This window comes from Aquarana catesbeiana, linkage group LG11 (assembly GCF_042186555.1).
Source record: "Aquarana catesbeiana isolate 2022-GZ linkage group LG11, ASM4218655v1, whole genome shotgun sequence".
Taxonomy (NCBI): Eukaryota; Metazoa; Chordata; class Amphibia; order Anura; family Ranidae; genus Aquarana; species Aquarana catesbeiana.
In genome coordinates this window covers 230600737-230889094 of record NC_133334.1, presented here as the reverse complement: position 1 = coordinate 230889094, position 288358 = coordinate 230600737, and the positions used below count along the sequence as shown (strand labels likewise).

At 43.7% G+C, this 288358-nt stretch overlaps 2 protein-coding genes across 3 annotated transcripts; both read left to right on the top strand.

Moving 5' to 3' along the window:
- The first annotated feature begins 141978 nt into the window (after nucleotides 1–141978).
- On the top strand, nucleotides 141979–231497 carry LOC141112549 (inactive hydroxysteroid dehydrogenase-like protein 1). Of its 2 annotated transcripts, XM_073605469.1 has the most exons (6): nucleotides 142063–142085; nucleotides 155772–155997; nucleotides 193674–193932; nucleotides 201116–201561; nucleotides 229301–229528; nucleotides 230812–231497. In XM_073605469.1, the coding sequence occupies exons 2-6, from the start codon at nucleotides 155995–155997 to the stop codon at nucleotides 230914–230916; spliced, it is 1041 nt and encodes a 346-aa protein (XP_073461570.1). In that variant the 5' UTR covers nucleotides 142063–142085; nucleotides 155772–155994; the 3' UTR covers nucleotides 230917–231497. The 2 variants fall into 2 exon arrangements, with proteins under 2 accessions (XP_073461571.1, XP_073461570.1); XM_073605470.1 differs by lacking the exon at nucleotides 155772–155997 and having other exon boundaries at nucleotides 141979–142085.
- A 22576-nt stretch (nucleotides 231498–254073) lies between these two features.
- On the top strand, nucleotides 254074–271352 carry LOC141111741 (uncharacterized). Its single transcript, XM_073603881.1, has 6 exons — nucleotides 254074–255027; nucleotides 262239–262307; nucleotides 262744–262800; nucleotides 262925–263008; nucleotides 264148–264449; nucleotides 271140–271352. The coding sequence occupies exons 1-6, from the start codon at nucleotides 254970–254972 to the stop codon at nucleotides 271350–271352; spliced, it is 783 nt and encodes a 260-aa protein (XP_073459982.1). The 5' UTR covers nucleotides 254074–254969.
- The last annotated feature ends 17006 nt before the right edge of the window (nucleotides 271353–288358 follow it).

The following is a 288358-nucleotide window of genomic DNA, read 5'->3' as shown; positions in this document are numbered from 1 at the left end:
ATACCAGAGTGATAGGAAGAGAAGAGTATGGAGAAGGAAAGGAACTGCTCATAGTTACATAGTTACATAGTGATCCAAAGCATACCACCTCATAAGTGAAGCATGGTGGTGGTAGTGTCATGGCGTGGGCATGTATGGCTGCCAATGGAACTGGTTTTCTTGTATTTATTGATGATGTGACTGCTGACAAAAGCAGCAGGATGAATTCTGAAGTGTTTCGGGCAATATTATCTGCTCATATTCAGCAAAATGCTTCAGAACTCATTGGACGGTGCTTCACAGTGCAGATGGACAATGACCCGAAGCATACTGCTAAAGCAACCAAAGAGTTTTTTAAGGGAAAGAAGTGGAATGTTATGCAATGGCCAAGTCAATCACCTGACCTGAATCCGATTGAGCATGCATTTCACTTGCTGAAGACAAAACTGGAGGGAAAATGCCCCAAGAACAAGCAGGAACTGAAGACAGTTGCAGTAGAGACCTGGCAGAGCATCACCAGGGATGAAACCCAATGTCTGGTGATGTCTATGCATTCCAGACTTCAGGCTGTAATTGACTGCAAAGGATTTGCAACCAAGTATTAAAAAGTGAAAGTTTGATGGATGATTGTTAATCTGTCCCATTATTTTTGGTCCCTTAAAAAGTGGGATGCATATATACAAACTGTTGTAATTCCTACACCGTTCGCCTAATTTGGATGTAAATACCCTCAAATTATAGCTGAAAGTCTGCAGTTAAAGCACATCTTGTTCATTTCATTTGAAATCTATTGTGGTGGTGTATAGAGCCAAAACGATTAGAATTGTGTCAATGTCCCAATATTTATGGACATGACTGTATATTAAAACAATGTAAACTCCACTCAGATGTAGAAAGTGCATAACCGGCACTAGGGAAACAAGCTCAGCTTTGCTTGCCGTTCACTGCTAGTGTGAACCGGCATACGCAATGGCATCAGTGACCTCGCCCCGCCCTACATACGTTTCATCATGTGACATCTTCAAGGAGCTGATATACCTATTTGTGCCTTGAATTTGGTTTAGTCCAGGTGAACATAGGAACTTTTAGAGATAAGACTATGACAATATTCTCCCTATATGAACTTAAGTTTATGATTTAAAAATGTTCCTTTGTTATAATATGTTCTATAGCTTGTAATGTAGTAGCTACAATCCTGTATAGTAGTTTTAGAGATGTAACTGCATTTAAAAGAAAAACCTGCACTATTTATACTGTGATGTATGATTTGATCACCAGACTGTAATGTTCATATTGATTGAATTCTAGATTAGTCTATTTTGTTCTGTATGTTCTGCTGTTTTATACATGTAGTGCTCGTCTCCGAAAGGGCCTGGTGATTTTGCTCCAGGCTCCTTTTACAGTTTAGGGCGGCAGCAGTTAGACACTCAGCAATAGTCACCCTGCAGGCATAATAAACAGTCTAGGGGTTGCATTTGTTTAAATGTATTGCTGAGTAACTGGGATAGCTATTTGCTGAGAGATACAGTGAGTATTTTGCAGACCTCGCTTTTTGTCACAAAGTTTTGAAAATTGAAAAAAGAAAAAAAAAAAAATTTTCTTTTCTTTCTTCATTTTCAAAAACAAATGAGAGCTGCAAAATATTCACCATGCCTCTCAACAGATAGCTTGGGGTGTCTACTTTCCAAAATGGGGTCATTTGGGGGGGGGTTTGTGCCATCTTGGCATTTTATGGCCTTCGAAACTGTGATAGGTAGTGAGGAGTGAAATAAAAAATTTACGCCCTTAGAAATCCTGAATCCTGATTGGTTTTTGGGGCCCCGTATGCAGCTAGGCTCCCAAAAAGTCCCACACATGTGGTATCCCCATACTCAGGAGAAGCAGCAGAATGTATTTTGGGGAGTAATTTCACATATTCCCATGGCATGTTTGAGCAATATATCATTTAGTGACAACTTTGTGCAAAAAAAAGAAAAAAAAGTTTGTAATTTTCCCGCAACTTGTGGCAAAATATTAAATATTCCATGGACTCAACATGCCTCTCAGCAAATAGCTTGGGGTGTCTACTTTCCAAAATATGGTCATGGGGGGGGGGGGGGGGTTTGAACTGTCCTGGCATTTTTTGGCCTTCAAAACTGTGATAGGTAGAGAGGAGTGAAATCAAAAATTTACGCCCTTAGAAATCTTGAAGGCGGTGCTTGGTTTTCGGAGCTCCGTACGCGGCTAGGCTCTCAAAAAGTCTCACACATGTGGTATCCCCATACTCAGGAGAAGCAGCTAAATGTATTTTGGGGTGCAATTCCACATATGCCCATGGCCTGTGTGAGCAATATATCATTTAGTGACAACTTTTTGTAATTTTTTTTTTTTTGTCATTATTCAATCACTTGGGACAAAAAAAAATAATATTCAATGGGCTCAACATGCTGGGCTCAAAATGCCTCTCAGCAATTTCCTTAGAGTGTCTACTTTCCAAAATGGGGTCATTTGGGGGGGGGGGGGGGTTGTACTGCCCTGCCATTTTAGCACCTTAAGAAATGAGATAGGCAGTCATAAACTAAAAGCTGTGTAAATTCCAGAAAATGTACCCTAGTTTGTAGACGCTATAACTTTTGCGCAAACCAATAAATTTACGCTTATTGACATTTTTTTTTACCAAAGACATGTGGCTGAATACATTTTGGACTAAATGTATGACTAAAATTGAGTTTGTTGGATATTTTTTATAACAAAAAGTAGAAAATATTGTTTTTTTTCAAGATTTTTTCGTTTATAGCGCAAAAAATAAAAACCACAGAGGTGATCAAATAAAATCAAAAGAAAGCTCTATTTGTGGGAACAAAAGGACGCAGATTTCGTTTGGGTACAGCATTGCATGACCACGCAATTAGCAGTTAAAGCGAGGCAGTGCCAAATTGTAAAAAGTGCTCTGGTCAGGAAGGGGGTAAATCCTTCCGGAGCTGAAGTGGTTAAATGTATTGCTGAGTAACTGGGATAGGGTGTAGGGAGCTGTGCGTTACTCCAGAAACCGTGAGCAATAACCAAAGGACACTCTTCACTCTGTAGCTACTCTTTGAAACAGTCCCTTTAGTGAATAGCCCCAGATATTGGCAGCACTGAGACACCATATACAATGTCCCAAGCCAGACAAGCTTTAGCCTTAATGCACAAAGGATTGCAGCAGTCACAGTCACCAGGATCCTGCAAACAGTTCTGTACTGTCCCTGGATACTTGGATGCCCCCTTCCAATATCACACGGATCTCCTTTAGTGAAGCTTTCAGGCCAGATCCTCAGTAAAATCTCTTGTGACATCCTGTAAGGACGCTATTCCACTGCATAGCTTGGTGTCATCTGCAAAGACTAAAATTGTACTTTTAATCCCAGACCCAATATATTTTATAAAGATATTAAAAAGTAAGGGTCCCAACACTGAACCTTGGGGTACACCACTGATAACCTTAGACCAGAGTAAGAATCAATAACAGCTACTCTCTGAATTCAGTCTTTTAACCAGTTTTCTTTCCATTTACAAACTGATCTTTCCAAGCCTGTAGACTGTACCTTACACATTAGCCGTGTGTGGGGAACTGTGTCAAACGCTTTTGCAAAATCCAAGTATACTATATTCACAGCCAACCCTCTGTCCAAGGTTTTACTTACCTCTTCATAGAAAAGAAAACAGGTTTGTTTGACAACTTCTGTCTTTCATGAATTCATGCTGTCTGTTGCTTAAAATATTTTTGTTAAGCCAAAAATAGCAAGCAGGCCGGCAGCATCTATGGCTGCAAGCAGGGACAGCCAGCCTTCCAATTCAAAAAGTGATAAAGGGATATTGGGTGTGGGTGAGTCGCAGCGCATTTTAGGGGCCCTGCCCCTTTTGTCCAACAGCCAGAATGGAGGGAGAGACCGGCATTTAAGCTGAGCCAGCTGGAGTGGGAGGGGGCAAGAGACAGAGTGACAGAATGAAATGTGCAATGCTACTGTATGATGGACCAGATGTACTACAATAGTCAGCATACTGTATAAAGAAAAGGGGAAAACAGGTAAAACATAAACTCAATGGAAAGCAAATATTTTACAATAAAAGGCACATAAAGCACTAATAATAATATGTCCATGTCATATTTTATTGGAAAATGGTGTTGGCAAAAAATATACTGATGGAAAAAAAAATTATAAATGATAAAACCATAATAATAATAATAATAATAATAATAATGAAAGTTCAGCAAGTTTGATATCAATAAATGAATATACAGTATCTAACAAAAGTGAGTACACCCTTCACATTTTTGTAAATATTTTATTATATCTTTTCATGTGACAACACTGAAGAAATTACACTTTGCTACAATGTAAAGTAGTGAGTGTACAGCTTGTATAACAGTGTCAATTTGCTGTCCCCTCAAAATAACTCAACACACAGCCATTAATGTCTAAATCACTGGCAACAAAAGTGAGTACACCCCTAAATGAAAATGTCCAAATTGGGCCCAAAGTGTCAATATTTTGTGTGGCCACCATTATTTTCCAGCACTGCCTTAACCCTCTTGGGCATGGAGTTCACCAGAGCTTCACAGGTTTCCACTGGAGTCCTCTTCCACTCCTCCATGACGACATCATGGAGCTGGTGGATGTTAGAGACCTTGCGCTCCTTCACCTTCTACTTGAGGATGCCCCACAGATCCTCAACAGGGTTTAGGTGTGGAGACATGCTTGGCCAGTCCATCACTTTTACCCTCAGCTTCTTTAGCAAGGCAGTGGTCGTCTGGAAGGTGCGTTTGGGGGTCGTTATCATGTTGGAATACTGCCCTGCGGCCCAGTCTCTGAAGGGAGGGGATCATGCTCTGCTTCAATATGTCACAGTACATGTTGGCATTCATGGTTCCCTCAATGAACTGTAGCTCCCCAGTGCCAGCAGCACTTATGCAGCCCAAGACCATGACACTCCCACCACCATGCTTGACTGTAGGCAAGACACACTTGTCTTTGTACTCCTCACCTGGTTGCTGCCACACACGCTTGACACCATCTGAACCATATAAGTTTATCTTGGTCTCATCAGACCACAAGACATGGTTCCAGTAATCAATGTCCTTAGTCTGCTTGTCTTCAGCAAACTGTTTTCAGGCTTTCTTGTGCATCATCTTTAGAAGAGACTTCCTTCTGAGACAACAGCCATGCAGACCAATTTGTTGCAGTGTGCGGCGTATGGTCTGAGCATTAACAAGCTGACCCCCCACCCCTTCAACCTCTGCAGCAATGTTGGCAGCACTCATACGTCTACTTCCCAAAGACAACCTCTGGATATGATGCTGAGCACGTGCACTCAACTTCTTTGGTCGACCATAGTTGAGGCCTGTTCTGAGTGGAACCTGTCCTGTTAAACCGCTGTATGATCTTGGCCACCGTGCTGCAGCTTGGTTTCAGGGTCTTGGTAATATTCTTATGGTCTTGGCCATCTTTATGTAGAGCAACAATTCTTTTTTTCAGATCCTCAAAGAGTTCTTTGCCATGAGGTGCCACGTTGAACTTCCAGCGACCAGTATGAGAGAGTGAGAGAGCGATAACACCAAATTTAACACACCTGCTCCCCATTCTCACCTGAGACCTTGTAACACTAATGAGTCACATGACACCGGGGAGGGAAAATGGCTAATTGGGCCTAATTTGGACATTTTCACTTAGGGGTGTACTCACTTTTGTTGCCAGCGGTTTAGACATTAATGGCTGTGTGCTGAGTTATTTTGAGGGGACAGCAAAGTTACACTGTTATACAAGCTGTACACTCACTACTTTACATTGTAGCAAAGTGTAATTTCTTCAGTGTTGTCACATGAAAAGATATAATAAAATATTTACAAAAATGTGAGGGGTGTACTCACTTTTGTGAGATACTGTATATACTATATCATTTATATAATTAAAAAAACTAAAAAGTGATTGTGAATGTATATAAAAAAAAAAGTTAACGTTAAGGGTGTTAACGTCCCTGTAAAGCGGCGGATACTATTACATGATTTGAAATGTTTGAACGCAGATGTTGCATTTATTCAAGAAATCCACTTCAAGGATGACAAACTTCCTATACTCAAATAGGTTCTTCCAGGGGGGCGTGGCCACGGCATGAGAGAGTGAGGACGCACATCGGAGGATCTCCGTGAGCCGCTTACTTCACAGCATCCACAGCAGCCATTAAGTAGTCTCATCAGCACCATACAATGCCTCGCAAACGCAAGCCATCCCCGCAGCCTCAGAAAACCCCTCAGGGCTGCTCTGGGTCTCTGGATGTGTACTTTGCTGACACGCGCCGCGGACATGCAGGTATTTCCAAGATGGCGCCGGGGACGGGATCCAACGTTCCACAAGCAGTCTCCCGATCCCCTCTGCTCTCACTCCCTCACATGACTCACCCTCAGGCTCAGACTGCCGTGATGGCCCTTCAGCAGTAGGGGACATGCTCAGAAACATATTTTTATTGTCCCATATACTGTGTCTACCCACAAAAGCAGACCTGGAGCTGTTTGCACATGGTGGAGAAAGCCCTGAGGCAAGATATTGAGGCCTTGCAGGCCGACACTGCCCACCTTGGAGGTAGAGTGGAGGCATTAGAGGCACAATATGAGAAAATTGCTGGTGTTCTTCTGATCCTATTAGTACCACAGGCAGGCAGCTGCAGTATTAACAGTTAGTGTACTGTGTCCTCTGCACAGTGTGCACCTAAAGCTACCTGAAGACAATTGCTGTTGTTCTGATCTTATTAATACCACAGGCAGGCAGCTGCAGTATTTACAGTTAGTGTACTGTGTCCTCTGCACAGTGTGCACCTAAAGATACCTGAAGACAATTGCTGGTGTTCTTCTGATCCTATTAGTACCACAGGCAGGCAGCTGCAGTATTTACAGATATGCCCTGTACACATGGTCAGACATTGATCTGACATTCCAACAACAAAATCCATGGATTTTTTCCAACGGATGTTGGCTCAAACTTGTCTTTCATACACACGGTCACACAAAGTTGTCGGAAAATCCGATCGTTCTGAACGCGGTGACGTAAAACACGTACGTCGGGACTATAAACGGGGCAGTAGCCAATAGCTTCCATCTCTTAATTTATTCTGAGCATGTGTGGCACTTTGTGCGTCAGATTTGTGTACACACGATCGGAATTTCCGACAACGGATTTTGTTGTCGGAAAATTTTATAGCAAGCTCTCAAATTTTGTGTGTCAGAAATTCCTATGGAAAATGTGTGATGGAGCCTACACACGGTCGGAATTTCTGACAACAAGGTCCTATCACACATTTTCCATCGGAAAATCCTATCGTGTGTACAGGGCATTGGTGTACTGTGTCCTCTGAACAGTGTGCACCTAAAGCTACCTGAAGACAATTGGTGTTGTTCTGATCCTATTAATACCACAGGCAGGCAGCTGCAGTATTTACAGTTAGTGTACTGTGTCCTCTGCACAGTGTGCACCTAAAGCTACCTGAAGACAATTGCTGTTGTTCTAATCCTATTAATACTACAGGCAGACGATTGCTGGTGTTCTTCTGATCCTATTGGTACCACAGGCAGGCAGCTGCAGTATTTACAGTTAGTGTACAGTTTCCTCTGCACAAAAGCTACCTGAAGACAATTGCTGGTGTTCTTCTGATCCTATTAATACCACATGCAGGCAGCTGCAGTATTTACAGTTAGTGTACTGTGTCCTCTGCACAGTGTGCACCTAAAGCTACCTGAAGACAATTGCTGGTGTTCTGATCCTATTAATACCACATGCAAGCAGCTGCAGTATTTACAGTTAGTGTACTGTGTCCTCTGCACAGTGTGCACCTAAAGCTACCTAAAGACAATTGCTGGTGTTCTCATACTAATAATACTACAGGCAGGCAGTTGATTCTGCTAGCTGCTATATAATCAGTATATATATACATCCCAGCTTTGTGCAGCTACATTATTAAGCATTATTAAAATCACTGCTCCTGAAAAAACGGCCATTTTTGAAACTTTTTTTGCAATGATACATGTACCCTGGGGCAGGACCCAGGTCCCCAAACACTATTTATGACAATAACTTGCATATTAACCCTTAAAATTAGCACTTTTGATTTCTCCCATAGACAATTCACTATAGCCGACAAGTCACTATAGCCGCTATTACTTCATGACCTTTTTTTCCCTTTAGAAATGTAATTTTGCTGTCAGACTATTCTAAACACGGGAAAAAAGCGCCATTTTACATGCATACTATAGACACCCACACAGGTACGAAATTTAAAGGAATATTTCACTTTTATTGTTTCACTTTAAGCTTTATTAAAATCATTGCTCCCAAAAAAAAACTTTTTTTTGCATTGATACATGTCCCCTGGGGCAGGACCCAGGTCCCCAAACACTTTTTATGACAATAACTTGCATATAAGCTTTTAAAATTAGCTCGGAGGTATCTGGAGCTGAGCTGGCAGGATTCAAACAGGTTGGAGGCAGGTAGAGGGACTTTTGATTTCTCCCATAGACATTTAAAGGGTGTTCCGCGGCTTTCGAATTTGCCGTGAACACCCCAAATTGTTCGATATTCAGCGAACGGGCGAACAGCCAATGTTCGAGTCGAACTCGTGTTCGACCCAAACATAAAGCCTATTCCTACTCCTGACCCTTGATGTCATCTCCTCTCCATTGTTCCCTGTGATCCTGTGCATAACCTGGCTCCAGGCCCACAATCCCCACATCAATTGGATAACTGGAGAAGTGAAGTTCCTGTCCCCTTACTGTCAGAAGCATTGTTTACCCGGACCCTCCAATCCTACTCTGCTGTGTATTTACACTGACCAGAACCTACTCCAGTCTGTGCCTAAACCATACCATGAATTCATTGCTGTCTTCAGCAAACAGGGAGCAGACTCCCTTCCATCTCACCGCCCCTATGATTGTCCGATCGAACTTCTTCCTGGGGCTGAGATCCCTTTCGGGCGTATCTTCCCCTTATCAGAAAAAGAGCAGGAGGCATTCAAATTATACATCGATGAAAACTTGGGCAAGGGTTTCATCCGCCCCTCAACCTCACCAGCGGGTGCCGGAATATTCTTTATCACCAAGAAAGATCAGATCCTTCGCCCATGTGTGGACTACTGCCCCTGATACCTGAGCTTTTTCAGAAATTAAAATCTGCCGTTATCTTTACCAAATTGGATTTAAGGGGGGCCTACAACCTGGTCAGCATTCTGGCAGGGGATGAATGGAAGACGGCCTTCCGGACCTGATTCGGTCATTATGAATGTTTAGTTATGCCCTTTGGGCTCTGCAACACCCTAGCCCCTTCCAGCATTTCATCAATGATGTGTTTAGAGACTTTTTAGACATCTTTGTAATTCTTTATTTGGATGATAGCCTAATCTTCTCTGGATCACTTGATCGCCATCAGGAACATGTCTGCATGGTCTTATGCTGTCTTCGCCAACAGGGACTGTATGCAAAGGCAGAAAAATGTGAATTTGAGCAGCAGAACATCCAGTTTCTGGGGTTGGTGATCTCTCCAACAGGCATCAAGATGGATCCCCAAAAGGTGCCCGCCATACTAGATTGGCCTGTACCCTTGGATAAGAAGGGAATTCAACGCTTTGTGGGTTTTGAAAACTTTTACAGAAAATTCATTAAGGGATTCTCTGCAATAATAACACCAATCACGCAGCTGTCCAAGCAAAATTTACGTTTTCATTGTAACCCGGAGGCCCAAGATGCCTTCGAGACACTCAAAAGACTTTTCACCTCAGCCCCAATCCTCAGCCACCCTGATCCACCATGACCTTACATCCTTGAAGTGGACGCATCTGAAGTAGCAGTAGGGGCAGTCATTTCCCAGCGTCAAGGTAGTAAGGATCTGATGCACCCGGTGGGGTTTTTCTCTCGGAAACTCTCTCCTGCAGAGAGAAATTATGATGTTGGTGATCGGGAATTGCTCGCCATCAAAGTAGCCTTGGAAGAATGGAGATACCTGTCGGAGGGTGCCGTCCATCCAGTATTAATATATACTGATCATAAAAAACTAGAATATTTAAGATCCGCTAGGTGGCTGAAACCTCGGCAAGCTCGTTGGGCTCTGTTTTTCTCACGCTTCTGCTTCCACATTACTTATCGGCCTGGATCAAAGAACATTAAGCCAGATGCACGATAATGTACGATAACCCCAAGGATCTATCTGTTCCCAACACCATCTTACCCGCAGGCAACTTTCTGCTCCTACAGACAGACCTCCTCTCTCAGATTAAGGAAGCATCCACTGACTTTTCAAAACTCCCTGAAATCGCATTAACATCCAGAGATGGTCTATTATGGAGGGGGAGCCAAATCTTTGTTCCAGTAGACATCCGAGTCGGAGTATTAAGATTGCTTCATGATCATCCGCTGGCAGGGCACTTTGGGGTCCACAAGACTCTTGAATTGGTGTGGCGCACGTTCTGGTGGCCCGGTCTTGAGGAATTCTGCAGGAAATATGTCAGTTCATGCCCTGTCTGCACCCAAAATAAGATGACAAGAAATCGGGCCTGGGGGCTACTAAAACCCTTACCTGTACCTGATCAACCATGGAAAACGATCACCATGGACTTCATAGTAGAGCTTCCATGTTCTGAGGGATATACAGCAATTTTAGTGGTCGTAGACCGACTATCTAAAATGGCCCACTTTTTGACTCTAAAAGGCATCCCATCCGCTATGGAAACTGCCTGTGTTTTCATCAAAGAAATTGTTAGATTACATGGAGTTCCTGCAAACATAGTATCAGATGGGGGGGTGCAGTTCACTTCACGTTTTTGGAGAGCCTTATGTGAGATTTTGAGGATCGAACTAGCCCTGTCCTCAGCCTATCACCCCCAAACTAACAGGCAAACAGAAAGGACTAATCAGACTCTTGAACAGTATATCAGATGTTTCACGTCTCTGTACAAGATGACTGGGTGTCCCTTCTGCCACTAGAAGAGTTAGCCCACAATAATGCTAGTCATTCGGCCACAGGGCAGTCCCCCTTTTTTGCTAATTATGGCTTTCACTTATCATTCTTACCTGACTTTCTTCCAGAATCTCCAGTTCTGGCGGTACAGAATACGGTGGATTTCCTCAGCCGCAATAACCGGGTATTGCAAGAGGCAGTATCCAAGGCCCAGGCAGACAGCAAAAGAGCCTTCAACTGGAAGAGAAGAGGAGAATTGGAGCCTTCAACTGGAAGAGAAGAGGAGAATTGGACCTACAGCTAGGCGATCAGATATGGCTTTCTACAAAGAATGTCAGGTTGGCTTGCCCTTGAAGAAAACTTGCACCCAAGTTCGTGGGACCTTTTCCAGTGAGAAAAAAGATTAATGAGGTATCGTATGAATTATCCTTACTTGACTCTTTAAAGATTCACCCAGTGTTTCATGTCTCATTGTTAAAACCTGCAGTACCTGACCCCTTTCCTGATAGAGGAGCCAGACCACCAGAACCTGTTTTAGTTGACAGAAGTGAGGAGTACGAGGTGGAGGCCATTCTTGATTGCAGGAAACGGCGAGGGCAAATACAATTCCTGATTAAATGGAGGGGGTACGGTCCGCAGGACAACTCCTGGGAACTCCTTATATATTGTATCTGTAACCCCCTTTGGCTATTTTTATTGTTTTTGTTCAGGGCTTGGCATACCTTATATGGTGAGTTTACGTCGGGACATTCGTTCCAATATTTTAATATATTATATTGGAGGTGTAAAATTTGATAGACCCACACACTGTGCGATTTGGTGTGACCGCGCACATAATTAGCAATATATGGTTTTAATTTTAGAGGGTCTATTTACCCATTTTTTATGTTTTTATCAATTTGGGGATGGACCTATTGATTTATTTAATAATAAAGTTATATTTTTAATTTTTTTTTTTTAATTTATTTTATCTCATTCCCCTTTATATATACAATATCTTTTAGTGTATTTACTTTTAATCAATTAGATTAATATTTATGGCATAGTCATTTATTATTTAATTACCATACATGGTGATGGGTGGACTGGACGGTGACCATTTAGCCCCATGTTTGTAATATTTTATAATATTTTGTAATACTTCAACAAATATTATATGAAAAAAATGCGCCGCGCCTAGGGGTGTAACTGAATAACTGTAAATCTAAGTACAAATCATAGATAATAAAGCGTGCAAATCAAATAGAGCCTAAAGCTCTGATCACTTACTAAGATCACCTGCTGTGTGAGTCCTAAAGCTCTGATCACTTACTAAGATCACCTGCTGTGTGAATCCTATGACCAAACACACTAAAAAATAACTAGTGCAATAAAACACAAAGTGCAATGTGCATAGAAAAACGTAATAAGATAAATATACAATCCACAGTGATTAAAATATAATCATTCCTAATAAGGTGTATATGCTAAAAAATGTTACACATATGTAGATCCACTGTGATTAAAATGAAAAAGAAAAAAAATTAAATAAAACAATATATATATTCGTAAAACACAAACAGAGTAAATCAATCACATGCAAGGGCGAATTGAAACTATAATCGCCCTAATAAAAGTGTTCAAATCACATCCGTGAAAGAATCTTCCAATCCAGTAACATAAAGTGACCAAGTTCAAATAAAAGTCAGTGTAATGGTGATGGTTCAAAGAAAAAGTTCCGGTTTTGAATCAAACGTGCCCAAAGAAAAACATGCTGTGAAGTGCCTTGGTGACCCCCAATGTGATTGCGCTCACCTTGGAGCGTGTGACACAGGTTTTAATTGTGTCAATACACGCTTTTGGAGCCACCCCTGGGCTCAGTATTAGGTACAGCTGATTCCCACACTAGATTCTTTATGGCTCCACTCACATCAGACCATATAAAAGAAAAAGGCTAATATAGTATAATACCGTAGGATACTTTTATTAAAATCACATCCAATCCCCACATGGGGTACTCACATTTATAAGGTGCTCATGTGCACCAAACATAACATAGGAAAAAACGGCTGTGCGGCGTGCTGCGGGGTGTGAGAGCTCCACAACCCAGCTCTGTGCTGATCGCTCCGTCCATTTCCTATGTTATGTTTGGTGCACATGAGCACCTTATAAATGTGAGTACCCCATGTGGGGATTGGATGTGATTTTAATAAAAGTATCCTACGGTATTATACTATATTAGCCTTTTTCTTTTATATGGTCTGATGTGAGTGGAGCCATAAAGAATCTAGTGTGGGAATCAGCTGTACCTAATACTGAGCCCAGGGGTGGCTCCAAAAGCGTGTATTGACACAATTAAAACCTGTGTCACACGCTCCAAGGTGAGCGCAATCACATTGGGGGTCACCAAGGCACTTCACAGCATGTTTTTCTTTGGGCACGTTTGATTCAAAACCGGAACTTTTTCTTTGAACCATCACCATTACACTGACTTTTATTTGAACTTGGTCACTTTATGTTACTGGATTGGAAGATTCTTTCACGGATGTGATTTGAACACTTTTATTAGGGCGATTATAGTTTCAATTCGCCCTTGCATGTGATTGATTTACTCTGTTTGTGTTTTACGAATATATATATTGTTTTATTTAATTTTTTTTCTTTTTTATTTTAATCACAGTGGATCTACATATGTGTAACATTTTTTAGCATATACACCTTATTAGGAATGATTATATTTTAATCACTGTGGATTGTATATTTATCTTATTACGTTTTTCTATGCACATTGCACTTTGTGTTTTATTGCACTAGTTATTTTTTAGTGTGTTTGGTCATAGGATTCACACAGCAGGTGATCTTAGTAAGTGATCAGAGCTTTAGGACTCACACAGCAGGTGATCTTAGTAAGTGATCAGAGCTTTAGGCTCTATTTGATTTGCACGCTTTATTATCTATGATTTGTACTTAGATTTACAGTTATTCAGTTACACCCCTAGGCGCGGCGCATTTTTTTCATATATCATTTATCGCACGGTCATGAATACGTGATCTGCGCCTGCAGCCGGGTAGCTGTTTGGTTGAATTTCCATTAAGGCACTGGATAATTGTGGCTCGCAGGATTTTTTTCCATACTTCAACAAATATTGTTTTTAATGATTGATCATGACCATTGATTGCATGTGTTTGACCCAGTTCACCCATTTGCTGTAGGGGTTTGAATTTTGTAATTTTCATATATTGTATTATAATGAGGTATGGTATGATATGTGGGATACCAGAGCTCCATCCTGGAATGTATTAATAATAGCACAATGTTGGCTGGATACTGTCTTGTCAGGCGTTTCATCTCTACTTTTGCATCAGTCTAGTTGTCAGTAGTTTACGTTCGTAGGCTGGCTTAGGCATCCAATACTCGATGTAGACTGTAGCCCAGCACTAGAGTGTCCGCGATCCATGGCAAAATGGCCGCAGTCACCTATATTTAAAACCATAGAGCATCCGTCCAATCATATCCCCCTGATGAAGACACGTGATCCCTGTGTCGAACACGCGTAGGGGAGGGGCCAGAATGGAGGGAGCAGCACGGAATCTGCACAGGAGAACCATACCATACCATACGCCTAACGATTTTTTATCATCAATTTAGAGGCTGTTTATAGAGCGTGCACTTACGCACCAGGATTATGTGAGTACCCCATTGTGGGGAGTCTTATTCTTTTAATAAATTTACCCAACAATATTACACCATATAGTTTCTCTCTTGTTTATACCCGTGGAGCTGCATTGAATCAAGCTGGAGAGTAACGTCTGATATCAGCATTGAGCCCGGGGGTGGCTCCAAAGCGTGATTTGACTCAGGGTAGCAGCTGAGTCACATGCTCTGAGGTGAGCATATTAGCCTAAGGGGGCCACTGGAGTGCACTGAAGCATGGTTTGCAGCACCAAGGATTTATGAGCATGTCGGATAACACCACATATGGACACTATCTACACGCACAGATTTGATATTGTTTTATGCGATTTTTTCACTTATCACTTTGTGATTATATAATTGGACATTTGTGATGGTTATCATGGAGCATTAAGCACTTTTTGCATTTGTTTATGCGCTTTATATTTGCATTATTTAATATTTAATATTTTGTATATGCACATTGCACTTTATACGCTAGATTTATATGAATTCACTTTTACTTGTTTAATTTATTTTATTTTCACGTTATATACAAGATTTGCAATTGTATTATTTATTGACAATTTATTGGCAATTCCTCACAGTATAAGTGCCTATTTACACATCTCATATTCTAGAATTATTGTGTTCACCCTAGCGCAGCGCATATTTTCCATCAACTTCTGGGAACCCGATAGCAACATTCATGCTAAGAGGTTAATCCGTGCCTTTCTTGCCCATCCTGAGAAGAGAGACTGTTAGGCATCCGGAGGCTGCCCTTTGGGAGGGGGCAATGTCAGGGACCTGCCAGGACAGAACGGGGGTACGTGCGTGCGCGCATGCGCACACGCATTCCTGTTCAGGCTGAACAACGGCGCCTGTTTATCCAGGTGTGCCAGTGTGCGCCTCAGGTGCGCCAGTGCGTGCCGAGGGTGCACATGCGTGTGCAATGGGTGCGCGTGCACGTTTGCGCTGCTTGGCGCCAAGAGGCCTTCGAAGGAACAGCAGCTGCACTTGTGCAGTGCTGTTTGATCTGCAGCTCAGTGCCTAGTAACCTGTGTTCTGCCAGCTGATCATCTGTATCGACCTGGCTTGACTGACCTACCCGTTATCTTCTATCCCGACCCAGGCTTGTCTGACCCTGCTGATACCTCCTGCTTGTTATTCATTGTCAGACCTCTGCCTGTTGCCTGTTTATCCGACCCTGCTTCAGCCTGCTGTATTACCTGCCTGATTACCTGCTCTGACCCGGCTTGTGTGACTCCGCTACTGCCTGCTGTCTAGCTCTTTGTATGCCTGTACTCACCCGGCTTGTCTCACCTAGCTCCAGCCTGCTGTAGATCCTGCATCCACCAGCTCATCAGGTCGCTGACCTGTTCCTGCCTCTGCTGTCCTCTGGAGTTCCAGATATCCCTGGAGGGTCATCATCTTGCTGCTGTGCTAGCCGCTACAACTTCCACAGGCACTCCTACCCGACTGTGCTCACGAGAACCACTGTCCCCATCCCAGTGTCTCCTGAACCAGGGCTGTAAGAGAGGTTTCAGCCTACAAGTCAGGCTCTACTACGAGGTACGTAACAACAACTGTCGGACGTGTGGCGTCTGCTACACTTCAGTGAAAAGGACTACACATTCTACTCCCCGTCCCATAAGCTAAACTCACGCATAGATTACTTTCTGATATTGCACAGTCAATTGCATGCAGTCTTGGATTCCTCCATTGGGTCCATTACCTGGTCGGATCACGCTCCTGTGATCTTGTCTTATGCACTCACATATGCTTTCTCCTTCAAAACTAGGACACGGAGACTGAATGAAAGTCTACGCAAGGATAAGGAGGTCTGGACAGAGGTTATCAAAGAAATTGGCTTCTACTTCCAAACTAATGCCACTCCAGACAGTGACCCCGGCATTGTCTGGGAAGCTCACAAAGCAGTTATCCGCGGAGTGCTTATCAAACACGGCTCCCGAATAAAAAAAACAACGATCTATACAACTGACTTCTCTTTTGAGGGCCTTGCACGCTCTAGAATTGTGTCACAAACATGCCCCATCGCCATCCTTAGAAGGAGAACATATGACTGGTACACAAACAAATTAATGACTTATTGCACTTCAAAGCGAAGGCGGCTTTACAAATATGCCAGAAAATGTCCTACGAATCTGGGGACAAATGTGGTCGTTTTTGGCCAAATCCCTCAGAGAACAGAGATTAGCTGTCAGAAACCATGAAATCAGATCAAGACAGAAGTACAGTTAAATCCCACTTGTTTAATAATAAAAGTAAAAAGAACAAACATAGTCAAAACATAGCCAAAAAGTTCAGTAACCGTAACAGATAGTCAGCCAAGCCAGAAGTCAGGGATCAATGTAGTGGAACAGCAAGCAGGATCTGGAGCCAGAAGGGATGACAGCAAAGCAAGTCTTTAAACAGGAATGCAGGAGATAGGCTCTGTGATGTTGACCAAGGCACAGGCAGAGATCCTTTGGGCTGGACGGCTTAAGTAGACAGGACTGATGAGCAGGATATCATCAACAGCTGAGTAACTGTGGAGAGATAGGAGCTGGCAATTAGCCGACAGGTGAGCGGCCAGCTCTGAGAAGGAAGGGCTGAGCCCAGCCCTGACATTAGCGACTTACATTCCTCAGTTTGTTTCCCATCCTGGACAAAAGGTCACACTTCCCAAACAAATCGCACAGAAATTTAGGACATTCTATGCCTCCTTCTATAACTTACAGACCGTAACTCCCCCAGAGGAGGCATTGAGGAGTACGTAACTTCCTCTAAGATGCCCCAATTGCCCACTACTGTGGTAGAGGCACTTGACAACCCCATCATGTTAGAGGAACTCCAAAAAGCAGTGGGTGCAACCAAGATTGGTAAATCTCCAGGACATGATGGTCTCACTATACAGTATTATAAAACATTGTTACCTTCCATTGGTCAGTTTATGGTCAACACATTTAATGTGCTAGGTTCAAGAGTGTTTTTCCCCAGGGAAACATTACAGGCTCATATATTGTTATTCATAAGGAAGGTAAGGATCCCACATCCTGTGACAGTTACAGGGTAATATCTTTATTGAATGTTGACCTCAAACTCTTTACCAAAATATTAGCATCCAGAATCCAGCAACACCTACCAGACTTGATACATCTGGATCAAGTAGGATTCGTACCATCCCGTGAGACCCGAGACAACACAGTTAAAGTTCTAATTTGTTACACGTAGCTAACACAACCCACTCTCTGTGTGTATTCATAGGAACTGATGCCGAAAAGGTGTTCGACCGGGTAAAGTGGCAGTTTATGTTCTCTGTCTTACAACATGTAGCATTTGGCCATAACATGCTAAACTGGATCTTCAGGATATATTCTAACCCTACTGCACAAGTCAAAACCAATGGCTTCCTGTCTGAGCATTTTTCAATCACTATTGGGACAAGGCAGGGATGTCCCTTTTCACCCCTACTTTTCGCCCTGTCGCTAGAACCTTTCCTATGCAAGATACGTTCACACCCTGACATAACAGGCATCGACATAGGCCGGACCCAACAGAAAGTATCTGCATATGCCAATGACATGCTGTTTTCTCTTACCAATGCCCTTGTTTCGCTCCCGAACCTCCTCCGTGAATTCAAGCTATATGGTGTGACGGGAGTGTCATGAACAGGTGTGACCAGAACTGTGTGATCTGCGACAGAGAACATCCAAACGTAAATAAGTGAAAATATAATATTTTATTAAAGTAAGTGAGTAATATAGAACAACCAACTCCAATATGACACAGTGCAATAACCAACCACAGACAGAGACCCACAAATAACAACAGACAGATAAGTACAATAAATGGGAAATACCAGGATCATAAACAATAGCCAGGCCAGGGTCATACACAGCAGATCAGCAGATGGACAGGGGATGTTTCCAGAGACATAAACGTAAGCCAGGCCAAGGTCATACACAGGGAGATCAGCAGATGGGGGTTAGAACACAGGACAGGGAGAGGATGGATCAGACTGCAGGCAGGGATGCAAGGTAACAGGTGGGACAGGATAGGGATCTGGACAGGGAGACAGGATAAGGTTCAGGGCACAGGATCAGATCGCTAGCAGGTCAGGAGGCAATGAAGAAATCAAGGCAAACATGTGAGTGCTTGCCGGGTATTTATAGGCCTGTGATTGGCCTCAAGTGACACCTGATTGTAGGAGGTACTGTCTGCTCCACACTGCCAGGATCCATCCGCTGGTGGACGCCAGTACTGCGGCCCAAAGATGACATAACATTAACAGGGAAAAGCTCTCCTGACAGTTCCAAACTGCCAGGAGACACCTGCTGGTGGACCTCAGTACTGTGTGCCAAATAACAGATATTACCAGCGGATGGATCATTTCCTGACAGGGAGGGCCGTGGAACCAAGAATCCCTTGGAGAGGTTGGGAAACCCTTGTTTCAGCTCCCCATGCACCTCCTATGTCTAAGTCACCCTGTGTCCATTAGGGGCATAGGGTAAATGAGAAAAATGATGGACAGCTGTTTAATGGACAATGAGAAGATGGTTACTCTAATATAACAGTAATATTTATCCACAATATCTCCCAGGATATATATAAAGAGCTGATCACAGGCCTCTAGAACTGGGTAGGAGCCAGACAGTCTACTCCTACTATAGTCTGTTGCCTACTAGGCTGAGGGTGGGGGGGAGATTACGGTTTGTATTGTTAATTGTAATTAGCTTCTGCTATTGTGAGAAGGTTTGCTGTGTTCATATTTATGATAATGCTGATTGTTCTTTTGAGCTAAAAGACGGCAAGTCTGCCCTGAAAGGTCATGTCTCTGAGACACCTAGGCTGTCTAAATGATTAGTTAATTAGCTCATGTTAATTAGGTTTCTAGTTACAGTTTGTTTTGTCATTCTGGTGTATATATTTGTGTGAGATCTCAAAATAAACAGTCCTGTTAAAGCTTTGTAACTGAGCTATTCTCATCTGGATCTTGGTTACAATATTCGGCTGAAAAATCTGATATCTGAAGGTCCAGATTGGAGGAAGCAGTGTGCTGACGGAAGCACTCAAGCTGAGTGCGACGGGGATCTGTTACATATGGTACATTATCTAATCTGAAAATCAATTTCAATAAGTCCGAAGCATTGGGAGTTGGTGTGTCACAATCCCTTCTTTCACATTTGAAATCGAGTTTTAAACTGAAATGGACCGACTTGGCACTGAAATATTTAGGCACATTCATCCATCTCAAAATTCTTGCAAATTTTCGATCCTAATTTTCCTCCACTTTTAAAGAGAATCCATGCTCTACTAGACAAATGGCATACTGGCCTTCACTCATGGTTTGGTCCATGCAACATAATTAAAATAAGCATTAGGCCTAAATTCTTATACCTGTTTCAGGCCCTGCCAATACTTATACCACTTTGTTACTTTAAACAGGCACAATCATTGCTCATCGACTTAATCTGGGCTCACAAACACCTAGACTCCACAGGTGACTATTGTCATTTCCCAAGCAACACGGGGGACTAGCCCTACCCAACATAGGCAGATACTATCAAGCAACAAGTAGGCTTGTTGACTGGTGTCGACACCAGGACACCAAATTTTGGACACAATTGGAGCAAGCTCAAAGTGCATTACCCCTTCTTAGGGCACCCTGGTGCTATAAATCGTTGCCAGACTCTGAAACATCACGATCTCATTGGCCCCATGACATAAATTTGTTCGCAACTTTTTATTCAAGCTTCTCTCTCTTCTTTAAACCCTCCATTATTTCCGATATTGGGGAACCCTCATTTTACGCCAGGCTATCAAGATATAATTTTCCGACACGTGTCAGACGCTGGCCGATTACAAGCCCCTCATTTCCTGATGTGTGAAGGGTGGCCTTTAGACTTCTGGAGGGCTCTCCAACTTTATCACTTCCTGCACTCTTTACCATCCCGCATAACTTTCGCCAACCACTCACTACCCTTGAGGATTACTGTACTGGAGATGGCATATTACCACATGTGCTTTCCCTCACCTATAAATTACTGATCATGCCCCCAAACAATTTACAACTACGTTGCCTAGCCCATCGGGAGCAAGACCTCAACCGTACTTTCTCTGTAACCCAACAAAAAAATATTCTCAGTTTCAGCTATAAGTTCACCATATGTACGAAGACACAAGAAACTAACCTTAAAACTTGGACAAGATAGTATCGTACCCCATCACAACTACATAGATTCTTTCCTATGACTACTGATCGCTGCTGGAGATGCCAGGAGGGACGGGGGATGCTTCTCCATATTTTTTGGTCTTGTTCCAAACTCAAACAATTCTAGAAGGAAGTTCGAAAAATTATCCAAAAATTCCCAGATCGTCCGATCCTGGATGATCCAGCCTTTTTTCTTTTCCACGCCTTTATTCCAATATTCCAGCAAAAACTTACAAGAAATCTGTTATCCGCCATCTCCTTGACACTGACGTGTATTCCTCTCCATTGGATAAGTCTACAGTCACCGACAGTTGGTCTTTGGTCAAAAAAGTTGAGGAAATAAACAAAATGGAAGACCTCATTCTCTCGTCCAAACACCAACATGAGCAATATTCCAGAGGGACAGGCACTTCTTGGCCATTTTTCAGAGAATATGAATAATAACACAAAAACTTTTCTTTCACGCATGGTTAGTGTTTGGCTGAAGCCATTTATTATCAGTCAACTGTGTTTACTCTTTTTAAATCATAATTACAACAGAAACTACCCAAATGACCCTGATCAAAAGTTTACATACCCCAGTTCTTAATACCGTGTATTGCCCCCTATAACATCAATGACAGCTTGAAGTCTTTTGTGGTATTTGTGGATGAGGCTCTTTATCTTCTCAGATGGTAAAGCTGGCCTATTCCTCTTGGCAAAAAGCCTCCAGTTCCTGTTTTTTGGGCTGTCTTTCATGAGCTGCACGTTTGAGATCTCCCCAGAGTGGCTCAATGATATTGAGGTCAGGAGACTGAGATGGCCACTCCAGAACCTTCAATTTATTCTGCTGTAGCAAATCACAGGTTGACTTGGCCATGTGTTTTGGATAATTGTCATGTTGGAATGTCCAAGTATGTCCCATGCTCAGCTTCTTGGCTGATGAATGCAAATGTTCCTCCAGTATTTTTTGATAACATACTGCATTCATCTTGACATCAATTTTGACCAAATTTCCTGTGCCTTTGCAGCTCACACATCCCCAAAACATCAGTGATCCACCTCCATGTTTCACAGTAGGAATGGTGTACCTTTCATCATAGGCCTTGTTGACTCCAAATGAAGGGTTTTTTTGGTTGTGGCCAAAAAGCTCAATTTTGGTCTCATCATTCCAAATGATTTTGTGCCAGAAGGTTTGAGTCTTGTCTCTATGCTGTTTGATGTATTATAAGCGGGATACTTTGTGGCATTTGCATAGTAATGGCTTTCTTCTGGCAACTCAACCATGCAGCCCATCTTTTCCTGTATTTCACCTGAAGTTAGTTGTGGGTTTTTCTTTGCATTCCAGACAATTTTCCTGGCAGTTGTGGCTGAAATTGTAGTTAGTCTACCTGACCGTGATTTGGTTTCAACAGAACCCCTCATTTTCCACTACTTGTTCAATAATTGAACATCGCTGATTGGAATTCTTAAATCCTTGGATCGCTTTTTATATCCCTTTCCTGTTTTATACAGTTCAACTACCTTTTCCCGCAGATCCTTTGACAATTCTTTTGCTTCCCCATGACTCAGAATCCAGAAACATCAGTGCAGCACTGGATGAAATACGCAAGGGTCTGTCAGGAGTCCAGAAACTCATTGACCTTTTATACACATACACCAATTACAAGCAAAAAGATCACAGGTGAGGATGGTTACCTTTAATAGCCATTCAAACCCCTTTGTGTCAACTTGTGTGCATGTTATCAGGCCAAAATCACCAGGGTATGTAAACTTTTGATCATGGTCATTTGGGTAGTTTCTGTTGTGATTATGATTTAAAAAGAGTAAACACAGTTGATTAATAATAAATGGCTTCAGCCAAGCACTACCATGAGTGAAAGAAAAGTTTTTGTGTTATCATTCATATTCTCTGAAAAATGGCCAAGAAATCATAAATTCTGCCAGGGTATGTAAACTTATGAGCACAACTGTATATTAAAATAATTCTATATAAAAAAAGAAATAAGGACCAAAAACAGATTTCGGAAATCTTTGCGTGATCCATTCTAAAGTAAAGAAAGTATAAGGAATTATCAAGATAAATGCATGTCGGTGGCCATGAATGTATATTCGTAAAAGATATCAAGTAATCAAAACAATTGTAAAATAGTAGAAACATTAACTATTATGAGATTATGAGATATTTTAAAATGGTGTGGACCTCAAGCTAATTCTTGACCCCCCCCCCCCCCCCCGGGGTCAAAGTATTGAGGGTAAAAATTCAGAAGGCTTCCTTCTGGCAGAATTTTTTATATCTTTCTGTTGCTGAGTCAAAATCAGGGGTACGTTCTAAGTTCCACACACAGGGCCCTTCAATGGAGCAACCATGTTTAAGATTAAAGTGTCATGCACACTGTGGTCAATGTTTCCTTCTTTGATCAGCTTCCCATGCTCTCCAAAGTGGGCTCTAACAGTGCGTATTGTGAGACTCAAATAGAGGAGACCACAGGGGCACATGAGGCAATAGATTACATAATCAGTGGCACAGGTGAAGACCGAGCTGATATGGTATGTTTTTCCCATATTATCCTTAAAATTCTTTTTCCAATGGTCAGCAAACTTGCACATTTTGCACTTAATTTTCCTACACTGGAACATTCCAGTGAGGTTACAGAAAGTGGCCAGTGGGTGAGAAGTGGGTTTCATGGGAACAGATAGCTTACAAAGAGCAATCATATTGTTGATGTTGGGTGCCTTCCTGTAAATCTGTCTCTTTCTGGAAAGACTTAGGTCTTAGTTTGGGGTCCCTAAATAGGATTTCCCAATGATGTGAAATTATCCTTTCCATCTACTTGTGCTTGGAATAGAATTGTTTTACAAATTTGATTTGGAACTGACTGTGGCCTCCGCCCTGGGACCTACGGGGTTGATGGATAAGATTAAAGTCAAAGCACTTTTCCAAAAACCTATCCTTCGAAATAATCCCCCTTTACCATCCTGGTTACAGTTCTTTCTGAGTCTGAAGAACTGTTCCTTGGAGATGTTGTTAAATAACTTGGAATGATGGCAACTACGGAAATGCAAATATGAATTCCCAGATGTAGGCATGAAATGTGTCTTGAAATAGATATGACTATCCATTTGGCCCAATTTAAGGTCCAGGAACACCAAATCGGTGGGGTTCCACACATGCGTTAATGAAAAACCCAGGTTGATGGTATTGCAATGCTGTATGAAAAGATTGATAGTAGATGGAGGGCCATCGATAATACTGTCTATGTATATGCAGTAAAAAAATTATATGAGAGGCAAAGGGGTTATTACTCCAGATACAAGACTCCTCCCACTATCCCATGATGAGGATGGCATAACAGGGCGCTCATAGCCATATCCCGTATCTGGAGATAATTAACCCCATGGAAGGTGAGGTGATTATGCTCAAGGCAGAAACATGTGCCCTCCAAAATAAATTGGGCCTGAGCAGAATGTAACTGGGACTCCTTGGCTAGGAAATGGCATTAAGTTGTAATGCCCACCTCATGTTGAATAGAGGTAAAAAGTGAGTTAACATCTAAGGACAACCAGCAATAAGATTGTGTTCCATTGGTAATTTTATAAAGTGTCTAAAAGCTGTAGGGAGTCTTTGATGTATGAGGAAAGTGACTGTACCATGGGCTGTAAACAAAAGTCAATATACTGACATAACCCACTAGTAATACTCTCCATGGAGGTCAAAATAGTTCTTCCAGGAATTTTTGTGCACCTTGAGTTGGTGATAGAAGTAGGGGGTTTTGGAAAAAATCCCTATATAGAAACAAAAAATCCCCTTTAATTGATAATGTTATTAGTAATAGCAGAGTCTATTTACTTTTTGAGTTCTGACTGGTACATTTCTAATGGATCTTTGTTAAGCTTAAAGTAGGTGGCATTGTTGGAAAGAAGCCTGGTCGACTCTGCGAGGTAGTCAGATCTATTTTGTAGAATGTTGCCGCCTCCTTTATCTGCTTAACAGCAAACTTGTAACTTTGTGCAAGGGCTTCTAGGGCCTTCTTGTCATGTCCTTGATCAGAGACTGAAATGACAAGGTTGACCTTGTATCTTCCGCGTTGATAGGTGCACTTGCAGCAGGCGATGTGGTCCCAGGCAGGCTGGCAGGACATCAGGTCAGGACCAATAACTGTGCATGGAAATCCAGCCCAAGTTAAAGGGACACTTCACATGGGCTGCATGTTCCAGATGCAAGGCTCGTCAGAGTTCCCAGCAGACTAGAGACAGGTACTCACTGTGGTGAGCAGGGCTGGTACAGATGACAGCCAGGTAGGCACTCAAACCAGATGTGGTAACAGAGCCAGGAACAGAAGCGTGGTCACAGGAATAGCCTAGGCCAGCAGCAGGTGGGCAGCGAGGTACAGAATCATAATGCAGAGACGTGGTCAGGAACGGAGCCTTGATCAGGAACTGGCGACAAGACAGAAGTAGGATCCAAGTTCAGGTCAGAGGCAAGCTGGGTCAGCAACAAGGGAACAAGCACAGTAGTAGCAGGATGCAAGGACTAGCTGAAAGATCAGTCAGCACTTAAAGTGTTCGTTAACCTAAAAAAAAAAATATTGATCCTGTTCCCTTAAAGCATGTTATACAGCACAGTTCTTCTGCTGTGTACTTTGGCCCTCTGTTACACCTAAAAAACCTGCCTGATCCTGCCTGGCTATGCCCTCCCCTCTGTAAACTGACCACGGTTTATCATGGCTGCTGAGCCCTGACACCATGGTCAGTTTATGTGCCTCTATCATCCACAGCTCTCCTGTCCTCCTCCCCCCTCTCCCCCCCTCCCTCCCTGCCTGTCTGCTCCTGTGTCAGTGCCCGCTCCCCTCCCTTCTTGCTGCTGAAGTTTCATTTAAACTTTATACCATCCTGTCTGTTTAATAATCCTATGTGCCCCTGTGTCTGTTTTTTTATAAAAATAAGTAGTTCTTTACCATTTTTCAGAGTTCCGATCGCCGCTCACGTGATCTATTGACTCTCTCCTCCTCCTACCCTCCTGACTGACGTCAGGGGAATCCTCAGGCCTGCCCACTGAAGCTGTCAGATGGGGAGAAGAGAGAGGCTGCAGGTCATGTGAGTGGTGCTCGGGGCTCTAAAAATTAGTAAAGAATGGCTTATTTATATAAAACACAGACACAGGGGCACATACAGTGCCTTGAAAAAGTATTTATACCCCTTGAAATTTTCCACATTTTGTCAAGTTACAACCAAAACCGTAAATGTATTTTATTGGGATTTTATGTGATAAACCAACACAAAGTGGCACATAATTGTGAAGTGGAAGGAAAATGATAAATCATTTTCAACATTTTTTATAAATAAATATCTGAAAAGTGTGGCGTGCATTTGTATTCAGCAGGCTTTACTCTGATACCCCTAACTAAAATCTAGTGGAACCAATTGTCTTCAGAAGTCGCCTAATATGTAGATAGAGTCCACCTGTGTGTAATTTAACCTTAGTATAAATACAGCTGTTCTGTGAAGCCCTCAGAGAACCTTAGCGAACAAACAGCATCATGAAGGCCAAGGAACACACCAGACAGGTCAGGGATAAAGTTGTGGAGAAGTTTTAAGCAGGGTTAGGTATAAAAAAAAATCACAAGCTTTGAACATCTATTGGAGCACTGTTCAATCCATCATCTGAAAATGGAAAGAGTATGGCACAACTGCAAACCTACCAAGACATGGCTGTCCACCTAAACTGACAGGCCAGGCAAGGAGAATATTAATCAGAAAAGCAGCCAAGAGGCTGATGGTAATCCTGGAGGAGCTGCAGAGATCCACGGCTCAGATGGGAGAGTCTGTCTACAGGACAACTATTAGTCGTGCACTCCACAAATCTGGCCTTTATGGAAGAGTGACAAGAAGAAAGCCATTGTTGAAAGACAGCCATAAGAAGTCCCGTTTACAGTTTGTGAGAAGCCATGTGGGGGACCCAACAAACAGGTGGAATAAGGTGCTCTTGTCAAATGAGACCAAAATTGAACTGGCCTAAAAGCAAAACACTGTGTGTGGCAGAAAACTAACACTGTACCCTGAAGGTGAACACACTATCCCCACTGTGAAACATGGTGGTGACAGCATCATGTTGTGGGGATGCTTTTCTTCAGCAGGGACAGGGAAGCTGGTCAGAGTTGATGGGAAGATGGATGGAGCCAATTACAGGGCAATCTTAGAAGAAAACCTGTTAGAGTCTGCAAAAGACTTGAGACTGGGGTGGAGGTTCACCTTCCAGCAGGAGAAGGACCCTAAACATACAGCCAGAGCTACAATGGAATGGTTTAGATCAAAGCATATTCATGTGTTAGCCCAGTCAAAGTCCAGACCGAAATCCAATTGAGAATCTGTGGCAAGACTTGAAAATTGCTTTTTACAGACGCTCTCCATCCAATCTGACAGAGCTTGAGCTATTTTGCAAAAAAGAATGGGCAAACATGTCACTCTCTAGATGTGCAAAGCTGGTAGAGACATACTCAAAAAGACTTGCAACTGTAATTGCAGCGAAAGGTGATTCTACAAAGTATTGACTCAGGGGGGCTGAATACAAATGCACCCCACACTTTTTGGATATTTATTTGTAAAAAAAATTTGAAAACCATTTATCATTTTCCTTCCACTTCACAATTATGTGCCACTTTGTGTTGGTCTATCACATAAAATCCCAATAAAATACATATACGTTTTTGGTTATAATAAGACAAAATGTGAAAAATTTCAAGGGGTGTGAATACTTTTTCAAGGCACTGTAGGATTATTAAACAGACAGGATGGTATAAAGTTGATTAAGAGGCTTAACAACCACTTTAAGCACGAGCAAAAGCATTCTTAAATAGCCTGCCTGGCATCAGCATGCATTGAATGTGTGCCTGTGTGCTTCCTGCGCATAATTGTGCCTGGTCACCATTCTGCTGAAAATGCTGCCTGCCTGCACATTTCTGTGAGCCAAACATCTGATAGGCATTCCCCGACACTTCCTCTCCAATATAGTATAGAGTTATGAAGTTTGCAATTAGATAAGCGAGTAGTGGAGCATAGTTTTAAGGTACCAGAAAAAGTGAGCTAATAAAAGGTATTGATGTGAACCTTTAGCATATACCAGATGAAAAGTGGATGGTGGCTGAATTCCAGGGTGCTTGATCAGGATGTCAATGAGATCAAAAGGGAGGGGGGGATCACCTGTGGATGGCTCAGACCAAAGTTCTTCTAATATCTCTAAAGCAATATAATCCTCATGGTCACAAATTGCTGATGTTATCTCAGGGACAGATATGGGATTAGATGCTTTTTGGGCTGCAAGCTCTTTGATGTAATAATAGCGTTTAAGTGTCTCGTCAGCTAGAATACAAATTTATGGAAATCCCTGAATAATGTGAAGGAATTGGGGCAATTGGTGGGTGCAAAATGTAAGCCTTTTTTAAATGTGATGTTTCTTGGGTTTGAGTATATGGGAGGACAGATTAAATATTTTCACTGTATCTGGGGTGGGACTACAAAATATTTGGTTCTTTTTGCGTTTCCTACCTCTACTCCCTCTTCTCTTTCTTTTCTGTTTTTTCATTTTCCATTCAGCAAGCTGGGGTTAGCCCTTAAAAAAAGACATTTTTGGGGTCCAATGGGGGAACCACGTGGTCAGAACTGTCTAAATTGGTAGCCAAACTAGACATAGATCTATTAGTATTAGAAACGTTGTCTATAGCAGAAGCGCTAGAAAGGATGTCCGCAATAGTTGGAGACTTTAACAATAGTGTCAGAGAGGAGGTCCGGGCCATAGCCGAATGACGGCCACAGCGCGGACCTCAATTTCCAGGAGGCCGTCATGGGACGACATCGGTCCCGAAGGGGAAGGAGGCACATATGCCTCATCTGTGCCTGCAAGTGCCATCTGTCATTGCCACCTGCCAGTGCCCACAGTGCCTAGCAGTGCCACCTATCAATGCCCACAAGTGCCACCTATCAGTGCCCACCAGTGGTGCCAATCAGTGCCACCTAGCAGTGCCGTCAGTTTAAGCAATCAGTGCCCATCACTGCCACCCATCAGTGCCCATCACTGCCACCCATCAGTGCCCATCAGTGCCGCCTCATCAGCGTACATCAACGAAGGAGAAAAATTACCTGTTTGCAAAATTTTATAACAAAATATAAAAAAAATATAATTTAAAAAAAAACAAAATTCTGTCTTTTTCAGTTTTTTTAACAAAAACTAAAAACCGCAGAGGTGATCAAATACCATCAAAAGAAAGCTCTATTTGTGGGAAAAAAAATGATAAAAATTTGATTTGGGTACAGTGTAGTATGACCGCGCAATTGTCATTCAAAGTGCGACAGCGCTAAAAGTTGAAATTGGTCTGGACAGGAGGGTGGTTTAAGTGCCCAGTAAGCAAGTGGTTAAGATACTTGCACAACGCCTCCCACCCACTCCACAATATGCTGGTCAGTTTGAGGAGTATCTTCAGTGCTAGATTGTTCCAATCACGATGCACCACAGAGCGAGAGGAAATAATTTTTGCCTGTGGCCATCAAATTATATAATTCTTCTCTTTGAGTGCTGGATGTGGGGATTTAATCTGGTTTATAAATTTTATGTGGTTTTTGTAATATGTTGGTATTAACCACTTACTGACCGGCCACTGTATATATACGTCATTACTTTGAAGATGGGTATCTCAGTAACGGCAGCAGCTGCTGCCACAACCAAGGTATCCATCTTTAGGGCCGGTGGTTCTGTGTATGATAAAGGTGGTCTCTTCGGCAGGTTCGCCGCGAGATCACCGTTATCGGCGGCGGGAGAGGTGCCCACCCCCCTCCCGCCGCTCTCCCGCGCCCTCCGCCGCTTACCGGAGCTGTCCGGTAGCGGCGGAGGCGATTGGGTCCTCTCACTTCCTAGGTATGGAGACGAGTGAGGCTAAGATGGCCCCCACCCGTCTCCATACCATAGGAGGGCGGAAGTGACGTCATTAAAGGCACATTTTTTTTTTGTCATTTTTTCATACGACTTTTTTTTTTTTTTTTTTTTGCATTAAAGTCCAAATATGAGATCTGAGGACTTTTTGACCCCAGATCTCATATTTAAGAGGACCTGTCATGCTTTTTTCTATTACAAGGGATGTTTACATTCCTTGCAATAGGAATAAAAGTGATCCAAATTTTTTTTTAAAAAACAGTGAAAAAATAAAATAAAGTAAAATAAATATAAGAAAAAAAAATTTTTTTAAAGCGCCCTGTCCCGACAAGCTTGCGCGCAGAAGCGAATGCATACGTGAGTAGCGCCCGCATATGAAAATGGTGGTCAAACCACACATGTGAGGTGTCGCCGCGACCGGAAGAGCAAGAGCAATAATTCTAGCTCTAGACCTCCTCTGTAACGCAAAACATGCAACCTGTAGAATTTTTTAAACGTCGCCTATGGAGATTTTTAAAGGTAAAAGTTTGACGTCATTCCACGAGCGGGCGCAATTTTGAAGCATGATATGTTGGGTATCAATTTACTCGGTGTAACATTAGATTTCAACATATAAAAAAATTTGGCTAACTTTACTGTTGTCTAATTTTTTTATTAAAAAAAGTGAATTTTTTCCAAAAAAAGTGCGCTTATAAGACCGCTGCGCAAATACGGTGCAAAAAAAAAAGTATTGCATTGACCACCATTTTATTCTCTAGGGTGTTAGAAAAAAAACAATATATAATGTTTGTGGGTTCTAAGTAATTTTCTAGCAAAAAAAACTGTTTTAAACATGTAAACACCTAAAATCCAAAACAAGGCTGGTCCTTAAAGTTAGCAAAGTGTAATGATTTTGGGGTAATGTTAGAGAAAGTGGTGTAATTTGCATGTTGGTTGTTTGTTTTCTGTTATTTTTTTCAATTGGTGTAATTTATTCCATGTAGTATCTTAATAGATGTTATGGTTGATTACAGTACATTTTTACTTTAGTTTTATGTGGTATTAATTGCTCTTATTGGTAATTTTATTGTTGCTCTGCCTTGGTATTATGATATTGTGTTGTCTTGTTGAATGTAATTGTATCTTAGTAATTTCCCTTTGCATAGTTACATAGTTAGTAAGGTTGAATAAAGACACCAGTCCATCCAGTTCAACCTGAGTGAGTGTGATTGCGTATCTATAATTATCCCTATTTATTTAAAGTACATATAGCACTGTCAATTTACACAGCACTCCACACATACATCGCACACTCACATCGGTCCCTACCCTCAAGGAGCCCACAATCCAAGGTCCCCAACTCACATTTATATACTAGGGACAATTTTGGATAGAAGCCAATTAACCTACCAGCATGTCTTTGGAGTGTGGGAGGAAACCGGAGTGCCCGGAGGAAACCCACGCAGGCAAAGGGAGAACATGCAAACTCCAGGCAGGTAGTGCCGTGGTTGGGATTGGGTAGGCGAGAGTACTACCCACTACACCACTGTGCGATAAATAAAGTGTTCTGAAATTGATAGCAGGGGGGTCATTAGAGTGCTGGTAATGACTGTGCATATTATTGTCATGGGGAGTGTCTCTAAAACACAAGAGGTCACTTGAATATCCAGATTGGGCAGGATTATTTATAAGACCAGTTGTATTATGTTACTTTGGATTGAACTTGATGAATGATATGAGTCCACAAAATACTGAAAGTCTAATAAGGGAAGATGAATGAAAGGATCTGATAAGCTCTTGCAGCTCCTGTGACAGATCTGGGATGGATCTCCCCACAATGTATAAGAAAACATACAAACAGGTCGCTCTTTGTGTCCAGCCTCAGATGGTACCATTAATAGGAAAGCAGGCACCTAGCAGCAAATAACTGCCTTACCATATCAGCTCATTCTTCACCTGTGCCACTGATTATGTGATCCATAACTCCCAACTGTCCCTGATTTCGAGGGACTGTCCCTGATTTGGAGCAATGTCCCTCTGTTCCTCATTCCTCCTTATTTGTCCCTCATTTTGGTCTGATCTATATAGTTGTACATAAAATGCACTTTTTATATTTCAAAACGTGTTTCCCAGTGCTAAAACTTTCATCCAAATTCTAAATTGCTGTATTTGTAAATTTTAGGAGCCGATATAAAGGAATAGTAGTGGTAAAAAAAGCACTTGTGAATTTAATTAACCTTTTTTGTTGGCTAATTCTCCTTAGAAGAGGTGTGGCAGGGAGTGTATCCTATGCCTACATACGTTTGCTAGTAGGTGTCCCTCATTCCCATCTCAAAATGTTGAGAGGTATGGTGATCTATTGCCTCACATGCCCCCGTTGCCTGCTCTATGTGAGTCACATGATATGCACTGTTAGAGCCCAGGAGCATAAGAGGATGATCAATGAGGGAAACATTGACCACAGTGTGTCTGACACTTTCCGCTGAAAAATGGTTGCTGCACGCAAGGGCTCCTAGTGTGAGTCTCAAAACAGAAAGGTTTCAAAAACTGCCACAGAGAAACCTTTGGGATTTATACATACAGTAGGGACGGACAGTATTCAGACTCCCTTAAATTTTTTACTCTTTGTTATATTGTAGCCATTTGCTAAAATCATTTAAGTTCACTTTTCTTCCTCATTAAATGTACACACAGCACCCCATATTGACAGAAAAACACAGAATTGTTGACATTTTTGCAGATTTATTAAAAAAGAAAAACTGAAATATCACATGGTCCTAAGTATTCAGACCCTTTGCTCAGTATTTAGTAGAAGCACCCTTTTGATCTAACACAGCCATGAGTCTTTTTGGGAAAGGTGCAACAAGTTTTTCACACCTTTTGGGGATCCTCTGCCATTCCTCCTTGGAGATCCTCTCCAGTTCTGTCAGGTTGGATGGTAAACGTTAGTGGACAGCCATTTTTAGGTCTCTCCAGAGATGCTCAATTGGGTTTAAGTCAGGGCTCTGGCTGGGCCATTCAAGAATAGTCACGGAGTTGTTGTGAAGCCACTCCTTTGTTATTTTAGCTGTGTGCTTAGAGTCATTGTCTTGTTGGAAGGTAAACCTGAGGTCTGAGGTCCTGAGCACTCTGGAGAAGGTTTTCCTCCAGGATATCCCTGTACTTGGCCGCATTCATCTTTCCCTCGATTGCAACCAGTTGTCCGGTCCCTGCAGCTGAAAAACACCCCCACAGCATGATGCCGCCACCACCATGCTTCACTGTTGGGACTGTATTGGACAGGTGATGAGCAGTGCCTGGTTTTCTCCACACATACCGCTTAGAATTAAGGCCAAAATGTTCTATCTTGGTCTCATCAGACCAAAGAATCTTATTTCTCACCATCTTGGAGTCCTTCAGGTGTTTTTTAGCAAACTCCATGCGGGATTTCATGTGTCTTGCACTGAGGAGAGGCTTCCGTCGGGCCACTCTGCCATAAAGCCCCAACTGGTGGAGGGCTGCAGTGATGGTGGACTTTCTTCAACTTTCTCCCATCTCCCGACAGCATCTCTGGATCTCAGCCACAGTAATCTTTGGGTTCTTCTTTACCTCTCTCACCAAGGCTCTTCTCCCCCGATAGCTCAGTTTGGCCAGATGGCCAGCTTTAGGAAGGGTTCTGGTCGTCCCAAACGTCTTCCATTTAAGGATTATGGAGGCCACTGTACTCTTAGGAACCTTAAGCACAGCAGAAATTTTTTTGTAAACTTGGCCAAATCTGTGCCTTGCCACAACTCTGTCTCTGAGCTCTTCAGGCAGTTCCTTTGACCTCATGATTCTCATTTGCTCTGACATGCACTGTGAGCTGTAAGGTCTTATATAGACAGGTGTGTGGCTTTCCTATCAAATCTAATCAGTATAATCAAACACAGCTGGACTCAAATGAAGGTGTAGAACCATCTCAAGGATGATCAGAAGAAATGGACAGCACCTGAGTTAAATATATGAGTGTCACAGCAAAGGGTCTGAATACTTAGGACTATGTGATATTTCAGTTTTTCTTTTTTTAAAAATCTGCAAAAATGTCAACAATTCTGTGTTTTTCTGTCAATATGGGGTGCTGTGTGTACATTAATGAGGAAAAAAAGTGAACCTAAATGATTTTAGCAAATGGCTGCAATATAACAAAGAGTGAAAAATTTAGGGGGGTCTGAATACTTTCCGTCCCTACTGTATATATAGATAGATAGTATATATACTATACTGTATAGATAGATAGATAGATAGATAGATCTATATATATATATATATATATATATATATATAGATCTATCTATCTATATATATGTACAGTATCTCACAAAAGTGAGTACACCCCTCACATTTTTGTAAATATTTTATTATATCTTTTCATGTCAACATTAAAGAAATGACACTTTCCTACAAGGTAAAGTAGTGAGTGAGCTTGTATAAAAGTGCAAATTTGCTGTCCCCTCAAAATAACTCAACACACAGCCATTAATGTCTAAACCGCTGGAAGCAAAAGTGAGTACACCCCTAAGTGAAAATGTCCAAATTGGGCCCAAAGTGTCAATACTTTGTGTGGCCACCATTATTTTCCAGCACTGCCTTAACCCTCTTGGGCATGGAGTTCCCCTTGCGCTCCTCCACCTTCCATTTGAGGATGCCCCACAGATGCTCAATAGGGTTTAGGTCTGGAGACATGCTTTGCCAGTCCATCACCTTTACCCTCAGCTTCTTTAGCAAGGCTTTGGTCGTCTTGGAGGTGTGTTTGGGGTCATTTTGTTAGAAAACTGCCCTTGGAGGTGTGTTTGGGGTCATTTTGTTAGAAAACTGCCCTGCGGCCTAGTCTCCAAAAGGAGGGGATCATGCTTTGCTTCAGTATATCACAGTACATGTTGGCATTCATGGTTCCCTCAATGAACTGTAGCTTCCCAGTGTCGGCAGCACTCATGCAGACCCAGACCATGACACTCCCACCACCATGCTTGACTGTAAGCAAGACACATTTGTCTTTGTACTCCTCACCTGGTTGCCGTCACACACGTTTGACACAATCTGAACCAAATATGTTTAGCTTGGTCTCATCAGACCACAGGACATGGTTCCAGTAATCCATGTCCTTAGTCTGCTTGTCTTCAGCAAACTGTTTGCGGGCTTTCTTGTGCATCATCTTTAGAAGAGGCTTCCTTCTGGGATGACAGCCATGAAGACCAATTTGATGCAGTGTGCAGCGTATGGTCTGAGCACTGACAGGCTGACCCCCCACCCCTTCAACCTCTGCAGCAATGCTGGCAGCACTCATATGTCTATTTCCGAAAGACAACCTCTGGATATGATTTTGAGCATGTGTACTCAACTTCTTTGGTCGACCATGGGGCCTGTTTTGAGTGGAACCTGTCTTGTTAAGCCGCTGTATGGTCTTGGCCACCGTGCTGCAGTTTCAGGGTCTTGGCAATCATCTTGTAGCTTAGGCCATCTTTATGTAGAGCAACAATTCTTTTTTTCAGATCCTCAGAGAGTTCTTTGCCATGAGGTGCCATGTTGAACTTCCAGTGACCAGTATGAGAAAGTGAGAGCGATAACACCAAATTTAACACACCTGCTCCCCATTCTCCTCTGAGACCTTGGAACACTAACGAGACACATGACACCTAGGGAGGAAAAATGGCTAATTGGGCCCAATTTGGACATTTTCATTTAGGGGTGTACTCAATTAATGGCTGTGTGTTGAGTTATTTTGAGGGGACAGCACATTTACACTGTTATACAAGCTGTACACTCACTATTTAACATTGTAGCAAAGTGTCATTTCTTCAGTGTCGTCACATTAAAAAGGTATAATAAAATATTTACAAAAATGTGAGGGGTGTACTCACTTTTATGAGATACTGTATATATAACAGGATGTGTTGTCTATCTCAGTGCATGTACTTGTATATTCCTGCTTCCTGTTTTCTCAATCCATGATAAAGACATGATGTAAAGACATGTTCTGATATTCCTCCATAGAGTAAAGTATTCTCTGTATCCAAGAATCTTCTAGCGCTTAATTGTAATACTCTTAAATGTAATAATGCACAATAAGCAAGTGGTTAAAAAATTAATCACAATATTATAAACATTGTTTCAAGTCACAATACAACAGCCCATAAAGTTCATAAATGCCATTAAAAGTGGTGGACAGAGTATTATTAGTATATCTAGGCTAAACATGCAGACTAGGAGCCTACCTAGAAATAATCATTAGTTACTGTACATTCCAATGTAATACTGTGTATCAAAACTAAGAAACACACTGTGTGACACAAAAACAATTACTTGCTTGTTGTTATAGATTTCAAAGCTAGCAGCGGGTTCAGGGCTTGCATGGCTTTAAAAGCAGGTTTTGGATGAATTTGGAAATAACGTAAATAGAATAAACTAATGGGGTTGTTTGTAGTGTAGAGCAGATACAGCTATCCACTCTTTCCTGGGCGCTGTAAGGTTACTCTACACCCATGTCCTATTTTTAACCACTTGACCTCCAGAAAATTTACCCCCCTTTCATGACCAGGCCCTTTTTTGCGATACGATACTGTGTTACTCTAACTGACAATTGTGCGGTCATGCAACAATGTACCCAAATAAAATGTATGTCATTTTTCCCATAAATAGAGCTCTATTTTGGTGGTATTTGATCACCCTGTGTTTTTTATTTTTTGCGCTATAAACAAAATAAGGCCGACAATTTTGAAAGAAAAAAACAATATTTTTTGCTTTCTGCTATAAAACATATCCAATAAAAAAAATGAAAACAATCAAATTACTTCATAAATTTAGGCCAATATGTATTCTGCTACATATTTTTGGTTAAAAAAATCCCAATAAGGGCAGGAGGCGGAGCCTAGCAGAGCAGACATGCATTGTTAGAGCTCCACACCGCTGAGGAGAGAAGAGAAGGACAAAGCGGAGCCTGCAGGCTCAAAAGGTATCCATTTGAACATTTTTGCCCCAGGGAACAAACTGTGAAAGTTTGGGCAGGAAATATGGTACTGGGAGGAAACCGTGGCAGAAATAAAAATCACCTCACAAAGAGCTCACAGGCACTCACTGCAGCTGAAGCAGCTCCAGTCACCTCACAAGATACAGCATCAGGGCGCTCTCACAGACAGAAAATGTCACAGCAAGACTCTCCATTTGAGTCAGATACAGAACAAATCCTCTCACAAACTTCTCCACAAGCCTCCTCAGTATCCCCAGTAATATTATTACAATTTGAAAAGATGCTTTATAAGGCTTTAAAACAAACCTCAGACCAAATAACAAAAAGCCTAACCAAAGAAATAAGAGAGCTGGGAAACCGCACCGCAGCCTTAGAAATAAAAATGGATGAAATTGAAATTACAACCCAAGAAAATATAACAGAATTGGAACAATTAAAAAAAGAGAATTTAATACTTCAAACTAAGCTCGAAGATTACGAAAATAGAGCCAGACGTTCAAACTTGCGCATAAGGGGAATACCTGAAACTGTGACAGACCTGCAATCTACTATTACTGCTCTATTACAAGAACTAAAGCCAGATATCCCTATTGAACGTTTAGAACTGGACAGAGTACACAGAGCCCTCACAGCCAAAAAGAAAGATGGACCCCCACGTGATATAATCACAAAATTTCATTATTACAGAACGAAAGAACAAATACTAATTGCTGCAAGAGAAAAAAAGGAACTTAATTTTCAAGGACACAATTATCAAATTTTTGCTGACCTATCCCAACTTACTATTACTAAAAGACGATCCATGAAACCCCAACTAATGGAACTGCAACGCCACAACATTATGTATCAATGGGGCTTCCCCTTTTCAGTCAGATTTAACTACCAAGGTACAATTTACAGAAGCAGATCAGCAGATGAACTACAACAAACCCTTTTAAAATTAAATCTGACAGAACCCACAAGCAGCAACACTCCCACACGCAGAAGAATGGCATCATCTTCACCTTCAGGCAGCACCCAGAAAATTTCAGAACAAAATGCGAATCATCATTCTCACAAAAGAGGCCGTTATGCCACATCATCCATGGACCAAGAAGATTCAATGGACTGACATCCTAATTCCTGATATCTCTTCATTTATTATACTAAGAGATGGTTCTCTATAAAAAACCTATATTTATAACTGAATGTAACTGCATTCTGATAGTCACACACTGTGTGGGATCATGTTACATTCCAGTTATATTTCTTATTACTTCTGATTCATATAGCCTTAGAATATATAATGAAATAAGGAAATTCTTGTTCAGTTATATATTATCAGGTAATAACAATAGATTATTTTTAGGACAAATATGTTCAATAATCCAGAAGTAATGGAAGCTTTTTCTTTCTTTTCTTAAAACAAATATATTATTACCTAACTAGTTCCTAGAATTATGTTTTTGTTTATTCTAATCTGAAGCAATACAACCTCAATTTTATGAGTTAACATATCTAAACAGTTACATATGAATAAAATATGTAATTGTTTACTCTAAAAGGGTTCAAATCCCAAAATAATTCAAACTATCTTCATCAATACCAAAGTTATTAACAGTACCTTTCTAACTGAATTATTTAGCCTAGGGCAAGACTAACCATATACAACCACCCTGGAATAAATAATTTCAACAAAAACTATATTCTGCACTCCAATTAATGAAACATCATTTTGATGTCTTTTGACATAGCACTTCTCTCCTGTAAGCGGAAGATCCGTGTACCCCCATTACCCCTCCTCATTCTCCCAACCATATTATGTGGGAGTGTGACGAAGGCACTTATTCCCCTGAGAGAGATATTTATTCTCTTTCACGGGTAAATTGTGATTACTTGCAAAAAATAATTTATACAATGTATCATCTAATCTCATATGTTTTTTGTTTACTCTTTACTCCAGAATTCACTGGTTTCTTTTCTATCTATTCATCTCTTCAGTCCACACAGGTTGATCTGCGCAGTCAGCTCTGCATAACAAAAAGTAAGTCAAAACTATTTGATCTATTGCCATGGCACCACTGAATATACTTTCTCTGAATGTTCAGGGAATAAATGTCCCTCAAAAAAGGACCAAAGCCTTCCGTACTTTCCATAACAAGAAGGCTCACATAGTATGCCTCCAAGAAACACACTTCACCAAAGATTCTACTCCAAAATATATTTCTCCTTTTTATCAACAAATTTACACGGCTTCTGCCTGTACCAAGCAAAGGGGAACTCTAATTGCATTTCACCGATCCACACCATTCACCTTATCATCGGAAATTAAAGACCCAGAAGGTAGATACCTGATACTCATGGGTTATATAATGGATACAGCGATCACGGTGATTTCCTACTACGCTCCTAACAAACAACCTACACCATTCCTCTCACATATATTACAAGTGATTAATACACACAAAATAGGAACAGTGATAATGTGTGGGGATTCGAACCAGGTCCTCCTCCCATTTCTAGATAAATCACCTTTTACACCATCCAAAATAACCTCTAGATTACCTTTTTCTCAACTTCTTTCCAAATACAATCTGGTAGATTCATGGAGAGAAAGTAACCCAATGAAAAAGAAATTCACTTATTTCTCGCACCCTCATCAAACCTTCACCAGAATAGATCATATTTTTCTAACAATAGGAATGATACCAGAAATTATTGCATCAGATATAATTCCGATTCCGTGGTCTGACCATAATGCAGTATACACTACTATAGCCTCAGCCATACCAAAAGCGCATGACCCAACGTGGTACTTACCGGACATAATGCTCAAACACCCACTACATCAGATGGCCATTGAACAAGCTTTAAAGGAATACATATCAATTAATAATACAACAGACATCTCCCCAATAACACTGTGGGAAGCTCATAAGCCTGTCTTGCGTGGTACAATACAAAGACAAATGGCACTATTTAAACGGGAACGCAAAAATCTAGCAAAAAAACTAGAACTCAATTTTAATGCAGCCTACATATCATTTCAAGATAATCCATCTCAGAGTACAAAATCTCATCTGGAAAAATCTAGATTGGAATACGATCTATTTCTCACTGAGTCAGTTGATAAATCCCTCAAACGCTCCAAACACAATTTCTACATGAATACAAACAAACCAGGTACATATTTGGCTCGGGCATTAAATTCAGCTAACAAATCTTTCAAACCAATACGTTTGAAATTATCAAAAAATGTTTACACTTGTAATCCAGTTAAAATAGTCCATAAATTTCACTCACATCTCGCAACTTTATACAAGACAAACAATGAATTTAATCCTACAGAAGCTGAATCCTTCTTCTCAAAAATAACCTTACCTGAGTTATCTCAGAATCAAAAAAGCAGTTTGGATGAGCCTATAACTATAGATGAAGTTGCTAACGCCATAAAAGACCTAAAACTTAACAAAAGACCAGGCCCAGATGGCTACTCAGCTTTATACTATAAAACATTCTCAGAAATACTCTCTCCCATTCTCACTGAAACTTTTAACAAACTTCTAGATGGACATTCTTTTCGGCAAGAAACACTAATGGCAATTGTTTGTATGATCCCAAAACCCCTTTCTGATGATACTTCCTGTGTGAATTATCGGCCTATCTCTCTGTTAAACCTCGATATTAAATTATTAGCAAAAATAATAGCAAAACGCCTCAATAGCATTATAGGAAAATTAATACATAGAGATCAAGTAGGCTTCATGCCAAATAGACAGGCAGGCGATAATATACGCAGGGCAGTGTTATTGGCACATATTGCTAAAAAACGGAAAATCCCTTTATGTTTTCTATCTCTCGATATTAAGAGGGCATTTGACACAGTATCCTGGCAATATATGCAATATTCATTACAAAAATGGGGTTTTGGACCCCACTTTTTAACATGGATCAAAGCATTATATAATAAACCCAAAGCCTATATAAAATATGCTGGATACAAATCTGAAGCCTTTAATATCGAAAGAGGTACCCGACAGGGTTGCCCAATATCTCCCTTATTATTTGCCCTTATACTCGAACCCATGGCCCAATACATCAGAACAAACCAAACTATAACTGGCATTGAAGTAGGAGGTATTACACACAAATTATGTATATTTGCAGACGATATATTACTTTTTCTATCATCACCACAGGTCTCTGGTCCTAACTTAATACCAGCTCTTGATGGATTTGCAGCCCTATCCGGCCTTATGATTAATCCTAAGAAATGCCTAGTGCTTAATATTTCACTCACAAACATGGAATTGATCCCGGCTAGGGCTGCACTCCCATTCACATGGGCAGAAAAATCAATCCCATATCTTGGAATTCATTTAACAGCATCTCATTCTGACTTATTCTCAACCAATTATCCTCCTGTATTAAGACAGATCGCAAATCTAATAAAACAATGGTTGCAACTTCCTTTATCCTGGATAGGGAAGATTAATGCAATCAAAATGACTATTCTACCCAAATTGCTTTATCTATTCAGAGTCCTCCCTATTCCAATTCCTTCCTATTTTTTGAGAATAGTACAAAAAAGAGCAACTTCGTTTATATGGGGATCTTCTAAACCACGTATACCTATACACACACTACATCTTCCCAAAAATAAAGGAGGCCTGGGATACCCTAATTTTACTAACCACTACAGAGCAGCACATTTGGCCAGTCTGTCCAAATACCATGCAAAACAGGAAATCCCATTATGGGTATTTATAGAGGCTTCAGAAAATGACCCTCTATTAATATCAAATTTATTATGGCTTGATCCTAAAGACCGCTTTAAAATTCATAATCCCATAACTAAACACTTCTTATCTCTCTGGGATAAACTAAAAACCAAATATCAGTTACAATCTCCACACAGTCCTCTCCTTTCTTTTATCATAAATCCGGCCTTTTATCCGGCATGGATCTACCCAAATTCTTTTAAAGCTTGGACAACACCAGGCATTCAGACACTAAATGACTTCATAGCATCTAAATCATTCCTTTCATTCCCATCGCTTAGAGAAAAATATGATCTACCAAACTCTGAGATATTTAGATATCTCCAAATCAAAAATTTCTATACACCATTCCTAAAGGGGGATACACCATTATCCCAATTATCCATTTTTGAATCAATCTGTACAAAAGATCCATTTGCTAAAGGTACAATTTCATCACTTTATAATCAATTATATGGAGTAGCAAATCTTAATAGACCCTCTTACGTTCAGAGGTGGGAGGAGGACCTGGGACGAACTTTAGAAGACACGGACTGGTCTAACATATGGCTCACATCTAAGTCATCTTCACCCAACATCTTAGCACTGGAGACAAATTATAAAGTCCTAACTCGCTGGTACCTTGTACCCACTAGAGTGGCAAAATATTCACCTAATACCTCAACTCTTTGTTTTCGAGGATGCCCAGAAATAGGCACATATTTACACATATGGTGGACGTGCCCAGTAATCCAAACCTTCTGGAAGGAAGTCTTCGTGATTGCATCTAAAATATTTAAAAAAATAATACAACCAGATCCATATTTAACTTTACTTAATCTAAAACCGGAATGGTTAACACTCTCTCAATTCAAACTTATGATCCAACTAATAACGGCTGCAAAACAAACAGTGGCCAAGGCATGGAAATCTCCTACATTGGTACTAGCAGAAACAATTCACAGAATGAATAATACAATGTCCCATGCTAAGATGGTAGCCATCGATCAAAATCAAATTCCAAAATTTGAAAAACTTTGGCATCCTTGGATAAAACAACAGTTCCTGTCAAATTTCAATGACTCTGTCCTGTTGCCATGGTAACAGATTAAATGACTTACAGAGACACCCATTCTAAGGCTTCAAAGAGAACTAAAAAGAATAATAAACTGACGAGCGGGACAACCTTGTGGACCATACCTCTACCTTTCAACCCTTTTTCTTCTTTCTCTTTCCTTTTCTCCACCTTACGATTAAAGCTCATTATCAAAATTTATTTGACCTATATACACTCTACTTGTAAACAATATGTATAGTAGGTATAAATCATTTAAATACCTACAAAAGTAACTAAGGAAATGATATATATCTTTAATTTAGGTTTACGTGAACCCAATGTTTAATATTTGAAATTTCATGATATTTACCTATATAAACCCTACTGTAAAACAATGAGCTTACTTTATAGATCCTTGTAAACTTACTTTATGTATCTTTATGTATCTTTATAACATTGTATACTCAATAAACTTCTTTTGACAAGGAAAAAAATCCCAATAAGCGTATATTGATTGATTTGCGCAAAAGTTATAGCATCTACAAACTATGGTATATACTGTATACTGGAATTTTTTATTTATTTATTTTATACTAGTAATGTCAGCAATCAGCGACTTATAGCGGGACTGCGATATTGTGGCAAAGAATGGGACACTAACTGACACTTTTGACACTTTGTGGGAACCTGTTACACTAATACAGTGATCAGTGCAAAAAAATGCACTGTCACTGTACTAAGGAAAAAGAAATCCCCCTATATTTGGGACTTTAACAGGCCACCACCTCTTAAGATAAAAAAATAACAAATTTTATTGATGTATTTAAAAAGGAAGACGTAACAGCGTCTATAACATACAAGATAAAAAATCATTCCACGGTTTCTTTTTCCATGGTTCATTCTGATAGGGATGAGACCACCACACTCTACATTTGCTATGATGGAAGCCCCTCGTTTTGTCTAATTGTCACTGTACTAATGACACTGGCTGGGAAGGAGTTAAACATCTAGAGTGGTCACGGGGTTAACTGTGTGCCTAGCCAGTGTTTTTGTGTGCTGTGCGAGGTGCTTTTACTAAGGAAAGTGAGGAACACAAAATCCACCCCCCCCCCTTTCAGAACTGATCTCTGCTTGTTTACATAGGCAGAGCCCTGTTCTGTGTCTCTGCACAAGGATAAATGCCCCTAGGCATAAGTGCAGAATCATGTATATATAGACGTGATTCTGCCCAGGAGGGCTGCCCTATAGCAGTATATCTGCTATAGGGCAGTCCTTAAGTGGAAAAATGCAGGCCACAGTTTGAAGCCCCATGGAGCATTTTCTGCAAGAAATTGCAGGTAAAAGCATAGAAACATTAGATATTTTATGTGTATCTATTGTGAAAATGTAAAATCAAATATTAACTTCCACATTAAATTTCAATTCTTTCTAGTCTACTCTTATTAATCTGAACAATCTTGACGTTTGTAAACTTACTTTGTGAGTATACTTTTTTGAAGGCTGTAACAGTGGCATCGCCTCTGGAGGGGTGACCATCAGTGAATCGGTGACAGCGGGCTCTTTTCCCCGCTCAGTCCAGCAGAGAACAGCAGCGACGCTATGACAAGGAAAAGGTGAGCTGCAGGCTATCAGTGCATTTACCCCGCTCGCCCCCCCCCCCCTTTTTCCTGTGAGTTTGGGAGAAGAAAGAGTGGCTCTTATCTGGTTCGCTGCCCAGTTTGCTGCCCGGTCTGTTTCCCTCCTCATTGGCCACAGTGGAGGGCCTATCAGAAGAGACTAGGGGAGCATAATGGAACATATAGACCTGGAAGATTGGTGGCAAGGAGCAGACTACAGCCCCCAGAAGGCACTATGCTGGGGGGGTGAGATTGAGAGCCTGGAGCATGGAAAACCACAGAGGGAGTGAGTGCTACAGGAAAAAGAGAGGACTGTGCTGGAGGAAGCCAAAGAGAGAGTCACACTGTACCTGTGCCACCAGAGAAAGAGCCATTCTGTACCCGCACCAGAGAGAGAGCCATGCAGTACCCGCACCACCAGACAGGGAGCCACACTGTACCTGCACCACCAAAAAGAGAGCCACGCTGTACCTGCACCACCAGAGAGGGAGCCACACTGCCCAGCACCACCAGAGAGGGAGCCACGCTGCCCAGCACCACCAGAGAGGGAGCCACACTGCTCATCAACACCAGAGAGAGAGCCACACTGCCCAGTACCACCAGAGAGAGGGCCAAGCTGCTGTCCAGCACCACTAGAGAGAGAGCCTCGCTGTACCCGCACCACCAGAGAGAGCCACGCTGTACTTGCACCACCAGAGAGAGAGCCATGTTGTACTCTCACCACCAGAGAGGGAGCCACGCTGCCCAGCACCACCAGAGAGAGAGCCACACTGCTCAGCACCACCGGACAGAGGGCCAAGCTGCTGCTCGGCACCACCAGAAAGAGCCATGCTGCCACCCAGTACCACTCGAGAGAGAGCCATACTGCTGTCCAGCACCACTAGAGAGAGAGCCTCGCTGTACCCGCACCACCAGAGAGAGCCACGCTGTACCTGCACCACCAGAGAGAGAGCCATGTTGTACTCTCACCACCAGAGAGGGAGCCACACTGCACAGCACCACCAGAGAGAGAGCCACACTGCCCAGCACCAGTATGTGAATAACAGTGAACAGATACTGGTTGTATTACTGCTTTCACTTTTATTGCTATTACAATGCAGATGTTATACATTGAAAGTGTATGCTGTGACCATAGGTCTCCTCTAAGCCCTGGTTCACACGAGTGCAGCTTTGAAACCGCGCGATTTGAAAGCCACTTAATCAGTGCAATTTTGATATGCCATTTCATTGCGGCTTGCAACTTCATTTAACCACTTGACTTCAGCCCCCTTAATGACCAGGCCATTTTTTGTGATACGGCACTGTGTCGCTTTAACTGACAATTGCGTGGGCATGCGATGCTGTACCCAAACAAGATTGATGTCCTTTTTTTTCACACAAATAAAGCTTTCTTTTGGTGGTATTTGATCACCTCTGTAAAGTCTATTTTTGGCGCTATAAACAAAAAAAAAATGACAATTTTGAAAAAAAAAGAAAAATCTTTTTTTTACTTTCTGCTAAAATACACATCAAAAAAAAAAAATTAAAAAAATTAAATTTCTTCATCAATTTAGGCCAATATGTATTCTGCTACATATTTTTGGTATAAAAATACCAATAAGCGTATATTGATTGGCTTGCGCAAAAGTTATAGCGTCTACAAAATAGGGGATAGATTTAGGGACTTTACTTTTTTTAATTGTTTTTACTGGTAATGGCGGCGATCTGCGATTTTTAGTGGGACTGTGACAAATCTGACGCTTAAGCCGCGTACACACAAGCGGAATGTCCGACAGAAAAAGTCAGACGGAAGCTTTTCATTGTCTATTCCGATTGTGTGTATGCCTCATCTGACTTTTTTTTTTCGAAAATTCTGACAGACCTAGAAATGGAACATGTTCTAAATATTTCCGATGGAACCAATTCCTATCGGGAAAACCGCTAATCTGCATGCTGTTCCGACGGACCAAAAACGACGCATGCTCTGAAGCAAGTACGAGACGGAAGCTATTGGCTACTGGCTATTGAACTTTCTTTTTCTAGTCCCGTTGTACGTGCTGTACGTCACCTCGTTCTGGACTTCGGACTTTGGCTTGACCGTGTGTAGGCAAGACCACTTGAATGGAATTCCGTCGGAGTTCCGTCGGAGAAACCTTCCGAGTTTATTCCGACAGCAAAACCGGTCGTGTGTACGCGGCATAAGTGACACTTTTTGGGGACCAGTGACACCAATACACTCGCAGGGAAGGGGTTAACACTAGGGGGCAATCAAGGGGTTAACTGTGTTCGCTGGGTGTGTTCTAACTGTGTGGGGGCTGGGCTTACTGGGACAACACACAGATCGCTGTTCCTGATCACTAGGAACAGCAGATCTCCATATTGTCCCCTGTTAGAACGGGGATCCGCCTTGTTTACATAGACAGATCCCCGTTCTGCCTCTCTGTACCGCGATTGCAGGTGGCCAGCGGAAATCAAGGCCGTGGGACAAGAATCGCTCGCTCGCTCCCCCCAGTGTGTAGCGGGCGCGCATGTGCAGCCCACACTATCACATGCACAAACCGATGTACAGGTACGTCGATTTGCACAGCCGAGCCGCCTTGAATATATGCGGAAGGCTGCGGGCAAATGGTTAACAGAAGTCAATACATCTCACAATGAAATCACAAAAATAGTAGTGCAGGAAGCTTTTTCAAAGGTTTTCCTGCGATTTGAGTTGACAAATCACACTGTTGTGAACCGGGGCTTAAGTGTATTTCCACTTTTGCAGTCAAATTTGAGAAAACTCTGCTATATTTTTGTTATGTGTTCCCATTAACGGAGCATGCCTATAAAAAAAAAAAAAAGTGCTTTTAAATATTTCCTACCTTTTGGATATTTCTTAGGAAAGGGTGTCATGTCTGACTGCAAGGCTTCTTGAACAATGTCACAGTGAGTTTGACCTCATTAACCAGTTGACCTCTGGGAGATCAGAAGGATTTACCCCCTTAATGACCAGGCCATTTTTTGCGATACAGCACTGCGTTGCTTTAACTGACAATTGAGCGGTCGTCCAACGCTGTACCCAAACAAAATTGACATCCTTTTTTTCCCACAAATAGAGCTTTCTTTTGGTGGTATTTGTTCACCTCTGCGGTTTTTATTTTTTACGCTATAAACAAAAGAAGAGCTACGATTTTGAAACAAAAAACAATACTTTTTACTATAATAAATATCCCCAAAAAATATTAAAAAAAAAAAAAATTTCTTCCCCAGTTTAGGCCAATATGTATTCTTCTACATATTTTTGGTAAAAAAAAAAAAAACGCAATAAGCATATATTGATTGGTTTGCACAAAAGTTATAGTGTCTACAAAATAGGGGATTACTGTATAAATATCACTGGCAGGGAAGGGGTTAACACCAGGTGCTTAATCACCCCTGGTGTTAACCTCTTCCCTGCCAGTGAGGAAAGAGAACAGTTAAAAACACCCTGGGAGGTGTTAGAAAAGGGAACAGTTAGAAACACCTTGGGAGATGTTTCTAACTGTATGGGGGCTGGGTTGACCGGAGGAGGAGAGAGATTGCTGTTCCTGATCGCTAGGAACAGGGGATCCACTGTGTTTACAGCTGCCTCTGTGTGGAGTGATCGCGGGTGGCCGGCAGACATCGCACCCGCCGGCCACGCGCATTGGGCTCCGGGGCCACACGTGTGCCTGATATATCTATTACACAAAGGGACGTACAATGATGGCGATTTGCGTAATAGAGCCCACCTGCCGGCTAGTCCTCAAGTGGTTAACTGACAATTGCCCGGTCATGCGACGCTGTACCCAAATGCAATTTGTGTCCTTTTTTTCCTACAAATAGAGATTTCTTCTGGTGGTATTTGATCACCGCTGCAGTTCTTATATTTTGCACTATTAAAAAAGACTGACAATCTAAAAAAAACAAACTATATTTTTTACTTTCTACTATAAAACATATCCAATAAAAAATTGAAAAAAATCACATTTGTTCATAAATTTAGGTCTATATGTATTCTGCTACATATTTTTGGTAAACAAAAATCCCAATAAGCGTATATTGATTGGTTTGTGCAAATGTTATAGCATCTATAAACTTTGGGATGTTTTTATTTATTTTTAATTAGTTAATTTTTTTTATACTAGTAATGGCGGCGATCAGGGAATTATAGAGGGACTGCAATATTGTGGCGGGCACTTTTATGGGGGCCAGTGACACCAATACAGTGATCAGTGCTAAAAATATGTACTGTCACTGTACTAATGACACTGTTTGGGAAGGGGTTAAACATCAGGGGCGATCAAAAGGTTAACTGTGTGCCTAGCTAGTGTTTGTGTACTGTGAGAGGTGCTTTTACTAGGGGAGGGCATGGATCCATGTCGCTGCTTTGCAAGAACACAGGGTCCATGCCTTCCCTACTGAAAGAATGGCGATTTGCCTTGTTTACATAGGCAGATTGCAGTTCTGCCTCTGTGCTGGACAATCAGTGGGTGCCGGCGAACATCGAGTCCATGGTACCCGCAGATCAGCTCCCGATGTGTATAATCACAGCGGGAGTGGGTTGCCAGTGGCGCGCATTCCCAAACCCGGAGGTGTCTAGGTACGTGATCTGGCGCAGCAGTGCCACCTTGCCACCGCATAAGTTATATGAGCGACAAGTGGTTAACCTACAATACAAGAAGCCAAACCTCCACACCTTTAATTCTTTGTTAGAACAGACAGCGTTTAAAACTGGTTACAATTGATAATGAAGATCTGCCCACACAGTACTGACAGGGTTAATTATGGCAAACCTAACTGCCCAGCCCCATCATAAATAAAAAAAGATCTAGCTGACTGTGGGGAAAAAACAAGCTTTCCCTCCACACTTTTCATGTTAAGATACAATTACATTGTAAATCATGTGTAAATATCAGATACAATTATGCACTGTAAGCATTGTTGGGTGTGTCTGACATTTAAATACAAGTACAGTGGAGACGGAAAGTATTCAGACCAGCTTACATTTTTCACTTTGTTATATTCCAGCCATTTGCTAAAATCATTTAAGTTCATTTTTTTCCCCATTAATGTACATACAGCACCCCATATTGACAGAAAAACACAGAATTGGTGACATTTTTGCAGATTTATTAAAAAAGAAAAACTGAAATATTACATGGTCCTAAGTATTCAGACCCTTTGCTGTGACACTCATATATTTAACTCAGGTGCTGTCCATTTCTTCTGATCATCCTTGAGATGGTTCTACACCTTCATTTGAGTCCAGGTGTGTTTGATTATACTGATTGGACTTCATTAGGAAAGCCACACACCTGTCTATATAAGACCTTACAGCTCACAGTGCATGTCAGAGCAAATGAGAATCATGAGGTCAAATGAACTGCCTGAAGAGCTCAGAGACAGAATTGTGGCAAGGCACAGATCTGGCCAAGGTTACAAAAAAATTTCTGCTGCGCTTAAGGTTCCTAAGAGCACAGTGGCCTCCATAATCCTTAAATGGAAGACGTTTGGGGATGACCAGAACCCTTCCTAGAGCTGGCCGTCTGGCCAAACTGAGCTATCGAGGGAGAAGAGCCTTGGTGAGAGAGGTAAAGAAGAACCCAAGGATTACTGTGGCTGAGCTCCAGAGATGCTGTCGGGAGATGGGAGAAAGTTGTAGAAAGTCCACCATCACTGCAGCCCTTCACCAGTCGGGGCTTTATGGCAGAGTAGCCTGATGGAAGCCTCTCCTCAGTGCAAGACACATGAAAGCCTGCATGGAGTTTGCTAAAAAACACCTGAAGGACTCCAAGATGGTGAGAAATAAGATTCTCTGGTCTGATGAGACCAAGATAGAACTTTTTGGCCTTAATTCTAAGCAGTATGTGTGGAGAAAACCAGGCACTGCTCATCACCTGTCCAATAAAGTCCCAACAGTGAAGCATGGTGGTGGCAGCATCATGCTGTGGGGGTGTTTTTCAGCTGCAGGGACAGGATGACTGGTTGCAATCAAGGGAAAGATGAATGCGGCCAAGTACAGGGATATCCTGGACGAAAACCTTCTCCAGAGTGCTCAGGAACTCAGACTGGGCCGAAAGTTTACCTTCCATCAAGACAATGACCCTAAGCACACAGCTAAATTAACGAAGGAGTGGCTTCACAACAATAATAAATTTTAATGCAAAAAACCCACAATAAATAACCCAATTTTTTGATAAAATATACAAGATGATGTTATGCTGAGTAAAGAGATACCTAACATGTCACGCTTTAAAATTGCGCACGCTCGTGGAATGGCGACAAACTACAATACTTAAAAATTTCCATAGGCGACACTTTAAAAATGTTGACAGATTACCTGTTTAGAATTACAGAGGAGGTTTAGCACTAGAATTATTGCCCTCCCTCTAACGTTCACGATGATACTTCACATGTACAAAACACCATTTAAAACTTACTAATGCACTCGCTTCTGCATGCGAGCATGGAGGGATGGGGGCGCTTTAGATTTTTTTTCTTATTTATTTTATTTTTTATTTTTACACTGTCGATCTAATTTGTTTTGTTAACAATTTTATTCCTATTACAAGAAATGTAAACATCCCTTTTAATAGAAATAAGGGATGACAAGTCCTCTTTATAGAGAGATCTGGGGTCTATAAGACGCCAAATCTCTCCTTGACCATTAAAAGCAAAAGATTTTAAAAAAAATGTTTTTTGATCTTTTGCTTTAAAAAAAAAACTTCACCCTAGACTGGAAGTGACGTCATGACGTCGCTCTGGTCCTCAAGATCATAGAGGTATCAGAGACAATCTGGTCTCTGGTCCCCTCTATGGCCAGCCATGTGAACTGTCAGATCGTTTCTCAGGCGTGCTGGTAAAAATGGTAAGCCCGAGAAACACCAGCGAGCAGCGAGGGGGTGGGGGTCGACCCCTTCTGCTGCTTCTGAAAGCGTTCCCGTGGCTAATTAGCTACTGGGACCACTTTCATGAGAAAGCCAATCGCCGGCTGAAAAAAATACTGAGTTATGGCTGATATCTTCAGCCATAACCCCAATAAGCCACTTGCAAGCCGCAACGTACAGTATATATACGTATCATTGTCATGCTGAAATGCCCACCCTCATTTCATCTTCATCATCCTGGTAAATGGCAGCAGATTTTTATCAAGAATGTCTTGGTAAATTTTTCTATTTGTCCTTCCTTCAATGATATGAAGTTTGCCAGTACCGTATGCCAAAAAAACAGCCCCACACCATGATATTCTCACCTCCAAACTTCACTGTTGGTATGGGGTATTTGGGGTGATGTGCGGTGCCATTTGACCTACAAAAATGGTGTGTATTATGGCATTCAAAGAGTTCAATTTTGGTCTCATCTGACCAGGCTATTTTCTCCCAGTATTTCACAGGCTTGTCTAAATGTTGTGCAGCAAGCTTTATACAAGCTTCAGCATGCTTTTTCTTCAGCAATGGAGTCTTGCGTGGTGAGCGTGCATACGGACCATGGTGTTAGAGTGCATTACTTATTGTTTTCTTTGAAACAATTGTACCTGCTAATTCCAGGTCTTTCTGAATCTCTCCACAAGTTGTCCTTGGGTCTTGGATAACTTTACTGATAATTTCTCTTAGCAGGAAAGTGACAATCTGCAACTTGTGGCAAGTGAAGTGACAATCTGCAACTTGTGGCAAGTGGACAATCCACAACTTGTGGCAGGTGACGTGGCAAGTGGACAATCTGCAATGTGTGTCAAGTGGGCAATTTGCAATGTGTGGCAGGTGACGTGGCAAGTGACAATCCACAACTTGTGGCAAGTGGACAATCCACAATGTGTGGCAGGTGACGTGGCAAGTGGATAATTTGCAACGTGTGGCAGGTGACGTGGCAGGTGGACAATCCGCAATGTGTGGCAGGTGACGTGGCAAGTGGGCAATTTACAACGTGTGGCAGGTGACGTGGCAAGTGACAATTCGCAACTTGTGGCAGGTGACAATCCACAACTTGTGGCAGGTGACATGGCAAGTGGACAATTTGCAACGTGTGGCAGGTGATGTGGCAAGTGACAATCCGCAACTTGTGGCAAGTGGACAATCTGCAATGTGTGGCAGGTGACGTGGCAAGTGAACAATCCGCAATGTGTGGCAGGTGATGTGGCAAGTGGGCAATTTGCAATATGTAGTAGGTGATGTGGCAAGTGACAATTCTCAACTTGTGGCAGGTGACAATCCACCACTTGTGGCAGGTGACGTGGCAAGTGGATAATTTTCAACATGTGGCAGGTGACGTGGCAAGTAACAATCCACAACTTGTGGCAGGTGACGTGGCAAGTGGACAATCCGCAATGTGTGGCAGGTGGTGTGGCAAGTGGACAATCCACAATGTGTGGCAGGTGACATGACAAGTGGACAATCCGCAACTTGTAGCAAGTGACAATCCGCAACTTGTGGCAGGTGACGTTGGCAAGTGACACGCTCAGGGCTCCCACTGATTCTGCATTACGGTGAGTTGAACTATTTCATTTTATATAACAATGTAATAATAGAAATAATGTGTTTCAATCATCCTGACACCATACCAACCATGGTGCCGTGATGATTGAAGCGCCAACATTCATTGTTCATTTTTTTTGTTGGGGGGGCCCATACAACATTTTGCTATGGGGCCCTGTGATTTCTAGTTACGCCCCTGAACCAGCTGATATTAATTTGCACTGAAAAGGGGCAGGATTACTTTTTAATTACTGATATATTTCAGCTGGTGTCTTGGCTTTCCATGTCTTTGTTCATGTGTTCAATACTTTTTCCTGTGTCTTTCCATTTTATTTCACATAACTTAATTTCTGAACTCATTTGTTTTGGTTTATTTGAATGTATGGATTGATGGGTTGTTACTGGCATGTGGTGAAAATTTCATGTCAATAGCACCTTTAATAAAACAAGTGAATACAGCGCTGGCAATAGAACAACACTATAAAGTAAATATGATAATTGGTAAGGAAGAAACCCTAAAGTACAATAATCTGTTCATAAATAGAAAAACCTATTCCACAAGTGTTAAACATGAATAAGTGACATAAAATTGAATAATTTGGCAAGAAAAAACATGATGCTATTATGAACAGAGTGACAGTAAGTGTATACACATATGTGACACGAGCTGAAATGCTGTGCAAATTCCCAAGAACAGTCCCACTGGTCAGCAATGGTAGGATATCACCCTTCAGCCTATGATAACAGTCAGTCACCTGATATGCTGCGGTTCAAAAGGAGGATGGTCCTGGAGTGTGGTCAATAGGATAAGTGCTTGGACATCATGTTCCACCCAAAAGCAAAAGAAAATACTATGGTGAAGTACTGTGGGGAAAGATTCAAATGCGCATAGCAGCACTACTCATGAAATCGGGTTTGCAAACAGGCATTCAGAGAAACTTCTGCAATCGCCGCTCGTAGCGTGCATTCCACGGAAGGCAGGAAGCAGTGTCACTGGTTAGCAATGTGAGCCAGATATTGCGTCGACGCGTTTCGCCCCTCCTCCAGGGCGTCATCGGGGACATAACATCCAGCCCACGGATGGTCAAATAAATAATGTGAGAGACAAACTCCTCCCCGAAGGGAGGAGAGAGTGACAGACAATCAAGGCTAATGGGTGTGGATCACCCACTTTATCCTGATTCATCATGTCGTGTTGCAACCACAATAAACTTTATTGTTAAAAAACGACACAAACACAACATTCCTGTTGTATATGAATGGGACATTAAAAACATATGAGTTGGAATATGAATATCCATAATAACAAAATTCAAATTGAAATTAAAACTAGGTCTCAATTGATCAATTAATTTACCTAATGTAAAAAAGAAAAAAAAAAAAATTATATATAGATATATATATATATAGATATATATATCTATATATATATATCTATATATATAGATTTATATATCTATATATATCAAAAATGAGAAATAAAACATAAAAAATATTAAATAAAAAATAAAATATGAAAAATAAAATGAAAATAAAGATAAAAATAAAAATAATAAAATAAAAATAAAAAAAAATAATATAATTAAAAAAAAATTATTAAAAAACTTTGGCCTTTACTATTGGAAGATAGTGATTTGAAGAAGATCCTACCCACCCAGCCCCAGTTTATTTACACCAAACCACCCACGCTCAGGCTTCAATTCAACGTTGTGAATCCACCTAAAAAGCTGTGCACCTTTTTGGATCGAACTGGGTTTTACAGTTGTGGGAAATGTATGATATGTAGGACTTCCAAATTTTGTAAGAAGAAAATCACTCATTTCAAGTCCCTTTCTGAAGGAAGATCCTTTGAAATTAAAAAGTTTATCACATGTAGTACAACACATGTTACATATTTGTTGTCCTGTCCATGCAACCTACGGTATGTGGGGAGGACCACTAGACAGTTAGGGGTGAGACTTAGAGAACATTTCAACAGAATAAAAAAAGGATGGTCTCTCCAATCACTTTAGGTTGTTTCACAATAGGGACCCCAGCCTATTGACGTTCTGTGGAATTGATAGGTTTGAAGATCATTGGCGAGGCTCAAATCTTAAGAGAGCCATTTCCAAGAATGAAACCCAATGCATCCATAGGCTCCGTACTTTGAATCCTTATGGCCTCAACATTGAGTTAGATCTTAATTGTTTTTTATCTAACTGGTAACTATTCTTTTTCTAAGTGAAGTTCTCATGGTCACTTTATAAGTTTCTATGATAAATGGTGTTCTTTTGTTGTTTTTTGCTGCTTTGATCTTGGAGTCTATTGCAAACATAATCAGCAAGTAGGAAGGAGTGGTTAAGTTATCCTAGATTGGCCACCTTCTTATTTTTAAAAATATATATATTTTTTATCATTTATTTTTATTATTTTATTTTTATTTTTTTTTTAATTTAATTTAATTTTTTTATTATTTTTATCTTTATTTTCATTTTATTTTTCATATTTTATTTTTTATTTTATTTTCTATTTAATATTTTTTATTTTTCATTTTTGAGATATATATATATATATATATATATATATATATATATATATATATATATATATTTCTTTTTTTACATTAGGTAAATTCATTGATCAATTGAGACCTAGTTTTAATTTAAATTTAGTTATTATGGATATTCATATTTATATTCCAACTCATATGTTTTTAATGTCCCGTTCATATACGACAGGAATGTTGTGTTCGTGTCATTTTTAACAATAAAGTTTATTGTGGTTGCAACGGGACATGATGAATCAGGATAAAGTGGGTGATCCACACCCATTAGCCTTGATTGGCTGTCACTCTTTCCTCCCTTCGGGGAGGAGTTTGTCTCTCACATTATATATTTGACCATCCGTGGGCTGGATGTTATGTCTTTGATGACGCCCTGGAGGAGGGGCGAAACGCGTCGACGCAATATCCAGCTCACGTTGCTAACCAGTGACGCTGCTTCCTGCCTTCCGTGGAATGCACGCTACGAGCGGCGATTGCGGAAGTTTCTCTGAATGCCTGTTTGCAAGCCCAATTTCGTGAGTAGCGCTGCTATGCGCATTTGAATCTTTCCCCACAGTACTTCATCATAGTATTTTCTTTTGCTTTTGGGTGAAACATGATGTCCAAGCACTTATCCTATTGACCACGCTCCAGGACCATCCTCTTTGCCTTTTTGAACCGCAGCATATCAGGTGACTGACTGTTATCATAGGCTGAAGGGTGATATCCTACCATTGCTGACCAGTGGGACTGTTCTTGGGAATTTGTACAGTATTTCAGCTTGTGTCACATATGTGTATACACTTACTGTCACTCTGTTCATAATAGCATCATGTTTTTTCTTGCCAAATTGTTCAATTTTATGTCACTCATTCATGTTTAACACTTATGGAATAGTTTTTTTTATTTATGAACACATTATTATACTTTAGGGTTTCTTCCTTACCAATTATCATATTGCTAGCGCTGTATTCACTTGTTTTATTTATGCTAAGTATCAGTACTTATTTACAGCAGCGGCAACACATATGTTTTGCTTTATTTGTTTTGTTTAGTTGCTAGCGCTGCATTTCATCGTTTATTGAATAGCACCTTTAGAAATATATTTACCTAGAAAAATGGTGATGTGTTCAATATTTATTTTACCCGTTGTATAGCCAGTGTTACAGCCTAACATATCAGACTTCACCTGACAACACTAAAAAAATATTTTTGTTTTTTCTTTTCAATAGTAACTACCTTGTTAGAAATGTTTTTTCGGCTCTCATTGTAAAATACCATAACCTAGATGACATTTCCTTGATGCAAAAAACATAAAGTGCATGCCTCACTATACCAAGCTTATCAGTCTAACTTTTCTGACTAATAGTCATCACAGTCTTCAGATATTTCTAAATTTTCTTAAGGTGGCTTCAGCATGCACTGGGACGCCAATTATTTCATTATATGCAGTTTTCCTCTTCAGCTCCAAGTTGGAGCCATGAGAGGTCCTCACTGCCTCCACATTACAACACATGCATTTCTCCAGAGGACCAGCTTGCAATTAACCCTACTGTTTCCACATGCTAACAAAACCCATAGTCATAGTATAAATACAAATATTAGACTGCAAGGTTACCTTTTCAAAGTGTATGTAAATTTATTTTTTAGTATTGGATAGAGAAAGGGGTTCAAGGGTTAGACCCTTTATCAAGTTTTACTTGATGCCTGCATCCCTGCTTGGAAGATTACAACTTATGTATGTGCCAATAATCATTACCACAAAGACAGAAAGTGAGTGGAAATCCAAAAATGTTAAATTGTCACCAGTGCAAAAGGTGAGTAAGAATCTTTCATTTGAGACACCTGATCCTGTAACAACTCCCTAAGATGAGGATTTCATTCACTTTCATATAATGTTGCATCTCCAAGACAGGAAGTGAAGCAAAATCTCTCCTATGGGACACAGCAGGAAAAAAATAACCTTAAATGAGGTTTAATGTCTTCCCTATGCAATAAAGAATAAAAAGAGGTTGGACTTTACACACACTTCACAAGAATATTTTTAGAGTTCAGACAAAAGTAAGTGTAGCGCCAACGCCCAGAGGAGTCGTTGGATATAATGTCCCTGTGTAATGGGACCTGGCTCACTCAGCACTTACCAACACACCTTGGGCATTTTAACAACTTACCATATACAAGGGATGAATGGAGGGAAGACCAAAATGGACACCACATCCTATATACAGAACAAGCAAATTGGAAACTGGAATTGTGGGACTTTTCAGGTACCAAAAGGACTCTCTCCAGCCCTTTATGAACAAAGTGCCTCCTGCTACAGCCAAATAGTTCAGATTTTAACTTATTAGATCAGAGCACCTGCTACAATTTTTATACATCCAAGTTCCTGTGTTTTCATGCATAGTTGAGTTGCCTAGCCTTGTTTCCAGTTCGGAGGTATGGCTTTTTTGGTTGCAATTCTTCCATGAAGACCACTTCTTAGCAGACTTCTCCGCACAGTAGGTGGGTGTATCTGGGTCCCACTGGTTCCTGCCATTTCTGTGATGATAGCACTGCTGGACATCTCCCGATGTTGAAGGGAACTAAACATGATGTGTCTATCATCTGCTGTATTAAGTTTCTTTAATCGACCACTACATTAACGGACCTCAACTTTGCTCTTTTCTTTGTGTATCTTCAAAAGTGCTTGAACAACACATCTTGAAACCCCAGTCTGCTTTTAGATTTTTGCCTGGGAGAGACCTTGCTGTTGCAGTATAACTACCTTGTATCTTGTTGCTCAGTCTTGCAATGGTGTATGACCTGTGACAAGAAACTGTCTTCCACAACTCCACTTTAGTAGCAGAGTTTGGCTGTTCCTCATCCATGTTTATGTCTCCTACACAGCTGTTTCTGTTTCAGGTAATGACTGTTTCACCCTACATATAAAATTGATAATCATTCGCACCTACTTAGTATAATTTGTTAATCATGCACTAGGGCTGATTTACTAAAACCGGAGAGTGCAAAATCTGGTGCAGCTCTGCACAGAAGCCAATCAGCTTCCAGGTTTTATAGTCAAAGATCAATTGAACAAGCTGATGTTTGAAGCTGACTGGCTATCATGCACAGCTGCACCAGATTCTGTGTGTTCTTGTTTTAGTAAATCAACCCCAGTGTCTCTAATCTTTGACTTTTTGCAAGTGTACAAAGTGTGAAAGTGTAATGCCCTGTACACACGGTCGGATGCAATAAAATTTTCCGACAACAAAATCCGTTGTCGGAAATTCCGATGGTGTGTACACAAATCCGATGCACAAAGTGCCATATATATAGTATCTCACAAAAGTGAGTACACCCCTCACATTTTTGTAAATATTTTATTATATCTTTTTATGCAAAAACACTGAAGAAATGCCACTTTGCTACAATGTAGTGAGTGTACAGTTTGTATAACAGTGTAAATTTGCTGTCCCCTCAAAATAACAACACACAGCCATTAATGTCTAAACCAAAAACAAAAGTGAGTACACCCCTAAGTGAAAATGTCCAAATTGGGCCCAATTAGCCAGTGTCATATGACTCGTTAGTGTTACAAGGTCTCAGGTGTGAATGGGGAGCAGGTGTGTTAAATTTGGTGTTATCGCTCTCACTCTCTCATACTGGTCACTGGAAGTGCAACATGGCAACTCATGGCAAAGAACTCTCTGAGGATCTGAAAAAAAGAATTGTTGCTCTACATAACAATGACCTAGGCTATAAGAAGATTGCCAAGACCCTGAAACTGAGCTGCAGCATGGTGGCCAAGACCATACAGCGGTTTAACGGGACAGGTTCCACTCAGAACAGGCCTCGTCATGGTTGACCAAAGTCATTGAGTCCATGTGCTCAGCGTCATATCCAGAGGTTGTCTTTGGGAAATAGACGTATGAGTGCTGCCAGCATTGCTGCGGAGGTTAAAGGAGTGGGGGGTCAGCCTGTCAGTGCTCAGACCATACGCCACACACTGCATCAAATTGGTCTGCATGGCTGTTGTCCCAGAAGGAAGCCTCTTCTAAAGATGATGCACGAGAAAGCCTGCAAACAGTTTTCTGAAGACAAGCAGAGTAAGGACATGGATTACTGGAGTACAAAGACAAGTGTGTCTTGCCTACAGTCAAGCATGGTGGTGGGAGTATCATGGTCTGGGGCTGCATGAGTGCTGTCGACACTGGGGATCTACAGTTCATTGAGGGAACCATGAATGCCAGCATGTACTGTGACATACTGAAGCAGAGCATGATCCCCTCCTTTCGGAGACTAGGTAGCAGGGCAGTATTCCAACATGATAACAACCCTAAACACACCTCCAAGATGATCACTGCCTTGCTAAAGAAGCTGAGGGTAAAGGTGATGGACAGGCCAAGCTTGTCTCCTTGTCTCCAAGCAGACCCTTTTGAGCATCTGTGGGGCATCCTCAAAGGGAGGGTGGAGGAGCGCAAGGTCTCTACCATCCACCAGCTCTGTGATGTCATCATGGAGGAGTTGAAGAGGACTCCAGTGGCAACCTGTAAAGCTCTGGTGAACTCCATGCCCAAGAGGGTTAAGGCAGTGCTGGAAAATAATGGTGGCCACACAAAATATTGACACTTTGGGCCCAATTTATACATTTTCACTTAGGGGTGTACTCACTTTTGTTGCCAGCTGTTTAGACATTAATGGCTGCGTGTTGAGTTATGTTGAGGGGATAGCAAATTTACACTGTTATACAAGCTGTACACTCACCACTTTACATTGTAGCAAAGTGTAACTTCTTCAGTGTTATCACATGAAAAGTTATAATAAAATATTTACAAAAATGTGAGGGGATGTACTCACTTTTGTGAGAGACTGTATATATAAATATATACACACACTATATTGTCAAAAGTATTGGGACACCTGCCTTTACTCGCTCTAATGGTATCCCAGTCTCCAGTCTTAGTCCGTAGGGTTCAATATTGGGTTGGCCCAACCTTTGCAGCTGTAACAGCTTCAACTCTTCTGGGAAGGCTGTCCACAACGTTTAGGAGTGTGTCTATGGGAATGTTTGACCATTCTTCCAGAAACACATTTGTGAGGTCAGGCACTGATGTGGAGGAGAAGGCCTGGCTCGCATTCTCCGCTCTAATTCATGTCAAAGGTGTTCTATCGGGTTGAGGTCAGGACTCTGTGCAGGCCAGTCAAGTTCCTCCACCCCAAACTCGCTCCTCCATGTCTTTATGGACCTTGCTTTGTGCACTGGTGCGCAGTCATGTTGGAACAGGAATCGGCCATCTCCAAACTGTTTCCACAAAGTTGGGTATCTTGATATGACACCTTAAGAGCTCCCTTCACTGGTATAAATACAGTGGGGACAGAAAGTATTCAGACCCCCTTAAATTTTTCACTCTTTGTTATATTGCAGCCATTTGATAAAATCATTTAGGTTCATTTTTTTCCTCATTAATGTACACACAACACCCCATATTGACAGAAAAACATAGAATTGTTGACATTTTTGCAGATTTATTAATAAAGAACTGAAATATCACATGGTCCTAAGTATTCAGACCCTTTGCTCGGTATTTAGTAGAAGCACCCTTTTGATCTAATACAGCCATGAATCTTTTTGGGAAAGATGCAACAAGTTTTTCACACCTGGATTTGGGTATCCTCTGCCATTCCTCCTTGCAGGTCCTCTCCAGTTCTCTCAGGTTGGATGGTAAACTTTGGTGGACAGCCATTTTTAGGTCTCTCCAGAGATGCTCAATTGGGTTTAAGTCAGGGCTCTGGCTGGGCCATTCAAGAACAGTCATGGAGTTGTTGTGAAGCCACTCCTTCGTTATTTTAGCTGTGTGCTTAGGGTCATTGTCTTGTTGGAAGGTAAACCTTCGGCCCAGTCTGAGGTCCTGAGCACTCTGGAGAAGGTTTTCGTCCAGGATATCCCTGTACTTGGCCGCATTCATCTTTTTCTCGATTGCAACCAGTCGTCCTGTCCCTGCAGCTGAAAAACACCCCCACAGCATGATGCTGCCACCACCATGCTTCACTGTAGGGACTTTATTGGACAGGTGATGAGCAGTGCCTGGTTTTCTCCACACATACCGCTTAGAATTAAGGCCAAAAAGTTCTATCTTGGTTCATCAGACCAGAGAATCTTATTTCTCACCATCTTGGAGTCCTCCAGGTGTTTTTTTACAAACTCTATGCAGGCTTTCATGTGTCTTGCACTGAGGAGAGGCTTCCGTCGGACCACTCTGCCATAAAGCCCCAACTGGTGGAGGGCTGCAGTGATGGTTGACTTTTTACAACTTTCTCCCATCTCCCGACTGCATCTCTGGAGCTCAGCCACAGTGATCTTTGGGTTCTTCTTTACCTCTCTCACCAAGGCTCTTCTCCCCCGATAGCTCAGTTTGGCAGGACGGACATCTCTAGGAAGGGTTCTGGTCGTCCCAAACATCTTCCATTTAAGGATTATGGAGGCCACTATGCTCTTAGGAACCTTAAGCACAGCAGAAATTTTTTTGTAACCTTGGTCAAATCTGTGCCTTGCCACAATTCTGTCTCTGAACTCTTCAGGCAGTTCCTTTGACCTCATGATTCTCATTTGCTCTGACATGCACTGTGAGCTGTAAGGTCTTATATAGACAGGTGTGTGGCTTTCCTCATTAAGTCCAATCAGTATAATCAAAAACAGCTGGACTCAAATGAAGGTGTAGAACCATCTCAAGGATGATCAGAAGAAATGGGCAGCACCTGAGTTAAATATATGAGTGTCACAACAAAGGGTCTGAATACTTAGGACCATGTGATATATTACAGTTTTTCTTTTTTAATAAATCTGCAAAAATGTCAACAATTCTGTGTTTTTCTGTCAATATGGGGTGCTGTGTGTACATCAATGAGGAACAAAAATGAACCTAAATGATTTTAGCAAATGGTTGCAATATAACAAAGAGTGAAACATTTAAGGGGGTCTGAATACTTTCCGTCCCCACTGTACATATATTATATATATCTGTACACAGCATATTACCTGTTTGTTCAAGATGAGGGAATTAAGGTACCTGTGCTGGTCAGGTATTAACTGCTATCTTCAAAAAGAGATCAGCAATGATAAAGCCTTGTTTTTAAGGGATCTACTTCCCTGCCCTTAGGACTAATAACCAATAAGTAACTCATAATTATTTATAAATGTTAGATCATGGTATAAATGCTATATAAACCTAAAATCTGTATGTGATGAAATCATATCAGAATACAGTAAAAAAGTAAACTAATTATAGCAATGCAATTAAAATAATAATACTAATAATGTACTGAATTATAACATATAGAATGCATTTATATGGTTTTAAAACATAAAAATATGCATAATTATTATTGCACAATTATTGTCAAGCAAAACATTTTTTTTAAACATTTTTTAAGGCCAGAATGTCACAAGTGAAGCACAGTCATCAAAAATAATATAACATTATCACTAAATCTAGGACAAACATACAGGCTAGGAGCCTACATTGTATATAACCTGAAATAACCATTAGTTACATTCCAATGTAATATTGTGCATCAAAACTAAGACACACACTATATGACATGAGAACAATTACTTGTTTGTTGTTTTAGATTATAAAGTGGTAGGAAGTTAGCAGCGGGTTCAGGACTTGCATCACTACAGCCATGTCCTCTTTATAAAATGCAGGCCAGGACGTGGAGCCTGCTGTGTCCCATAAAGAACTTTCTGAAAAAAAGAATGTAGGTAAAAGCTCAAAAACATTAAATATTTAAATGATTACTTGTAGTATTTTTTCTTTCCATAAAATATTTTTTATTCACTTTTAATGTGCCACTGAACTTGCTATACAATTTGACTACACCAGGAGAGTCAGTTCCCCTGCACAACTCCCTCCCTCCTTAAACATAATAGCCCTCCCTTTTTCTGTGTAATTACTGTCTGTGCTGATTAAGCTCCTCCATCCCTCTCCTACACCCCTATATATCCTTTTATGTAATTGTAGCGCTTACCCCACAGGTCCTACTGGTGATGATGGGTTCTCTGTTCTGCCACAACTCTCTTAACTGCTCGATCCCCTCTGACACACTTGGTTGTAGACTAAAAGTTGGTTACACCTGTGTGACTTAAGAGTTAGTAAACTACCACTTTATAGTAATGCACAGGAATTAGGCCACATGCAACATGGTGAAAAATGAATTAGGTACATTATGGCAATGCAATTAAATTAGGCATAAATCAAGAACTTAAGATTACACAGACATAGGTGCACTATAATGGATGACTGGTCAATGACCCACTAACTGGCACCCAAAAGACTATAGCAAAGTTAAACTGAAGTATAACAGGTGCAACTAGAGTCTCAAGAATGGCATTAACAGAAGAAAAAGACTGTTTATATGTGCACACCATACTATGCATATAACCCCAGCAGCAGGTGGAAGTATGCATTCCTAGTGTATGGGGTACCCCTTGAGGGCAGCTTAAAGTACCTGGTGATCAGCTTTTGGTGGGGCCCTTCTTTATGTGGTGCATGTAAACTGTCCCTTTAAAAGTGTGGGTAAGATATGGCAGATTGGCCGCTAAACCAGAGCAGTCTCTATTTCCTATAGCAATTTCTATATTCTGGGCTTTTAGGACATATAGTTCATCTAACCACTCCTGGAAGATGCAGGTCTGGTTCCAGGCACTTGGTGGTTATCTCTCTCAAAATTATTAGTCCTCATGATCTCTTCTTCACAGACTCCCTCAGGCAGTAGGCACATATGGCAATTGGTCCCTGCAGCTTTGGGTTCAGCTGTGGCCAAATAACTCAGTGTCTAAGTCCCGTGGTCCCTGCTATGGGCACAGTTACCCAGAGCTGGGTCTGTACTGCTCCAGGTTTTACATGCAGACGAAAGGTCAAAAAAGATTCAGCCTCTCAGCCTCCTGGGATGTACGGAAGTATAGGTGTCTAGTATCTTTGATTTATTTTTGGATATCTTATTGTTAGAGAAAACCTTATGGATGAAAATAAGTGATGTCATCTCACTGTGTCATCATTTATTGATCCCTGGGTATACAATCTTTATTTATGTAAGATTGTAGTGTTGGCCCCGTTTTACTGTCCCCCGTTAGGATCTTCATCCCCGGAAGATATTTGGGGAATTAATTGTTAGTTTTTTTCTTTTTTCTTTCTCTTTCTTCTTCCCCTTCCCTACTCCCTTTAATGCAAGGCAATGATTATTATATTATTTTGATATTGCGTGTTTTCTTTTTGAGTTTCTTATATTTATTCTGTCATGTAGAATATATTGAAGTTATCATTGCTTAATTGCTTATTGTATGTGCTTGTTATTATTTACCAGCCATATCTGCATACAGTATGTGTTTAAGCAAGTGGATCCTGAAGAAGCTAGTTGAATGTGAAACGTGTTGATCCACCATGTCATACATGGCTTCTGAACAGTAGTACAGTAGAATTAGCGACCTATTGTTGTGGATTTCATTCAAATGTGAAAATAAGGCTGTATTTTTTTTATGTTGTTGTTTTCTGTGCTGCGGCACATTGAAAGTCCCTACTTTTCAGCCCCCATTTTTTGGAGGTTGGAATATCATAAAGTTTAATCTATGAATGCAGACACCCCCGGCAGCAGGTCCTCACTCGCTTACTCCAACCTTAGACTGACCCAATCTTGATCAATTTGCTCAGGAGATCTCCTGAATCTCTCTTCCCCTTGGTGTTGGGAATTGTGGAAATTGAAAACCACAGCCCATCTGCCTCCATAGAGTTGTATGAAGCAGCACTCCCTTAAGGACCACAGTTCCCATGATCCATGGCACCTGCACAGCTATCCTCCTTCCACTTCTGATTGCCTCTGACCCCCCCCCCGGACTCTGATCTGATTGGCTCCATGTCACTGTTGCAGAAGGGGGGGCTGAATGAGCAAGTGGGGGATTATTATTAAAGAACCCGCTCTCACACAGATCCGAGCGAGGGAGGGGAGCAGTGGATAGAGCCCACACACACAGCTGTGCGGCAGACCGGGGGGGGGGGGGGGGGGTGGATGGACTTCCAGCCAGTGGCTCCTTGCTACATAGCTGCCACCAGGGGATGAACGATGTGGGAATATTATAGAGTATGACTTCAGTGATCTGAGTATTTTGGGGCTGCTGAATCACCTCCACGATAGTGCTGTTTAGAAGCAGACTCAGAGTTCTTGGATGTCTACACAAGGGAAGATTTTATAGGAAACAAAATGCAAAAAAATACCTTAAATGCACATGTAATCTTCTGGGGAGGCTTTTACTGAAATGAATAGTCTGGCACCGGGGTCTCTTTAATTGAGCCTCACAGAAGTCCCATTGTACGAAGCATATGTCAGGCTAGGTACGGAGCAGTGGAGGGTGCAGGACGAACGAATGTTTCCATATAAGCCTATTTTGTTCGATCTGTTGTAAGTAGGACTTTTAATAAACTTGTGTGTGCCTTTTAAACGAATGTTGCACAATGAGTCAATCTTCCTCTTCCATGTGATTTGCTGAATGGTTGGACTCTGGAGTTCCTTTGAAGGATAATCACTGTGAGGGATATCTCTCTGGAATCCAATCAAGTTGGCTGGATAGTTAAAGTAGTTATACCTGTAGTGAGGAGTGAATGCTCACTGAAGTGCGTATAGACCTTGGGAGGTCTTAGTATCTGGTAAGCGAATATATTTACTGTACTTATCCTGTGGGGAGCACCGGGTGTCTGCACTGATTGAAATTGGATTGACACTTCTTTTAAGTTCACTATATGGACTCTTATGCTGCGTACACACGATCGCACATTCCGACATCAAAATCCATGTTTTTTTTCCGACGGATGTTGGCTGAAACTTGTCTTACATACACACGGTCACACAAATCTTGTCGGAAATTCCGATCGCCAAGAACGCGGTGACGTACAACACGTACGACGAGCCGAGAAAAATGAAGTTCAATAGTCAGTGCGGCTCTTCTGCTTGATTCCGAGCATGCGTGGAACTTTGTGCATCGGAATTGTGTACACACGATCGGAATTTACGACAACAGATTTTGTTGTGGAAAATTTGAAATCCAGATCTCAAATTTTGTTTGTCGGAAATTCCGATGGAAAATGTCCGATGGACAACAGTTTCCCATCGAACATTTCATGTCAGAAAATTCGACCGTGTGTACGCAGCATTAGTTGGAATTTTGGACATACTTTTTTCACTACATTTTAATAGATGGACTTTAGTGCACGCTATATATAACTATCATGGAGTATAGGCGCAACACTTTGATTTTTATTAACTATAAGTAATAAACTCTACAATAGCGAAGTCCTAGTTCAAAGTTCATCACATCCGTAATAGGTACATCGGGAGTTTATTCAGCTGGCCTCAAATAGACTTAGTGCAATTCCTCAGCAGATAGAAGGAGTATCTTTAGTAACGCAAAGAAGCACCAGAGGGCGCAATCTAAGTACATTATATCTTTATTAAAGAAAAAAAAAGATAATTGGCCACTCACATCCACTCACATGCTGTAGTATAAAAATTGCCTGTAATAGGCACTAAGTCTGTCATCAGATGGTAATCCTGTGCAGTGCAGTCAGAGTCCAGTCCAAGAAATGGAGGCATCCATCGGCTCAAAGGCACTCTCCACCAGGGCAGACAACCTAACAGCATGGGAATAGACCTTGTAACGTCAAATGCTGGGAGGCAATAAGTGGGAGTGGCATTAAGGCAGTAACTTCTCAAGCCTGCCTACCTGTAACAACACTATGCTTTTTATACTCTCAGCAGCAGGGGAGCCGGGAAGAAAATGGTGCAGCTGGAACTACAAGAAACAGCGAAACCAGCCAACAATTAAAGGGGTTGTAAACCCTTGTGTTTTTTCACCTTAATTTATCCTATGCATTAAGGTGAAAAAACTTCTGACACTGACCAGCCCCTGTTTTTACTCACCTGAGCCCATTTGTTCCCACGGTGGAGATGCACTTTACCTCTCAGCCCATTGTCTCAGCTCTGGATTGGATAGATTGATAGCACCGCAGACATTGGCTCCCGCTGCTGTCAATCAAATCCAATGACGTGTGCTCTGGGGGGGAGCGGGGCCAAGTCCGGCATTCTGTGTCAATGGACGCAAAAGTCGGACTCGGAAGAGCGCCTGCATGGGGACCCCCAAGGAAAGCGCTTCTCCTAGGTGGTTTCCCGATGCGGGGAGGAGCTGATAGCACTGCTGGGGATCCCAGAAGAGGTGGATTGGGGCCACTCTGTGCAAGACGAACTGCACAGTGGAGGTAAGTATGACATGTTTGTTATTTAAAAAAAAGAGGGTTTACAACCCTTTTAAAATATTAAGAGTAATATAAAATGAGGACTTTTATGTAGTTGTAAAGGCTGAAGATTTTTTACCTTCATGCATTCTATGCATGAAGGTAATAAACCTTCTGTGTTCTGCTCCCCCCATGGCTCTCTAATACTCACCTGAGTGCCCTCTCAATCCAGCGATGTGCACGAGAGCCTCGGCTGTCCTGGGACTCCCTCTCTTCATTGGCTGAGACAGCAGCAGGAGCAATTGGCTCAGACTCCTGTTAATCACAGGCAGTGAGCCAATGAGGACAGAGAGAGGGGCGGGGCTGAGCAGCGGCTCTGACTTTAAAGTAGAACTATAGGCAAAGCTTTTTCCTAGTGCATCCATGGCAGCATACTAGTGATAGGCCCCACCTTTGGCTCCGCCCCCAGGACAGTGAATATTATAAAAGAAAAGGTTAAGGACTCCCCCATCATTCTCCTTTTTTTCCTCATACCTCAGTGACATCATTCCTTACCGCTGCTTCCTGTAGTTTTCAGTCTGGGTTCAGCCTCTCCCAGATGCAGTCCTCAGTTCTGGGCTGCTAAAAGCGCTGATAGGGTGAGGGGTCCCTTCTGTGGGTCTTTTGGGACTGCAGCAACTTTCCTAACTATGAGCATTTTGCTAGTTATTTGGGAGCCGACAGGCCGGTGGATATTCAAGCAGCCTTTTTTCTCCTTTATTTTTCTCGTCCCTTCTCCCACTTTCCCTCCCTTCTTTTTTCTGGATCTTTCTCCCTTCCTATACTCCCGCACTTGGTTAGAAGATTGGGCTTTCCTGGGGTCAGGTAAGAAACTTGGGTCTCCCTCTCCTCTCTCTCTCTCTCTCTCTCTCAGCTGGCTCGTTTGTCTATAGGAGGCGGTGCCTGTCTGACACCGCTTCTTGCGTGCAACGTCTGATTGGGCCGCACCGCACATGCGCCGGCGTTCCACGAATCGCGGCTATTGCTGCATGGAGCGGGCAGCCAGGAGCAAACTGGGAAGTCACTCGTGCACACGTGTGCCACGCACACGCGATCCGAGAGGAACCTACGGTGGCCATCTTGCTGTTCATCTCTGCGGGCAGTGGGTAGTTCTATCTCCATAGGACCACCTCTCTCTTGGATTTAAACTCTGCTGGTGGAGCTCAGTATGCAGCTCTCTATCCAGCAGAGGGTTTCCTGCGCTAAGCTCCTGTCAGTACCAACCTGCCTCTGTGTGGTACATTGCTATACTCCTTTTTTCTTTGAAATCAACCACTTCAGCCCCGAAGGATTTGGCTGCTCAATGACCAGAGCACTTTTTACAATTTGGCACTCTGCTGCTTTAACTGGTAATTGCGCGGTCATGCAATGCTGTACCCAAACAAAATTTGCGTCCCTTTTGTCCCACAAATAGAGCTTTCTTTTGATGGTATTTGATTGCCTCTGCAATTTTTATTTTTTGCGATATAAACGGAAAAATACAGAAAATTTTGAAAAAAAATTATATTTTCTAATTTTTGTTATAAAAATCTAATAAATTCAATTTTAGTCATACATTTAGTCCAAAATGTATTCAGCCACATGTGTTTGGTAAAAAAATGTCATTAATTGTATATTTATTGGTTTGCGTAAAAGTTATAGAGTCTACAAACTGTTCAAACATGGCATGGTTATATGTGAAATTACACCCCAAAATACATTCTGCTGCCGCTGTGGGGATACCACACGTGTGGGACTTTTAGGCAGTGTAACTGCGTACAGGACCCTGAAAACCAATCACCGCCTTCAGGCTTTCTAAGGGCGTACATTTTTGATTTCACTCCTCACTGCCTATCACAGTTTCGGAGGCCATGAAATGCCCAGATAGCACCAACCCCCCCCCCCCCCAAATGACCCCATTTTGGAAAGTGGACACCCCAAGCTATTTGCTGAGAGGCATGTTTAGTATTTTTGTCACAATGTTTTGAAAATTGAAAAAAGAAAAAAAAATACATTGGTATCCCCATACTCAGGAGAAGCAAAGAGAAAGAGAATGTATTTTGGGGTGTAATTCCACATATAACCATGCCATGTTTGAACAATATATCATTTTGTTTAAAAAAAAATTGCAATTTTCCCGAAACATCAAAATATCAAATATTCCATTGACACAACATGCCTCTGAGCAAAAAGCTTGAAGTGTCTTCTTTCCAAAATGGAGTCATGGGGGGGGGGGGGTTGTGCTATCTTGACATTTTATGGCCTCCGAAACTGTTATAGGTAGTGAGTGATTGGTTTTCGGGGTCTTGTACACAGCTAGACTCCCAAAAAGTCTCACACATGTGGTATCCCCGTACTCAGGAGAAGCAGCAGAATGTATTTTGGCGTGTAATTCCACATATGCCAATGGCATGTTTGAGCAATATATAATTTAGTGACAAAAAAAAAAAAAGTTTGTAATTTTCCCGCATCTCGTGGCAAAATATAAAATATTCCATGGACTCAACATGCCTATCAGCAAATAGCTTGGGGTGTCTACTTTCCAAAGTCATTTGGGGGGGGGGGTTTAAACTGTCCTGGCATTTTATGCACAGCATTAGAAGCTTATGTCACACATCAACCACTATTCTAACTACTTGAAGACAAAGTCCTTTCTGACACTTTTCGTTTACATGAAAAAATATTTGTTTTTTGCTAGAAAATTACTTTGAACCCCCAAACATTATATATATATTTTTTAAAGCAAAGGCCCTACAGATTAAAATGGTGGGTGTTGCAACTTTTTTTTCACACAGTATTTGTGCAGAGATTTTTCAAACACAATTTTCTTGGAAAAAAACACTTTTTTAATTTTAATGCACTAAAACACACTATATTGCCCAAATGTTTGATGAAATAAAAAACATGATCTTATGCCGAGTACATGGATACCAAACTTAACATGCTTTAAAATTGCGCACAAATGTGCAGCCGCGACAAACTACATACATTTTTAAAAGCCTTTAAAATCCTTTACAGGTTACCACTTTAGATTTACAGAGGAGGTCTACTGCTAAAATTTTTGCCCTCGATCTGACCTTCGTGGTGATACCTCACATGCATGGTGCAATTGCTGTTTACATATGACACCAGACCAACGCTTGCGTTCGCCTTTGCGCGTGAGCACGGAGGGGGGGACAGGGGTGCTTTTTTTTTTAATTATTTATTTTGCTTTTTTGTTTTATTTTTTAACTGTTCCTTTCATTTTATTTTTTTAAATCATTTTTATTGTTATCTCAGGGAATGTAAATATCCCCTATAATAGCAATAGGTAGTGACAGGTACTCTTTTTCCAAACAATTGGAGTCTATTTGACCCTAGATCTCTTCTCTGCCCTCAAAGCATCTGACCACACCAAGATCGGTGTGATAAAATGCTTTCCCAATTTCCCAATGGCGCTGTTTATATCCGGTCGAATCCTAAGTCATGAAATGCTCTTGGCTTCCAGTTTCTTAGGCCATAGAGATGATTGGAGCCATTCTAGATTCTGATCAGCTCTATGGTCAGCTGGCGGAACCACTGGCTACATTCTCGGGTTCCCTGTTGGGAAGAGGGTGGGCGAGGAGGGGACAGGAGAGCCAGAGAAAAACATGGAAGACGGTGGGGGGGGCATTCCCTCCCACTGCTTGTAAAAGCAGACTAGAGGCTAATTAGCCACTAGGATTGCTTTTACATGAAAGCTGACTGCTGGATGAAAAGAATGATACCAAGATGATATCTAAACCTGCAGGCATCATTCTGATATAACCACTCAAAGTCCAGCAACATACCAGTACGTTGCTGGTCCCTGTTGGGCATATATTGTAATGTTCTTTTTTTCATGCAGCCTGTGGGCTGAACGAAAAAAATAGATTGATCAGGAGGTATGCCCACCATTAGAATACCGCCCTTCATCCACCCACTTCTAATGATGGGCATACATGCATCATTTTTTTTTTAACTGTGGTGGTGAAATCACCTCCTACAGCGCTGGAGTCGCTGATTTTCATATCATGAGAGCAAACGTTGTAAATGGCGTACCTGTAAAGCAAACAATGGTAACGATAAAACATTAACCCAATAAAACAACTTGATTTTTTAACGCAATTTGTGCCGAAAAAATATATGCCGAAGCATAGGGGCAATCCGCCCCTAATGTTAGGAGCAAATCGCTCTTCCACCTCTACCCCCATGCTTCAGCATATATGCTTTTTTTTTTAACTGTGGTGGTGAAATCACCTCCTACAGCGCTGGAGTCGTGGCTTCACGTATCGTGGGAGCAAATGGTGTTGCTGTCAGAATAAATAAACCCATGCTGCAGCTGAATGGCATACCTGCTAAGCAAATAATGGTTAACAATAAAACAAAGTAACATTACAATAAAACAGTAAGACATACCATACCTGCAAAGAAAATACAATAAAACATAGTAAAATAACACGTTACAGTTCTAAAATACAGTAACAATAGAGAGAAAGAACAATAGATATAGAACAATAGAGAGCGGACAATAGAGAGCGTACATAAAAGAGAGAAGTAAAAAATAAAACCACAACTATTTTTGGCTGTTTTTTTTTTTTTTGTGTTTTTGTGTGGTTTTTTTTTTTTGCACTTTTATATAAACTGTAAACTGTAAACATTCCAGATTAGGGTCTCTCAAAATGTGATGGCCATTTCATCTTTCGAGACCCTGTGTAAGTGTGCCTAGGACTGTTCAATGCTGTACCCTACACTAATACACCACTAGTGTGTGGTAGCATTCAAAATAGTCACCAATGCAAAGACCAGGTTGGTCAGGACAGGAGGGACAGTAAAATCAGGTGTCACGCCTATATCCGCACTTTCTACAGACACGACATCTTCTTTAGGGATTTCTTTGGGTAGGGGTACCAGGAAGGACATGCGGAAAATGCCTCTCATGCAGCCGGCTCACTGCATTTGGATTGGGAAGTTGGGCCTCAGCACCATATGGAAACAGAAGGGCTGTGATGATCTCTTCCTGAAATTTAAGGAAGGATCCAGTTAGTCCTGAAGCTTTGTATAGCACATAAGTATTCAGCAGAGCCAAATGGAATAAGTATACAGACACTTTTTTATACCAGCGTCTGGCCTAACGGGCAATTAGGTACTGTGCCAACAACTGGTCGTTGAGGTTGGTATGGGATTATTTCTGATTGGGTTTAAAATGTCCGTTCAGTGCCAAAATTTATTATTACATGTTATTTTATACATAGATAAGAAAGGGGTGGTGTGAGATGTTATTAAAAACTAACAAATAGAAATATGTTATTAAAAACTAACAAATAAAAATATATTATTAAAAGCTAGCGAATAGAACAATTGCAAAAGTAAAACCTTGAGAGGGGAGGGGGGAGTAGGGACAGAGAGAGAGAAAGCTTAGAGAGCTTTGGCGCAGAGACGGCGTCCAGTTCAGCTCTCTCCTAGTTTTCTCACAAACATGGGTTCATCAGGGCTGGTGGACCATTTGTTGGTACAGCGGGTAGTCACACAGAGGCATAGCCTGATGAGGAAGTAAATAACAAATTTGAGAAATAGGAACATGACAATATAAGCTCAAACAATAGGTACTGGAACTTAACCACGGCCCCACAAAACCCCTCCCCCTACACACACCCTCCAATTCACATCAAATAGTGGGTGTGTACAGTCAAATTTCACGAAAACCGTAGGAGGGTCTTAAAGGGGCATTGAATATCAGGACTGCATTGCATACAGTGCAGAGCTGTCACTTGTAAACACAGAAACCAGACTTCTGTGTTTACAAGTGATTGTGGTGAGCAGGCACCAAAGGGTCTGAGCCAGAGGTGGTGGCACTGAGTTCCACCAAGTTCCCCCTGAAAAAAAGCCCTGTAAGCACCTAGTTTCTGTAACCATGTTTCTATGCCATATAAAAAGTCACCAAAGCCTCCTAAACCCCTAAAGGGGTTCCATCCATCTTTAGCAATATCTCTGGCCTATTCTGTAGTTCTCTTATCTTAGGAAGATGCCCTTTAATAATGTCCTCATTATCAGAAATATACATAACAAATATACAACAGTCAGTGTGAAATACCTTACACATCCCACCTTGAGCTGCAGTGAGATAATTTAGCGTTAATCTGTGCTCTAATACTACTTTTTTAAGCTTAACCATATTTTTTACTTAATAAACCTATATCAGTGGTAGTAAGGTTAATAATCTCATCTACAATTATAGCGTAATTATTTATTCTTGTCATTGCTTCAATTCCCCATCCTGTCCAGGAAGGAAACCATGACCATGCCATGTCACCTTCAGTGAACAGCTCTCTTTTGAACACTAAAGGGTATTCTGGACTTTGATCTGGTTGCACTGTATCTTTGCGAACAGCCAAAGCAGGTGCTAACTTCCCAATATAACATGTACCTGTAACATTAGTAGGAAGCCAGGCGTAAGCTTTATTTCCACATATATAATATAACCCTCTACGTATGGATGGTATACTTGCTCCAAAAAACTGGAAGCAATAACATGGAATCTCAGGTAACTGATATTTTCATATATTGGGAACTGTGAGCAATTTGTACTAAAAAGGGTTCTATTTAGTTCTGGATCTGGGATATATTAATATTGACCATAGTTTCCTCCATAAACTGTAATCTTTGCTCCAGTGCAATCTGAATTGCCCAACCATGTAGATTTAGTCTTAAACAGGCATGTAATGTTTAAACAAATCTGTTGAGTGTCTATCTGTTTTGAAACCATCAAAGTTACTGATCTGTGCTCATTAGCGGTGGAGACTATGTATGAGCCATTTATTCTGGTCCTGTTTAGATCAGTGAATTTGAGAGGCATTGCTATCATGGGTATTGTTCCTGTTTGGGGATGTAAGTGAGAACACACCCAGCAGTTACTAGCGTTGCTATGGGTTGCATACAATTTTAACATTTGGATGAAAGGGTTATTTTTCCATGTTTCAGTTCTCACAGACAACAAAAAGAAACATCATTATAATTTTTTCAAAGGATATCATCACTTCAGGATTTTCTTGCAGTGACTGGCGTGAATCCAGGTGGGCTTTCCTTCCAATTTGACAGCGGAACCAATTGTCAAAAGCACCAAATGTGGTCCGTCAAATTTTGGTTCTAGCGGCTTTCTGACGTGTCGATTGACCACTACCCAGTCACCTGGTTGGATTCTGCGAATACCTGAAACAGAGTCTGGGTCGGGGATAGATTTATAAACACCTTCATGTATTTTATTCAATGTTCTTTGCAGAATCTGAACATATTCTAACAGACTAGAGTGAGAAGCCTATAAAATCTCATAGGGGGACAGCCCATGTGGTTGTTTAGGGGTAGCTTTAATTTTTACCCATTTGTTTTTCAAAGTTCCATCAAGTCTCTCAACTTTACTACTACTTTGTGGATGATAAGATGTATGGAAAGCTTGCTGTATGTGAAGGGCTTCCATGACCTCTTTCATTACTTCCCCAGTAAAATGGGTTCCTCTGTCACTCTCAATAGTTCCATATCTACAAACTATTTCATTCAAAATTTTCTTTGCTGTTGTTTTTGCATTTGCTTTAATTACCAGCCAGCACTCAGGCCAACCTGAAAACATGTCAACACACACTAGAGCGTACTCGTAGGTGCCTATTCTGGGCATCTGAATGTAGTCTGTTTGAATTCTTTGGAAAGGGAACTCTGGCTTAGATAATGCTTTTGGGGAACATTGACAGGCCTCCCTGCATTGTACAGAGCACAAGTGAGACATGAAGCACAAAGCCTGCCTGCAAATGCACTAAATCTAGGTGCTATCCAATAGCAGTCAGAAAATGCCACCATCGCACCCTTAGCAAGATGACTGACACCATGTGCCAGTTGTGCTAAAACTGGGTACAAACTTCTGGGTAGACACCACCTGTTGTCAGCGCTCCACAGGCCCTGCTGATTTTGGGTAGCATTACATTTGATCCACTTATCCTTCTCTTCATCAGGGGCCTGGTTCTGCAACTGAATTAAAGTTTCTACATCCCACTGCTCTTGATGAGGGGAATCTGTGCCCGCTACCTGGGCGACCGCTACAGTGGGTATGACTCCAAATGCCATAAGGGCAGCATCCTTTGCCGCTTGGTCCGCTAAAGCATTTCCTCTTGCTGTCATGTCATTTTCCTTTGCATGTCCTTTTACCTTCAAGATGGCAACGTCTGCTGGTTTCTGAAAAGCCTCAAATAGCCGCTCTATGAGTTTTGCATGTCTCACTGGCTTCCCTGCACTAGTCAGGAAGTTCCATGCTTTCCAAATAGGCCCAAAATCGTGGGCTATTCCAAACGCATATCTGCTGTCAGTGTAAACATTTCCCCTTTGATTCTCTAGGTGATGACATGCTTTGACTACAGCACACAACTCCCCTTCCTGTGCTGACATCTGGGGTGTCAATGCTTCCTGATGTAAAATGGTGTCTGTAGTGGTTACAGCAAACCCTGTGTGTGTGGCTGACCATCATCAGTGTAAAATCTGGAACCATCTACGAATAAGTGTGTCACAATCTGATAAAGGCTCATCTTTTGCTGGTGTGACAGAGGCCCTTTCTACCTCCATCAGAGCCATACAATCATGAGAAAAACTCTCAGGTTCTACATCAGTACCATTTGTTGCATCTTATCAATTATAGGAAAAAGAGTAGCTGTATTTAAAGTAACACATTGTTTGTTAAATTTGATGGAGCAAAAAGAGCAGACTGGTACTTGTCAAATCTACTGGCAGACACATGTCTGGTATTTACTTGATTCATGATTTCCTGTACTGCATGTGACACATACAGGATCAGAGCAGAATCTAGTACAAGCTCAGTTATTTGTAGGGCAGCAAAATGCAGGCTGCTATGGCTCGCATACAGCTGGGGGAGCCTTTGATGACAGGGTCTAATGAGGCTGATACATACATCACAGGCCTTTGTTTGTCTCCATGTAGCTGGGTGAGTACACCTGCAGCAAATCCAATGACTTCATGACAGAACAATGAGAAAGTCTTAGTATAGTTAGGAAGTCCAATGGCGGGAGCTTCAGACAAAATTTTTATAAGCTCCTTCATCTGCAATTCATTGTCCCATGTGAGTTTGAAAGGGTTTCTAGTGGTAGCCTCATATAGAGGAGCCATAAGTTCTGATGAATTTGGTATTCAGTCCGTACAATATCCCACTAACCCCAGGAAGGCACGTAGTTGCCGTACATTTCTTGGCTTTGCAAAGTTTTGTAGAGTTTTAACTCGATCTGGGGATAGGTGATGGATTCCATGTGAAATGCAGTGACCTAGGAAGATCACTTTCTCTTGGCAGTATTGTAGTTTATCTTTGCTAACTTTGTTGTTACTGTTATAGAGAAACATAAGAAGGCTTACTGTTTCTCTGCTACAAATGTCCTTTGTATCAGAACAAATAAGCAAATCGTCTATGTACTGAAGCAAAATGTTGTTTTTGGTGTGAGGAGGACCATTGGTCCAATACTTGCTTTAACGCAGTATTATATTCAGAGGGGCTACTCACACACCCTTGGCAATCTTGTCTATGCTAACTTTTGGGCATCATGGGTAAATGAAAAAAATGTGCCAGCAATCTGGGTGCAGGGGCACCAAAAAGAAAGCATTTGCAAGATCAATCAAAGCAGGTGCTGGAGGCAGGTATTCCACTTAGGTGGTTGGGCACGATTGGGGTATCTGCCTCAATTATATTGTTAATTGCTCTCAAATCATGCACCATGCGTTATGTCACCTGCCCACCCTTCTTGTCTGGCTTCTTTGCAATTGGGAACAGCGGTGTATTGGCTTGGGACTTAATTGGTACAACAACCCGTGCTGCTTTCAGTTGAGTGATTTGATCCTTTATCCCCTCAGTCTGAGCAATACTCAGTGGGTACTGTTTAATCTGTGGGAGATGGGCTCCTGGTTTAATTTTTATCATGACTGTGGTGCAATCCAGCAGACCTACATCATATTTGCTGGTGGCCCATAATTCAGCAGGAATCACTTTCAATTCTGGTGGAAATGGCGGATTGGAGTCTTGGATTAAAAATACTCCACAGGCAGAATTTAAAACTTCTCCTGACAGATTACTGACCACTTGGACTCCTGTAGGAGTGTAGTCTATGTTTGCTAAAATTTGGTTCAAAATGTCAGCTCCCAAAAGATTGGTAGGAACTGTGTCTGAAACTAACACTTTAGTGACAATTTCTGTTTGCTGTCCTAGCCTGAGTTTAAGTGGCTTGGACTCAACCAAATAAGTAGAGGTCCCGGTTAGGCCAACACCAGTGATAACATTTGTAGATAATAATCCTGGAGATAAGTCCTCTATATTAAAAACGCTTCGGCTTGCACCAGTATTGCTTAAACAGGTTAATTCTGTTTCTCCTCCAGGATAATGGAGTTCTTGTAAAAAATACTTTTACTCTGGCCTCGGGACCATTGTCTCCCCTACTTAACATGATTGATACTGGCATGCCATTTTCCTATGCCTGATCCACTGCTTTTGGCAGAGAACTGGGATCAGCATGAGGTGCCTCTAAGCTCCTTTCCAGTCTACGGTCAGGAAGATGGCAGAATTTGGCTATGTGTCCTTCCCCATTACAATTGTAGCATATAATTGGTCCCCGATTGCCATGATTTTTGAAATTGCATTTGGCTCTTCCTCTTCCTCTCTGCTTCCCCATGTACATAACCTTGTGTTTGTTGTCTTTTTGGTTAATCCTGTTTTCTATGGATAACAGGATAGGCAGGAGGTCTCAAATAGACATATTGCCTGCCTCAGGCCTTGCTGTGAACAACTTTTCTTTCATCTGGGGTATTAAACCATCAACAAACCTTTGTTCCACCAGTTGTGTAGATGGACTTGCAGTTTCTCCCACTTTCTCTTCCTCTATTTTAAGGCCTGCTTCCTCAGCCATATCGGTTAACCGCCTCCAATATTTTGGAGAGACAAGATTGCATTCCAAGAAGCTAGAGCATATCGCTGGCAAAATGCAAATCCTGGCTCCAGGTCAAAACCTACGAACCTACAAGGAGCTAAGGGTAAATGAGGTTTGAATATATCTTTGAACTCTTCTCTGTCTTCCTCTTCACAGGCAACTACCTCGAATAGGAAGAAATCGCAAAAGCATAAATGGAAGTCACTCAATAAAGACTCACAACTTCCTAAAAAACGCATGGTGGAGGCTGCTTCTGTTTACTCCTTAGGTACTCAGGTAACCCACTCACGTGGTGGCCCATCTGGGCAAGTTGTGTCTGATCCTTCGTCATTCAGCAGCCTTAGACCTATACCTGATAACACAGGAGGGGTCAATCAGGTAAATACCTCCTCATAGCTACATTCCCAATCACCATCTGACAATCGACTGAATGTGATTGATCTCTCTGACTATATTCTATCCAGTGATGAGCTGTCTTTATTATCTAGAGGACTAAGTTTTTGTCCGGTGTCAGACATAGATAAATTTGAAATAGAGAAAGACCTGCGGCTGTTCGCTAGAAAGCTGCTACTTAAAAGCACGTACGATAAAAATGTACCCATCCCCAAGGAAAAAACACAGGATGAACTGGTTTTAAGTATCCTTATGGAATTATCCGAGGACCAGGAAGGACTAGATCTCATCGATAGAATTGACTTAGAGAGTTTTTTTACAGCAAATGTATCAACCAAGAAACCATCTATTCAATCGTCACTAAAGAAAAAGTCAGACAAATTTCCCCCAATAGGATCTAACATCAACCTAAGTGCCTTCTTAACTATGACCACTAGGGAAATTAACAAAATTAAATGCTACCCAAATAGCTTGTCGAAGGAGAAAAAAATGCCTTGCTTAGACTTACCAAACAAACACAATTGACAATTAAATTGGCGGATAAGGGTGGAAAGATTGTTCTGATGAACAATTGGCAATATAAAAACATGTCTCTGGAGATCCTAAATAATCAAACTTGGTACCCCAAAATTTCGAGATCTTTGATAGTTAAGTTTGAGAAAGAATTTTATAGTCTTATAGACAATGCCTATACTGAGAAAATAATCAACAAACAAATTTGGGAATTTGTCCGGACCCCATATCCAGTCATACCAACATTTTATAGCCTACCAAAGGTACACAAGAATAAAATACCCCCTTCTAGACGTTCAATTGTGTCGGGATGTGGTTCCATTACGGAAAATTTAAGTAAGTTCATTGACGAACAAATTCTCCCTTCCGTCAATAAGTTGCCATCTTTTGTCAAAAACACCATACACCTCCTACAACTATTGGATGGTATGGCGATTCCACCCGATGCCCTGCTGGTGGCAGTTGATGTTGAAGCTCTCTACAGTTCCATCCCCCACTGGCAGGGCATCGAGGTGATTAGTCGTGCCATCTCTCAGTCTCATACAGAAAATCATTTTCTCCTAGCGGCCCTTGACTTTGTATTAACACATAATGTGTTTGCTTTTGATAGTTCCCACTACCTCTAGGTACAGGGCGTGGCAATGGGGACATGCTGCGCCCCATCCTACGCCAACCTGTACCTGGGGGAGTGGGAACAGTCTTTTCCCCCCGATGACACCCTCTTGCATATGACCCAACATATCATCAGTTGGCATCGATACATCAATGATATTTTAATCATATGGGGGAATCACCCAAGCTACTTATATACTGTACTAATGTCATGAATCAAAATTCTTACAATCTCAACTTCACCATGACGTATAGTACTTCTGCAGTTAATTTTCTTGATCTCACCATTTTTAAAGAGAAAGATGGTACCCTCGCCACTTCCCTGTATCGCAAGGATACAGCCTGTAATACCATCCTACATGCTGACAGCGCTCATCCTTTGCCTTTCATTAGATCCATCCTGTTTAGCCAGTATTTGTGATTACGACGTAACTGTACGGAGGACTCTGTCTTCCGGAGGGAGGCCAATGTCCTGAGAGACAGACTGCTTCTCAGGGGCTATGCATCCACCTGTTTGAAAAAAGACTTCAAAAGAGCCATCTCAAAGCCTAGACAAAATTTACTATCCAACAAGCCTAAGAGTTCTATTAGTAGGGAGGACAAAACTAATACTCTGAGAATCATTACTCGGTATACCAGACAAAATCAGCAGATAAATAAGATCATCTCAAAGTATTGGCATCTCCTAAATATTGATCCGTCCATTAGTCCTTTTGTACCCTCAAGACCCTCTATCTCCTATCGTAGGTCCACATCTTTGAAAGATATTCTCACCCAGAGTGAATTCACCGGTGAATTTCGCTTGGACCCTTGTAAACGACCTGGCCCTTTTCGTTGCGGTGGATGCAACTTGTGCCAATACTGGTGTCAATATTATCTTACCCAATGGTAGGCACTTTAAACCATCTCATTACGCCAACTGCAAGACCATAGGCGTTGTCTATATGCTTTTATGTCAATGTGCTTCATTTTATGTAGGCAAGATGAAACAGCCATTCTATAAGAGAGCGTCTAGACATATTACCACCATGAAAAAGTCTTGCCCAGACCTACCGTTAGGACGACATGTTAGGGAGGTCCACGGAAGTAAATTTCCTACAATTAGTTTTCTTATTTTGGATACAGTGCATCCTAACCCCCGTGGGCGGGATTGGAACAGGACCTTATTACAACGTGAATCAGGTTGGATACGAAATTTGAATATCACACCTCCAGGTCTTAACGACATAATAAGCTACCAGCCCTTTCTTGACGGATTCTCCTCAGGGGGGTGGGAGGAGTAATTTTCCATCATTGGAATTCTTGCTCGGTACCTCTTTTGTTTAAGATCTCCCCAGCTTTGCGTGTGTGTGTGTGTATATATATATATATATATATATATATATATATATATATACAGTTGTATCCAGATGTCTCTGATGGGATTCTGTATATTAATTTCTACTTTATGTTTTAGATTATGGTCCCCCTTCAGTGTCCTCTTTACCCCTCTCTTTTTTCCAACCCATGACCATCCATATGTTTTCCTTGTTGCCTCCTTGCTATTTCACATGATACATGAGTATTGTTATTACTTTTATTGCATTTCTCCTTCCCTACTCCCCGTTTTCTTCCACCCGGGGCTGGGGGGGCGCACTCTGACGTACACTCGTCGGATGCGTCCGTCCTTGCTCCACTGTTCAGTGGTGTTTTTGCGTCACTGCTCATCCAGGGCAGGTCTCCGCCCCACTCCCTGGGGCGGGTCCCTGCGCTCCCTGAGCAGGGGATTCTTTTCCGCACATGCTCAGTTACTGCTTTCTACCTCAAGACCTTATCACAACATCGCAAAGCCATTGCGGGTGCGCGCGTGATTACGGTCTTTAGACGCGACCATTCACCCCTCGGTCACCGTGACATCAGCGCTGTGCTTTCACGTGCGCGAACGTCTCTCTGCATACCATATAAAGCCACTTCCGCATCAGCCTACCACAGCTGTTGTGGCTTCGGATCTACAGGGGATACGAACGGCCTGTTCGTCCACCTTTACTGACAGGTAGTTAACATGTGTATTGTGGGATATGCTCCTACCTTCTTCCCCCTTTTATTTGACCTTAATTTTTATCAGCCCCAGTGTGTGAGACTAATTTGTCTTCATGCCTCTACCTGCTATTTATACAGGCATACTCCTTGGATTGGAGGACTCAATCTGGCCCCCCTCTTCCTAATAGCAGTTTTGGGCACTACATCCCTTGAGTCACCCATACCCCCTCCTACCCTCATTCTTGGTAGGTGTTTACACGTGTTCCTGTCTTCCTTGACTACATATGTAAATATGTTTTCATGCATATTTATGCAGATACTCCTCTAACCACACACTTTTTATAAATTTATATATCTAGACTGTAGGGTCCCCCCTGAGTGTGCGATTTAGTGGGATCCTCGCTGGTGACACCAGGGAGTGGGGCTCGGAGAAACCTTCATCATACCTGCTCAGCTGTTTAGCTATACAATTTTTCTCTGTGGTCATGTGAAATGGCAAGTTGGATCTCTGTCATGTAAGATGCTTTATGTATATGCTTTTCCACTGTTGTGACAATTTTTTAAATATAACCCAATATGTATTTACTAACTATATACTAATATTTATAAACACATGTCTTCTTAGATATATGACTCTTTATGCTTGAATAAAACCCCTGAAGAAGGGCATTCAGCCAGAAACTTTGAGTCAAGTTAAGAGAGTGTCAACATATATCTACATTCACCAACTTTTTATGGATTTGTATATTTACATTACCTTTTTAATTCTTTTCTATACTGTTGTTTGTTAATATGTAATAAAGTTGTATATTTTTTATACTTTCATGTTTACAGTCACTTTTTAAAGTCCCATCCTTCAGGGGGTGTTTGCGTTATCTAGCCGCCTCCAATAAGCTCCTGCAGCTTCCTCTTTCCCTTGCTTAGCATTCATAAATTCAGCATGTCTGGTTTGTCCATATATTTGGGTCAATTTTTCCTTCAATTTCTCATAAACCTCCCGTCCACTAACCATCTTATTTAGATTTTTGATGTCTACACCACATTCTTTAAGTATATAGCCAGACATGTTGCTTCCCACTGCTTTAATAAGAAGCTGATGAATGTCAGTAGCAGAAGCCTCATATGCTTCCTGTGCAGCACTAAGTTTGTTTGCAAACCCAATTGGATTCTTTCTAGGATCTCCCAATCCCTCTAATATGGCTCTCATTTCTTGGGGACTAAAAGGTACATGCCATTTAATTTGAGACTTACTGTCAACAGCATTACCTTCAAAAACTAATTGGGTACTGACAGGATAAACTGCAACAGATTGCTCTGTGCCAGGGGCAGAAGGGGTGTCGTCTCCCTTCCTTCTCTCTTCATCTTGCTGCCACAATTTGGAAATGATGGTTTGCTCTGGAAGTTCAGACTCTATCACTCTTTCTCTAGCCAAAGCCTTAAGTTCAGAGAGATCTAGTTTTGCATATGTGGCTTTTGATTTATGCCAATCATCTGTTTCTAGGCCAAAACCCTCTTTGTAAGTTGATACCTCTGCTCTCTACTATATTGCCCAGCTCATCTTTTGTGTGTTCCATGTAATCTAAATTTTGTACTTTTGTGCGTGGACCCCTTAAAGCCAAACTGGCAGCCACATAAGGTGGGGGTCCTCCTCTACAGAGTCTTCTGGCCAAACGTAGTAAATTTGGGCAGTACTTTTATTAAACATCTCTGTCAAGCCAGTTTGATTTGCTACTTTAGCTTCTGTCTCCCATGTGCAAGCTATTCTCCACGTTCCTTTACTGCACAGTAGTGGGCCATAATCGTGCAGAAAAGTTTGCCATACTTGTAAATCAATCAGATTTTAAAGGTTTAGCTGTTCCCTTTGTCCATTCTACCCATTTATCTAGGGGCTCAGTATATGCGGAACCGGACCTTTGGTTCATATATTCTCTAGTGCTCATCTTGCGCTGGGCATTTCCCTTAATTATATATATATATATATATATATATATATATATATATATATATATATAGAGAGAGAGAGAGAGAGAGAGAGAGAGTGGGTCAGCACAATGGATAGGGGTACTTTTAAAATATATAAAGAGCTGCTGCCTCTACAGGTATAATTCCACCTGGCTGCAAAATACTAAAATGTGAACAAAAGACAAATGTAGGTATGGCGATGCTCTAATGTAGTACAGTTTTGATGGTAGGCCACCCTTCTGTGCCTTATGTGATGACCTGAATTAGATGTGGAGGCTAAATATTTTAAATGATATGTACTAGCTTGCAAGAGTCTAGGATATTATGTATGTGAACCTAAATCACAATGTGGTGCTAGAAGTGGCTTGTGTAATTTTATTAGCTTTTAGGCTAATTCAAAACATAATATGTGAACAAATAAATAAACTTAAACTTGATAGAAAATGCAAGGTGAAATGTATGAGACCCGACATGTAATATAGCCTTTAAAGCCCAATATGTGTTTAATTTCCGTTGTGCTACACCCTCTGGTGGCTGTTTTGCCAAGTTAGTTTTAGTTTTAGCCAGAAGTAGTGTAGATTACCCCTCTTGGATGTTACTCCTAGGTGGGAATAATTAATTACGCAAATAAAAGGCCGCAATTTTATATCACATACCTTTGCGCCAAAGCTGAAAGTGAAAAAAGTGTTTGCTAGTTGCAAATATATAAATACTAATTAACAAAGTGCCTTGTGCTAAATTTTAGTCGTAGGTGAAAAAATTATTTTTAATAAAAAAATCGCAATCCTATATCACATACCATTACATTGTAAATACCCAAGTGCAAAAAGTGCTTGTTATTCTGAATTAATAAAGTGGCTTGTGCTTAAAAAAATAATTAACAAAGTGACTTGTGCTTCAAAAACCCAGTACTTGCTGGAAAAGATAATTTATACGTTTTTTATGATGAGAAGTCTTTTTAAATATAGCTCAAAAGGGTTAAGTCCTTATTGGAAGATAATGCTGTTTTTTTAAAACAACTTCTTGTCCATGTGCTGGCTTTGTGATGGTGCTTCTTATCGTGCTCTTATTATGCTTGCACTCTCCAGATAAAATCACCCCTGCAGGGGTATAGGCAGTCACAGTTTCTGCCAAATGTTGCTTTACCGGCTTTAAATGCGTTCACATTCTAGTTGACAGGTGTGGAAAGCTTCAATTGAGGGCGGTGTCCCTTCTTTGCTGTGCTCTCACAAGCTAGTGGGGGCATTGGCTTGTGAGAGCACAGCAAAGAAGGGACACCGCCCTCAATTGGAGCTTTCCACACCTGTCAACTGGAATGTGAACACATTTAAAGCCGGTAAAGCAACATTTAAAGCGTGGACTGGGGACATCCCCTTCTTCAGGGCTTTTAATCAAGCATAAAGAGTCATATATCTAAGAAGACATGTGTTATAAATATTAGTATATAGTTAGTAAATACATATTGGGTTATATTTAAAAAATTGTCACAACAGTGGAAAAGCATATACATAAAGCATCTTACATGAATCAAAGCGCGGTTCCTTCTGGAGACTCTGCCAAACTCCTGATATGACTCGCCAAAAACTGTTATAGATTTTTTTCTGATTGGGACTCTAAAACAAAAGTTAATACTGCAGCTGCAGGAACAGATTCACAGGACACATTACTGTGCTTAAAATGTCTGTTCAGTGCCAAAATGTATTATTACTGTTATTTTATACATAGATAAGAAAGGGGTGGTGTGAGATGTTATTAAAGACTAACAAATAGAAATATGTTATTAAAAATGAACAAATAGAAATATATTATTAAAAGCTAGCGAATAGAACAATTGCAAAAGTAAAACCTTGAGATAGGAGGGGGGAGTAGGGACAGAGAGAGAGAGAGAGAGAGAGAGCTTCTAGCAGAAGACGTGTCTGTGTGTTAGGTGAAGGTTACAGAACACATTTCAACAGTGAGAACAAAATGGAGTCTCTTGTGCTTAAATGAACAATACAGTGAATGTCCATGTCAAGGTCCACCCCTCCCATATTAAGGTTATATTCGTGGACACAGAGGGGTTTCTCCACAACACCAGTTGCCGTAGGAATTTGGACCATCGTGTCTGCGTGAAGGGATGACAGAACAAAAAAAATCTTATTATCCCTCCACTTCACAGCGAGCAAATTATTACATCTCAAGCAGGCTCTCTCCCCCAGGCTAAGACGGGAATCTACAAGCCGCTGGGGTAAGACGCAGCGATTAGATCGCACAGTGCCACGTGCGCCAATTCCATGATCAAACAAGTGGCTAAAAAGTGGCAATTGTCCACTTTCCGAATAAGAGTGACACCAAGTGCCACACAATCTTACCAGCGCTCCCTATGTAGTCTGGGCAGTTCTCCGACTCTATGTAACTAACTTTTTCCTCGTAAACCATAAAACTATATGTATAGCCTGTGGCCCTGTCACAGAGCTTATACATCTTGACCCCATATCTGACACACTTGCTAAGAGGATGCTGTTTGAATGAAAAGCGGCCAGAAAACTTAATCATTCGTCAGCGCAGACAACTTGATCAGGAGTAAACAAGGCTGTAAACTGCTGATTGAAGTGGTTTATGAGGGGCCGAATTTTGTAGAGCCGATCGTATTCAGGGTCACCCTGAGGACAACAGAGTTCATTGTCATTGAAATGCATGAACCGCAAGATCTGCTCGTATCGTGTCCTGGTCATGGAGGCAGAGAACATATGGTGAATTGGGTTAGTGGACCAATATGACCGCAACTAATTTTTTTTAGTTATGCCCATGAGGAGGGATAGGCCCAGGAAGTTCTTAAATTCGGAGACTGTAATAGGTCTCCAACCTCTGGCACGGGTCAACTGGGGATTAGCGGCGATGAACTAACCAACATACAAATTGCTTTGGTCCACAATAGATCTATAGAGCTCTTCCGTGAAAACAGCGAATAAAAATCAAGTGACGTAAAATCAACTGTTTTCACCTGAATTCCAGGTTGGCCAGTGAATGGGGGAAGTACGGGTGCTGCAGAAGTGGTGGGCTCCCAATTTGGATTGGCAAATGCAGCAGGAAGGGCACTATGGGCTCGACTGGTCTGTCTTTGTCTTCTACATTAGTTGTGCTAGCCACCTCACCAGCTTGAACTGCAGTTATGGGACCACATCACTACGTGATACTGCAGTGCTGGATGTATGACCAGGATGTACTAGGCCGCTGGTGCTTGCCAGTTCACCAAAAGGATGAGCGGCACTAGTCATGGCTCTCTGCTCCATACGAGAGCCCTGCGGTTCTTGCACCTCAACAACGGCAGAAGAACGGGGTCGGGTACGCCTGACCTTGGCAGGGACCACTACTCTGTTGTCAAAGCTATCTGTCAGGGTGCCGCTGCTGTCTATGGGTTTGTATTCTGAGCCTGAATCTGACAGATGAGTGACTTCTTCTTCACTCTCATCTGTCCTGCTCAGAAAAATGTAGGCCTCTTCACTAGTGTACCTTCGATTGGACATTTTGGCCTCTAAATTTACTGTTACAACTAGTGAAACTCACAGGAAAAAAGAGCACTGACTGTCAGCGACTGCTTCCAACGCTACCAAAAAAACTGTTAGAGTTCGCAGGGATCAGACCTGACTCTGAATGCTGCAGTTATGTGTTTTGTAAGTGACAGTTTAACGATTGATACTGCACTTGGCTGGGCTGGGCGCAGGTGCTAGCAGGTATCTGGGCTGATCCTGATAACACTGCGTTTTTGGCAACCCTAGACTACTGGGGGCACTAGTATAGATCTAATCAGATCAGATATTGATCCGTTCAGAAACTACAATACTAAAGGAGGTATATAGTGTGTGGGTGTTAGCGCTACTGGCACTAATCTGACGCTGCCTGAGGCGACGCAGACCCTAATTGACACTAAAATCTAACTGATATCACCCACCGGGTGATCAGGGGGTTAAACCTTTTATTAGGAAATATATGGTGGGTGCCCTGACGCTATAAAAAAATAACTAACTGACCAGCGTCACCGTGACACTAATACGGTGATCACTGGTGACAGGGTATGATCAAGGGGGGCACACGGGTGCTGCCCCCCCCCAGCAGTCACAAAAATAAAAATTTCTTTTTTTTAAATGGCCCTTTAAGAAAAAAAATAGAAAAAAAGGTCCTTTAAGTGCACTGTGTTCGGGCGTCAGACACAGTGCACTATGGGAAGCGCCATATCAATGCAATCACGAGATTGCAGACGAGGTGCTTCATTTGCAGGCTTTAAACCTGCTTTGTGGCGCATTCCATCGCGCTGGACAACTTCCGGCACGCCGCCCGTAGCATGTATATGGCCGGGTACATGATAGACATCCCACGGAGCTGCCGACATCACTTCCAGTTATGCCTGACACAGGGAAAACCGGAAATGAGGCTGTAACTACGATAGAAAGCACCGCCCATATCCTAGGTCGGTGCTTTCAATCGTAGTTACGACGTCACTTGTGTCAGGGATAACCGCAAATGACGTCAGCAGCTCCATGGGACGCACGGCCCGAGTGGAGCAGCAGTAGGTAGGTACAGTAAAACCTTGGTTTGAGAGTAACTTGGTTTGCGAGCGTTTTGCAAGACAAGCAAAATGTTTTAATAAATTTTGCCTTGATATAAAAGCAATATCTTGATATAAGAGTAGCGTCATGTCACAACTGAGTATAAAAAAGAAGAGAGGAGCCTCTAAGTGTAACAATATGGTTACATTTAATGAAGGTACAACATTTAGCAACTTATTGCTACACTTATGCCCCGTACACACGGTCGGATTTTCCGATGGAAAATGTCCGATCGGAGCGGGTTGTCGGAAATTCCGACCGTGTGTGGGCTCCATCGGAAATTTTCCATCGGATTTTCCGACACACAAAGTTGGAGAGCAGGAGATAAAATTTTCCGACAACAAAATCCGATCGCGTCAATTCCGACCGTGTGTGGCCTGTTCCGACGCACAAAGTGCCACGCATGCTCAGAAGAAATTCCGGCACGGGACAGCTCGTTCTGGTAAACTTAGCGTTCGCAATGGATAAAGCACTTTCGTCACGCTGCAATGTCAAAAATGGTTTAATACAGCGCACTCTCTTCTTCTTTATAATGTGAGAAGAATGAAGTAGTTTTGCTGCTCATATTCACACACACTTCTCACAAACTTTTTTTTTTGTTTTTTTATTGGGATTCCCTGAATATATTGTTAGTTGTCACATCTGACATAATGTTTTTTTTTTGTTTTGTTTTTTTTTGGGGGGGGATTTTAAGCCTTTTTTGTTTTAGATTTAATGTTTGTATTTTTTCCAAGGCTGATCTTTGTTCAATGTTATTTTTATTTTTACTCCAGAATATTTTTGTGTGTGTTTTGTGTGTCAAGTTACCCCAACACCATTGATATCTTTTATTATTTAATCTCAAGGAGATTGTTTGTTGTTGGTGTCCCTTGTTAATTTCACATTGTATTTTTGAAATGTACCTGAATCCTCACAAACAAACTGTCCTTTTTGAAGTAAAACACATAGGAGAGTATAATTCAAAACCAAATTCCTTTATTAAGGGCTCAGAACCAAACAAAGAGGGAGGCAACACTGGATCAACAGGAGAAATTAGCGAAGTCTGGGACCCCCACAAGAGACATCAATTCTTGAACATCAAAATTGGTGGCCTGAGGAGTCCATATGTAAGGGAGGGCAGTCTGGTCCAGAATTCGCAGAGATCCGGAAAGCAGCAGATGACATATGTGTCCCCAGGCTGTGATACCACAAGAGGCTACATCTTTTGGCCGACCAGACTGGATCCAGGGTCCTCACTTTCTGGTCTTCCTTCCACGCTTCCTTCCCGGCTGTGGCTGTGCTGTTGGAGATGTGGCAGGAGGAGGAGTAGGATCTGGAGGAGGAGGAGGACTGGGAGGACCTGGAGGAGAAGGAGGAGAAGGAGGAGGACCTACAGGGGGAGGAGGACCATCGCAAAGGTGTGTCTGAGCTGTAATTTGGCCCCTCATACCTTTGTTAAGAGCCTCCAATATGAGCGACTCACACATGAGTTGTTGTCCCTCCTCCATCCTCTGCATTTTATAGGCAATGGTGGCAGCAATGTCCTCCTCCATGGTGTGTGGTGCTCCCAGGACCTCTGTAGCCCTCCAAAAGAGTCCTCTGCCAGCCTCCTCTAGGGCACTCCTCCTGCCACTTTCTTTTTCCAGGGGGAGTGGAGGGACCTGCAGATCAGCCAGCCGGCTCGGCCGGCCACCTCCTGGCTGAGACTTCCCTGTGTATGAAAAAGGGACATGGTTTTAGTTTTTGCTTCATCAATCACAATCAGAAATTACTACTCCCAACTAACATCTAGTTAACATCATTGATTGGACAAGCAGAAATATTTAGAGGAATGCTATACCTGGCTCAATCTGGGCTCCTCCACATGTTGCCTGGAAGGCCCAGGTTGGGCGTCAGAAGCCTCAGCCGGGGGGGAAGGAAGCGTGGAAGGAAGACTGGAGAGGGATGGCCTGGGTTCAGTCTGGCCTGCCAGAAAATGCAGCCTGTCATAGTACCACATCCTGGGGACATAGATGTCATCTGCTGCTCCGGATCTCTGTGAATCCAGGACTTTCTTGCGCTCCCTTACATAAGTACTCCTCAGACCACCAATTAAGATCTTCAAATAGGTGATGTCTGCCGTGGGGATCACCTGCTTCACAATTTCACACAATTGCTCCAGTGCTGCCTTCCTCTTTGCTTTGGTTCTTGTAATGCGGGTGGTTAATCTCCCACAGACATGGCAGCTCGCTTAACATATCAATGAATAGTGACATGAAGTCATTGTCTTTCACTAGCATATCCATGTTCACTGCAAGACACAACACAAGACAAAGCCTAGTGTCAGACAAAACTCTCCTAATATAGCCCTCAATCTAGAAGCAGTATAGGCTAAAGTTTGTCTCTTACCTTCGTTCTTATGATCGGCGCGTCCAATGCTCCTTCCTCCGCTCACAGATCGTACGTAATACGCACGTGTGTTACGCTTTATATACACTGCGCATGCGTGTAACTCCGCCCGCCCCTGAAGTTCTTTCTATTCTATTCCCCGCCCCTTTTCGTTCGGCGCAGTGGGGGAAGAGCACATGGCGGAGCCACAGCAGGTGCGTGATAATTACAGGAACAAGGAGGAGGAGGAGGAAAGCCCGGATCCGGACACGTCCCGATAGAGAAGGAGACGATTTAAGGCCACAAATATGTCCTTTGGGGAGATGTTGGAGATGGTCGACATCCTGAAGAAGGCCGACTATGACGGAAAGTATGGGCCTTACCCCAACCCCAATATCAGAAAGGCCAAGATCATGGCGAAAGTGGTCAAAAGTCTTCACAGGAATTTTGGGGTACGACGATCGAAAGATCAGCTCAGGAAGCGGTGGTCGGACCTGAAATTAAGAGAGCCCGAGCAGTACCGAAAGATCCGGAAAGTGCTGCAAAAAAGTAAGTAGTTGTGCTGTGTTCCTATTCTTTTTGTCTTTATTACGTTCCTGCTGCTCCATATGCTTTTCTTAATTGTACAGTTTAAAAGGGCAACTTTAATGTTCATGGGCCCATTATTCGTTTGTTTAAAACATTTTTCTTTTGGCCTCTAAAACACCATTGTTTAGGCCATATGCATTTTCCCACATTTTTTAGGGCCTACTTGGATGCCAAAAATTTGTTTGTGTAGATGGGTTTGTTACTAGAATGAAATGCAAACTAGATTCTGTGTAAGGAGAGGACACTGAGCAGCTTTTTCACATCTGGACACTGGAGCACTAGTGTGGGACACAAGAACACCATTTTTATTAGGGGGGCCACACAGGTGCTCCAGTGTATACTATAGGGGGGGGGGCTACATCTGTGAAGCTTGTACTAAACAGGTAAAGTATTGCAGCTTGACAAAGGCCAATAAAAAAAAGACATCTTGGAACTCGGCTAAAATAGACAATTGTACCCCACTTCCAAGCAATGTTTCCTATTTATAGTTCTGCCATCAAATATCTGTGTGCTAATTATACCATTTTTGTTTTACATAGGGGATAAAAGACTCGGAGGACACCCCTCATCCGAGGAGACCACAGACCCCCCACCTATGGAAGAAGGTGAAATACCCCCAACCCAAGAAGAGCAGGAGGAAGAAGAAGATGTGGTGGAAATTGGCACCACAACAGGTGAGTGTCTGCGACCACAGGCTCAGGTAAGAGATGGATGCTGGCAGATTTTTGATACCTGTTTTTGTTTGGTTTCTCTCTTTTTAGGTTACTGTGATGTTAGGGATCGAGATCCTTTCACATCTGAAAGTGCCCAGATCCTGATCGGGGAGATCATGGGCTGTAATGTAGAATTGCAAAACATCCAGAAAAAAATAAATGATGTGATTCAAAAAAATAATAACATCATTGATGTTTTGGGGCGAATTTAAAACCACACAAAATCACTTTTTTTATTGTGGTCCAATGTTTTAAATATTTTTGCAATGTTTTGAAAAGCCGAATTTGGAGGATGCACACAGTGTGCCAACATGTGCTATCTGCCATCACGGGAGATCAATGGACGCATTTTGGGGGTGCAACCCCTTCCTCAATAATAAAGTAGCTGAGAGGAAGGGCTTGCTCCCCCAAAACACGTCCCTTGATCCCCCGTGATGGCAGATAGCACATGTTTACATTCGTAAATTGGTGTGCATCTTCCAAATTTGGCTTTTCCTGGGGTGATTTCCCCCCATCTGAACGCAATATCAAACACAGTTCCTAAATACTCATGTCTGATATTGCCTTCAGGTTTTACCTAATCTGAACTTTGTAAGTTCAAGTTTTTTGTCTTTCTTGTTGGTTTTACACAGGCCTGTTTTATCGTAAATGGACATTTCTATTTTTGATAATGCCACCCCAAAAATTGTTATACAACAAACATGTTGGTTTGTTTTAAAAACCTTTGGTAAATGCACATGTGATTGTGCAGGTATAAAAAAGTTTGTTAATCAAGAATGTGTGGATTATTGTCTCAACACTACAACACTTTTGGGGTGATGTAATTGCTGTTTTCTGCGAAAATGGGGGTTATTTCCTAAGGGCAAATCCTCTTTGCACTACAAGTGCAGGTTCAGTGCAGTTGCAAGTGCACTTGTAGTGAAATGTGTTTTTGCATTTAGTAAATAACAGCCAACAGTGCTTTGTATAAGGTTACACAATCACACCAGTTTCTGCACTCAACACATTTCTGTCAGGGTCAGCTAAAACAAACACAAGCAGTAAATGTCCACAAAGAATGTCTTTTTTTTTTTAATTATAAAAAGGCTTCACATATTTGCTGGCATATTGATGGCCCCCCTACCCGCAAAGAACTCCAGGTAGCGTAACCGGACATCACGGGCACTCAGGGGGGGCAAGCCAGGACGGCCGCTTTCAAGCGCTGAAAGTGTGGTTTCATGTATCATTCCGGCCTCAGGCCCAACTGAGCCAGCATAGTTGGCCGAATGTTTCCTTAAAAAGTTATGGAGAATACAGCACGCCAGTATAATATGGGTCAGTTTATACTCCGCCATATGGATGGGTGTCATAAATAGGCGGAACCGGCTGGCCAGGATTCCAAATGTGTTCTCCACCACTCTTCGGGCTCTGGCCAGCCGGTAATTAAAAATCCTCTGTTCCGGGGTGAGGGTCCTCATCGGGAATGGCCGCATCAGGTGGTCCCCCAGCGCAAACGCTTCATCAGCAACGAACACGAATGGGAGTCCTTCCACATTGTCCTCTGGAGCTGGCAAGTCCAAGCTGCCATTCTGGAGACGCCTGTAAAACTCAGTCTAGGTGATGACTCCACCATCGGACATCCGGCCATTCTTCTCCACGTCCACATACAGGAAGTCATAATTAGCCGACACCACCGCCAACATCACTATACTATTGAACCCCTTATAGTTGAAATAGTACAACCCCGAGTTGGGTGGTGGGACGATGTGGACGTGTTTCCCATCAATTTCCCCTCCGCAGTAAAGGAAAGTCCCACCGCTGGGCAAAGTGGGAGGCCACAGTCTGCCATTCCTGTGGCGTGGAAGGAAACTGTTGAGGAAAAAAAATAATATTTACTATTTTTGCTCAGAAACATGGCAAGCAGATTAGGCACAAACATTTTGGGGCAACCTCCAGATAGCATTTATTAAGGGGAATTTAACAACGCCAAAGTATAAGGTACACCTATCATATCCCCCCCCCCATGGGCCATTTCTAACATTATGGGGTGTGTGGAAATCTTGGACAGGTAACCCTCTTCACTTCATTGAGAGATGAATGCCTAAATACAGGGTATCACTTGGAACAGCTCCTCCTTAGTTACACTATTGGCAGCCCACTGGACAGGTAAGAAGTGTCATAATACAAAGATATAAATACACATTGTACACATTTGAGGACATTTGGACATTCTGCTATTACCTGTCAAGATAATAATAGGATACAAAAACGTGAAACAGTACCATTTGAAAGTATACAGGCAGGCCCTTGCACTACATGCTTTGGGGAATTCATCCATAAATCAGAGCACAAAAGAGATGGGTATAGTGTGTATGGGTTTGGCAAAGTCAGCAGATAGATGATTGAGGATAGATAGAGAATTGGGATCAGCTGACTTAGCAGTTGGGGGGAGGGAGGGTTACTAAAAATTATTTGGGGACACCACAAAAAAAAAGCCTCTGCCACTCTGCCAGAATTTAAAGCAAAAATAACATTTCAAAACATTTTAGGGGGTGTTTGGGGTAAAGCACTACTATGGAGCTGAAAAAATACATTGTTAAGTGACTACATGAGGTGAATATAGGACCAGGAGAGACCATGCTGGGGAGGTTATTGAAGGGCAATCTGTATGAAGGACCTAAAATAATAATTACATAAAAATCCTGCATGCATGAGGACAAAGGGGACATTCACAGCATAATACAATCATGGTAATTAGGGAATGAGGAAAGAAATACAATATATTATCAAACATTAAATACAATAAAATGTGATATTAAAGGATAAAAATCTTACCTTCATATACTCCTTCTGCAGGACCTGTATGATGGCAGAACAGGTCTCTGGGATGATGATACCCAGAGCCTGGGGGGAGATGCCTGTCGAGAACTTCAAGTCCTGCAGACTTCTCCCTGTCGCCAAGTACCGCAGGGTAGCGACGAGCCTCTGCTCCGGAGTGATGGCTTGCCTCATGCAGGTATCCTGCCTGCTAATATAAGGGGTCAGCGAAGCCAACAGACGGTGAAACACGGGGTCCGTCATCCTGAGAAAGTTCCTGAAATCATCAGGATTATTCTCACAGATCTCACGGAGCAAAGGCATATGAGAGAACTGGTCACGCTGAAGCAACCAATTCTTGGTCCATGAACTCCTCCCCACCCTGTTCATGGACTGGACTTGTGTCAAGGTCAGGACCCCAACACCAAGCCCCCGCACAGCACGAACTCTACGAGGAGTACGCATACGCAACATGGCTAGAAAACGGTCGGCTGCTCAGAACGAAGTAACAGAACGCACTGAAGAACAGCAAGGCCTGTGAAGAGCGACCTGAAAAACAGTAACGAACGAACAAGAATACAATGACTAATAAAAGTCACGCGGAACTTGCTTACATGCACTGAAGAGCAGATACAAACCCACAAGCACAAAGTGAACGGCAGAAAACGATCTGAAAGCCACGAGTCTGAAAAAGCGCGAATCGTCTCTCACCAAACTTTTACTAACACGAGATTAGCAAAAGGAGCCCAAAGGGTGCCGCGCTTGGTTCTGAACTGGCCTTTTCTAGTCTCGTCGTACGTGGTGTACGTGACCGCGTGGTTGGCGATCGGAAATTCCGACAACTTTGTGCGACCGTGTGTACCCAAAACAAGTTTGAGCCAACATCCGTCGGAAAAAATCCTAGGATTTTGTTGTCGGAATGTCCGAACAAGGTCCGACCGTGTGTACGGGGCATTAGAGGTGCCTCTCTTCTCTTTTATACCCTGTAAAAAAATGCTTCGATATACAAGTGCTTTGGATTACAAGCATGTTTCTGGAACGAATTATGCTCGCAAACCAAGGTTTTACTGTATAATCTCTGAGTGCTAGCCATGCCTTCCTCTTCCTTCATAGAAACATCTCCTTCTCCATTTCCTTTGTGCAGTAAGATGATGTGTAAAGACGTATTTCATCTCATCTCCCTATCCCACTCCTCCGTCTGGGTTTTTTTCCTCTTCTTTCGTCTCTCTCTTAGCTACCCTTTGGGAGCACTAGGCTCTCCTGCATTCTCAGTTCAGGCACTCTGCTCCCCTCCCCTATCTTCCCCATACTCTTCCTTGCCAGAAGACATCTCATGTAATATTTGCTGAGAAATCATTTCCTGCAGACCTGATGCCATTTCATGATTTGAGCTTACACATTATTAATGAACACGGCTGCTTTTCACGGTATATTACTAATGGATGGATAGCATCACCACACTGGGTCAGTGCACCAAGCAGTCACAACACTTAACATATGACAGGAGAATGTTAGGCTAATTAACCTCCCTGGCAGTATGATTATTTCTGATTTTAGGTGCTGAAAGCGGTACAATTATTTTGCACAGAAATTTGGCGTTTTATATTGTAGACCTGTAATTCTTAGGAATAGTTCACTTAAATCTGTCCAAACAAGAGTCTAGTAGACATCCCGGGTATGATAAAGTTTGAAAAACGAAATAAAAAATTATAATATAATAAATAACTATAAATAATTATAACAAATAATAATATAATAATAATAAAAAATATATAATAATGTAATCAAATCAAAAACACTGAAATTTGCTCAGTTGCAGAATTTTAGCTTTCGTTACTTTTAGTGTTTGATGACGGATCTCCCCACAAATCACTATTGCTCAATTCTGCAAGTGATTCTAATTTATTATCGTTGTTTTCTAGCTGCTCTAAAACCACTTTTGATGTAAAGAGACAGTTTTGGTTGCTATGGACAATCTCCAGTTTCCTGGCAGAAAGAACAGTTTTATATATATAAAACTGCATGCAGGACACTGGGCAGACCACTAGGGACAAAGGGGATGTGTAATTATTTGATACAGTACTGTAATCTGTAAGATTACAGTATGCTGTATCTATACTGTGTGTTTCACTTTTGAATTTACCGCCGAACTCCGTCCCCGTGCGTCGCAACGCTCGCAGGGAACGGAGCTCGGCACTGTGAATCGAGCGAGACACAGCGGCTCGCCGATCACAGCGGGGAGACATCGCAGGATCCAGGGGACAAGGTAAGTATGCTCTTCCTGGATCCTGCGATGCAAGCCCGAATCTGGCTGGGGGATACCGCTTTTGGTATAAAAAATCCAACCCGAGCCAGACTCGGGAATACCGCCAGGGAGGTTAAAAGCAAACCGCAAATGGAATGGAATAACTTCACTACAGCATGTAGTACGGGGGACTTAACCAGTTACCAACCGGTCCATAGCCAAATGATGGCTGCAGGGTGGTTGGATAACTCTGGGAGCATGTACTATGACGTAATCCCAGAAAAACTCTCCCATGCGCCCCCTGGGGCGCGCACACGGGAACATCCGTGACCGCCGGGTCCAGAGGATCACAGATCACGGTAATCGCGGCCGTTTACCATGTGATCGCTCCGTCAAATGACGGAGCGATAATATGTAAACAAACCGGCGTCATGTCATGACGCCGGTTCCTCCCTCCCCTCTCTGTACCGATCGGTACAGAGGGGGAGGGATCGGATGGCAGCAGCGCTGTGGGCTGGATGTGTAGTGCCCACAGCGCTGCTCAGTGACATGTGCAGTCACAGCCATGGATCCATCCATCCATGCTCAGCCATCCCTCCATGCTCAGAATTACCCTGCACTACTCTGCAATTCCCTGTGAAATACTCTGCAATTCCCTGTGCAATACTCTGCAATACCCTGCAATACTCTGCAATACTCTGCAATACCTTGCAATACCCTGCAATACCCCACAATACCCTGCAATACCCCACAATACTCTGCAATACTCTGCAATACCCAGCAATACTCTGCAATACCCAGCAATACTCTGCAATACCCTGCAATACCCTGCAATACTCTGCAATACCCAGCAATACTCTGCAATACCCTGCAATACCCTGCAATACTTTGCAATACCTTGCAATACTCTGCAATACCCCGCAATACTCTGCAATACTCTGCAATACTCTGCAATACCCCGCATTACTCTGCAATACTCTGCAATACCCTGCAATACCCCGCAATACTCTGCAATACTCTGCAATACCCCGCAATACCCTGCAATAGTCTGTAATACCCTGCAATACTCTGCAATAAACTGCAATAACCCGCAATACTCCGCAATACCTCGCAATACCCCGCAATACTCTGCAATACCCCGCAATACTCCGCAATACCTCACAATACCCCGCAATACTCTGCAATACCCCGCAATACCCCGCAATAATCTGCCATACCCTGCCATACTCTGCAAAACCCAGCCATACTCTGCCATACCCAGCCATACTCTGCCATACCCAGCCATACTCTGCAATACTCGGTGATACCCAGCCATACTTTGCCATACCCAGCCATGCTCAGCCATGCTCAGCCATACTCTGCCATGCTCAGCCGTACTCGGCCTCTGTATGTGGCCAGACTGTGGAAGTCTCACACATGTGGTATCGCCGTACTCAGGAGGAGTAGGAGAATCTATTTTGGGGTGACATTTTTGGTATGTACATGCTACGTGCTAGAAATATTGTATAAATGGACAACTTTGTGTTAAAAAAAAATGCATTTTAACCACTTCCCGCCCGCTGGCCATCATATGACATCCTTGACTTTGTGCGGGGATATCTGAATGATACCTGCAGCTACAGGCATCATTCAGATATCAGCTTTTTCAGCCGGCAATTCCCTACACCATAAGAACAATCATAGCGGCTGTTCCACTGCTTGATCGTTCTTACGGAAGGCGAGAGGGGACGTCCCCCCCTCCCGCCGCCCTCAGGTGCTTCTACCAACTCACCTATACGATCGAAGCCAGGATTGTTTTTGTTTTTTTGTTTTTTTGATTTCAGGCTTCCCAGCCTAGAGGTGAGATGTGGGGTCTTATTGACCCCATATCTCACTGTAAAGAGGACCTGTCGTGCCACATTCCTATTACAAGTATCTTTACATTCCTTGTAATAGGAATAAAAGTGAACAAAAAATGTATTTTTTGGACAAAAGTGTCAAACTAATATAAATAAAGTAAAATGAACAATAAAAAAAAAAAAATTCCCCCCCCCCGTGTCCTCGCATGCAGAAGCGAACGCATACGTAAGTCTCGCCCACATATGAAAATGGTGTTCAAACCACACATGTGAGGTATTGCTGCGATCCGTAGAGCGAGAGCAATAATTTTGGCCCTAGACCTCCTCTGTAACTCAAAACATGTAACCAGTAAAAAATTTTACAGCCTTGCCTATGGGGATTTTTAAGTAGCGATTAAGGCGCCATTCTACTAGCGTGTGCAATTTTGGGGTGACATGTTAGGTATCTATTTACTCGGCATAACTTCATCTTCATCTTCACAACTTCACATTATGCAAAAACATTGGGCTAACTTTACTGTTTTGGTTTTTTTAAAGCACAAAACTGTTTATTTTCCAAAAAAAAGCGTTCGAAAAGTTGCTGCGCAAATACCGTACAAGATAAAAAGTTGCAATGACCGCCATTGTATTCTCTAGGGTCTTTGCTAAAAAAACATATATAATGTTTTGGGGTTCTATGTAATTTTCTAGCAAATAAATGATGATTTTTACATGTAGGAGAGAAATGTCAGAATTGGCCTGGGCACTCCAGAACGCCTGAAGGTGCTCCGTGCATGTTGGGCCTCTGTATGTGGCCACGCTGTGTAAAAGTCTCACACATGTGGTATCGCCGTACTCGGGAGTAATAGCAGAATGTGTTTTGGGGTGTAATTTGTGGTATGCATATGCTGTGTGTGCGAAATAGCCTGCTAATATGACAATTTTGTGAAAAAAAAAAAAAAAAATCTTGATTTTGCAAAGAATTGTGGGAAAAAATGACAACTTCAAAAAACTCATCATGCATCTTTCTAAATACCTTGGAATGTCTTCTTTCCAAAAAGGGGTCATTTGGGGGGTATTTGTAGTTTTCTGGCATGTTAGGGTCTCAAGAACTTAGATAGGCCGTCAGTACTTCAGGTGTGATCATTTTTCAGATATTGGCACCATAGCTTTTGGACTCTATAACTTTCACAAAGACCAAATAATATCCACCGATTTGGGTTATTTTTACCAAAGATATGTAGCGGTATACATTTTATGAAGAAAAATTACTAATTTTGGAAAATTTTATAACAGAAACGAAGAAAAATGCATTTTTTTACAGAATTTTCGGTCTTTTTTCTTTTATAGCGCAAAAAATAAAGAACCCAGTGGTGATTAAATACCACCAAAAGAAAGCTCTATTTGTGTGAAAAAAAGAACAATATCAGTGTCATATAGGTACAATGTTGCATGACTGAGAAATTGTCATTCAAAATGTGAGAGCACCGAAAGCTGAAAATTGGTCTGGTTATTAAGGGGGTTTAAGTGCCCAGTGGTCAAGTGGTTAAAGGTAATTATTCTTTGGAATCATATGCAGACAACTTCCTCCAAAAAGAGATAGGGCAGCTGGGCAAAGCCACTTGTGTTCCCTATGTTCATTAGATAGTTCACCAGTAGGCAAGAGTAATGTGATGGTCTTAAACATCCAGTGGTGGTATCTATCTATCTATATGTTTGTCTGTATGCCTGTCTGTCTGTCTCTATCTATCTATCTATCTATCTATCTATCTATCTATCTATCTATCTATCTATCTATCTATCTATGTCTGTCTGTCTGTCTGTCTGTCTGTATCTATCTGTCTATCTATCTATATCTATCTGTCTGTCTGTCTCTGTCTATCTATCTGTATCTATCTATATATCTGTCTGTCTGTATCTATCTCTGTCTGTCTGTCTGTATCTATCTTTCCTGGTTGTCCTCCCATCAGCACACTATGGGTTAACTGTTCCTCATTAACCCTCAGGACCACCTTCTTCCAGCGTTATAAATCCCTGTCCTCCCCTCCCCCTCGTATTCTTTTTTCATTGGTCGCCAGGCCACCAGACTGAATTCCAGCTTTCACCCCCCTAAGGAACCTTTCCCCCCAGGTTGAGCCTCTCCTGGGGTTGGAGGGTCCAGAATAGATAGAGGTAAAGCCTCTTATGACACTGGACACCTTGTGCCAGGCTGTAGGCATTTGTTGTCTAAAGGACACACTTAACTGTGGAGAGCTGAAGAGGATTTTACCTGCATCTTCCCCTCTGGAGCCTAGGTCACCGCCGAATGACCTCACGGGGGGTGGAGCTTAGCAGGAGCGGCTGTGCATTGCTGGGGTAACCAGCACACCATAAAGCCGGACACCACAGCGGTGGCAGGCGCCGATCGCTGAGTGTTGCAGAGGATTTCGGTAGGTGATTTCATGGTCCTCCTCTCCAAACTTTTTTTTAAATGACTTATGTGCTTCTTACACTCTCTGCTTGCTCTTCCTTTCCAGCCAGGTTTGGCTGAATTGTTTGCTTTTACTACCATCGGCCTCTCTGTCATCCTGCACTTCTCAGCTTATTTGCTGTGGGTAATATGGCCGACAATTTAAAGGGGTAGGACACAAAAAATATATATATTTTTTTTTTTTTTAAGGGGAGGGGAAGATGATAGTTACTAGGATGTGTTTATTGTTTAACTTATTGTTCTCTCGTTCGTCTGTAGCCGTGAGCTCACCACAGCAGGCACGAAGATCTACGGAAAGGTAGGAGGGGTCTACGGGAAACAAAATACTGCAAAAGAGTGCCGCACACGCAAGTAACATGTTGCTTAATCTTTTTTAGGAGCAAGAGCCCTAAAAAAAGACATTCCCGGAATGAAAAGTCCCACCACCGTTCTAGGTCCCACTTCAAACGGAGGGATTGATCTCCTAGTGGTCCAAGCTGCAGTAGATCCTTAGCGGTAGAACCACGACAGTCCGGGAGACCGGCAGAGGGCTTATGCTGTGCTTGCACAGCACCAGCTATTGCCGGGAAACTTCTATGTGCCGAATGCATAAAAAATGTGGCCACGGATAAGGAAGCAGAGGCTCAGAGGGTTAAGGATTATATACAGGAGGCAGTGACCGAAAGTATGCAGCTAGCCTCCAGCGCAACCTGCTCTAAAGAGGAGCCTAGACCAGGCACCTCCACAGATCAAAGGCAAAGATTGTCAAGGATCTGTGAGATATTATCAGATTCCTCATCAGAGACAGAGGACATGCCCGAGCATTTGTTCGACTATCATCTGATTGAGCCATATGTTACGGTCATAAAGGAGGCCATAGAATGGGATCAGGACTCAAAACCTCCAGAAAAGGTTAACAGATTTTTTCCTAATTTAAGAAACAAGGGCCATCTTTCCCATTTATGGAATAAATCCGGGAAGTGATGGAGGATGAATGGTAGAAGCCAGAGAGAAAGGCGAGAATCCAAAATCACTTTAATAAGCTCTATCCCTTTAACCCATCAGATGCCTCTTTTTATCCCTTTAGCATCCCTTTTATCCCTTTAGCATCTATCCCTGGCTGCACCAGGGATAGATGCAGCCCTACAAGGCCTTTCTCCCTCCCGATGGAGGTTTCCACAACATTTAGAGATCCGATGGATAGAAAGACAGACGCTGATCTTAAAAGAATTTATGCTGTTGCAGGAGCAGTCTGTCACCCATCCATAGCCCTATCATCAATCTCAAGAGCCCTAAAAGTCTCTGTTTCGAATGTGGAAATGGCACTGCGGGCTGGAATGGAAGCAGTTAAAGCTATTGATGCACTGGAGGAACTCAAGCTGACTGCAGCCTTTTTGGCCGAGTCTTTAATTGATCTGGTAAGATTAATGGCGAGATTGATGGCACATGCAGTGACTGCAAAGAGGGAGTTATGGCTCAGACATTGGACCGCAGATGCGGCATCTAAACAGGCATTATGCAATCTTCCATGCAATGGTAAGATGTTATTCGGAAAGACCCTGAAGGAGGCAATCAAGCGGGTCACAGGTGGAAAGTCAGACTTGCTACCTCAGACCTCTAAGAAAAGACAGCAACCTTTTTGGTCGGGTCAGTTTGATTCCAGAAGGGGCCGCGAGGCCAGGTCATATAGACCAGGCCGGGAATACAACAGACCGCAATAGAGGGGTACACAGAGCTCTTTTCTGCGCAAAGTGAAGTCGACCGCAGGACAGGCGGCGAAAAAGTCTGAAAAGTCTTTTTGACGGTCAATCCATCCAAACCCTCCAGGTTGGAGCCAGGTTGGCAGGAAACTGGAGGGAATGGGCAACAAATGTGAAGGACTGCTGGACCCGACAGACAGTCAAACATGGATACAAGATAAAATTTTGAAGGCAACCTCCAAACATCTTTGTCCAAACTCATCCACAGGTACCGAAGAAACGCAAGTGCCTGTAGGAATACGTTGCCAAATTATCTTGGAAACAAGCAATTATGCCAGTGCCACAGGAGTGCCAGGGGAAGGGAGTATATTCTCCAATATTCCTAGTACCCAAAGCATCCGGAGAGATCAGACCAGTGTTGGACTTGAGGTCCCTAAATCTTTTCATCATGCCCAAAAGATTCAAGATGGAATCAATATATACAATATATAACATCAGTAGTTCAACAAGGAGATTGGCTAATCTCGATCGATTTGGCAGATGCCTACTTACATGTCCCAATCTACAAACATCAAACCTCAGATTCACAACAGAGGAAAGACATTATCAATTCAGATGTCTGCCCTTCGGCATTACCACAGCTTCCAGGGTTTTCTCCAAAATCCTTTTGGAAACTATAGTATTTATCCGATTGCAGGGAATAAAGATTTTTCATTATTTAGACGACATTCTTGCTGTGGCACGTTCAAGCAAACAACTGACACTACAACGCGACAAGGTGATAGCGATCCTGTCCAACTTTGGATGGCTAATAAACAGTCAGAAGAGCAATCTCATTCCTTCCCAACAGATGGAGTATTTAGGCATGGTGTTCGACACGCAGTCAGGTCGGATTCTCCTACCACATTGCAAAGTAGCCAAACTAAAAGCCTGTGTCTACAGGGTGATGGAGGCTCCAACACTGTCGGCAAGTAACTGCATGACAATGTTGGGGATGTTCACCGCAGCTATCCCAGCGTTACCTTGGGCAAGATTCCATATGAGAGCTTTCCAGACGTCCTTCCTGGGACAATGGGACAACCGGTCACTGGACCAGAAGATCTGGGTAGCGGGACGAATCCGACAGAGTCTGAACTGGTGGACCTTGCCAGAAACCGTGTTGCGGGGCATGCCTCTCAGCCCGGGAGACTGGATTGTAATTACATCGGATGCCAGTCTCCAGGGCTGGGGGGCTCACTGCCTCTGCAAGCAGGTTCAAGGCAGGTGGAGCATGACGGAAACCAGACACTCCAATATACTGGAGCTTCAAGCAGCATACATGGCCCTGATGACATTCAAGGGGATGATTTAGGGAGCTTGAGTAAAGCTTCAGGTGGACAACCAGACGGCAGTAGTATATATCACCCGACAGGGGGGAACAAGGAGTCTGGCATTACTCCAGGTGGCAACCAAAATTCTCTACTGGGCTGAGATTCATGTGGAAGATTTAACAGCAGTTTACATTCCAGGCAGTCAAAACCAGATAGCAGCCTGCTTGAGCCGGAGATTTCCCAGCCAGGGAGAATGGGCAATCAGCAGTCGCTATATTCAACCAATTTTCACCAGATGGGGGACACCCAGTGTAGACCTTATGGCCACACCAGAGAATGCTCAAGTACCATAATTTGTCACAAGGTTCAGGTACAACGGGGCAATAGTCCAAGACCTTGATCTTGATCTTGTGGCGGTTTCCCCTAGTGTACCGGTTTCCTCCAATCCCATTAATTATGAGGACCTTACTGAAGATCGAGAAGGAAGAGGTGCATGCCATCTTAATTGTACCCTTCTGGCCCAGGAGGCATCAGCCCCACCAGTACACCTCCCCCTCGGGAGAGATCTGTTACAGCAGGAGCAATGGATGCACCCCAACCCACAGAGATTGCGGTTGATGGCCTGGCTGTTGAATCGGCCCGACTGCAGGCACAGGGCCTCTCAGAGGATATAATTGCTACCTTACTAGGGGCAAGGAAGTCTACAACAAATACCACATATTCCAGAATCTGGAGATTTGTGGACTTTGCATTACAGCATAATTTCTCCCCATTAACTCCGGGTATCGCAAATATTTTGGAATTTCTACAGACAGCACTAACTATAGGCTTGGCATACAACTCAATTAAAGTCCAAGTGTCAGCCCTGTCCTGCTTCACTGGACATAGATGGGCTAAGGAACCTTTGATAAAACAATTCCTCAGAGCCGCAATAATGCTCCTTACACACGGTCGGATTTTCCGATGGAAAATGTCCGATCGGAGCGTGTTGTCGGAAATTCCGACAGTGTGTGGGCTCCATCGGACATTTTCCATCGGATTTTCCGACACACAAAGTTGGAGAGCAGGAGATAAAATTTTCCGACAACAAAATCCGTTGTCGGAAATTACGATCGTGTGTACACAAATCCGACGGACAAAGTGCCAGGCATGCTCAGAATAAATAAAGAGATGAAAGCTATTGGCCACTGCTCCGTTTATAGTCCCGACGTACGTATTTTACGTCACCGCGTTCAGAACGATCGGATTTTCCGACAACTTTGTGTGACCGTGTGTATGCAAGACAAGTTTGAGCCAACATCCGTCGGAAAAAATCCTAGGATTTTGTTGTCGGAATGTCCGAACAAAGTCCGACCGTGTGTACGGGGCATAAGAGTACGGCTACTAAGGAAGACTTGGGAGCGGTCCTAAAAAGCGCTGTTGCAGCTCCATTTAGTCCGGTGGACTCATGCACACTGGGGTCTCTGACAATCAAGCTGGTCTTCTTGACGGCCATTACAACGGCCAGGAGGGTATCGGAATTAGCAGCCTTATCCGGTGAAGAACCATTCTGCATTATTTATCCGGACAGAGTGATCCCGAGACCCTCTTCAGCTCTAGCCTCTAAGGTAGTGTCAAGTTTTCATGTAAACTGGGAATCAGTGTTACCTTGCTTTACACAACCTCCAGAGTAGGCGAACCAGTTAGATTTGAGACCTCTGGATATGGTCGGCTTGTTGTCAACATATCTTCAGAGGGCACAACAGATACGCAAATCGTATAGTTTGTTCATCTTCCCTTCGGGACCCAAGAAGGGGGAGGCAGCACCATCAAGGGTCTTATCCACCTGGTTTACAAGGACCATCTCCTTGGCATACAAGCAACAGGGCCTTGCTCCTCCGCAGACTATATGGGCTCATTCTACAAGAGGGATGGCAGCTTCTTGGGCGTCCATAGCAAGATCCTGGTGGAAGACATATGCAGAATTGCTAGCTGGAGCTCCTGTGAGACTTTTGCTCGGCACTACAAACTAGATGTAGTCGCCGCTAGCTCTTCGACATTTGGAACGGCAGTAGTTTAGACTCCTTTAATCAATTAATTAATTAAAAGTGTGGTTAAGCATGGAATTATAAGAGTCTTTGTTGTTTCTTTTCCACCCTATATTGAATTTGTATATCCCATAGTGTGCTGACGGGAGGACGACCAGGAAAACGGATAATTGTTATCAATACTCGTACCGTAATTTTTCTTTCCTGGTCCGTCCTCAAGTCAGCACAACTTTGCTTCCCTCCCCAAGTGGCCTGTTGCTGCTACAAAAGAACACGAGGGGGAGAGGAGGACAGGGATTTATAACACTCTATCTATCTATCTATCTATCTATCTATCTATCTATCTATCTATCTATCTATCTATCTATCTATCTATCTATCTATCTATCTATCTATCTATCTATCTATCTATCTATCTATCTATCTATCTATCTATCTATCTATCTATCTATCTATCTACCTGTCTGTCTATTTATCTATCTATCCATCTGTATCTATCTGTCTATATGTCTGTCTGTCTCTATCTATCTCTCTATCTGTGTATCTATCTGTTCCTATCTATCCATCCACCTCTCTGTCTGTCTATTTATCTATCTGCCTGCCTATCGATCTGTCTGTAGGCCCTATCAAGGGCGAGTGATGGGGGGGGGGGATGTTGTTGGTTGGGTCTCTGTTTGCGCCCCCCCAAAAAATTGAGCACCAGCCGCCACTGGGCCTGGAGACTGATTGGTTCTGAAACAAATCCGATCGTTGCGGCCACTGTAACATAACATTGCTTCGCCCACCCGTGCCATTCTGCCGCAATAAAACTGTGGCGGTTGGTCGGGGAGTGGTTAATCTTCAACTGTCATGATGCTGCACATGTGATCAGTTATGGCACCAGCCATTAGATAGTTTGACAGTTTGGCTTACAGCACAACCAATGTGACAGGCACAAGCCGGAAATGTACATTTTTTTTAAACTGTTACCCTGGGTTCACACTAGTGCGATGCGGGAACCAGTGTGATTCCAGCGCTGGTTCCCGCATCGTTCTTTTCCCGCAGGCAGTTCACACTGCCTTGTGCGAACCGCTGCGGGTGTCATTAACTAAGTTAATGACACCCCCAGTTTAGTTCACAGATCGCAGTGCGAACTGTGAACTTGCACAGGAATCGGATCGCATGGATGAGAACACCCATGTGATCCAATTCTAGTGCAGGAAAAAACAAGTCCCTGCACTATTTTCTGTGCGAATCCAATGCGAGTTCAGCCATACGACTGTATGGCTGAACTCGCATTGCTCAGAGATCGCATGTGATTGGCCCCTGCAGTGTGGATGCGAATCACATGCGATCTCTGAGATCGCACTAGTGTGAACCCAGGCTAAATCAATGGGTTTACTTCCGCTTTAAATTACATAGAAATAATTTCAAATTATTTCAATGAATAAGAATTACTGTGGAGCAACTGACATGCTGTAATCAGCCAATTTCGCCTCCAGATTTGGAAAGCTACAATATAACTACTTTGTAGAAATGGTGGATTATCCTGAATTGGCAAGAACTTTGATACATAAGGAGACATTCTTGTTTTTTTCTCAACTCTCATCCAGCTATGATTCACCTCAAGCAAGCTATGATTGTATCTCCACAAAGTAAATTAGTTTTCAAACTTGAAGGCAGATATCTCATATTTATAATAAAGTATAAATATTGATAAAAATAAAAACTTCACTGCACTCAGGTTACAGCAGAGAAAAGCAGCTAGCATAAATTGTGGGTAACAATTAACAAAACATTTAAAAGAATGCCGTGCTTAATAAAAAAAAAGTCCCTTCAGAAAAATTTCACAGATCCAAAGGAGCACCCAGAGTGTATAACAGAGGTAAATCTGCAGGTGAAAAGACGATCCTCCACCAACGTCACAGCAAACTGGGCCTCTTACCCTCAGAAGTGGACCACTACATTACAGGTGGTCTAACGACGCTCATACCTCCATCAGGCTTGTTCCTATTCACCATGGACTACACAGAGATTATGGCTCAAATCCTGTTATCCCCTCTAAGAGCATTTCTCCACAGGTTAGATTACCATACATGTACACCAAAAAGAAAACAAAGACCACCTATAGTGTAGTAAGGTGTAGGTCTACATGACTGTGGTTTGGTTTCAACAGAACCCCTCATTTTCCACTTCTTGATTAAAATTTGAACACTGCTGATTGGCATTCTCAATTCCCTGGATAACTTTTTATATCCCTTTCTTGTTTTGTACAATTCAACTATCTTTTCAGATCCTTTGACAATTCTTTTGCTTTCCCCATGACTCAGAATCCAGAAACGTCAGTGCAGCACTAGATGAAAGATGCAAGGGTCTGTGAGTCCAGAAACTCATTGACCTTTTATACACACACACTAATTACAAGCAAACAGATCACAGGTGAGGATGGTTACCTTTAATAGCCATTAGGACCCCTTTGTGTCAATTTGTGTGCATGTAATCAGGCCAAAATCACCAGGGTATGTAAACGCTTGATCAGGATCATTTGGGTAGTTTCTGTTGTGATTACGATTTAAAAAGAGTAAACACACAGTTGATAATAAATGGCTTCAGTCAAACACTAACCATGAGTGAAAGAAATGTTTTGTGTTATCAGTCCTATTCTCTGAAAAATGGCCAATAAATCATAAATTCTGCCAGGGTATGTAAACTTATGAGCACAACTGTATATATCCATCTTTCGAAATTCGAATTTCGTATAGAATGACTTGAAATTTGAATAGAAAAGATTAGAATAGAATAGAAAATAATAGAAAAGAATAGCATAGAAAAACAATAGAACAGAATAGAAAAAAATATAACATATATTATATTTTATTCTATTCTGTTCTTTTGTTTTTCTATTCTATTATTTTCTATTCTATTCTAATCTTTTCTATTCAAATTTGAATTCATTCTATACAAAATTCGAATCTCGGAAGATGTTAATTATTATTAATATATATATATATATAGGTATATATATACCGTATATATATATGGTATATATATACCTATATATATATATATATATATATATATATATATATATATATATATATATATATATATATATATATATATATATATATATATATATATATATATACACACACACACACACACATACACAGTATCTCACAAAAGTGAGTACACCCCTCACATTTTTTTGTAAATATTTTATTATACCTTTTCATGTGACAACACTGAAGAAATGACACTTTGCTACAATGTAAAGTGGTGAGTGTACAGCTTGTATAACAGTGTAAATTTGCTGTTCCCTCAAAGTAACTCAACACACAGCCATTAATGTCTAAACCGCTGGCAATAAAAGTGAGTACACCCCTAAGTGAAAATGTCCAAATTGGGCTCAAAGTGTCAATATTTTGTGTGGCCACCAATAATTTCCAGCAAGCACTGCCTTAACCCTCTTGGGCAAGGAGTTCACCAGAGCTTCACAGGTTGCCACTGGAGTCCTCTTACACTCCTCCATGGTGACATCACGGAGCTGGTGTATGTTAGAGACCTTGCGCTCCTCCACCTTCCGTTTGAGGATGCCCCACAGATGCTCAATAGGGTTCAGGTCTGTAGGCAGGCTTGGCCAGTCCATCAGCTTTACCCTCAGCTTCTTTAGCAAGGCAGTGGTCAACTTGGAGGCGTGTTTGGGGTCGTTATCATGTTGGAATACTGCCCTGCGGCCCAGTCTCCGAAGGGAGGGGATCATGCTCTACTTCAGTATGTTACAGTACATGTTGGCATTCATGGTTCCCTCAATGAACTGTAGCTCCCCAGTGCCGGCAGCACTCATGCAGCCCCAGACCATGACACTCCCACCACCATGCTTGACTGTAGGCAAGACTGTACTCCTTACCTGGTCGCCGCCCCACATGCTTCATCAGACCACAGGACATGGTTCAGTAATCTATGCCCTTAGTCTGCTTGTCTTAAGCAAACTGTTTGCGGGCTTTCTTGTGCATCATCTTTAGAAGAGGCTTCCTTATGGGATGACAGTCATGCAGACCAATTTGATGCAGTGCGCAGCGTATGGTCTGAGCACTGACAGGCTGACCCCCCACCCCTTCAACCTCTGCAGCAATGCTGGTAGCAGTCATAAGTCTATTTGCCAAAGACAACCTCTGGATATGACACTGAGCACGTGCACTGACCTTCTTTGGTTGACCATGGCGAGGGTTGTTCCCAGTGGAACCTGTCCTGTTAAACCACTGTATGGTCTTGGCCACTGTGCTGCAGCTCAGTTTCAGGGTATTGGAAATCTTCTTATATCCTAGGCCATCTTTATGTACAGCAACAATTCTTTTTTTCAGATCCTCAGAGAGTTATTTGCCATGAGGTGCCATGTTGAACTTTCAGTGACCAGTATGAGAGAGTGAGAGCTTTAACACCAAATGTAACACACCTGCTCCCCATTCACACCTGAGACCTTGTAACACTAATGAGTCACATGACACCGGGGAGGGAAAATGGCTAATTGGCCCCAATTTGGAAATTTTCACTTAGGGGTGTACTTACGTTTGCTGCCAGCGGTTTAGACATTAATGGCTGTGTGTTGCTTTATTTTGAGGGGACAGCAAATTTACACTGTTATACAAGCTGTACACTCACTACTTTGCATTGTAGCAAAGTGTCATTTCTTTAGTGTTGTCACATGAAAAGATATAATAAAATATTTACAAAAAATGTGAGGGGGTGTACTCACTTGTGAGATACTATATGTTGTACACTGCTATAACTTTTACATAAAAAAAAATGACAGAAAAATAAACAAATCTCTCTGTTCTTCAGGATAGATAATGACGACAATTCCCCTGCTACTGAATATATTAATATAACATACAAAGGAGCAATTAATAATATAAAACCATTGCGGATTGTCGGTGCCTGCAAATTAAACATTTACCGCTTTCCTTTCGACTCACAGAAGCGCAACCTCACCTTTGGTTCATATATTCATACAGGTATGTTTATACTATTAAAACTCACTAACGATTTACTAACTGCTAAAACCAACAGCCAGTACTCCATACTCCTACTACTTGACCCCTTTGATACTGTTGACCACCCGCTCCTTCTCAATAAACTATATTCCCTTGGCCTCCGAGATTCTGCTTTATCCTGGTTCTCTGCCGATTTATCACAGCACTCCTTCAGTGTCACCTACAACTCTGTCTCCTTCTCTCCATTGCCCCTTTCTGTGGGGGTCCCCCAAGGCTCTGTTCTTGGACCTCTTCTCTTCTCTATCTACACCTCCTTCCTTGGTCACTTGATAACCGCCCACGGCTTCCAATACCACTTATACGCTGATGACACCCAAATCTATCTGTCTACTCCTCACCTCACTCCTTCAGTCTCCTCTCGCATTACTAACTTACTAACTGACTTATCAGCATGGATGTTGCACCACTTCCTTTAAATAAATCTCTCTAAAACTGAGCTATTAATATTCCCCCCCGCCCGTGCCCCCCTCCATGACTTTTCCATCAAAATCAACAATGCAACCATCAGTCCCTCCCCTCACGCCAGGGTACTAGGTGTAATCCTAGATTCTGACTTGTCATTTCAGCCTCAAATCCAATTGTTGTCAAACGTTTGTAGAATTCACCTCCATAACATCTCTAAAATTTGCCCCTTTTTAACAAATGAAACCACCAAGCTCCTCATTCACTCCCTTGTTATCTCTCGCCTTGACTATTGCAACTCCCTTCTCATTGGCCTGCCTCTCCATAGGCTATCCCCTCTTCAGTCTATCATGGATGCTGCTGCCAGACTTATACACCTTACCAACCGCTCAGTGTCTGCCAACCCTCTCCTCCAATCCCTGCACTGGCTCCCAATCACCCAGCGAATTAAATTCAAAATACTAACCACAACATACAAAGCCATTCACAACTCTGCCCCGAGCTACATCACCAACCTTGTCTCCAAATATCACCCAAACCGTCCTCTCCACTCTTCTCAAGACCTCCTACTCTCAAGCTCTCTCGTCTCCTCCTCTCATGCTCGTCTCCAGGATTTCTCTAGAGCCTCTCCCATCCTCTGGAACTCGCTACCTCCACCTGTCCGGCTATCCCCTACTCTTACTACCTTCAGGCGATCTCTGAAAACTCATCTCTTTAGGAAAGCCTATAACGTCTTTAACTAATCTTTTACCACTTCCATCAGCTCATTCCCCACAGTTACAACCTTTTGTACCACCTGCCCCACCCTATTAGATTGTAAGCTCTTCTGAGCGGGGCCCTCTTAATCCTCCTGTATCTTATTGTATTATAACTGTATTGTCTCCCTTTTATATTGTAAAGCGCTGCGTAAACTGTTGGCGCTATATAATTCCTGTAAAATAATAATAATAATTACTATGTTACACACAGATTACATTTTTATAGACAGTAAGGAATGTTAACGTGACACTAAACTCTGGTTTAAGAAAAGAAAATTCTATTCAAGTATGTATTCTTAACTCAAAAAGTCCCTTCTGTTGCTCTCAGCCTCCTCCAAATATCCAAACTTTTTTTAGCTGCTGTGACCTGAATTACTATTAGAGGGTGGCTGCATTCGTTCTCCACAGTCCCACTATATGTAGGAATGTAGCCACCCTTTCTTGCTCGCTCCTTAGATGGACTAGACACTATGGACTGTGGGATTTGTAGTGTGCAAATGAACAAACGGATGTGGGGGGGGGGGGTCTGGAGGATGTTACAAGGAGGCAGAAGAAATCATTTCTTAAAAAATAGATTACATAGCCAATAAGTAGCAGATGTGTATGGATTATTTTTGGAGAATAAGGATATAATCACAGAAAAGGCTAATACCTCTTAGCCCCACCTTTACTATTTACAGATACATCAAAGTATGTAAGTTACATTAGAATCAATGATGGGACAAGGGGTCTACTCTACACTCAACCCTCTAACAGGAAGTTAGATTACAGCACAGAAAAAAAAGGAATTTTGAGATTTGGAGGAGAAAGTCAATAGAAGGTCCATATTGAGTTGAGGAAACATACTTGAATATACAGAAATTATTTTATTAAACCAGAGTTTATTGTCACTTTAAGGCTCTGTTTCCACTACTGCGACTTATTTTGCGACTTGAAACATGTCAAGTCGCATGACAAGTCAAAACCAATGTATTTCAATGGTCCCCGTTCTAATTGGTGCGACTCAAGTTGCAGCGACTCGAAAAAAGGTTCTTGCACTACTTTGTTCCGTCTTCGGTGCGACTTGTTCTCCATAGAAAGGTATTAAGTCGCAATGCAGTCGTATGTACATGTCTGACACCGCGACTTTGTTGCGACTTCCATGGAAATCTACGGAAGCACATGATCTCTGCTCCTCCCAAATACATTACTTCCTATATTGATGTATGTGAGTGTGGAAGACAGCAGGAAGCATGCCTAGGGCTCGAAAAAATAAGCGATAAGTGCATGACAATGAGGAAATTATTCGGCTTGTCAGACAACGTCCGGCAATATATGACCTCAGAGATCCAGGTTACAAAGATCATGCAAAGAAGGAGAGAGCATGGTTGGAAGTGGCTCGCATATATTATGAGACCTGGGACTCTTTATCAGCCACAGAACGTTCTTCAAAAAGTAAGTGGTTGATATATGCTGCTTAGCACTTTGCGCCTTGCACCTATTTAAATATTCTGTAACCAATGGGTGTGTGTTAACAATGTGCACTGTGTTTTCTTGGTGGGGACTGCTTCTCCTGCCAGGAGATCACAATGGTTTGGCAGGAGGGAATCCCCTGTCAACACTATCTGTGTTCATGGTGGAATTTATATAGTTACTTTCCTGTAACCTGTGGCTGCAGGAAAGTAAATCTGTGTGTGTGGGCCAGCAAATAATATTTGACCAGGGTCCAAATAATATTAAATAATATTAAAGATGGCCCTGTCAACATCCTCCAGCACATGGCAAATTATGTAGGTGTCATGGGTAATATATTTAGCGGTTGTTTTAACACCATCCATATCAATTATGCAGCCTAGCAAATGAATGACCTATAGGCAGTTACTAAAGTTTTTGGTTTTAATTTATTATTTGCTTTATATTTTGTAGTGCACTCATTACAAACTCAATGGAGAAGTCTCAAAGACTGCTACAACCGGTACTTACGCAAATTAAAAGAAGGAAGGAGTGGTTCCGTCTCAAAAAGATTAGCCCCATATGCCCATGCCGGGGATCTTGATTTTTTGAAACCAGTGTTGGAAATGCGAGAGCAAGTTATCAGCAGGCATATGTTACGAATTGTACATATCAAATTGTAATGCTTACTTAAAAAATATGTGATTTGTATTTCAGAACCCAAGCAAGCTGGGAAGACAGCACACAGGGTTTGGCAGCAGAAGATGAGGCAGAGGAAGCTGCGGAGGAGGAGGAGCAAGAACAATTCCAAGACAATGTTGACAAGGAACTGTTCGTAGATGAATCAAGGTCAACATCAAACTCAATGAATGAGGAGGATGCAGAACCAGGGCCTAGCAATGGCCTTTGCGAAGATCTTCAAGGGGAAGTACCCGGCCTGTGAAACCCATGGATAAAATTTTAGATGTAGTCAGTCAGATGTCCACTAAAATGGCTGAAAACCAGTGTGAAGACACAGCATTTCTCACTGTAATTTTAGGCATATGTAAACAGGTACCCCCTGAGTATGCACTCAGGATGGCTTTGATGTCAACTGCTCAATCATTTGTGGGTGAGGGGCCAACAACATCTTCAGCATATATGCGACCCCCCCTTCCCCAATATCCCCCTTATCAACAATACACTCACTTTCAAAGTACACAGTATGCTCCACCAATAAACCGTCCATACTGTGACCAGTATGGTAATATGCTGAATCCCTCAAGGCCACGCATGTTGCATCCAATTCCTGCCCCCACTACCTCTACCCTTGGCCCCCCAACCACTCACCAACTTAGGCAGCCTACACCCAGTCAGGTTCCACCTTTTCTGGAAAGGAAATATTACCCTGGTCCATCAGTGGATTTCCCTGGACCAACCAATAGTTCAGTTTCCGGGACCACTGAAAACAAAACATACGAGCAATTGTAATTTACTATTATTTTTGATGTGGGTTTAAGACTTGTTCTATATTTTTTGGTTGGTTGAGGAGGCCAAAACAACAACTGTTGAATTTTTGAGTTCATGGAAAGTATTTCTTTATTTTTGCCTTCTTGCAAAAAGAGTTGTCTTGTAAAAAAGATTCAGATTATATATTTTATTTTTTTATGACTTTTATTTCGGTGTTTTTCCAAGTGAAATATTTTATTATTTTAATATTTGTTGTGCTTGTTAAAAAGTAAAAAAAAATGGTGTAGTTCACCAAAACACATAACAAAAAAATTTTTTGTGCTTTCCTGCACAAAAATCTTGAAATTAAAAATTATTTTGGTTACATTATGCATTTTCTGCTTATCCTTTTTTCGAATTTGTGGTAAAGACCTGTTATTCCGCATTTGGATGCAATGAAACATAACAGACATCTAAATAATATTACAATAAAATGCATGACATACATTATGCTATGGCATCCTGCTGCCAGGGGACAGAACCAGCAGCAGACATAAAATAAGACGAGAATCCCTCACGCACACTGGCACCATTGGTGGTGCCCCTACTGGCACTCCATTGTGCACCTTCCAGATCGTGCATGAGGGAATCTTCAAAAAGATAGCCATCACGAATTCCAACAAAATTATGAAGCACACATGCTGCTTTTACTGCAGATATTGCATTCTCAAGTTTTAAATTAATCGGTGTATGTAGCAAACGCCACTTGTTGGCTAAAATGCCAAAAGAACATTCTACCACTCGTCTTGCCCTCGTTAACCAGTAATTGAAGATTCGCTTCTCTTCACTCAGACACCTATTGGAATAAGGCCTTAATAGATGCTCACTGAGAGCAAAGGCCTCATCCCCAACAAACACAAATGGCATTGGCGGCCCATTTGTTCCTGGCAACGGACAGTCCTGTGGCAGGTCCAGACCATTTTCCCGCAACATTCTTCCAAATGATGATCTTTGGAAAATACTGGAGTCTGAGCTGCTGCCATATGATCCGATGTCTATATAGCTAAAACAATAATTGGCATCAGCCACTGCTAGTAATACAAAAGAAAAATATTTTTTGTAATTAAAGTATTTTGTTCCACTGCCAATGGGCATCACTACCCTCATATGTTTTCCGTCAATTGCCCCTAGACAATTTGGGAAATTGCAACGATCCCAGAAAACTTCCGCTATCTTGCACCAATCTTCGCAAGTGGGCTTCTTCAGGACCAAATCCCTAAGGACATTCCAGATGTCTCGGCAATCGTGGACCTGTATCGTGGACAATATTGCTGACAGTAGTTTTGCCAACCAAAAACTCATAATGCAAACTTGCAAAGGAATGTCCAGTTGCCAGGTACCTAAAATGGAAAAGTACATACATTTTATGATAATGATACATATTTACACTAAGCTACTTCAATAAACAAAAAAAAAAAGAGCTAGGAAGGAGGTGCCTGAGGATGTGAAGAATGAAGAAGAGGAGCAGGAGAAAGACACTGGTGATGTAGAGGCAAAGTTAAGATTGTAAAAACAAGCTTACGCACAATTACATGCTAGTATTTATTTTTGGACTTCATGTAAAGATGATGAAAGAATGATGTGGATCTCCAAATGCCACATAGAAGTTAAGAAGAAGAAACAGTAGGTATGAAAAGTTACCTCAATGTTATTATGAGTGTTTCAACAGCTGGAATACTCCTTCTGAAACTTGTGTTTTGTCGCTCTAGATGACTAGAGAGCAAAGCCAACAATTCATCAAAACTGTAAAGAGAAAAAATATGGCTATTATCTACACTGACCATGTAAAAATCAAACATTTAAAAATGGAGTTCCATTTTTATAACAATTTGATCAGGTTATAGTTAACACTTCTAGCTATTCAAATCTAAAAATTATAAAAAGAGTCATACTGACCAGGCATATACACATTTTCATAAATATATCTGGCAGCATTTGCAAGTTGACATCAAAAAATGTTCTCACCTTCTAATTGACATCCTTGTGTAGGTGAAGAATTTGTCTTCATGAGCCCGGAGGTCATTGTAAAGGACCCCAAACTGGCCTCTCATTTCCCTTTGGGCGATGATGGGATAGATCCAAAACCTATGCCTTCTCCTCCTCCGGTTATCCTCCTCTTCTTTATCTATAAATGCTGCTACAGCAGCCAAAATGACTGCTGACCCAACATATTGCATAGCCAACATGTTTGCTAACAAACATACAACACGTGACAACGAAAGAGGAAGGGGAAATAAATAAGCAGGATAAGGAATTACATCACTATGACTAAATCGCAGAACATCCAAGTCGCACAAAGTCGTTATCAAAGTCGCAACAAAACGCACCACAAATCGCATCGCAAAATCGCAGTGTAAAGAGCGCGACTTTGGGGACGCACTAGTGGAAACATAGCGTAAGGGTTCATTTACACCATCCAGTGACCTGCATGTTTTCTGCACTGGTCAAACGCAGGGCACTGCAAGGGCACATAGAAAACAATGGAAGTCGTTCACATTGCAACAACACATTATTGCATATAAATGCAGTGTACTGCGCCTGAAAATGTATGCAGATGCTTGTTACTGGACATGCATTTTTCATTTCATGTCTTCTCCTGACTGGAAGTTGACTTGAGTTGGGTGAAAGCAAAATGGAAAATTGTATCATTACCTGACAGTAATTTTCCTTTTCTGATTCAAAGCATGACAGCATACATAGGCTCCGCCCCTCGCCCAATCAGGACTGGTTATACTATATATAAATGAGTCGCCTCCCCCAGGCGGCATTCTCGTAACTATACTCAAATGCGAAACCCACAAGGGAGGGACCTGTATGCTGTCATGCTTTGCATCAGGAAAGGAAAATTACCGTCAGGTAAGTATACAATTTTCCGTATTCCTGGCACAAGAATGACAGCATACATGAATGGGATGTAGCACGCCAACAGAACCTATAAGGGTGGGCCACGCTGAAGCGTTTGATCAACATATCATTAGATTTGTTTAGAACTGAAGTCAACTCCCCTGCTTCCAATGTTGCTTGATTGTTTTTCCAGTAGGCAAAAAATGGTTTGTAGTATAACCTGGTTGGTATCCTGTAAAATTCTGGACCCATTTCATTCTGGATAATTTTGCCCATGAGCACGCCACCCATTTGATAAAGTGAACTCTGCACTAGATTGAGGAATTTATCTTCGTCCTTTAAGCTCCTTAGGCTACTCTGACCCGAGATAATGCCATTGTCTTATTGGACAGTGAAAAGTGGCCTGCAGAGGCCACTGTCTGACCTTCTAAAGAAGGGCCACTTCCATGTATTTCTTCCACATTGCGTCACCACAAGCTGGAGTAATGGACTCTGACATTTCAGTTTGGACATGCTGGAAGGGTGATGTCTTGACAAAGAAGCAAGAATGCAGACCCTCGTCTGGTGCTGGAGAAGAAGAAACCAGAGCTATTTTGTTTGATTATGGTGGCAATAAGGTAGTTTACCGCTTGGCGCTTTGATCTCTGAAATAATTCCCCCAGACGTGATATCCTTAAGAAATACTGCTTTAGTGTCACTGAACCTATTGATGTAGTCTTGTTCAGAAGAATGGAGGAGTGGGACAACCTTCCCAACACTAGTTGCACTGCAAGTTCTAAGGGAAAGAACGATCTGTACCGGCCTTTCGGAATTGGTTCCCCCAAATGTGCGGCGGTCATTGGATCTCAGGAATTGAGGACATGACCAAGACTTGACTACCGCTCAATCCCTTATCTTATATTACTTGCAGACGTCTTAATCTTTGCAGCTGGGAGCAGAGGATTCTATCCTTAAATTCTCCCAGTTGCTAGATCTAATGTGGCTGAATTTGGAAACAACTTGGCTCCACTGTGTAATGTCTGAGATCTCAGGAAGAATAGAATAGGATGTTCTTGGGCTAAAGACCTACTTTAAGGACACCACGGCCTGTAAGGCCACCGTATCATTATTGCCCTTATCCCAGCTGTATGACTACGGATCATGGATGAACTAGATGGACTTGTCCAACCTGATGGACTTTCTAAACCTGCCTAACTATGTACTATGATCCTGATGAGGAGCTTGGAGATCACCGGGTCTGGTGGCTATATAGGCTAACCTGTCATCTCAGCTAGATGTTAGTAGATCCACTGCTTCCACTTCTGGAAAGCTCCTCTTGCAGGAATAACTGCCCTTCTTGACCATTGAGTTTACTGCCAAGTTGAGATTCATTGAACCGCTTGTTGGTCTAGGGACTCACCCTTGACATCCAAGGCTTTGTATTTTACCGTATCTGACAGGAAGTTCTGGAAAGCCAGAACACAGAACGATGAGCTGAGACAGGTTTTACTGTTGGCAAACCTGAATGGGAGATACCTCTTGCCAAGACAACAGGAGATTACCTATTGCGGTCTGTTTGGAGCATAACTGAGGCCTCCTAGGCTGTGTTGCCCAAACGACTTCCCCACTTGAGAATCACTGTACCCCTGATGTTAGACACTTCGGCCTCCATTGGCCTATGTCATTGACCTTGAGCTAGGTCACTACCAAGTGAATACCAAGAAAGTGAATAAACTTTGATGATTGGTATGCCTGGAAGTTGATAAGATTAACTATCCTTAGCCACCATCAACGGGACTAGTCTCATTTGTGGGGTAATCTTCCCTGGAATAGGAAGCAAATCTTTCATTACCTTAGAAGGCCAGTTTATAATGTTCTCAATCTTCCAGTGCGTCCAAACGACTGCATGGATTACTGCAGACTACTTCCCGACCATTTGAGACCATGGGATACAAACGGATGGGATAGAGCTAGGACTTGCCTCTACATAAGACCTAATACTGTCACCTCCGTGAAGGCAACTCTACAGTATTCTCCTGAATGTCTGAAATGTCATTATTATAATGAGATTAGTTGGCCTTCCCTCTGAATCAGGGTTTGCCAGGACCTGGAGGATGTTGAGTCACCCGCAGCTGTTGTTCACATAAGGAACCTGCAGCCCTTGCTTCTGCAAGATGGCCACTACTGGGAGCAATGTTCTGGAAAAAAGGTCTTAAATATGTGGAAAGGTCAAAAAAATGTTGAACGAACCCAAAGTGAAAACTCTCAGAAGCCTGGGTGTACCGAAGTGCGTATGTACACATCAGCTAGATCTAGAGAAACTGTAGCTGCTTTATCTGATGGTTTGAGTGATTGTTCTCAATGACTGCATATGATGTTTTTTGGTTCTTGATCCTTCGTTCCATATCTTGTCTAAATCTGCTTTCTGACTAAGAACAATGGACCAATGGTTCTTGTTGGACAAGATTTGGTAACATTTGCTTAAATCCTTGTGTAGCACTGACCCCCAAAGGAGCTGCTGGTATTTGATTTGGGTCTGTACTCTGCTATACACCCCTTAAATTTTGACTCAGTCCCCTTGACACAGCTGTAGTGTAATGTTAGTGTGTGATAAACTTAAAGATAATTTCACAGTGTACAATATAATATACCTTTTGTCTTTATCTTCAACCTCCAACTTCTACCTGGTCAGCAATACAAAAGGAAACAACACTCCACACAGGAATACTTAACCAAGAATAATGTTTTACTGTATCTACTTCAAAGTAATGGTTACAGCAGTTGTACTGTCAGACCAACGTAGTGTGACAGCCAACAGATTTAACTCACAAAGGTATTACACAAATGTAAAGTGTTTAAATTACCTTACTAGCAATATGTCTAGGAAATGGGACAAATGACAGAGTGAACTGACTTCACTATGGGCACTGTCCCACCCTTTGCACGCTTTGTAACTGTTAGAGAAAGCGAATGCTAATCTGATAAAGTATAATACAATCCCTAGGGAGCTCCCATTACTTTATATTATGGTAACTTTAATATGGCAATGAAACACAAAGCCTTGTGTTTTATGAGACAGTCCTTTTCTTCTTTCTTCTGCTAGCTATGTGTAAAGTATGCCGGCATCCATTTCTTACCTGAGCCTTTGGTCGCAGACACTCACCTGTTGTAGTGACTATTTCCACCACGTCTCCTTCCTCCTCCTCCTCCTGTTGTCTTTGGTGGGTCTCCACTTCTTCATGAGGTGGGGGGTTTCTGGTCTCCTTGGATGAGGGGTGTCCTCCGAGTCTTTTATCCCCTATGTAAAAAAAAAATAGGTATACTTAGCACACAGATATTTGATGGCAGAAATAGGAATATGAAACATTGCTTGGAAGTGGGGTACAATTGTCTGTTTTGGCAGAGTTCCAAGATGTAGAATTTTTATTGTCCTTTGTCAAGCTTCAATACTTTACCTGTTTTGTACAAGCTTCACAATGGAGACACCCCTATAGTATACACTGGAGCACATGTGTGGGACCCCTAATAAAAAGGGTGTTCTGGTGTCCCACACTAGTGCTCCAGCGTCCAGAAGTGAAAACTGCTGCTGAGTGTCCTCTCCTTACACAGAATTTAGTTTGTTTGCATTTCATTCTAGTTACAAACCCATCTACACAACCAAATTATTTTCAGACAAGTAGGCCATAAAAAATGTTGGCAAATGCATATGGCCAAAACAATGGTGTTTTCTAGGCCGAACGAACAATGTTTTATACAAACGAATAATGTGCCCATGAACATGAAAGTTGCCATTTTAAACTGGACAACAGTTAAGAAAAGCACTTGGAGCAGCACGAACGTAATAAACATAAAGAATAGGAACACAGGACAACTACTTACTTTTTTGCAGCACTCTCCTGATCCTTCTGTACTGCTCATGCTCTCTTAATTTGAGGTCCGACCACCGCTTCCTGAGCTGATCTTTCGATCGTCGTACCCCGAAATTCCAGTGCAGACTCTTGACCACTTTCGCCATGATCTTGGCCTTTCGGACATTGGGGTTGGGGTAAGGTCCATACTTCCCGTCATAGTCGGCCTTCTTCAGGAAGTCCACCATCTCAAACATCTCCCCAAAGGACATATTTGAGGCCTTAAATCAGGGATCCTCAAACTACGTCCCTCCAGCTTTTGCAGAACTACACATCCCATGAGGCATTGTAAAACTCTGACATTCACAGACATGACTAGGCATGATGGGAATTGTAGTTCCTGAACACCTGGAGGGCCACAGTTTGAAGACCCCTGCCTTAAATCGTCCCCTTCTGGATCGGGACGTTTCTGGCTCCAGGTCTTCCTCCTCCTCCTTCTCGTTGCTGTAATTAGCATGCACCTGCTGTGTCTCCGCCATGTGCTCTTCCCTCACTGCGCCAAACGAGAAGGGGCGGGGAATTGACTAGAAAGAATGTCAGGGGCAGGCGGAGTTTCACGCATGCGCAGTGTCTATAAAGCGTAACACGCATGCGTAGTACATACGATCTGTGAGCGGAGGAAGGAGTATCGGAGGCGCCGATTGTGATAACGAAGGTAAGATCTAAACTTGGGCCTATACTGCTTCTAGATTGAGGCCTATATTGTAACAAGATTAGGAGAGTTTTGCCTGACATTAGGGCTTGTCTCGTGTTGTGTCTTGCAGATAAAATGGATGGCTTCAATGACCACAACTTCCTCCCCCTGTTCATAGACAAATACAGGGAGCTGCCCTGTCTGTGGCAGGTGAAACATCCACATTATAATCATAAACAAAAGAGGCAGACAGCGCTGGAGAAACTGCTGGAGTTGGTGATGCCAGTGGTCCCCACAGCAACCATCCCCTATTTAAAAGCCAAAATTGGTGGCCTGAGGAGCACTTATCTAAGGGAGCGCAAGAAGGTCATGGATTACCAGAGATCAGGAGCTGCAGCAGATAACATTTGTGTCCCCAGGCTGTGGTACTATGAGAGACTGCGATTTCTGTCAGACCAGACTGGAGTCAGGGAATCCCTCTCAACCCTTCCTTCCACTCTTCCTTCCACCCCAGCTGAGGCTTCCGATGTCCAACCTGGGACTTCCAGCAAGGAAGAAGTGGAGGAGCCCAGCTTGAGCCAGGTATAGCATTCTTCCACAGATTTCTGGTCAATAAATAAATGATGTTTACTAGATGTTATTATTGATCAGTAATTGCTGAATTAATAAAGTGTTTTACATATCAATAGACAGTAGTGGGCAAAAATAATTGGGACAAGAATGAAAAATGCTGATGTCAGAATGATAATCTGTTATATGTGTTAACATTCAATTTGCAACAGTCATGAGATGAAAATTGTTTGTGATTGATGAAGTAAAAACTAAAACTATGTCCCTTTTTCATACACAGGAAGACCTCAGCCAGGACGAGGCTCTGAAATGTGGCACACAGGAGGAGGCTGTAGAATGTGGCAGCCAGGAAGAGGTGGGGGTTAGTGGCAGCCAGGAGGAGGCGGGGCTAAGTGGCAGCCAGGAGAAGCCTGGGAACAGTAGGAGCCTGACAGAATCACAGGTTCCTCCCCTCCGCCTTCCAACCAAAAGACCCAGGAAGGGGAGTCTCATGCAGGATTCAGCGCACAGGCTCATTCAGGAGGCTTCTGCGTCCCTCAGAGCCACCCCCACTCCTGAAGAGGCCTTTGCCTGCATGGCTACCACCAAACTGCAGGGCATGCAGGAGGGCCAACGCCAGCTGTGTGAGGACCTTCTTTATAAAGTCTTAACTAAGGGGGTGAGGGGCAAAATCACACCCAATACCCACCTGAGTGAGTTTGACCATCCTCCTCCTCCCCCTCCTCCTCCTCCTGCCACAACTACACCACCAGAGCCACAGCGTGGAAGGAAGCGTGGAAGGAAGACCAGAGAGTGATGACCTGGGTTCAGTCTGCTCTGACAAAAGATGCAGTCTCTTGTATGACCACAGCCTGGGGACACAGATGTCATCTGCTGCTTTCATGATCTCTGGGACTTCTGGACCAGACTGCACTCCCTTATATATGGACTCCTCAGGCCACCAATTTTGCAGGAAAATAATTGATGTCTGCCCTGGGGGTCCCAGGCTTCACCAATTTCTGCTGTTTCTCCAGCGTTGCCTCCCTCTTTGTTTGGTTGTGAACCCTTAATAAAGGTTTTTTTGTTTCAATTATACTCACCTATGTGTGTTTTCCTTCAAAAAGGACAGTTTGTTTGTGAGGAGGCAGGTACATTTCAAAAATCCAATGTGAAATTAACAAGAGACACCAACACCAAGCAACCTCCTTGAGATTAAATAATACAAGATAATAATGGTGTTGTGGTAACTTGACACATAAAACACACAAAAATATTCAGGATGTTAAATAACTAAAAAAAAAAATAACAACAAGATCAGCCTTGAAAAAAATACAAACCAAAAAAAAAAATCACATCAGACTTGAAAAAAAAAAACACAAAAAAAATGATATAGATTTTTGGTCAGATGTGACAAATCATAATATATTGAGGGAATCACGATAAATAATAAAGAAAGAAGTTTGTGAGACGTCTGTGTGAATATCAGCAGCAAAACTACTTCGTTCTTCCTGCATTATAAAGAAGAGAGTGCGCTGTATTTGAAACACTGCAGCCTGACGAAAGTGTTCTATCCATTCCGAACGCTAATTTTACCAGACCGAGCTGTTCCGTCTCGGAATTTCTTCAGCATGCGTGGCACTTTGTGTGTTGGAATTGTCCACACACGGTCGGAATTGACACGATCGGATTTTGTTGTCGGAAAATTTTATAGCCTGCTCTCAAACTTTGTGTGTCAGAAAATCCGATGAAAAAAGTCCGATGGAGCCCACACATGGTCGGAATTTCCGACAACATGCTCCGATCGCACATTTTCCATCGGAAAATCCTACCGTGTGTACGGGGCATTAGAGTTTCCCACATTCTTAGGGTTACAGTAAGAGAAAGAGAGAGGGGGAGATAAGCACCAAGCAACCGCTTGTGTAGTAATGATTTTATTAAGTGGATTTAAGAAAAAAAACGGCTGTATTGCACTCACAATCATCCTGATATGTAAGCATATATCAGTAAGGCAATGTCCAGGGTCAGAGAGGTGATGAATGTATCTCCGTGTAGACCACTGCAGCTGCTGGGGAACTGGCAGAAACCGATGTTGTGATCTGAATGACAATTAAACTAACAGATTCCTCCATTCACATTGTATTCTGACAGTGGGACCCAATAAAATGAATGTAGCACACCCCACGTAGGAGCTGCAGATGAATAGGGATCCCACACTCCTGCACAGCCAGGCACACTGAATCTTCACAGGCACACAGCCAGAAACAGTCTGTAGCTTTGTTTTTGTTGTTTATTAGGGGTTAACAACTTGGATAGAGATGGGAGGTCATGTGATGCCCACTTGACTTCAGCAAAGTTCAAGGACAACTTTCTATATACAGATATATACAGTTTCCTCTTCACTCTCCTCCTGCACACACTTTCCAGCTTCTGCTGATTCACTCTTGAAGAAGCTGACAGACCCCTTGTCAGATCAGTAACAGCCCATTACAGGCAGGAACTCACAATCCCTTAAGTGTAGCACAGATGTAGTAAAACAGCGTGTAACCTTTCCTCCTGCTCTTCTGTTACCATTATCCCAGCACCACTTCTTCAGGCAATGCTAGCTCACCTGGCTGCCGTTGCCTCTTTCACCAGCCCTCCTGGCTGCCTCTCTACACCAGTCCACCCAACTGATTCTTCACCAGCCTACCTGGCTGAATCTCAGGAGATCTCTCAGTGAAAAGGGCAGAAGACTTAAGCCCACCGCTGTCTTCAAAGGAGACTGGCTACATGTGGCAGTCTCCCCCCTTTGTTAGTCTCAAACAATGTTGAAATACCCTGTCCTTTCTTGCTCCCATGCCTCCAGGAAGATCTCCTCCCTTTGTGTCTTTGGCAAGATCCTTTCAGCACCCGAGCAACGGCCCAAGGCAGGACCCCTCCCTCCAGACTAGGGGTCACCCCTCACCCCTCATGGCCACTAACAGCCTTCTCAACACTGCATCTCCATCTTCCACCTGATTACCCCTGCTGGAATGGCCCATGTCCATTTATGGGGTTGTCTCAGTCCCTTGCCAGCCCGCTGCTGGGGATTGGCCAAGGCCCCATAAATATTCAAGGTAGCTTCTCCTAAACCTCACCCTCTAGTTCTAGGAGGTTCTCCAAGCTTCTAGACCAGGGAGAGGCACCAGAGAGCTCCCAGGATAAGTCACCGAGTCCTGAACTCTAATGAACCCTGACCCAATTAAGACTCACAAAGTTACAATATGAGTCAGAGTATGGTTTGCCTGCTCTAATTCTAGCACACACTAGAGGGTGCTACACTAACAAATCCCCCCAGCCACACAGGGACATTGTATCATGACAGGGGGGCCCAATGCTGTCAGAATACACTGATCATCAGCTGCAGACATCCATCGACAAAAGTTTTCCAGCATTTCCTTTTGATAGAAGTTGATCAAGTGATCAACTTGTGTTGAGCCAGAACAGGCACACGCTGCTTTCCCTGCTGAACTACCCAATTTTGATCAGTGTATGGCCAGCTTTAGTTTGGTATATAGTTTTGAAGATGAATAGAGTTGGCTTAAAAAAATAACCCCCTCAACAGAAAAAGAATATGTCCCAACTATGTGTGTTCCAAGCGTAGACCAGCCACCAAACTTCAGTGGCTGGATAAGGTGGACGATATATATGAATCATGACAAGAAAGTCATAACTAAACAACAAAACAACAAAAACATCAAATCCTGTTTTCAAAAAGGCATGTGGGACACACAAAAGCCTTAGGCCCCTTTCACACATGCGGACCGTTCAGGTCCGCCTGTCAGTTTTTTCAGGTGGACCTGAACTGATGCTCCATTCACCTCTATGGAGCGACGGATATCAGGGGTGACATATCCACTGACATCCGATCTGATCCGATACAATACGCTCCGCTCTGTTAAATCCAGACAGATGGTGGTCCTATTTTCCATCCGTCTGGCGGATCGGATGAAAACGGACAGGCAGACCGTTTTCATCCGATCTCCCCATAGAGGAGAGCGGAGATCTGACAGGTCCATCTCTGCACAGTGAGCAGAGACGGACCTGTCATCCACCGGCTCAGCAGGAATCAACGGATCAATCCCTGCTGAGCAAGCGGAGTCCATCCAACAGATCCGCATGTGTGAAAGGGGCCTTCAGTTTGTTTCATCAGTTCAGTCACATTTTTTCAAAGAAAAAACTGATTAGTTTACATCAGTTTTTCATCAGTAGGGATCAGTTTTTACATCAGTTTTTACATCCACTTAACCACTTGAGTCAAAATTTTGGTTTTCATTAGAGCTGCATGATTCTGGATAAAATGAGAATCGCAATTTTTTTGCTTAGAATAAAGATTTTGATTCTCTCACAATTCTCGCGGTGTAACATAATCTTTCACATTATACAAAAAAATTGGGCTAACTTTACTGTTTAGTTCTTTTTAATTCATGGAAGTGTATTTTTTCCCCAAAAAATTGTGTTTGAAAGACTACTGCGCAAATACTGTGTGCCATAAAATATTTCAACAACCGCCATTTTATTCTATAGGGTCTCTGCTAAAATTATATATAGTGTTTGGGAGTTCTAAGTAATTTTCTAGCAAAAGATAATGATTTTAACTTGTAAGCATCAAATGTCAGAAAAAGGTTTGGTCTTTAAGTGGTTAAACTGCCCTCATCTACAGACTGAAATTCATGCCTTTGATCTAAGGAACCAAGAGATACATTGTATCTCTTCTCTTCTCTCTGCTGAGGAATGTCTTTTTTTGACAGCTCTGGCTCTGCACTGTTTATATAGAACCGGGGAAATGTCAGTTCAGACAGAGAGGGAAGTTGAATCAAGATATTTTTTAAGGAATAATCATGCAGCTCTAGTATGCCTGTGTATGTGGGGTTGGGGAGGCTCAATTTTTTTTTTTTTTTAAACTTATGATTTTATTGCTATCATATAGGGGACCAATAGTCCCCTATGTCCCTATGTGATAGCAGGTATGTGACAGGTCCTCTTTGGGGAGGTACAAACATTGGTACATGGGATACTGTCAATATCAACTGAGTTTTTGATTAGTACATGAATATATTGTGACTTACAATAAGGAGAGAAGGAAAAGTGAAAAAAAAAGAAAATGTATAAGCAATCAATGTACTAGACAATAGAAGACGGCCCTTTTCTTTCCCCTTATATTTTGGAGCTGTCATTTGGGGGGTAGTGTGTGCAAGGAAAGGGGCAGGACAGGACAGAGCAGTATACACAGTGAGGGGGCAGTCTGTACAGACAGGCTCACTCACTTGCCGACGCTCACTGTCACTGTTAGCTTTTAAATGCAATTGTGGGCTTATTTTTTTTCTATACTAAATAGCGCTGAGAAGGAGCTGTCATTCGAGCTCACCATTTAATTAAACAAAGGGCGGTGTCACTGGGTGATGTCACTGGTGACCACGCCCCTTTGTATCGCACCATTGCTGTTTGCAACCTATGTCTGAAGCGGATCAAGCATCGCCAGAACATCAGCCGTTTGGGCACCACATGCTTGACCAGACATATGACGAGCTGCCATGCAGTCCGTTGGCAACAGCATTTGAAAGACCCACATCAAAGAAAAATGCAGACTTCTCCTTGCTCCTAATCTGTTCTCTCAAAAACATGCACTGAGAGGAATGAAGGTATAGTAATAGGCATCCCAAGTACTTGCAGCCAATCTGCTAGCAGTAAACCACCACTTGATTTTAGCATGTTTTGGCCTTGTTGGACAGGGCGGTCCGCAGTGAGGTTCATATTACCACTGACTCATGGTCCAGCAGGCATGGGCAGGAATGTTATCTTTCCTTCACGGCGCACTGGGTAACTCTGCTGGCAGCTGGGAAGGATGCAGGACAAGGTTCAGAGTTGCTGGAGCTTGTTCAGCCACCATGCCTCCAAAATGCTAGTTTCGATTCTGCCACAGTTCTCTCCTCCACCCCCTCCTCTTCTTCTTCCTCTATGGCCTCTTCTGCAAATTTGTCCTTTGAACCAGCGGTGCTCTGTAAGCGTTCAAGGTGCTACGCAAGCAGTCAGGCTAAAAGATGCCATTCGGTGCTTGAGTTGGTCTGCCTAGGGGACAGGAGCCACACTGGGGCAGAGATTCTGTCAGTTCTACAGGGGCACACACATAGGTGGTTGACGCCATGCCAGCTTAAACCAGGAGTGGTTGTATGTGACAATGGCATCAACCTTCTCTCCTCCCTCTGACAGGGACACTTGAACCATGTTCCATGTTTGGCACACGTCCTGAATTTGGTGGTGCAGCGGTTCTTGAGCGGGTACCCAGACTTACAGGATCTCCTGAGGCAGGCCAGAAAAGTTTGTGGTCATTTCCACCGGTCATACAATGCCAGTGCTCGGCTGGTTGACACTCAAAGGGAATGCAACCTGCCCACCAACCACTTCATTTGTGACATGCCCACCAGTTGGAACTCAATGTTGGCAATGCTGCAGCAGCTGCACACACAGCAGAGGGCCATCAATGAGTACCTGTGTGAGTGTGGCACCAGGACAGGGTCAGGGGACTTGGATTTTTTCCGCCGCGCTAGTGGCTACTGATCAAGGATGCATGCACTGTTCTGTCACCATTTGAGGGGGTCACAAGGATGGTGAGCAGCAACAATGCATGCATCAGTGACACTGTCCCTCTAGTCTTCCTGCTGGAGCACACGCTTCGTGGAATCATGGACAGGGCACTTGAGGAAGAACAGCGGGAGGAAGAGGAGGACTTCCTTTTCTCTCCAGGCCCCTTTTATCCTGATAGCATTCCTGCTGGCCCGCCAAACACACAGGAAGAAGAGGAGGAGGATTGTGTCAGCATGGAAGTAGAGGATAACACTCAGCAGCAGTCTTCAAGGGATGGTTTTCAGTCCCCAGAAACCTAAGGAGTTGTACGTGGTTGGGAGGAGGTAGTTACGGATCATGTGATCCTTAGTGACCCAGAGGACTCAGAATCGAATACCTCTGCAAACTTACGCTGCATTGCCTCCCTGATTCTGCAAAGCCTGCGAAAGGACCCTAGGATTCGTGGTATCAAAAAGACCGATCATTACTGGCTGGCAACCCTTCTTGATCCACGTTACAAGGATAAGGTTGCAGAACTCATCCTGCCTTCGCAGAGAGAGCAGAGGATGAAAACATCTTCAGGAGGCCTTGAAGAAAGGTTTGTGCAATGCATTTCCAGACCCTGGGAGGTTACAATTTCCTGGTGCTAAACAACGTGTTGATGGAGATTCGTTCAGTCAGAGGAAGAGCGGTCTGATTGGTTCAAGCAACCATCGCCAGCGTCTGCATTACATGGTGCAGGAATATTTAGGGGCAAGAGCAGACTTGGAGACCTTTCCAACAGAGCATCCACTAGGTTACTGAGTCTTGAGGATGGACCACTGGCCAGAACTGCATCCAGCATGCTTTCTGATCGCACATTCAGTGCTGCTGGAGGGTTTGTAACGGATCAAAGAGTGCGCCTGTCCATAGACTCCGTTGATGGGCTCACATTCATAAAAATGAATCAGTCGTGGATCAGCAGATATCAAGCACCTGATGCTGATGTAACTGATTGAATTTGCTATGGATGTGGGATCCCTTGAAGACTATGCCTATGCTGACTATCCTATTCCTCCTCAATCTTGATGATGCTAGCTTCCAAAAATACTTTTGGTTTAGGGCACCACCACCCAAGGCCCAATTTTTCTGCCCCTGTTAAACAGGGGCATATAATTACAATGATTGATCTAATATTTCACAGCAGGGCCCAGTCTTGTGCCCAACAAGCATTTATGTGAGGGGTTACAGTGTTGTGGCACCACCACCACCCAGGGCCTAATTTTTCTGCCCCTGTTTAAAAGGGGCATGTAATTACAATTTTTGATCTAATATTTCACAGCAGGGCTTGTTCCCGCGTAGAATGCATTAAGATAAAAAACCTTCTGCGCTTACAACTCTTTTAAGGAAAATGATCTTTCATCAAAGACAAAAATTAAACAGTTGGGGAGGACAGAGCAAGCTGAATAAAGACAAATAATGGATAATGCTAGAAGAAAGGTGTAAATGCCTTTTTTTGAAAGTCTGCTCTTCAGCCTAGACGAATGCAAAGGACCCTCTAATCCCCTTGATTCCTAGGAAATATTTATTTTACCGTGAAATTTAGCTGTGAGGGGAGAGCTGGAGAAGGGCTGGAGGGCAGAGAGGGGTGGAGATAGGTGGAGGAGGTTAGAGACCCATACTGTACATGAGCAATGCTGTGCCTAAAATGTGCATGCACAGCTAAAATTACCGCATGTGCGACTCCCACTTCCATACTGAGAATGCATGCAGTTTGCTTTTTGCTGCGGGCAGGGAAGTGGCAGAATTACCGGGAAGTGAAAGGACAAATTAATGACATTGTTACATGCTGCTTGTTATTTTTTCTAAATCTATCAAGTTAAACTAAAGGTCCTTTTTAAATACTCATAAAACCAAAAAATTTTTTTCTTATTTTGTTTAAAGAGCATCTAAACCAACTTACTAAAATCTCATAAACACTTGAACATGTTAGTGTAATTTCAAAACTTGTTTTTATTTTTTTTAAACCTGATTTTTTTATTGAAACACACATTGGCGCCTTACCCCTGATACCTTGCCAGCACTCCCTTGCCGCTCCAGCCTCTGATGCAGCTGGCACTAAAATTTCAAGTGTCAGCTGGTATCGTAAACTAAAGTGAGCATTGACATCACTCCTTTAGTCATGTGAAAGTGCTCTGGCTGAAAGGAAGCACTGAGTATTGTTGCTTGCTATGATGGAGGTAGGAGCAGTAAGGGAGCGCTGGCAAGTTGAGTATAAGTGGGTGTCAGGGCTGGGCTCTTAGCAGCTCTCTTCTCTGTGCTCAGCTGTCAGATAATTGTCAGCACTCATTGTTTCCACAGTGGCTCACCTGGTTATCATTACCTACTCGTCAGTCCCGCCTACAGCCAGTCCCTTCTGGCTATTTAAACTGCCTTGTTCATTCCTTTCCTGACGTCACCTTGTCAACATATCTGGAGTTTCTCTGCTGTGAAAGACTTTGCCCGCCTGACGTATCTTCTGGTTCCTGATCCTGTTTTTTTGCCTCTAACTACTCTAATCTCTGGTTTCCTGATTACTAGCTTGTCTGACTACCTGCTTTGGCTTCCGATCCCTGGCTTATGTTTTGACTATGTTTACTGATCTGTACCATTTTTACCATAACAATAAAAGGTGTGATTTTTACTGAGTGTCTGTGTCAGTCTGATTCATGGTTTCTGACAGTAGGCGAAGGCCATGAATTCAGAAGATGCAAGAAATCCACCGAGTGGTAATTTTTTTTCCAGATTGATTGAGCAGGACTACTGCATGAATCAGTTTGTCATAGCGTTACAGACGCTCTGGATTCGCACTACTCACCAGGATCCTTCCACTGTGGTTGTTTTCCTTTACAACCAGTGTTGCAGGCCATCCCTGCTGCTGCTCCAGTGTCTGTGCAGGCACCCGCCTTAAATATTACCTCTGTAAGAGGTATGGCTGGTTCCGCTCCACTTCCCCAGCGATTTGGGGGCGATCCAGTTCAATGCAGAGGGTTTCTCAACCAGGCTGGAATATACTTTGAGATGCTGCCCCATGCGTTTCCCATGGACAGAAGCTAGATAGGCGTCATTATTTCTTTGCTTTCTGATAGAGCCTTGGCCTGGGCAAACCCTCTATGGGAGATGCAAAAACCCATTCTCCTGAGTTACCTTGAGTTTGTGGCTTCCTTTAAGAGCATATTTGACTTTCCCGCTCGCTCCACTTCTGCTGCCAAGAGCCTCATATCCATCAAACAGAGTACGAGAACTGTTGCCGATTACGCCATTGAATTCCATACTCTGGCAGCAGAGGTTGCTTGGAACAATGAGGCCCTCGTGGCTGCTTTTTCTCATGGTCTCTCAGATAGCATTAAAGATGAGATAGCAGCCTGAGACATACCTATGGATCTGGGGAAGTTAATCATGTTTGCCATTCTCATTGACTCCAGACTCTGAGAGAGAACTTTCTTTAAGGAGCACTTGCAGAAGCCTCCTGTACATTTGGCTCCGAGCTTTGCATTCCCACCCTTGCCTTCCTCACTTCCCATGCCTCCTGGTACCGACTACTGAGTCTGCCAGTGAAGTAGAACCAATGTAGTTGGGCTTCACATGTCTCTCTACGAAGGAGAGGGCCTTTAGAAGGAGGGAGAGGTTGTGCCTTTATTGTGACCAGGCAGGTCACTTTTTGAAGTCTTGTCCTACTCCTCCAGGAAACGCCCGCACCTTGAGGTCCTGTAAGGGACAGACCTTAGGTGGCGTTGTTACATTCCCAAGTTATCCTGAAGGATAAGCCTCTAGTTCTGGTTACCCTTTCTTGGTCTGAGTCATCCAGTGATACACAGGCCCTAATCGACTCTGGGGCTGCAGGCCTGTTAATAGATAGTGCCTTTGTGTCTAAGCACTCTATTCCGCTGCAGGTTTGTGCCACTCCACTTGCCATTGTGACTATTGATGGGATACATAGGAAGAAAGGGCTGTAGGCATAAAGCCTTGGGACTTTAAAGGTGTCAATATCAAAAATTATATCCACTGGTTCAAGCAATATTGGAATAAAAAAGAAATTTTTATTACAATTAAGTTTAAAAAAAGCCTATTGATAGGCCATACATATTACAACACTTTTCAAAAAAGTTCATAAAATGCAAACAACAATTTATGATACAGATACCACTTTTTTTTCTCAACATGTTTCGCTCTGTGGAGCTTCTTCAGGAGATCATGTGGTACCATTTGTAAGACTGAAATTTACATAAAGAAAGAAAAGACATCAGTACAGAATGAAATGTAAACACATTTGATAGTAGAGACAACTCTTACAGGTCGAAATATCAATTTAATAAAATATTGAATGAGATTTATAAAGGTCATTATTTATTTAATTTATGAAAAAAAAACAAAATGAAATAGAATAAAATAAAACAAACTGTAGCCTTACCCAGAGACAATATTTATAAAATGAGGCTGAGAATTTGCCAGATAATGAAAAGGTTAATCCCTAGGTTAAACCCCTTCTCGTTGAGATTCCTGGATCACCGGTTTGCTTGCAGAGGCAATATTTTTATAATCAAAGTTTTGTATATTGTCCTAACTGAAAAAGACAGGACGCATATGGTTGAAAAAATGAATATTTGAATATTAAAATTTTTAAGAAAAGAAAGTTAATTGATTGTATTCAATCAAAATTCATTATATTATTAAGATTTTACCTGGAGAGACTTTAGATGATAAAATCAATTTTGATAACATAAGACATTCTGGGTGTTTAATGGGACAGGAGCACCAACCATAGGATGTAAATAGGAAGAAAACCTCAGTATGGGGGAGAGGTAGGGACAGTCTGGAACAGGAAAGATCAAAATCAGCCTGCATTTGAGTCCAGCACATTAGCCATATACATAGCCCAGTAGCATAAGATTTACTTTAAATTGAATTAAATCAGAAGCCATTTTGGGTAGGGGAATAGTGGATAGGACAATCCAAAAATTAGCATTAAATGGAGCTGCCTACCTTGCAGGAGTATTTCAAACTTTCAGTGAAGTGAGGAGGAGAGATCCTTCCCTCCTACCTCCGTGGTGTCCAGCAGAGAAATGAAAGGGAGAGAAAGAAATCTCCCTGTTTAAATATTAAATCTTATGCTACTGGGCTATGTATGGTCCTCATTTTGACTGGCCATAAGAATCTCACATTCTTGTCTGAGGAAAAATGCTTATCTCCCAGAAGGGTACGATGGGCTCTTTTTCTGTCAAGCTTCAGTTACATAGTCTCATTCTTACACGGTACTAAGAATGTAAGGGCTGATGCATTGTCACAACAGTTTTCCTCCTCCTCCAAGACGGAATCGGTTCCTACTCCTGTGATACCTCCAGATCGCATTCTAGACTCTATTCACACTAGTCTCACTTTACTGTTGGGTAACAGAATTCTTGCTGCTCAGACCCATTCTCCTCTTGAAAAACCTTGTGACCACCGCTTTGCCCCCGAGAATCTCTGCACTGCTTTGCTCCAGACATACCATTCTCCCAAGGCAGCTGGTCACCCAGGGAGGAATGAGCTCATCTGGTCTATTTCTCAACAAATCTGGTGGCCTAGTTTCTGTGCTGATATAACTGCCTTCGTAGCCACTTGTTCCGTGTGTGCTCAGACTAAAACACCAGGACACCTTCCAGTGGGCCTCCTACAACCCATACCCAATAGAGAGAGGCCTTGGACCTACTTGTCTATGGATTTTATTGTGGAGTTACCCAACTCCCAGGGCTACACAGTTATTCTTATGGCGGTTGACCGGTTCTTGAAGATGTCTCATTGCATTCCACTTAACAAGTTGAAATTATCCAAAGAACTTGCTTCCATGTTCACTCAGGAGGTCTTTCAATTACATGGGCTACCCAAGGTTATCATCTCAGACAGGGGTAGCAAGTTTGTGTCCAGTTTTTGGCAAGCCTTTTGTGCACAGTTTTGATTTCAGATTTCCCTTTTTCTCAGCCTATAACCTACAGTCCAATGGGGCCTCAGAATGAGCCAACCAAGCCTTGGAACAGTTCCCACGTTGCTATATTTCTGACCTCTTACCTTGGGCGGAGTTTGCTCACAATAGTGGCATCAATGCCACTTCCTGATTGTCTCGGTTTATGGCAAATAATGGTTTCCAACCATCCATGTTGCCTGACACATTTGTTCATTAAAGAATCCCAGCATTAGAGAGGCATCTCCGTGATATCCGCTCCACTTGGGTGCAGGTCCAAGAGTCCTTGCAACGTGCCAGTGATGGGTACAGACTCCATGCTGACCGCCGACGCCTAAATGCGCCTTCCTACCAGGTTGGTGAGAGGGAGGGTCTGGCTGTCATCTCATAACCTCTGACTCTGTGTTCCCTCACTGAAAATGGCACCGAGGTATATTAGGCCTTTCCATATTTTCCGTAGGATCAACCCAGTGGCTTACATATTAGACCTTCCTTCTAACGTGCATATTTCGAATGTATTCCATGTTTACTTATTAAAACCTTTGGTGTGCAACTGCTTCACCACCTCGGTACCACATCCTCAACCGGTTGAGGTTGAGAACCTTGAAGAGTATGAGATACAATCGATCATTGACTCCCGTAGGTTCTGTGGGTGCATACAGTACCTTGTTCATTGGAAAGGGTATGGTCCGGAGGAACACTCTTAGGTCTTAACCTTGGACGTACATGCTCCTGTCCTCCAATGTGCTTTCCATAGATGTTTTCCCCTCAAACCTGGTGCCCTTCTGAGGGGGCTGGGCTCTTAGCAGCTCTTTTCTCTGTGCTCAGGCTGCTCAGCTGTGAGATAATTATCAGCACTCATTGATTCTTTAGTGGCTCATCTGGTTATCATTATCAACTCGGCAGTCCCGCCTACAGCCAGCCCCTTCTGGCTATTTAAACTGCCTTGTTCATTCCTTTTCTGTCTTCGTCTTGTCAACATATCTGGAGTTTCTCTGCTGTTTTCCTGTGAAAGACTTTGCCCGGCTGACGTCCCTTCTGGTTCCTGGTCCTGTTCTTCAGCCTCTGACTACGCTGATCTCTGGTTTCCTGATTACTGGCTTGTCTGACTACCCGCTTTGGCTTCCGATCCCTGGTTTACTGATCTGTACCATTTTTACCATTGCATTAAAAGGTGTGTGATTTTTACTGCATTTCTATCTCGGTCTGATTCATGGTTCCTGTCTGACTACCCGCTTTGGCTTCCGATCCCTGTTTATGTTTTGACTATGTTTACTAATCTGTACCATTTTTATCATTACATTAAAAGGTGTGATTTTTACCGCATTTCTGTCTCGGCCTGATACATAGTTCCTGACAGTGGGTTAGGGACCTTTATAAAAACCACTGTCACTTTGCCCTAAATGAGAATGTGGGGGAATTATGTCTCAACTGAGGGACACCAAGTGTGGTAATTTTTTATATTAATACCTGCTTAAAGTGAACCTGTAAGAATAAGGTTTCCTGCAGGAGATGCTGTAATACACTCCTCCATCGGCCTTTGCCTCTTATTGTTCCTCCGTTTCAGCACTGCACCCTCCATCAATGTCTTTGGTGGGGGACACAGGCATCTAACACTCCCTTAAATATTAATTGCCAAACACTGTTGTCCCTCCCTCCAACCTCTACAGCACCACCAGGCAATTCAGATGAAACTCTAGCTTAACTTTCAGATGTGATCAGATTACCAAGGCTTTTTAACAAATCTATCTTTGTCCGCTAACTTATATTGTCTTTTTTCTTTTTTAGATAACATTAAAAAGAGTACCTGTAGTTTATCCATTACCCTCACCCTCCCAGCATGCTTCATGGTTCTCTTGGATGCTATCGGTATGTTTATGAGGATGGAGTCTGCAGAAAGGCTTGGCTTTAAAATAATTGTTGTACTTGCATTTTCTGTGCTTCTTTTACTCTTAAATAACTTGCTGCCAACATCTAACACCCCTCCAATATTAGGTAAGTTCTTTTAATCTTCACCTTCCTACCATATTTTCCGGTGTATAAGGCGACCGGGTGTATAAGACGACCCCCTAATTCTACTGTATTTCTACAGTACTTGCCTATACTCATTGTATAGGGCGACCCACCCTTCTGAGGCCTCATATTGCCTATATTTCCTTCTTCTTAATGGAAGTTTGAGCTATACCGCGCTGAGCCAATCACGACGAGCAATGTATTCTATTAATGAATACAACATATACGACATACAGCCGGCTGCATTTGATACCCGGCGTATAAAATGACACCCGCTTTTTGCCTGTTTTTTTTCAAGTGCAAAAGGTCGTCTTATACACCGGAAAATACGGTATTAGGGATGAGGTTAAGGTTTGGTCTGAACACAAGCTTGGACCAAACTTTGGCTGTTCTGGCATTCAAACTAGCTGTTCTCCCACTGTAATCTGCAGTGCTAATCTTCCATTTTTACAGCCTAGCCATGCAGAATGCAGGAGAATGGGGAGCTGTTCTCCCACTGTAATCTGCAGTGCTGATCTTCCATTTTTACAGCCTAGCCATGCAGAATGCAGGAGAATGGGGAGAAATGCAGACCCAGTTGCACCCCCTCCCTCCCTCAATTAAAAAGGAAGAAAACCCTGATGGGTTTTACTTTCTCTTTGTTTCCCTGCAAAGGTAAAGCATACTGGGCTACTATGCATTGCATAGTAGCCCATTATATGTCACCTACCTGACACAGGAGCCTGCGATGTCCCCGATTTCCTCACAGGCAGCAAGCATCCATTCTTCACCCCTCCGCGAACTCCGGCTCTGTGACTGGCCGGAGTCGCGTGACGTCACAACCGCGCATGCGCGCGGGAGCCACCAGTCACAGCATGACCCCAGCTTGAAACGGCATAGCGTGCCCTTTCAAGAGTGCGCATGCGCCGAATACATCGGCGCATGTGCAGAAGAAAGCATCGTTCAGGAAAATAGTAAATATCTCCTAAACCATGTAGGTTTAGGAGATATTTCAAGCACCTACAGGTAAGCCTTAATCTAGGCTTACCTGTAGGTGAAAGTGGTCTGTAAGGGTTTACAACCATTTTAATGTAGCTCTTTATGGTACATGCACACTAGATGTTGAAAACAACTGCTCCTGATGTTTGTTTCTGGCAGCCAAAAAATTGCTTGATGCAGGTAAACGTGTACTGTGTTTACCCATGTTTACACGCTGTACCCAAGTCGATCCATTGACAACCAACCTGCCCATAGATGGATCGAATCTCGGCCTGTCCCTGCTGAACTGGCCGAGATTTGATACATCTATGGCCAGCTTAAAGGGTAGCTCCACTTTTGTGGGGAAAGAAAACGGCAAATAAAGAAAAAATAATATCACGCGTACAATTGTGACACAAGTCATACTGTAATTGAATGTTATTAAAAATTACCTTTCCTTTTCAATCTGCAGTGCTGTATTTTTCTGAAAATGCAATGAAATATGGCAATCTGGAGGTGTTCTGTACACAGAGTGTGTACAGAACACCCCCCCCAGAAACATAATTTCCTGCTTTTGTGATTGGCTCACTAATTTTCCCAGAAGTCTGCACTAAGATACAAGTCAGATTTCCGGCATCCCCTGCAACAAAAATGTCATTTTTGGTCAGATACTTTTAATAGGAAATCACATCTAATGGGATAAAGGCCCAGCAGTTTTCCTTATTAGAGCCCTGCAGGTGCACAGCTGATTGATAATTATGAAACCACTCCCATTAGACTCACTGAGCACAAGGACAAAGAGGAAGAAACGGATTTCTTCAGAATAACAAAAGGTAGGGATCTGCAAAAAAGTTTGTTAACCTCCCTGGTGGTTTTCCCGAGTGTGGCTAGGGGTTAAATTTCAGTACCATTAGCGGTGACACCGAGCCACACTCGGAATTGCATTGCAGGATCCTTGTGCAGGTTACTTACCTTGTCCCCAGGATCCTGCGATGTCCCTGTGGGCTGTGTCCTCTGCCCGATGCCTCTGTGTGCCAGGCTCTGTTCCCTGCGAGCGCCGCGAGGCACGGGGGCGGAGCCTGGCGGCAAATTTTAAAAAAATAGAAAATTCATAACACATACAGTACACTGTAATCTTACAGATTACATTACTGTATGAAATCATTTCACATCCCTTGCGTGCCTAGTGCTTTGTCCAATGCCCTGTATGCAGTTTTATATTATATATACTGTTCTTTCTGCCTGGAAACTTGAGATTGTCCATAGCAACCAAAAAGTGTCCCTTTACATCAAAAAGTGGTTTTAGACCAGCTAGAAAACAGCGATAGTAAATTAGAACACTTGCAGAATTGAGCAATAGTAAATCGTGGGGAAATTTGTTTTATTATTATTATTATATTATTATTTTTTATAATTATTTATAGTTATTTATTATATTATAATTTATGATTTTGTGTTTCAAACTTTATCATACCCGGGATATCTACTAGACTCTTGTTTGGACAGATTTAAGTGTGTTATTGCTAAGAATTACAGGCCTACAATATAAAACGCTAAATTTCTATGAAAAACAATTGTACCGCTTTGAGACGCAAAAATCTGACATAATCATACCGCTAGGGAGGCTACAATCCTTGTAATGTACATAGATCACCCAGAGTGGAATTTTTTTTTCTCAACAAAAGTGGAGTTATGCTTTAAAGGTTTTGTAGATGCAACTGAAGGAAAAAAGACTTTTTGTAATTATTGAAGTGTGATGCATAACTGTGATGTATAACTTGCCCGTTCCAATTACCTGTGTAATGTTAGGGGCACCCAAACTGGAAGTGCCCTGGGCCCCCCAAAGTCTAAATCTGGCACTGGTAGTACCACTTCCATTACGTAATATAAACAAGGTAGCTTTTAAGACACAGAAGGAGAGACTGCAGACATCACAAGTACACCAGGAATCTCCTAAATGAGTATACCATATAGGAGGCAAAAATGTTTTTTTCCGATGAGATTGGACAATTAAAAAATAGGAGTTGATTCATGTTTTACAGTCATAGTAATAGCTGGTGCCTTGTGTTGTTGTGAATGGCAGCGCTTAGCATTCACAGCAATGGAATGATAAGAACATAAGCCCCAAGCTATTACTATGACTCTAAAAGATTCATTTTACCTTTCCATTGCCACAATGTCTATTAACACTGCTCTGTGTCCTGGCTCTGCACTCAGGACATCCAGAATGAATGTGGAGAATGAAGGTGAGGACTCGGTGCTGTACGTACCCCCCACGGGAACACCCATGCATTGGGCTTATGCCTGGGTTGGAGTTACAGCCATCATAAAATATAGAAAAAGATGTTCTTTTCTAATAAATTGCAGTCATGAATCAAAACTGGGCCAAGTGCTCCATGCACTAGGTGCCCTGGGGGCTTCCTTTTAGGATTTAAAATATGAAAAAAATGAGACTTCTTTAATGAAGTAAAAGGTTATTTTAAAGGTTACTCATTTAGGTAGCATACACTTAGTTTATTTGATAGACTAATGGGTTGCCAAATATGTCATTGGCATGTGCCGGGTGACCTGGATGGTTGAGTTTATATATTTTGAACACAGTATACCTGGTTCACGCTCCTGTTCCCCTGACAATGTGCTCTGATGTGAAACACACAGGCCCGCAAAAAAAAAAAAAAAAAAAATCTGTTTTCTGTTTATCAATAAAGAAGACTAATGGGTGCCAAATATGTCACTTATTCATGCTTATATTTATATTCCTATATCTTTATTGTATTTACTCAATGTTACATAATTTATTTGTTTTTAATATTAGCTGTATTAGCATGGTCACTTAGGGATTTTCTTCCAGTCACCATCCAAATGTGTAGCCCCAAAAGTTTGTTCAAAGAGCTTTGTTATTGATGGAATTTATTTGTGGTTTTCAATAATTTATTTGATTTAAATGCATAGCTGTTTATTCATTTGTTATTTATTTGTCACACAAATGTTTCCATTAATTTAAATATCTGCAAAGACTTGTTTGTTCATTACCATTCTTTGTCTCTGCCAGTTTTCCACCCTCCTAGGTACTATTTACATACTAATATATATGGCATGTTATAACAACTATTTCTACAGTCTCTGCCCCTTTCCCTTATTTCCCAGCTACTTATCTGTTATAAACGTACTCCTCATTGCAGCTACTTACTGACAGGTAATTACTATTGCTATAAAATGTATATATAGTCATCCTATGATTATTTTACAGTGCAAAACATTTTACAATGCCATCTGATCAATCAGTCAAGAGGTCATTGAAGCTAGTTATCACTTTGTATACCTTTCTCAAGATAAAAAGATATCATTGATGTTTTTATAAAATGTACAATATTTAATATTTTGAAATATTAGCTTTTTTGTGAAATTATCATCAGGTCCTGTTGATTTTAAGGAAATATGTGTTTAGTTTCTCTTTCTCAAAACATATTTTTAGGCTCCATTCACACCTCCTGTAGTTTGTTTTGAGCTTTTCTGCAGTGCTTTTTGCTATGCTTTCCATGTTTTTTTTTTTACCACGATTTTTCAGCAATTTGACGTCTTTTATGCTTTTTTAAAAAAAAATTTTTTTTGGGGGGGAGGGGGGTGATTTGTTGTTGGGTAGATTTAAAAACTCGCAAAATAGCAGTAAAAGTGCACTACATGCTTTTCTGCAGCTTCTCCATTGAAGTCTATTGAACCAAAAAAGCACAGTTTTGCGTTTACAAAAGTCCTTGACCCTTTCCAAACACGCAGCAGCACAAAAATGCATTGATGTGAACGTGTTCCATAGAAACCCATGATAAAAAAAAAAAGTCCTACTTTTTTGCAAAAATACCCCCAAAAAGCATGAAAAAACACATTGGTGTGAATGGAGCCTTAGGGGGACAGCAAATGGCATGTTTACAAAAAATGCTTTTGGTAGACATTTCTAAAAGTAAATCACAAAGGTAGGTATAAATTTCTTTAAAAATAAAAATGTTTTTTATTACATACAAAATACCGTATCAAAAAGTTAGGGCAACTATATGCACAAATACCTGTATCAGACATAATATAACACGTGTTGCACGGAGACTTTTGATATGATATTTTGTATGTAATGAAAAACATTTTATCTTTAAAGAAATTTATACATACCTTTTGTGATTTACTGTCAAAGACCTATGAGAAAAACCTTATAAAAAGCCCACTTTCCACATAACACTTTTTGTTTTTTTATTATATACCGGGCTGGTGCTCCCTATAGTTTGAGACTCTCGGATTTAGAGGCCCTCACCACCTATTGTATTTGTTATCTATGTGTTGTTTTGTGCGTGTGTATATATACGAATATATATTGTATATAATACAAAGGTGTTACAGCACAGTGAGCATACACTTTTATCCAGTAAATTAAAAACTTCAGACATCCCTGCCCTTTATTGTTACCAACCTGCACCATGCAGTGAAAATAGGTAGAATAAATGTTCAGGTCCAAATAGCTTCTTATATACAACACATGAGAAACTGAATGGGTAATATATATATATATATATATATATATATATATATATATATATATATATAAATATATTTGTGTTTATTATGGGATCCACCTTATTATTTGCATAACTAGCTTTACCTGTTGGTGCTGTCCACCCTCTTAAACTTTGTATTTTTTCCCATTGTGGAGGTACACACTTTATTCTGGTCCTGAGCGGTTTCTACCTCCAGCTGTGTCTGCCCCATTTTGACACTATGAGGGTGATTTACTAAGACGAATGCGCTGCGCCGGTTTACACCTTAATTGGAAACGTCATTGATTGAACTGCGAACCGGCACGCAGATGATAATAAATATGTAAACTGCAACTGGTGCTAGGGTAACTGTAGTTTTCTCATTGATAATAGCGCACGCCCAATCCAATTGGTTAATTTCATTTCATTGGATGTGTCTTGTTAGGCAATTAGTAGGTGTTCTCAGTGAATTAACCCTTTTGATGCTAATCTCATTCCTTTTACTTCTAATACATCTTTGAAATGTGTTTTTTTCTATTTGTACCCAAATCTTTCAATACATTACAAAGAACAGAGAAGTGTTTCTAAACCCAATGAATTAATATTTTCCGATCTTGATCTTTAAAGGTGACAATACACTGCAATCAGTTAGATCTTACAAAAATTAGATTTAGTGCAAGAGACTGTTTGATTTCATATAATTTGAATTAATTGTTCAAGTGCGTCTTCCTATTACCTATTTAGCCGAAATATCGAGTTGTACAGCGATTGGCCAATCAGATTGCATAGTGCACGACCATCTTAAGTGCCAAATTTGTCATGTAGATGTGCCATGACCCACTTGTATTTTCCTATTGATATTTCTTGGGCATTGTACAAGAAACCACCTTTTTTCAAGACATGCTAGAGTGATCAGGAATCTTCAAACTACGACTCTCCATCTGTTGAGAAACTACACATCCCATGAGGCATTGTAAAACCCTCACATTCACAGACATGACTAGGCATGATGGGAATTGTAATTCCTGAACTGGAGGACCGTAGTTTGAAAACCCCTGTGCTAGACCATTATTATGCCTCCAGAATTGGGAGTGTGGCATCTACCCAACTTCTCTCTGCTGGTGGACACAAGAACCTACATCTATAGATATATATTTGGGCAGCACGCTGGTGTAGTGGTTAGCACTTTCACCTAGCAGCAAAAAGGGTCGCTGGTTCAAATCCCACCCCTGACACCATCTGCCTGGAGTTTGCATGTTCTCCCTGTGCCTGCGTGGGTTTCCTCCAGGTACTTTGGTTTCCTCCCACACTCTAAAAACATGCTGGTAGGTAAATTGGCCCTAATATGTCTGAATGTGTGTTAGGGACCCACACAAACACCACCCCATGTTAAAAAAAATAAAATTATTTTCTTAATTTGCAAATAAGGATCATCTCTTCCTCAGAGAACAGTGAGCGGGGCATGGTGGTGGTAAGAAATTAGCAGCAGTACAAGCAACTTCCCGAAGGGGCGTGATGTCATTCTTGTGTGCTGTCCACCACTTCTGGGAAACAGATATGCACCATGGACACATACCTATGCGTACACAGCATTCGCGCATCTAGATGCATTTAGTGCATTTAGCTGCAGGAATCCATAGTTGGATGTAAATTAATAGTAAAGCAGATGCAGATTTCCAGGACTGGACTAACAAATGTTTATAGTGAAAGGCAACTGGTTTTTTATATTAAACAAGATCTAAATGGGCCATTGACATGCATCACTGTTAAACTTAGGAATGTGTCTTTGCAAAGTTAAACTAAATGAAATCCCTTCTTATTTTTGCTTGGGGATAGAGTGCAGAGGGATTAGAAGTCTTGTCAGTTTTGGGGGATGTCTGCACCCCTGATAGGGTGAAGACACCTCCCAAATTTTGCCACTTTCTCCTTCAAATTTATTCACTTCCTGTCACATAGCCAAACAGGAAGTGAGGGTAAAACCCTACCAATATCTTTCCTTGGGGACACATAGGTCAATCTAAATAGCTTCCCCATTAGGTAAACTGCACTCTAGAGTTTTGCTCTGTACACCCCAAATTAGGTTTCTTGAACTTGGGATTTATTTACTAAAGTCAAATCCACTTTGCACTACAATGCAGTTGGTGGAGATAGGAGGGGGACATGCAAGGAAAATCAAAAAACACCATTTTTGCCTCTACATGATTGGATGTTAAAATCACCAGTGCTTCCCCTCAGATTTTCAGCGACTACACTTGTATTGCAGAATGGATTTGCCTTTAATAAAACCAAAAATACCTAAGAATTTTTCCATGCCAATCAGCCTAGTTAAGCTGCAGCTGGGAAATCTTACATGAAAAAGTAATAAAAAATAAATAAATCACACAACATAAAAATTTGCTACAAATTTTATTGGTCAACAAAACAGAACTTGGAAAAGAGCAAGGAAAGCAAAAAAACACATGTATGTTAATTTGAGACACTAACAGAATATGGTTAACATGAGTTAAAAGGACTGCACCCACAAATGGATATCTATTAAGGATTTAAACATTAGTCACAACCAGGGCTTTTTTTTCTCAGAGAATAGGTGCAGGAACTCAACCATGCCCGCCACACACACATACCTGCCAAATGGCATCAAATAGTAGCTCTTCCCTTTGCATACAACCCCTCCCTCCACTGCCCTCATCTTCTCCCCCTCCTTAAAAGCTCCACCATCTGTCATATTTCTTACCTTTGTTGCAATATTAAGCTGAAGCACCTATCCGGCTGTAGTACCTCCCAGCATACTATACTACAGTCACTTGCAAGGGATATCATGCAGTAGGAGCATCAACTACTGGTCACCAGGGAAAAAAAGGAAACCACAGAGGGTGAAGCCTACCGTGCACCCTCTCCTGCCCATGACTGCACTGAACCCTGTCCACCTGTTCTGTATCTCCCTTGTCCCTGTCCAGTGGAATCTGCGCAGGAGATCTGACCTGTGGGAGCTACTGAAAGATAAGCTATCACTTGTAAACGCAGAAGCTGGACTTCAGTGTTACCAAGTGATAGTGGTGAGCAGGGAGCAGAAGTCCTGAGCCAGAGGTGGTGGAACTGAGTTCCCCCTAGTTCCTGCTGAAAAAAGGCCCTGGTCACAACATCTTGAGAAAGATTTTGCAAAATAATGCAGCACAGACAATTAAATCAAAGTGAACAACCTACAAATTACACATATTGACAACATCAAACATATTTGAGGGGAAAATATCCCCCACCCAAAAAATACAATAAACCAAGGAAAAAAAAAAAAAAAAAGCTCAAAAACACATCTGTTTTGCAAAGACATAACAAACAAAATACAAAGTGAAAATACATGTGTTACAAACTCGATAAGGACACCCAAATGTGACTGACACACACTTAACCCTACAGGGCAAGGTAAAGAATGCTATCTGCAAGCTTTATAGAACATAGGTTTGCGTGCTAATGAGGCAATTGAAAACACATGCACAGTCTATGAAACACACAAAATGCAAGTTCACCCAATGCAGAGACAGAACCTCAAAGTGGGCACACCTATTAAGGATGTCCTTAAATTATTAACCCAAAAAACTCACTCTCTGAGCATGCCCAGAAACATCCAAGTGCTGTTCACACACAAAAAGCACAAAAAAAAACTAAAGTCCCTGAGCATGCCCAGACCAACCCAAATGCATTTCACACCCCAAAATGCACAGGAAAAAAGCAAAGTCCCTGAGAATGCCCAGACCAACCCAAATGCAGCTAGCACAAAATAAGCCACCCCCTGTCCAAAATTAAACACATCATCCAACATGTCCTTATTTAAGGTTAAGAAAAAAGAAGGTGGAAAAAAGTACTGGACTGCATCAAAAACGCACCAAAAACATATCATAAACGCACTGGAAGGCATCAAAAACGCACATGCAGAAAAGCATCTGGAACACATCTGAACTGCGTTTCTATAGAGTGAACTAGCCCTAAAGCTAGTAACTTGGGGGGGGGGGGGGTTTACTCTGCCTGTAAAGTGGTGCATCTGTAGCATGTATCCAAAATGCTGCTTCAAAGATGTACAGCTTTAGAGAAAACGTACAAATCGACATTGCAGCTGCAAGATTTTAACACAAAACCAAAAATAGCCTGCCCCCCCAATACATACAAGGCCATTTGGGGCTGTAAAGGCTTAAAATGAGAACCCCCACGTGAAAAATACCACGCCAAACTAAAAAAATATTGTGCCCCTCCCACATACTAACAAACCCCTAGCCAAACACACAGCAAGCCAGCCCATGAAAGGTGGGTGTATGCTTGGGGGCAGGAGGGACCCGAGCACCCCAAAAGTCAACCACCTTGTTCCCATATTCAGGGGGACAAGGGCCTCTTCCACACAACCCTAGGCTGGGGTTGCGTGGGGCTGCAGACAGGGGGCTTTGCAGAATGTGGAAAGCCCCTTTAAACTAGTGGGTACAAGGTGCTTTGTGGTTGTTATTGGGCTGAGCCCAACATGCCCCAAAGGCAGCCACCTATGTTGAGTGCATGTGGCCTTGTATGGTTCAGGAGGGAATTGGGTGATCGCTCTCCTCGCACCTTTCCTAGCTGGCCCTGTTGTATGCTCTTAAAAAAGATGTGGTTTGGATTGATGAAGGCAGCTCACAGCCTTTTGAGAATGGAGTGGAGTGTGGAGTTCCCCTTTAAAAGCAAAAGTTAGCCCATGGAAATCATATGCATTAGAAGGGGGAGACAAGAGCATTGCAGAATGGAGTGTGGAGTTCCCCTTTAAAAGCAAAAGCTAGCCCAAGGAAATCATATGCATTAAAGGGGGAAGGTTAAATGCCCTTTTGGGAGGAGCAAGAGGAGCGAGAGTCTTTTTACATAATTTTAACAAGGTGCATGTCACATGTTGGCAACGTAACATGCTAACATGACCTGTGTGCAAATCTCCTTTAAAAAATACATAAAGGTGAACCAGCGTAAACAAAAAATTGTCAAGTTTAGAGTTGCGCCCGTTCAACCCACGCAATTGCATTTGCGTTGCTTGACATTTACTAAGATTTTGGCCATGCAGTGAACAAACGCATTCGAACGAGCACAAGAGCCCCTTGCGCATGCGCAGTTTATAAATTGATCTCACACAGTTCTAAATGTACTTGCAGGCACAGGAGGCTTGCTCAGAAAAAGTTACTTTCTCATTCTATTTTGGGCATATTTGTTACTTGGGCAGTTGTTACTAAACTTCCTCACATCACCCCACATCACCCCATAATATTGGCACCTCCATCTTCTGTTAATATTAAATTGAAGATGCCGTGCGCCATGTCCATAGTGGCACTCAGATTTCATTCTCCCGTGCGCCGAGATCACTATAGTAAATAGGGATTAGCATTCTGTTACCGGCGCAAACGTTTCATAAATATGAAAATGTGCATTGTGGCTTGGCGTGCGCCTCAACTCATGGCGCAAACGTTTCGTAAATTAGCCCACAAATATTCACATTCTCAAGAGTAGTTATTTTAGCAAATAAGAGTTGGCAAATCTGCAAAGTGTTAGGACTGGCCAGAGAGGGATCACTTTGACGCAGTTGGCAAGCTTGAACACGTATTGCAATATATGGCAACTAAGAACCCCCATTTTATAAGCAACAGTTTTCTATAGTAAAGGGTTAACACCCATTCAGTTTCTCATGTATTGTTTATATGAAGCTATTTGGACCTGAACATTCAATCTACCTATTTTCACTACATGGTGCAGGTTGGTAACAAAACAGGGGAGGGATGCATGAAGTTTCTAATTTACTGGACATAAGTGTATGCTCACTGTGCTGTAACCAGGGCCAGATTAAGAACATCATGGGCCCGGTGCTGAGGATTTTGGTGGGGCTTTTTATGAAAAAAAAAGAATGCAAACAATTTTTTGTTATAACAAATTAAGTTAAATAGAGAGGGGGGATGAGAGAGAGAGAGAAAGGGGTGAGGGGTAAGGGAGGGAGGATGAGAGAGGGGGGGGTGAGAGAGGAGATGTGCATGAGCATAACCTGGGAGTGACATCAACGCAGCCCGGCCAAGGCAAGTGACCGAAGGCACAGAACCCAGAAGGAAGACAGGGTGAAGATGGAAGCGCCCGGGACCCGCCGGAATGATCACAGCGCAACCCTGGAGGGCTCAGTCTGACAGGTAAGTGTACCCTAATGTGCTAATATGCTGTGCATACTTGTACATCATGGCATAACCTACCTCAGGGCCTCTAAAAAGTAATAATGTTAGTGAAGTTTACTACTGCTTTAATATCACAGGATCCCAGGAGCCTCTCATGGGGCCCCCTACTGACCCTAATGTGCTAATATGCTGTGCATACTTGTACATCATGGCATAACCTACCTCAGGGCCTCTAAAAAGTAATAATGTTAGTGAAGTTTACTACCGCTTTAATATCACAGGATCCCAGGAGCCTCTCATGGGGCCCCCTACTGACCCAGGGGCCCTTGGGCAGTGCCCAAGTGCATAGTTGCCAACATTTCAAAAAGATTTTCAGGGACACTTTTTTTTACCAGTGGCATATTTAGAGTAGCTCACATCCCCGATGTTCCTCTATACATCACAATAGTAATCACAAAATTAAATGAGTGCTAATAATGGGCAGAACAAATATAAAGACTGAGTGTCAGTACTAGGATCCCTTTAGGACCCAGCACAACTCACCTGACACAGCCTTTGCCTGGGAAACAACAATGATTGGCCAGCTCACCTTTAAATCACTTGTATCAGCATTCAATCATTCAATTCAATCATCAAGTGCCCCAGACGACGTCATTATATGACGAAACGCTCGTCGGGAGGAGCTGACGTGCTGACGTCTCGCGTGCTGTGTTCGAAGGACGGGTGTCCGTACAAGCCGGCCGGCCAAACTGCTTTTATTTGCTACGTTTATTGTAAGTGGCTTTTCGTTCTTTTAAATAAATGATGTTTTACAATGTTACGCTATGGTGATTCCTTTATATTCTGGGAACATCTGAATATTACGGTATCCTACCTGGTCACGGTCCTTGGCTGACAAGTTTGGCGATTCCATGCTGACCCCCTAGACGGGTTTCTCCGGAGATCTCTTGTGTCCCTACATTGGATAAAGGCCCTGGCCAGGTATAGGCCGCAAGCATCCTTTGCTTGCCATCTGGTAAGCGAGCATTTCTCTTAGCACTGGTGGTGTGGTGGAGGTTGAAGTACTTACCGTGGGCCACTAATCCTGTTATTCTCTATGCACGATATGAACTTTGTGTCACCATTCTGACATATGCCGCTTTATTTTTTCACAGATGAATAAGAAGATGGACTTTTTAGTTCTTTTCTGACCATATTGATTTATTGAGTGTTTTAATAATTTTACACCAACTTTTGATTATTCACTGCATTTATTTAATTTGGGGGATTAGCGCTGCTTTCTATTGTTTAGCATTCAATCATTGCTCGTGTTAGAGTTTACCTTGTGTTTGATCCAGTTGATATCTGCTCTGTGTATTTCGTGTATGACCCGGCTCGTTTGACCCTGTTTGCTTGCTTCTGATTCGGTACCGTTTGGACTCTGATCTTCCTGTGTATGACCCAGTTTACCTAGACTACGCTTTGCCTGATTCTACTGTAGTACCTTCATCTGCAGCGGTGAACTACAAGCACCAGACATCTATCCTCACCTGCAGCGGTGAACTACAAGCACCAGACACCATCTATCCTCATCTGCAGCGGTGAACTACAAGGTCCAGCAAACATCTACCTACATCTACAGCGGTTAACTGCAAGTCCCAGCTGACCTGCTCTGCTCAGACCTGCTCATGGTATGTGCTCTTGTTCTTTGAACTCTGCATAATCAGAACACCTGAACTGTTACCTGTTATATGCTCCTAGCCTGACATTAACACGAACCATACATAATAAAGGAAACCTATCATGGATCCTGAGCAGGCTCAGTTGTTTGCACAGGAACTTTGCTGCTTATCCCATCAAGTTCAGGAAATGGCCACAGAGCTCACCAAGGTGCAATCTACTTCTATTACCACCGCTACAAAAACTCCATCTGAACCAAAAATTCCTTTGCCTGACCGGTTTTCTGGTGACCGTAAAGGGTTTTGCAACTTTAAAAACAGCTGCAAATTATATTTCAAGTTAAGGCCATCCTCGTCTGGCCCTGAAACTCAGAGGGTTCAAATCATTATCTCTCTACTACAGGGTGACCCCCAGGCTTGGGCCTTTAACCTGGAACCAAACCATCCAGCCTTGCTAACAGTAGATGCCTTCTTTGAAGCCCTAGGGTTGCTTTATGATGATCCAGATCGTGCTGCTACTGCAGAATCAACCCTGCGTAACTTAAAGCAAGGAACTACCACAGCTGAAATGTATTGCTCAGAGTTTCGCAGGTGGGCCCCGGAATCTGGCTGGAATGATGCAGCACTCCGCAGCCAGTTTAGAATGGGCCTTTCAGATGCAATTAAGGATGCTCTGGTCAACTTCTCCTACCCAGCCTCACTGGAGGAGGCTATGAGTCTAGCCATTAGAATTGACCGCCGCCAGCGAGAGAGGAGACGAGAACAAACTACAGCTGTGGCAAACTATATACCTCCCTTGCCACCTGACTATTCCACCTCCAGTGCCAAATCTGAGGAAGAACCTATGCAGTTAGGCTGCACCCTGTTATCTGCCCAGGAACACACGCGCCAGCGTAACATGGGACTCTGCTTGTATTGTGGCCTCAAGAGTCATATGCTCTGTTCGTGCCCTACACGTCCAGGAAACTCCAGGACCTAGGTAATTGTGGGGAGGTTACCTTAGGTCTGCTCTCATCTCCCCAGGGGGACAATCGTATTCTTTTACCCGCTGTCATTAACTTTGGGACAGGGGCTCATGAACTGCTGGCCTTGGTAGATTCTGGAGCCGCTGAGAATTTTATTGATAAGACTCTGATTACCTCTTTGTCCCTGGAAACTCATGCTCTAGATTGCCCAGTCCGCCTGATTTCCATGGATAATCGGCCTCTCTCACAAGATCTAGTGCTCCAAGCCACCAACCCTTTCCAGTTACAATTGGGGGTTTTGCATTGGGAGAAGATTTCATGTCTTGTCATTGACTCTCCATCCACTCCTTTGATCCTAGGCCTTCCTTGGTTTCAGAAGCACAATCCTTTAATTGACTGGCGAACAGGAAATATTCTGGATTGGTCCAATCAGTGTAAAAGGAACTGCATCCAGCACCCTGTTCGACTTGCTACCTGTCAAGTGGGAATGGAACAGATTTCACTTTGTTATAAGGACTTTTGGGATGTGTTTTCTAAAGGGATTGCTGACACTTTACCACCTCATCGCAGTTATGATTGTCCCATTGACCTCTTGCCTGACACTACACCTCCTCGAGGGAGAGTCTTTCCACTGTCTGAGCCAGAGAATCTTGCCTTGCAAGAATACATCCAGGAAAACCTAGCTAAGGGTTTCATCCATCCCTCCACTTCTCCCGCAGGAGCAGGATGCTTCTTTGTCCCAAAGAAGGATGGGGGACTGAGACTTTGTGTTGATTACAGAGGTCTAAATAAAATAACTGTTCCCAATCGGTATCCTCTTCCTCTCATCACAGAATTGTTCTCTCAAATCCAGGGAGCCAAAATCTTCTCCAAACTGGACTTAAGGGGAGCCTATAATCTGGGGCGCATACGTGCAGGCGACGAGTGGAAGACAGCCCTTAACACCAAGGATGGTCATTACGAATGTCTTGTCATGCCTTTCGGTCTCAGAAATGCACCAGCTGTCTTTCAGAACTTTATGAATGACATTTTCCGTGACATGTTGGGTCGCTTCATGCTGGTATATTTAGATGACATTTTGATATATTCTCCCAATCTTGAAACACATCAGAAACATGTCTGCTCGGTATTGGCCCGATTAAAGACTCACTCCCTTTTTGTAAAGCCTGAAAAATGTTCTTTCCATGTTAAACAAGTACCTTTCTTAGGCTACCTAATTTCTGACACAGGCCTCACCATGGATCCAGCCAAGATTCAAGCCATTTTAGACCGAGCACCACTTTCAGACCTGAAGGCAGTTCAGCGCTTCCTGGGCTTTGCAAATTTCTATCGAAAATTCATTAAGAACTTTGCCACCATTGCACATCCCATCACCTCTCTCACCAGGAAGACTCCGACTACCTTTAAATGGACTACTGAAGCCCAGGCAGCCTTCACTCAGTTAAAGAAAGCCTTTACCTCTGCACCAATCCTACGCCATCCTGTTCCTGAGCTACCTTGTATTGTGGAGGTAGATGCATCTGAAGTAGGGGTGGGGGCGCTTTTGTCACAAAAGGATCCTGTAAATGCTGCCATCCACCCCTGTGCCTTCTTGTCTCGGAAATATTCCCCAGCAGAGCGCAATTATGATATAGGCAACAGAGAACTTCTAGCCATAAAGCTCGCTTTGGAGGAATGGAGACATTGGCTGGAGGGAGCTCGCTATCCATTCATAGTTCTGACTGACTACAAAAACCTTGAATACATCCATTCTGCTAAAAGACTGAACTCACGTCAAGCCAGGTGGTCATTGTTCTTCTCCAGATTTGACTTCACAATTTCATATTTACCAGGACCAAAAAACATTAAGGCTGACGCCTTGTCTCGCAGCTTTTTATCAGAGTATCCTCCTCCGCTTCCTCCACAACCCATTATCTCTGAGGATAGGATTTTGGCTTTCACCCAGACTGACATCTCTGAGGCCTTGTTACCCGCACAGGCTGAAGCCCCTCCCTCCACTCCCTCCGGTATGCTTTTTGTGCCCCTGGCTCTTCGTTTGCAGGTATTGCAGCAGGTACATGCATCAAAACCTGCAGCACATCCGGGGTTTAGACAAACTTTTGAGATTATCTCTTGCAACCTCTGGTGGCCATCGATTAGGCAGGATGTGTTAGCCTTCGTCCAGACCTGTGAAGTTTGTGCCAGAAGCAAGAGCAGTACCTCTAAGCCGCCCGGTCTCCTACGTCCTCTACCAATGCCTACCTGTCCCTGGACCCATTTATCTATGGACTTTATCACTGACTTGCCTCTGTCCCAGGGATGTTCCACAATCTGGGTGGTGGTAGACAGGTTTAGTAAAATGGCCCACTTTGTTCCACTTCCGAAACTTCCATCTGCTAAAGAACTGGCATCTTTATTCATTAAACATGTTTTCAGGCTCCATGGGGCACCAATTAACATTGTCTCAGACCGTGGCTCTCAGTTTATAGCCCAGTTTTGGAAGGTCCTTTGCTCTCAGCTGGGGATCAAGTTATCATATTCTTCAGCATATCATCCTGAGACAAACGGCCAAACAGAAAGGACTAATCAGACTCTAGAGAAGATGGTACGTTGTCTGATTGCCAATGATGAGGTTGAGTGGGTCAACGTCCTGCCATGGGCAGAGTCTGCCTTTAATAATTGTGCCAGCACATCTACAGGGACCTCTCCTTTCTTCTGTGTTTACGGGTTGCATCCTCGTGTGTGCACCTTTGATCTTCCACCCTCTGATGTGCCAGATGCCAACACCACAATTGAAAATTTCTCCAAAATCTGGTCCGATGTTAATCGTGCTATTTCTCGCTCTGTGCGGGCTTTTAAGAAAATGGCTGACAAGAGGCGCTCAAAGGCACCAGGATATAAAGTTGGTGACAAAGTGTGGCTATCATCTAGGAATCTGTCCCTGCATGTTCCATCTAAAAAACTTGGCCCAAAATTAATCGGGCCCTATGAAATTTCGGAGATTGTTAATCCTGTATCCTATAGATTAAAACTCCCCCCATCCATGCGCATTCCAAATGTCTTTCATGTTTCATTGTTGAAACCTGTTCATTCCAGCCTCCAAATAAATGAACCAGAACCTGTGGATGTGTTGGACAGTCAGGAATATGAAGTGGCATTTATTCTTGATTCCAGACGAGTGCGCAATTCCTTACAATATCTCGTTCATTGGAAAGGTTTCGGCCCAGAAGATCGATCTTGGGTCCCAGCTCGTGATCTTCATGCTGACCGACTTAAGAAGAAGTTCCATCTTCGTTATCCAAGTAAGCCTGGGGGTGCAGGAGCAACCCCTCGAGAAAGGGGGGGGGGGTACTGTCAGTACTAGGATCCCTTTAGGACCCAGCACAACTCACCTGACACAGCCTTTGCCTGGGAAACAACAATGATTGGCCAGCTCACCTTTAAATCACTTGTATCAGCATTCAATCATTGCTCGTGTTAGATTTTACCTTGTGTTTGATCCAGTTGATATCTGCTCTGTGTATTTCGTGTATGACCCGGCTTGTTTGACCCTGTTTACTTGCTTCTGATTCGGTACCGTTTGGACTCTGATCTTCCTGTGTATGACCCAGCTTGCCTAGACTACGCTTTGCCTGATTCTACTGTAGTACCTTCATCTGCAGCGGTGAACTACAAGCACCAGACATCTATCCTCACCTGCAGCGGTGAACTACAAGCACCAGACACCATCTATCCTCATCTGCAGCGGTGAACTACAAGGTCCAGCAAACATCTACATACATCTACAGTGGTGAACTACAAGTCCCAGCTGACCTGCTCTGCTCAGACCTGCTCATGGTATGTGCTCTTGTTCTTTGAACTCTTTGCATAATCAGAACACCTGAACTGTTACCTGTTATATGCTCTTAGCCTGACACTGAGAAGATTTGCTTTAGTTGAACTAATAAAAGTATGCCCATTCTAGAGCTGGTAACATTGAGGATATTCAATATCATTTTAAAGAACTGTTTTTGTGGGTAAGAGGCATAGGGGAGGAGTATGGATGGTATAAAAGTGGGAAGTATATGCAGGTGAGGGAGAGGAGTGTGGAGGGTATAACGGTGGGCACTATGTACAAGAGAGGAGTGTGGAGGAGATGACAGTGGGCAGTATGTACAGGAGAGGGGTGTGGAGGGGATGACAGTGGGCAGTATGTACAGGAGAGGAGTGTGGAGGGTATGAGGGGGCAGTATGTACAGGAGAGGAGTGTGGAAGGTATTATGGGGGCAGTATGTACAGGAGAGAAGTGTGGAGAGAAAGACAGTTGGCAGTATGTACAGGAAAGGAGTGTGGAGGGTATGATGGGGGCAGTATGTACAGTAGAGCAGTATGAAGGTTATGATACTGAGCAGTATGTACAGGAGAGGAGTGTGGAGGGTAAGACAGTGGGCAGTATGAGTATGTACAGGAGAAAAGTGTGGAGGACATGACAGCAGGCAATATGTACAGGAGAGGAGTGTGGAGGGTATGACAGTGGGCAGTATGCACAGGAGAGGAATGTGGAGGGTATGACATTGGGCACTATGTACAGGAGAGAAGTGTATGACAGTGGTTAGTATGCACAAGAAAGGAATGTGGAGGGTATGACAGTGAGCACTATGTACAGGAGAGAAGTGTATGACAGTGGGCACTATGTATAGGAGAGAAGTGTGGAGGGTATGACAGCAAGCACTATGTACAGGAGAGGAGTGTGGAAGGTATGACAGTGGGCACTATGTACAAGAGAGGAGTGTGGAGGAGATGACAGTGGGCAGTATGTACAGGAGAGGAGTGTGGAGGGGATGACAGTGGGCAGTATGTACAGGAGAGGAGTGTGGAGGGTATGAGGGGCAGTATGTACAGGAGAGGAGTGTGGAAGGTATTATAGGGCAGTATGTACAGGAGAGAAGTGTGGAGAGAAAGACAGTTGGCAGTATGTACAGGAGAGGAGTGTGGAGTGTATGATGGGGGCAGTATGTACAGCAGAGCAGTAGGAAGAGTATGATACTGAGCAGTGTGTAGAGGAGAGGAGTGTGGAGGGTAAGACAGTGGGCAGTATGTACAGGAGAAGAGTGTGGAGGATATGACAGCAGGCAATATGTACAGGAGAGGAGTGTGGAGGGTATGACAGTGGGCAGTATGCACAGGAGAGGAATGTGGAGGGTATGACAATGGGCACTATGTACAGGAGAGAATTGTATGACAGTGGGCAGTATGTACAGGAGAGGATTGTGGGGGGTATGACAGCGGGCACTATGTACAGGGGAGAAGTGTATGACAGTGAGAAGTATGTATAGGAGAGGAGTGTGGAGGGTATGACAATGGGCACTATGTACAGGAGAGAAGTGTATGACAGTGGGCAGTATGTACAGGAGAGGATTGTGGGGGGGTATGACAGCAGTCACTATGTACAGGGGAGAAGTGTATGACAGTGAGAAGTATGTACAGGAGAGGAGTGTGGAGGGTATGACAGCGGGCAGTATGTACAGGAGAGAAATGTATGACAGTGAGCAGTATGTACAGGAGAGGAGTGTGGAGGGTATGATGGGGGCAGTATGTACAGCAGAGCAGTATGAAGGGTATGATACTGAGCAGTATGTACAGGAGAGGAGTGTGGAGGGTAAGACACTGGGCAGTATGTACAGGAGAAGAGTGTGGAGGACATGACAGCAGGCAATATGTACAGGAGAGGAGTGTGGAGGGTATGACAGTGGGCAGTATGCACAGGAGAGGAATGTGGAGGGTATGACAATGGGCACTATGTACAGGAGAGAAGTGTATGACAGTGGGCAGTATGCACAGGAGAGGAATGTGGAGGGTATGACAATGGGCACTATGTACAGGAGAGAAGTGTATGACAGCGGGCACTATGTATAGGAGAGAAGTGTGGAGGGTAGGACAGCGAGCAGTATGTACAGGAAAGGAGTGTGGAGGGTATGACAGCGGGCACAATGTATAGGAGAGAAGGATGAAGGAATCTTGGAAGGAAAAAATTAAAGGTTTGTGGAAGGATATTTAGGGACTGCGTAGTGGTTAAGCGGGCCATACATGGATTGAAATTAAGCAGAGACCAGCCATAGTCAATCTATGTATGGGCTAGGTGGTTGTACACAAGTCAATCTATTAATCGACTTGAGTACAACCAGCCTGTCAGGTTTTTCCCAAAACAATCAGTGCTGCTCGCTATAGTTAGCAACACTGATCATTGTATTGTGTGGGTAGGGAAGGCTCCCCACTGGCAGAACACAATAACACTGCGGGAGTGATTCCCCCATCCACAGGTCAGCAGGTGAGAGGGTGTGTGGTGGTCATGGTGGGAAATCAATCAGCGGGTGCGGGGAGTAACTTGGAGTAATATCTTTTGAAATAGGGTCTGTCATCTGCAGGTTGGGAAATGGTCACCTGTGATATAAGTTGAAGGAAGGTGGCTAACATGGGAAGTGGCTGGAGAGTGACCTGGTTGGTGAGGAGTGTGAAATGGATGTGTTTCAAGTTTCTTTCACATTTGCGGTAATGCTTAACTGCCCTCTGAAAAATGATCTGTGGTGGATTGCTTTTCAATGAGTGGTATAGCAGCAGCTGAGGGGCGTTCATGAGGTGCTACTGCCGCCTCCTTGTTTTTTTTTTTTTTACATTGCTGAATGGTATGTTTACATTGTTGGACTATGCTACTATTGCAAGCGAGTTTGGCTTGCAGTTGCAGAGTGGCCCCATTGAAATCAATAGGTGAGTTTGACAGGCGGTGCTGCCTGTCAAACTCTGCAGTCTGAGTTAAAGATGCTGCAGCTAAAGGAATTACAAAAAAAAAAAAAAGTCGCAGCTGTGAAGTAAAACATCATAGCTATGGCATTCGTACAGCCCTATCCAAATGCATTTTTAAGATTTGGGTCAGGGACATGCGGTGAGGTCAGTGGCTGGTGAGGCTCTTGCTAGTATCGGAGCCCGATACATACGGTTATATACGCCGCGATCGTTAGAGCGAGAGCAATAATTCTAAGCATGTAACCTGTAAAAAATTTTAAAGCAACGCCTATGGAGATTTTTAAGTACTGAAGTTTGGCGCCATTCCACAAGTATGCGCAATTGTAAAGCGTGACAAGTTAGGTATCTATTTACTCGGGCTAAACTTAGTGGTTTTTTTTTATTCATGGAACAGTTTCTTTCCAAAAAAAAACACGTTTGAAAAATTGCTGCGCAATTACCGTGTTACCGTGTAACATAAAAAGTTGCAACGACAGCCATTTTATTTCCTAGGGTGTCTGCTAAAACAATATATATAATGTTTGAGGGTTCTGAGTAATTTTCTAGCAAAAAAAATGATGATTTTTACATGTAGGAGAGAAGTGGCAAGGGGTTAGTTACCATAAGTAGGTAATATACAAATAATTATTATATATTGTTTTTATGGTAATTTACCATATTTTCAAAAACTGTACTCAAGCATGTGGCTTAACAGACAAATTACTGAAGTTTGAAGTTATAACTTCCAACCAGTAATTTCACAGTAAATAGATAAATAATAAATTATTATCTTATAACATATAGCATAATAATATATGATTTAGCTATAACAGTACCTTTTCAGCAGGCAGCAGATTCTCATTCTCCCTCCTAACTGTGTGAGAAAAACATGGGATTGTGGGTAAACCTTATACCCAATAGCACATGTTTTTTCATTCTAATTAAGAGGGCTGGGCTGGAAAGGAGCATGTATCTTCTATGACACTGCAGTGAGAGGAGAGTTATCACTGCAGCATTTTTATTGGACAGCTGGGGCCAATGGTACTTTACCATTGGTCCAAGGCTCCAAGCTGTCCATTGGAGCCCCAAATTCTGATCAATGGTGGGGTAGGTCTTTGGCTTACCCCCCCCCCCCAATTCTCAAAGGGTCTCCAAACTTGATCATGTTTTTTTGGGGGGGGGGGGGCAAATGGGCCTATCTTAAGCTAAGGGGCCTGGAGCTGCAGCTCCAATAGCCCCTATGTTAATCCGGCCATGGCTGTAACCCCTTTGTATTATATACAGATTTTGGTGGTTAATTTGGGATCCACCTGGTTATTTGCATAGATAACTAGCTTTACTAGTTGGTGCTGTCCACCCTCTTTAAAAAAAATTTATATATATATATATATATATATATATAATGTGTGTGTCCCTCTTTCCTCCTCATTTTGGTCTGATCTACATAGTTGTCTATAAAAAAAAAACACTACTTATATTTCAAAAAGTTTTTCCTGACGCATCATGGCAGCACACACTGGGTTGTGACTCTGTCCCCGCAACCTGACAGGATTGGTTAACTATAAATGTGAAGGAGAGACCCCCCCTTAATTCTCTTTTTTTATCCTGACCTGACAAGATTGAGACAGATTCAGCACCCTTACCGCATTCTCCCCACCAGGTTAAGCCTCTCCTGGCTGGAAGTCTCTCCTGTGCAGTCTCTAAAAGAGCCTTTACGGAGAGAACCCCAATCTGGTGGTCTCAGGGGCACATTTCTGGCACTTATACAAGCTTTAAAGAAGCCTAGATTACCGCAGTGACCTCCCACCTTTCACTTCTTTCACTCAGGTATTTTCTTTCATTCTTGTTTTCATTTTAAAGGCTGGCTGATTCCTGTACTTCCACGAGGATGGAGTCATTTCCATCATGGCGGCCGTGTCCTCTTCTGCGCTCTGCGCATGCCCCGGGGGAAGTGAGGTAACTCGGCAAGTCTCTCTGCCCTTCTCCAATATGGCGCATGGGGCGCCAAATCGCGTCTGCGCATGCGCGGTGACGTAATTTCTGCCGTGACTGCGGCGGCAAATTTAAAAAGCCCTGTCATTCTGTCAGTATTTGCTGATGGTTGCAGGCAAGTTACGAAGGGATTATTTTGCGTTCCTTACTGCCCACAGTCTCAGGTAAGTCCCACATCCTTTTCATCTGCTAATTTGTAGCTGTTGTTCTTTTACCTGCACTGCAATTCTATGCTGTTTACTCCTTTATCAGATACTGTTTTCCTGTGCACTGTCTTCATGGAGGTCACTCCCCAAGCAGACCACCCTCAAAATATAAGGTAAGAGGAGCCCAGCATGTCTGGTAAGTAGGGATGAGCTTCGAGTTCGAGTCGAACTCATGTTCGACTCGAACATTGGCTGTTCGCAAGTTCACCGAACAGCGAACAATTTGGGGTGTTCGCGGCAAATTCGAATGCCGCGGAACACCCTTTAAAAGTCTATGGGAGAAATCAAAAGTGCTAATTTTAAAGGCTAATATGCAAGTTATTGTCATAAAAAGTGTTTGGGGACCTGGGTCCTGCCCCAGGGGACATGGATCAATGCAAAAAAAGTTTTAAAAACGGCCGTTTTTTCAGGAGCAGTGATTTTAATAATGCTTAAAGTCAATCAATAAAAGTGTAATATCCCTTTAAATTTCGTACCTGGGGGGTGTCTATAGTGTGCCTGTAAAGGGGCGCATGTTTCCTGTGTTTAGAACAGTCTGACAGCAAAATGACATTTTGAAGGAAAAAACTCATTTAAAACTACCCGCGGCTATTGCATTGCCGACAATACACATAGAAGTTCATTGATAAAAACGGCATGGGAATTCCCCAAAGGGGAACCCCGAACCAAAATTAAAAAAAAAAAATGACGTGGGAGTCCCCCTAAATTCCATACCAGGCCCTTCAGGTCTGGTATGGATATTAAGGGGAACCCCGGCCAAAATTTAAAAAAAAAAATGACGTGGGGTTCCCCCTAAATTCCATACCAGACCCTTCAGGTCTGGTATGGATTTTAAGGGGAACCCCGCGCCAAAAAAAAAAAAAAAAACGGCGTGGGGTCCCCCCAAAAATCCATACCAGACCCTTATCCGAGCACGCAACCTGGCAGGCCGCAGGAAAAGAGGGGGGGACGAGAGTGCGGCCCCCCCTCCCTCCTGAACCGTACCAGGCCACATGCCCTCAACATTGGGAGGGTGCTTTGGGGTAGCCCCCCAAAACACCTTGTCCCCATGTTGATGAGGACAAGGGCCTCATCCCCACAACCCTGGCCGGTGGTTGTGGGGGTCTGCGGGCGGGGGGCTTATCGGAATCTGGAAGCCCCCTTTAACAAGGGGACCCCCAGATCCCGGCCCCCCCCTTCACGAAAAAAGTGTCAAAAATGTTAAAAATGACAAGAGACAGTTTTTGACAATTCCTTTATTTAAATGCTTCTTCTTTCTTCTATCTTCCTTCATCTTCTGGTTCTTCTGGTTCTTCTGGCTCTTCTGGTTCTTCCTCCGGCGTTCTCGTCCAGCATCTCCTCCGCGGCGTCTTCTATCTTCTTCTCCTCGGGCCGCTCCGCACCCATGGCATGGGGGGGAGGCTCCCGCTCTTCTCTTCTTCTTTTCTTCTCTTCTTCTCTTCTTCTTTTCTTCTCCGGGCCGCTCCGCAATCCATGCTGGCATGGAGGGAGGCTCCCGCTGTGTGACGGCGCTCCTCGTCTGACAGTTCTTAAATAACGGGGGGGGGGGCCACCCGGTGACCCTGCCCCCCTCTGACGCACGGTGACTTGACGGGACTTCCCTGTGACGTCACGGGGAATGCCACAGGGAAGTCCCGTCAAGTCACCGTGCGTCAGAGGGGGGCGGGGTCACCGGGTGGCCCCGCCCCCCCCGTTATTTAAGAACTGTCAGACGAGGAGCGCCGTCACACAGCGGGAGCCTCCCTCCATGCCAGCATGGATTGCGGAGCAGCCCGGAGAAGAAAATGAAGAAGAGAAGAAAAGAAGAAGAGAAGAGCGGGAGCCTCCCCCCCATGCCATGGGTGCGGAGCGGCCCGAGGAGAAGAAGACAGAAGACGCCGCGGAGGAGATGCTGGACGAGAACGCCGGAGGAAGAACCAGAAGAGCCAGAAGAACCAGAAGAACCAGAAGATGAAGGAAGATAGAAGAAAGAAGAAGCATTTAAATAAAGGAATTGTCAAAAACTGTCTCTTGTCATTTTTAACATTTTTGACACTTTCTTCGTGAAATGGTAGGGGTACTTATGTACCCCCTTACCATTTCACACAGGGGGGGGGCCGGGATCTGGGGGTCACCTTGTTAAAGGGGGCTTCCAGATTCCGATAAGCCCCCCGCCCGCAGACCCCCACAACCACCGGCCAGGGTTGTGGGGATGAGGCCCTTGTCCTCATCAACATGGGGACAAGGTGTTTTGGGGGGCTACCCCAAAGCACCCTCCCAATGTTGAGGGCATGTGGCCTGGTACGGTTCAGGAGGGAGGGGGGGCCGCACTCTCGTCCCCCCCTCTTTTCCTGCGGCCTGCCAGGTTGTGTGCTCGGATAAGGGTCTGGTATGGATTTTTGGGGGGACCCCACGCCGGTTTTTTTTTTTTTTTTGGCGCGGGGTTCCCCTTAAAATCCATACCAGACCTGAAGAGTCTGGTATGGAATTTAGGGGGAACCCCACGTCATTTTTTTTTTTTAATTTTGGCCGGGGTTCCCCTTAATATCCATATCAGACCTGAAGGGCCTGGTATGGAATTTAGGGGGACTCCCACGTCATTTTTTTTTTTTAATTTTGGTTCGGGGTTCCCCTTTGGGGAATTCCCATGCCGTTTTTATCAATGAACTTCTATGTGTATTGTCGGCAATGCAATAGCCGCGGGTAGTTTTAAATGAGTTTTTTCCTTCAAAATGTCATTTTGCTGTCAGACTGTTCTAAACACAGGAAACATGCGCCCCTTTACAGGCATACTATAGACACCCCCCAGGTACGAAATTTAAAGGGATATTACACTTTTATTGTTTGACTTTAAGCATTATTAAAATCACTGCTCCTGAAAAAACGGCCGTTTTTAAAACTTTTTTTTGCATTGATCCATGTCCCCTGGGGCAGGACCCAGGTCCCCAAACACTTTTTATGACAATAACTTTCATATAAGCCTTTAAAATTAGCACTTTTGATTATTCATGTTCGTGTCCCATAGACTTTAACGGTGTTCGCATGTTCGAACGAACTTTTTTCCTGTTCGCATGTTCTGGTGCGAACCGAACAGGGGGTGTTCGGCTCATCCCTACTGGTAAGTATAGAAGAAGAAAAAGAGTGTATGACCTCTAATGCTGCAACTTTCTGACAGCCCTTCCAGATTAAGATCTACAAACTCCAGACATCAAGGTTGCTCAAGCCATACCGCAAGCCATAGGAGATCTAGGAGAAGTCGCTCAAAATCTTCATCTCGCCATCACCACTCTGGCCACAGCCATTCACCTCACAGCCGCTCATGCCGTAGCCACTCACACAGAACGTCACCTTCTCCCCATCACAAGAGGAGGTATCACACCCGTCCTGCAGCAAATGCTTGCTGGGTGTGCAGAGCTCCAGCTTTGCCAGATAAGTTAGCATGCTGCGCATGCTTCAACGAAGCAAGCAGGGAGAAGGAGTCTGACGCAAGAGAGGTAACTGACCTCCTTTAGAGAGTCTGTGTGGGAATCTATCCCGGAGACATCAGTCCCTGAACCAGACAAGGCTGGCCCAAGCACAAATTCCGTAGCTCCAAATCCTTCCATAGATTCGGAATCAGCTTCTGACAATGAGGACTCAAAGATCCCTACAGGATTTGACTTTACTCTCCTTGAACCCTTCATAGGATCAGTAAAGGATGCCATAGGATGGGAAGAAGCGAAAAAAGCCCCTCGCAAAATCCAGAAGTACTTTCCTAATCTAAAGAGAGAACCGGAGTCCTTTCCCTTAATTGAGGAACTGGATGATCTCATTAAAGATGAGTAGGAGAGATCAGATAAAAGATCTAACCTGAATAATAGATTGCCGAAACTATTTCCTCTGAAGGAACTGAAAGTGAATCCACCCACCGGTGGTCAACGCCTCTCTAATGCGACTCGCAAGACATGTTACTTTACCAATAAAGGATGCAGTAACCTTCTGGGACATGCTGGACCGGAAGATTGATCTGGACATGAAAAAAGCATACTACACAGCAGGAGGTGTGTGTAGGCCAGCAGTAGCAAAGTGATTTCTGGATGGTCTGCCAATATATAAAAATTTCGTAGCAGAGGCCTCAGTGGATGTCATTCGTTCTTCCACAAGGGCTATGTTGGCTTCAGTCATGGCCAGAAGAGCCCTGTGGCTCAAACCATGGGTGGCGGATGCAGCATCAAAGACCAATTGGTGCAAAATCCCTTATGATGGAGTTAACCTTTTTGGTTCAAAACTGGACTCAGCAATCTCCAAAGTGACAGGAGGCAAATCAGGACGGATCCCCTCTGATAGAAGACCTAAGCCACAGAAAGGTCCTTCGTTCAAATGCAACCTCCCAGAGAGGTACAGGGAGGCGAGAACTTATAGGCTTGGACAGTGGTGGCCCGTCCATAGGAGCGCCCGTGCGCCCCCCCTCCTGTAGTCACAAAAAAAATAAAGATTAAAAAAAAAAATTTTTTAAACGGCCCCTTTAAGAAAAAAAAATAATGTACTTTAACTAAGTGCACTGTGTTCGGGCGCTGGACACAATGCACTATAGGAAGCTCCACGTCAATGCAATCACGAGAACACACGGGGAAAGCCAGGAATTAGCACAGACGCGGCTTGAAGGAGTACTGTGCTGCTTGGGACACAGATGTAAAGAAGACCCTGCTGCTCCACTGGGGACACAGATGTGAGGATAGACTCCCCTGGGGACACAGATGTAAGGACAGACTCCCCTGGGGACACAGATGTAAGGACAGACTCCCCTGGGGACACAGATGTAAGGACAGTCTCCCCTGGGGACACAGATGTAAGGACAGACTCCCCTGGGGACACAGATGTAAGGACAGATTCCCCTGGGGACACAGATGTAAGGACAGACTCCCCTGGGGACACAGATGTAAGGACAGACTCCCCTGGGGACACAGATGTAAGGACAGACTCCCCTGGGGACACAGATGTAAGGACAGACTCCCCTGGGGACACAGATGTAAGGGCAGACTCTGCCGGGGACACAGATGTAAGTGCAGACTCTGCCGGGGACACAGATGTAAGGGCAGACTCTGCCGGGGACACAGATGTAAGGGCAGACTCTGCCGGGGACACAGATGTAAGGGCAGACTCTGCCGGGGACACAGATGTAAGGGCAGACTCTGCCGGGGACACAGATGTAAGGGCAGACTCTGCCGGGGACACAGATGTAAGGGCAGACTCTGCCGGGGACACAGATGTAAGGGCAGACTCTGCCGGGGACACAGATGTAAGGGCAGACTCTGCTGGGGACACAGATGTAAGGAGGGACTCTGATGGGGACACAGATGTATAGAGGGGCTCCGCTGGGGACACAGATGTAAGGAGGGGCTCCGCTGGGGACACAGATGTAAGGAGGGGCTTCCCTGGGGACACAGATGTAAGGAGGGACTCCGCTGGGGGCACCTGATGTAAGGAGGGACTCCGCTGGGGGCACCTGATGTAAGGAGGGACTCTGCTGGAGGCACCTGATGTAAGGACGGACTCCGTTGGGGACACCTGATGGCATCTGGTGGCAGGCGACGTGGCAGGTGACACGCTCAGGGCCCCCACTGATTCTGCATTATGGTGAGTAGAATGATTTAATTTTATATTACAATGTAATAATAGAAATATGGCACTTCAATCATCCTGAGATCATAACAACCAGGGTGTTGGGATGATTGAAGTGCTAACACCAGGTGTTTGGAGTATCTTTATCTGCTGATTGTTAAACTTTCTAGAATATACTTATTTCTATTGTTGTGTAGGATCTGTGCTTGCTGTCCTTCCCTCTCTCCCTCCCTCTTCCTCCATCCCTCGTTCATCTCAGATGCTAACCACACCACCTTAGAGCCACGCCCACTATTTCACTGAAACCACGCCCATTTTCACCAAGTGGGAGGGGTCAAAGAGGAAGGGCGGGGTCTGGCGCCCCCCCATCCTAAAACTTCACCAGCCGCCACTGGGCTGGGAAAAGAAATTAAAAGAACTTGGGAGAATACACAATCATTTTGAGGCTTCAGAAATCTAAGACCACCCCGACAGGAAAACCAGAAGTCCCATTGAGGGTACGCCCATCCTGCCTGGGAGAGTGGGAGCCAGGCTCAAAAAATTCAAATAGGTCTGGACGGAACATATAGAGGATGTATGGACATTGTCTACAATAAAACATGGGCACAAATGAAAATTTATAGTCAACCAGACTACCATCATCACCAGTCAAGAGGAGGCTGCTTCTCAAGTATGTGACGGAGCTAGTAAAGAAGGGGGCAATTTTGGAGGCTCCAACCCCACAAAGATGGAGAGGATATTACTCTCCCCTATTCTTAGTAAGGAAAAAGACAGGAGATCTACACCCTGTAATGGACCTAAAAGGGCTCAACAGAGGAATTCAGGTCGAAGCCTTCAAAATGGAGAGTTTCCAATCAATCCTATTAGCTGTAAACTTAGGAGACTGATGCATTCCATAGAATTATTGGACACCTCTCTACACGTCCCTATACACTCCGCCTTTCAAAAATATTTGCGATTCTCAGTTAACCACCAGCATTTCCAGTTTCAGTGCCTCCCATTCGGCATCTCCTCTGCTCCCAGGACCTTTACCAAGACTCTCCTTCCTGTGAACGCATTTCTAAGGGAGAAAGGCCTGAGACACCATCACTATCTGGACGACATTCTACTCCTAGCAGACAGTCGGGAAAAGCTAATTCACCATCGTGCGTTACTGATCAACACACTCCAGAACTTCGGGTGGTTAATAAACTGGGAGAAGAGCAATCTTCAGCCCACACAATGCATGACCTTTCTAGGGGAAGAACTGAATACTCTATCAAACAGAGTCAGTCTATCTCGGGAAAAGATAGGTCCCTTGATCCGGAAGTTAAGGAGATTAATGACAGCAACATTCCTTCCGTCTGAGCACTCTAGACTCGATATCAGCTATCTACCGATGATTCAATGGCACATGAGGACGATGCAGTTCTCATTCCTTACTCAGTGAAACGGAACATCAGTGCTTCAGTCGATTGCCATTCACCACATCGTGAAACAATTGATTTGGTGGTGGATGCATACAGACAACCTCAGAAGACACAGGCCTATAGTTCACCCGAAACCGGAGGTAATCACAACAGATGCCAGCCAGGCAGGATGGGGGGCCCACTATCGGAACCAGGCGGTTCAGGGTCAATGGCAATTTCACATGGAGGGTCTAGTATCGAATATTCTCGAGCGCAGAGCAGCCTTTCAGGCCCTCCTGGCTTTTGGCCATCCTTGAGGGGGAAGAGTGTCCTAATCCAAATAAACAACAAAGTGGCGGTAACATACATTTAATGACGGGGGTACCAGAAGCAGTACTCTACTAAAGGAAGCCCGTCCCATCCTGGAATGGGCCCAGTTATTTCTATCAGATCTATGAGCGGTGTATGTTCCAGCAGCTCAGAACTTACTAGCCGATTGTTTGAGCAGAGAGTTCCTGTCGAACAACAAGTGGTCCCTGAACCATCAAGTCTTCAGTCTCCTGACTCAAACTTGGGGGATCCCGGAGATCGATCTGACACCTAACAAACACCAAATGCCAGAGGTTCTTGTCGAGACCAGCATATCCATCTGCGGAGGGGGTGGACTGCCTTCTTCAACCATGGAATTTTTGGCTGGGGTACATATTCCCTCCAACACCGCTAATTGCAAGGTTCCTATCCAGGCTCAGAAAGTCTTCAACCTCAGTAATAGCGGTGATTTCTTTCTGGCCCAGGAGGCCTTGGTTCATGACTCTTGCAGCTCAGCCTAGAAAATTCACTACCTCTTCCACTGTCCCAGGATCTACTGTACAAGAGGCAGTTCTTCCATCCAGATCCAGAGAGGCTCCATTTAATGGCATGGATGTTGAGAGGAATAGGTTCATAGAGCAAGGCTGCTCCCAGGAGGTCGTTTCAACATTACTCCATGCCAGGAAATGCATAACTAACATTACTTACGATAGAATATGGGAAAGATTCATGTCCATGGTTCAGCAGAATGGCTGGGACCCACTATCTCCAGAAGTTCTGCAGATCTTGGAGTTTCTTCAAGCAGGCCTAACTAGAGGACTCAGCTCAAGTACCCTTAAAGTGCAGATTTCAGCTATATCCGCAAAAACAGGCTTCAAATGGGCCTCACACCCTCTTTTAATCCAGTTTATAAGAGCATGTGTAAAGATCAGGCCCCCAAGAAGACCAACATTTCCAGCATGGGATGTATCAGTAGTCCTGAATTCATTATCAAGTTCACCTTTCCACCCAGCTGACTCAATGACATTGTGGGACTTAACACTAAAATTAACATTTCTTATCGCCATCACTTCAGCTAAAAGAGTCTAGAGAGAGATATAGGTGTTAGGGATGAGCTGAACACCCACCGGTTCGGTTCGCACCAGAACCTGTGAACGGACCGAAAATTCACACGAACGTTAGAACCCCATTGACGTCTATAGGACTCGAATGTTCGAAATCAAAAGTGCTCATTTTAAAGGCTAATTTTCATGGTATTGTCCTAAAAAGGGTTTGGAGACCAGGGTCCTGCCCCAGGGGACATGTATCAATGCAAAAAAAACTTTTAAAAACTGAATGTTTTTTCGGGGAGCAGTGATTTTAATGATGCTTAAAGTAAAAAAAAAAAGTGAAATATTCCTTTAAATATTGTACCTGGGGGGTGTCTATAGTATGCCTGTGAAGTGGCGCATGTTTCCCGTGCTTAGAACAGTCCCTGCACAAAATGACATTTTTAAAGGAAAAAAAGTCATTTAAAACTGCTTGCGGCTTTAATGTAATGTCGTGTCCTGGCAATATGGATGAAAATCAGTGAGACAAACGGCATGGGTACCCTCCAGTCCATTACCAGGCCCTTTGGGTCTTGTATGGATATTAAGGGGAACCCCGCACCCAAATTAAAAAAAGGAAAGGCGTGGGGCCCCCAGGCCCTATATACTCTGAACAGCAGTATTCAGGCGGTGCAAACAAGACAGGGACTGTAGGTTTCTTGTTAAGTAGAATCTGTTTGTAATTTTGAACTGGTACATTTTTAAAGCTTTTTGGGAAACATAGGGAAGGGTTATCACCCCTGTGACATTTGTTTTTAGTGAAACAAGGATTGGTGATAAAGCATCAGTGGAAAGGAGAAAAGTTTTTCCCATATTAACTTACAGGAGAGAATTTCCCTTCCTATAGGGTAGATTTCATCTCACTTCCTGTTGTCTCCTTCCGTTTGCAAGTAGGAGTCGTTTGTAAGTTGGATGTTTTAAAGTAGGGGCCTGCCCTATATACTCAGCAGAAATTTGGGCCTTAGGTGTTGTTGTGGCCTCAACACTCTAAGCCCTCACAGGGCCCTGCTGTGAAATATTATATCAAGAATTGTAATTACATGCCCCTGTTGAACAGGGGCTGAAAAATTGGGCCTTTGGTGGTGGTGCTGGTGCCACAACACTGTAAGTCCTCACAGTTAATCTTGGTGGGCGCAGAAACGGGCCCTGCTGTGAAATATTCAATCAAGAATTGTAATTACAAGCCTCTGTTGAACAGGGGCTGAAAAATTGGGCCTTTGGTGGTGCTGGTGCCACAACACTGTAAGTCCTCACAGTTAATCTTGGTGGGCGCAGAAACTGACCCTGCTGTGAAATATTAGATCAAGAATTCTAATTACACATCCCTGTTAAACAGGGGCTGAAAATTGGGCCTTAGGCACTGGTGCTGTTGCTACAACACTGCAACCCCTCACAGATACTCTAGTTGGAATGCAGGAACGAGCCCTGCTGCAAAGAATTGCATCAAAAATTGTAATTACATGCCCCTGTTAAACAGGGGCTTAAAAATTGGGCCTTAGGCACTGGTGCTGGTGCCACAACACTGCAACCCCTCACAGATACTCTAGTTGGAGTGCAAGAACTAGCCCTGCAATTGGGCCTTAGGCACTGGTGGCGGCGCCCAGAACCAAAAATGTTCTTACAAGCTATCAGCATGATCATTGAGGAGGAAGAGGATAATTACTCAGCATAACAGGATAGTCACTCAGCATCAGCATAGGCAGTCTTTGAAGGGATCTGGCATTTCAAAAAAAATTATTCGGTTACATCAGCATCAGGTGCTTGGTAGCTGGTGGTGATCCAAGACTGATTCATTTTTATGAAGGTCAGTCGATCGACTGAGTCGGTGGACAGACGCACCCTGTGATCGGTTACAAAGTCTCCAGCAGCACTAAATGTGCGTTCCGAAAGAACACTGGATGCAGGACAGGCCAGTAGCTCAATTGCATACTGTGCAAGCTCTGGCCAGTGATCCATCCTCAAGACCCACTAACCCAGAGGATTTTCGGTGGGAAAGGTGTCCAAGTCAGATCTTGCCCCCAGGTATTCCTGCACCATGTAAAACAGACGCTGGCGATGGTTGCTGGAACCGATCATACCTTGGGGCTGCGGACCAAAAAATTGTCTGAACGCTTCGGTCAGACGGCCACCTTCTCCACTTCTCCTTCTTTGACCAAAGCCTCAGCAACACGTTGTCCAGAAACAGGAGTTTGTAACCTCCCAGTCTCTGGGAATGCATTGCACAGACCTTTCTGCAAGGCCTCCCGAAGATGTTTCATCCTCTGCTCCCTCTGCGATGGCAAGATAAGGTCCGCAACCTTACCCTTGTAACGTGAATCAAGGAGGGTTGCCAGCCAGTATTGTTCCTTCTCCTTGATACCACGAATATGAGGATCCTTGCGCAGGCTTTGCAGGATCAGGGAGGCCATACAGCGTAGGTTTGCTGAGGCATTTGGTCCGGAGTCCTCTGGGTCACTAAGGACGACATGGTCCGCAGCCACTTCCTCCCAGCCACGTACAAGTCCATGTGTTTCTTGGGACTGATCCCTTAAAGACTGCTGCTGATGCTGAGTGCCAGGCTCCACCTCCATACTGACACAATCCTCCTCCTCCTCCTTGTCCTCTTCCTGTGTGATCGGCGGGCACGCAGGAACACTGTCTGGATAAAGGGGTCCTTGAGAGCTAAGGAAGTCCTCCTCTTCCTGCCTCTGTTCTGCCTCAAGTGCCCTGTCCATTATTCCACGCAGCGTGTGCTCCAACAGGTAGACAAGGGGGACAGTGTCACTGATGCATGCACTGTCACTGCTCACCATCCTCGTGGCCTCCTCAAATGGTGACAGGACAGTGCATGCATCCCTGATCATGGCCCACTGGCGTGGGGAAAAAAAACCAAGCTCCCCTGACCCTGTCCTGGTGCCATAGTCGCACAGCTACTCATTGATGGCCCTCTGCTGCATGTGCAGCCGCTGCAGCATGGCCAACGTTGAGTTCCACCTGGTGAGCATGTCACAGATTAGTCGGTTCTTGGGCAGATTAAACTCCTTTTTGGAGGTCTGCCAGCCGAGCACTGGCATTATATGACCGGCGGAAATGTACACAGACTTTCCTGGCCTGCCTCAGGACATCCTGTAAGCCTGGGTACCTGCCCAAGAACCGCTGCACCACCAAGTTAAGGACGTGAGCCAAACAGGGCACATGGGTCAGTTGTCCCTGTCGGAGGGCGGAGAGGAGGTTGGTGCCATTGTCGCAAACCACCATTCCTGCCTTAAGTTGGCATGGCGTCAACCACCTCTGAACCTGCCCCTGCAGAGCTGACATAACCTCTGCCCCAGTGTGGCTCCTGTCCCCCAAGCACACCAGCTCATGGCATCTTTTGGCCTGCGTACTTGCGTAACCCCTTGAACGCCTACGGAGCACAGCTGGTTCCGAGGACAAAGCACAGGAAGAGGCCATGGAGGAAGAAGAAGAGGAGGGGGTGGAGGAGAGAGGTGTGTCACAATCATTAGTAGTGGCATTTTGGAGGTGTGGTGGCGGAACAACCTCCAACACTACTGCACCTTGTCCTGCATCCTTCCCAGCTGCCAGCAGAGTGACCCAATGTGCCGTGAAACTTAGGTAATGTGCCTGTCCATGCCTGCTGGACCATGAGTCAGCGGTAATATGCACCTTACCACTGACCGCCCTGTCCAGTGAGGCCAAGACATTGCCTTCCACATGCCGGTAGAGAGCCAGAATCGCTTTCCATGAGAAAAAGTGGTGTTTGGGTACCTGCCACTGAGGAACCACACATTCCACAAACTCACGGAAGGGGGCAGAGTCTACCAACTGAAAAGGTAGCAGTTGAAGTGCTAGCAATTTTGCCAAGCTAGCATTCAACCGCTGGGCATGTGGATGGCTGGGAGCGAACTTCTTTCGGCGGTGCAGCAGCTGGCGCAGGGAAATTTGCCTGGTACAATCTGATGTCTGTGTACCGAAAGCAGATTGCCCACAAGTACTTGGCTGTGACACACCTAATTCTACACCTTCATTCCTCTCAGTGCAGGTCTCAGAGAGGACTGAAGGTATAGTGGGGTTGGAGATCTCAGCTAATGAGGAGCAAGGAGAGGTCCTCTTTGTTCTTTGGTGTGGGTCTTTTAGATACGCTTGCCAACAAACTGCATGGCAGGTCAACATATGTCTGGTCAAGCATGTGGTGCCCAAGCGGGAGATGTTTTGGCCACACGAGATACGCTTGAGACATATATGTTGCAAATAGCAGCGGTGCGATCTGATGCACCCGTCTCAAAAAAGGCACACACCAAAGAACTTTTAGAATAACGTGCAGAGACAGCAGCGCCCTGCACATGCGGAGCTTTGCAGTGTGATGCAGTCAGTGTGCTGCCCGTAGGCTGGCCCCTGAAGGGCATCCTGCCTCGTTGGTGATGTGCCTCCTCCTTCTCCTCCTCGCTCCTATCAGGCACCCACGATGAGTCAGTGACCTCATCATCCCCTCCCTCCTCATCACTGGAGCAAACCTGGCAGTATGCTGCAGCAGGGCACCCCCTCTGTCCGTGCTCACGTTACTGCCTTCATCTAGCTCAGTATCATCATCAGAGCCTTCTAAACGCTGGGCATCCTCCTGGAGGACATGGTGGGGCTAGGGAAGGAGTCACTGATGCCATTTAGCCGAGGGAAGAGGCCGCGTTGGCAGCTGCTTTGCCAGAAAAAGGACCATGAGCATAGGTGAGAGAGGATGAGGAGGATGAGGACGGCTTGGTCATCCACTCAACCAAGTCTTCCGCATGTTGCTGCTCAACACAGCCAGCTGCTGAAAAAAAGGCCAAGCGTGTCCCACGGCCACGTGCTGATGAGGATGCACCGTCTCCACGACCAGCACTGTTGCCTCTAGACACAGAGCCTGCTTGCCCTCTTTTATTGGCTTGTCTGCCTCTCCTTGTTGGCCTTCCAGACATACTAATGGCCTGTAGCTGCACTAAGCTGGGATATATATATATATATATATATATATATATATATATATATATATATATATACTGATACTGTAGCTAGCAAAATCAACTGCCTGCCTGTAGTATGAGAAAACCACCAACCTTCTACAGGTAGCTTTAGCTGAACACTGTGCAGAGGTCGCACTACACTAACGTGTAAATAATTTAGCTGCCTGCGGTAGTGATAGGATCAGGAAAACACCACCAACCTTCTACAGGTAGCTTTAGCTGAACACTGTGCAGAGGTCGCACTACACTAACGTGTAAATAATTTAGCTGCCTGCGGTAGTGATAGGATCAGGAAAACACCACCAACCTTCTACAGGTAGCTTTTGCTAAACACTGTGCAGAGGTCGCACTACACTAACGTGTAAATAATTTAGCTGCCTGCGGTAGTGATAGGATCAGGAAAACACCACCAACCTTCTACAGGTAGCTTTAGCTGAACACTGTGCAGAGGTCGCACTACACTAACTTGTAGCTTTAGCTGAACACTGCTCAGAGGACGCACTACACTAACTTGTAGCTTTAGCTGAACACTGTTCAGTGGAGCACTACACTAACTTGTAGCTTTAGCTGAACACTGTGAGGAGGACGCACTACACAAACTTGTAGCCTTAGCTGAACACTGTGCAAAGGTCACACTAAACTAACTTGTAGCTTTAGCTGAACACCGTTCAGGGGACACACTACACTAACTTGTAGCTTTAGCTGAACACTGTGAGGAGGACGCACTACACTAACTTGTAGCTTTAGCTGAACACTGTGCAGAGGTCACACTAAACTAACTTGTAGCTTTAGCTGAACACTGTTCAGAGGACACACTACACTAACTTGTAGTTTTAGCTGAACACTGTGAGGAGGACGCACTACACTAACTTGTAGCTTTAGCTGAACACTGTGAGGAGGACGCACTACACTAACTTGTAGCTTTAGCTGAACACTGTTCAGTGGAGCACTACACTAACTTGTAGCTTTAGCTGAACACTGTGAGGAGGACGCACTACACAAACTTGTAGCCTTAGCTGAACACTGTGCAGAGGTCACACTAAACTAACTTGTAGCTTTAGCTGAACACCGTTCAGGGGACACACTACACTAACTTGTAGCTTTAGCTGAACACTGTGAGGAGGACGCACTACACTAACTTGTAGCTTTAGCTGAACACTGTGCAGAGGTCACACTAAACTAACTTGTAGCTTTAGCTGAACACTGTTCAGAGGACACACTACACTAACTTGTAGTTTTAGCTGAACACTGTGAGGAGGACGCACTACACTAACTTGTAAAGCTTAGAAAAATGGAAGGGAAGGGGGTATAAGATACCCAGGAGAACGAAACAAATGGACTTTGTAGGCACCAATCATAAAAATCAAATGTAAACTTTTATTTATACATAACTATTAAAAAGAATCATATAGACGTAAACATTTTTTTAAAAACGCAATACATTGCGGGAAGTGGTAGTGTATATCACTACCTAAATATATGAGAACGGATCAGGGGATAGCCCCTACAACAAGGGAAGGGATAAACCCTTTCCGTTCCCATTCAATAACCTCAAACTGATATAGCTCGGTAAGGCTCTACATGTTTCGCAAATTTTGATTGCTTCTTCAGGAGCTTGTTTGGGTTACCAGCCAGAGTGAATGGATCCGTCACCACACCACTACCTTCTATTGCGCTCTGATGCCTGGACTTTTCATCTGAACAACACAAATGTCTGACGGCGGCCCTGGGATCCTACTAGGTAGCTCCCTGCTGGGGTAGGATTAAAGCTCTATTGCAGCCATGTTAGTGATGATTTGTTTGGTGCCAGGTTTACAAGCAAGTAGCTGATTCATGCTGTCCACAAGACCTGCTCAACCTGCATTACTCTATAAGATTAAAGTCTCTGGATTCTCTGATGCACCTTGATCATTGGAGGCATTGTCTCTAAGTGTATGGATTTTCAACTACCCATAACCTCTACCTGATCTGAAGACGGATCCATTCACTCTGGCTGGTAACCCAAACAAGCTCCTGAAGAAGCAATCAAAATTTGCGAAACATGTAGAGCCTTACCGAGCTATATCAGTTTGAGGTTATTGAATGGGAATGGAAAGGGTTTATCCCTTCCCTTGTGGTAGGGGCTATCCCCTGATCCGTTCTCATATATTTAGGTAGTGATATACACTACCACTTCCCGCAATGTATTGCGTTTTTTAAAAAATGTTTACGTCTATATGATTCTTTTTAATAATTATGTATAAATAAAAGTTTACATTGATTTTTTATGATTGGTGCCTACAAAGTCCATTTTTTTCGTTCTCCTGGGTATCTTATACCCCCTTCCCTTCCATTTTTCTAAGGTTTATAATATAGGACGTTGGCACTGCTCTACATATAAGACCTCCACAGTCCATCCTGTGATGAGATCTGATAACTCTCCATTCTTCCACACTAACTTGTAGCTTTAGCTGAACACTGTGCAGAGGTCACACTAAACTAACTTGTAGCTTTAGTGTGTCCTCCTCACAGTGTTCAGCTAAAGCTACAAGTTAGTTTAGTGTGTCCTCCTCACAGTGTTCAGCTAAACTAACTTGTAGATTTAGCTGAACATTGTGAGGAGGACGCACTACACTAACTTGTAGTTTTAGCTGAACACTGTGAGGAGGTCCCACTAAACTAACTTGTAGCTTTAGCTGAACACTGTGAGGAGGACGCACTACACTAAATGTAAATAGTCTAGCTGCCTGACTGTGGTACTAATAGGATCAAAAGAACATCAACAATTTTCTTCAGGTAGCTGTAAATACTGTAACAACACAAGCCTGCCTGTCAGTAGGAAGATAACAGGAACGGATCTAGCTAAACTGAATACAGTGTATATATATATATATATATATATATATATATAATACACTCTAAGTGCAGCTAACTGACTGACTGTCCTGCCTAATCTACCTAACTTAAGCCAAATGACACTGTCTCTCTCTCTGTCTTTCTCTCTGTCAAGCCGGAACACATTACACAGGGCCGCCGTGCAGGCGGCCTTATATAGTGTGGGGCGTGTTCTAAAGCCACCCGGCTTTGGCCAATTACAGCTCTCTCTACAGACGGCGCTGTAATTGGCCAAGCATGCGGGTCATAGTGCATGCTCATCAGCCAGCAATGCCGCAGTGAATTATGGGCCGTGACGCGCCACACGAATATCGTTCGCAATTTGCCGAACAATCGAACAGCCGATGTTCGAGTCGAACATGGGTTCGGCTCGAACACAAAGCTCATCCCTAATAGGCGTTAATGATTTCAGAACCCTACATGGTGTTTTATTAAGACAGGGTGGTACTAAAACCCTCAGACCACTTTACTCCAAAAGTAACATCATCCTTTCACTACAATCAGGAAATCAACTTTCCATCATTTACTGACGATCAAGGGCAACCGCACGCCTTGAACATTAAGACCACTATTAGAAACTATCTGTCAGCTACAGCCTCTTTCAGGAACACCGATAACCTATTGGTGGAAGGAAGAAGAGGCCGTATGGCGTCATCCCGCACCATCTTGGCTGGTCAAGGCCATCAAGAAAGCCCATGACACACAGAATCTGCCGGTACCTGGAGGCATTAAGGCTCACTCAACAAGGGCAGTGGCAACTTCCTGGGCAGCGTATTGCAGGGTGTCACCAGAGACAATCTGCAGGGCAGCAACCTGGTCTTCCAGACATACATTCATGTCCCACTACAGGGTAGACTCAGCTCAGTTATCTACGGTAGATTTTGGAAGATCCGTTATTCAGGCCAATTCTACAGCCATATGATAATTAAATACTACTACTTTACTTGCACCCACCTGACTGGTGAGTTATTTCCCAGTGTGTGCTGCCATGATGCTTCAGGAAAACGGAAAATTGTATACTCGCCTTTGCGTAATTTTCCTTTCCTGACACATCTCCATGGCAGCACATAGCATCCCACCCTTCTTTAGATGATAGTCACAGAGAATGAAGGGTGGTGCCTCTCCTTCAAATTTATAGTTGACCAGTCCTGTCAGGTTGTGGGGGCGGAGTCACAACCCAGTGTGTGCTGCCATGGAGATGTGTCAGGAAAGGAAAATTACGGAAAGGTGAGTATACAATTTTCTGTTTTGCTAAACTTTTCCTTGTCAAAAGAAGTTTATTGAGTATACAATGTTATAAAGATACATAAAGTAAGTTTACAAGGATCTATAAAGTAAGCTCATTGTTTTACAGTAGGGTTTATATAGGTAAATTTCATGAAATTTCAAATATTAAACATTGGGTTCACGTAAACCTATATTAAATATATATATCATTTCCTTAGTTACTTTTGTAGGTATTTAAATGATTTATACCTACTATACATATTGTTTACAAGTAGAGTGTATATAGGTCAAATAAATTCTGATAATGAGCTTTAATCGTAAGGTGGAGAAAAGGAAAGAGAAAGAAGAAAAAGGGTTGAAAGGTAGAGGTATGGTCCACAAGGTTGTCCCGCTCGTCAGTTTATTATTCTTTTTAGTTCTCTTTGAAGCCTTAGAATGGGTGTCTCTGTAAGTCATTTAATCTGTTACCATGGCAACAGGACAGAGTCATTGAAGTTTGACAGGAACTGTTGTTTTATCCAAGGATGCCAAAGTTTTTCAAATTTTGGAATTTGATTTTGATCGATGGCAACCATCTTAGCATGGGACATTGTATTATTCATTCTGTGAATTGTTTCTGCTAGTACCAATGTAGGAGATTTCCATGCCTTGGCCACTGTTTGTTTTGCAGCCGTTATTAGTTGGATCATAAGTTTGAATTGAGAGAGTGTTAACCATTCCGGTTTTAGATTAAGTAAAGTTAAATATGGATCTGGTTGTATTATTTTTTTAAATATTTTAGATGCAATCACGAAGACCTCCTTCCAGAAAGTTTGGATTACTGGGCACGTGTCACGGAAGACAAGTCACCTCCGTCCGCCGGGCCGCTGGGCGCATGCGCAGGGGGTTGTTGTTGAGACGTGCACCCGTGCGCGGCCTGATGGTACGGCGCGCGCGGGTGCACGGCGGCCCGCGTGTGCGCGCCGTCGCCCGTGCGGGTGCCCGGTAGCGCGTCACGCTGACGCGCTCACTGGGAGGTACTTTAGACGACACCAGCGCCCAGTCGGGTTGCTGGTTTGTCGTCAGCTTACCCCGACCTGTGTTTTGAACCCTGCTTACTGTCACTTGTAATACCGACCTCTGCCTGGATATAACGACCACTCTTGCTTGCTGGATACCCTGACCCTCTGCCTGGATATAACGACCACTCTTGCTTGCTAGATACCCTGACCTTCTGCCTGGATACACGACCACTCTTGCTTGCTAGATACCCTGACCCTCTGCCTGGATATAAGACTACTCTTGCTCGCTGACACCCTGATCTTTTGCCTGTTAAAGGATCACTCCAGACCTGTTGGATTTCCTGTCCTCTGCCTGTGCTTCCAACCATACTTCCCACGGGGCTGCCACCCCCTTGATTCCCTCAGTTCCAAGGACTTCCTTATCACCAGTCTGTTATCTCTTAACCTTTACCCTTGCATCTCCAGGCACTTCTTCAGAAGACTCTCCACCATTCAAGCCATCCTACAGCTTACCGGAGACCCGTGCCTCCGCGTGCTTCCGATCCCCTGTCTCACTCTCGGGGGTTCGGGTGCGCGTGGTCGTAAGGGCAAGCCGCTCTCGGCATCTCGGCCTTGGTAAGTATTGGCGTGACAGTACAAACCAGCCAGATGTCCGAGGCTGACAGAGCGCGCTCTCCCTTGGAGATCTTATGCCAACAAGTCTCCGCCTTGGCTGATTCAGTACAGAGGCTACAAGAGGGATACACACAAGTGGATAGCCGCCTCCAACAACTGACGGGGGCACTTCCCCCTGCCACCGCAGCTCCAGCACCTAGCAATGAAGGCCCGCTCCCTCAGGCCACTGCCAGTCCTACAGTAGTAATGGCACTTCCGGAACCTAGGGTTCCCACTCCGGAACGGTTCTCAGGGGACCGTAAGAAGTTCAGGGCCTTCAAGAATGCATGCACTCTTTACTTCGCGTTGCAACCCCGAACCTTCGCATCAGAAGTGGTCAAGGTGGGATTTGCGATTTCCCTGTTGTCGGAGGAACCTCAGGCCTGGGCACACGGCCTGATGGAGTCAGGGAGTCCGGTGCTTAATACCATTGATACCTTTTTTGAAAGTATGGCCCAACTATATGACGATCCACAGCGTATGGCCACCGCCGAAGCTATCCTACACCATCTAGTCCAGGGAAGGAGACCAATTGAGGACTACACGGTGGAATTCCGTAAGTGGGCGGCCGACACTAACTGGAATGAGCCAGCCTTACGCTACCAGTATCGCCAAGGTCTGTCAGAGCTCCTCAAGGATGAATTAGCCAGGATGGAGACCCCCACATCGTTAGAGGAGTTAATTCAGGCAGCGACCAAATTAGATCGGCGTTTGAGGGAACGTCGGTCAGAGCGATTTCAAAATCCTCGCCCGGCATGGGCAACTCCAAGACTCCAACCCATTCCAGGATCTTCACCCATTACAGCTGGGTCTACTGCACTTCCCGATTCCGAACCGATGCAGCTGGGTTTAGTACGCCCACCGCTAACCTCAGAAGAGAGACAGCGTAGACGGCAGTCCAACTTGTGTCTCTATTGCGGGGGTGCCGGCCACTTCCTGCGCAACTGCCCGATAAGGCCTAGTAAGTCTTTTCAACCCAAAACAATGACCTACCAAGATAACAATTCCTCTAAATCTTACGTGATGTTGTTTATCTCGTTACAGCTACCGGAAGGGGAATCCCGCCTGCCGGCGATCATTGACTCAGGCGCATGTAGCTGCTTTATGGACGCTGCCCTGGCCCGAACCTTGCATGTGCCTTTACAACTTAAAACGCAACACTTACAAGTCCACTTGGCAGATGGGTCCCTTCCCAGTTCAGGCCTAATCACCCAGGAGACTCAACCTATCCTAGCCACCACCGATTCAGGACACCAAGAACTTCTGCGCTTAGACCTCATCCGCTCTCCCATGTTCCCAGTCATTCTGGGATTACCTTGGCTACAAGCCCATGACCCTCTTATCCAATGGAGCTCGAAGATGGTCTCATTTCCTTCCTCCTACTGTTCTCAACACTGCCGCCCTCAGAGATCCAAGATCTGTGCTACGATCTCAGCTCCTCCGATCGACCTCCAGCATGTCCCCCAGGAGTATCACGAGTTCCAAGAAGTCTTCAGCAAACAAATGGCCGATTGTCTTCCACCTCATCGACCATACGACTGCCCAATCGACCTATTGCCAGGATCAGAAATTCCTTTTGGGCGTATCTTCCCTCTTTCCGAAACAGAGCTGGAGGCTCTCAAACAATATATAGATGAGAATCTGAAAAAAGGGTTCATCCGTCCCTCATCTTCACCTGCCGGAGCAGGTATCTTCTTCGTTGGTAAGAAGGACGGTTCCCTTAGGCCCTGTGTGGATTACCGGCAGTTGAATAACATTACTATCAAAAGCCGGTACCCGTTACCGCTCATTCCAGAGTTATTCCAACGCTTTAGGTCAGCCAGAATCTTCTCCAAATTGGATCTCCGAGGGGCATATAACCTTATCCGAATCAGAGCTGGGGATGAGTGGAAGACAGCTCTCAGATCGAGGTTCGGGCATTTCGAATACTTGGTGATGCCCTTTGGGCTCTGCAACGCTCCGGCTACGTTCCAACACCTAGTGAACGACATTTTCCGCAAATACCTAGATGACTTCCTCGTAGTCTACCTGGATGATATCTTAATTTTTTCCTCTACATTGGAACTGCACAGGGATCATGTCAAAACAGTTCTGACCATTTTGAGACAACACAGGCTTTACCTAAAAAGGGAAAAGTGCGAATTTGAAAAATCAGTTGTGCAATTTCTAGGGTTTATCATTTCGGCAAATGGAGTGGAGATGGATCCTCAAAAGATACAGGCTATTCAGGAGTGGCCAGCTCCTTCTGATAAGAAAGGGGTTCAACGCTTTATTGGATTCGCTAACTTCTATCGGAAGTTCATTGTCGGATTTTCTACTATAGTGGCACCCATCACTCAGTTAACACGCCGGCACGGATCATTCCAGTGGTCCCAAGCAGCACAGGAAGCTTTCATGAAGCTAAAGGATCTGTTCAGTTCCGCTCCTATTCTCCGGCATCCTGATCCTTCCCATCCGTTCGTGTTGGAGGTGGATGCATCAGAAATAGCCACGGGGGCAATCCTTTCTCAGAGACAGGGACCCAAGGCCATCTTACACCCAGTTGCATTTGCTTCTCGGAAACTCAGTGCGGCGGAATTAAACTATGACGTAGGTGACAGGGAACTGTTGGCCATAAAATTTGCCCTGGAGGAATGGAGGTACTTACTTGAGGGGGCACTCCATCCGGTGATGATTTTCACCGACCACAAGAATCTTGAGTACCTCCGAACAGCAAAACGCCTCAAACCCAGACAAGCTCGTTGGGCCCTGTTCTTTTCGCGCTTCAATTTCCATATCTCTTACAGACCTGGCAAAAAGAATGGAAAAGCAGACGCCCTCTCCCGGATGTTCTCAGCAGAACTCCAGACCTCAGAACCAAGTACAATTCTTGCACCTCACAACTTTCTTGGATTGACACAGACAGACCTGATGTCTTCGATCAAGAGATCATCCAATACATGTACCGATCCGGAGGTACAATCCCTGAGGAAAGATGAGGGCCTCTTTTGGGTCCGGGACAAAATTTTTGTGCCCCAACAAACCCGGTTAACCGCTCTCAAGATGTGCCACGACCATAAATTGGCCGGCCACTTCGGAGTTAGGAAGACAGCTGACTTGATTTCCCGCTCCTTCTGGTGGCCGGGTTGGAGACGAGATTGCAGCGAATATGTGGCCTCTTGTCTCCGTTGTCAACGCAGCAAGGGCCAGAACGCCAGATCCTGGGGTTTACTTAAACCACTCCCTATTCCGGAACGACCATGGTCCGACGTGTCTATGGATTTCATTGTGGATCTGCCAGCCTCAGAAGGCTACACTACCATTTTTGTTGTGGTCGACCGTCTGTCCAAAATGGCCCACTTTCTACCTATGATTGGTACTCCCTCCGCAGCAGAAACAGCCAACGTTTTTCTGAAAGAGGTCATAAGGCTTCACAGGGTACCAAAGAATATAGTGTCTGACAGAGGCGTGCAATTCACGTCCAAATTCTGGAAGGAACTTTGTAAGGCCCTGGATATTAAAGTATGCCTCTCATCAGCCTATCACCCTCAGAGCAATGGCCAAACGGAGAGGACAAATCAGACTTTGGAGCAGTATCTCCGTTGCTTCTGTTCAGGATCTCAGGATAATTGGTCAAAACTTCTTCCATATGCAGAATTTGCGTATAATAACTCAGTTCACGCGGCTACCAACCAGACGCCCTTTTGGGCCAACTGCGGGTTTCACCCCACGTTCCTGACTAAGGACACTCCTGAGGTAACAGTTCCTGCAGTACAGGACAGAATAATATCCTTACAAGCCAATTTTCAGGAGATCCAAAGCATGTTACAAAAGGCTCAGAGGACCTACAAGGAGCAGTATGACCGAGGCAGGAAGGAGAATCCAAAGTTTAACATAGGGGAAGAGGTTTGGTTGTCCACCTCCAATCTCAAGCTGCAGTTACCATCCCGAAAACTAGGACCTAAATTTATTGGTCCTTTCCCTATCAAGAGGATCATCAATCCCGTGGCCATGGAGTTAGCCCTGCCCAAAACGTACAGGATCCATCCTGTCTTTCATGTATCTTTATTGAAACCTGTTGTACCCAGTCCATTTCCAGAAAGAGGAGAGGTTCCTCCCCCACCAATCAGGGTGGACGGTGAGAACGAGTTTGAGGTGGAGGCTATCTTGGGTTGTAGAAGGAGGGGCAGACAACTACAGTACCTGATCCAATGGAAGGGATACCCGCCTGAAGACAATTCATGGGAACCTGCGAAGAACCTACATGCCCCTTGCTTGATTCAAACCTTTCATCAAGACCATCCGGAGTTGATGTCTAGCTTGGGCGTCCGGTGTCCGCCCTTAGGAGGGGGGCACTGTCACGGAAGACAAGTCACCTCCGTCCGCCGGGCCGCTGGGCGCATGCGCAGGGGGTTGTTGTTGAGACGTGCACCCGTGCGCGGCCTGATGGTACGGCGCGCGCGGGTGCACGGCGGCCCGCGTGTGCGCGCCGTCGCCCGTGCGGGTGCCCGGTAGCGCGTCACGCTGACGCGCTCACTGGGAGGTACTTTAGACGACACCAGCGCCCAGTCGGGTTGCTGGTTTGTCATCAGCTTACCCCGACCTGTGTTTTGAACCCTGCTTACTGTCACTTGTAATACCGACCTCTGCCTGGATATAACGACCACTCTTGCTTGCTGGATACCCTGACCCTCTGCCTGGATATAACGACCACTCTTGCTTGCTAGATACCCTGACCTTCTGCCTGGATACACGACCACTCTTGCTTGCTGACACCCTGATCTTTGGCCTGTTAAAGGATCACTCCAGACCTGTTGGATTTCCTGTCCTCTGCCTGTGCTTCCAACCATACTTCCCACGGGGCTGCCACCCCCTTGATTCCCTCAGTTCCAAGGACTTCCTTATCACTAGTCTGTTATCTCTTAACCTTTACCCTTGCATCTCCAGGCACTTCTTCAGAAGACTCTCCACCATTCAAGCCATCCTACAGCTTACCGGAGACCCGTGCCTCCGCGTGCTTCCGATCCCCTGTCTCACTCTCGGGGGTTCGGGTGCGCGTTGTCATAAGGGCAAGCCGCTCTCGGCATCTCGGCCTTGGTAAGTATTGGCGTGACAGCACGTCCACCATATGTGTAAATATGTGCCTATTTCTGGGCATCCTCGAAAACAAAGAGCTGAGGTATTAGGTGAATATTTTGCCACTCTAGCGGGTACAAGGTACCAGCGAGTTAGGACTTTATAATTTGTCTCCAGTGCTAAGATGTTGGGTGAAGATGACTTAGATGTGAGCCATATGTTAGACCAGTCCGTGTCTTCTAAAGTTCGTCCCAGGTCCTCCTCCCACCTCTGAACGTAAGAGGGTCTATTAAGATTTGCTACTCCATATAATTGATTATAAAGTGATGAAATTGTACCTTTAGCAAATGGATCTTTTGTACAGATTGATTCAAAAATGGATAATTGGGATAATGGTGTATCCCCCTTTAGGAATGGTGTATAGAAATTTTTGATTTGGAGATATCTAAATATCTCAGAGTTTGGTAGATCATATTTTTCTCTAAGCGATGGGAATGAAAGGAATGATTTAGATGCTATGAAGTCATTTAGTGTCTGAATGCCTGATGTTGTCCAAGCTTTAAAAGAATTTGGGTAGATCCAAGCCGGATAAAAGGCCGGATTTCTGATAAAAGAAAGGAGAGGATTGTGTGGAGATTGTAACTGATATTTGGTTTTTAGTTTATCCCAGAGAGATAAGAAGTGTTTAGTTATGGGATTATGAATTTTAAAGCGGTCTTTAGGATCAAGCCATAATAAATTTGATATTAATAGAGGGTCATTTTCTGAAGCCTCTATAAATACCCATAATGGGATTTCCTGTTTTGCATGGTATTTGGACAGACTGGCCAAATGTGCTGCTCTGTAGTAGTTAGTAAAATTAGGGTATCCCAGGCCTCCTTTATTTTTGGGAAGATGTAGTGTGTGTATAGGTATACGTGGTTTAGAAGAGCCCCATATAAACGAAGTTGCTCTTTTTTGTACTATTCTCAAAAAATAGGAAGGAATTGGAATAGGGAGGACTCTGAATAGATAAAGCAATTTGGGTAGAATAGTCATTTTGATTGCATTAATCTTCCCTATCCAGGATAAAGGAAGTTGCGACCATTGTTTTATTAGATTTGTGATCTGTCTTAATACAGGAGGATAATTGGTTGAGAATAAGTCAGAATGAGATGCTGTTAAATGAATTCCAAGATATGGGATTGATTTTTCTGCCCATGTGAATGGGAGTGCAGCCCTAGCCGGGATCAATTCCATGTTTGTGAGTGAAATATTAAGCACTAGGCATTTCTTAGGATTAATCATAAGGCCGGATAGGGCTGCAAATCCATCAAGAGCTGGTATTAAGTTAGGACCAGAGACCTGTGGTGATGATAGAAAAAGTAATATATCGTCTGCAAATATACATAATTTGTGTGTAATACCTCCTACTTCAATTCCAGTTATAGTTTGGTTTGTTCTGATGTATTGGGCCATGGGTTCGAGTATGAGGGCAAATAATAAGGGAGATAATGGGCAACCCTGTCGGGTACCTCTTTCGATATTAAAGGCTTCAGATTTGTATCCAGCATATTTTATATAGGCTTTGGGTTTATTATATAATGCTTTGATCCATGTTAAAAAATGGGGTCCAAAACCCCATTTTTGTAATGAATATTGCATATATTGCCAGGATACTGTGTCAAATGCCCTCTTAATATCGAGAGATAGAAAACATAAAGGGATTTTCCGTTTTTTAGCAATATGTGCCAATAACACTGCCCTGCGTATATTATCGCCTGCCTGTCTATTTGGCATGAAGCCTACTTGATCTCTATGTATTAATTTTCCTATAATGCTATTGAGGCGTTTTGCTATTATTTTTGCTAATAATTTAATATCGAGGTTTAACAGAGAGATAGACCGATAATTCACACAGGAAGTATCATCAGAAAGGGGTTTTGGGATCATACAAACAATTGCCATTAGTGTTTCTTGCCGAAAAGAATGTCCATCTAGAAGTTTGTTAAAAGTTTCAGTGAGAATGGGAGAGAGTATTTCTGAGAATGTTTTATAGTATAAAGCCGAGTAGCCGTCTGGGCCTGGTCTTTTGTTAAGTTTTAGGTCTTTTATGGCGTTAGCAACTTCATCTATAGTTATAGGCTCATCCAAACTGCTTTTTTGATTCTGAGATAACTCAGGTAAGGTTATTTTTGAGAAGAAGGATTCAGCCTCTGTAGGATTAAATTCATTGTTTGTCTTGTATAAAGTTGCGAGATGTGAGTGAAATTTATGGACTATTTTAACTGGATTACAAGTGTAAACATTTTTTGATAATTTCAAACGTATTGGTTTGAAAGATTTGTTAGTTGAATTTAATGCCCGAGCCAAATATGTACCTGGTTTGTTTGTATTCATGTAGAAATTGTGTTTGGAGCGTTTGAGGGATTTATCAACTGACTCAGTGAGAAATAGATCGTATTCCAATCTAGATTTTTCCAGATGAGATTTTGTACTCTGAGATGGATTATCTTGAAATGATATGTAGGCTGCATTAAAATTGAGTTCTAGTTTTTTTGCTAGATTTTTGCGTTCCCGTTTAAATAGTGCCATTTGTCTTTGTATTGTACCACGCAAGACAGGCTTATGAGCTTCCCACAGTGTTATTGGGGAGATGTCTGTTGTATTATTAATTGATATGTATTCCTTTAAAGCTTGTTCAATGGCCATCTGATATAGTGGGTGTTTGAGCATTATGTCCGGTAAGTACCACGTTGGGTCATGCGCTTTTGGTATGGCTGAGGCTATAGTAGTGTATACTGCATTATGGTCAGACCACGGAATCGGAATTATATCTGATGCAATAATTTCTGGTATCATTCCTATTGTTAGAAAAATATGATCTATTCTGGTGAAGGTTTGATGAGGGTGCGAGAAATAAGTGAATTTCTTTTTCATTGGGTTACTTTCTCTCCATGAATCTACCAGATTGTATTTGGAAAGAAGTTGAGAAAAAGGTAATCTAGAGGTTATTTTGGATGGTGTAAAAGGTGATTTATCTAGAAATGGGAGGAGGACCTGGTTCGAATCCCCACACATTATCACTGTTCCTATTTTGTGAGTATTAATCACTTGTAATATATGTGAGAGGAATGGTGTAGGTTGTTTGTTAGGAGTGTAGTAGGAAATCACCGTGATTGCTGTATCCATTATATAACCCATGAGTATCAGGTATCTACCTTCTGGGTCTTTAATTTCTGATGATAAGGTGAATGGTGTGGATCGGTGAAATGCAATTAGAGTTCCCCTTTGTTTGGTACAGGCAGAAGCCGTGTAAATTTGTTGATAAAAAGGAGAAATATATTTTGGAGTAGAATCTTTGGTGAAGTGTGTTTCTTGGAGGCATACTATGTGAGCCTTCTTGTTATGGAAAGTACGGAAGGCTTTGGTCCTTTTTTGAGGGACATTTATTCCCTGAACATTCAGGGAAAGTATATTCAGTGGTGCCATGGCAATAGATCAAATAGTTTTGACTTACTTTTTGTTATGCAGAGCTGACTGCGCAGATCAACCTGTGTGGACTGAAGAGATGAATAGATAGAAAAGAAACCAGTGAATTCTGGAGTAAAGAGTAAACAAAAAACATATGTGATTAGATGATACATTGTATAAATTATTTTTTGCAAGTAATCACAATTTTCCCCCTGAAAGAGAATAAATATCTCTCTCAGGGGAATAAGGCCCTTCGTCACACTCCCACATAATATGGTTGGGAGAATGAGGAGGGCTAATGGGGGTACACGGATCTTCCGCTTACAGGAGAGAAGTGCTATGTCAAAAGACATCAAAATGATGTTTCATTAATTGGAGTGCAGAATATAGTTTTTGTTGAAATTATTTATTCCAGGGTGGTTGTATATGGTTAGTCTTGCCCTAGGCTAAATAATTCAGTTAGAAAGGTACTGTTAATAACTTTGGTATTGATGAAGATAGTTTGAATTATTTTGGGATTTTAACCCTTTTAGAGTAAACAATTACATATTTTATTCATATGTAACTGTTTAGATATGTTAACTCATAAAATTGAGGTTGTATTGCTTCAGATTAGAATAAACAAAAACATAGTTCTAGGAACTAGTTAGGTAATAATATATTTGTTTTAAGAAAAGAAAGAAAAAGCTTCCATTACTTCTGGATTATTGAACATATTTGTCCTAAAAAGTAATAAATCTATTGTTATTACCTGATAATATATAACTGAACAAGAATTTCCTTATTTCACTTATATATTCTAAGGCTATATGAATCAGAAGTAATAAGAAATATAACTGGAATGTAACATGATCCCACACAGTGTGTGACTATCAGAATGCAGTTACATTCAGTTATAAATATAGGTTTTTTATAGAGAACCATCTCTTAGTATAATAAATGAAGAGATATCAGGAATTAGGATGTCAGTCCATTGAATCTTCTTGGTCCATGGATGGTGTGGCATAACGGCCTCTTTTGTGAGAATGATGATTCCCATTTTGTTCTGAAATTTTCTGGGTGCTGCCTGAAGGTGAAGATGATGCCATTCTTCTGCGTGTGGGAGTGTTGCTGCTTGTGGGTTCTGTCAGATTTAATTTTAAAAGGGTTTGTTGTAGTTCATCTGCTGATCTGCTTATGTAAATTGTACCTTGGTAGTTAAATCTGACTGAAAAGGGGAAGCCCCATTGATACATAATGTTGTGGCGTTGCAGTTCCATTAGTTGGGGTTTCATGGATCGTCTTTTAGTAATAGTAAGTTGGGTTAGGTCAGCAAAAATTTGATAATTGTGTCCTTGAAAATTAAGTTCCTTTTTTTCTCTTGCAGCAATTAGTATTTGTTCTTTCGTTCTGTAATAATGAAATTTTGTGATTATATCACGTGGGGGTCCATCTTTCTTTTTGGCTGTATGGGCTCTGTGTACTCTGTCCAGTTCTAAACGTTCAATAGGGATATCTGGCTTTAGTTCTTGTAATAGAGCAGTAATAGTAGATTGCAGGTCTGTCACAGTTTCAGCTATTCCCCTTATGCGCAAGTTTGAACGTCTGGCTCTATTTTCGTAATCTTCGAGCTTAGTTTGAAGTATTAAATTCTCTTTTTTTAATTGTTCCAATTCTGTTATATTTTCTTGGGTTGTAATTTCAATTTCATCCATTTTTATTTCTAAGGCTGCGGTGCGGTTTCCCAGCTCTCTTATTTCTTTGGTTAGGCTTTTTGTTATTTGGTCTGAGGTTTGTTTTAAAGCCTTATGAAGCATCTTTTCAAATTGTAATAATATTACTGGGGATACTGAGGAGGCTTGTGGAGAAGTTTGTGAGAGGATTTGTTCTGTATCTGACTCAAATGGAGAGTCTTGCTGTGACATTTTCTGTCTGTGAGAGCGCCCTGATGCTGTATCTTGTGAGGTGACTGGAGCTGCTTCAGCTGCAGTGAGTGCCTGTGAGCTCTTTGTGAGGTGATTTTTATTTCTGCCACGGTTTCCTCCCAGTACCATATTTCCTGCCCAAACTTTCACAGTTTGTTCCCTGGGGCAAAAAGGTTCAAATGGATACCTTTTGAGCCTGCAGGCTCCGCTTTGTCCTTCTCTTCTCTCCTCAGCGGTGTGGAGCTCTAACAATGCATGTCTGCTCTGCTAGGCTCCGCCTCCTGCCAGTGCTAAACTTTTCATCCAATTTCTAAATAGCTGCATTGGTAAATGTCAAAAGCCAGTATAAAGGAATAATAGAGGGGTGTGTGTGTGTATGTGTGTGTTAAAATAAATCAATAAATAACTAAACTTAACTCATTTTTTTTCTCCTCCCTTTTTTTTTTATTCTCCTTTAACCACTTGCCTACTGCGCACTTACATCCCCTTCCTGACCAGGCCAATTTTCAGCTTTCAGCGATGTTGCACTTTGAATGACAATTGCGCGGTCATGCAACACTGTACCTAAACAACATTTTCATAATTTTTTTCATACAGATAGAGCTTTCTTTTGGTGGTATTTAATCACCACTGGGTTTTTTATTTTTTGCTTAAACAAAAAAAGACCAAAAATTGTGAAAAAAAACATTGTTTTTATATCATAGTTTGTTATAAAATTTTGCAAACTGGTATTTTCTCTCCTTCACTGATGGGCACTGATGAGGCTGCACTGGTGAGATGGGCACTGATGAGGCTGCACTGATGGGTACTGATAGGCGGCACTGGTAGGTGGCACTGATGGGCACTACTAATTGGCACTGAAAGGTGACAATCGTGGGCACTGATTGGCACTGAAAGGTGGCACTCTCGTGGGCACTGATGGGTAGCACAGATTGGAACCGATGTCCCTTGTAACAGAAGCTGGTTACCGGCTTTATTATTTTCTCTTCACACTGATCCTGATGAGAAAAAAATACAGTAACCGGCTCCTGTTTACTTCCTGATCAGCTGTCATTGGCTGACAGCTGATCACATGGCAAAGGGCCCATTGTGATTGGCCCTTTACCCTGTTTTGTGATCAGCTAAGCCCAAAGGACTCAGTGATCACAGTGTGCACCGGGTGCGCGAGCAGCACGATCACAGGAGGACATATATTGACGTCCTTCCAACACTGGAAGCCTGCACTGTAGCCGTCATTCGACTGTAGCGTGGGCGGAAAGTTGTTAAGGGGGCGTGGCAGGGTGTGTGTCCTATGCCTACATACTTTTGCTAATAGTTGTCCCTCATTCCCATCTCAAAAATTTGGGAGGTATGCATAGTGGTCAGTGAGAGGAAACACCGTGCCCAGAGGGGAACAGGCTTTTTGGTACACCCAAAATTGTCAGATAGCAGTGACATCTGGAGTTCTGCAAAAGAGATTTTGTTCACCACATGTTGTGAAAGAATGTGTTTATATTTCTTTCCACAGTGCCTTTACTCTTATTTAGTATGCTCTTTAATGGCTTCCCAGCTAGCCAATATGCATAAGGGAGAGGATTGTTCTCCTGTTCTGGGATGGCGTGCCTGTATGTCCTCTCAGAAGTGCACGTTACACGCACCTCCTGGGGGAACGCCGTGGGGTGATCTGTGACCCACCGTGTCCACCGGACGCAACCAATCACGATCATGGTAGAGGCTGCTGCAAGCGACCCTGTGATAGCTGTAACCAATCATAGCATCACAGAAAAAAGCAAAGGTTTCCTGTAAGAAGCCTTTGAACAGTGTTACTGATTGCTAATTTGAGTGTTAAAAAAAAAATCCACTCTCTCTAGAGTAGTACAGTGCCATTATGGTGACATGGCACATTTCTGGTGACAGTATGTAAAAAACAAAAAAAAAAATTGTAAAAAATAAAATGGCTGGCTGCTTTGATATCGCTGTATGTCAGTGCAGTGTCCCTAATCACCACCACACCACTGACAGTGTTCCTAATCACTACAGTCCACTCAGTGTCCCTAATCACTTTTTTTATTTATATAGCAATTAATTAAAAAAATAGTGGTGCTTAAATACCACCAAAAGACAGCTCTATCTGTTCAAATGATAAACATTTCATTAGGGCACAGTTGCATGACTAATTAATTAAACTGATTAATTGTTGGTCAAAGTCTGACAGTCCTGAAAGCCGAAAATTGGCCTGGGCAAGAAAGGGGTAAAAGTGTTCGATATTGAAGTTTTTAAAATGTATTTACTTTGTTATTATTTTTGTTATATCTGCAATAAAGGAAACCAATGGTAAGAAAAGGTAGTCTGCCAGTGCTTCTAAAAATACGCATGAATAATTTTAATTTTTCTCTCATGGCAAGTTTTCTTTATCCGTTCATTGTCTTAAAATATTGGCATGAAAAGGAATTTTTAAATGTCTACATTTTTTTAACTTGATATAAACATAACTGTAGGATTTGTCACTGTAGCAGATGTTACAGTTCTATTAGTATTTTGTTTTTTTGTTTTTTTTTTATGTAAAGCATTTGTTACCCCAACACTTCATATTCCTGATATGTGCCTGTTGTACCATGTACTTGTATGAGAAAGTATCCTGTTAGTTTTGTATTGCTTCCTATATGTGAAATTCTTGGTGTTCCTACTAGTGCCTTTGCTTTCCTTTTAAAAACTGACCACATTAACCAAGAGAGCACACCATGGTCATTTCTCTAGCTATGCTGGGAACTCAGTGTACTCTCCTCCAATGATCAGACTTGTCCTGACACGCCTCTGCTGTACAGCCATTCACTGGGAAGCTCAGTATGATGCTGCTTCTCCTCTCCCCAGCTCTTATGCAGCTAAAAACAGGGAATGTGATCATTTATAAAAAAAGAGAAAAAAGTATTTATAATGGGGTGTTTTTTATGTTTTTGTTTTTATATATCTATACAAACATGTTTTGCCTTTTCATTTCTGTTTTAACCTGAATAGGTTGTTTTTACAAGGTGATCATTTACAATCACGTTAAATATTTAATATTTCAGATGGAAGGACTCAGCTTCAGGGAAGTGATGGAGACAGTGAATGAGGTGTATAAGATCCCTGTAATGATTTCCAAGGGGATGTTCCAGCTCTTTTCCAGTCACATGGAGATCCTGGCTGTAGTTGGAGGGTGTTTCATCCTGTGGAATTTTTTCAGCTTTCTTCATTTCTGGTATTCAATGATACAGCAATATGCCATTCCTTGCTTTCTAAGCAGGTCCAAGCATATCAGACAGTATGGAGAATGGGCTATAGTTACTGGTGAGTGAGAAGATCTGTAACATAAAAGCACATAACTGAAATATGTTTTATTTCTTGTATTGGTTCACATAATGCCTTCATCTTTGATGTTCTGTGGATTTCCATTTAAAAAAAAAATTTATGACATTTCTGCATTAAAAACTTTAACCACTTTCCTACCAGCCTATAGCAGATTGACGCCTGCAAGGTAGCTCTGTTATCCTGACTGGGCATCATATGACGTCCAGTATGATAAGCTGCTTGTCGCTCCGACACACCGCATCTCCCATCGTAGTAACGAGTCTATCACGTACGCTCTTAACCAAGTGATCAGCTGCGACCAATTACAGCTGATCACAGCGGTAACCAGGAAGTGCCGGTAATCGGCTTTCCTCTGTTCGCGCTGGCAGGGAGAGCCGATCGGCGGGGGGGGGGGTCTGCACTGATAATCAGCACATTGATCATCAGCGCAGCCCCCAGCGGAAGCGCCCACCACAGATGCCAATCAGTGCCCATCAATAATGACTATCAGTGCTGCCTATCATTGCCGCCTATAAGTTCCCATCATTGCTGCCTATTACTGCCCATCATTGCCACCTATTAGTGCCTCATCAGTGCCCATCAGTGCAGCCTCATCAGTGCCCATCAGTGCACCCTCATCAGTGCCTGTCAGTGAAGGAAAAAACAAACAGAAACAAAGAAGAACTTGTCAAAGGTTGGTCTTTTTTAATTTGTTTAGCAAAAAAACTCAGTGGTGATCAAATGCCACCAAAAGAAATCTCTATTTGTGGGAAGAAAATGATAAAAGATTTAGCTTGGGTACAGTGTTGCATGACTGTGCAATTGTCATTCAAGTGTGACAGTGCTGAAAGCTGAAAATTGGCCAGGTCAGGAAGTGGGTGAAAGTGCCCAGTATTGAAGTGGTTAAGAGATAGTAGGAGGAGTTGAAGCAGGAAGTTTGTGTGATTAAATAAGATGGTGACCTGTTTGCACTTACAATGGTGACAAGGGCACTTACAACCCTGTGTGCAGCCTCCTGAGAAGTTTCTGCAGCCTGCTAGCAAGTCTGCAGTGCCCTGGAATCTCTTGGTATGAACAATTTTTTTTCAATCTATTTTCTAGCATCTGGCCTGGATGAAGCCTCCCCTGAGACAGGAGGGCCTTGCTGCTTAAAGGATAGGTTCACCTTTGGGAACATGTTCCCAATGCTGCAACTGCTTCCCTAATTATTTATTTATTTTTTCTTTCTGTAAATGAACTACAAATACCGACATCCTTTGCGGATGTTGGTTTGTAGTTCTCAATGAACTACCACAGCGCTGTGGAGCGCTAAAGTAGTTCATTGATTCTTCCTGTCAGTGTATCTGTGTGCCCGTACAGGCAAGCAGATACACTGACAGGTCAGCAGGAGACCTACATTGCACAAGTGATCAGCAATGCTTTTCAGGCTTTGTTTTACCTGTGCAAAAAGTGCTTTTTCTTTTTTTTTTTTCTTTTTTTTATCCTTTAATTCATTAGTTTCAGAAGGCTTTCTCACCTCTGGAAGCAGATACTTCATATACAGCTACAATATAAGCCCCGGAACAGTATTTTAAACCAGCTACAAATGATAATGCAATTGGTGACTCGGACTGATCACAGTATAAAATCTGTTTATTTAATGTAGACAGAGGTAAAAAATCCAGAAAACAAGCAGCTTACATGTTTCAGCCTTCAGGGGGCCTTAATTATAGCTATCAGTGTTAATTTCATCGACTAAAATGACTAAAACATTTTAGTCAACAAAATGAATATTATTTTAGTCGACTAAAATACGACTAAAACTAAAACAATTGAGATGACTAAAATACGACTAAAACTAAAATGGCATTTTAGTCAAAAGACTAAAATGGGACTAAAACTAAAATGCCATTTTAGTCAAGACTAAGACTAAAACTAAATTGAAATTTGAATTAAAAATGAACACTGGTCCGTAGTGCATGTTCATACTTCAATACCATAAATAATAACATATTACATTTTTCAATACAGAAGTATATAATGAGTTTGGAAATTGTAGAGAAATGTTAACTAATGCATTACAATTTAATTACGTCCTTTTGATTTTAGACGACTAAAATGAGTTTTAGTCGACTAAAACGTAGGACATTTTAGTCGACTAAAATATACTGGAGATTTAGTCGACTAAATAGGACTAAAACTAAAACAATTACAGAAGACTAAAATGGGACTAAAACTAAAATGCCATTTTAGTCCTAAGACTGATTCTAAAACTAAATTGAAATTTGCTGCCAAAATTAACACTGATAGCTGCAAACACAAATTACACACTTCACTTTTAACCACACTCTAATCCATAGCTCCCAACTGTCCCTGATTTTGAGGGACTGTTCCTGATTTGGAACAATGTCCCTCTGTCCCTCATTGCTCCTCATTTATCCCTCATTTTGGTCTGATCTATATAGTTGTATATAAAATGCACTTTTTATCTATCAAAAAGTGTTTCCCAGCACTAAACTTTTCATCTGATTTCTAAATTGCTGCATTTGTAAATTCCAATATAAAGGTATAGTAGTGATAAAAAAAGCACTTGTGGGTTTAACCAATCTTGTTTTTTTTTGTACAATTCTCCTTTAAGGGGGCGTGGCCAGGGGTATGTCCTATGCCAGCATACTTTTGCTGATAAGTGTCCCTCATTCCCAGATCAAAAAGTTGCTAGGTATGTAATCCTCCAGGGGTGGTAATCACTAATGAACCCCTTGGAGTCTGGCATACGCATATTCATTATATGCAGAAACAAACAGGGCAATTTACAAATCAATACATATATATGACAGCAAAAGAACAACACATGAAGAGAGAGCACAGGCGGGGGACAGACAAACATGTCATTAAAAAAGGATATAAAAATTATGTAAAAAAACTATGTAAAAAAATTATGATAAATCTAAAGAGACCCAGAGAGGGAGGGTTGCGCAGATACGGGTCAAAGTCTCACCTAAAATTTAACACTTGGGGCTCTCGACCCCGCAATCTATGAATCGACTATACCTCCCTCTCTAAAAGTCTCCGATGTCTACCACTCCACCTGGGGCTCACTGTTACTCTCTAAATGCCACAAAATGTAAAATAAAGTTGTATTTCCTCCTTGCTTCTCCCTAAAATGTTTGGAAGTATTGGAGATGTACTTTGTTTTTTCATCACTGGAATCACACAAAAAAAAGTTCTCCTATGCGAGTTCTTATTGGTCGTGTCAAACTGCCAACATAGTGCAGGCAGCAAGTAGTACAAAAATTTGACCCACAATTAATGCACTGATTTGATCTTAAACCTCTCCCCAGTAACAAAGAATTTAAAGGTCTTTGTAAGTACATCTAACCACTTTGTAAGTACAATACCACTTCCATACCGCTAATTATCCTATGACGCTGCGATTGGTGAGCCGCGGACTATTGCTTGCATTAAGATAAAAAACGTTTTTAGTTTCTCTGTGCCCCCCTTCCCTGTGTGAAGGGGAAGAGACTGGAGAAAAGATCAGTGCTGTGCATGGATGCATCTTTTTTCTCCCCTTACTTCCTCTTTACACTGCAATCGAGCAGCAGCAAGAGCCATTGGCTCTTGCTGCTGTCAATCAGAGGAAGTGGGGGGGCGAGCTTAAGTCCCGCTGTGTAAGTCTATGGAGCAATACCACTGCACAGAGCAGGTAAGTATAACCTGTTTGTTATTTTAATTTTAAAAAATGTGAGGTTTAGTAACACTTTAACTACACCTTACTGCAATTTACCCATGCTGGTGATTAAATTAAATAATCCTTATCACAGCTAATCACTAGCTGTGAAAAGGATTATTGCCCACTTCTCACAGTTTATTAAATGTACAGCTTGGTGTGAGATACACATTAGGAAGGAACCGGTTGAATGTCCTCACTTATTGATACCTGTGCTCTTTGCCTGACAGTGGTACAGAGTGTTATTTCTGTTAAAAGTTAAGTTCACCTTTACAGAAAAATCTGTAAGGTGAACTTACACTGGACCCCTCCTCATCCCCCCGTACCGCTAACCTGGAGCCCGGCGATCACCCGCTAGGAGACCTCGTATAGCTGCCTCACCGGTCCAGGGCTTAGAAATCTCCTTGGCTTAATCTCCTAAACGTACCTTGTAAGGAGGTACATCTAGGAGCATTCTAATTGGTTGGTGCCGTCACATGGACGGTGCCGACTAATCAGAACAACGTAGCCCATCCTGTCACCGCACGCGAAGAGGAGAGAAAGCTATGGGGATTTCAAATCCCAGGACCGGTAAAGCGACTATACGATCGATAAGAACGGGTGATCGCCGGCTTCAGGTACAGCGAGGACCAGGTGCGATGGGGAGGGGGTCCAGTGTGGGTTCACCTTACAGGATTTCTGTAAAGGTGAACTTACACTTTAAGCTTGCTACAGTATTGAACCATCACATTTCAATGTACGCATTAGTATTACCAGATATTTTACCTGTATTTTCCACTATATTTTATTACCCTTTTTATTGTTCCTTTTCCCACCTTTTACGTTTGCATTTTTGGGTGTGTAGCCTGAAAAATATTCCTTTTTAGCCTTGGTGTGTCAGAGGGTATGGCATGTCAGAAGGGTTGTTTTCCTCTGGAATCAGGGAGCCCATAGATATAGGGCTGGATTAAGAGCATCATGTGCCTGGTGCTGAGGATTGTGGTGGGCCTTTTTATGTACATAACTAAAATGAAAATGTAAACAATTGTTGTTAAAACAAATTAAATATTTAAACAAATTAAATTAAATAGAGAAGGGGGTGAGAGAGAGGGGGGAGGGGGGGTGAGGGGGGTGGGAGAAAGAGGAAGAGAGAGAGAGAGAGGGTAAAAGAGGGAGGAAGGGTGAGAAAGAGAGAGAGGGTGAGAGAGAGCGGGGGATGGGGGGGAGAAAGAGAGAGGGGTTGAGAGAGGAGGTGAGAGAGAGAGGGGTGGGGGATGAGAGAGAGAGAGGGTACCTTTGGGCAGTGTTAGTAGGGTAGTAATGTGGCACGCTTAGCGTACCATGGCGAATTGTGGGTGGAGTCATATTGCGGTAGTAGGAGGGGGCTGCCCTACACGCAATGCAAGAGAACGTGTGCACTCTGTCACATCTGCATGATGTGAATGGAGCCTTATACTTACCAACCATGTAACAGGGGTATTTACTATGACAGACCCTTCCCCGCCTCCCTGCTAACTTCTGCATCTTTATCCACCTCCTCTCAGTACCCCTGTGCATTCTAAATCCCCCTGCTAACCTCTGCACCCCAAAACCCCTTAGCTCTGCTTAACTCCACATACCTCTGCTCATCTTTGCACCCCAGCCCCCCTGCACACCCCCTCTTTGGTCATATTTGCCCTCCAAACTGTAATCCCTTCTCAGTTTACCTCTGCACACACCCCCACCCCCAATCCATCTGCTAACTTTTGCAGTACAGATTGATGGCAGGCTCGGTGACTGTGGCAGGCAGGGCTTGTTGTACATCCCCAATGTTGGCAGCATTCAGCAAAGGTGAGGGTGGACCAGGGCTTGGAGAGTTTAACATACCTATAAACGTTCTAACAATTTAAATATCAATGCCACCTGCATATTTACATATAAATCATGTGTACACTGCACACAGAGCAGAGCTGGGCAGCATTAGTGACTCACTCACACCACTGTGCTGGGCTTATCTTAAGGAAGGGGCCTGGAGCTGCAGCTCCAATAGCCCCTATGTTAATCTGGCCCTGCATAGATCAGTGGCTCCTCTGGTGGTAAGTGCTACATAAATATTTGTTACATAGTTAATCTGGTTGAAAAAAGTCCATCTAATTCAACCAAAAGAGAAAAAAGAAAACCAGCACACTCAAATAGAAAACCTTCATATACACAATCCTATACTCACAGTTGATTCAGAGGAAGGCAAACAAAATCCCATAAAAGCATGATCCAATTTGCTCCTGCGGGGGAAAAAAATCCTTCCTGATCCAAGAGAAAATCGGATGTTCCCTGGATGAACTTTACCTATAAATAGTAGTATCCAGTTATATTGTGTGCATTTAGGAAATAATCCAGGCCTTTCTTAAAACAATTGATTGAGTTGGCCAGAACCAGCACTTGAGGGAATCTATTCCACATTTTCACAGCTTACTGTGAAGAAGCCTTTCCGTATTTGGAGATTAAATCCCTTTTCCTCCAGACATAGAGTGCCCCCTTGTCCTCCTGTGATGTCCTTAATGTGAATAACTCTACACCAGGTTCACTATATGGACCACTTATGTATTTATACATGTTGACTATTTCCCCCCTAAGACCCCTTTCACACTGGGGCGGTTTGCAGGCAGTATTGCGCTAAAAATACCGCCTGCAAACCGCCCCTAAACAGCTGTTTGTTCAGTGTGAAAGCCCGAGGGCTTTCACACTGAAGCGGTGCGCTGGCAGGACGGTGAAAAAAGTCCTGCAAACCGCTTCTTTGGAGCGGTGAAGGAGCGGTGTATTCACCGCTCCTAAACCGCTCCTGCCCATTGAAATCAATGGGAGAGCGCGGCTATACCGCGGTAATACCGCGGCTATAGCCGCGCTGTACGAGTGATTTTAACCCTTACAGCTACAAGAACGAAGGTACAGCAGCGCTAAAAATAGCGCTGTTGTACCGCCGACGCCCCCACCGCCCCAGTGTGAAAGGGGCCTTAATCTCCTCTTAAGCGAAAATAAACTCAGTTCCTCGAATCTTTCCTCATATGTGAGTTCCTCCATGCCTCTTATCAGTTTGGTTTCCCTTCTCTGCACTTTCTCCAGTTCCTCAATATCCTTTTTGTGAACTGGTGCCCAAAACTGAGCTCCATATTCCAGATGAGGTCCTACTAATGATTTGTACAGGGGTAAAAATCTCTCTGCAGTCCTTACCTCTTTCAATAAAAAGGATTTTGCTCGCTTTGGAAACTGCAGCTTGGCATTGCATGCCATTATAGTAGCCCCCAAGTGCATAACTTTACATATATAAACATTTAGCCTCATTTGCCACACAGTTAGAGTTGATTGTTATCATCATTATTACTTTTACAGGCTACCTTAAGGATGTATTTTCAGTGTAGCATCAGTATGTCCAGCAGACCATTCTTGTGTATTACACAACAATAAACCACAGCCCAACACCGTCCCTATAAGTCACTGCGCCCTATAATTTCTTTTTCACAGGAGCCACAAGCGGCATTGGTAAAGCATACGCAGAGGAGCTGGCAAGTCATGGTATGAACATCATCCTAGTCAGCCGCAACCCTGAGAAGCTTAAGGAAGTATCTGAAGCCATTGCTGCGACTTACAAAGTAGAAACTCGTTTCATAGTGGCTGATTTCAGCCTGGGACGTGAAGTCTATCCTCATATTAAGGAAGCTCTGAGAAATGTAGAAGTGGGTATTTTAGTTAACAATGCTGGAGTGTTCCATGATTATCCACAGATCACTACAGAGGTTCCAGAAGACAAACTATGGGAAATTATTAATGTCAACATTGGCGCAGCTGTCATGATGGTTCATATAGTTCTCCCGGGGATGGTACAGAGGAAGAGAGGAGCCATTGTCAATGTGAGCTCTGGAACGTGTTGCAAAGCCACCCCTCTAATGAACATTTATGCATCTTCCAAGGTAACATAGTCTTTATGGCTACCTCCCTCCTTTTTTTTTTTTTGCACATGTTACAATGCACATTTTAGACGTGAAGATTAGTTTCAGCACATGTTTCCTGAACACAGAGACCCTGGAAAATAAAATAGTAGTAGTTGCAATTTATTCTGTCACACAATATTAGCACAAGCTGTTCTTAAAGTGGTGTTCCGGCCAAAATTATACTTTTTAAATAAAAATACCCATATAATACACAAGCTTAATGTATTCTAGTAAAGTTAGTCTGTAAACGAAGGTCTGCTTTGTTCGTTTATAGCAGTAGTTTGTTATTTTATAAACTTACAGCAGGCCGTGGCCATCTTAAGTGTGGGCATCTGAAGCCAGACTGTATTTCTTTCTGGATCCTTGCAGATCTCGCACATGCTCAGTGCAGCACAAGCAGTGTAATAGGTTTCAGGCCAGGTTTCCATAGCAAAGGCAGTGTCAGAGGAAGTTGCCACCCCTTCCCAGAAGGCATTGCAAACAGGAAATGATGCGATGAGCCACGGCTAGGGAGGAGGAAGTGAAAAATGAATACAGCAAATATACAGTAGGTGCTGAGAAAAAAAAATTAAAAATATCCAATTTGTTTGCAGTGCACAGTTTAGTGAGGGGTGATGAAGAGTTGTAAAAGTGGGTGGAACTCCACTTTAAACCCAAAATTTACAGTAAAAACAAAAAAAAGTTTTAGTACACACAAACACATTACCCTTTTTTTTTTCTTTTTTTTGCTAAAATATAACAGATAAGGTTGCCTTGAGCAAATACTGTAGATACTAACCATGTCATCCCATAAAGTTGCATGCATCCATGAAATGTGACAAACTTCCAAAAGCATAATTTTCCATAAGCAAAACTTTAAAAGCAGTTTAGAGTTAACCATAAGGCTCCTTTCACGCTGATGGACCGATCAGGTCCGCCTGTCAGTTTTTTAAGGTGGACCTGATCAGACTATCCATTGCTCTCCATGGAGCGGCGTATGTCAACGTACATTTGTCTGACACCCGCCAACATCCAATCAGATCCTGTCTGATAAAAACAGTCTATCAGATCGGATGGAAATGGACAGGTGGTCCATTTTCATCGGACAGCCCCATTGAGAACAGTGGGCTGTGTCCATGGCCGCATTGCATCAGCGGAACAGACACAGATCTGTCATCCACCTGCTGAGGCAGGGATCAGCGGACTCTGCCAGTGTCAAAGGGGCCTAAAGAATGAATGCTCCCACTCCAGCGTGCATGGCAATACATAATGTGTAGTACAAACAATGTTTCTCCTATCGCCTTCCAGGATGGCACACCTGAGAGATGAGGGCTCCTCCCTACAGGAAACACAATCAATTGACAGCTTGTTATAAGTCCCCACTCTTCCCCTTGATCCCCAGTATTGATTGTGTTTCTCCCAAATACACCAGCATGTTTGTTTTGTTTGAGACCAAATGACCTGGGAGGGTCGGATGGTCCCCTGTTGAGACAGGTTCTAGGGAAGCCTGGGAGGGCTGAACTAACCTGCAGGCTTGTCCTTCTCACAGGTCACCCTCAAGGCTGTACCAGCGTTCTGGCCATAGGGAGTGCGTGCCATCACTGTAAGTGCAAAAAACGCTGCTGCCAGTTGCTCTCTTCCTCATAAGGAAAAAAACATCTTGCATTGGAGGAAGTGCTGCGCTCGAGGCCTCGCTCTGGATAAGGTCATGGCCAGCTCACAGGAAGTTGGCGGTGCCAGAAGAGCAGCACGACCCGGAAATACCTCTAAAATGCTGGGAGAACAGCGTGGAGACTGGCGTGGGGAAGTAGAGACAGAGCAAGGTGGCGAGCAGCGGCCGGCTTCCTGTACTAAGCCCTCAGAGGTACCAACAGCCCAGGACTGGGCCAACCTCTACGTGGAACAGGAGGAAGGGATGGCTACTACAACTGAGGGTAGATCCAGGTCGGGGCCCGGGAAGTAAAAACCTGAAAAGGGGGGGTGAGAACCCCTGGGCCAGCCAGGACAGGCTGGGTCTCACTAATCACCTTAACCTCCTCCCCTCCTAGTACAAGCTCTCAGTTAAGGGGAGGACAGGGCAAGTTACATGTATGCCCTACCTCTTGTCTTACAGATTCCCCAAGTGGAACCCAGGAGGCCCCAGATAAACATCCTCCTGCCACAACAGGGCATAGCTCCTCAAAAAATGTGGATGCTGTAAGGATAAGCTTCCAAAATCCCTTTCCAAGCATTTCTACTATAAGTGTATTAATAAATTAGTAGGGAAAGAGACTTCAACCTTAATGAAAAAGTTCCTTTCATCTATGCAGACGGAAATGCTAGCAACAGTCAAATCTTTCCGTGAAGCCACCAGGCAATCAAAAGCCCAGGGCCCTGACCCAGAGGAGCTTGCCCCTAGAGAAGGCCCATCCTCCCAGGAGAGTCTCTCCGGAGTGGGACCTTGTGCTCTCCTCCCGCCCTCACAGTCACTACCGCTAGCTCAGGTAGAGGAGGAAGAGGAGGATGGGGGAGAAATGGAAAGCCAGGTCAAATCAGACCACAGCTCAGATGGAAAAGAAGGGGCGCACCAGCCTTGTGCACGATTTTGTGAATCTCAGGATCATCATTAAGTCAAGGTCAAACTCCTGAGGGTGAAGATCTAATAAGCCTCACGTTTCCAGAGCCTTTGATGTCTCCTACCCCTATCGAGATCATTCCCTATGGACTCAATCCCAAACACTCTCATGCCCAGTGGATCTAATATTTGGAATTCAAAAGAGTTCCTAGAGGTTTAAGAATTACTAAATTATGCTACTTGATGATGATCTCAAGGTAAAATGGATCTCTTGCCTGCATGAATGCAATCAACTATGGTTGCAAAACATCATTGCCCAGAGGGAACGTAACCTAGTTAAAATTTGTGCAGACATTAGTACTTTACAAGAAGATCTGTCTTTATATTTGGATGTTACTACATTTGACAGTTGGGATCAGAGAATTAATGAGCAGATGACGGTTTATGAACCAAACCTTATTAGTAAAAAGTCAGGGGAATTTGAGCGAGATCGGTTGGACTACCTAATGATCGGAAGTTTAACTGGAAAAAGCCCAAGACTCTTAATGATAATGCCAAAGAGTTGAATGGCTCCAAGCATAAGTCAAGTCATAAAAATAAAAATAAAAATGATTATGCTATTAATGAGCCCACACGTCCTACCACCTCATCTCAAGCTTCCTGTCCACCTCAGCCTCAGTGTACCACTTATACTGATGGCTCCAGTTATTCAAAGAATGGTCGATCAAACAATAAGGTGAACAATAAAGGTGCACAAAACAGATGTCTACCCCTATTAGAGATCGAGTAAATGGAAATACATGTTTTCATTCACAATTACCATCCAATAAAGTTGACCCCAAGACAGCAGGTACTAGAGATGGAGGGGTTGTTAGCTCTTTACTTTTTGGGGGGGGAACCGGACTACAGCCCCTGTAGGTTTTACATCTCCTCCTAGAACAGGGCCAATTGTTACATCCATAGCTACGGACATTGAGGCAACTTTGGATCCATCTATTTTGGTTCATAATCCCTTCACTATTCTAGAGAATCTAGAATCAGACCTACAGTGGGGCAAAAAAGTATTTAGTCAGCCACCAATTGTGCAAGTTCTCCCACTTAAAAAGATGAAAGATGCCTGTAATTGTCATCATAGGTATACCTCAACTATGAGAGACAAAATGTGGAAACAAATCCAGACAATCACATTGTCTGATTTTTGAAAGAATTTATTTGCAAATTATGGTGGAAAATAAGTATTTGGTCAATATCAAAAGTTCATCTCAATATTTTGTTATATATCCTTTGTTGGCAATGACAGAGGTCAAATGTTTTCTGTAAGTCTTCACAAGGTTGTCACACACTGTTGCTGGTATGTTGGCCCATTCCTCCATGCAGATCTCCTCTAGAGCAGTGATGTTTTGGGGCTGTCGCTGGGCAACACGGACTTTCAACTCCCTCCAAAAGTTTTTTTATGGGGTTGAGATCTGGAGACTGGCTAGGCCACTCCAGGACCTTGAAATGCTTCTTATGAAGCCACTCCTTCATTGTCCGGGCAGTGTGTTTGGGATCATTGTCATGCTGAAAGACACAGCCACGTTTCATCTTCAATGCCCTTGCTGATGGGAGGAGGTTTGCACTCAAAATCTCACGATACATGGCCCCATTCATTCTTTCATGTACATGGATCAGTCGTCCTGTTCCCTTTGCAGAGAAACAGACCCAAAGCATGATGTTGCCACCCCCATGCTTCACAGTAGGTATGGTGTTCTTTGGTTGCAACTCAGCATTCTCTCTCCTCCAAACACGAGTTGTGTTTCTACCAAACAGTTCTACTTTGGTTTCATCTGACCATATAACATTCTCCCAATCCTCTTCTGGATCATCCAAATGCTCTCTAGCAAACCTCCGACGGGCCTGGACATGTACTGGCTTAAGCAGGGGGACACGTCTGGCACTGCAGGATCTGAGTCCCTGGCGGCGTAGTTTATTACTGATGGTAGTCTTTGTTACATTGGACCCAGCTCTCTGCAGGTCATTCACTAGGTCCCCCCCGTGTGGTTCTGGGATTTTTGCTCACTGTTCTTATGATCATTTTGACCCCACGGGGTGAGATCTTGCCTGGAGCCCCAGATCGAGGGAGATTATCAGTGGTCTTGTACGCCTTCCATTTTCTAAATATTGCTCCCATAGTTAATTTCTTCACACCAAGCTGCTTGTCTATTGCAGATTCAGTCTTCCCAGCCTGGTGCAGGTCTACAAATTTGTTTCTGGTGTCCTTCAACAGCTCTTTGGTCTTTACCATAGTGGAGTTTGGAGTGTGACTGTTTGAGGTTGTGGACAGGTGTCTTTTATACTGATAACAAGTTCAAACAGGTGCCATTAATACAGGTAATGATGGAGGACAGAGGAGCCTCTTAAAGAAGAAGATACAGGTCTGTGAGAGACAGAAATCTTGCTTGTTTGTAGGTGACCAAATACTTATTTTCCACCATAATTTGCAAATACATTCTTTCAAAAATCAGACAATGTGATTGTCTGGATTTGTTTCCACATTTTGTCTCTCATAGTTGAGGTATACCTATGATGTGTCAGGAGGCACAAGCCGCCTCCGTCCGCCGGGCTCCACGGCGCATGCGCGGAGGACTCACGCTGCGCCGTGCACTCGTTCGCGGCCCAGCGGTGCGGCGCGCGCGGGTGCACGGCGGTCCCCGTGTGCGCGCCGTGGCCGTGCGGGTGCCCGGCGGCGCGTCACGCTGACGCGCTCGCCGGTGGGCTACTTCTGACGGCTCCAGCGCCCAGTCGGGTTGCTGGTTAGTCGTCAGCTGTGCCCTGTCCTGTACCTAGTTTCCTTAGTATACTCCCTGTGCTACTCTCTCTGCCTGCTGTTACCCCCAGACCTCTGCTAGTTAACGGATACTCTCTCTGCCTGCCGGATACCTCTGACCTCTGCTAGTTAACGGATACTCTCTCTCTGCTTGCTGGATACCCCTGACCTCTGCTAGTTAAACGGACACTCTCTCTGCCTGCTGAATACCCCTGACCTCTGCTAAGTAAACGGACTCTCTCTCTGCCTGCTGAATACCCCTGACCTCTGCTAAGTAAACGGACCTTCTCTTTGCCTACCGGATACCTCTGACCTCTGCTTGTTTTACGGATACCCCTTGTCTGCCTGATACCCCTGATCTCAGCCTGTTACACGGACTTGCTCTGGCCAGATACCCCAGTTTCAGCTAACCACTTGTTTGCAGCTTCTCCTGTGTCCACGGCTACACGGACTTCCTTCAGGAATCCAGTCCCTTCCGGAAGCCCGTGCCTCCGCGTGCCCCCAACTCCCTGTATCACCTCCAGGGGTCGGGTGCGCGTGGTCGTAAGGGCGAGCCGCTCTCGGCATCTCGGCCTCGGTGAGTATAGTCCTTGACAGTACTAACCAGCCAGATGTCCGAGGCCGACAGAGCGCGCTCTCCTTTGGAGATCCTGTGCCAACAGGTCTCCACCCTGGCCGACTCAGTCCAGAAGCTACAGGAGGGGTATGCTCAAGTTGACAGCCGCCTCCAACAGATTGCTGGAGTACTTCCTTCCGCCACTGCAGTTCCGGCACCCAGCAATGAAGGGGCGCTCCCCCAGGCCGCCGCCAGCCCTACCGTTGTCATGGCACTTCCTGAACCCAGGGTCCCTACGCCCGAACGGTTCTCCGGAGACCGTAAAAGATTCAGGTCTTTTAAAAACGCCTGTTCGCTTTACTTTGCCCTTCAGCCCCGGACATTTGCATCAGAGATCGTCAAAGTGGGTTTTGCTATCTCGCTGCTGTCAGAGGAACCTCAGGCCTGGGCTCATGGCTTAATGGAACAGGGAAGTCCTATGTTAAATTCCATAGATACCTTCTTCGAGGGTATGTCCCAACTCTATGATGATCCGCAACGGAAGGCTACCGCTGAAGCCACTCTCCACCACTTGTCCCAAGGAAGAAGACCCATCGAAGATTATACGGTGGAGTTCCGCAAGTGGGCGGCCGACACAAATTGGAACGAGCCGGCTCTCCGCTACCAGTACCGTCAAGGCTTGTCTGAACTCCTCAAAGATGAGCTAGCCAGGATGGAGACCCCGGAGACCTTGGAAGAGCTCATTCAGGCAGCCACGAAGCTGGATAGGCGCTTGCGAGAACGTCGCTCGGAGCGGTTTCAGGGTCCACGCCCTACGTGGACGCCGTTTAGAACCCCATCCACGCCATCACCGTCTTCCACAACACCTCCTGAAGCTGAGCCCATGCAGCTAGGCCTGGTCCGGGCCCCGCTAACTTCGGAAGAAAGGCAACGCAGACGGCAGTCCAATCTGTGTCTGTACTGCGGGGGAGCGGGACACTTCCTGCGCAATTGTCCAATAAGGCCCAGTAAGTTCCTTCAGCCTAGATTAATGAATCATCTGGATAACGATGCTCCAAAATCTTATGTGATGTTGTCTGTTTCTTTGCAGCTGCCGGAAGGGGAGTCTCGCCTACCCGCCATCATTGATTCGGGGGCCTGTAGCTGCTTCATGGATGCAGCCTTGGCCCGCAGCCTCCGTATCCCCTTGCAAACAAAGGCCCAAGGCTTACAAGTGCATCTAGCCGATGGCTCTCTTCCTAGTTCAGGTCCCATCACCCAGGAGACCCAGCCTATCTTAGTAATCACCGATTCCGGGCATCAGGAATTCCTACGGCTCGACCTCATCCATTCTCCCATCTTCCCAGTCATCCTTGGCCTGCCTTGGTTACAAGCTCATGATCCGCAGATCCAATGGAGCTCCAAGATGGTGTCCTTCTCCTCTCCATACTGCTTGGAGCATTGCCTCCCTCTAACTCCGAAGGTTTGTGCTACGGTTACTGCCTCGTCAGACAACCTTCAACAGATCCCCTCTGAATATCTGGAGTTCCAGGAGGTCTTTAATAAACAAATGGCTGACCGCCTACCACCTCATCGGCCTTATGACTGTCCGATCGACCTATTGCCGGGATCCGTGATTCCGTTCGGTCGTATATTCCCTCTCTCCGAGACCGAACTGGAGGCGCTCAGACAGTACATCGATGAGAATCTGGAAAAGGGGTTTATCCGTCCTTCATCCTCACCTGCTGGAGCAGGAATATTCTTCGTCGGGAAGAAAGATGGGTCCCTTAGACCTTGTGTGGACTACCGGCAGCTCAACAATATCACCATTAAGAATAGATACCCATTACCACTCATCCCGGAGCTATTCCAACGATTTCGATCTGCTAGGGTCTTTTCCAAACTAGACCTGCGGGGTGCCTATAACCTTGTTAGAATCAGAGCCGGGGATGAATGGAAGACAGCGTTCAGATCCAGGTTTGGACACTTCGAGTATCTGGTGATGCCATTCGGGCTATGCAATGCTCCAGCCACATTCCAGCACCTAGTAAACGACATATTCCGAGAATACCTGGATGACTTCCTTGTCGTTTACCTGGATGACATACTCATTTTCTCTCCTACGATTGAGTTACACAGGGGGCATGTCAAGAAGGTCCTTACTATACTAAGACAGCACAAGCTTTATCTAAAGATGGAAAAGTGCGAATTCGAAAGATCAGTGGTACAATTCCTGGGGTTCATCATATCGGCCGGCGGAATCGCAATGGATCCCCAAAAGATACAGGCCATCCAAGATTGGCCAGCTCCATCTGATAAAAAGGGGGTTCAACGTTTCATAGGTTTTGCTAACTTTTATCGGAGATTCATTGTCGGATTCTCGACCATTGTAGCACCCATCACCCAGCTAACCCGTCAGCACAACCTTTTCCGGTGGAGTGAGGCCGCACAAGAGGCTTTTTCGAAATTAAAGGATCTGTTCAGTTCGGCTCCAATTCTTTGCCACCCCGATCCTGCCCAACCATATGTTTTGGAGGTGGACGCTTCAGAAATTGCCACAGGAGCAATTCTCTCTCAGAGGCAAGGGCCCAAGGCTATCCTTCACCCCGTTGCATTCGCTTCTCGGAAGCTCAGCCCGCCCGAGCTAAACTATGATGTAGGTGACAGGGAGTTGCTGGCCATAAAATTTGCTCTTGAAGAATGGAGGTATCTGCTCGAAGGTGCATTACATCCGGTAATGATATTTACAGACCATAAGAACCTTGAGTACTTACGGACAGCAAAGCGATTAAGACCTAGACAAGCCCGCTGGGCTCTCTTTTTCTCCCGCTTCAACTTCCACATATCCTATAGACCCGGTTCAAAGAATGGAAAGGCAGACGCACTCTCACGGATGTTCTCGGCAGAGTCCCAGACGCCAGAACCTGGTACTATCCTGTCTTCCCAAAACTTCCTTGGGGTGGCACAAGTGGATTTGATGTCATCCATCAAGTCATCATCCAACTCTTGCACGGAACCAGAGGTGCAGTCCCTGAAGAGAAATGGTAACTTCTTCTGGATCCGTGGAAAAATCTTTGTACCTCGGGAGACACGGTCACTAACCCTTCAGATGTGCCACGACCATAGACTCGCAGGGCATTTTGGAGTGAGGAAAACGTCTGAGCTGGTTTCCCGTTCCTTTTGGTGGCCTGGGTGGAGACAGGATTGCAAGAAGTATGTGGCATCCTGCCCTCCGTGTCAGCGGAACAAGGGACGAAACACCAAGTCCTGGGGTTTACTAAGACCCCTACCGATCCCTGAACGACCATGGTCTGACGTCTCCATGGACTTCATAGTAGACCTGCCAGCCTCGGGGGGCTTTACCACTATTTTTGTCGTGGTTGACCGTCTCTCCAAGATGGCCCATTTTTTGCCCATGAAGGGCACCCCCTCGGCCTTAGAAACTGCCAATATTTTTCTCAAGGAAATCATCAGACTCCATGGCGTACCAAAGAACATCGTATCGGACAGGGGTGTACAATTTACGTCCAAATTCTGGAGGGAGCTTTGCAAAGCCTTAAATATCAAAGTCTGCCTCTCATCAGCCTACCATCCTCAGAGTAACGGCCAAACGGAGAGGACGAACCAGACCCTAGAGCAATATCTGCGGTGCTTCTGCTCGGGATCCCAAGATGACTGGGCAAGCCTTCTCCCCTACGCTGAATTTGCGTATAACAATTCGGTTCACACCGCTACTAACCAAACGCCTTTCTGGGCAAATTGTGGTTTCCATCCCACCTTCCTGTCCAACAATGTTCCCGAAATAGCAGTCCCTGCCGTGCATGACAGAGTGACCTCCTTACAGGCAAATTTCCGAAGAATTCAGGACATGTTGCAGAGGGCTCAAACGGATTACAAGGAGCAATATGACCGAGGCAGGGGAGAGAATCCAACCTTTAAACTTGGAGAAGAAGTCTGGTTATCCACTACTAACCTTAAACTATCCGTGCCTTCACGGAAATTGGGACCCAAGTTTATTGGTCCTTTCCCCATCAAAAGGATTATCAACCCTGTGGCTATGGAGCTAGCATTACCAAAGACTTATAGGGTCCACCCTGTCTTCCACGTGTCCTTACTGAAGCCTGTGGTGGACAACACCTTTCCGGAAAGAGGGGAGCTTCCTCCGCCACCAGTTAGGGTGGATGGTGAGAATGAATTTGAGATGGAGTCCATCCTTAACTGTAGGAAGAAGGGCAGACAACTGCAGTATTTGATCCAGTGGAAGGGTTATCCACCTGAGGACAACTCTTGGGAACCTGCAAGGAACCTACATGCACCACGCTTAATTCAAGCCTTCCACCGAGACCACCCGGAGGTGATGTCCAGTCTGGGCGTTCAGTGTCCGCCCTTAGGAGGGGGGCACTGTCAGGAGGCACAAGCCGCCTCCGTCCGCCGGGCTCCACGGCGCATGCGCGGAGGACTCACGCTGCGCCGTGCACTCGTTCGCGGCCCAGCGGTGCGGCGCGCGCGGGTGCACGGCGGTCCCCGTGTGCGCGCCGTGGCCGTGCGGGTGCCCGGCGGCGCGTCACGCTGACGCGCTCGCCGGTGGGCTACTTCTGACGGCTCCAGCGCCCAGTCGGGTTGCTGGTTAGTCGTCAGCTGTGCCCTGTCCTGTACCTAGTTTCCTTAGTATACTCCCTGTGCTACTCTCTCTGCCTGCTGTTACCCCCAGACCTCTGCTAGTTAACGGATACTCTCTCTGCCTGCCGGATACCTCTGACCTCTGCTAGTTAACGGATACTCTCTCTCTGCTTGCTGGATACCCCTGACCTCTGCTAGTTAAACGGACACTCTCTCTGCCTGCTGAATACCCCTGACCTCTGCTAAGTAAACGGACTCTCTCTCTGCCTGCTGAATACCCCTGACCTCTGCTAAGTAAACGGACCTTCTCTTTGCCTACCGGATACCTCTGACCTCTGCTTGTTTTACGGATACCCCTTGTCTGCCTGATACCCCTGATCTCAGCCTGTTACACGGACTTGCTCTGGCCAGATACCCCAGTTTCAGCTAACCACTTGTTTGCAGCTTCTCCTGTGTCCACGGCTACACGGACTTCCTTCAGGAATCCAGTCCCTTCCGGAAGCCCGTGCCTCCGCGTGCCCCCAACTCCCTGTATCACCTCCAGGGGTCGGGTGCGCGTGGTCGTAAGGGCGAGCCGCTCTCGGCATCTCGGCCTCGGTGAGTATAGTCCTTGACATGATGACAATTACAGGCCTCTCTCATCTTTTTAAGTGGGAGAACTTGCACAATTGGTGGCTGACTAAATGCTTTTTTACCCCACTGTAAGTAATGGTAGTATAGCAAACGTTGCACCCCCATTGACTTTTTAGAGGGTATTGCAACAGAGAACGAGATCTTGAACCTTCTGTCATGCACTCCGTCAACAAAGAAGTCAAGGAAAAGGGAGGAGGAACAAGAAGAGGTAGAAGAGGAGGTAAGAGGCATAAAAAGAGGCAGAGTGTAGAAAACACTCACTCTACCATCAAAATGTACAATCTGTCCAGCTCTGTGTTTACGGACACTGAGCTCAATTTACTCAGGAAAGGTTTAAACTATGCTCCTCCCAGTGTACCTAACCTTTTTGAATTATTTATTGATCTCAATAAATATATACGGAAGCTTACCCTGCAACGGTATTATATATTGAAGGACACTGGAAAGCCCTCTGCAATCTCTAATGGTACAGAGCCATTGCCTTGTATGCCTCTGGAAACAAGTGTAGATGATGACGCTGCTCTTAATAACTTAGAGGAACTCTACATTGAGGCTGAGCAGGGTGAGTTGCCATCACCTACCTTTGGGCACCATAGCGACATTGCTACAGTCCATACCTCCTTTGCACCTAAGTCCTCCTTCTTCCCGTATTGGGCTAAGGGTAAATACATCTCTACATTTTACGATGTGGTCTTTGAGTCTTTTAGAATGAGATTCCATCATGCCACTAGTAATAGGAACAAATACAATAAGCACCTTGACCCTTTTGGGGATGTCTGTCAATAGTCTGAAACAGAATCAGGACATTATTATTAGGAAAGCTGATAAGGGTGGGAGTTTAGTCATTCAGAATAAAGAAGACTACATAGCTGAAGCAATGAGACTATTGGGGGATACAGATACCTACATAAAATTGAAAGGAGACCCTGTTATAGAGTATACAAAAGACCTTAAATCACTCCTAGATCAAGCTCTACTTGATGCGGTTCTTACCAAAAATGAATATCACTTCCTCTACAATAGACATGCATTGCCTCTGCACTTTTTCTATATTCCCAAAGTGCATAAAAGGGAAGTAGATCCTCCAGGTAGACCCATCATTGCAGGGATCGATAGTATCTGATGTAACATGGGATGCTATATTGATCATTTCTTGCAAGGAACAGTGACAGGTCTCCTGTCATTTGTTAGGGATTCCAGCCAAATGCTAGAGATTTTATCCCATTATGAATGGCAGCCCAGGTATAGATGGCTCTCCTTGGATATAGCCTCTCTCTACAGATCAATTGATCACACCTATGGCCTAAGGGCAGTCAACCATTATCTGTCCAAAGAAAGTAAACTTAATTCAGTGCAGGCTAAGTTTGTGCTAGACTGTGTAGAATATTCTCTGATGCACATCCACTTCTCTTTCTTGGAGAGCACTATTTGCAAACTAAGGGCACGGCTATGGGGATCAGGTTCGCTCCCAGCTATGCTAATATTTTCATGGGTTACTGGGAGGAACTGTTCATCTGGAACAATAACCCATATGGGGTGAACCTGGTCCTCTTCGCCAGATACGTTGATGATATTCTTATCATCTGGGACGGGACGGACCAGGAACTGCACTATTTTCTCGAGTATTGTAGAGACAATCCTTTTGGGATTGAGTTCACCCATGTCATCAATAAGGATTGCTTGGTCTTTTTAGACCTTGAGCTTAGGAGTGATTCTGATGGTAACATCCTCTCTAAGACCCATTTTAAACCCAGTGGTGGTAACTCTTTTTTGCATGCTGACAGCAATCACCATCCTAGATGGATCAAGAACATCCCCTTTGGGCAGTTCTGCCATCTAAAACGCACATGCACTAAGAAGTGTGACTACCTAGAACAGAGTGAGATCCTTCGGAAGAAATTCCTGGAAAAGGGTTACGATCCCACTCTAATAGAGACTGCCTTCAATAAATATGTCAAATTGTATGATGAGCCTTTTGAACATGTGCAACGATCTGCCTCTATTGCCAACCCTGATACTATACAAGCTCGCTTCTCTACCCAGTACACGAACAAAGCTTTTGAAATACAAAGTATTTTAAGGAAAAACTGGGGTATACTCAAGCACGATCCAGTGCTGAGTAAGCACCTTCCTGATATACCTAACATCGTGTATAGGAAACCTCGTGATCTAAGAAGTTTGATAGCTCCCAGCATGGTAAAGAAATCCTCTAGTGGATCTACCAATATGTGGTCCACTATTTTTGACAAGAAAGGTAGCTACAAATGTAGTGTCAAGAACTGTGGCACATGTAAGCACCTGTGACCAAACACCTGTCACAGGTGAATTGGATGACATCCTTGACTCCCTATCAGTGATAGGAAAAGCCGTTGCATACCTTGCAGATGCCGCAGTTGAGTCTGCAAGAGCCTCGGCTAAGACGGCCACATTAATCAATTCAGCTAGAAGAGCTGTCTGGATTAAGGCCCGGGAAGGAGATGTGACATCAAAGGGTAAACTATGCGGCCTTCCCTTTCAGGGCTTATTGCTTTTTGGTGAGGTCCTATACGAGGTCCTGTCTAGGTCCTCAGAAAATGGTAAGAAGTTCCCAGTGAAGCCCAAGAAGAAATTTCAGAAAGTTTTTCGTGCCGCCCTGGGGCAACCGCAGCATAGAGCCAAAGAAGAACCCAACAGGAGGTGGGGCAATGGTAGGGGAAGGCAAAAGAGCAACTTACTGTTTTCCTCCCCCAGGGTTGGTGCCAAAGAAACTAAGTGACGCCAAGATCAGGGAGCGGGGTTGGCTGTCTCACTTTGTCCCACAGTGGGAAAAGATATCAGACAGCATCTACATTTACCAGATCCTGTGAGAAAGTTATCGCCTGGAATTTTCGGCAAAATGATCACCCTCACAAATCCCCCCAGGGATGCCTTGAAAAGATCAGCCCTTCTGGATGGTATGCAGGAATTGGTAGAACAGCAGGTGGTGGTACCTGTACCAAAAGAACAACAATACCAAGGATTCTACTCCCATGTATTCGTTGTTCACAAGCCGTCAGGAAAGTATCAGCTTATAATAAACCTAAGAAACCTGAACAAGTTCTTGGAATACAAAAAATTGTAAAACGGAGAGTATCTACTCCGTACGTAAAAAAACTCATGAAGGAGGCCTTCATGATGACACTGGACCTCAAGGATGCCTACCTGAATGTTCCAATTCACCTAGATCATCAGGCATTCTTGAGGTTTGCAGTACTCGTCGAAGGGGAGATTTTTCACTGGCAGTTCAGAGCCCTCCCATTCAGGTTAAAAGCCAGCCCAAAGATTTTTACCAATCCTAGCAGAAGCAGTAGCCTTTTTGCATCTACAGGGTATATCTCTGATTCCCTACCTGGACGATCTAGTGGTCTCTGGACTGTCGGTTGCCCAAGTCAGATCAGACACTGACAAGGTAATGTCGGTCCTGGAAAACCTGGACTGGATAATCAGCACGGAAAAATCCTCCCTCAAACCAGAACAAGTCAAGACCTTCCTTGTATGCCTCTGGAAACAAGTTTAGATGATGAGAGGAGGCCTAGGAAGGAAGACCTTCCTAGGCTACTTAGTAGACACCAAACTACAGAAGCTCTTCCTACCAAAGGACAAGGTGGCAAAACTAGCTTCATCATTGGGGGACATGATAAAAAACCCGTCACGCTCCAGAAGGGAGGTGCTGAGAACCCTGGGCCTGATGTCAGCAAGTACACCAGCCATTGTTTGAGCGCAACTTCACTCAAGAGTCCTTCACTTTTTCCTCCTGTCCTCCTGGGACAAGAAGAGGGAGTCCCTGGACCAGGTGATAGTACTCACCCCTCAGGTCCTATCCTCCCTAGGGTGGCGGACAACCTAAAAGGGGGCAGACCATTGGCTCAGTGGGATCCGGTAAAGGTGACCACCGATGCCAGCACCTGGGGGTGGGAGGCCCACCTAGGAAAAGAGAAAGCCCAAGGTCAATGGAACAGCTCACTCGGTCGGATGTCATCAACTACAGGGAGCTCAAAGCGGTGGGAGAAGCCCTGAAAACCTTTCAAGAAAGCATTGTAAAAAGGGAGATTCAGAGATTTGTAGCCAAATGGATTAGACGCCCTGTCTCAGACCTGGCAGTACATGCTGGCATATGCCTTCCCAACCCTAGCAATTATTGCAAGGGTCCTTCAGAAGCTCAACCAGTCCCCAGGCCATCTCCTAATAGCGCCCTGGTGGCCAAGGAGAGCTTGGTTCGCAAGTTTAAGATCCATGGCAGTGGCAGAGCTGTGGAAGCTCCCAAACAGGCTTCTTTTTTTTTTTTTATTTAATACTTTTTCTTTATTTATTCATTGAAATATTGTTACACAAATAGCAAAACAAAGTTAAAAAATACAACATCATAAAATATAGTGTAATATATTGCAATGTAACACACTGTTATTACTTTAACTACCCACTCCCTCCCTTTCCACCCCTAACCACCCCCCCACCCCTGTACCACTCGATCTTCAACCATATATCAGCTCTATTGACTATAAACCTATCAATAAGGGCGTGTAAGATCCACAATAAAAAGGGAGAGGGGGAGAGAGAGAAGAAAAAAAAGGGGAAAGAGAAAGAAAAGGAAAGGAAAGAACAAAAGGAGGGCAGGGGGGAATACTATACACCCCTCTCACCCTATAAGGGAAAGCCCAACTTATCCAGCCAGGGTCTCCACATTCTCTTGAACTTTCTATAATTACCCTGTCTAATAAAAATCACTCTCTCGTTCCCCCTACTATTAAATTGATAGTCGCGACCCCATTCTCTACAGATTGGGGGGGGGGGGGTTGTTATGTGCTTGCCAGTGCTGTGCAATTAGTTTTCTTGCCTGAAATAGACATCTTAGCATTGCTTCAATGGTGTCCTTCAGAACATTACCCCATTCCATATTCCCCAATAAGCAGGTCTTAACCGTCGGCTCAATTGCAGTCCTAAAGGTTTTGTTTATCCTATCCACAATCTCTACCCAGTATCTGAATAACTTCGGGCATTTCCATAACATGTGAATAAAGTCCCCAGATGCCCTGCACCTGGGATACTGATTGTTTTGTCGCCACCCAAGTTTAAACATTTTTTTGGGGGTATAATATACTCTGTCCGAATCTTCTTAGGACAGGGCCAGTACTACACCCAAGGCTGGAATTTTTACAGCTGACGGCCTGGCTAGTGAGTGCCAGATTTTAAACTGTAAGGGCTGCTCAGAGAGGGTGATAGGTACCCTTCTTCTGAGCAGAAAACCAGTGACTAAGAAAATCTACTCAAACATTTGGAAAACTTTCTGTTCCTGGGGTTAAGAAAAACAGATGACCCCCACCACTGTCCCTGTTATCTTGGAGTTTCTCCAGGACGGAGTAGAAAAGGGCCTAGCGGCCAGCACCCTTTGGGTACAGATCGCAGCGCTCTCTCTACCTTGATACAAGGCTAGCAAAGGAAGACCTCATTGAACGATTCCTGGTGGCCAGGAAAGGGTTTCCCCGGTCTCCAAAGGCAGTTTCCCACCATGGGACCTGACAAGCGTATTAGAGGCATTATCTAAACACCCATTTGAACATATAGAGGAGGTTCCTTTTAAGTTTCTAACCTTAAAATTATCATTTTTGTTAGCAATTACCTTGGCCAGGAGGGTTGGGGATCTACAGGGTCTGTCCATGAAGGAACCCTTCCTATTGATACAGCCAGATAGAGTCACCCTCAGGCCAGACCCTTTGTATCTACCAAATTAGCATCTTTATTTCATAGGATGCAAGATATAATATTGCCGTCCTTTTATGATAAATCAAAAAAACGAGAAAGAAATGAAATTTCATTGCCTGGATGTAAGAAGGTGTCTCCTTACCTATCTACAAAAAACAAAAGAGTTTATGAGATCCAATTACCTACTAGTTTTATAAGCTTGGCCAAGGAAGGGACTTCAGGCTTCTAAAGCATCAGTCTCGAGGTGGATCAAGGGAGCTATCTCCCTGGCTTATGAGAGTTCTGGGGTTCCATTACCGGCAAAGGTTAAGGCCCATTCAACCAGGTCACTAGCAACTTTCTGGGCTGAGAAAGTAGGGGCCTCTTGGGAACAAATCCGCAGCGCAGCCACCTGGTCCAGTCAGGATATTTGATTTAATATGGGATTTGTATTGCGCCGAATGCGCTCCGTTAGGAGTGCTTCTAGGCGCACCAGGACCCTAAAATCAAGTGAGATTTCCAAAATACATTCCTGAAGCACTACTGTGTGGAAGTGTTGTCACAGCAAGACTTGGCCTTCGGCCGGAAGGTCCTACAAGCTGTGGTCCCACGCTGAAGGTAGGCCTGTGGTTACTTGATTATCCTCTCAGTTATGCCGTCCTGAAAGGTGATAGGAGAAAACCTACGTTAGACTTACCGGTATCAGTATTTTTACGAACCTTCCAGGACAGCAGGCCTACTTCCCGCCCTATAGTGGAGGGAAAATGAGTTGAACACTAGGTGGTGAGTACCTATGTGGAATGATTCTCCTTGTGAACCGGTTCAGGATTACTTTAATACAAACTGGGGATCAAGGGAAGGGTGGGGACTTATAACAAGCTGTCAATTGATTGTGTTTCCTGTAGGGAGGAGTCCCCATCTCCCAGGTGTGCCATCCTGGAAGGTTCATAGAAATACAATTACTGGTAAGTCTAACATAGGTTTTTCGCATGCAGGCCACCCTGACATGAGCGTTTACATTTGTGTGGATGCAGGCTGCTTTAAAGTGATTATAAACCCCAGAATGAATATGAACAAAGCACATTCTTTTATATTGTGCGACACCAGGAGGTGATGGGGGTGGAAAGCTCCAGTGCACAGCCTGTGACTGATATTCACAACTTTGCTTGTTCTTCATGTAGAGTGAGGAGGGGGTGTGACCCTTCTCTCCAATCAGGGTTCAGATTTCTTCTAATTGAGCTTTGCAATTCCCCAACCCCCTGATTTCTGCTGTTGAGAGATGCAGCCAGATTCTATGTTGAGCTTTGTGTTGTAGAAGGCTGTACAGCTCACTACACCACACATCTAGGGTGCATTGCAGTACAGCTCACTACACCACACATCTAGGGTGCATTGCAGTGTGAGTAGGACACATAGAAAACAATTGTTTTCTGTGTGTCCTAGTGCTGACCTGCAATTTATCCAGTGCGGTAAAATGCAGGTCACTGCACTGTATATGAACAGGGTCTAAGCCTTACATTGGTGGCATTGAAAGTGGTAATCAGAAGCATCAGTGGACAGAAATCAGGATATACAGATCAAACTTCTGGCTCCTGTCAGGCTAGAAGAAAGAATGCTGTCACATATGGAGAAGTACTCTGCTGCTGAAGATTCCTTTTTTTTTTCACTTATATGCTGAGTCACAGTAAAACGTGCTAATGAATTTCTGTCTCATTGGCAAATTTTAATATTTTATTAGATTTTAAGTAAGTGTGATCATAGTAGTCATAATATGCCCCCTTTTATAATTTGTAGTTTTGGATAGAGTGAGGAAGGGCTAAGAACCTTATCAGTTTATTTTTTTACTATCTTTGTCATATTGGAAACCTCTACAATGGAAGGGAAATCCCCCTCTTAGACATTGGAAAAATTACCATCACGTCTTATTATAGTGACCTCACCAAGTTTTGGATTTCTTATGTCTCAGTGACAATAGTCAATAGGGCAAACACAGAAGGTTATTCTATCCTATGGGGGCAACAGACAGCAAACAAACCCAGGCAGAGGTTCTAACCCTCCTCTAGTCTTTCCATAACGAAAAAAAAAAAGTTTTAACTATATATATATATATATATATATATATATATATATATATATATACACACTTTAACCTCCCTGGCGGTATTCCTGAGTGTGGCTCGGGGTGAATTTTTTATTACCAAAAGCGGTAACCCCGAGCCACACTCGGGATTGCATCGCAGTATCCTGGTAAAGTTATTTACCCTGTCCCCAGGTTCCTGCGATGTCCCGGCGGCATTAAGAAAAGTGAAAAATATAGAACGCACACAATACATTGTAATCTATAAGATTACATTACTGTATCAAATCATGTCACCTCCGTTTTGTCCCTAGTGCTTTGTCCAGTGCCCTGCCTGCACTTTTATATTATATAGTTTTGCTCATAAGTTTACATACCTTGGCAGAATTTATGATTTCTTGGCCATTTTTCAGAGAATATGAATGATAACACAAAAACTCAACTGTGTTTACCCTTTTTAATCATAATCACAACAGAAACTACCCAAATTATCCTGATCAAAAGTTTACATACCCTGGAATGTTTGGCCTTGGTACAGACACAGAAGGTGGCACATAGGGATGAGCCCGATGTTCGAGTCGAACGTAAGTTCGACTCGAACATCGGGTGTTTGCCGAACAGCGAACATTATGCAGTGTTCGCTGCAAATTCGAAAGCCGGGAAATGCCATTAAAGTCTATGGGACACTTACATGAAAAACCAAAAGTGCTAATTTTAAAGGCTTATATGCAAGTTATAGCCATAAAAAGTGTTTGGGGACCCGGGTTCTGCCCCATGGGACATGTATCAATGCAAAAAAAAGTTTTTAAAATGGCAGTTTTTCAGGAGCAGTGATTTTAATAACGCTTAAAGTGAAACAATAAAAATGAAATATTCATTTGAATATCATGCCTGGGGGGTGTCCCTAGTATGCCTGTAAAGTAGTGCATTTTTCCTGTGTCTAGAACAATACCACAGCAAAATGACATTTCTAAAGGAAAAAATTTCATCTAAAACTGCTCGCGGCTGTAATTAATTGTTGGTTCCAGGCAATATAAAGATAAGATAAAAATTAGGGTTCCACTGATACCACTTTTTTAAGACCGAGTACAAGTACTGATACTTTTTTTCAAGTACTCGCCAATACCGATTACCGATACTTTGTCAAGTGACTGTTTTCAAAGCATAATACAGACGAACGATATCTTCTTTATAATTATGAAGAACTAACTGTAACTGGCAGTGGCACTGATGAGGAGGCCCTAATATGCAGCAGCATTGATGAGCACTGATAGGTGGCACTGACTGATGGACACTAATTTGCAGCACTGATAGGTGGCACGTACTGATGGGCACTGATTTGCAGCACTAATGGCTGGCACTGACATGCAGGACTGATAGGTGGCACTGACTGATGGATACTGATTTGCGGCACTGATGACTGGCACTTATGGACACTGATAGGTGGCACCGATATGTGGCACTGACTGATGGACACTGATAGGTGGCACGTACTGATGGGCACTGATTTGCAGCACTAATGGCTGGCACTGATATGCAGGACTGATAGGTGGCGCTGACTGATGGGCACTGATTTGCGGCACTGATGGCTGGCACTTATGGGCACTGATAGGTGGCACCGATATGTGGCACTGACTGACGGGCACTGATTTGCAGCACTGATAGGTGGCACTGACTGATGGACACTCATATGCGGCACTGATGGCTGGCAATGATAGCTGGCACTTATGGGTGGTACTTATGGGCACTGATAGGTGGCACTGGTATGTGGCACTGATTTGCAGCACTGATAGGTGGCACTGACTGATGGACACTCATGGCTGTCACTTACTGATGGGCACTGATATGCGGCACTGATCTCTGGCACTTATGGGTGGCACTTATGGGCACTGATAGGTGGCACTTATGGGCACTAATAGGTGGCATGATACAATAAGATCGACTTTAAGTGTTCACAAATTGAGTACCAAAGCCCATCTTGATACACCCTGCACTCAGCCTCAGTAAGCCTAGTCAGAATGCAGCAGCAGACATCTTGTTACACCCAGCCCATATAGTTAGTGAACTATATGGGCTGGGTGTAACAAGATGTCCGCTGCCGCCTTGTGACTGCAGGCTACTGAGGCCGAGTTCAGGGTGTACCAAGATGGGCGTTGCCATGTACAGCCTCTGACGGAGACTCGGGCCGTCACTTCCGTTAACGATTCTGACGGCCCGGTCACCGATGCACACGGCTGCGACCCACACCCCTGCCCACAGGCTTACCTTCCTCTGCTGCACCTCCGGACTCTGACTGTGCCACGCTCCGCCTTCTCCCACCCACTCTGCCCGCCTACTGACTTCCAGTATCGGGTGAAGCATCGAGAGCATTTGCCCGAGTACAAGTACTCGGCAAATACTCGGTATTAGCGCTGATACCGATACTAGTATCGGTATCGGTACAACCCTAATAAAAATCATTGAAAAAACGGCATGGGTTCCCCCCCAGTCCACTATCAGGCCCTTTGGGTCTGGTATGAATATTAAGGGGAACCCTGCGCCAAAATTTAAAAAAAAAAAGGCGTAGGGGTCCCCCCAAAAAAACATACCAGACCCTTATCCAAGCACGCAACCTGGCAGGCTGCAGGAAAAGGGGGATGAGAGAGCACCCCCCCTCCTGAACCGTACCAGGCCACATGCCTGGTCCCCCCAAAACACCTTGTCCCCATGTTGATGGGGACAAGGGCCTCATCCTAACAACCCTTGTCTGGTGGTTTTGGGGGTCTGCGGGCAGGGGGCTTATCGGAATATGTAAGCCCCCTTTAACAAGGAGACCCCCCAGATCCCGCCCCCCCATGTGAATGGGTATCGGGTACATTGTACCCCTACTCATTCACCAAAAAAAGTGTCAAAAATAGTAAAAATTACAGTAAACAATTTGGGACAAGTCATTTTATTAAAAAAAAAACTGTCCTGCGATGTCTATTCATCTTCGATCACAGCGTCGACAGACCGAGAAAAAAAAACAAAAACGCAACAGCTCCATCTCCATGGAAGGCTCCCGCCGACTGAATCCTCTTCGCGATAACAGCTGTTATATATCCCCCCTTACCTTAGTGTATTCACTCTGCAGAAGGTGGTCTCTAGTCACCAGAGTCTCCCTCCACCCCCCCACATCACAGTTCCCGGCATTCCCCTTTACATCAGAGTCTGCAGGATTCCCCCTTGCAGTGCAAGGGAACTCAGATGTAAAGGAAAATGCTGCAGAGCATGATTTAAGGAGGAACTGTGGTGTAAGGGGTGCTCTGGTCACCAGAGACCACCTTATATCAGAGTCCACTGCATTCCCATTTCCGACGTACATCAGGGTCTGCAGCATTTCCCTTTACATAAGTGTTCCCCTTTACATCAGGGTTCGCAGAGTTCCCCCTTGCACTGTAAGATTAAAAGGGGTGGAGGCCCAGAGACATGTCCAGGGAACAAAGAAGATACATGGGTTAGATTAGAAGGGATGGAAGCCCAGAAACATGTCCTGGGAACACAGAAGATACATGGGTTGGATTAGAAGGGATCGAGGCCTGGAGACATGTCCAGGGTACACAGAGGATACATAGGTTAGATTAGAAAGGATGGAGGCCTGGAGACATGTCCAGGGTACACAGAGGATACATGGGTTAGATTAGAAGGGATGGATGTCCAGGGAACACAGAGGAGGCCTCCATCCCTTCTAATCTAACTCATGTGTCCTCTGTGTACCCTGGACTTGTCTCTGGGCCTTCATCCCTTCTACTCTAACCCATGTATCCTCTGTATACTCTGGACATGTCTCTGGGGGGTGGGTGGGGGGGTGGGGTGGGAGACTCTGGTGACCAGAGACCACCCTCCACAGAGTGAATACACCAAAGTAAGGGGGGTTTACTAATCTAAGGTGAAATCTTTATATCGGTGCCCCTTTACATTATTGTATTTACTTCCCCCATTACATCAGTGACCCCCCCTCAGACTGGCCTGACGGCGCTGTCACTGACCTCCTCTCAGGTGCACTGTGCAGGGCTCATTTAGACGGCTCCAAGAGGTGGCTCTGGTTTTATTCTATAGTCTCCTCTCCACAGTCCATACACGCCTGACTCCTCCAGTAATCCCCATCCCGGCAGCGCTCTCACTCTTGATTCCTCTCCAGACTTCCCTTCTGAGACTGCAGACATGATAAAAGACATAGTCAGAGATTACAGACATAGTACAAGAGAGGGTTAGAGGCTGCGGACATGATATAGGAGGTGGTTAGAGGCTGCAGACGTGGTACAGGAGGTGGTCAGAACATGTGCACAGGATACAGGAGGCCATCAAAGGATGTGGAAAGGGTACAGGTGATGGTCAGAGGATGCGGACAGGATACAGGAGGCAGTCAGAGGATGTGAAAATGGTACAGGTGGTGGTCAGAGGATGTGGAAATGGTACAGGTGGTGGTCAGAGGATGTGGAAATGGTACAGGGGGTGGTCAGAGGATGTGGACGGGATACAGGAGGTGGTCAGAGTATGCCGACATGTAGGGGGAGCAAACAGAACAGAGTGGTCCCCTGTGTAGTTGGAGCACACAGAGGGGTCAGTCGTGTAATGGGAGCACACAGAGGGGTCAGTCGTGTAATAGGAGCACATCATGTATCCATGTAGGGGGAGCACACAGTGGAGTGAAATTCTGATAAGAGTTGTCACAGGAGGGCCCTCACACAGGACACATGGCAGGCAGGGCGGTGAGGTTGGCACACTCAGGGTGATCAGGTTCCTGTTCTTAGGAGAGGCGGGGTCCTGGTCCCCAGGCAGATGGGGTACCTAGGTGAGATGGAGTCCCCGTTGCCAGGGGAGATGGGGTTCCTGTCCGTAGGCAAGATGGGTTTCCCATCCCCAGGGGAGATGAAGTTCCTGCCCCCGAGTGAGAAGGGGGTTCCTGTCTCCAGGGGAGAAGAGGTCCCTGTCCCTAGGGGAGAAGGGGGGACTCTGTCCCCAGGAGAGAAGGGAGTCCCTGTCCTCCAGGGAAAGAAGGGTGTTCCTGTTCTCCAGGGGAGAAGGGTGTTCCTGTTCTCCAGGGGAGAAGGGTGTCCCTGTCCTCCAGGGAAGAAGGTTGTCCCTGTCCCTGGGGGAGAAGGGTGTCCCTGTCCTCAGGGGAAAAGGGTGTCCATGTCCTCAGGGAAGAAGGGTGTCCCTGTTCTACAGGGAAGAAGGGGGGACTCTGTCCCCAGGGGAGAAGGGTGTCCCTGTCCCCAGGGGAGAAGGGTGTCCCTGTCCCCAGGGGAGAAGGGTGTTCCTGTCCTCCGGGGGAGAAGGGTGTTCCTGTCCTCCGGGGGAGAAGGGTGTTCCTGTCCTCCGGGGGAGAAGGGTGTTCCTGTCCTCCAGGGGAGAAGGGTCTCCCTGTCCTCAGGGAAGAAGGGTGTCCCTGTTATCCAGGAAGAAGGGGGGACTCTGTCCCCAGGTGAGAAGGGTGTCCCTATCCTCTGGGGGAGAAGGGTGTCCCTATCCTCTGGGGGAGAAGGGTGTCCCTGTCCTCTGGGGGAGAAGGGTGTCCCTGTCATCTGGGGGAGAAGGGTGTCCCTGTCCTTGGGGGAAGAATGCTGTCCCTGTCCTCGGGGGAGAAGGGTAGGGAGAAGGGTGGCACCCTCTCCTCCTCGAACCACCCAAGGACCAGCTCTTCCAATTTTGGCCAACCCTGGGGCCATCTCCTTCTCCACCAAACAGCCAGGGGCCCACTCCTTCTCTGCCAACCACCCTGGGGGCCCTTTCCTCCTCCCCCATTCACCTTGGGGGCCCTTTCTTACTCTAAACACCCAGGTGCCCTCTCCTCCTCCAAACGTCCACCCAGGGGCCCTCTTCTTCACTAAATGGCCACCCAGGGGCCCTCTCCTCCTCCAAACACCCAGGGGCCCTCTCCTTCTCCCCCGGCCACCCAGGGGCTCTCTCCTTCTCCCCCAGCCACCCAGGGGCTCTCTCCTTCTCCACCGGTCACCCAGGGGCTCTCTCCTTCTCCACCGGTCACCCAGGGGCCCTCTCCTTCTCCCATGTCCACCCAGGAGCCCTCTCCTTCTCCCACATCCACCCAGGGGCCCTCTCCTCCTTCTCCCTAAGCCACCAGTGACCCCAACGTGGGTCACACATGTGCTCTGCCCTCAGGGGACCCGGTACCCACCGTCCTGGGATGCCATGATGATGGTGTACAAGTCTCCAGTGTGCACTTAGCTTCTTTGACTCCTGATTGGAGGAAAAGCAGCGGAGGCGATCTAGCCCCCAGCACTTGACAGAGACCGCTCTATAATTTTCCTTGACCTCCCATATATGTATTTTGCAGGGCTGTGCACAGACAGATTTGTGTAAGCGGAGGCTCTGTGTGTCAGGCTGCTGTTTTTGTCCCTGAACAGATTGCACAGCCCTTCACATTATGTACATCATACAGTGTGGATGCTCATATTGATGAGAAATGTCTTCTATGCAAAGGCTTGGCCCCTCCCACAGGCACAGCTCTATGTTTTTCCTCAACCTCCCATTGTTACACACAGTGCTATTATGCAAGGGGGCCTGCCCCCCCTTCTCCAGAGCAGGCTAGGGGCGTGTTAGAGGTGGGGGCGGTGCTGCTGATTATTTAAAACTGCAGTTTTAAAAACTTTTTTTTGCATTGATACATGTCCCCTGGGGCAGGACCCAGGTCCCCATAGACTTTTTATGGCGATAACTTGCATATAAGCCTTTAATATGAGCACTTTTGATTTTTCATGTATGTGTCTCATAGACTTTAACGGTGTTCGCTTGTTCGTGCTAATTTTTTTGCCTGTTCGCATGTTCTGGTGCGAACCAAACCGGAGGGGTGTTCGGCTCATCCCTAGTTGCACACACAGGTTAAAATGTCAATTAAAGGTTAATTTCCCACATTTGTGGCTTTTTAAATCACAATTAGAGTTTGTGTATAAATAGTCAATGAGTTTGTTAGCTCTCACATGGAGGCACTAAGCAGGCTAGACACTGAGCCATGAGGAGATCGAAAAGAACAGTCAAAAGACCTGCCTAACAAGGTAATGAAACTTTACAAAGATGGAAAAGGATATAAAAAGATATCCAAAGCCTTGAATATGCCAGTCAGTACTGTTTAATCACTAAGAAGTGGAAAATTAGGGGCTCTTTTGATACCAAGCCAAGGTCAGGTAGACGAAGAAAGATTGCAGCCACAACTGGCAGAAGAATTGCTCAGGATACAAAGAAAAACCCACAGGTAACCACAGGAGAAATACAGGCTGCTCTCTAAAAAGACGGTATGGTTGATTTTAAGGAACACAATTCAACAATACTTGAACAAAAAAGATCTGCATGGTTGAGCTGCCAGAAGGAAGCCTTTACTGCACCAATGCCACAAAAAAGCCAATGAGGAATGTCAAGGTGTTGTTGGCCATATTGTAACCAGGCTTTTTTGTGGAACTTGTACAGTAAAGGCTTCTTTCTGGCAACTTGACCATACAGCTCTTTTTTGTTCAAGTATCATTGTATTGTGCTCCTTAAAAACAACCACACCATCTTTTTCCTGAGCAGCCTGTATTTCTCCTGAGGTTAGCTGTGGGTTTTTCTTTGTATCCCGAACAGTTACTGTGGCAGCTGAAATCTTTCTTGATCTACCTGATCTTGGCTTGGTATCAAGAGATCCCCACATTTTCCACTTCTTATTAAGTGATTAAACAGTACTGACTGGTATATTCAAGGCTTTGGATGTCTTTTTATATCCTTTTCCATCTTTGTAAAGTTTCATTACCTTGTTACGCAGGTCTTTTGACTGCTCTTTTCTAACTCCTCATGGCTCAGTGTCTAGCCTGCTTAGTGCATCCATGTGAGAGCTAACAAACTTATTGACTATTTATACACACACTAATTGTTATTTAAAAAGCCACAAATGTGGGAAATTAACCTTTAATTGCCATTTCAACCTGTGTGCCACCTTCTGTGTCTGTACCGAGGCCAAACATTCCAGGGTATGTAAACTTTTGATCAGGGTCATTTAGGTCGTTTCTGTTGTCATTATGATTCAAAAAGAGTAAACACAGTTGATTGATAATAAATGGCTTCAGCCAAACACTAACCATGAGTGAAAGAAATAGTTTTGTGTTATCATTCATATTCTCTGAAAAATAGCCAAGAAATCATAAAGTATGTAAACTTATGGGCACAACTGCATACTGTTCTTTCTGTCTGGAAACTTGAGAACGTCCATGGCATCCAAAAAGTGTCCCTCTATGTAAAAAGCGGTTTTAGACCAGCTAGAAAACAGTGATAGTGAATTAGTGATAGTGAATTAGTGATAGTGAATTTGCAATATTGAGCAATAGTGATTCGTGGGGAAATTTGTCATCAGACACTGACAGTGACAACAGCGACGATTCTGCGACTGAGCTAATTTCAGTGTTTTTGATTTGATTACATTATTGAATAAAATGTTTTATTATTATTATATTATTAATTGTTATAATTTTTTATAGTTATTTATTATATTATTTATGATTTTGTGTTTCAAACTTTATCATACCCAGGATGTCTACTAGACTCTTGTTTGGACAGATTTAAGTGAGTTATTCCTAAGAATTACAGGCCTACAATATAAAACGCCAAATATCCATGTGCAACAATGTACTGCTTTGAGCTTCAAAAATCTGACATAATCATACTACCAGGGAGGTTAATTCCACTGGATTCAGACTATTTTTTTTATTATTATTTTTTTTGAGTTTGACATACCTGCCATTTGGTATAAGTATTTATTTATACAATGTATACCAAATCGTGTTAATTTAGAGTGATGTTCTCTTATTACAGTCTTTTATGGATTCATTTTCTCGAGCCCTACATTATGAATATGCTTCCAAGGAAATCTTTATTCAGAGCTTAGTCACATATTTTGTAAAGACCAATATTTTGCAACTGAGTACATTCTTGAAGACAAAGCCATTACTTGTTCTTGAGGCTAAGGATTATGCTCGTCAAGCAGTAAGAACCATTGGAATATCACGGAGAACAGCAGGACACTTGTCTCACTCTATCCAGGTGAGGATTATAGCTGGTACAAATATGGGAAGAGTGCAACATACCACAACACGAACACATGAATTAGTCTTTAATAGTATGACTGTAGCCACATCAGATCATAAGAGTACTATGAAAAAATCTGAAAGGGCCTGTTCACACTAGTGCGTTGCTGCAATGCACATTAAAACACGTATTTTTGCAAAGCATCTGCTCTATCTGCGTTGTGATGTCATTCACTGTGAATGACACCCCAAAGTATTATATACAGGAGAGCCCAACGCACCACAGTATACCCCAATATACCACAATGCGTATAAAGTGCTTTATGGTGCTAAAAAAGGGTAATTTTATTCTTTTTCATCCAGTGTGATGCATTGACAACATAAAGTATGAGCTGCCTTAAAGTGGTATTAAGCCCAAAACCAAAAAGATAATATTTTAAAGCTTATCAATTAAATGCCATGGCTGCATTAGTTTTCTTTTTTCCTTTTTTTTTTCACCTGGGGATCTGGCCAGTAACACACTTGTCTTAAGTTGTCTACACCAGTGGTGGCTGGTGCTCAATTCTCTTGACAGCCAGCGGCCTCCCCCAGCCAGCCAGCCACATATCACACAATTGTCATATTGTCATACAACTGGGTAGGCTCACCCTTTTTAAAGCCCATTGGAATCCATGCGTCCGGCACCCTGCATGTAGATTAGGGGCTGGACGCATGGATTAGGGGGGCGGCCCTGCATGAGCAGCCGCCACTGGCCTACACTCTGTATGGCGGAGCAACGGAGACACCTGTGGTCAGCAGCATTGTTAATCTGGAGCGAGGGGAGTGTTAGATGTACTGGCAGATTTGAATGCACTAACAAATTAACGCCAAACTCCAGCTAATACTCTTTAAAGGTTACCCTCTTCTGCCGCATGTAATAGTGATTGGGTGGCTGTAAAGCTGCTTAGATCACCTTTACAAGAAAGACCATCGCCTGCTCTAAATGATACCAGGATCAAGCTGCCACTGCAGCCGTAATCCTGGTATCACCGATCCCATCCAAGGACTTGTATGTACAGAGGGTAGATGGGAAGCTGTTAAAACATTTAAATAAAAGCTGACCATTATCAGCATCTCCAATACTTGGGGCCAATCATATGTGCATTTGGCTGTTTGTCTAGAGTTCAGCTTTAAGTATAAAACCGTTTCAGACTGTCCATCAGATGTGTATGCAAAAAACAAAATAGATGAGCTTGCATTGCTACGGAGGAGCTGATCCAGTAGTAAGTTTTTAATTTATTTTTTACTTTTTTTCCACAGATGTTGTTAATTAATTGGATTCCGGAATGGCTCTGGGTATCCATATTTACCTTTATCTGCAACACCGTTCGCATGGCGCGCAATCACAAACCAGTGAAGTTATAAAAATCCACAGATCAAATTTCTCCACTGTTGAACATGTTAAAGATTTGTGAGAGGAACATTATTCTATACTTATATTTCCTCTTTATTCCAAAGTATATCACATTCATATTTTTCTTTTTTATAATTATCCATATTTTTAATATCATTATTGGCTCTATTCACTTACTATTACCAAGTACTGCACATATCCTACTCTTTTTTTATTATTACAATTTTTTTGACCATAGGCCATATTTGTTTATCCCAAGATTGCAATTATATATATTTTTTCTTCTGTGTTGTATTGAACTGCATGAGATTTCTTTTTTTCTGTAGTATGCTAATATCTACTGGCAGTTTCTGGTCACTGCAACTTATTTACTAATGTGATTTTTGGTATGTTCCTCTTCCCCCTCCCCTTCTGTTTACTGATAGTTAGTTTAGTCCTAGCCGGACCTCCTACATTTTTTCCATGTTCCCTCAGTCAGTGTTGGTTTTTCGTAGAGACAGGGCTTAGGAATGTCATTGTCTCCTTATTTCAAAACACTGGAAAACATAATCTGTACTGTAATTAGCTGAAGCAAAATTGTGTTGCATTCAAATTCTGTGTTTTATTTACCATATTGTCCACACAGACTGGGTCTAAAGAGGTATGTCAATGCATAAAGCAGCACTTGAAATACAACAGTAAGAAGTCATATTTCTGGAGCCTTTATATTCTCTGCTGCATCTGTAAGCACATGGTCTTTTCTACAATATGTGTGAGGATATGCTGCATTACAGACTCTCAGTAGGGATGGGCGAACGGTTCAGGCCAAGTATAAGTTCGGCATGAACAACAATGGATGAGCACCTTGGGAGGGGGCCTCTTCCCGACAACCTTGGACGGTGGTTGCGGGGGTCTGTGGGACGGGGATTTATCTGAATCTGAAAGCCCCCTTTCACAAGGGAGGCCCCCAGATCCCACCTCCCCCATGTGAATGAGTAGGGGTATATTGTACCCCCTACTCATTTACCAAAAAAGTAAGTAAAGACACAACGCGAGTTTGACAATTGCTTTATTAAAGAAAAAAAGTCCCCCTGTGTTTATCCGTCATCAATCACAACACCTAACAACAACCCGAAAAAAACATGGAAAGCAGGGGTGCTTTGGAGCTGGGGGGGACTCTCCCCAACAACCCTGGGCAGTGGTTGTGACAGTCTGCAGGCAGGGGGGTTTATCGGAATCTGGAGACAACAAGGGGGGGCCCCAGATCCCCTCCCCGTGTAAATGTGTATGGGGTACATGGTACACTTTTTTAGTGAATGAGTAGGGGTACAAAATGAGTATAGACGCAACATGAGTTTTTGACAATTCCTTTTTTAAACAAAAAAAAATTCCCCCTGTGTAGATCCATCATCTATCACAATGCCTGCCAAACCTCCAAACCTGGGGGAAAAAAAAAAAATCCTCCGGTCTCGTCGAATGCTCCCGCTGACTGCTTCCCCATTTGACATTTCTTAAATAGCCAAGGGGCAAAGTCGCCCAATGTTAACAGATGACCCTGCCCCCTTGTGACTTCACAGACCTGGGTATGCTGGCGCTGCGCTGGTTGTGGAGGTCTGCAGGCAGGGGGCTTATCGGAATCTGGAAGCCCCTCTGCCTCAAAGCTCACCCCCCATGTTGAGGGCATGTGGTCTGGTATGGATCAGGAGGGGGGCGCTCGCTCAGATAAGGGTCTGGTATGGATTATGGGGGGGGAGAGACATCACGCTTTTTTTATTGATGATTAATGATAGTATCAATGCAAAAATTTTTCTTAAAGGAGCAGTGATTTTAATGATACTTAAAGTAAAACAACGAAAATGAAAACTTCCTTTAAATATAGTGCTTGGGGGGTCCCCTTAGCCTGTCTGTAAAGTGACACCTCTGTACTGTGTATAGAATCTGCTGCAACAAAACGGACATGGAAAAAGAATGACATTTAAATTGATTTTCCTGGCTGCATAAAACCATTGCCGGCAATTGAAAAATGGAAAGAAAAATCGGCGTGGGGGTCTGGTATGGATTTTGATGAGAACCCCCACGCCAAAATAAAAAAAAAAATGGCGTAGGGTCCCCCTCAAAATCCATTCCAGACCCTTATGCGAGCACGTATCCTGGCAGGCCAGGAAAGAGGGGGAGATAAGCGAGCGCCCCTCCCTGAACCTTACTAGGTCACATGCCCTCAACATGGGGGATGCTTTGGGCAGGGGGGCTGTGCCCCCTCTGCCCCAATGTTCTGATCCGCAATGGGAAAAAAAACTTTTGAAGTGCAATGGACCACAGACGCTCCAGGACTTTTCAGATGCAGAAATGCCACCCGCACATGTGTCCCCACTCACTCTGGAACGCACGCCGTAATCAGCGTCTGGATCCATCTCTAATCCCTGTATATGCCTGTTTTTATCAACTATTTTGTAAGTACCCATTTGTATATGGAATAAATCCCTTTTCAAATGGTACTTTTCACTATTATGCCCCGTACACACGGTCGGATTTTCCGACGGAAAATGTGTGATAGGACCTTGTTGTCACCGTGTGTGGGCTCCGTCACATTTTCGGGATTTTCCGACACACAAAGTTTGAGAGCAGGCTATAAAATTTTCCGACAACAAAACAAAACAAACAAAATCCGTTATCGGAATTTCCGATCGTGTGTACAAAAATCCGACGCACAAAGTGCCACGCATGCTCAGAATAAATAAAGAGATGAAAGCTATTGGCTACTGCCCCGTTTATAGTCCCGACGTACGTGTTTTACGCCACCGTGTTCAAAATGATCGGATTTTCCGACAACTTTGTGTGACCGTGTGTATGCAAGATAAGTTTGAGCTAACATCCGTCGGAAAAAATCCTAGGATTTTGTTGTCGGAATGTCCGATCAATGTTCGACCGTGTGTACGGGGCATAAGTTCCATTTTTTCCTTTTTTGGTGCCTGGTGATTCTGCTGAGAAATTCCAACAAGAAATCCTTTGATCTGATGTGCACAACACCACTCTTGAGTAGGGAAGAGCCGAACACCCCCCTGTTCGGTTCGCATCAGAACATGCGAACAGGCAAAAAATTTGTTCGAACACGCGAACACCGTTAAAGTCTATGGGACACGAACAATCAAAAGTGCTAATTTTAAAGGCTTATATTCAAGTTATTGTCATAAAAAGTGTTTGGGGACCTGGGTCCTGCCCCAGGGGACATGGATCAATGCAAAAAAAAGTTTTAAAAACGGACATGATTTTAATAATGCTTAAAGTGAAACAACAAAAGTGTAATATCCCTTTAAATATCGTACCTGGGGGGTGTTTATATTATGCCTGTAAAGGGGCGCATGTTTCCCGTGTTTAGAACAGTCTGACAGCAAAATTACATTTCAAAGGAAAAAAAGTCATTTAAAACTACTCGCGGCTATTAATGCATTGCCGGTCCGACAAAACACATAGAAGTTCATTGATAAAAACGGCATGGGAATTCCCCACAGGGGAACCCCGAACCAAAATAAAAAAAAAAAAAATTGACGTGGGGGGTCCCCCTAAATTCCATACCAGGCCCTTCAGGTCTGGTATGGCTATTAATGGGAACCCCGGCCCAAATTTAAAAAAAAAATGACGTGGGGGTCCCCCTAAATTCCATACCAGGCCCTTCAGGGCAAGGGCCTCATCCCCACAACCCTCGCCGGTGGTTGTGGGGGTCTGCGGGCGGGGGGCTTATCGGAATCTGGAAGCCCCCTTTAACAAGGGGACCCCCAGATCCCGACCCTCCCCCCTGTGTGAAATGGTAAGGGCCTACCATTTCACTAAAAAACTGTCAAAAATGATCTTTCTGCTATAAATAGTAAAAAATGTAGATTAAAAAATGTATATTTAAGGTGAATTAATCAAAAAATGAGAATAATGGATTGATTAATTGATTTTTTGATTAATTCTCCTTAAATATACATTTTTTGATTAATTCACCTTAAATATACATTTTTTTTATCTACATTTTTTACTATTTATATCAGAAAGATCACAGATGTTTATTTGGTTCATTTACATGTATTTTTTATGTATTGTCTATGGTATTGGGCACGTGAGTGGGATTTTCAAATGCTGATATTACTTTTTATGTCATTTTTATCCATCTTGTACCATGTATGATTTTGCATTTTTTCACTTATGGTAGTGACTTGCATACTCACACCTTATGTAATATACATAATGGATTAACTTACAGGATTTTAGTCAGATTCTCCCACATAGTTTGCTGTGGACTTTGGTGCACACTGCACATTTATTAATTTTTCACATTTTTTTATTCACATTTTCTCATTCCCATTTTCTGGTGGGTTGGGCTTTGCGTTTTTGATTTTTACATTATCTGTGAACAGCTCCATTTCCCTATTAGAACATGACCATTTATTATTTTATTGTGGGTTCCCCTCAAAAGCCATACAGGATTTGAAGGGGCTGGTATGGATTGGGGGGGAGCCAATGCCAGGCTCAGACGCCCCCATAGCAAGCTGCTTGCTGTGGGTCACTCAGCAGGAGGGTGGGGCCAAGAGTGTCGGCAAGGGATCCAAGAAGAGGAGGATCTGGTCTGCTCTGTGCAAAACCACTGTACAGAGCAGGTAAGTATAACATCAGAGAATTTCCACGTGATCAAAAAAAAGTCCAGGAGCAACAGCTTCAAGTGACAATCCCTTCACCTCCAAAGCACTCCCTTCGCTCACCTCAAATAATGGACCCCTGACCTAACAGGTGGTCATAAGCGCATGTCACAGCAATGGGTGAAATACAACAGGAACTTGAAATCCAGGTCTCCAAAGCGATTCACCCAAGACAATATAAATAAAACAATAAATCTAAGCGCTCTCCATTTAAAACAATCCGGCCTTTATAATTAGATAAAAAACTTACTCACATAGAGCTGGTCAGTTCAGGTATAAACACGAGACATGGAGTAACATATTCATTCAGGATGACAGCGGGTGACATCAGACGTAGCTCCTCCCCCTCTACGCATTATGTTAACAAGAACTTCTTCAGCGGGGTGGAGATACAGTGTCACCCTGTCTATCCTAAACAAACCTGTTGCCATAACAACATACAATGCCAGAAATGCAACCCCAGGGAGATGATAATAGATTTTAAAAAATGTTGTCAGTGCTAAAAGCATCGGACAAGGTTAAAAAATTAACACATTAAAACTTGTGTGACTTTTCACCTTAAAAAATATACCCAGATAGGGAACTGATTCAAACCGATGTATATATTTAAAAATCTAAATAATAGGTCCAATAGCACCCCTACAGCTCAATCAAACATATAAAAAATCCTTTATGTAAATAAAGGAATTTTATTACAAAATCATTAAAGTTTATCTACACCTGCTACCATCCTGTTGCAAGCCCAATGTAAAACCATATAAAAAATCATAAGAAAAAAACATGAAAAAACATAACAAAATCAAATAATGACAAAAATATTAATATTAGAACCTATCTATTAGAAATGAAATGGTTTAAATCAAAATCTACGTTTAACCCTTCGGGTGTTGGAACTTTTGCTTCAAAAATCCAAAAGGACTCCCTTTGGCTAAGACAAACGAATGTAGTACCCCCCCCCCCCCCCCCCACATGTCTATTAATTGTTTCAATACCCTAAAATCTAAGTCCTCTGGGGTTCCTATCATGGCACAACCTAAAATGTTTAGAGACACTGTGGGAGTCCCTTTTTTAATATTGTTAAAATGTTCCCTGATATGGACACTGAGGGGCCTGGAGGTCCTACCTATAAATTGGAGCCCACCGTTACACTCCAACATATAGACAACCCCACTGTACTACATATGATCAAATCTTTGATCTGATATTCTTTATTAGTGGAGGAGGATGAAAATTCATTTAGTTTTTTTGAAATAACACTTACATTGTCTACAAGCTTGGCAATGCCCACAAGCGTAGGAAAGAAAAAATCGTATTTTCCCTAATAATAGGCCAGTCAATAACCCCGGGAGCAATAACGTCTATAAATGTGGGGGCTTGCCTATAAATGAATTGGGGGTGGGTGGAGAGAACTGCACCCAGCACCCTATTCTTCCTAAGAACTTCCCAATGTTTAATTACAATTTTCAAATTGTTTACACCGAATATTATAGTCCAAGACAATCTTATATTCATGCTTGGTTTGTTTATTGGTATTGGAATTGGACACCAATTTTTTCCTATCCGCATTACCAATAGATTTAATCTCATTAGCAATCTGATCTTTTTGATAACCCTTCTGCAGGACTCTTTCTGCCAAAACCTGAGACTGGGACTGATAGTCCGACTCCAATTAACAGTTTCGTATAAGGCGAATAAACTGCCCCCTCGGGATATTACACAGCCAGGTTTTGTGATGGCAATTATCAAGGGGAATGTATCCATTCCTATCTGTGGGCTTGAAACAGTTACGGGTCCTATAGTGAACTCCTTCCTTAAATACCTCCAGGTCGAGAAAACCCATACATTGAGTATCGATGTTCCAAGAGAGGGAAATATCTTTGTTGTTACTATTTAACCTAAGCATGAATGCCTCAAGGCTGTATGTATCTTCTTTTTAACATACTAGTTGACTAGGACAGTCCCAAAAAACAGTTTCCTCCTCCCACAGTGCCATAAATAAGTTTGCCAAGCTGGGAGCAAACCTGGTCCCATGGCAACACCCATGATCTGAAAGAAGAGCCATTTATTGTACCAAAAGTAGTTCCTAGTGAGACAAAACTCCAAGTATTGTAATAAAAACTTCTCATAACTGTTGGTGAGGTCAGATTTATCTAGAGCCCATCTAACTGATGTTATAGCGTCCTGATGACCAATGATAGTGTATAAAGATCTGACATCAGTCGTAACACGTATACTGTTACTATTGCAGGGAAGGTCTTCCCAAAATCTCAATGATGTGCTTAGTGTCTCTAAGAAAGGCTGTGGTCTCAGAGACTGGAGGTTTAAGAAAAAAAAAAAAACTATATATTGTCCAAGTTGTGCAGACAATGCCATTCACAATTGATCTCCCAGGAGGAAGCTGAGGATCCTTGTGAATTTTCGACAAAAAGTATATAATCAGCGTCCTGCATCCACATCTGTGCCACCTCATCAGTGCACATCTGTGCCACCTCATCAGTGCAATCAATCAGTGCACAACTGTTCCGCCTCATCAGTGCCTATCTGTTCCACCTCATCAGTGCACATCTGTGCCACCTCAGTGCCCATCTGCGCCATCTCATCAGTGCCATAAATCAGTCCCCATCTGTGCCGCCTCAGTACACATCTGTGCAATCAATCAGTGCCCATCTGTGCAGCTTCATCAGTGCCCATCTGTGCCGCCTCATCAGTACCCATCTGTGCCACCTCATCAGTGCATATCTGTGTAATCAGTGCACATCTGTGCTGCCTCATCAGTGAACATCTGTGCAGCCTCATCAGTGCCGCCTCATCAGTGCACATCTGTCAGACTTCCACGTAGCAGACAGGCGAGCCCAATGTAGCAGGGGAAGGTCTCCCTTACGTATCTGGTTCCCGGCCCCTGGTAGTATGGACAGGAGGCACGGGAGTACAGAATGGTATGAGAGCCTGGTGGGTTTAGCTGCAGAAGGATCCCGGTAAAGGTGGTTATGGAGATCTACAGTAACTGAAGCACAGGCAGCAGATGCAGAGCAGGAGGGGAGCAGGCAGGTCGGGTCACAGGCAGAGGTCGGCAACAGGCGGGCAGCGTAGTACAGAGGAGCAGGCAGATTCGTAGTCAGGACAGTCCGGGATCAGTGGCAGGCAGCAAGCAAGGAGGAATCAAAGACAGGCCGGTGGTCAGGAGATCAGGTTCAACAGGAAACAGGAAGCTGGTGCAGGGATACAGGAAGCTGAAGATCGGACAGCACCGAGCCCCCTGTGCAGACGGCCTAAATAGGCAGGTTGGCGCCAAACACCGGGCGCGCGTGCACGCCGACGCGCGCCCCCGCACACACGCACATGCCCGCACACCGGCACCCGCGGCGGCGCGCCTCAACGCACCGCGATGCCTACCAACAGCGCGTCTGCCCAAGGGAGCTCTCTGACAGTGCCCCCACCTCAAGGGCAGCCTTCGGATGTCCAACTGTGCCAATCTGGCGGCATGAGTACTCCTGAAAGTCCTCAGAAGCTCTTCGGCATGTAAGTTGCCCTCTGGCTCCCAGGAGTTATCCTCCGGTCCGTACCCCCTCCATTTGATCAGATACTGCATCTGGTTGCGTCTCCTCCTACAATCCAATATAGCCTCCACTTCGAATTCTTCTTTATTATCAACAATTATGGGCTCTGGTGGGTCAGTACTTCAGCCAGCAAAGGTGTTGGGTATAACAGGCTTCAACAATGAGATGTGAAAGACCGGATGGATCTTCAGAGTACTGGGTAAGTTGAGTTCGTAGGCCACATTGTTAATTCTCTTCTTGACTGAGAACGGGCCCATGAATTTGGGACCCAATTTCCTTGAAGGACAGGCCATTCTTACATTGGTCGTGGACAACCAAACCTGGTTGCCAGGTTCCAGGATGAGCTCTCCCCACCTCTTCCTGTCAAACATCCTCTTATTATACTCTTGGGTCTTGGCCATGGTTTCCTGCAAGAGTTTGTTGTTAGAAAGAAAAAAGTCCATGGTGTCAGAAACTGCAGGGATCGTACACTTGGGTAAAGACCTGGGCAGGAAGGACGGGTGGAAGCCGTAGTTGGCAAAAAAGGGTGTTTGCTTAATGGCCGAATGTAGAGTTATTATAGGAGAACTCCGCAATTGGCAGGAGAGAGACCCAGTCATCCTGTGAGAAAGATGAAAAACAGCGGAGGTATTGCTCCAGAGTTTGATTAGTCCTCTCCGTCTGCCCATTAGTCTGGGGATGGTAAGCAGAGGAGAGTGCCAGCTCGATTTCCAGGGAGTCACAGAGAGCCTTCCAGAACCGAGAGGTGAACTGAACACCACGATCCGATATAATATTTGCTGGGACTCCGTGTAACCTGACGATTTCTTTAATGAAGACCCTTGCTGTCTCCATGGCCGAAGGCGTTCCCTTCATAGGCAAAAAGTGAGCCATCTTGGTTAAACTGTCTACGACGACAAAAATGGTAGAGAAGCCTTCTGCCTGAGGAAGCTCTACAATAAAATCCATTGATATCATCTTCCACGGTCTTTCTGGGACGGGTAATGGTTTTAGCAGACCCCAGGGTCTAGTTCGGCTATTTTTGCTTCGAGCACAGATAGCACAAGATTCGACATAGTTCTTGCAATCGTTTGCCAAGAGGCCACCAAAAAGTGCGCTGCACTAATTCGGTTGTCTTTAGCACACCGAAATGTCCAGCCATCTTGTGATTATGGCAGAGCTCTAGCACTGCCACCCTCAAATCTTCAGGGACCACGATTTTACCCTTGTGCCACAAAAGACCATCCTGGGCCCTCACTTCCTCTCCGGAACTTGGGGTCCAATTTGCAGAGGCTTGTTTTATGCGGGATAGTAGATCTTCTTGAGGTAACAGAAAATTTCCGGATGGAAGAATGGTGTCCGGATGCACAGGTTTGCCGGAATCAGGGAACATACGGGACAGAGCATCCGGCTTGGTATTTTTGGAACCAGGTCTGTATGTTATATGGAACTGAAATCTGGAGAAAAATAGGGCCCACCTCGCTTGCCGAGGTTTCAGTCTCTTGGCTGTTCGGAGATACTCCAGATTTTTATGGTCCGTATAGACCAGGATAGGATATGCTGCACCCTCCAGTAAATAATGCCACTCCTCCAAGGCGGATTTGATGGCCAGAAGCTCCCGATCACCCACATCGTAATTTCTCTCCGCGGAAGAGAGTTTGCGGGAGAAAAAGGCCACTGGGTAGAGAAGGGTCTTTGGGCCTTGCCGTTGGGACAGAACAGCTCCGACTGCAACCTCTGAAGCATCCACTTCCAGGACGAATGGTAGGGCAGGATCTGGGTGTTTCAAGATTGAAGCAGAAGTGAACAGCTCCTTGAGTTTTTCAAAGGCGGATTGTGGCTTAGGGGACCACTGGAATCGGTTCCCTTGTTTGGTTATTTCAGTGATGGGGGCAATTATTGCAGAAAAGCCCCTAATGAACTTCCTGTAAAAGTTCGAGAAGCCAATGAACCTTTGAACCCCTTTCTTATCGGAGAGAGCGGGCCACTCCAGAATGGCTGATACCTTTTGCGGATCCATTTTTATACCTTCAACGGAAATGATTAGGCCTAAAAACTGGATACTTTGAAGTTCAAACTGGCATTTTTCTGGTTTAGCGTAAAGTCCATGCTGCCTGAGACGAGCCAACACATTTCTGACGTGCCTGCGATGATCGGAGACTAAGGAGGAGAAGATCAAAATATCGTCTAAGTAGACAATAACATATAGATCCAAGAAGTCACGGAAAATGTCATTAACAAAGTGTTGGAACGTAGCAGGTGCGTTGCACAGGCCGAAGGGCATAACAAGGTATTCGTAATGTCCAAATCTGGTGCGAAAAGCTGTCTTCCACTCATCTCCTTCACGAATACGGATCAAGTTGTAGGCACCACGGAGATCTAACTTGGAAAAGATCACTGCGGATCCCAATCTCTGGAAGAGTTCAGGCACTAAAGGCAAAGGGTAACGATTCTTGATTGTTACTTTGTTCAGCTCCCGATAATCAATACAAGGACGTAAGGAATGGTCATTTTTCTCCACGAAGAATATACCAGCCCCGGCCGGAGAGGTAGATGGACGGATAAATCCCTTCTTCAGGTTCTCATCGATATATATTTTTAAGGTGTCCAACTCCTGCTCTGTTAGTGGGAAAATCCTCCCAAAGGGAACTTCTGCTCCAGGTAATAGCTCGATTAGGCAATCGTAAGGCCTGTGGGGAGGTAAAGTCTCTACTCCTTTCTTTCTGAAAACGTCCAGAAAGTCCCAGTAGGGTGCAGGGACCAACTGTTGTAACTCAGACTCAGCGTCCAAACAGAGTAGTCGGGTAGTCTCAGCAGGACTGGTATGTAGACAGTGTTGCCGGCAATAGTCAGAAAGGAACTTGACTTCTCCACTAGACCAGTCAATGCTGGGGTTATGGGCCTGTAACCATGGCATCCCAAGTATGATGGAGAAAAGAGGGGAGGAAATGGCATCCAGGCGCAGGAGTTCTTGATGGTTAGAGCCCATGGTGGCTAACAAAGGGATGGTTTCCTGCGTGACGGGACCGGAACGAAGAGAGGAACCATCAGCGAGGTGTACAGAAAGTCCCCGAACTTTAGACTGGAGAGGGATGTGATGGTTGGCAGCAACGATTAGGTCAATGAAACAGCTGCAGGCTCTTGAATCAATTATGACTGTAGCTGGCATAGTCTTTCCTGGGAGCTGTAGGGTGATAGAGAGAGCAAGATGATTAGTAGGTTTAGAGAGAGCAGAAGCACAAATTGAAGATATTGGCAGCGACTTAGGTGACTTACGTGTCTTGTTTGGGCAAGACCTCACATAGTGTCCAGGCTCCCCGCAGTACATGCAGAGGTTGTTAACTCTTCTGCGTTGGCGTTCTTCTGGATTGAGAGAGGGACGGAACAGACCGAGTTGCATTGGCTCAGAGGTATCAAGAACCGGTGCGGCCGGTGCCGGGAAGGGCTGGCTGGGAGAGCTTGGAACCTTGGGTAACATCCAGGTAGGGCGGAATTGGCTGGAAGACCTCTCGGAGCGACGCTCTCTGAGGCGTCGGCCGATCTGGATAGACAGGTTGATGAGTTCATCCAGGGTTTGGGGTACACCGACCCGTGCTAACTCATCCTTCAGAGGATCAGACAATCCCATGCGGAATTGGTAACGTAAGGCCGCATCATTGCAACCAGTGTCGGAGCTCCACCGCCTAAATTCCACCACATAGTCCTCTGCGGCTGTACGCCCTTGTTGAAGGGCGTGCAAGGCGGCTTCAGCAGTCGCCGTCACCTGGGGGTCCTCATACAACTGGGACATGATGGTAAAGAAAGCATCAAGGTTGTCCAGAGCTCCAGATTTCTGCTCCAGGAGGCGATGAGCCCAGGTCTGTGGTTCACCCGATAAGAGGGAGATTACGAAGCCCACCTTGGTTGCCTCCAGGGAGAAGGTGCGAGGTTGCAGGGCGAAGTATAGCTCGCAGGCATTGCGAAAAGCCCGGAATTTACTGCGGTCACCGGTAAACCTCTCGGGTATGGTTACCCTAGGCTCCGGGGGTAGCATAACCACTGAGGGTGCGGATGTTGCTCCGGCCGATGAGGAGGCTTGTGGACGGGTTGGAGCTGACAGGACTTGAACTTGTTCTTCCAACCTTGTGTAGCCTTCCTGTTGGCTCTTCACGGCTTGTGTAAGACCCGCCAGGTGTCTACACAGTTCCTCCATGGAGGAGGTCCCCTGCTCGGGCTCAGACATGGCTGTCCGATACTATCAGACTTCCACGTAGCAGACAGGCGAGCCCGATGTAGCAGGGGAAGGTCTCCCTTACGTATCTGGTTCCCGGCCCCTGGTAGTATGGACAGGAGGCACGGGAGCACAGAATGGTATGAGAGCCTGGCGGGTTTAGCTGCAGAAGGATCCTGGTAAAGGTGGTTATGGAGATCTACAGTAACTGAAGCACAGGCAGCAGATGCAGAGCAGGAGTGGAGCAGGCAGGTCGGGTCACAGGCAGAGGTCGGCAACAGGCGGGCAGCGTGGTACAGAGGAGTAGGCAGATTCGTAGTCAGGACAATTCGGGATCAGTGGCAGGCAGCAAGCAAGGAGGAATCAAAGACAGGCCGGTGGTCAGGAGATCAGGTTCAACAGGAAACAGGAAGCTGGTGCAGGGATAAAGGAAGCTGAAGATCGGACAGCACTGAGCCCCCTGTGCAGACGGCCTAAATAGGCAGGTTGGAGCCAAACACCGGGGGCACGTGCACGCCGACGCGCGCCCCCGTACACACGCACGCGCCCGCACACCGTCACCCGCGGCAGCGCGCCTCAACGCACTGCGATGCCTACCAACAGCGTGTCTGCCCAAGGGAGCTCTCTGACAACATCTGTTCCACCTCATCAGTGCACATCTGTTCCACCTCATCAGTGCACATCTGTTCCACCTCATCAGTGCCCATCTGTGCCACCTCATCATTGCCCCTCTGTGCCACCTCAGTGCCCATCTGTGCTCATCAGTACCGCCTCATCAGTGCCCATCAGTGCAGGCTTAGCACACACCTGTGTAGTCGCATCATCACCAGCAAGCATGTCCAAAAGAGGCTTTTCCGCTGAGGAGGCGTACCAGATACTTTCCCAGGCCGACGAGAGCAACGGGGAGCTCTCTTGTTCGGATTCCATTTCAAACTCCGATTCTGAGTTGGACGTCAATTATGAGCCAGTCCTCAGAAGTGGAACACTGAGTGACTCAGAGGATGAAGATATTCGGCCCGCCAAACGAAGGCGTTCTAGTGAGGAGGCAGTGGCATCCACCAGCACCGCAGTGCCTTCCACCAGCACCGCAGTGCCTTCCACCAGCACCGCAGTGCCATCCACCAGCACTGCAGTGCCATCCACCAGCACCGCAGTACCTCGGTAAGAAAGGCCAAGGACCCATGCCAGCCTTCCCTATGCCCTTCAAAACCCCTTGTGGCTTTCTCCTAATTCAGGAGAAGCCAACATTCCCCCTTTCACTGCCCAGCCAGGAGTCCAGGTGGACACTGAAAATTTTTCCCCAATCAATTTTTTTTATTTAATTTTTACAGAGGACATGCTATCAATAATTGTGGCCCAGTGCAACCTTTATGCACAGCAATTTATTTTAAATAATCCAACTTCCTATTATGCCCGTCCCTACGAGTGGAGAGACCTAACGGTGGAGGAGTTGAAGGTTTTTTTAGGCCTCACATTTTGTATGGGACTCACCAAAAAAAACACCTTGAATTCCTATTGGTCAACCCACCCCATCCACCACATGCCAATCTTCTCCAAGGTAATGCCCAGAACCAGATACCTAATGATAATGAGGTTCCTTCAATTCAATGATAACACCCAGTGCCCTCCCCGAAATGACCCAAATTATGACAGGCTTTTCAAAATTCGGCCAATATTAAATTATTTTTCTGAAGTATTCCCCCAGCTGTTTACCCCGGACCAACACAAATGTGTGGATGAGTCCCTTGTTAAATTTAGTGGCAGGTTTAAAATCCAAAAATTTATTCCCAGCAAAAGGGCCCGCTAAGGGGTGAAGGTATACAAATTATGTGACCGAGTCACAGGGTACATGTATGCCTTCAAAGTGTACGAAGGGAAGGACACCCGGCTGCAACCCCCTAATTGCCCAGACGACAAGCGGGAAAATTGTTTGGGACCTGATATACCCCCTACTGGAGAAAGGCTACCACCTGTACGTAGACAACTTCTACACATCTCTGCCCCTGTTCCACAACCTTCACCGGAAGAAGACGCCTGCATGTGGCACCGTAAAACGGAACCGCAAGGGCTTTCCTCAAAGTCTTGTCAATAAGAGGTTGAGGAAAGGAGAAATGGCAAGTCTGCGGAACAAGGAGATTTTGGCAGTGAAGTGGAGGGACAGAAGGGATGTCTACATGTTGTCTTCGATCCACAATGAAACCTTCGTAGAAATCCCTAGAAGAAATGGCCCCATCCAAAAACCAAAATGCGTTTATGAATATAATTTGTTTATGGGGGGAGTCGACTTCAATGACCAAATGTTGGAACCATACCTTGCCACAAGACGGACATACCATTGGTATAAGAAAGTCGCAATTAATTTTTTTCAATTGGCCATATACAACTCATATGTAATTTACTGCAACTCCACCTAAAACCCCAAACGCTTCCTTGGCTACCAGGAGGAAATTTACACTGCCCTTATATTCCCGAACGCCCCCCCAGAAAACATCCGATCAGATGCTCTTAGTCGACTCTCCGAACGCCACTTTCCAGATAGACTCCCTCCCAGACCAACAGGCCAGCAACATAAAAAAAAATGTAAGGTGTGTACCAGAGCAGGAGTCAGAAGAGACACATCTTATTACTGTGCCCAATGTCCTTCCGAATCAGGCCTAGGTGAATGTTTTCGCCGTTAACATACTTCAATAAATTATTAGTGGAGTATGGTAAACGTAATCCTCAGTTCCTGCCTTCACACACCTTCACACCCCTTATGCCACTGCCTGCTCTGTAACTGACCCTGGCTTGTTATTCGACCACGCTTCTGCCTGCCGATTCTGTACATACCGCTGCCTGATCTGGAACTGACCCTGGACTGTTATTCGACCATGCTTCTGCCTAACGATTCTGAACATAACGCTGCCTAATCTGGAACTGACCCTGGACTGTTATTCGACCATGCTTCTGCCTAACGATTCTGTACATACCTCTGCCTGATCTGGAACTAACCTTGGACTGTTTGACCATGATATTATGATGAAGAAAACTATTTTTTTTGTTTTCTCATTCCTAGATTAGGGTCTGGAAACTCGGAGGCTTCAAAGAGATTTGAGTGGGAGAAGCTTCTACCCCTGTCCCCATTCTGTCCTGAACGAGGCCCTACTTCTGCCTGCTGGCTGTAGGACTTACTGCCATTATGTCCCTGCCTGTTGCACTGACCATACCACATGTTCCTGCCTACTACCAGGACCAATATTTATGGCACTTCTGACAATATCTCTGCCTGCACTAACCCTGGACTGTATATGGACAGTATCCCTGCCTGCTGCCTGGACAATTGTGTTTGCCGTTGCTGACCAAGTCCCTGCCTGCTGCCTGGACCAGTGCTATCCTCCTGTGTACAACTGCGCTACTACAACCACAGGTAATCTTTTGTTTACACTTTGCTCAGCATAATGTATTTTGGGGTGTAATTCTTGGTATGTGCATGCTATATGTCCCTGGAACACCTGACGGTGTTCCTTGCATGTTGGATCTCTGTATGTGGTCAGGCTGTGTAGAAGTCTGACACATGTGGTATCGCCATACTCAGGAGGATTATAAGGTAATTGCCACATAAATAAGAAGAGATAAACTGTTAGTGGGTACCTTCATCCTTCAATTGTAAAGTTGGAGAAGTCCCTGCCATTCCTCCCCAATCCCCCCCCATTACTATACTCAGGAGGAGTAGCAGAATGTATTTTGGAGATATCTTATAAATGGACAACTTTGTGTAAAAAAAAAATGCGTTTTCATTTTTTTCCACATTTTCCAAAAACTTCTGGAAAAAAATGAACCGTTCGAAAGACTCATTATGCCTCATAGATTATACGTTGGGGTGTTAGCTTTCCAAAATGGGGTCATTTTGTGGGTGTTTCCATTGTCCTGGTGCTCCAGGGCCTTCAAAAGTGTTAGAGCCCTTTCACACTGGGGTGGGGGGCGGCGTCGGCGGTAAAACGCCGCTATTATTAGCGGCGTTTTACCGTCGGTATGCGGCCGCTAGCGGGGCGGTTTTACCCCCGCTAGCGGCCGAGAAAGGGTTAAATACCACCACAAAGCGCCTCTGCAGAGGTGCTTTGCCGGCGGTATAGTCCGCGCCGTCCCATTGATTTCAATGGGCAGGAGCGGTAAAGGAGCGGTATACACACCGCTCCTTCACCGCTCCAAAGATGCTGCTGGCAGGACTTTTTTTACCGTCCTGCCAGCGCATCGCTCCAGTATGAAAGCCCTCGGGGCTTTCACACTGGAATGCAAGCAGCGGCACTTTCGGGTCGGTTTGCAGGCGCTATTATTAGCGCAATAGTGCCTGCAAACCGCCCCAGTGTGAAAGGGCTCTAATAGGTAGTTGAGAAATGAGATGTGTAATTTTTGCTCCTACAACAACAAGGAGAGGGGCGCCTCTGAGTATATATCATAAACACATTTTATTAAAACAGCAATATCCACTCACATAAAAGTTGGAAGAGTTGCATTCAGGTCTGTTGGCTGGGCTGAAGAGATGCGGTGGAACTACAGGTCACAGCGGTTCCTGCAGGGCATGCCAAATCCAGAGGAGGAAGGATGAACTGGTGCAGCCTGGTGCAGTCTCTTACAGTTAATCGTCCAACACAAATCCTGCTGTACTAAGAGCCTGATGGTGTCCTGGATACAAGGATAAGGGTTCCAAGTGGGGGGAGAGTGACGAATGGCCGCATTCCTTTCTCAAGCATCTGATGTAGGTCAGTGCATGTAGGTCAGTGTGTGTCAGGTAGGTCAGTGTTTGTAGGTCAGGTAGGTCAGTGTTGGTCAGGTAGGTCAGTGTGTGTCAGGTAGGTCAGTGTAGGTCAGTGTGTGTCAGGTAGGTCAGTGTATGTAGGTCAGGTAGGTCAGTGTGTATCAGGTCAGTGTAGGTCAGTGTGTCAGGTAGGTCAGTGTGTGTCAGGTAGGTTAGGTAGGTCAGTGTGAGTCAGGTAGCTCAGTGTGTGTCAGGTAGGTCAGTGTATGTAGGTCAGTGTAGGTCAGTGTGTGTCAGGTAGGTCAGTGTGTGTCAGGTAGGTCAGTGTATGTAGGTCAGTGTAGGTCAGTGTGTGTCGTGTAGGTCAGGTAGGTCAGTGTGTGTCAGTGTGTGTCAGGTCAATGTAGGTCAGGTAGGTCATTGTGCGTCAGGTCAGTGTATGTCAGGTAGGTCAGTGTATGAAGGTCAGTGTAGGTCAATGTAGGTCAGGTAGGTCAGTGTGTGTCGTGTAGGTCAGTGTATGTAGGTCAGGTAGGTCAGTGTGTGTCAGGTCAGTGTATGTCAGGTAGGTTAGTGTGTACCTGGTCAGTGTAGGTCAGTGTGCGTCAGGTAGGTCAGTGTATGTAGGTCAGTGCAGGTCAGTGTATGTAGGTCAGTGTGTGTCAGGTAGGTCAGTGTGTGTCAGGTAGGTCAGTGTATGTAGGCAGTGCAGGTCAGGTAGGTCAGTGTGTGCCTGGTCAGGTAGGTCAGTGTAGGTCAGTGTGTCAGGTAGGTCAGTGTAGGTCAGTGTGTGTCAGGTAGGTCAGTGTATGTAGGTCAGTGCAGGTCAGTGTATGTAGGTCAGTGTATGTCGTGTAGGTCAGTGTATGTAGGTCAGGTAGGTCAGTGTGTGTCAGTGTGTGTCAGGTCAATGTAGGTCAGGTAGGTTATTGTGCGTCAGGTCAGTGTATGTCAGGTAGGTCAGTGTATGTAGGTCAGTGTAGGTCAATGTAGGTCAGGTAGGTCAGTGTGTGTCGTGTAGGTCAGTGTATGTAGGTCAGGTAGGTCAGTGTGTGTCAGGTCAGTGTATGTCAGGTAGGTCAGTGTGTGCCTGGTCAGGTAGGTCAGTGTAGGTCAGTGTAGGTCAGTGTGTGTCAGGTAGGTCGGTGTATGTAGGTCAGTGCAGGTCAGTGTATGTAGGTCAGTGTGCGTCATGTAGGTCAGTGTGTGTCAGGTAGGTCAGTGTATGTAGGCAGTGCAGATCAGGTAAGTCAGTGTGTGCCTGGTCAGGTAGGTCAGTGTAGGTCAGTGTGTCAGGTAGGTCAGTGTAGGTCAGTGTATGTAGGCAGTGCAGGTCAGGTAGGTCAATGTGTGTCAGGTAGGTCAGTGTATGTAGGTCAGTGCAAGTCAGTGTGTGTCAGGTAGGTCAGTGTGTGTCAGGTAGGTCAGTGTATGTAGGTCAGTGTGTGTCAGGTAGGTCAGTGTATGTAGGCAGTGCATGTCAGGTAGGTCAGTGTATGTAGGTCAGTGTGTGTCTGGTAGGTCAGTGTGTGTGTGTGTCAGGTAGGTCAGTGTGTGTCAGGTAGGTCAGTGTATGTAGGTCAGTGTGTGTCAGGTAGGTCAGTGTATGTAGGTCAGTGTGTATCAGGTAGGTCAGTGTATGTAGGTCAGTGTAGGTCAGTGTGTGTCAGGTAGGTCAGTGTATGCAGGTCAGTGTGTGTCAGGTAGGTCAGTGTGTGTCAGGTAGGTAGGTCAGTTTAGTGGTCAGCATTGATGGGCACTGGTAAACCAGGCAGCAACCAGCAAGTAAGCTTCCCCCCTGCCACACAACCCCTCCACCCAACCAAAAAACTCAGTGCCACTAGAGCCCCCCCCCCCCCCCCCGTGCCGGCCTTGGACTTTGGGCTGAAGCCCCTGGTCTTTTTGCCACCTAGCAACGCCCCTGGAGTTAGTGTACTATGGGGTTGATTTAATAAAGACAACTCCACTTTGCACTGCAAGTGCACTTGGAAGTGCAGTCCCTGTAGAACTGAGGGGAAGATCAAATGAGGGGAAGCCCTGCTCATTTCTATCATCCAGTCATGTGCAAGCAAAAATTTTGATTTTGATTTTCCTTGCATGTCCCCCTCAGATCTACAGTAACTGCACTTCCAAGTGCACTTGCTGTGCAAAGTGGAGTTGCCTTTAGTAAATAACCCCCCTGTTTCTTACTGAGCTCCTATCCCATCTCCTTCCCCCTTTTTCTACTTTGAGAAACGCACAGAGGGAATTTTTGCAATGTGTATGAAGCTGTATCTTTGAGAGTCATTTAATTTTGGAGTTAAGACCGTTGTGCAAAATAGAGAAGATAAATACTCAAATAGGTGAATATTGATATTTCCAATCTATTTCAGCAACTTCGGACTACAATATAAAATTATTTTGGAAAATCAATTGACACATTTCAAAAGATCAATAAGAGCAGTGGGGCACCATAAATTCTAAATGAATAGTTAAAGTAGAAACTGGGTTCCTTTAACCATTGTGGACTTATACACACGGTCGGATTTTCCGACGGGAAATGTTGAATGTGAGCATGTTGTCGGAAAGTCCGACCGTGTGTATGCTCCATCGAACATTTGCTGTCGGACTTTCCTCCAACAAATGTTTGCTAGCAGGTTCTCAAATTTTCCGCCAACAAAACTTTGTTGTCGGAAAGTCCGATAGTGTGTACACAAGTCCGTCGCACAAAAGTCCACGCATGTTCAGAAGCAGAAGAGGCCAGTCTTGTAAACTAGCGTTCGTAATGGAGAATTAACAATCATGACCTGATTCAACATCAAACTTTTTCATCTCTCATTCAGGGTTCTTCTCAATTTCACCCCTCTGTATCTGTATCATGCACTCCCTACTTTTCCTTCTCACAGTTGCATCCTCTCTCTTTAAAATCTCACTCCTTCACCCATCTTCTCTACCCCATAGCTTATATATATATCACCCTCACTCCTGTCTTCACCTTATTACTGCATTACTCCTGCTAATTCTGAACCCATATACCAATAAAACCTGCAGGCCACTGGGACGTATCCCCCCACATAAGTCACACTCCCATATCACCTCTCTGCTTCTCCTAACTTCTGGAGATATTTCCCCAAATCCTGGACCGCTGTCATTTAACTTCGGCCAACATACCCAGCACCCCCCATCCTCTGATAGCAGCCGCAATCCATGCAATCTCATTTTTATTCCTCTTCAGCCTAGAACCAATCTCCCCTTCTCCTGTGCCCTTTGGAATGCCCGCTCTGTTTGTAACAAACTCACCACCGTCCATGACCTATTTATCACTAACTCCCTGAACCTACTTGCAATTACTGAGACCTGGATTCAAGAATCTGACCTTCCTTCTCCTGCTTCTCTCCTATGGTGGCCTCCTGTGGACTCACTCTCCAAGGCCTAGTGGATGGAAAGGAGGTGGTGTTGGAATCCTCCTATCCCCTCAAAGCACTTTTCAGGTTCTTCATCCACCCCCCTCTCTGTCCCTCTCTTCATTTGAAGCTCACTGTATTCGTCTATTTTCTCCAGTTTCATTGAGAATTGCTGTGATCTATCGGCCCCCTGGACCGGTATCAAACTTCCTTGATGACTTCTCTGCCTGGCTACCCTACTTTCTCTCCTCTGAAATTCCAATAATCATTCTTGGTGACTTCAACATCCCTGTTAATCTTAACACTCCCGCTACATCTAAGCTGCTGAGCCTAACCTCCTCTTTTGACCTAAAACAATGGACAAGCGCTTCTACTCACTCTGTTGGCAACTGCCTTGACCTCATATTCTCCTACCTATGCACTCCGCACACCCTCTCCAATATTCCTTTTCCTCTCTCTGATCACCACCTTATTAGTTTCACTCTCTCCTTGCCTGCCTTCTCCTTGCCTTCCAACTACCAAACTATTACCCGTAGAAACCTTCGCCACCTTAACCCTTCTCTTTTTTTTCTGCAACAGATTGTCTCTACGATAAAATCTCATCCTTGTCCTGCTCCAACTTGGCCACTTCTGTCTACAACAGTTCACTGTCATCCACCCTGGATACCTTCGCCCCCCTCACTACGCACAGAATCAGGCCCCGACCGCTACAACCCTGACAGACAGACAATACCAGAAGCCTCAAAGAGCGTCTGTGGCATAAAACTAAGACACAGCAAGATTTCAGCCAATATAAATCTGCCCTCCAAAAATACCATTCCTGCCTGCACACTGCCAAACAGACCTACTTTATCACTCTCATTAACACCCTCTCATGCAGTCCCCGTCAACTCTTTTCTACCTTTACCACTCTACTTCGTCCTCCATTACCCCCACTTACTAACGTACTCACTGCCCAGGAGATTGCTAATCACTTTAAAAATAAGATTGAGACAATTCGTTTTGAGATCTCCGCTCTACAGACATCTCCCTCACTTTACACTCCTTGTCCTCCTGCACAACCAGCTACTATAGAGGAAGTCACTAAACTTTTTTCTAATGCCCACCTAACCTCCTGACCCTGTTCCTTCTCAAATACTACGGTCACCATCTGACTCAATCCTACACTCCTTAACTCATGTCTTCAACCTCTCACTCTCTACTGGCATCTTCCCCAACCCTCTAAAACATGCGCTAGTCACTCCCATACCAAAAAAGGCCTCAGACCCCACCAATCTTAACAACCTAGGACCCATCTCTTTACTCCCTTTTGCCTCCAAACTCCTTGAACTCCACCTCAATGAGAATAACCTTCTTGATCCCCTTCAGTCTGGATTTTGCCCACAGCACTCCACAGAAACTGCCCTCCTAAAACTCACAAACGACTTACTAACAGCCAAAACCAACGGTCATTATTCCATACTCTTACTCTTGGACCTTTCTGCTGCCTTTGATACAGTTGACCACCCCCTCCTCCTCAAAAAACTCAATTTGCTTGGTCTCCATGGCTGCACTCTTCGTTGGTTTGAATCTTACCTATCTCATCGCACCTTCAATATCACTTACAACTCCACTTCATCTACTCCAACTCCTCTTACCGTTGGGGCCCCCCCAAGGTTCTATCCTTGGACCTCTACTATTCTCGATCTACACGTCCTCCCTGGGTCAGCCTCCCATGGCTTTCACTACCTTTTATATGCTGATGACACCCAAATCTATCTCTCTGCCCCTCAGCTCACCCCATCAATCTCCTCACGCATCACTGATCTACTAACAGGCATATCAGCCTGGATGTCAAACCACTTCCTCAAACTGAATCTATCTAATCTATCTGAATCTCTTAATATTTCCTCTCCCACGTGCCCCCTCCCCTGACTTCTCTGTCAAGATCAATGCCACATCTATCAGTCCATCCCCACATGCCAGGGTGCTAATGGTAACCTTAGACTCTGAACTGTCCTTTCAGGCCCACATACAATTCCTGTCCAAATCATGTCGCCTTAGCCTCCGCAACATTTCCAGAATACGCCCCTTTTTAACTAATGACACCACCAAGCCTTTAATTCACTCCCTGGTCATCTCTCGCCTCGATTACTGCAACTCCCTCCTCTTGGATTACCATTACATAGACTATCTCCCTTCAGTCTATAATGAATGCTGCTGCAAGACTCATCCACCTTACTAACAATAATTTACAAAGCCATCCATAACTCTGCCCCCAGCTACATCACTAACCTAATCCCAAAATACCAACCAAGCCGATCTCTTCGGTCATCCCAAGACCTCTTGCTCTCTAGCTCCCTTGTCACCACCTCCCAGGCTTGCCTCCTGGATTTCTCCAGAGCTTCTTCCATCCTTTGGAACTACTTACACTAATCTGTCTGACTGTCTCCTAATCTATCCATCTTTAGACGATCCCTGAAAACCCTTCTCTTCAAAGAAGCCCATCCTGCTTCTAACTAACACTGTTTTACTTCCCCCATCAGCTCATCCCCCCACAGCTATTACCTTTTGTATCAATTGACCCTTCCTTTTTAGATTGTAGGCTCTAATGAGCAGGGCCCTCTGATTTCTCTTGTACCATATTGTAATGTAACTGTAATGTCTGCCCTCATGTTGTAAAGCGCTGCGCAAACTGTTAGCGCTATATAAAACCTGTATGATAATAATAATGACGTGGCAAATTAGGAAATCTCCAAATGCAGCGCACAATTCTCTTCTTTTTTAATGGGATAATAATGAAGCTGCTTTGCTGGTGATACTGATGGAGTTATTGCAAACAAATTTTCACAGGCTTTTTTTTTCAACTGATATCAAGAATAATAAAAATAATAATAATTGCGCAAAATAAAAAACACAAAAAGAAAAGCGCAAATCAACACTCACCAAACTTCTACTAACACGAAATTAGCAGAAGGAGCCCAAAGGATGGCGCTAAAGAGCTGAAAAAACACGTAGTACGTTCGTAATTGCTGGCCAACATTTGTGTGACCGTGTGTATGCAAGACAAGTTTGAGCCAACATCCTTCGAACAAAATTACACAGTTTTGTTGTCGGAAAGTCCGATCGTGTGTACGGGGCAATAGAGTGTGAAGTTCAGAATGATTACCGTGTGTGTGTGTGTGAATAAATTATTAATTAATCAGATATGTGATGTATTGTTAAAAAAAAAAAAACATAATAATAATAATAACCAAACTATCAAAGAATTAAACAAAAAATATTTTTATTTACATTGACAAGAATTTGCAAAAATACCAAATAACACCTATGTATTAAAGATTATTATTTATTTACATGTACATTAAAACATATGTAAACACTCACATACTCAGTGAAATGAACAGCCTCAGATGATACACAGAGATGAAACAAAAAGTTGGCTTGGGTCCTGGGGCGGAGTAAGATGTGTAATGTGTAGATGATTATAGTGTGTGCTGTTTCTTTATATTGGCAGTTTGTGTACTTACCCTGAGAAGTATCGGGCCGCTGTTTTCTGCCAGAAGATGATGCTGGAGGGATACGGCTTGGGCTTTCTGTTAAAGACGGAAGAAAAGAGTCAAGGTAATGTTCAAGATAAAGTTAAGTCAACAGTGTTATTTATTTTTGCCTGTTATAAGTTGTACAACAACATCAAAGCGTCATGCAAAAGGTAGCCCAGATGTATCCTGACTCTTTGTATCATAAATTACTGTATCCCCATCTTATTGCCCCAACAATAATTGCCAAAAAATATACTGACACAAAGGTCGGAGTAAAATGTCTGTTTTCGGCCCCTTTATTAAAATTAACAATTATGTAAACCAATATTAACAAACAAAAACATAACACTTTTGGTTGACCATCCCTGAAGGCACTAAGTATCAAAAACATTTCCCTTGTATCTGCGTAAACTACTTCCATGGTCCCTCCCTACCGCACTGCACCGACCCGAAGACGAACCACATTCTGCAGATACACCATTGTAACTACCAGTTAATCCACCATAACTGGCATTCCACCGGGGACCCATACCTTAGATGGGTCCCAATCATCTGATCACAGCAAGTTATTTAAAAATGCCTCCAAAGACCCCACCGAACGTACCCTGTAAAATAAAAAAAACAACCAACACAACAAAAAATGAAGCATAGAACGAACCAAGCCGATGTAGGGAGGGCGGGTGGGAATGCTTCTCCTCCTCGTGTACTCCCCGGATGTCTGGTTTCCCCTTGTCTCCCACACTCCTGGCTTTTTGCAGTCCTTCCCCCATGCTGGCTGCCCAATCCCCTGGAGTCCCATGTTGCCTGACAACATGTTTTAATCCCGACTTGCCCGGATTCCCTGTGCTTCTATTCATGCTAGCACTACGCAATTTTTTTTTTTGGCTTCGGGATATACTCACCATTCACAAAAAAGTGCATTGAGGTGAAGTAAAGCGGTTGTATACCCCACTTTGTCATTTTTTACCTACAGGTAAGCCTATAATAAGCCTTACCTGTAGGTAAAATGAATATCCCCTAAACCTGTACAGTTTAGGAGATATCCACCTCGGATGCAGCTGCTGACGTCAGCGGCACATGCGCTCTGAAGGTCTGGCAAACGCTACCGAAGAAGCAATGCTCCTTGCCAGAAAAAGGACTCCCATGTGCATGGGAGAGACGTCGTCGCGGCTCGGGCCACTCACAGCGCCCGCGACCCGGAAGAGACGGCAAGGCAACGTGTCAGCCCCCTCAGCGCTGACCGGGTTGGGCTGCTGGGGCCTCGTTCTAAGGTATTTTATAATGTGCTAGTATGTGCTGCATACTAGCACATTATGCCATTGTCTTGCAGGTTTCTTTTTTTTTTCTTCCGTGGTTTACTACCGCTTAAATTTGCACTGGAATTGTAAAATCTAATCTGAAGTTGCTGATGTGTTAAACCAGATGTTATACAGTGGGGACGGAAAGTATTCAGACCCCCTTAATTTTTTCACTCTTTGTTATATTGCAGCCATTTGCTAAAATCGTTTAAGTTCATTTTTTTTCCTTATTAATATACACAGAGCACCCCATATTGACAGGAAAACACAGAATTGTTGACATTTTTGCAGATTTATTAAAAAAGAAAAACTGAAATATCACATGGTCCTAAGTATTCAGACCCTTTGTTCAGTATTTAGTAGAAGCACCCTTGATCTAATACAGCCATGAGTCTTTTTGGGAAAGATGCAACAAGTTTTTCACACCTGGATTTGGGGATCCTCTGCCATTCCTCCTTGCAGATCCTCTCCAGCTCTGTCAGGTTGGATGGTAAACGTTGGTGGACAGCCATTTTTAGGTCTCTCCAGAGATGCTCAATTGGGTTTAAGTCAGGGCTCTGGCTGGGCCATTCAAGAACAGTCACGGAGTTGTTGTGAAGCCACTCCTTCGTTATTTTAGCTGTGTGCTTAGGGTCATTGTCTTGTTGGAAGGTAAACCTTCGGCCCAGTCTGAGGTCCTGAGCACTCTGGAGAAGGTTTTCGTCCAGGATATCCCTGTACTTGGCCGCATTCATCTTTCCCTAGATTGCAACAAGTCGTCCTGTCCCTGCAGCTGAAAAACACCCCCACAGCATGAAGCTGCCACCACCATGCTTCACTGTTGGGACTGTATTGGACAGGGGATGAGCAGTGCCTGGTTTTCTCCACACATACAGCTTAGAATTAAGGCCAAAAAGTTCTATCCTGGTCCCCTCAGACCAGAGAATCTTATTTCTCACTATCTTGGAGTCCTTCAGGTGTTTTTTAGCAAACTCCATGCGGGCTTTCATGTGTCTTGCACTGAGGAGAGGCTTCCATCGGACCACTCTGCCATAAGGCGCTGACTGGTGGAGGGCTGCAGTGATGGTTGACTTTCTACAACTTTCTCCCATCTCCCGACTGAATCTCTGGAACTAAGCCACAGTGATCTTTGGGTTCTTCTATACCTCTCCCACCAAGGCTCTTCTCCCCCGATAGCTCAGTTTGGCCGGACGGCCAGCTCTAGGAAGGGTTCTGGTTGTCCCAAACGTCTTCCATTTAAGGATTATGGAGGCCATTGTGCTCTTAGGAACCTTAAGTGCAGCAGAAATGTTTTTGTAACCTTGGCCAGATCTGTGCCTTGCCACAATTCTGTCTCTGAGCTCTTCAGGCAGTTCCTTTGACCTCATGATTCTCATTTGCTCTGACATGCGCTGTGAGCTGTAATGTCTTATATAGACAGGTGTGTGGCTTTCCTAATCAAGTCCAATCAGTATAATCAAACACAGCTGGACTCAAATGAAGGTGTAGAACCATCTCAAGGATGTTCAAAAGAAATGGACAGTACCTGAGTTAAATATATGAGTGTCACAGCAAAGGGTCTGAATACTTAGGACCATGTAATATTTCAGTTTTTCTTTTTCAATAAATCTGCAAAAATGTCAACAATTCTGTGTTTTTCTGTCAATATGGGGTGCTGTTTGTACATTAATGAGGAAAAAAATGAACTTAACTGATTTTAGCAAATGGCTGCAATATAACAAAGAGTGAAAAATTTAAGGGGGTCTGAATACTTTCCGTCCCCACTGTATTTCTTGGCAAATTGACCAATTAACATTTTTGTGAATAGCCTTTTACATATACTATATTACAGTCCCATATACATACTACTATACCCCCCTCTTTTATTGCACAATCCCATGCTTACTTCAGTTTCCTCAGCCCCCCTTCACATCACAGTTTCCCCTTCACAGTAGTATTCTGATCTGAACCCCCTTCACAATGGTATCTTCTCCCCCACCTTCATAGCACCTGAGCACAGCTGTGTCCTCTGCCCCCCCTTCACATCCTAACCTCCCCCCAGCAACTCGACCCTCCTTAACATCACAGCCCCGGCACCTCTGGCCCCCTTCACATTACACAGCCCCCTGCATCTCTGGCCCCCTTCACATTACACAGCCTCCGCACCTTTGACACTTTCACATCCCCCCACAGCTCTGCCCAATCCTACCTTACTTGGGCACACAGAGACGGAGACACAGCGGGAGACACAGCAGCACTTAATAATGGGCAGGAGCAGGAGGTGCTAAAGTTAACCAGCAGTTAATTGGTTGCTAGGGCCGCATAGCACCCAATCACCTGCTGGTTAACTTGGAAAGTTATTTTCAGCAGCTCTGCGATAGTGACAGCGGCAGAGGCAGGCAGACAGAAGCATCACCTAAATGGCTGGACTGTGGCGGTCCAGATGGCACAGTGTCCACATCTGGCCCACACCCCGCCATTTAGTGGTGCCTGCTTTAAATGTTAAATAGAAGTTCATCATTATATATGTACATCCTTTGTGTTTGTGTTAGGTACTCACCAGAATGTCGATGGGATGTACTTGGAGCTAATCGCTCTACAGATGATGTTGCTCGATCTGGAAAACATGAATGTAAAGAAAAACGTAAGTCTCACATGCATAGTCATAAAAAATAATAGTGAGTTGTAAACAACCATATAACTGCAATATAAAATTATATATTTCATTTTACTCACCACCAGCTCTTTGATGTGGACTCCAACTGCGGACTCCAGGGACTTCCTTTGCCAGAAGACCAAGGCCATCTCTCAGCTCTGCCTCCCACCCTCGGAACTCAACAGGCTTCCCCCTAATGTACTCTCCCCGTAGACCTTCATCTTTTTGATGACTGTCGACCGACAATCATAGAATCTGCACATGAAAAAAAAATATTATTAGTTACATAAATTAGAAACCAAGCAGACTTATTTTTTCTACAACAACCTGTCGTTACTATACGGTGTATTTTTTACAAATGTGTGTTTTAAGAGTGAAAGAATATTGAAATAATTACCTGTGTCTGACGCCAGTGGTGGGCCTGCAAAACTTGGAGACCACATTCACGGAGTCCCGGACTCATACCCAGCCTGCTGCATTCTCGGATGTTGGCACGGTTTGGCAGAAGAGTGTCACTTTTTCTCTTAGAACTGCAGCAACCAATGAAGCATTGTTGGGTATATACCTTGATCTTTGTCGCTTGCTTTGGTGGGGCTGCTGCATGTCTGAGTCAGCACTCTCTGATGTAGGGGGGGGGACGTCTCCGTTTTTGCCCATGCTTCCACTTCACTCCACCTCCACAATCCCTTCCAGGCCTTGGCTCCACTCCACGCCTCCGTTCACCTCCACTCCTCTCCCCTCCACGCCTCTCCTCCCCTCTATGCCTCTCCCCTCCATGCCTCTTCTCCCCTCCACGCCTTTTCTTCCCTCTACACCTCCCCTCTCATCTCCTCCCCTCCATGCCTCCCCTCCACGCCTCCCCTCCACGCCTCTCCTCCCCTCCACGCCTCCTCTCCCCTGAGTCCCCTCCTCCACTCCTCCGGTCCCCTCCACTCTCAGTCACACCAACAACAACTCTCACACCAACATTCTCACTCACAAGACTCACACGTCCATTCTCACTCCCAGACATTCTAATTGCAACAAAACCACCAAACCACACAAAAAAAAAAACACAAAAACAAGAATTCCACTTTCTGCTCTGCTCTCTGCTCCTCCCTCACCACACCACTGTACACCCTCTCAAAATGGCATACAGAGGCGGAGGCTATAGCCGTGTGTTGAAAACGAAACTAAAATACGAGATTGCGAATCATTACGAATGACCACGATGTATTTACGAAAGTACGAATCCATTCGAAGCACGGTAGTAGACATTAGTACATTTACATTACGTAAAATTATGAAATGTGTTCCGATTACGAATCAACGAAAACAAAACAATGTTATGAAAGTACGAATCAATGGAAAAGGCAATCAAAAGTAGACATGTGCACACTGAAATATTTTGTTTCGGAATTTCGTTTTCGTCCGAAATATAAATTTATTTAGTTACTCCCGAAATTCGTTTTTCTTTATTTCGTTTTTCGTTAAAAACTTGCATTCGTCCGAAAATCGAAATGAATTAAGGTCGAATCGGTCATTAAAGGCTTATGGTGTCTGTCGAATGTTCAAAGTAGATTCGACGGAGCAGCTAAACTGTACGACGTCGCAATCGTACATTCCGGTCGAATTTTCTGGGATGCATTTGACCGGAAATGTTCGATAGCAGCATCGTACAGTTTGTTTAGCTGCTCTGTCGAATCTTCTAACTTTTGACAGACACCATAAGCCACATTTACGTTTGCATGTTTTCGTTTCTGTGTCGAATCTTCATCGTTCATGCTCATTGCATTGGTCTACTCTGCCCCAGCAGTCAGCCAACCAAACTTTCACATTCATTTCTCAATCGGAAGTGCGGAAGTGCGGCCGCAAAATCCGACGCTGTGTGGCTTAGAGAGATAATGGCAATGGCAGCACCAGCAGCAACCCATTCCAGCACTAGCAGCATGGAGGAGGCTGTTCCTGGGCCTTCTAAGGCAGCATCCAAAAATGGGCGCAGGAGGGGGACACAAGCTGCATCCAGCAGGAAGCGTAACCTAATGTGGACTCATATTGAGTCCCAGGTCCTGGTAAGGGAAACGCTTCCTTGCTGGATGCAGCTGTGTGGCCCCCGCTCCAGGGAAACCACTACGGAGTGGAAGCGAGAAAAGTGGGAGGAGATTTCCAGGAAGGTGGAGAAGACATATCGCCATCGGCGTGACCCGACTGCCTGTCGCAAAAAATTCAGCGACATAAAACGGTAAGTAACGTGTCTGATTATTTTTTTTTTTTACATTTTAACCACTTCAGCCACGGAGGTATGGCTGCCAAATGACCATGCCACTTTGTGCGATTCGGCACTGCGACGCTTTAACTGACAATTGCGCGTTCGTGTGACGTTGCTCCCAAACAAAATTGATGTCCTTTTTTTCCCACAAATAGAGCTTTCTTTTGGTGGTATTTGATCACCTCTGCGGTTTTTATTTGCTTTTTGCTATATAAGTATCCCCAACAAATATATAAAAAACAAATTTTTTCCTCGGTTTAGGCCGATATGTATTCTTCTACATATTTTTGGTAACAAAAATTGCAATAGGCGTTTATTGATTGGTTTGTGCAAAAGTTATAGCGTCTACAAAATAGGGATAGTTTTATGGCATTTTTATTAACAATTTTTTTTACTAGTAATGGTGGCGATCAGCGATTTTTATTGTGACTGCGACATTATGGCGGACACATCGGACACTTTTGATGCCATTTCGGGACCATTGTCATTTATACAATGATAAAAGCTCCAAAAAATGCACTGATTTTACACACACACATATAAACATATGTTATTGCTATCACAATTTGATGTCAGTAAAGTTAGGTGAATTTTTTTTTTAAAAAGGAATAAATAATTTTCAATTTATCCTCCCTCCTGTGAAAAACCAAATTTGCGCATAGGTGTGCCTAGCCTACACATAGTTTGCAGTTGCACATGTTATATATTATCGTCACAATCATTTTAAGAGGAATATTTCCATGCCGTTATTTGTTCTTAGTTAGTTATCACTAAACTGAGCAGTAAGTGCTTTTAAGTTCCACTTGACCTGACCACCTGTAGGTTGCGCCCCCTTTCTGACCAGGCCATATTTTGCTATTTAGCGCATTGCAGCTTTAAACTGCACGCTCCTGTGATGTATTACCCAAATGAAATTTATGCTCTTCTCCCGCCATATATAGAGCTTTTATTGGTGGCATTAGATCACCGCTGGGTTTTACATTTTTTGTTATTGAAAAATAAAAAAGTTATTTATATATATATAAGCATTGCATTGTGTGTAGGAAATTTTTTTTGTCAACCATGCGACGCGACATAGTCATTTACCATGATGTGTTTGATTTTATTTAAAGATCGTCTCCAGGCCCAGCGCCGCCGGAGGCAGAGGGCAGAGGAGCAGGAGTCCTCCACGTCATCATGCAGTAAGTACTGTAGTAGTGACACTAATACAGTGGTTCCTTTTCCATTTGTCCAGCCTTCCATTGTTGATTCCAGCGTCATTGTTTCTCGCTCATGTAGTGACAGGTAGAGCCTCTGCGACGCTCTGTCAGGTAACGCAAGCGATTGCGTAACTTACGTAATTTGACAGAACGTGGCCGCTCTGAACTGAGGTGCCTGATCAGTGGCAGTGCACCTAGCACTCGCCGGCGCTGCTGGAACCAGGACAGGTAAGTGCCTCGTATTTGTTTTTTTTTTAAATGATTTTTTCTAAATGGTGAATGCATGTCCCTGCCTTGTAGATAAACGTTAGTGACCTGCCCTGTATTGCCATGCTAATGGATAATTAATTTTATCTATTTACACTACAGTATATTTATTTACGTTTATTAACGTTCATCATTTCTCCTTTATAAATAGGTGTCATCCAGTCAGAGGGGGAGACTGAGGAGGAGGCTGAGGCAGCAACGCCCACATGTAAGTTAGTATAATCTTGCTGGTATCTGCTGAGTGATCATACATGTTTCAATGTTCTTGTACTAATGTGTGAGATTGTTGTACACTGCAGATTGTAATGTTCTTTTCTATCATTACTCAACAGCTGCTGAGCAGGAGGTGGAGGAGACCTGCCCTGTAGAGGCTGCTGGGGATGCGGAGGAACAGCCAGATGCGGCAGATCCAGGGAGTAAGCATAACTTTTTTTGTATTTTACAGGCAAATATAGTATTTTAAATATGAAATGCTGATGGCATACCTTGTCTAGAATAGCTTGTGATTTATTCTGCAAGGCTTCGGTTTAGCTGGAACTATTAATTATATTAGTTCCCCTCTGCAGATGATTCCAGTCTTCCTGTTAGCGTGACCTGTGCTTGTTAATATTTCCCCAATGTCCCTGATCATGCCACCTTCTTGCTGCAGTTTAGATTCCCAATCTGAGCCAATCACTGTTAATCATTATGAATAACACAGCAGGCTGGGGGGGGTGTCAGAAAAGAATCTCCAGCTATTGGCTGGCAGTCCCTGGACATGTTCAATCTCTGGCATGCCCCTAATGCATGCATTAACACTTTTCTCATGATGTTATACCTGTTATACCTCCTAGCCTAGACCAGGAGTGAGTAACCTACCTAGCCTAGAACAGAAGTGGGGTTTAATTTATTCAACAATCAGTGGCCTTACAAAATTATCAACTTTAAAAAATAGCCTGCTATATTTTATTAAACAACTTTTTATTAGGTCATCCCAAATGCAATGGCTTGAATGGCTTCTCTTTGGTGAGTGTAATGTTAAAAGCTGGTATAGCTGATATGTTTTTCTGCAAGTGCAACTGATCCTCCATATTTGCCAAAGTCAGTCAGTCTGGATGAGGTAGATTAGTTAGCAGTAGCACTTAGGCATCCATTACACCTTAAGATTTTCTCCAGCCGCCCGTGCGACCAAGCGGATAAAATCTTTGGGAGATTCCCCTTTACACTGCTCGATGTGTAGAGGGGAATCCCTTTGTACTCTGGCCGGGGAGGACACTCAGCTCCACCCCGGTCAGAGTACAGTAAAGTAGTACTACACCTTCCTGCACAGCTCTGCAAACTTGGTATGATGCAGCGAATTGACACAGACACCACTATCTCCTACACACAAATTGATTAGGTGCATCTCACTAAATATCAAAAACTGGTATGGATGGAAGTGAAAACATCTCAAGATGTTACAGGATTGTCTACAAGGGCTGGGAGATCGTTGCCTTTATATAATGTTAGGGTGAAGAAGCCATGTGTATGTGTATTGTATTATCTATCTATCTAATGTATTTTCTTTTCTTCACAGGTGAAGTCTTCATCCTGCAACTGCAGCCTGTGGACGAAGACCTGGACCTGCCCGCGTCTGGTTGGACTGGCTGTCCTTCTGAGTCCCCAGTGGTTTCTACAGTCCTCCACCCTTCAACATCCCCCCACCTGGCCTCCCCAGTGCATCCTTCACCCGCTCCAGAACAGGCACACATCCCTCACCCTCCAGAGCCACATGTGACGGATTATCTGCGGCGCATTGTGGAGGTCCAAAAGAGACATTTTGCATTTTGTGGCCCTCCACAATCGCCGGCAGCTCCGTCACTCTGTGGCTCTGCAGAGGTACCAGCGTAGCCTCAGGAGACACCTGGAGGCTACGCGGTACCTTGGTGACCAGTTGGCTGGGATTAATATGTCCCTACAGCGACTGGTCACCAGGTTGGGGGAGAATGTACTCTAATTTTTTTTTTTTTGTTTTGTTTGTTAACTGTTAAATAAAAAAATTTTGTTCAGAAATAATTGTTTTCTTGAGTTTTGCTTTACTTGTTAGATTTGTGTGATGTTTATCTAAATGAACTAGTCCATATATTGTTACTAACTTACTAGAGGCCTTATAATTGTAGTTTTTCTACATTTAACCATCAGGCTGAACTTAGAAAATTGATGAGATTTCTCTCTACACTATTTCAATGTGCAAAGGGTAATCCAATGTATTGTGTCCAGTCACGCCGTTCAGCTTTCCCTCCACCAGAATACACAGCAGATAGTTAGAGCAGGGGTTACTCTATACAGTCCTCAACAGTTCACAGGACATAGGTTGCAGGCTTGCAATCATGAGGGCAACAGTTAACCGGACAGAGGTTCACAGGCTAAAGCAATTACAAGGGGCAACAGTTCAAAGGGCAGTGTCATGGTTATGCAATAGAGTTTGTCTGTCAGCATACCTGTCTCCATGTGTTCATCTCTAGAGACCAGCTGACCCTCACCTGACTGCTTTTGTAAGCTCTCCTCTAGCATGGCTCCACCCCAGCTCCTATCAGGGAACTCTATATTAACCTGTGCACTGCAAGCCAGCAGTGTTGATCAACCATTGTGTGTTAGCTTTCGTGTGTACTGGCTGTGTTTCCTACGTCTGATTCCAGTTAACCGACTTTGGCCTGTTCTCTACTATTCCTGTCTGCTCGTGACCCTGACCTTTGGCGTGTCCCTGACCATCCCTGTTTGCCTGTGACCCTGAACCTTGGCGTGTACTCTGTTGTCCTTGTCTGCTTGTGGCCTCGACCTTGGCTTGTCCCTTACTTCCTTGTTGTTCCAGCCTGCTGCCTCTTTCCTCTTCTCCTGTAGTCTACCGTGAGCATGAGATGTGAGACCCTGGGGGCTGCGACCTGGAGCCAGACTGCAGCGCAGTCCATCCTCACCACTAGAGGCTCTGGTGAACACCTACTGGCTCTTAGACTCCGCGCCCTGGAGAATCTATGCTCTAGCTCCCAGTGGGATCTGTGTTAGTGATCCAGTAGACCTGCTTCCTGAACCTCCCAGGTTTCAATCCACAGCAGTCAGTCCTAGGATCCACTACCTAGCGGTGCACTTCCGATTCCTACAGAGTGCATCTGTCACCTAGCCTCAAGGTGACCTGACAGGCAGTCATCATTTCCAGGGCTTGAGTAACATGGCAGCAGGGTAGATTACTCACTCACACTAGTGACTATGGACAATTGCAGATGGTCATGAAACAGGCGGAGGATCAGAGAGGGCCCTGGCGTCCCCAGGGTCAGAGATGGTAAATGGGAGGGGTCCTGGGCATCTGGATGCAGCTCAGCAGTGACCAACTAATATATCTTGCATAGAATCACGTTTCCAACTGTATGCTTCTTTGTGCTATGTTGTGTTGGTAGCATATTCTGATCCTTGAGTTGACAGTCTCTCCATCAAGAGGAACTGTCATGCTGTTGAGGTCATCTTTAATCATTGTCTCTTATTTCCAGACCACCAAACAAAAATGGTTAAATTAGCACATGTTGCTATTTGTATTTACAAAGACAGCAACACGTGAGCAGTAGCGCCACGTCAAGGCTTCAACCCTTGCTACTGTCCATTCACACAACATTCATTCATGCAATCAAGCAAACTCTAGTCACTCTACACAACATTCATTACAAAAAAGGGTGATGGAAAGAATAAAGGGAAAAATTTGGATTGCTTAAAACAATATAATTCTATTTAAATCTTGGGGTCACACCAAAGTCAAGTAGACAACTGCTATTGTGTCAAGTGGTAAGAAAATAAAAAAAATGATTTTCCTCAACATTTGGATGGTTCCTCTGAGTCCCATCTATCTTCACTGTCCATTCACACAACATTCATTCATGCAATCACGCACAATCAATTCACTCTTGTCCCATCTATCTTCACATGGTAACAATGATTCAGGTCTCACAAATTAAGGGTAGGGTAACCCAGCTTGGGGAGGTTAAATTTGAGGAAAGTTATTTGTTCCATCAAATGGGGTGTTAGTTGTGAACGGTGTGGATTAAGGATATTCCCAGTAATAGAGAAAACTCTCTCACTTTGCACAGTGGTTGGAGGACAGGATAGTAGTTGCTGGGCAACCAGGCAAAGACCAGGCCACAAACTTTTCTTACCATCCCAATAGGTCAAAGGGTCCTCTCTACCTCATATAGGTAGGCCCTGACCATTTCAGAGGCACTGCTCTCCTCTCGATTACCTGCTGCTTGACCTGCATCCACCAGATTGTCAAGTGCCTCTACCCAACATGCACATGCTCCACTCTGTTGTTTTTGAGTGATGCTGCCAGGCCTTGGAATAGCAGCCATGGCAGATGAATCTTCCAAACCAGCCTCAACCGTCGTACATCTCTGTTGCTGCAAATTCCGGACCCTTTCAATCAATTTTTGTTTCCAGTAGGAGAGGCTGTTGTCTCTGAGTGCCAGTTTACCTTTGATCCTGGGATCACACAGGGAAGCCAGCATGAGTTCGGGGCTTTTGCGGACACGGTCATTTAGCCGATCTTTTAAGTTAGCTTGTAGCTTTCTGATGAAAGACGCTACATCGGCATGAAGTGGGCTGCCACAAACAGGCTCACTGTTTTCTAGGTACAATCCCATCTTATCTATGAGATTTGAGCAATCTTGTTGGTTTTCTCCACTGGGATTGCACCCTTGACCACTAAATGCAGTATGTGTGCAGAACAGCGCACACCGACAAAAGATCCATCTTGGAGAGCTTTAACCATGTTTGAACCTCCGTCTGTCACAATGAACCCAACAGAGACATTGGTGACTGCCTGCTCTCCAAACCAATTGGCCAACATTGATCTAATTGCCCGCAATATGTTGGCAGAGCTGTGTTGGTCATCACGGACTTCTGTGTGGAGCAGGAAAGCTTGATAACCCTGCTGGTCTTGCGCTGCAGACCTGCTTCCTGATGGAGTTTGAACTCTTACACCAGCGCCACCACCAACAGGCACAGTGGCCTGCCACCAGTGTGCAGTCAAAGACAGGAAAGCGTGTTGACCGCTGGGAGCTGTCCACAAATCAGTTGTCAAATGAATTGTCTGACCCTCGGCTTTGGCCATTTTTTCCTTCAATAATCCAACGCATGAGTGGTATAGTGCTGGAATAATCTTTCTGCTGAAAGTTGTTCGTGCAGGAACAACGTATCGTGGAGCAAGGGCATGCATGAGCTGTTTAAACGGCTCCCCTTCAATCATGCGAAAAGAGGCTCCTCCAACAGCAATGAATTGGCCAATGAGGCGGGTGATCTTGTTGGCCTGCTGTTTTGACATGCCCTTGGAACTAAAGCCAACAAAACTATCGAGGGTAGGCTGATGATGTCCTTGGGAGGATGAGGAGCCTGATTGGGTCTGCAGTGGAACTACTGCACGTGGGCGGGTTGTATTAATTGAACCCTCTCTATTGCCTCCTGTGCTCTGAGTAAGTGGTGTGCTTGAGGAGGTACCACCAGTACAGTCAGAGTCCGTTATGCTGCTTCCTGAGCTACCATCTTCTTTTTCTGCCTCTGCCCGCAGTAAAGTAGAGTGGTGGTAATTTTTAAGGTGTAGGTTCATACCAGCATTGGTTAAATGACCTAACTTTTTACCCCTACTTACTTGCTTCCCACACAATTTACACTTGGCAAAGAACCCGCCTTCCAATGTTTGAAAGTATTTCCAAACGTTGCTGCGGCGGGATGCAGCCCCTTGACCCTGTGGATATCTATTTAGGGCTGATATAGCTGCAGCAGGTAGCACACCAGTGGTGGAAGCTGTTGCCACTACAGTTACACTTGGTGAACTAGAACTAGTGCTGCTAATGGCAGGGGTGCTGGGGACTGGGAGGTCGGTGATATCATCACAGGATTCTTCCATAATAACAGAGGGAGAAGGGGAGTTAGCAGCAGATGAAAAAAGTGGACTGCTACCTGTCCTACTCCTCACAGAATATCCCTCTTGCACTTTCTCCAGGTCAAGCTGTAAGTCCTGTGGGCTAAGATTGTATAAAACATCCGCAGTGTTTGGGGAAAGAGGAGCATCACATTCTAAATCATCTTCTTGGGCCAATGAAGAAAAAGTCTCACACTCTGTCTCTGCTGCTGTCTCCCTCAATTGCTCCTTTGGGGAGCTGGGCAGTGGCACTGGTAGTGTGATTGGTGGTGGTGACTGTAAAGGCAACTCCACTTTACTAGGTTTCTTGCCTATTCCATAAAAATATGCAGCCATGACACCTGTAGAAGTGGAAGGAGGCGCTGCACTGGCAGTGGAAGTGGCAGCAGATGTTGGTGGTCTGGCAGGAAAAGTAATATTAGAAGAACTGGGGGTGGTGGAACTAGCTTTGCTGGTGGCATTGGCGGTGACACCCACTGCTGTGGACGGCATGTTGGTGGCGGCAGAAGTGTCAGAGGCACAAGTAGCAGAGACCTTGCCACTTTTTTTACCAAGGCGTCCACCGCGACCACGACCACGACCACTACCTCTACCAGCCTTCACTTTTACATTAGAACGGTACATTTCTGAACTTTACAGCAACTGCAAGTCAGAAAATGGACTGGAGTGGAGATAGGGTATATAGAATCTCAATCTATAAATCACCCCCCACCACAACACGGGCAGCCTCTGAGGCTATCACAACACTAGCAGCAACACTAGTATCACTAGTCTATCTATCAAGTTCACAACACAGATGTAGCTTGCTTCACTACTATTCTGCTGCTGTGCTTAGCTTATTCTCAAATGAAATAGTTCAGGATCTCTGATAAAGTGACAATGAATTCAAACGGACCAGCTAAGATTGACTGTTCTGAAATGAATCAGCGTGTCTGTCTCTCTCTGCTAGCAAATCGTAAGTGAAACTAAGTTGGCTGTACATGCGGTTCTAGCTATGTTACTGCCCCTCCTCTTTGGTTACAATTGACCAATAATAACCATCATCATCATTATTTTTATTTTACTTAATTTTTCTCTCTACGTCGAATCTTCTCTCTCTATGTCGAATCTTCCCTCTATGTCGAATCTTTTCGAATAATCTTGGACTACTATGGTGGATAGACTATAGAGTTAAGGTTAGGCACATTCGACCACAGGTTCGATAGACACAAATTGTTATTGTTAGCGTCATGTCGAATCTCCTATCTATATCGAACTGTTGTCGCAACGAAAACGAAAATAAAGCATTTGTTTATGTCGGATCTTTCGTTTTTCGGAATCTGCGCTTTCATAATCGTTTGTTAAAACGATAACGAAAATACCTGAAATTCGGACGAAAATGCATTCGGACGAAAACGAATGCACATGTCTAATCAAAAGTAACAATTACTAAATTACGAGTAGTGTACCGAATAAACAAAAATTATTATCTAACAAAATTATGAATTTCGAATCAAAGAAAATTAGACGGAATTACGAATCATTCCGTATCAACGAAAATATAACTGTTACGAAAATACGAACGAGTCCGAATATGAAACCTCACGTCTTAAAAAATTACGAATTGCTAGACTAACGGAATTACGAATCATTTCGTATCAACGAAAATATAACTGTTACGAAAATATGAACGAGTCCGAATATGAAAACTCGTGTCTTACGAAATTACAGATTGTTACGAATCTACGGAAACGTAAGGAAACTAAACGAAACAAAACAAATTTTTTTGTGCACATGTCTAATAACCTGTACCCAAAATAAAGGAAGTCACACGCAAGCTTGGGATCTGTTAAGACCATTGCCAGTCCCAGACCATCTATGCGATCCATGGAATTTATAGTGGATTTACCCCTCTCCGAAGATTTCTCCACTATCCTAGTGGTGGTTGATCGCCTGTCAAAGATGGCCTGCTTTCTGCCTCTGGTGGATACTCCCTCTGCCATGGATACAGCACATGCCTTTATCAAGGTATAAGATTATACGGCCTGCCAAAGAGCATTGTCTCTGACAGAGAAGTGCAATTCACCTATAGGTTCTGGAGGGCTCTCTGCAAAGCCTTAAATCTTGAAGTCTGCTTGTCATCAGCCTATCATCCACAGAGTAATGGCCAGACAGAGCAAACAATCAAACGCTGGAACATTATCTCTGTTGCTTTTCTACAATCTCGCAAGACAACTGTGTAACTTTGCTTCCTTGCACAGAGTTTGCATACAATTCTTAACATGCTTACACCAATCAATTTCCATTTTGGAGATTTCATCCTTCATTTCTGCCCAATACCTGTAGTACAGAACAGGTTAACTGTCATCCAGGAGAATTACCAAGTTCTTCAGGAAACCATGCGAAGGGCACAGGAAGATTACAAAAAATATTATGATAATAACAAGAAGAAAAAGAATCAAGTTCTGAAGGTTGGCGACAAACTGTGGCTCTCCACAGCAAACCTTAAATTACCCTGTCGATAACAAAAGTTGGGTCTAAGATTCATTGGCCCCTTTGTAATAAAGAAGAAAGTTAACCCTGTGGCCTTCAAACTGTCCTTGCTGAGCTCTTATAAGATTCACCCAGTCTTTCATGTTTCTTTGCTCAAGCCAGCCACTTCTGGTTCCTTTGCAGGAAGAGATGATCCGCCTCCACCTCCCATCACAGTGGGTGAGGAAACAAAGTTCGAAGTAGAGGCCATCCTGGACTGCTGGATACCTCATGAAGTGGAAAGGGTACCCGAGGAAAGTTCATGGGAACCCGCAAGTAATGTACATGCTCCTAGACTCCTGCATGAATTTTTCAGCAAACATCCAGAGTAACAAGCACGCAAATGGCTCCGAAGATCAATGTGCAATGGCGCACTCGCATGCCAAGACACATGCAACCCGTGACATATTCTGGCAGCCTGTTTAAAGCCAGCAGTGTGATCCACTAGTTTCTGGATTATCTTCAGCAACTCTGTGTGTTCTGGAGTTTCTGTTCCAGTTATTATTCGATTTCCTGTTACCGACCTGGCTTGCCTTTAACCTGTCTTGTCTCCGTTCCTGGCTTTGACCCTCGGCTTGTTCCATTGACTTTGCTTCTGCCTTCTAACCTTGACCTGCTCTTTGGACTCTGTTGCTGTCTGATTACCAGTGTATGACCCCGGTCTTTCTCATGATTGTGCTTGCTGCCTTACCCCTGGCTGATAATTCATGTATGACTACCGGCCTGGCTCCTGACCACCTTCAGGGGTGCCCTGCACTTAGCCGCAAGGGAAGCCCTCTCAGCCCTTCGGCCTAATGACCAGGTATGTGACAACAACACAAAAAATATATATATATATATGTATTTCTGACCTCCATTGCACTGTATGCAGGAGTTATTCAGTGTAGTGTGTGTAGGCAGGTAGCCTACTGTCAGTTTAGTCAGCTTGGCTGCCCAGGTGGGGGAAGAATTAAAATTTTACCTCCTCCCTTGAGTGTTTTTATGGGATTTTTGCACTTTGCGTCCAGCATCCCTCCCATGTTGTATAAAAGGGGATGAGGTCTGGATCCAGGAGAGGACCAAGAGAACACGGGGCATTTGCAAGAGTTTGCCGGGACCAGCATCAGACGCCGACTCATCGAGACATCCCAAGGATATGGACTTCTCCATATGTGCCTTTCCAAGAATGGACTATTCCCGTTATTACTTCACCTGTTCAGGTAACCTGGAGCAGCCTCAGTTAGGTGTAACTAGGTTTAGAACATTTATGCATGGTATACATGTTCTGCTGAATTCTCAGTAAAGTTGTTTCTACTGCACTAAGCCTGCTCTGAAGTTACTCAAAGAGCTGCATGTTGGGTTTTGCGTATTTCTAAAGAACTTGGGTCGGCACCATGGGGTAATTGTAACACCACCACAAAAGGTTAACCTGCAAGGTGAAGAAGAAGAGGTAGTTACCATGGGTAACCACATGAAAGAACAGCTACAGCAACAAGTCATTGGCATGGTACCTGGTTAGGTGACAGGTTCTCTGGTAACGAGGGGGCCAGTGATCTGGAAGCAGACTAGTGTTATGGAGAGCTAAGGCCTGATCACTAGATACGGGAAGGAAAGAGTTAACCAGCATGTGCATGTGTTAGGTAACTAATCTTGCATCAAAGAACTACAACTTTTGTGAAAGCAATTCTTGGAGAAAAGCCATAGAATAAATCACAAATCATTTTTTTTTTAAATATGGAGACATAGAGCATCAGTTCCCTTGAAATCATTTGCTTTTCTATCCTATTCTTGTATTTTGCAATCATGCCTGAAGGAGGGATGACCTGATGAATGTGTTCTAAGCACGGCAGCTTGAAACACATTTTATATATATATATATATATATATATATATATATATATATATCCAAACAAAAGTCCATCTTTAGAATAGATGTGTAAACTTATATTATGATATAAAAGTCCAAAGACTAATTATAATTCACAAAGTGAAAAAGAAGAAAGTGTCCTTCCAATTTCAATCGGTGCAAACACCCAGTGCTCCCCATAGGATAGAGAGGGAAAATATATCTTTTTACTAGATATTAAAGTGATTTTTTTTTTAAATATCAAACATATCATACTTACCACCTCAACTTCTGGGGTCCCCTGGCGGCGCTGGTAGCTCCTCCCCGCATTGTATAACCCCTTAGGAGAAGAGCTCTCCCGGGGGTTACCTTGTGGGTGCGCTCCCGAGTCCAGCATTTGCGTCCATAGACGCAGAATGCCGGACTCGCCCCGCCACTGGGCGCCGTGTCATTGGATTTGATTGACAGCAATGGCTGCGCTGCTATCAATCTATCCAAGCGAGAGCCGAGACAACAGGCAGAGGGGAAGAGCGCGTCTCCAGCGTGTGAAAACAGCGTGTGAAAACAGGGGGGCTGGGGGCCGATCAGTGACAGAAGTTTTTTTCACCTTAATGCATGAGGATTTACAACCCCTTTTAAGACCTTCCAAGGCGTATATGCACATCAGTGAGCAATAACCCCTCACTTTGGGCATAAACCGTCTTAGCTGTTCAGCCTACTTGGTGGACTCCAACGATGCAGCTCCCTACAGCGGTTATCCTTTAGGGAACTCCGATCACACGGTATACCATATGGAAAAGGAAAACAAACTCATTGCGCAGCATTCATTAAAAGCACACAAGAGTTTATTTCAAGGTTCTACTTACAGAAAAGATGTTACAATAGGCTTATTGTAAACACACATTTGTCCAATACCCTCCACGAGTGTCATGACATCACCGCTGCTCCATGCCTAGGCTAGGCACAGAGCAGCGGAGACGTCGTGACACTCGTGGAGGGTGTTGGACAAACGTGTGTTTCCAATAAGCCTATTGTAACATCTTTGCTGTAAGTAGAACCTTAAAATATTGTAATGTGGCACATCTGTACCGTGTATAGAGCCTGCTGCGGCAATAATGACATTTATAAAGCTAAACAAATTATATTTTCCATTCTTTATTTTATAAATAACGGCTTGGGGAGCCAGTCTGTATGATGAGGCCACAATTAAGTGCACTCGGAACAAGAGTAGAGATTTTTTGGATAAATTCTGGTGTCTCTTTTGCAGACTTTGGATAGAAGTAACAGGTGCAGAAAAATTGGTCTTTGGGTGTCAGTGGTGCCTTCACACTGTAACCCTATATAGGTACTCTTGATAAAAGTAAGACTCGGCCTTGCTGTCAAAAATTGCAATGATATGCACCTGTCAAACAGGTGTTGAAAAATTGGTCTTTGGGTGTTAATTGTGCCCATGAAACCAAAACCCCAAAAAATTCTTCCAGATGAATTCAACATTCACAAAGCTAGGCAGCCTAGACAGTCTTTAGGAGATTCGAGATCCAGAAAGCACTTAATCAGTGACCTTGGCATTAGGGGCTTGATAGCTGCTGCTAATCCCAGACTGATTTATTTTGATAAATGTCAGCCGGTCCATAGTTGTGGCCCATTTCCCACAACTTCCCTGAGTTGTGGGAAATGGGCCAGGAGATAACAGCTCTACAATCTGGTGGAATAGTGTGCCTGCTCTCTACTCTTCCATGATGGCTGCCTCTTTGGGGTTGTGCCTCACCCTCAATTTCTCTTTTTCTCTATCTGGTGACCAAGTCACGTCAGTGACCTCATCATCATCATCATCCCCTCCATCACTGGAAACAACTTGGCGTTGCGCTGCAGTTGGGGGAACCTAACTGCCAATTTGTTGTTTACCAGTGTTCTCCCCTCTCTGTAGGCTAATGTTCATACCTTCCTCAACTTTAGAACCAAGATCTTAATCAAATAATGGCTGTGCATCGTCAAGGGGCAAGTGGCTGACGCTGTGTTCAAATAACTCAGTTGACTCCTCCATGTCTGATGCTGGGGCTATGGCAAGAGTAGCTGTGGACAAGGAGGCAGAATAAGCCACTTACGGTGACGTAACCGAGTGGCCCCACCCCTTCTGACATCATGTGATGTCAGAGGGGGCTAGGTCATCCAGTTACGTCAGCGGGTGGCCCCGCCCTTGCCTATAGAACAACTTTCACAGCCAAGAGACAGCAGTCGCCTGGAGGCTTCCCATGGAGGCAGAGTTTTTTCTTTTTTTTTCTTCTATTTTTAGGGTCCGTCTGGCGATGTGATTGACGATGGATGTAAAGGAATATAGGAATTGTCAAGAACTGTCTATTGTGGTTTTTACTTTTTGACACTTTTTTTGGTGAATGGGTAGGGTACCCCCTACCCATTCCAGTTGAACCACGGTAAGGGGGTGATTTAAAAAGAGGCAGCCATCCTGGAGTGAGTCCAGCAACTCTGCATGATCCGGGTAGCTCCGAGCGAGGAGCCTGTGGGATGCAGTAGAACTGCCAGGACTACATACTTTTGACGAGCATAACTCCCACTTATATCTTGTAAGTGTTGTTAATCTTGTGCAATAAATTATACTGTTCTAATACTACACTTAGATAGGCCCCTTGTTTCATTCCAATGGGGGGTGGGATCTTGGGGCCCCTTGTTAACCTTGTTAACCCTTGCTAACCAGTACCAGTGACATCACTTCCTGTTTTGGTGGAACGCACGCCGATCAGCGGCGAACCGACCAACTATCTGAATGCCTGCTCTGCATGCCGGTCTTGTGAGTAGCGCATATATGCGCAGGTGACCTTATGCTATCCTAAGGTTTTATGCTATATATTTTTCCCTTCTTTTTTGGTGGAACGCGAGTTCTATGGTCCCAACCATCTTTAACATCAGCATATCGGTAGCCATATATCATCCTGCGGATGAATATGCTGGAAGTCTGCCATCTGTCCCTTCTGTGAAGGAGCTTCTTAAAGCTATGGATATTCCATCATTTGTAAATTTGGATGCAATTGACTTTTTTGTTTCATTTTTTCACTTGGCGTCTATGATTGTTTAGAGGCTTACTTCATTGCCATTCACCATTTATGAGAGTGCTTTTATTTTATATAATTTTTGCATTAGTTTAATGACACTATATCACTTCATAGTCGCGCTTGTTCATCACATATATTTGCGATTTGTCCTCTTTCACTTTGCATATTTTTTCCTTATTAGTGCATTTCATGCACGATTTCACCCAGTGCGCGGTTAATTGTGTATGGTATACATTATCAATATTTTTTACACATTTCTCACATTCACTATTATTTGTATAGATTATTTATGATTTGGTTTTGGTACAGTTAATCAATTATTTTTAGTAAATTGCTAGCGCAGGTTTATTTGTTATATATCATCAAAGTGTAAGCACTTTTATCCTGCAGCTGCAAGAGGATTTTTAAAGATCACTACATTACATGAATTCATTTGCGAGCGCTGTTTTATATATATTTTTTCCTTGTTAAAGGGGGCTTCCAGATTCCGATAAGCTCCCCGTCCACAGACCCCCACAACCACCGGGCCAAGGTGGACCCCAAAGCACCCTCCCCATGTTGTGGGCAAGCGGCCTGGTATGGTTCAGGAGGGGGGTCCCCTCGCTCGTCCCCCCCCTTTCCTGGCCTGCCAGGCTGCTTGCTCAGATAAGGGTATGGTACCCAAAGGGCCTGGTATGGACTGGGGGAGAAACCCACGCCAATGTTTTTTTCATTGATTTTTCATCTATTTTGCCGGGAGCCGGCAATACATTACAGCCGCGAGCAAGTTTTAATTAAATTTTTTCCTTTAAAAATTTCATTTTGCTGTGGCACTGTACACATCACACATATTTAAAGGAATATTTAATTTTTATTGTTTCACTTTAAGCATTATTTAAATCACTGCTCCTGAAAAACGAATGTTTTAAAAACTTTTTTTTGCATTGATACATGTCCCCTGGGTCAGTACCCGGGTCCCCATACACTTTTTATGGCAATAACTTGCATACAAGTAGGGATGAACCGAAACCCCCCCATGATTCGGTTTGCACCAGAACATGTGAACAGGCAAAAAATTTGTGCGAACATGTGAACACTGTTAAAGTCTATGGGACACCAACGTGAAAAATCAAGTGTTCATTTTAAAGGCTTATATGCAAGTTATTGCCATGAACAGTATTTGGGGACCTGGGTACTGCCCCAGGGGCTATGTATCAATGCAAAAAAAGATTTTAAAACTGACGTTTTTTCAGGATCAGTGATTTTAATAATGCTTAAATTGAAACAATAAAAATTTTAAATATTCCTTTGAATATCACCCCCCCTCCTGAACCATACCAGGCCGCTTGTCCTCAATATGGGAGGGGTGCTTTGGGGTCCCCCCCAAAACACCTTGTCCCCATGTTGATGGGGACAAGGGCCTCGTCCCCACAACCCTGGCCATTGGTTGTGGGGGTCTGCGGGCAGGGGGCTTATCGGAATCTGGAAGCCCAACAAGAGGGGTCCCCAGATCCTGCCCCCCATTCACCAAAAAAATCAAAAAGTAAGAACCACAATAACATTTTTTGCCAATTCCTTTATTAAAAAAATAAATAAATAAATGTCCCGCAATGTACATCCATCGTCAAACACGCCACCGACGGACCCAAAAAATAGAAAAGAAAATGAAAATAGTCCGCTTGCATGGGAGGCGTCCTGTCGACTGCTGTCTTATTGCTGTGACAGCTCTTATATAGGCAAGGGCGGGGCCACCGCTGATGTAACCGGATGACCCCGCCCCCTCTGACGGCACATGACGCCCTTGCCTATATAACAGCTGTCACAGCCAAGAGACAGCAGTTGACGGGACGCCTCCCATCGAGGTGGAAGTTTTTTTTTTTTTTTTCTATTTTTCTGGTCCGTTGGGTGGTGTGATTGAAAATGGATGGACATCATGGAACACTTTTTTTTTTTTATAAAGGAATTGTCAAAAACTGTGTATTGTGGTTTTTACTTTTTGACACTTTTTGTTGAATGGGTAGAGGTACAATACCTACCCATTCACAATGAGGGGGTGGGATCTGGGGACCCCCTTGTTAAAGAGGCTTCCAGATTCTGATAAGCCCCCGCCCACAGACCCCCACAACCACCGGACCAGGGTTGTGGGGACGAGGCCTTTGTCCCCATCAACATGTGGACAAGGTGCTTTGGGGGGGATCCCAAAGCACCCTCCCCATGTTGAGGGCAAGCGGCCTGGTATGGTTCAGGAGGGGGGGTGCTCACTCGTCCCCGCCCCATCCTGGCCTGCCAGGCTGCTTGCTCAGATAAGGGTCTGGTGTGGATTTTGGGGGGACCCCACGCAATTTTTTTTTTACATTTTAGCGTGGAGTTCCCCTTAAAATCTATACCAGACCTGAAGGGCCTGGTATGGACTGTGGGGGGGAACCAATGCCATTTTTTTCTCTTAATTCTGTCATAGGGTTCCCCTTAACCACTTCAATACACTATATTACACACTGTAAACTGCACTATACACCCTGCACTGTGTTATATATACTACACTGACTGCACTATATACTCTGAACTGCAGTATATATACTACAGGGACTGCACTGTATCCTAAACAGAACTGCAGGAGAGAGGGTTGGGGCCAGGACACCGTTAAATAGATGCAATGTTAATTGGCAGACTCCGAGACTTCTATAGGCAGACAGCCATGCAGGGAAAGGTATCTAGCCAGATACTACATCTGCATGAGTAGGAACGCTGTCTCCTATGGCAACAGTCAACAGTTTCTAACAAAGGTTGCAATGAACTCTTTCACTTCTTCTACAATCGCCTATTGTAGAACTCCACTTCCATTGAGCCCTCAGTCTTTCACTAGACTTACTGATCCACTGCCACTAGATCCCCTGCGCTCTTCCAATCTAGCACTCAGTATCTTCCTCAACCGTCCAGGTGGCACAGAACCCCGATCACCTGACTCCACCCAAATAAATAGGCTCTCCCAGCAGGCCAAGGGACCCAAGAAAATCCCTGCTCATTGGCTGAGACACCCCATTCATTCCTAATCTGTCCTTGCAATGCCCTTGTCTTATCTAATGTCACCAGATACTTGGCCATCTAGCGACAAAAGAGAGAAGTGCAGCAATTCCAGAATTAGGGTAAAATCAATTGACCTCCTAACAATTGGCCAAGGCAACTATCACTTGGCAGATAAATTTAATAGTCACTCTGCCTAAACATCAGGGTACACACAATAAAACCAAGAGACTAAACTGGATAAGTTGTTTCAAAGCCAGGGTAAACTTAAGGTTTGGAATTTGATATTATACTCAAGACTTGATATTGATTGAAACAGATAACAGTACATAAGAGAAATGGAAGAAGCTCAATCCTAAGAGGTAGTACCCAGTGCTGTATTTATAAGGAGGCAATGGGGAATATTGCCCCAGGACTTCCTTAAATGTAACGTATATTCCCCCCCTAAACTTTAGTTATTACATGATAAAGGGCTTGTCTGATACTTTTCCAGCTGTTAATGTAGCTCTTTATGGTACATGCACACTAGATGTTAAAAACAACTGCTCCTGATGTTTGTTTCTTGCAGCAAAAAAATTGCTTGATGCAGGTAAACATGTGTGTTGCTTTTACCCACGTTTACATGCTGTACCCAAGTTGATCCAATGACAACCAGCCTGCCCATAGATGGATTTGATCCATCTATGGCCAGCTTAAGTTAAAGGGTAGCTCCACTTTTGTGGGGAAAGAAAATGGCCAATAAAGAAAAAATAATATCACATATACAATTGTGACACAAGTCATATTGTAATTGAATGTTATTAAAAATTACCTTTCCTTTTCAATCTGAAGTGCTGCCTGGAGGTGTACAGAACGCCCCCCAGAAATATAATTTCCTGCTTGTGTTATTGGCTCACCAATTTTCCCAGAAGTCTGCACTAAGATACAAGTCAGATTTCCGGCATCCCCTGCAACAAAAATTTCATTTTTGGTGAGATACTTTTAATAGGAAATCACATCTAATATGATACAGGCCCAGCAGTTTTCCTTATTAGAGCCCTGCAGGTGCACAGCTGATTGATAATTATGAAATCACTCCCATTACACTCACTGATGTGTGGGGCACCCAAACTGGAAGTGCCCTGGCACTGGTAGTACCACTTCCATTAGGTCATATAAACAAGGTAGCTTTTAGGACACAGAAGGAGAGACTGCAGACATCACAAGTACACCAGGAACCTCCAGAATGAGTATACCAGATAGGAGGCAAAAAGATTTTTTTTTCAGATGAGATTGGACAATTAAAAATTAGGAGTTGATTCATGTTTTACAGTCATTGTAATAGCTGGTGCCTTGTGTTGTTGTGAATGGCAGCACTTAGCATTCACAACAATGAAATGACAAGAAAAAGCTATTACTATGACCAGGGCTGGACTTACCATTGGGCTTGACTGGGCTCAAGCCCATGGGCCCCGTCTAATAGGGGGCCCCGCAGGCCCCAGCCGAGTGTACACGGTTATACTTGGCTAGTTCCGCTTACAGTCACGCCTAGTCCCGCTGTATGATGGACATAACACAATGACTGGGCGTGACTGTGAGTGGAGCTAGCCGAGTACATTCGGCTATGTATGTATATCGGCGGCGCTCGGCTCCACTCACAGTCATGCCCAGTCCCGCCATTGGACCTGTGTTATGTCCATCATAGGGCAGAACTGGGCGGGAAGGTGAGAGGAGCCGAGAAAAGCCGACAGGAGCTGAGATACACAGGACCGGCTCTGTGTATCTCGGCAGCGCCATATTTAAACTGCAGTGCCACTGACAAGTCACTGCAGTTTAACTGCAGCCTGGGCAAGGCTGCTAATGACACGGACAAGGCAGCAGATGGACACTGATCAGGCTGCAAGGCTGCAAATGACACTGACACTTACAAGGCTGCAAATGACACTGGACAAGCATGCAGATGTACGCTGTGCAAGGCTGCATTGATGAGCATTTAAATAGTTTTTTTCCTTAAAATTCCTTAAACTCTTTTCTTGAGGTTTGCTGATTGGTTATTGGCAGTTACGTAGTGCCTCGTTTACTGCCGTTGAGAAAACCTGTCTGCATTACACAGTGATGTAATGGCGGACAAACGGTATCAGAGTGGCGTGCTTAAAAGAAAACTTAAGGTTTAAAGTAAATATATAGAAGGTAGGACCCGAAAGTGACTCAAGCCCAGGGGCCCCCCCACCCTAAGTCCTGCCCTGACTATGACTCTAAAAGATTAATTTTACCTTCCCATTGCCACAATGTCTATTAACACTGCTCTGTGTCCTGGCTCTGCACTCAGCACATCCAACATGAATGCGGAGAATGAAGGTGGGAGCTGCACATTTCAATAATATTTGGTGGATGGACTTTTATTTTTTTTTAATTTTTAATTGCTTCCACTTGCAATTTATATTGGACTTTTGGATTGGTCACATATACTGTATTTGATTTTCAGCACTTATCAATTCATTCAGTTGGCAATGCACTTTATACGTAATCCATTTTGTACTTTTGGATTGTTCCCATTTTTGTTTTCTTGCATTTATTTGTTTATTTGTGTATCTGGTAGCACACCTGTTTTATCTGTGTATATATTTTTTGTTCATCTTTGTATTCGGATGTGAAATAGGTGCAGCTCTAGGTATAAAGTAATTACACTGAGCACAAAAAAAATTAAATGTTTTCTGTTTATCAATAAAGAAGACTAGTGGGTGCCAAATATGTCACTTATTTGTATTTTCATTCTTTTATTATTCATGCTAATATTTATATTCCTATATCTTTATTGTATCTACTCAATGTTACATCATTTATTTTTCTGGCCCATCCTCCCGTCATAACACAACAGGTTAACATCTCCTCTGGAGCCTCACATTACCACCTGTATAGCTGAATAAAAGGCAGCCCCTCCCCAGCTAAGATGTTCTTCTTTTTTGGTCTGCTCCAGGCCACCTGTTGATTGCAGCTGGTAAGTGAGTTGTTTGCTGCATTCCCCCCCCCCCCCCCCACTGATGCGAGTACATGAAGAATGTGATGCGTCAAAAACACTTTAAATACGCATGTCATCCCTAAAGTCATTGTTTTCAGTGACGGTTGTTCACATACATGTGTTGCGATTCCTCTATGAATGCGATTTAAAAAAGGGTCTTGTGCGAGTTTACTGCGTTGCGAATTTAGTCTCCATAGACATCAATGTAAATCGTTCTTGAATTGCATTTATGGTTCACATATGTGCAAATTCCACCACACTACCCTCCACAAAAACCAGGAAGTACACAGGAAGTTAACCCCTTCCTTTTTTTTTTTTTTTTTTACATTATGATTCTATTGGCTAGAATATCAATCGCAGCTATGTCCAACTCCTGAAATTTTCGGTAAAATCGCTGTAAATTCATGGTAAAATCACGGTAAATTCGCACCTCACAAAGGACAAAAAAAAAACGGAACAAAATCACAGCACATCAATGTGAACCGGGCCTGAATGCTGAAGGTAAATCCTTTTTTTAAGACTGGGTGCCTTTTTGTGCCAAGGCTATGGACAAAATGATGCTTAAACAGCATTGATATTGTACAGGTGTGGTATTATAAGTGCTCTGCAATGTTATCATTGTCTCTCCCTTTGGTTTTTATTTTTTCCTGTCTTTATATGCAGCACAACGCACTGCTGTCCTGGCTTTATTGTCAGTCTGAGAGTAGCTGTGAATGGTACCACAGGGTCCAGGGACATGGGCAGCACAGGATGGGACTGCCAGACACCATGCAACACTGAAGATATATGTGCCCAGCTCAAATTTCATGAATTAGGTTCACATACACTTAAACATGTGGTCTATACACTCTAAAGGAGTTGTTTCCACTTACCGTGTGAAGGGACAGGATCCAGGCAACTGGCACACATGCGTTTTATGTCAGCATGATAGAGAATGCCTCACCCAGCTCAGGGTGCATTTTGGGCCTGCATGCAGTCTGCAGTGGCAGAGAAATGAAATTGCATAAGTTGCCTCACAAGGATGTGGTTGCGCAAAATTCTAAGCCCTATTAACCTCCCAGGTGGTTTTCCCGAGTGTGGCTCGGGGTTAAATTTCAGCACCATTAGCGGTAAGCCAGAGCCACACTCGGGATTGCATTGCAGGATCCTGCGATGTCCTCCGCTGTGTCCGTGGGCTCTGTCCTCCGCCCGAAGCCTCTGTGCTGGGCTCTGTTCCCTGCGAGCGTCGTGACGCTCGGGGGCGGAGCCCGGTGGCAAGTTCAAAAAAGTGAAAAATCATAATGCATACAGTACACTGTAATCTTACAGATTACAGTACTGTATGAAATTATTTCACATCCCTTTTGTCCCCAGTGCTTTGTCCAGTGCCCTGCATGCAGTTTTATAATAAATATATATATATATATATATATATATATATATATATATATATATATATATACTGTTCTTTCTGCCTGGAAACTTGAGATTGTCCATAGCAACCAAAAAGTGTCCCTTTACGTCAAAAGTGGTTTTAGACCAGCTAGAAAACAGTGATAGTAAATTAGAACACTTGCAGAATTGAGCGATAGTGAATCGTGGGGAAATTAATATTATTATTATTATTATTATTATTATTATTATTATTATTATTATTATTATTATTATTAATAATTTTGTGTTTCAAACTTCATCATACCCGGGATATCTACTAGACTCTTGGTGGACAGATTTAAGTGTGTTATTGCTAACAATGAAGGATGACATTTTCCCATAATGGCAGAGCGTAAAGCACCCATTGATGAAGGATGACAGATACCTTGTCAGAAGACCAATTTACAGTAACAGGTTCTCTAAACTTTATCTATATGATGGCTGCTATTTTTTTTTTGCCCTGCACTTCCAGGGGTGGATGCTGCCCACTAGTGTCTGGTGCAGCAAGTGTCTTTCCTTTTTTATAACTTGGTTGCCTTCAGAGATCCTATAGATGAGAAAGTGGACTTGTTCACACCAAATGCAGTCCAGTGCGTCTTTATTCGGCATCAAGAACGCATGGACAGTGTTTTAACTTTGATTCCAATTACATAGTGCATACCAGTACAGCGCATTCTAGTAAGTCAACAAAGTAGAATGTTGCATTGTTTCTGTATAGAACACATCTAGAAAGCGGCAAAATGCATTGAGAATGCGTCAGAAACACTCATGCAGAAACACATCTGGAACACAGAAATTGTGGTGATCTGGTCATCAGGCTTGCACAGAATCTATACAGTGACAGATTTTGCCTGCCAACCATCAATACGTTAACTTTGATATATATTAACTTTAGAAAAGGCATTACATTCAACACTGGAAGCTACAAGATTTGGCACAGTTTTTGGAAAGATTGGAACCTGGCAACTGATATTTGGTTGATGCTTTTGATAGACCATTGAGAGCATTGTGGTTACACCACTGGAGGGCAGGTGGAACGTTTACACAAGCCTTTAACATTTCATATAATGGGGGGTTATTGTTTGGCCAAACACTGAACAACGCAATTAAGCAAATGACAGGAGGAAAAGTCTGGCCACAGACTAGTAAGAGGAACCCGCCATCCTTCACTCAAGCCTACTAAACTGGGTACAGGAGGCCAAATCTTATAGGACAGGCTACAGATTTAATAGATCACAGTGGAGGTGTCTTAAAATTACTTTTAACATGAAATCAAGTCCAGAGCAAGCTACTAAGATGGCTGGAAGGTCTTTTTGAAGGTGCGTCCAACCAGTCTCTTCCAGTTGGCCAGGGGGCCTGAGTGAAGTTGATTGTAGCCTCCTTCCGGAGGGTTTGGACAACAGTCATCAAAAACCAGTGGGTACAGAAGACAGATGGGTGTACAATGGAAAATTCCAAAGCTGACCACTGAATCCATTTAATCTATGTCCAACAGATCTCAGAAGAGAAGATGTTGACAAGATTTTTTATACTGCTACAAGGCCATCATGCCAATGATGCCGAAAACATGGAATCATCTGGGAGCCTTTCTCCCCAGTTTTTCTAGTACCTAAGGCAGGAAGCCTTCTGGCCTGTTTTAGTTTGAAGGAATCAAATGTGTTCATATACGCTAATCGGTTCAAGATGGTTCATGCAGACAGTCACAGGGACAGTTCAGCTGGAGGACCAGTTGGTATCAATCGACCGGCCGACTCATATTTCCATGTACTGATCAATGCCGAGCACCAGAGGCATGTGAGATTTTCAGTGGCCAAATGTCACTTCCAGTTCAGGTGCTTTTTACAGAATTGGCACAGCCCCAGGAATCTTTTTGAAAAATCTTGTTGGCAGTGGTGGTACCTTGGGCCAGGTGGCACATGAGGGAGTTTCAATTTTACCTTCTTTAGCCTATGAGATGGGCTATCTATGGATCAGAAAATCTTTGTGCCTATACAAATTCAACAAGAACTGGAATTTTGGACATTGCCACTGTTTTTTTTTTTTTTTTGTTTTTTTTGTTTTTTTTTTGTTTTTTGTTTTTTTTTTTGGAGGCATGCCTCTCAGCCTAGGAGATATGATGATTCTGAAGCCAGATGTCATTCTCTGGGGCTGGGGAGTCCAAGATCTGAAGAAACAAGTGCAAGGAAGGAAGCCTTTTTTAGCATTGCAAGCCTTTCAGGATCTTTGAGGGGGCCTGAGTAAGGTTTACAACAAGACAGTAGTAACCTACATTGCCCGACAAGGGGGACACCAAGTTTTTTCTTGTTACATCTTGCAAAGAAACTTTTTGTGGGCAGAGAACCACTTGGTCAGTTAAAATTGGTCTTCTTGCCAGGGAAGCAAAATCAATTATTGGTTTGGTTATGTCAATATTGGCCCTATGGGGCATTCCAGCAGTAGTTCTCAGGGAGACTTCACTGAACATGCAGCATCTATTTGCAACAGGATACCAATGTAAAGACTCCATCATACAAGGTGCAGGGTGCCATGGAATTTTCGGTTTGATTTTTTTTGTCTCTGATCAAGTGAATTCTTCTTCTATGGCAAGGTCAGTAACAGCACCCCAATCCAATTGGACTACTTTTAATAGCCTGGCTATGGAATAGGCTATGCTAGAGGTGCAGGGATTCTCATCTGATGTTCAGATCCTGGTGACCAGAAGATCATCCATGAATGCTACATAGGGGATATGAAAGAAGTTTGTTTTGTTTGCTCAGAAAAGCTTTTTCTCCTGTGTTCCTTGCTCTAGCCAATATCCTTGACATTTTACAGTCAGAGGTTGGTCTGGCATACAACGCCATTTAAGGGATCTCTACTTAATTTTTTTCACAAGCTGCAGATAGGTGCAAAGCCAGTGACCAGATGCTTCTTTCAGATAATCTATATATGACCTTGAGGGAAATCCTTGTTCCCTTTGTGGGACTTAGGCTTGGATCTGAGAGCACCATTTGCTCCCTTTGCTCCAACAGGTTTCATTTCCATTGAAGTACTGCATGGTAAAACTAGTTCTCCTGACAACTACTTCAAACAGAAGGATGTTGAAGACTGCAACACTTTCCAGCAAGGGCGCTTTGGTGTCTTTTATTTATTTTTATTTTTTTTTTTTACCAGAGATAGGGATACCACGTCTATCCCCAAAGTTCAATTTTAAAGTGGTATCCAGTTTCCAGGAAAACTGAGAAGTAGGGAAACTTGGTCAAAGGAGGAAAGTGTAAAAAATCCTTTCATTTAGCCATCAGGCCCTTAGGAGTCAGCCACTCTTGGGTTACCAGGGTGAATAAACTGGCATGCAGAAAGTAAGCTTTTCTGCTCTGAAATAATTGCAAGCCTATTTGACTAGAGGGGTGGCAGTTATGCCAAGATTGCTTGGAGGATATAGGTAAGGGCTAGCTTGAAGGTCTGTTGCGGCCTTCATTCAAGCTTACAAACTAAATATGTGACCAGCATGTTTGGGACCAGAGAGATCAGTTCCTTCTGGCTTTAGCAGCTTTTCTTTAGAGGTCAATGTCATTTGTTCTCTCCTCCCACCCTATATTAAGCTTTGGTCTAGCCCGTTGTGGTGTGACGGGAGGATGGGCCAGGAAAACAGAAAATTGTTATCAAATACTTACCATAATTTTCCTTTCCTGGCCCATCCTCACGTCAGCACAGAACTCCCTCCCTAGTGGCCTGTCGCAGGCTAAGTTATCGAACATTTTAGTTGGGGAGGGGCTGCCTTTTTATTCAGCTATACAGGTGGTAATGTGGGGCTCCAGAGGAGATGTTAACCCGTTGTGTGCTGACGTGAGGATGGGCCAGGAAAGGAAAATTACGGTAAGTATTTGATAACAATTTTCCGTTTTTTTTTTTTTTTTAATATTGGCTGTATTAGCATGGTCACTTAAGGATTTTCTTCTAGTCACCATACAAATGTGTAGCCTCAAATGTTTGTTCAAAGAGCTTTTTTATTGATGGAATTTATTTGTGGTTTTCAATTTATTTTATTTAAATACATAGCTGTTCATTATTTTTGTCACACAAATGTTTCCAATAATTTAAATATCTGCAAAGACTTGTTTGTTCATTGCTAGGAATGGGCTTTATGTTCGGGTCGAACATGAGTCTATGGGAGAATTCAAAAGTGCTAATTTTAAAGGTTAATATGCAAGTTATTGTCATATAAAGTGTTTGGGGACCTGGGTCCTGCCCCAGGGGACATGTATCAATGCAAAAAAAGTTTCAAAAACGGCCGTTTTTTTTCGGGAGCAGTGATTTTTTTTTAAAATAATGCTTAAAGTGAAACAAAGTATTATATTCCTTTAAATTTCGTACCTAAGGGGTGTCTATAGTATGCCTGTAAAGTGGCGCATGTTTCCAGTGTTTAGAACAGTCTGAAAGCAAAATGACATTTCTAAAGGGGGAAAAAAGTCATTAAAAACTACTCGCGGCTATAATGAATTGTCGGTCCCGGCAATACACATAAGTCATTGAAAAAAATGGAATGGAATTCCCCCACAGGGGAACCCTGAACCAAAAAAAAATGCATGGGGGTCCCCCCAAATTCCATACCAGGCCCTTCAGGTCTGGTATGGATATTAAGGGGAACCCTGCGCCAAAATTAAAAAAGGCGTGGGGGTTCCCCCAAAAATCCATACCAGACCCTTATCCGAGCACGCAACCTGGCAGGCTGCAGGAAAATAGGGGGGGTGGGACGAGAGCGCCCCCCCCGAACTGTACCAGGCCACATGCCCTCAACATTGTGAGGGTGTCCCCATGAAGGGCCTCATCCCCACAACCCTTGGCCGGTGGTTGTGGGGGTCTGCGGGGGGATTATCGGAATCTGGAAGCCCCCTTTAACAAGGTGACCCCCAGATCCTGACCCCCCTTTGTGAATTGGTAAATTCACAAATGTACCCCTACCATTTCACAAAAAAAGTGTCAAATGTTAGACAATAGACAGTTTTTGACAATTCCTTTATTAATGTCTCCTCTTCCTCTTCCTCTTCCTCTAAGAAG

Coding starts and splice junctions, on each gene's coding strand:
- LOC141112549 (XM_073605469.1), top strand. Junction 193,933..201,115: donor AGAATGGGCTATAGTTACTG/GTGAGTGAGAAG, acceptor TCTTTTTCACAG/GAGCCACAAGCGGCATTGGT. Junction 201,562..229,300: donor ACATTTATGCATCTTCCAAG/GTAACATAGTCT, acceptor CTCTTATTACAG/TCTTTTATGGATTCATTTTC.
- LOC141111741 (XM_073603881.1), top strand. CDS start 254,970: ATGATGCTGGAGGGATACGGCTTGGGCTTTCTGTTAAAGACGGAAGAA. Junction 262,801..262,924: donor TGAGGCAGCAACGCCCACAT/GTAAGTTAGTAT, acceptor ATTACTCAACAG/CTGCTGAGCAGGAGGTGGAG. Junction 264,450..271,139: donor CACTCTGTGGCTCTGCAGAG/GTACCAGCGTAG, acceptor TCTTTGCTCAAG/CCAGCCACTTCTGGTTCCTT.